This window comes from Equus caballus, chromosome 28 (genome assembly GCF_041296265.1).
Source record: "Equus caballus isolate H_3958 breed thoroughbred chromosome 28, TB-T2T, whole genome shotgun sequence".
Taxonomy (NCBI): domain Eukaryota; kingdom Metazoa; phylum Chordata; class Mammalia; order Perissodactyla; family Equidae; genus Equus; species Equus caballus.
Window position 1 is genome coordinate 27597600 of NC_091711.1, and position 288358 is coordinate 27885957.

The 288358-nt window shown below is 38.6% G+C and overlaps 1 protein-coding gene, 1 long non-coding RNA gene and 2 other non-coding genes across 10 annotated transcripts; 3 read left to right on the forward strand and 1 right to left on the reverse strand.

Moving 5' to 3' along the window:
- The first annotated feature begins 26553 nt into the window (after positions 1-26553).
- On the forward strand, positions 26554-157168 carry LOC106782711 (uncharacterized). Of its 7 annotated transcripts, XM_070254624.1 has the most exons (18): positions 26581-26773; positions 27382-27558; positions 31182-31348; positions 51381-51490; positions 52419-52545; positions 57095-57241; positions 85393-85535; positions 86074-86216; positions 86803-86915; positions 87452-87637; positions 88665-88792; positions 115768-115857; positions 121770-121974; positions 140524-140722; positions 148151-148391; positions 148731-148894; positions 148993-149235; positions 156974-157168. In XM_070254624.1, the coding sequence occupies exons 7-10, from the start codon at positions 85457-85459 to the stop codon at positions 87549-87551; spliced, it is 435 nt and encodes a 144-aa protein (XP_070110725.1). In that variant the 5' UTR covers positions 26581-26773; positions 27382-27558; positions 31182-31348; positions 51381-51490; positions 52419-52545; positions 57095-57241; positions 85393-85456; the 3' UTR covers positions 87552-87637; positions 88665-88792; positions 115768-115857; positions 121770-121974; positions 140524-140722; positions 148151-148391; positions 148731-148894; positions 148993-149235; positions 156974-157168. The 7 variants fall into 7 exon arrangements, 5 of the variants coding, with proteins under 5 accessions (XP_070110727.1, XP_070110729.1, XP_070110725.1 ...); XR_011433805.1 differs by lacking the exons at positions 148151-148391; positions 156974-157168 and having other exon boundaries at positions 27449-27558; positions 86034-86216; positions 148993-153365; XM_070254626.1 differs by lacking the exons at positions 88665-88792; positions 115768-115857; positions 148151-148391; positions 156974-157168 and adding an exon at positions 27913-27999 and having other exon boundaries at positions 26570-26773; positions 148993-153365.
- Positions 114939-115042, forward strand: LOC111771154 (small nucleolar RNA U13). The gene has a single exon (XR_002804821.1). It is a non-coding gene; the product is annotated as a small nucleolar RNA U13 (small nucleolar RNA).
- On the forward strand, positions 152165-152264 carry MIR135A-2 (microRNA mir-135a-2). Its single transcript, NR_033061.1, has one exon. It is a non-coding gene; the product is annotated as a microRNA mir-135a-2 (primary transcript).
- Positions 157003-173252, reverse strand: LOC138921312 (uncharacterized). The gene is made up of 3 exons (XR_011433807.1): positions 173152-173252; positions 171772-171876; positions 157003-157060 (listed from the first exon to the last, which is right to left on the reverse strand). It is a non-coding gene; the product is annotated as an uncharacterized lncRNA (long non-coding RNA).
- Positions 173253-288358: the final 115106 nt, after the last annotated feature.

Sequence of the window (288358 nt, forward strand, 5' to 3'; positions counted from 1 at the left end):
CCTATAAAGGGAGATAAGATTGGTTTATAATGGTCTGCACTATAAAGTAAAATGAGATATGTATCGTATGTAAGGTCTAAAAACATCGCTGAAGGGGTTCCTAAGAAGGAGAGAACACTGCCAATTTAGAGCATCAGGAGAGGCTGACATTTCAGACGGACTTTCAAAGTGGCTGAGAAATTTCAGTTAAATATTGGGTGTTATAACTATGGGCTTTCAAAGTGAAATTTTCAACTTTGAGTAAAATTATTTCATATTTGTCCTTTGGAAATCATACCTTTCTTTTTTTATTTAAATGTATTTAAAATATCTGCTGTAAATTAGCAGTTCTGGCCAATAGCAGCCCTTTTAGCCGATTCTCCAGTCTGCCTGGGCGTTTCCACTACCCACCAGCTGCTTCTACGCCAACCAAGAGTCAGTTCTGTTTGTTCCCAAACTGGGTGTAATTTAATTAAATATTATGTAAAACTGATGAAATGTGTGTGAGAGAGAGAAGACAGGAGTTGTTATTTCTATAAAAATGAAATTACTTTAGAAAGCCTAAATAAAGTTGGGTCATTAAAAAATTACTGTTAAGTTGCGAACAGATTAAAAACAGGTAAAAATTTGGGAAAAAGTAATAAGACAAACTCTATTCAGCAGATCCACTTTTAAAGAGAAAACTTTGACTTTACATAAAAATTTGGTAAAATAAAATTTTGAGGTTAAATATGTATCATTTTTATGATCCCCTGCATCAACTGAATTTTTCAAATGTGTTTTATAATAAGGTCTCTATGCTAATTCTACCCTAAGTCTGGGTCCTTTTACATTACTGCAGACTTTATCAGAGCCTTTAGCGTAACATTGCAGGAATTCTGCAACAGTTAATCAGTTCGATTGTTCTAGAATGCACATTTATCATGAAGCTTAAGCTCCAGCTTTCACAAAGCCAAGACAAGCATGAGGCCAACACTATGACTTCTGATAAAAGAGGAAGAGAAAAAGAGAGACTCTTTGAGTCCTTCATCCCGAATATTTTCTTCTCATTCTCCATTTTCTCCGTGGGCAAGCCCTTCCACTTCTACTTTTTCCTGCATACTAACTCTGAAATCTGTATTTTCTGCCTCAAGTTCTCCATGTCTTTTAACGGACAATTGTGCATCTTTCATCTAGTTTCAAAAAGCTTTTGGCTATTAATGAGGATCCTTTTTTACAATATTATTATAGTGAGTTGTCTAGCCCTATTTGCCAGTGCATACTAATGTCTCTCTCCACCTCCCAGAACAGAATTTCCAGATATCAGCCTAGCCAGTGAGCATGCGTTACTTACAGAAAATGTACATTGTTGGGAAGTGAGGCAAAACGAAACATCCAGCAAAGATTAAGATTTCATGTCCTACTGGTGGTTATTGAACAAAAGTAATAAGGCACAAGGGAAAATGGGGATCAGATTTTGTGTCATTCTCCTTTCATTTGAGATTCCAATTTATTATCACTACTACCTTTGATAGGTGCCAGTGTTTACTGATACTAATATTTTTCTATTTTAGCTGTGAGGTTTTTTTCCAGTTAGCAGCCTACTAATGGATATCCATTAATTTTCTTACTACATTTTAGTATGCAGCATGGTTTGATAAGTTCAAAAATGTATTTCCATATGGAACTACCTAAAAATCATGATCAAAATATATCTGATAAAAATTACTTACCTAGTCCCCCCCCCAAAAGAAAATTTCTTTATAAGGTTAGCATGCATCTCAGACTTACACGTCAGCAAATACGGTGACCATCTCTCCTCTAAGAAATGGGGTCTTTGAGTTGAGGCCTGTGTCTGACCCATTTTTGTATCTCCATCCCTAGTGCAGAGGCTGACACATGAAAATTCTCAATAAATATTTATCAAAATAGGCTGGGGCATGTTCTCTAATGATGGTTATTTTATTTAGCCAGGCAATCTGCAGGCAAATTCTATTTTAGGTAATGGCCTATCCCAATGAGACTAGCTAGAATTCTAGACATCTAATAACAGACTCAGTATCCTTAGACATAAGAAGGGATAAAGACTTATTATATTTATATATTTAATGTGGTTGACTTTGTAAACCAATTCCAGCTTTAATGAAGCCAGTAAAGAAAAATGTAGTCATTGGTTCTAAGAGAAGCAACATACCCAAACATTCAGGATTGAAATCCTGGTTCTTTCATTTAATTGCCACTTGGGCAAGTGCTACTTACCTCCCTGACCAGTCACTTAATTTCTTTGTATCTCAATTCTTCATTGTTTAATTAGGGATGATAATACAGTCATGATTCGCTTAATGACAGGTATATGTTCTGAGAAATGCATCGTTAGGTGATTGTGCCATTGTGTGAAGATCATAGAGTATATTTACACAAACCTAGATGGTGTAGGCCACTATACACTTAGGCTATATGGCACTAATCCTATGGGACTACTGTCATATACATGGTCCATCGCTGCCAGAGCCGGCATCATGTGGCACGTGACTGTAATAGGATCTAACTATGCATTGTTATGAAGATTGTTACAAAGATATAGTAAAACATATGTATTTTGTATATATCCATATATTTATCTTTATATTATTTAAAACAGTGTCTGGCATATATAAATGTTTGACATATGTACAGGTTTGCTATTATTATTAGGCATGAAAAGGATCTCATTGATAATTGAACACTTTAGTCAAGTCTTCTTCTCGTCTCATCTGACATGTCAGGGCCTACAAACGTTAATGCCCTACCTCATTAGTAGATAAGCTCATAGTGAACAAAGTGTTAGATGCCTTGAGATTTTCATCTTACTAAATTCAACAATTAATTTCATAAGAAAAGATTGACCTACTGTATATTAAAGATCCTATGCCACTTGTGAAGCCAGTGTGAATTTTTGATAGGCTGAAAGAAGGATTCATTACAGGTATTTGGGTTAGAGATTCATTAAAAGAAGTTAGTTTGAAAGCAACTGAAAGTACCTAGGAAGCTATTTTTATTACAGTTTTGCTTTGCTTGATTTATTAATTCCTACACAGAAGAATTTAGTCTGGATTAGCATTAGAAATAATGCAATAATAGTTTTATTTAGTGTGCTTTTAAAAATTTATTTCTTGTGTTTATCTCTAACTTTGAAGTTATTAATATTTTCTGAGAAATTCCGATTTGAAAAGCTGTAGTTAATACCAGCTATTTCCCCAATTGACTGCAAATCAGAATCTCCTGGGGGGGAATTTTTAAAAACGTAAGAATATTGAGCTGCAACTCTGACCTACGGAATCAGTATGTTTGCAGGTGGGGCCCACAATAGCTACTTTTCAACTCCTGCTTCCACCTCCAACCTCTGTGATTTGCAGCCAAGTGTGAGCCCTGTCATGCAGCCCACCACCATCTGGCAGAAGTTAAGTGAAACACAGACCCAAGGGCTTTGGCAAATAACTTTTTGAACAATATAATTGGCTATTTTGACCAGGCTCCAGAGATATAAAAGCCATCCAGTGACACTATTCTATTCCATTTTGCTGCCTAACAAATACAGAGGACGTAATTAAATCAGAGAGCTAGATTTGGGGATGTTCTGTGTATTTAATTTATTCACATTGGTTCTGTTTCTCACTAACAGCAAAAAATGGAGTTAGGAGGAGCACATGGCTACACACATCCACCTCAAATTTGAGGCGAATTTCTGTCACAATCCTTCCGCACTTCTCTCTGCCTTGCGCTCTGTCTGAATTGTCTTTGATCACTATAATACTTTTAAGCCACGATTGGTTGTAGAGAGCGTTGTGTTTTGCAAAGACTAACTGGCAAGAAGGTTACTGATTTTTGAAATAATATTTTTCTTGACTGAACACAGTGTTTTGGTTTTCTCAGCATTCCTCTCCCTGGCTGCCTTTTGTCATTTATCTATTGGTCCCACATCCTTGATTTTCCTCCCTAAAACCGGGTTCGTGACTATTCAGCTGCCATTTGCTGGTTCCTTCCTGCTGCTACTTTTTTCCTGGTTCCTGTATGTATGCCAGTTTCCAATTTACATATTGAAATAGTTTCTTTCAGCCTTCATCCCATTCCAATTTGTTTTCTCTTGAGCTTTTTTGTTTAATACCTTTCTGCAGGAATCCACAGGCAACCAAAAAAAAATCTATGTTTATTACTTAGAGAAAAGTTATTCACCCAAATTCCTCCAAGAGTCAGATACACATGGTAATGAGCTAAGCAAGCACATCAGGGGCTGAGGGGGAAGAGGCAATAAGAGTTCCATCCAGCTGGATGTTGTCTTGCTAGAATGTGAGGTCGGGGGTGCCAGACCACCCAGCGTTTCAACAGAAAGCAGTAACCCAAAATTTTAGGTGGAATATCCTGCTTTTTAAATGTTGGCATCTAATTTAATTATTTTTTAAAATTCTGTGAAAGAAAAAATATAACATAGTGGGTAGGAAATGGGCTACAATGTCTTTTTGCACTCTTATAGAAATGATGCTGCTCTTCCTGTTCTTATCTCCCCCTCTGCCTGGGGAGGTTGGTTCTCCTTGTTGCTTGAGTTCAGGTCATCAGCAATGAGGAGGGCCACCATGACAATAAGTATTCAGGTCTCGTGTGGGTGTTATGGACTGAATGTTTGTGTCTCCTCCAAATTCATATGCTGAAATCCTAATCCCAGTGTGACAGTATTTGGAGCTGGGGCCTTTGGGAAGTAATTGGATTTAGATAAGGTCATGAGAGTGGAGCCTCATGGTGAGATTAGTGTCCTTATAAGAAGAAATGACTAGAGCTCTCTCTCTCTCCACTGTATGAGGATACAGCAAGAAGGCAGCAATCTGAAAACCAGGAAGTGGGCCCTCACCAGACACTGAGTCGGCCAGCACCTTAATCTTGGACTCCCCAGCCTCTAGAACTGTGAGAAATAAGTTGTTGTTTAAGCCATCTAGTCTGTGGTGTTTTGTTACAGCAACTAAATTGACTAAGACACTGGGTCAACTTTAAGATAATCTAGATCATGCTCAGAATTGAGTGGTAGGGTGTTCAGGTGGGAACATTTTCCCCCAGCTTCATGTTTTCATAGGGAAGGTCATCACAGAGTGACATCCTGTCCTTTCTGCTTCTTAATCTATTTCATTCCAAAGGTGCAGGAGTGAATTGTCTGAATGGAAATACAGAAACAGGAACAGGAGATATAGTGAAGGGCCTTCTCTCTCCTTTTCCTTTCTGAGCCTGGAAGTGCACATTCTCCTCTGCTTTTCTATGTTGTAAGTGGGAAGTCTGCAGTAGCAGTGCTGTCTGTGACTCAGTGGGCAGGGTCCTTGTAATCACCAGCTTCAGACCAGGAAGCCCGTTGTTGCTGCATACCTAAGCTATGTTTCCCACAGGCCAATAGAGCCGACACTCTGATCTCCGTCTGCCCCATGTCTCCATCTCTCTGTCTGTCTCTTAATTGACTCAAAACTCCAGCAGTAAGTGGGGCATATTTGCTAATCTCAAACATCAATTTTTAGATTCTTTGAAATTAAACACACTCTAATCTCACACCTGTTCGGAATAATCTATCTTTCCGTGCTTCCCAGGAAGCATATGTAGGGTTCTGGTCCTATCCTTTCTCCCATGTCCTAAGGATGGGTCAGCTCAATTGTATCCCAGAAAGTGGAATGCCAGAGACACTTTTGTTTTGCCATTAGGACTTACACTTAGTGTTTGTTCTTAAAATATCCTTCCAAGAATCTGTTCTGTGGGGGCCTCATCCTTGGGTTTGTGTTCTCTTATTACTCTGTAGTTGTTAGCTCTCTCGTTATTTTCTCCCTCCCAGTAAGTTCATAGGCTTGAGTTATCATACTTTATCTCTTCTGATGTTAGAACAGAAAGCAGGACAAATACTTTTCTTCTTCTCATCAAATGTCATCAAACATCATCACATGTTTGCATCAGAAACATGTGTTTTCTTCCAAATCTTTTCATCATGCCTGTATTCCGGGAGGAAGAGAGAGAGAAGGGATGCCAGTTGTAATGTGCCTCAAATCCTAATTATATTAATCAAAGCCAAGTTCCAGTCAGTTGAATTCATTAGGAACTATGAAGATCATCACCAGGGCTTCAGCAATGTAGAGAAAAATAAAATGTGAGATTTTATGAAGAAGACCACAGGCTTGGAACTATAGAGAAAAAATGTTATTCTTATGTTGTCATGATTTATCAAGGCTCAGCATGTGGCATTGATCACTGTCCACTAAACGTATGTTGTCTCAGGATAGAAGATTTTGCTGTTGGATGTGTAATTCTGAGCTTTCTGTAGAAGAGGGTCTTCCCAGGAATGTGGTAGGGGTCTGCCCAAGCCCATGCCCAACTGCCCCTCAGCCAACGCCTTCCATTATAACCTGTGGAATCCTTATTCTTTCAGAGATAAATTCTACCCCCATCTTTGCCTCAAATGCTTCTTCTACCCTCCACTAATTAAAATGTGTCTTTTCTGTGACAGGTCATTTCCTTAGAAGCTGCCTCCATTGAAGGATACCCTTTTTTCCATCCTGAGGATACCCTTTTTTCCATCCTGAGTCGGTTGTTTAGAAAGAGGGATCAGTCAACTATTGTTCCCCACTGGGACTCCCAGATCTTTATTTTGCCACCATCACTCTGCAAAACACTTCTTCTTGAAAGTGGATACAGTCTTTTGGAGAGTACCATCCACCTGGGACATGGCAGTCTTGCCCAGAGACTTCCGTATCTATTTTATTCATTACCCTCTTCCGTACAAGGGCCTCCTTGATAGCAACATCCATGTTGATGGCCTCTAGCATCCTGGCTTTGCTTGTTTTCAACTCCCTTAATCTGGGCCCTTGCTCTATCTACTATCACTGTCTCTAATCCCCAGACCTTTTCTCAGCTTCCATCAAATTTTTTTCTGGTTCATCCAAACAGTTGTCTTGTCTTCCTTCTCAGAATACCACTATGCTTTGTTTCTCTCTTCTGTCTATCTCTTGCGGTGTATCTGCCTTATGTTAGATCACCTATGTTCCTCTATCCCCAGTACCTTATGAGAGGCAGAATGAAGTGGAAGAAAAATGTGCAGCAGAGTCAGACTGTTTGACTTCAAATGCCAGTAACTCTGCTGCTTACTGGCTTTGCGATCTTCAGTTACTTAAAATTTGTGATCCTCAGTGATTTTGGTCTTTTCCTGAAAAGTGGGGACAGTAATAACTTCTTTTACAGACTGTTTTTGAGGACTAAATGGAAAAATGTATGTAAATCACGTGACATAGCTTTTGTTAGAAAGCAGCCAGAAATTACAGGGACGTTATTATTACTAGAAACTGAAAGAAAATGTTTATTACTGATCTTCACCCCCGTTCTTAGCACCTTGCCCAACAGAAGAGATGGTTAATATTTGTTAAATAGATAAATAAACAAGTGAAATAATGAATGATTGAAAACACTTTCCATTAAAGAATTATTTTACTTCTTAATAAAAATAAAAGCATTGCATTAGAAACTGAGAAGGATGCAAATTAAATTATTAGTTTTGCCTTCTGTATTAGTTTCCTGGGGCTGCTTTAACAAAGTACTACGAACTGGGTGGCTGAAATAACAGAAATCTGTTGTTGCAGTTCTGGACCCCAGAAATCCGAGGTCAAGGTGTTCACAGGGTTGGTTCCTTCTGTGGGCTGTGAGGAAAGGATCTGTTCCAGCCCTCTCTCCTAGCTGCTAGTTGTTTGCTGGCAATCTTTGGTGTTGGTTGACTTGTAGGAGCATTGCCTAATCTCTGCATTCATCATCTCATGATGTTTCTTCCTGTGTCTCCACCTTGTCTTCCCTCTGTACAAGTCTGTCTCTTGGGTCTAAATTTCCCTCTTTTAATAAAGGCTTGGTCATATTGGACTAAGGCCCACCTAATGACCTCATTTTGATTCGATCATCTGCAAAGACCCTATTCCCAAATAAGGTCACATTCACAGATAGTAGAGGATTGGACTTCAACATTCTTTTGGGGAACACAGTTCAACCCATACAGCTTATCATTCGTAGAAACTAATCTATGTGGGGATACTAGACCAACAGGAAGATAACTGGTGAACAATATAAAAGAGTACACATTTAATCATTAAAGTGAATGGCATACACACCTAAGTATTCTAAGACTTAATAAAAATTATGATTTACAAGGTCAAGGAAAACTTCACGGACAAGGGGTAATTTGAAGGTGCGCTCTTTCCTTCAGTAAATGTTACTCCTAAATAACCATATTTTCTATATATTGTTACTGGTTAACGTTTTGAAATAGCTTCAGATTACTCGAGCTAATGAGACAGCTCAAACAATAGGATCAGGCTGTTAATGCGGCACACAATAAATGTATGTTGCAAGAAAGAAGCTTCTAGGGAACAAGAATTGCTATGGTAACCTGATATATCATTAAAAATGTAATGAATAAATATCATCAGGGTCTCAGATTCATCACATAGAAAAACGTCAAGACTGGGATAACGAAGCAGTTCTCATGCTGATTGCTGGATGTTTTGTAAGCTAAATCAGAGTGATTGTCCATTAGCAAAAAATAGTAATAGGCAAGTAATCCAGGGCCCCATAAGGTGCATAAAAACTGCTTCAGTATAGCCTTTTGATTTAAATCAGTGCCATTTTCCTCAAAATATTAATTTTAGCTGTAAGAAATAGTCATAATAATAGACCCGATGATATGCTTTTCAGAAGAAATAATATTTCGCCAACTCTTAAGAGTACAATAGACACTGTGTTATCTGGGTGTCCAGTACTGTGTTGGGAAGGAACCTTTTTCTTAGCGCTCTCTCCTGCTGGTGTAGGATCTGCCTTTCACGCCCCACCTCTTCTCTCTCCCCCATCTCAATAACTCACTTACTCCCTAAGATGGAGCTTGCTGTTTGTACATTTCTTCCGATTTATTGCATCTGTCTCTGAAGAAATGAGGCAGGTACTCTAGCACTCCAAGAGTTAAATAAAATGTGGCCTCATGGGCAATACACACGAAAGGCACAGCTTGGGAGGGGTGATATAGGAAACATTGCAGGCAAAAGACATCCCTGCTCCTACTTCCATTAGCTCTCTCCAGTAGCCACTTTCTGGATCTCTCACATAATAGCTGTACTTTTCTTCTCAGCTTCTTTCTACTCATTTTCCATGACAGGAATGTGGTGACATCACCAGTGATCTTTCTGCCCTTGCCATGCACAGGACCTTTGCACAGGCTATTCTCTCTCTCTGGAACACCATTTCCTCCCATTTTGCCTAGTTAGTGACCCACTTGTCATTCAGATTGCAGCCCCAGCTTTACTTTCTCAGGTAAGTCTCCACTTGACTGGTCAGTTTTCCTTCCTATAGACTCTCACAGCACATGTACTTTTTGTTCCTAACACTTGTCATGGTGGCACCTATGTGACAATTTGATTAATGGAAGTTCCATCATGGCACCAATTATATCTATTTTTGCTCACCACTGTGTTTCCAATTCTAGTACATAGTACGGTCTCAATAAATATTTCTCGAATAAATGAATGAATAGCTTATCTTCCGTGGATTGCACTTACGATTATCTGACTTAGATATGCTTGCATCCAAGAAGTATTCTGTTTCGTGTCTGCGCTGGCACAGTGTGTTGGCAATTAGTGTGATGTGGTCCCACAATCCATCGTGTTACCATCAATGGCTGTGGAAAACTGAAACATTATGTTGCTCTCTTATTTCTGGTAGTATGTTTTATAAATTGCATCGCACAATTATAATATCACAGTCTTTGTTGATATGTGTTGTTCATAATATAATGCACACGATTGTTTATGTAATGTAGCTGGAAATTTTCTCCGGATAAGAATGTTAGGTTTTAATGGTTTTTGATGTACTGAATGATTGCCTCTGTGAATGCAGCTGAAAAAAATGGCAGTAGCTATGCAGAAACACTTTGAGGTGTAATTACTTCTTAGGCTTCTGAGGCCATGTCAGTATTTGGCAGGAAAGGATTAATGTCACAGACTCTATGGGCTTAAGAGGTGGGAAGTGATGGTATATTTGCCCTCTTTGGTACAGTATTTTGGAAGCTCGGAAACATCCTAAAGAAATATAAAAAATGTTCACTGTCTTCAAGAAGCTCACAAGCTAGTTGGGAAATGTTCCATACAAACAGAAAGCAAATCTGGATTTCTAACAATATGATACAACACACACACACATGCATGCACGCACACAGAGAGCATTCTTCTGTAGCCGTATTTACAAGGAAAAGACAAAATCATCCCAGTCATCTACAAGGCCCTACACAACCTGGACACCAACCTCTCTTACTTCTCTGACTACACCTTCTACTGCTCTGTCCCTCTTTCACCCCACACTGGCTGACTCGCTATTTCTACCTCAGGGCTTTTGCACTTGCTGGTCCCTCCACCTGGAATGCCATTGCCCCAGATAAGCACATGCCTGGCTTCCTCAGATCCTTCAAGACTTGACTCTATCACCTTCTCAGGGAGGCCTATATCAGCCACTCTATTTAAAACTGTAGCATCAGCCAATCTCGCTGCCCACAATCCCTCTCTCTTTATTTTTCTCCAATGTATTTTAACCATCTAATCATACTGTATATTTTACTTATTTAGCATGTGTTTTTGCGGCCTTCCCTCACTAGAATGTAAGCTCCCTGAGAGCAGAGGCTTTTGTCTGCTTTCTCACTGCCGCATCTCCAGTGCATGGAACAACACCTGATGCATAGTAAGATCTCAGTACATATTTATTGCCAAAATGAGGGAAAGCACTGCATAGAAGAAAACGGGAAAGTGCTCAGGCTTCAGAGTTAAAGACCCTGTCTCCACTTGTTACTTTCTGGGTAAACCCAGGCACAACTCTTAACCTCTGGGAACCTCATCTGTAAAATGAAGACTATCCCCCTTCTTACTGTCTGAACTTGTGTTGTGTGGGCCGCCTCTTCAGGAACTGTAGAAGTGAGACTTGTAATCACTTCCGTTTTTCTATGGGTGGCCCTGTGGGATGCATACAGCAGGCACTCAGTAAGTGACAGCCATTGTTATTAGCAGAAAGGCTTTCTGGAGGGGTAGGTTTTGAGTGGGCAGGGATTTGAAAGAGACATTAGCAGAGTCTACAGAAGTGAATAAGTCATGTGTGGGGATCGAGTGAGATCATGAATATTGAGTGTAAGGACAGCGCTTGCCTGTAGTAGGGGCTTGCTATCCAGTGCTGGAACGTTTGCTGTTCTTATCATGCTCAAGCACAGGGCCTGCTCTGCACAGAAAGAAATGAGAGTGTTGGAGCATGCTAAGAATCCACTGAGCCACGTGGAAGACAGCAAGATGAAAAGGAGATGTGGAAAATCAAGATGATCTCAGGAGGCCAGGACATGATCAAATGTTGGGTGGGGTAGATTCTTTCTCCAAGCCTGTGTGGATGTTTGGAATTCTGAAAATCGAGTTGCAAGGGCTGGGAGGCAGCGTTAGTGGGTGCTGGGATACTGGAAATGTTCTTTGTCTTGAGCTGGCTGGTGACTACCTTGTGAATACTTATATTAATTCATGAAACTGCACACTTTACAGTATTTCAGTTAAAATTCATCAAGCTGTGTACTTTACAGTAAAGAAGTGACACTTCAATAAAAAAGTAAAATTACGTCTATGTATGTGTGCATGTGCCTGTGCGTGTGTGTGTGTGTGTGTGTGGGTGGGTGGGTGGGTGTGTAGTCCCAAGGAATCTTGCTTAGCAGTGAAGAGGTGATGCTACTGTGGAGGGTTATGCAGACGTAAGAAGGGAGAGATTCAAGCAAGAAATTTATCAGTGCTGAGTGGCATTGAGAAGAATTTGGACGTGAGAGACAGGACTGTGGTGCTGCTGCTTGCACTGAGGAAGGAGGGAAAAGATGCTGCTGGGCTGAGAGGGAAGCAGCAAGGCTCAAGGGAGTTGCATCGGGGTTGTTCAGTGCTGTCTCCACGTGGTGAATTGTGAAGCCACTTCAAGAAAGAGAGTTCTCTTTGAAGTTAAAAGAAGAACGGATAGGGCTGCAGACTCTGGAAATTTCCACTCTGAGCCCATGATGAGAGTTGTAAAATCTCCTTGTGAAAGCTGAAGATATTTTTTGAACACCACAAAGGAATGTGGGAGAGCTCTAGAAATTCTGGTTTTCAGAAGTAAAATACACAATCCGAATGTCCATAAGGAAATTTTTATGAACATTTTGAGGCTGATTTTCTTGCACACGATCATAGAATGGCAAGACCGAAAAGGATCTCAGATGCCATCTGATTCAATAGCCTCATTTTCTAGAAGCTAAACCTCAGGAAGCTATGGTGCGGCCGTAGTGACACTGTTGGTTTATTTAAACCTAAAGAGAACTTAGATCTATGTAGTAACTTGTTTCTTGGTGCTTCCTTCCTTTCTCCCTTCCTCCTTCTTGTCTTATTCAAATTAAGAAGGGATGTTTAGCAATCCCTTTAAAGACAAGATGAAAAATTGCTTTTTAGATAGTAAGAAATCTTATTTATTTTAGCTCATTATAGTCAATAAATTGTTATTGGAATTGATTTATTTAATATGTTGAAACTTTTCAAAGTTCTTTATCTAGTTGGAACTGTGAAGTAAAATACCTTATTTGTTCTCTGTGTAAGCACTTTCTTTAAAATGTGTAATAAGATTGTTTTAGGATCAGTAGCACTTTCGCAAAAGGAAAGCAGAAACATTAATATTATAATCCTAGGTAAGCTGTTCAAACAAACACAATAGCACACTTTAATTTCTTTAATTTACACTAAGTTGGTAGGAAAATTACTCGTGTTCACAGCACGGGTTCTTACTTCTGGGTCTGTAAAACTAAAACAAAAAGAATGACATGAAAATATTGAGAGAAAAGTCAACAATTAAAATTTTCCAACTTAACCCAGTTATCATCAATTAAACAACCAAGGAAGTGAGTCAGTTTTCAGATGGGCCTTAGAACATTTTCAGTTAAAAGGAGCAAATTCATTTTCATCTCTTAGTTATATCTAAGATGCAGTTGGAATCCTAAAATATTATTTTTTAATTAGGCATTATGACTAAAATTTAATAGATCATCATACACTATATTAAAGTTTATGATACTTTTCAGTTTTGTTTCAAATATCAAAATGTAAAAAAGGTTATTATCACCTTTCGGTAAAATAGAATATGTTAAGTAAAAGAATTAGGACATTTTTCCATCCCTGTAAGTGCTTCTGGGGAAGAATTTGAAAATACTTGTCCCTTGAGCTCATCTGGGGTTCTGCCCCTAAATGGACTTTGCGTTGCTTTTCTCTTCCCACATGGGAATCATTTCTGACCTCTAAATCAGGAATGAAAAGAAGAACAGGAATGGGGAGACGTGTTTTCTCTTTGATCCATTCTCTGATCATAAAGGAAACTGGGAATATGGAAATGTGTTTTCTCTTTGATGCAGGTTTTGATCAGCATATTTATAAGCAGTGCAAGGAGTTCTTGCAGAGAAGCAGAGATGGGAGAAATCTCCCACCCTGGCGTTTCTTTGGTTTCAAGGTATCTGACGTGATTATAGAAAATACAGAGGAGCTCGGCTTTCGTGGTGGGGTTAACTCAGTCAACAAGTATGTATCGAGCATCCACAGGGCCGCATAACTTTGAACCGCACCCCAGGCATAAACCATAAGCTCTCACAACTTAACTCTATGGGTAGGAGATTTAAGTATGGTTAAGCGCTTCATACCGACAAACATTGCCTTATTTATCCTTAATCCAGAAACTGGCATTAAATCTGATATCAAGCCGTTGTTGCTGTGGTCGCATTCACAAGGTTGGAATGGAAATCCTCCCATATCCTGGGAAGCCCACATCTGTGCTATCTCCTGGCCCTGGTGTGAGTATTGTATTCTCATTTTTGAGTTCTTCAATTCCCAACATCAATTGGAAATCTCACTCTATTAGTGATCTTGGTTGTGCCCCTAGAAACTCAAAGTGTGTCGGTGACATAATAGATTTCTAATTGGATTTAGCGTCTCCGCCATCTCCTCCTCCTCCTTTTTTCCCTTCTTTTATTCATTTGTATTGCTGCCCCCCTCCCCAAAACAAAGCTCTAAATGCTTACCCAACGTTCCTGTTATGGTTATTAACTCTCACACCCAGTTAGGTCAGGAATCCTCCTGGGGCCTTGTCGCCCTGATGTCTGAGTCTGGGCTGCTTAATTCTGGAACTTCATTCTCTCCTCCTTGTTCCCTTAGTGTGAAAATCCAATCAAAGGGCAGTGGGCTATGGAGTAGCGGTTCCCACACCTTAAAGATGATCTAAATTATCTAGGGATATTTCTTTTAAAAAAAGAAGCCCCTGGGCCCCATAACTAGAAATTCTGATTTCAGTAGGTCTGCGATGAATTGTGATGATGAACCAGATTTGGGAAACACCACTTTCCTATAAAGCCTGCTACTCAGAGTGTGGTCCTCAAAGCAGCAGCCTTGCCTCACCTGGGTGCTTGTTAGAAATGCAGACTCTCAGGCCTCACCCTGGAGCTCTCTCATGGGTCAGATTCGACATTTTAACAGATCTCCATGCATAAGCATATGAAAGCTTGAGAATTTCTTCTGTGAAGAACTCTGTCTCTGAAGCAGAAAATCTAGACTGTGCTTCGAAATTGCTCTTAGCAATATGTGACCTATGACATGTGCATTAAACTTTCTGTACTCATTTCCTCATAGGAAAGAGAAAGAGAGCCTGAGAGGGAGACAGACAGAGGGAGAGAGACAGAGACTTGGTTTAAATGATGTCTTATTTTATAGGATTCTAATTAGTTTTAAAGAGATCTTTCAGCAACAAAGGTGAATTGAAAGATAATTAAGAGAAATGAAAATGTCAGGGTGTGTGTCGTGTGTGTGTGTGTGTGTGTGTGTGTGATATGTGTATATTTGTGCTTGGTAATGGGAAAGCAATAATTCCATTCCCTGCTGTGTTAGTTCCTAGAAGTTTTGTAACAAAGTATCACAAATTGGGTTGCTTGAACAACAGGACCTTATTGCCTCACAATCCTGGAGGGAGAAGTCTGAATCAACGTGTGGGCAGAATTGGTTCCTTGTAAGGACTCTGATGCAAGGAGGTGTGCCAGGTCTCTCTCCTTGCTTCTGGAAGTTTCTTGGCTTGTGGCAGCAAAGCTCCTGTCTTCATGTGATGTTCTCCCGCTGTGAATGCCTGTCTGCAAATTTCCCCCTTTTTTATAAAGACACCAGTCATCTTGAATTACAGCCAAACAATGAATTCATTTTAACTTGATTATTTCTGTAAAGATCCCATCTCCTAAAAAGGTCCCATTGGGAGGTATTGGGGATTAGGACTTCAACATGTGAATTTTCGTGGGGACAAAATTCAACCCATAATATCGACAATAATAGCAGACTGCAAATGAGAAGAGGGATGCGCGGGTCCCTGCATCACCCTCACTGTCATCCCCACATCCACCTGGGATTGGATCAGAACTATTGTGCAGAAATAGCTCCTGAGAACTCCTGTTCTCTGGCCTTGAGGTCACACCAGCCCAGGCTGCTTATGCTCAGCATCATTCGAAAAACACAAATCCTTCCATTTTGCCGACTTTTACTTCTTGGCCATAAGAGAATGGAGGACCAAGACAAATGATCTTTGATGGACTGCTGGCAAAGTTTGTTTCCACTAAAAATCAAACCCACCATAATTTCTTTCTAATGGCCCAACTGAGCTCTGATGAAGGCCTACAAATCCACCGGGCCCTCAGCCCTCACAGCTTCAGGAAGACGAAAATGTCCATGCGTTTCTTTCTGAGGCATTCTGCCAGGGTCCCCTGGGCCCTGGTTTTATTATTGCTGTATCTGTGAGGTGTGGTCTGTGCATAATCTGAGAAAGTCAGCTACATGCTGGATGACCCTGATTTATAGCAAAAGGCCCTCGATGGACTGACTTCTCCAAATAGTAGCAGGCTAAAAGAAAGGAGTGAAATGAAGCCTAGATTGAGAAGTGGCTTGAATTTGAGCACCCTCAGCATTCACAGAAATTAAGGAGACGTAGACAAATCGTGCTACCAGGTAGGAGAAACCTGCACCCCGCAAGTATTTCTCTGAGAGCCTACACAATTACAGTGAGTGACTCAAATAGGGGAATAAAACATATTCATATTAAATTGTCAGTGACACCTGCTTTTGTGAACTTAAATCAAGTTCGAGGTGACCTTGACAACTTGGAGAAGTGGATACACGCAAACAGGGACAGGTTTCACAGGTAATTCATGTAGGATAATTCAAACTTTGTAAATATAAGCCACTGATGGGATTGATTTTGCAAAAGACTAGCAACTAGGTATCAGAAGGTAGGCGGGGCAGGCAGGTGGAGGTCGAGTGTGAAGGCGTTCTAACTTGGATTAACATATGCAGATAGGATGGACAGAGACTGGCAGGAGGGTTTGCAAACTTTTTTGACCATGACTCATAGTAAAAAGTAATTTTACGTTGGTTGTGACCTAGTACGTGTATATAACATCCAAACACATATGTATAAATCTGAAACAAATGTTTGACAAAATAATATCCTTAATACTTGTGAGCCTTTGTTTCTATTCTATTCTATTCTATTCTATTCTATTCTATTCTATCCCATCCCATCCCACCCCATCCCACTCCACTCCACTCCATTCTACTCCATTCCATTCTATCCCATGCTATCCTGTTCTATCCAGTCCCATCCTATTCTATTTGTCTTCATTTTTGTTTTCTATTTCCAATGCTGGTGTGACCCACTGCATTGATTTTTTGACCCATCTAATGGTTTGCAACCAGGAACGGACGAGAGGATTATCACTATACCAGTGGTCTCAACAGAGTGGGGCACGGGCAGGTTATTTGACAATAGCCAGAGATGTTTTAGGTTGTCACAATTGGGAGGGTACTACTGGCATCTAGTGGATACAGGCCAAAGATGTTGCAAAATGTCCTGCAATGCCCAGGACAGCTCCCCACAACAAAGAATTATCCTGCCCAAAATGTCAGTAGTGCCTCTGCTGAGAAAGTCTGCTCTATACTCAGCACTCTTCTAAATACTCTTTAGAGCATAATTTTCAGCCTGAGTTCCTTGGAGCCTTGGGAGTTCTGTTAAAGTGGTTCAGGAGGCAGGGGTGAGGGGAAAGTGATAGGGCCCTGGGCCCCCCAGCCCTCCCCCACCAGTCAGAGCAGGCTGGAAGAAAGGGTTCTGCTTAAAATGAACGGAAGTCTGTTCAAAGCCATTTATGCTTTCACAAGCGTAAATCTTATAATGGAAGGGTGTTGAGGAGAACTTGGAGGAGACCTCTAAGGGATCATTTTTAAAACGTTATTAGTGGTTTGGGGAACTGTCTTGTGAGGAAATGTTAAAGAACTGGGTTTTTCTCCCCAGGCTGAGAACCCTGGGGAGAAAAGATCTTAATCACCGTCTTCACGGGAACGAAGCAGCCGAGCTATTTGAATGATTTTAAGCAACTGCTCTCTGCCCCTACGTTTGACAGGCTTAGAGAGATTCTAGTGAAATATCAGGAAGACCTCCTTTAAGAAAATGTCTGGAATGTCTTATCCTGGATTCTTTTCTGAAAAATAGATAAGAATTTACCTTTCGAAACAGTCTAATTTTTTGAATGGGGTATTTCCTATGGTCAGGGGACTTGGGGCCGGGTCCTCTTGCGCTTCCTCCAGTCCGTGATGCTCTGAACGGCTTGAACCTTCATATGGTAAGTGGCCTGGGCTAGATGCACGCCGGAATTAATGAAAAAAGTCACGAATCCTCTCTTTTAGGAGATGATGTGCCCCAAACAGTCAATCAAATATCAACCACATTCCTTTTTTAGGTCATATCTTCTTGAACGTGTCCCTGAGGCTATTTTTTCTGCAAGTCAATTTACTGTGGTTACTCAGGTGGTTTCTCTCAGACCTCGGAGGTGCAGCTAATTAAACTTCAACAAGGTAGCACCTGACCTTACTGCCTGACCTCCTTTTGGTGCCATTTTGTTGTATTTTGCTTCAGTGTTCTCATAGACCTTTAGTAGAAGGTCAACAAAATATTTCAGAGCTATAATTAATAATATTGCTTTTGTTCTCTAAATGTATTAAAAGCAATAGAAATTTTCCCCTGATCACTATTGGCTGCCCAGAGTTAAAATAGTTGTGTATCAAGATGGCTTCACTCGAACTTTCTGTCTCCAGAAGAGACTATAATAACATTTCTCTTGTGAAAATAGGATGTCTGCCCAAAGGTGAGAGGAAAGAAGACATTCCTACATGTAGAGTCTCTCCAATCATTTTAAAAATAGAAACTACTTTTTGTTTCCCTGATGCGTTGAGATCTTGTGTAGATGGTGACATGTTGACTCGGGAAGTGAGAGGGCTGTTCATTGAGATGGAAAGCCTGAGAAAGGAGCATTAGAGTGAGCTCAGCTGCTGTCTCCTTCACTGCCCCCTTCATGGAAACTTTCCGGGAACAGCAAAGGGAGGGCAGCTGAGGGACCACAGGCTCACAAGTAAGCCTCTTCCGCCAGCTTGTCAAGATGCTTCTAAGCTGTAAACAGTGCATTCCTAACAAGGCAACACCTCATTTCCTTCCCTTGGGAATAAAGAGAACCTCTTTGAAAACTCAGGAACTGTGTCACCGGTGTTTACAGTATTTTAATTATTATAGACCCATTTATTCAATTTAAGAGGCCATGGATAACACTTAAATACCTGAACGGTTAGCCTGCATTCAAAGAGTCACTGAGCTATAAAATACTCAATTGCCAAACCCTGTTGTCTTGGACCATTAGTTACTACCGAGATCCATAATGATTTGGCCATTTCTGGTGATAAGCAAGAGAAGCGGTTCATTATCTTTAGCTCTCACAACTAAAATTACTTGTTGCAACTCTTAACCAAATGGTTCTGTTTGCTAATAGCTTTTCCTAAAATTGATTTTTTTTTGTCAAAGAAAAGTCATTTTTTCCTCAGATATCTGCACCTATATTTTGTTCTAGAGCACATATTATATCCTTAGCAAAAATTCAGTGTGGAAAGCTATCTCACATTTTGAATAAAATATCAGCAAGCAAAGCTCTTGCTGCTTGAGTGAAAAAAGTCACTGTGCAAATAGTATTATACAAAGAAATGGCCTTATTCCGGTTTGCTTTCTGGATAGAACACAATGGTTCAGCACAGACATTTAAGAATCAAGTTGGAAAGAGGAACAGTACAAAGAGAACAGAGAGGAATTGTAGATTCAGGACAGTTTGGTAATTTATTAAACATTTCTTGGCTGGGTAAGGAAAATAACTTGATAAACACCATCGGGGTGGAGGGGAAGAACCTGAGGGCTAGGTTGGCGGGAGAGTGAAAACCAGAGAGAACTAAATTAGATACATAATAAATGAGAGTAGGAGTGTGTGGAAGGGAACAGATAAGGAGGAAGAGAATAGGAGAAAAGGAAGGTGGAGACAGCTGGTGAGGAGTTAGGCCCTGAGCCTCAGAAAGGAGGGTCATTTTATGAACAGGAAGCTGAATACTGAATTTTGAGTGTTTGACTGTAAGGTAAACTCCTTCACTCTTTCAAACCTTTGGTAAAATCCAGAGTAGTTCTTGCACTCCTAGTCCCCATGGTTTTCGCTTTTTTGTTTTTTTAATTTATTTGTTTATTTTGCTTTAGAGCACTTATCACTTTCTGAAACCATTATATAATCTACGTTGTATTTGTTCTGCTCTGGCATTTCCTACTAGACGAGGAGATCTTGTCTGTGTATTTCCTGCTGAGTCCGAGGACCCCAGATCAGTGGGATACTGCAGTCTCAGAGCAGTATCAGAGTGTGTACTGATGACTATTCTTAAATGGATGGATGAATGATTGAATGAGAGCTACTGCTACCCTTAAGGCTTTCAGAAAAATTGAGGGAGATCCAGAGGAGGCTTGATGTATTGCCTAATTGGCCTGATTTAAACTTAATGGTTGGTATCATCTGAGAAGGTTCCAGTTACTTTAAAGTTCTCACAGTCTTTCCTTTTCCCAATTTTTTCTTTCCCAGTAGCCTAACTTCTACCGGCATCAGTTCATGGCCTCTCTCTCTGGGACAGGCGCATGGACCAAACTGTATACTGTTTCATTTTATGAGAAAATCATTATGGTTTTTTAGATTCTGCTAATTTATTTAGTGATCGATTTTTTTTTCTATTCTCATGAACAAATGATTAATAACAAAATAACAGTAAGCATTATTTGACAGTGATATTTTTTTCCTGCTCCAGAAATATGGGTGAAATTTACCCTAGCCTCTCAGTACCTCATACTCTACATTCTGCCTTCTGGTTTCCAACTCCAGACTCTGAAAGTTGACCACCCAAGCATCATACTTACTTAATGCATGGAAATTGTCATTAGGATGGCAAATGAAGGCGCTTGCATAGTCCAGAATGATAATGCAAACTAATGAAGCTGACCTGCCTGAAATAATAGGGAGAGGCACCTGCGGTGCATCGGAAAGTGCTTGCCTCATCTGAAGGTATTCAAATTCACATTTTGAAAAGTTATGCTAGCCAAATATAACACATTTATGTTATTGGATTGAGAACACCATTTTGTAGTTATGATTCCTTGTCTCAAGCATAATGGGTTAAAAACCTGATTTGCTCATAAATCTAATTTTTGTTTTACAATTTCTTAAAAATTGCCCAGTCAGTTCTGTGCCTTATAAGATGCTCTTGTGTGAATATATGTATATGTGTGTGTGTGTGTATATATATATATATACACACACACATAGAAAATTAAGAAAAAGGAGTTGTGTATCCAATCTACGGTATTGAAATACAGAACAAAGGCAACATATGGAGGATGGTAAGACAATCTATGAACTGCAATAATCCAGCAAAAGCGTGAAATTGGAGCCAAGGGTGATGAGGAAAAATATAAGCTGCCACCCTGTCTCTAAAATTCCTGGCGAGATCAATAAGTGATGAGGCTCTCCCATCACAGGTGGAATGTGACTTAACCCAACTCTGTTTGCAGTTGGTTCAAATCCCAACTCCTCGCTTACTAGTCATTTGGCCTTGGACAAGTTACTTGACTTATGTAAACTCTGTGTTAAAGTATCCTTATCTATAAGCAGGATTTATAATGGTAGGTGCTTATTGGTTCCCCCTCAAAAGGATGTGTGAGGATTAAATGAGTGAAGGCACCCAAGGAACTTAGAACAGGGACTGGCATTGGAAGCGTATATAAAGGATTTATTATTGTTACTATAACTGTGTTGTTATTTCAAAAGGCAGGGGGCTCTGCTGACATTTAGGTTATCTTTATTCACACCCTCCGTCTTACCTGCCCCATCTGCCCACTTATTTAGGGCAATTGTAATGGGTTGTATGGATCAATGTAACTCCAGTACCCCTGCATATCACTTATGGGTATGCCCTTTTCATACGGAAAAATTCATGAATGTTGTTAAAGTCTTCTAGATGATAAGCAACGGAAGCGTAGGAACTATACCTCATCCTAGACCCAAAACCTAGTATTCCCAAGTCTAGCATTTTTAAAAAACCTGATGTCAAACCCAAGTGGCAGTGTTTTCCAACTTGGCATAGCACATAGCAGGCCCTCAATATGAGCCAGTTGAATATGTGAGACCATTATGCACCCATGCTTCCTAATCAATGGAATCCTTTCCCCTGGAGATCTGATTAGGAAAGCATTCTTCATATTTTATGTCCTAAAAGAAGCATTGCTTAGGCCCTTGGTTTTTCAGTCCTTCGGGAACCCTGCTCTTCAGCTTCCAGACCCGATGACACCTTCCATGAGAAATACTTGAAAGCACAGCCTTCAGTTAGTGTGTCAGATGTCCTGCCAACCTCTCCACCATCTGCTTCATTTCTCACACACGCACACATATACACTCACACTCAGGCACAGTCAAACATAAAGCAACAGTAAAATCCTCTTCCTTAAGACAAGACAATCCCCTGTTCTCCCCAAAACAAACCCTCCATGCATATCGGCACATGGTATCCGTGCCCACTGAAGTGATTGAAAAGCCAGTTCTGCAAACAGGAAGATGAACCTGTCCCTTCACAACCTGACTACAACAACGCATTCTCTCCAGGCCCTCGGAAAAGACAGACTCACCTCCTACAGTCAGAGATGAGGTTGGCTGCATGGGTTGTGTGCCTCACCGAGGCTGCTAAATGCCTTTCAAATCCGTTTTTACGAGTTTCACTGCATCAATAAAGTTCTAAATGGAGCAGGATATATTTGAAGACGCTGCATGGGGTTTGTGTCTGGATTTCGCTGCTCACCAATTTGAGTTTTCAGGCTGGTTGTCTCATCTTCCTGAACTTTTGGCTTTCTCCTGGTTGAAATGGGAATGTCTGATCTCATCAAGCCGAGGGTAAACGAAGGGAGAAGATTCATGTAAATGTGCTAAGCAAATTCCCAGCATTTTCTATGCTTCCTTAGGTGAGGAGGGGGCGACCAGTCAGGGGCCAAGGAGATGATAACCCCACCTATTGATACCTGGGGACAGTGGCTCACAAGTTCTTAAGAGTAACTCTCTCTCACTCTTTTTTTTTTCTTTTGGCCCTTATGAGCATTATTCCCACTAGACCCAAACCCAATTACAAAAGCGTTTGACATTAAAAAAAAAAAAGTATCAGCATCATGAAATAAAGGCAATTTTCGAATGTTACATCATCTTCAGGCATTAAGACGTAGTGCAGCCGTACCTGATCTCTCAAATAACACAGATAAAGCTAAGCACAGAATCACAAAATATTACTGCCAGAAAGAATTTTAAAATGAGTAATTTTGAATGTCAAGGGACTTTTAGAAGATTCTTAGCAAATGGCCCAACATAGCTAAGATCCTAAAGAAACCTCTAAAATTGAAGTTATTTGTCCACACATATTTGAGATGCACGGAATTCCAGAAAGCAGCAAACCATTCTTTTAGAGTAAACTAACATTTGAAAATAAACTATTATTAATTGGCATATCTTGAGTCTTTACTGTATGCCAGGCACATTTCCAAATGCTTTACATGTATTAATTTACTTAATCCTCATAACAATTGAACAGAATCTTGCACAAGGTCACACAGCTCTTAATGGGCTGAGCCAGGATTTCATCAGAGACAATTTGGGTCCAGATTGCTATTTTCCAGCGCAGATGATACGACACTAACTAGAAATTGGCAGTGCAGCAGAGCTGCTGTTCCATTCTCCCCTTTCTGTGTGGTCACAATACCCCAATGTTAACAGCTCACATTGCTGCCTGATTTTAGACTACAACCCCCAGCCTGCTTTGCAGCTACGTTTGGCCTTAAACACCATGTGCTGGCCAATGGGATACAAGAGGAAGTGTTGTGTTGGAATGCCAGGAAGGCTGTTTAAAGGGAACTGATGCAACTGAGAGGCATCTCCTCTCTGTCCTTCTGCTTTTCCTCCAACAGGCTTGCAACTTGGATGTGATTGTTGGTGCAATCACATAATAGCATGACCTTGTGGTTGAAGCCATGTGCTGGATGGTAGAGTTAAGATCAAATCCCGTGCCGGCCATGGTCTGTCTACCTCCAGACATTTTTTAATGTTCAAGAGAGGCTTTTTATAGCCTCTTTTCTGAGGATTTTTGACCCTTGTTTTCTTAACTTTTCCCTGATTTGGGCTATAATGACTTCTCCAGCTCTTGGTCTCTCTTCTTTCTATGCGTTCTCTTGATTTTTCTTTCTCCTCTATCCCTTTCCTTCTCTATTTCCCTCTGTCATCATCTGTGTCTCCTTTTCTATTCTTTCTTCTCCTTATTATCCACCTCTTATTATCCACCCTTATTATCCACCTAGCTCTCTTTCATGTCTGTCTATGGGTTTCTCTTTTTTTAAAAAAGTAAGTATAAAAATTAAGAATGCATATGGAGGGTGATATGCAATTTTGAATGAAGATATGGTAATTATATTGGCATGGTAGGATTATGGATATTTCATTACTACTCTATCACTAATAATACATTCTAATGTTATATGTGTTTTGCAAAGCGAATATTGATAAACGGTATATTTAAAATTCTCTCTAAAAATCAGTGTTAGCCATTTTGCGTTTATTCGTAATATTTTTTTTTTAACCAGGGTGGTTTCCCTCATCATTGAAATGTTCAGAGGTTACCGTTGATGTGTGGCCTGGAAAAGCAAACCTATTTTAATATTAGGGCAGAGTAAATATAATTAGAAAGTTAAATATATTTTTTAAATCATATAATACATTTTAATCCCCCAAAACAAGGATTTGGGGATTGTCTGCAGGTTTGTATTATCCATGCCAGTGAACTCCTCCATGCAGGAGTTATGTTGATTGGAAATTAGCCATTGGCTCATGTAATCTTAGAAATACATTACCTAAAATCACTTTTAGTTACAAGAGAACAAAATGTATACTGAGAATGAACAGTATGACAAACAATGAAAGCAACTGCTCTCCCCATTGCTGAGACCTAGGAGCTTGTGCAGAGTGAGGAGCTATCAAGGGGCTAATTAAAAGTTTCTAAGTATCTTCTTTCATATCCTTGGTGAACACCTCCCTTCTCAGAGTCCCTAAGTATTTTATAGAGTTAGGAAAGAGAATACACTTTCAAGTTCTCCAATTCTAAAATGAAGAAGTTGACCAAGGAAATTATTGTTTAACCAGAGCCAGTGAAATGATATGGTCTGTCATTAATGTACATTTTCATTTCTTAAGGTAACGTTTAGTTCCAAATAGAAGAGATAATATGATTTTTCTTTCAATGTTGACATTATGAAGATTCCAGTAGACTTTTACTGAGGAAACTAGGAAAAGGGGACTTTGATTTATGTCTGTTTCTTCAAAGGGGAACATTTTTGGCAACTAAAATAAAAAGTACATTCATTTCTAAAACTTTTGAAGTTTGGGCAAATAGTGCTCCCTCATAGATTGCCTTGGGAAATTTGCATATGTTCTGATAACATCATGTGTCTATACGTAGTAAATCATTGTTCAATAGGGATCTATTAGTTTAAGAGGGAAATAATGCATTTTCTTGGTCATTTAGCTTTCTTGAAGCTTCTGTTGCTGTTTGTGCTTTCAAGAGTGGCCTGTCAGGTACTGCAGCTTCATTATGTTCCAGGATATCAGCTGCTCTCTTTTTTTAACCCTTTCATACCACCTGATTTTCTCTGAATAGTTTATTTTGCTATCAATGGCAAAGCTGGCGATTTTGATTTAGGAGAAAACATAAGCTATAAAGTTAACTATCAAGAAGTATGATAATTAAGTTATGTTCTGTGAATCATAAATTGTCTTGTCTCATCTAGGTAGTTCAGATTTTCATTGTCTGCTCCTACAGTCTCCCTTTTCTCCTTTCTCTCTCCTTTTTCCTACAATATTAAAAGCCAGTTCAATGATTTCCTTATCTGAGGAGACCAGCTGTTTCCTGCAGGTTGAATCTCCTCTCGCCTTTCTAAATCAATGTCTGTCATAGGGAGACAGAAATATGTGTATGACTTACAGGATTTGTCTTCATAATGACGAATGTTTACTTAGAACATTGATCATAAAAATAGAAACCAGACTTTGAAAAGCAATTTAAAACTATGGTATCTGTCTGTTACAATCATTAAAAGCTAATGAGTCTATTTCTCTGGTGTGGTTAATCTTTCCACAGTCTAACAACAGTGCTAATGTGGGCAAGATTACGTTTAGTGTATGATAAACATTTTGCCTATGAGTCCCCAAATTATATGCTAACTATTTAGCCCTTTATTTAAATGTGGTCTAGAGTAGAATCTGCTTCTTAACTAACAATTGTGTGGGAAACAGTCCAGATTCAGGCAGAATTGAAAGAACAGTCCTGAGTTCTATACTTGAAGATACATTACGTATGATTAAAATTTTAAATCATTGAAGGAACAGTTGTTTTCAAAGAGATCAAAGGTTGGCTTTATGCCTACATCTTACTCCAGTTGGTTTGTAATCATTTATCAAATGTCTGACAAGGCTAATGAGCTTTGTCTACATTTTCCATCCCTCTTACTAGAATTATAGTTTATTCTTTTCACTTTTGAAGACTATAAATATGCATAAAACCACAACTGGCATAATTTTCTCTAAATTGGGGGAGTTTGTCATAAGGCAAATACCTTCATAAAACACATGAAGCTTAAGTTTGAAGCATCTAAAATTCAAAAATTTCATGTAATTGTAATTTGAATTGTCAAAGAAACCTAGAGTTTTAGATCTGGGAGGTAGACAGAGAGATTATGTAATCAAATCCTTATTTAGTTTTCAAAAGAAAATATTGAAGAAAAAGTTCTATTGGAAAGTTACTCTTAAGAAAGGATTTACTTAAAAATTGGGGGTAGTCATGAAGAGGAGTCTCTCTATAAAAATTCACATCTATGGTGTATACCCACATATCTGACTCTATACTGTAAGTAACAGAAGATTCCAACTGGCTTTAATGATGAAGAGCTATTGGCATCCGTAACTGGAGATTCTAAAGACATGCTGGGTTTCAGGGTTGGTTTGATTCAGCTGTTCACTGATGTCATAGAGGTCCTTGTTTCTTTCCCATCTTTCCTTGTTGTCAGCTTCATCCTGAGGCTGACTTTTCCCATCGTGGCACAATGTCTTGGCAGTTTTAGGCTTTATATCTACATCTCATATGGACCAGATTAAAGGAGAAAATCCTAGCTTTCTCAGATGAACGGATCATCTTCTTTCCCAGAAGCTCCCAGAAAACTGCCTCATGTTTAAATTGGACCAATACCTCCAGCCAGAATCATGCCACAGGTTGAATTGCTTAGGGCTGGGTTTATTTGACAAGTAGCTAAGGGGCTGGGTAAAAGCATAGGTTTAACTATGGGTTAAACTGACCAGGTTAAACCATCAGGGCCAAGCCTAGACTTAGACGAAGACCTATGCCCACTCCTGCACTCCCACCACTGCCCATATTTACGGGGCAAACACCACAACTTCTACTACGAGCTAGGCATCTGTTACTTTTAGTAACCGTAAAAGTAATTTATACTTATTGTAGAAAATTTGAAAACTGCTTTCAAGAGTAATAAAAAACATCACTCATAATCTCACTTTTAGAGATTATGACTAGCCGAATGTTAACTAACCATGAAAGTTTGGTGCATCTTCTTTTAATCTTTTTAAAAGATGCAATATTAAGATTGTACTATATCTTTGTCTGTCTGTCAGTCTGTCTATCTTCAGTTTTATATCCTATTTTACATTTCAACCTAATACCGTTGGAAGCCTTTCTCCATAACATTTAGAACCTTGATTTTGTGAAGATAGTTGAGGAGTAGAATTTTGGGGAAACAATGAACAGTTCTAGGCAATGCCTTGTTTCTCACCACACTTTCTAAACCTTTTCAATTCACTTTTAGCATTGTTGGACTGAAAAGGTCATTGCGACTTTACCTCAGCTCTAAATGGTTCTAAAAATTCCCCAAGGTTCCAAGACTGGCTGTGGAGCAGGATTGCAATCAGTAGAAGTAGAGAAACTGTCGGTATTTGGAAGAGGGCTTCTTTGGATTAAGGCAGATCAATCCTGAACTGATTGGGTAAGGAGACGCTGAGTTTTAGTTTAGTCTCTACCTCTATCCAACATGTGAGATAAGAAACCATCGTAAATGCTCTGTACCTCCATTTGCTTATTCCTCAACTGAAGTAAGAGTTCTTGTTTACCTTGTCAGAATCAAATAATATGTAGTATAACTATGAGAGTCATAATTTAATGATTTCCTAGTATATGTCTCAGTGTCAATCTCGTTATTTCATTATACCATTTTGCATTATTTTATTCTCTTGTGGAGTATTGGGATTGACAGAGAAGATATTATTAACTCCATGTGACAATGAGGGAACTGAGTGTCCAAATGATATGACTAATATTAGAATCACTCTGCTTATTTAAGGTATCACCACTAGTAAAAGCGTTTGTTGATGAGGACGATGCTCATGATGATCACAATCATGATAACAACACCTAACAGACAAGAGAGGCGAAGTAGCTAAAAATTAAGTCACCACGAATAACATCTATAGCATTCAATTTTGAAAACGGGGCTTAGGGGGCTGGCCCAGTGGCATAGTGGTTAAATTAGCATGCTCTGCTTTGGTACCCCAGGGTTCACAGCTTCGGATCCTGGGTGCAGACCTAGTACCGCTTGTAAAGGGGACCTACCACTGCTCGTCAAGCCACACTGTGGCAGCCTCCCACATAAGATAAAAGAAGATTGGCACAGATATTAGCTCAGGGCAATCTTCCTCACAAAAAAAAAAAAAAAAAACCCAAAAAACAAAAACTGGACTTAATCATTGATTTTCTCTCATCCAGTTGAATTGATTAAAATTATTTAAAAATAAATTATTGGCTTTTTATTCTGATTTTTAAAAAGTAACGCATATTCAGTAAAGACAACATAGAGAACAAAGAGAAGCAAAAACAAGAAGAAAAATATCACTGTAATGCTGCTAGGTATAGAAAACCAGAAGTACTTGGCCCTTCTAGCATTTTTCCAATGTTCACATACATTTATCTTTTGGTAGTACTAGCATCTTGAAACTAAGCAAAAAATCTTAGACAGACCTAGAGGTGACTCTGTAATACACTAATGAGTAACAACTATTAAGTGCTAACTCTGACAACATTATCTTAAGAACTTCAAAGATATTAAATATACCACTCACAATTACTGCTAATAACCTGTGGGTAAGTTCTAATATTATCCCATTTTATGTATGAGGAAACCAGCACACAGGAAGATTGAGCCATTTTTCCAAGGTCCTCTGTCTTTGGCCTTGGGCCCGCTGCCTCCAGAGCCTGTGCGCGTAATCTCTGTTCCGCGCTGCTTTGCTGCAGTGAGTGCACCAGAACTTCCGGGGGGGCCCTGGAATCTAAGGATTCGGAACACTGACCTATATCCTGGAAGCATTCTTTGGACCATCTTTTGGCTTATTTTGCTTCCTGAGGAGTGTTAAACAAGCTTGCAGTCTCCAAGTGGAGCAGCTGGAAAACCAGTTATAGTGAGAACAGAAATCCCAGAATCCTGGTTGCTCATTCATTGCAGGGAGCTTGAGGTGTTCCATGTTCAACTGGTCTACCAGTCTCTCCCAGGGAACGGTCATGATGGGGGAGGACAGGAATATACATATATATATATGTATATATATATGTACATATTTTCTTTAGGAATATGTATATACATATACATTTTTTTAAGGAATGTTTTGTAGGACCTTCTTTTTTGTAGAATCCACTGGTCAGACTTTTTTGTTATGACATTGCTTTTAGTTGCTTCTTACTTCCCAAATGGATACAGTGACAAATAATATTTTTATTACAAATGACTATTAAAAAGCTAAAAAAAATTTTGAAATGTTCTTATTTGTATTTCTCAAATTCTAAATAATAAACATATATTCACTTTTTTGCAACCAGAAAACAAAATCTAGGACACTATCCCTTGCGAGGAGCTATAGTGGCTCCTGGAGTTAGACTGTCTGGTTTTATGTCCAGGCTCTGTCACTTACCATCTTGTAGCCTTGGATAAGTTTCTTAATATATCTGTGCTGTGGGCTTCACATTTATAAAATGAGGACAAGAACTTTACACACCTTAATATGATGGTGAGGACTTTATGAGTGACACATTAATAATTATGCTGTCACATAGTAGACACTTAATGGTAGAAAGTATCCTACAAAAATATACACAGCCATATATGAGCAAAGATGTTTCCGGGAGCATTGATTGTAATAGTGAAAAACTGAAACAACCAAAATGTGCATCCATGGGGGCGTAGCTAAATAAATATTAGTGCATTACACTGAGGAATATCGTGCAGCCATTAAAATTAACCAGATGTATGGAAACTATTAGATGAAGTCAATGAAGACAAAGATGTTGCTCGTTATTTTAACTGTAGGACACAGGACTGGCACATAGACAGACTCTCAGTGTTTATTAACTAAAAGAAAGAATATTTATGAATAAACATGGACAAATATCTATTATGTTGTGCAAAAAAGGAAGTTATAGAACTTTCCTCCCCATTCTTCACTTTCCCTTTCTTATCCTTCAGGTCTTAGTTTGTCTGAGAGCATTTTTTTATCTCTTTACCTAGTGCAGGCTTCCTCAGTATTCTCTATTCCAGCCTCATGTTTGTTTCCTTCCTTGGGCTGATCACAAATTATAATTCTTTTATTAGTATGTTAATCTGAAGTCATTGCTTTTCTCTATTTCCTTCCTTCACTAAAATATAAGCTACCTGAAGGCGGGAACCATGTCTCTTCCATCCACCGTTGTAACCCAGCAGCCAAACACGTAGGAGGTACTCAATACATATTTGCTGAATGAAGGAATATAAAATTGGTATGGAAAGATTCACAATAGACTGTTAACAGTGATTTCTTCTAAAGATGGGAGAAGCTACAGGAACTAGGTAAAGGGAGTTTTTATTTTTTATTCTATTTTCTGAATAGATTTTTTAAAATAGTGGTTCTGAATCATGTTTATCACTAAAATATAGAACTATGCCAAAATGTTCAGTTTTGACTGGGAAGGGATTACTATTCATTAATTTACCTTTGCCACGGCCATCTCCCTCGTTGTAGTTTAGGCAGCATTGAAGAGAAGTTTCTGTGCCATAGCCCTCCACTTCTGTAGGAGGGACCTTTCAGGATTGTGAGAGAAGGGCAAAGTCTTGCTAGCGGACCCACTCTTTATGTAGGATTTCTGTTTCCTTTAAGCATGTTATTTGATTATATGCATTTCTCTGATGAGTTTATTTAAAATTCATTTTCTAAGAGCCTCTCAAGATGTGTTGAAGTATGGCCACAGGTGGTTGGGAAGATTATTTACCTATTAATGGTGATGAGTGGGGACATAATGCACGGGGAGACAGAAAGGCTTAGGAAATTAGTTCATGGCAATGCAGTGTAGGCTTGAAGAGAGAGTCGTTTCCATCCTTGTCAGATGAACAGGTGCTGAAATTGGGGCTAGGACAAAAACATATCCTGGAGACGTGACAGTACTTCCCAAATGATGACAAGAGGCTACTCCAAACCGCAGCAACAAAAAAGCCCACCTGGAGATATTTTAATGACTCAGAGTTGAGGCTAATTTTCTATGTGCTATTGAAATCATCTTTTCTATATAAACATCTGCTGTTCCTTCCATAAGGGCTGCCTGAAATTGCCACTGGATGATGAGAACTTGAATGGCAAAATCCTGACCTCAGACACACTGATGAGGATAAGGTTCAGCCTCGGAAAACTGGATGCCCAATGGGTGCCTGGGTGATGAACGAGAATAGACTGACTCTACAAATCCACCCCCCTCACCTACAGGTACGCACAATGACGTCATATCACTGTGGCCACACAAACAAACGCTGTCCCCCCTCTAAATCTGGGTGTCTCAACCTGAGCACTATTGACATTTGGGGCTGGAAATTCTTTGTTGTGGGAGACCATCCCATGCATTTGTAGGATGTTTAGCAGCATCCTTGGTCTCTGTCCACTAGATGCCTATAGCATCACCACCACCCCGGATTGTGACAACCAAGAATGTCTCTGGACATGGCCAAATGTCCTATGGAGGGTAAAATTGTCCCTGGCGGAGAATCATTGCTCTAAACTACATGTTTTTAATACCAAGAGCAATTATTAGGATTCCACCTTCGTTTGTCAGGCACTTCCTAGTGCACAAAGCCCTAAGAATACGTTTCAGAAAATCAATCGTATTGCCACCAGGGAAAACAGTATGAAAAAGGGGTTGACCGTGTCTTCCAGTGATCCTCCCTTAGCTCTTATCAGAAGAAACGGTTGGCCAGCAGGAAGCTGATAAATGGAACTTTTCTCTCGCTTAGTCCCTTTGATGCCACCTGCAGTTTGGAATCCTGGGGCAAGTTTTTGTTCACTATTTTTTTCTCTTTTTTGAAAATGTCAAAAGGACTACTGGCTGTAAAGAAGTCATAACTTAAATTATTAACTCTATTTCATTAGTTTATCTCTTATGTCCCTATTCTTCAGGGGCTTTAGGGAAAAGTGTGAAGGAAATAGTCAATGAAATCTCACCCTTTCCCAATATTCAAAAGTCTTTGGTCACGTTTCTTAGGAGAAAACGTAAAAGGTGGCTTAAAGCCATTCAGTAGTGAAAGTGCTGCTGGGGGCGTGAGATAACCTTTAGGTCTTTAACATTGTGTGACGATTCCACTTAATGCTTGTATCAGCTTTGTTCAGAGAATTTTTGCCCCTTTATTCATTGATTTTTTTCTCATATGTGATGTTGTCCAACAATATAGTCTCTTCTCTCTCTGTCTCCCTTTCTGTCTCTCTCACTCTCTTTCTCTCTCTCAGTGGTATCTGAGGCCTCAGCATCAAAGTGTTGTAGGAAGAATGAGAGCTTTGGAGCCAGATAATCCTGAGTTCAAATCGTGGTTTCAACAATTCTAGCATTGTCGCATAGGGCAAGACTTCTAGCTTTGCAATATTTCAGTATGCTAGAGTTTATGGGTCAGGAGAATAAAGTCCACTAAAGCTACCTTAAAAAATGGAAATGTGCTTTAAATTATACAATATAAAAATATCTTCTGGAGTAGCTTTCTCCTACTCCAGAATTGGGAAAAGGCAAGATGTTATTTCACTCATTGTAATATATTTTTGTATGTCTTGTGTGTATGTGTAGGTGTGTGTAATTAGCATTAAATTCTTTCTATAATGTTTGGTCATTTAAATTGCTTGTTTATTTGTTTTTGAAAAAAGTGTTTTTGAAATAGTCTCATAGATCACATTCAGAAGAAACAAAGTGTTCTATTGTGAACAGTCTCCCTTTCATTTCTGTTCCTCGCCCACTTGGTTGTCCTTGCCAAGGGCATCGAGTCTCACCGGTTTCTTGTATAGACTACTAGACACAGTTCATGCCTATACAAATAGGGACCTTTTTCATGTCCCCCTCTCTTCGTATTGCCCTCCTCCTTTTTCTCTTCCCTCACTCTTCCTTCTGTTTCTACACAAAATAGTAGAGTGTTTGACACACCCTACTGCCTTTTACGTTTTTCTCTTAGAAATATATCTTAAATGTTCATTCATAACTATATATAAAGGACTTTTTTGCACGTTTGCATAATATATTATTAATTCATTTGTTCGACAGGTATATAGTAGGTATTGATTATAGGCCAGGCCATCAGTGAACAAAAAGAAAGCAAAATGGGCAAAAATGTCGTCTTTATGAAGCTTACATTCTAATGGGAGCAGACAACAAAACAATCATAAACAAATTATATGGAATGATAGAAGATAATAAATGCCACGGAGAAAAACAAAGTGAGTAAGGGGATGTGATGTGAGAGTTCAAATATTTAAACCAGAAAAGGCCTCACTAACATGATATTTGAAAAAAAGAAAAAAGACTTGAAAGCAGTGAGGGGGTGAACCATACAGTTATGTGGGCTAAGAATTTCCCAGGCAGAGGAAGTGGCAGATACAAAGTGTCTGAAGCAGAGGTGTATGTGGTACGTCCAAGAGAAAGCAGAGAGCCTGGTGTGGGTCGAGCAGTGAGCAAGAGAGAGAGGGTGACAGGAGACCATGCCGGAGAGGCAGTGGGGCAGATCATGGATGGCATGTGGCAATTGTGATGACCTGGTTTTTACTTTGTGTAAAATGAAGAAACACTAGAGGGTCTTCAGCTGAGAAATAATATGATTGTACTTTAGAGACCGTCTCTGTGGTCAACAGGTGAAGAATAGTCTATGGGGGGGGGGGAGGGGCAAAGATGGAAGCAAGGAGGCTACATTAATATATTTTTCTCTTTTGTAAAATATATTTTTCCATTTAATTTAATTTATTCTTTAATGCTTTTTTTGGTAAGGAAGATTGACCCTGCGCTAACGTCTGCTGTCAATCTTCCTCTTTTCTTTGTTTTTTTTCTCCCCAAGCCCCAGTACATAGTTGTATATGCTAGCCATAAGTCATTCTGGTTCCTCTACTTGGGATGCTGCCACAGCATGACTTGATGAGCGGTGTGTAGGTCCACACTGGGGATCCGAGCCCAGTAACCTCAGGCAGCCACAGCAGACAGAGTGGACTTAACCACTCAGCCATAGGGCCAGCTCCTCCATTTTATTAAGAATATCTCTCAAGAAGGGATGTTGAATTTTATCATATATTTAGCATATTTGGTAATAATTATAATTTTTCTCACTATATGTTACTAGTATAGTAAATTATAACAATAGATTTCCAAATAAATCAATTTTGCATTCCTAAGATAAAGTCCACTTGGTCATAGTATATTGTTTTTAATATGCTACTGGTTCTCCATAATAATATTTTATATGGGATTTGGTTATTTATGCTCATAAATCTGATTGGTTTGTAGTTTTCTTTCTGTGCAACCATTTTTGGGCTTCTGCATCAATGTTTTCATTGCTACAAGAAAAAAATTGGAAGGTTTCTTGTCATTTCTATGGTCTGGAATAATTTAAAATAGCATGAAAATTAGCTGCTCCGTAAAGGTTTGTTAGAACTTCTGTGAATCAAGTGGGCCTTGGACCTTTTTGGGAGGGAGTGGGGAGATGAAGCTATTTAACAAATTTCTTTATTTCTTCTACTGTAATTGATCAGTTTAGATTTTCTCTCCCTTCTGAAGTCAGTTTTGGCTAGTTACACTTTCCTAGAAAATTATCTATCTCAGCCATATTTTCAGATTAATATGCAATGTTGTTGATCAAAGTCACCAGATATGATTACGTAAATTTCCTCTGTATTTCTAATTATTTCTTATTTTTTGTTTTATGTCCCCCTTTCTTGATTATATTGGTTATATTTTACCTATTTTTCTGTATGTGGGTGTGTTGTTATTGCATTGTTTTTAAAGACTATCTTTTGGATTTATTTATTAGATCTCCATATATCCTGTATTTTAATTTACTAGCTTTTACTTTAATATTTACTCATCTTGTGGTTCCTGATGTTTTTCTAATGAAATGTTTGTAATTTCGTGAGTTGGATACTCAATTCACTTATTTTAATTTCTTCTTGTTTCTTAATATGAGAATTTAAGTATAACTTTACTGATGATTGCTGCTTTAACTGAATCATACGGTTCTTTTATGTAGGGTTTTTTATTGTCATTTTTGAGATATTTTACAATTTTGATTTATGAATCTCCTTTTTGACCTAATAGTTGTTTAAGAGAGAGCTTTTAAATTTCCAGGCTGTAAGTGATTTTTGTTTTCTAGTTTTGTTATGCTGCATTGGGATCAAGTAATATTTTTAGAGCTACTTCTGTTTCTTGGAGTTTTTTGGTGTTTTCTTTGTGGCCTAAAATATGTCTTTTTTTATGACTATTAATTAATTTGATACCTGACAATAGAGATATTCTCCGTTGTCAGGTTATAGAGCTTGATATGCATCCATTAGAGCCACCGTATTTACTTGTTTTTTAGGCCCCTTATATCTTTATATATATTTTTTGTACTTTTGATATGTTATGCAGTAAAGGGAAGGGTGTTTCCAACTGCTAATGTGACTGTCTTTTTCTTATTATATCACTTGTAGTTTTTGCTTTGGAAATGTTAATATATGGTTTAGTAAATAGATACTGAGAACTTTTTTGTGGATTGTACTCTTTGGTATTATAATGTGGCCTGTTATAGCGTGTCCTTATTTGTCTTAGTTAATACTCTGTGTGCTGAACTAACTTTGAGGTTAAGATCACAACCCCGATTTCTTTTCGTTTATACCGACGCATTGCCAGTCTTTTTATTCCTAACCATTCTGAGTCTCTTTGCTTTACTTCTGTCTTTTATATTTGCACACAAGGGAGTTTTCTCTGTGATATTATCTACACATCTTTTTCTTTTAATAGGTGAGATTAGACCATTTACATTTAATGATATGATAGATATGTTTGGTCTTAGGTTTGTTACTTTATGTTTGGCTTCTGTTTTTATTACTTTAAAATTCTTTTACCATGTAGCTTGTTTTTATTGCTCTATGTGTGCATACGTTTCTTCTGGTAACTTTGAAGCTTTGTACATTTTTTTGTACTTGCTTATAACTACTTTTTGTAATTTTCTCTATCCTCCTTTTCTTTTGGCAATTGATTCCCTGCCATTAGTAACAGTGAAAATTTTTAATACTTCTTCATCCTTTCCTTTCCTTCTTCTCTCTTACTACTCAGTTTCAGATCATTTTATCTTTTTATAACTACCTTTGTAGCATTAAACTTTCACTCCTTTTCCATGACATGTTAGCTTTAACTGATTTTTTTTAACTCCATCTGTTAAATATGAACAATCACTGTGCTTAAACTTTTCCTCTTCTATCCTATCTTCTCCAAACTTTTGTTGGTTATAACGTTGCTAATTTCCTATGTTTATGTCCTTATATTCTCTTCTGTAAACACAATCCTCATACTCATCTTAATCTTAAACCTGTAGTGAAATAGTTTCAATTTTCACCAGTGGTCTTTTGTCATATTTTTTTCCAGTTATTTCTGAGTTTGCTTAAGTTTGTTTTCTGGTAGATTCTTCGTGAATTTCTCATGTGAAATAGTCTCTGAATTCTTTAGTGTTTTAAACTGTTGATTTTCTTTATAGTTGAATGGCGTTTGGGCTAGCTTTAAATTACAGGGTGACACTGTCCTTTAAGATTTTGTAGATTGTGTGCTGCTTTGGAGAAGTTTAAGGCAACCAGATTTTAAATTTTCATTATTATGTAACTTTACCATTTTGCTTGGAGACCCAAAGTATTCTGTCTTTTTTATTCTAATAACTTCTTAGTATTAAGCATATGGAGTCATTTTTTTTCTAAGAATAGTGCACTTTTCCAGTAGGAAGATTAGATTCTTTTGTTTTTGTTCTTTTTTTGAAATTTTTCTTTACGTACATTAACATTTGTTCTATTTTGTTACTCTGGTTTTCTTTTTCTGAGGCTCCAATTACTTGTATGTTGGATTTTTTTGCCTCTCCACACTTCTCTTGAGTTCCTTCTCTTCTATCCTTCCTCCTGTTTTTCCCTTCCCTCTCTCTCTCTTCCTTTCTTCCTTTACTCCCTTTCATTTGATTTTGCTCACTTTTTAAATTTATGCTCTGTATACTTTTTACTGTGTTTCAACAGTATCTATACTCTCTTAAACTCTTCTAATTCCACCTTCGCTTCTTGGTTTTCTTTTCTCTTTCACTTTTTTTGCAGATCTCTGGGAGCTCACATTTCATCTCCTGTTTCCTAATCATCTCTTCCCTGGGGTCCTGTATTCTAGGCTGTGTTCTTGCTTCATAGAGGCAATTGTCCTATTGTTATTATCGATAGCAGTAGTAGTATTTAATTCATAGTTAAATTTTGTCAAAGTTTTCAGCTGCTCCATTGAAATATTTTTTAAAAATTTTCTGGTGAGTGTTCATCTATCCTTATATTTCTGACTCCTTTTCTTGTTTTCTTTATTGTAGTATCTCTACATAATATTCTTATCTGTTCCTTTTTGGTTGTTCATCTAGAGGTAGAATATTTTCTTTCTCTTTCTTTTTTTTTTGGCAAGGAAGATTGTCACTGAGCTAACATCTATGCCAATCTTCCTGTATTTTATGTGAGATGCTGCCACAGCATGGCTTGATGAGCCATGTGTAGGTCTGTGCCCAGGATCCGAACTTGCGAACCCTGGGCTGCTGAAGCAGAGCATGCAAATTTAACCACTACACTACAGGACTAGCTCTGAAAATTTTCTTTTTCTGAACCCGCTGTTAGCAGAGGTTTCTATGTGTGGGCGAGAAGACCCAAGACCATGCTTTAATTGACTAGGAATTTTCTTTTTGACCCAGGTGATTGTGTGGGACTTTGTTTAGCCATTGAATCTACTCAGCTCATAGAGAGAGCAAACTGTGGGTTGGTTCATGACGCAAACTCTCTTTTCTCCTGACTGCTGTGGGCTTCTTCCTGCAAAACTTAGCTTCTCTGTGTTACTCTTCTTTGCCTAGAATTCTTTTGCTTTTCAGAACCAAATCAGATCTGGGGAAACCCTTGTCTCCAATTCGTACATATCCCTCTTGTGGTAGTAGAGCAAGTATTTCAATTTTTACCTCCATCCATTTTCTTTTCTTTTCCTTTTTTTAGGAAGATTAATCCTGAGCTGACATCCACTGCCAATCGTCCTTTTTTTTTTGCTGAGGAAGATTGGCCCTGAGCTAACATCCATGCCCATCTTCCTCTACTTTATATGTGGGATGCCTGCCACAGCATGGCTTGATAAGTGGTGCATAGGTCCACACCAGGATCTGAACCAGTGAGCCCCGGGCCGCTGAAGTAGAGTGTGCGAACTTAACTGCTACACCACTGTGCTGGCCCCCTACTCCATCCGTTTTCTGATTTAAGCTTTCAGCTGTCTCCAAATTTCATCAGAAATAAACTTTAAATTACTTATTCACATTAACCTAATTTCTTGGAGGGAGGGGCATTTCTAACAGGATAAAGGGAGAATACTAACTTTATATTACCATATTAGAACTAGAAATATTTCTATTTCAATAGTTTTAACCCAAACACTTGTTTAAAGTTTTCCTTTCACGTCCATTAGTTTCAACCAGAAATAACCACATCTCACATAACCCAAGTTGACAACAATGTTTTCATTTACTGAACAGCTATTCTGATCACTTTTCTTTCAATCAATTTTAATGGTCAATACATTACTTGTGACTTTTTCCAATAATTACTAAAACCAGCTTTTACTTTATAAAATTCATATTTCAGCCCTTATTCTAAAAGAAAAATAGAAACTAATATTCTCCAAATCTAGAAGATTCATGTTGGATTGTTGTTTTTCTTTTCTTAGTAAAAGTAATAACATAACTAGAAATATAGGACATTAGAACTGTCAGCGTTTGATAACCCTACCTGGTTTCTGAGTTTGTAGTCAAAAAGTGTTATGACTGGATAATATGAGCAAATGGTTAGATCAACACCATCAAGACATGGCATTAATCCAAGCCCACCATAATGATTAATTATATTTGGAGAGTTGTGTCTAATTGAAGAGACTTTAATAGAAAATCCTCCCTAAATTATATGAATTGGAAATAAAAGGGGAAAAAAATCTTAAAGGAATTTTCAGAAATAATATGAAAATTATTATAATAAATTCAGAAAGGACAATATCGCATTCCCCCTCCCACCCACCCAATTTCTTAAAACTCTTGAACGGTTTCCCATTCCTCTTAGAATAAAACCCAAAACTCCTTAACATAGCCAACCAACCTTTCTGTGGTCTGGCTCTCACCTGCATCTCCAGCTCCACCTCACATCAGGCCTCTGTGTTGCTTTTTCTGGAGGAGAAAATCCTCTTTACTTCCCTCATACTTGGCATGTGTTTTCTCATTCCAGAGTCTTTGCACCTGCTGTTCCCTCTGCCTACAGATTTCATCCTTCAGATTTCAGCTCAAGTGTCTCCACTTCCGAGAAGCTTTCCCTGGCTTCCTTGACTAGCTGCCCCGTCATATCTTCTCGCAGAGTCTGTCGCTTTCCTTTGCAACGTTCATGTCTCCTCCACCAGCTATAAGGTCCATGAGCCTGGCTGTTTTTGCACAGTATCTTATTCCCAGTGCCTATCACATAGTAGGCACTTTATAAATATTTATTGAAAGATAATAGTGATACTTAGCATTTATTGCATGCTAACTTTGTCTCAGGCATCTGAATTATCTTACCACAAAAGCAGGTCTTCTTTTTAGAAAATATAAAATAAAGCAAAGAAAAAAATAGTAAAGAAATGAATCTAATTAAGTGTCCTTGAGGAAACATTTTTGATCTTATAAAGTTGTGCATATTTACTTCTTATGTTGGTTGAGTGTGAAAGGTACCCAGGAGTATAGAATTTGCATCAAAACTATCTAAACTCTTAAGCTTATAAAAATGGGCAAGGAATCGAATGATGGGTTTTTAAAAGATATATTTGACATTTTCTGGTTGGATTGGATTTCTAATTGGATTAGAATTACAAGTAGATCAAATTTTCCCACACGTTTCTTATTTCTACCCTCTGTCCTATATTGAAGCAGAAAGCCTGAGGTAGCGAAGGGGAAAAATATTTTTTTTAATATATTGTAATCTAGGCCTTTGTTTTCTGGAACCTAATGAGATATTCTCTTCCAGTTTTGATTTTTAGTTTTTCATATTTGTTCTACTTTGCCGTGTCTGCTGGATACGCCCCTGTACAGAGCTACTTTGAATTTTGAGAGAAGAAAGTGAAGAAATGAAGAATTACGGAAAGTTAGAGCTAGAAGGGGCTATAGAAATGATCTATTCAGTGTCTCTCATTTTACAGATGAAGAAACTGCTTCCTAGAGGATGTATGTGCTGGAAGAATGATGAGAACTCTGGTTTCCACATCTCCTTCCTCAAGTTCATTCCCAACCACACTTGGTCACGGAGAAAGATAAGGCTTAGCCCAGTGGCGAAGCTGACTTGCATATCAAAACTAGTTTTCTCATTGACTTGGTTTAAAGATAGAATGATGAAAAATCATGTCTTGAATGGATTTTATATAGACACCATAATAATAACATAAAATCGTTTCAACTTTCAAGTCAATTTTCCTTAAATTTGACTTTTTATATCATATAGAAAATACCACTTTTGATCCATGTGGTACCTATACAGCAGAAAGAACACACAGAGCTTTGACATAAACATATCAATCTTCAAGTCCTGGCCCCTCCACTTATTAGCTGAAACCTTGGGCGAACTACTTACACTTAGAAACTTGGTGTCTTTATCTGCAAAATTAAAATATTAGTACCTAGTAGATTGCCTGAAATATTTTTTGATAAGTCAATATGTAGGTAAATATGTATTTGATAAATAAAATAGTTTACAGATTGCTATGAGGAATAGATGATATGACAGTGCCTGGCTCATAAAAGATGTGTGCTGAATCTTAATTTCCCTTCCTTTTCTGAAATTGATGAGGCCGCTTAAGTCAGCTTGGGTGAAGTTTTGCTTTTCATCCTACAGAGGCAGGCTAGTTGAGACCTCTTAGGAAAGGCACCATTGCAAATATTTCATGTCAATGTTACCTGACGTGGAACATGTACTGAGAAATTTTTTTGTCCTGGATATTTAAGTGGTTTATAAAATGACCCCTATGGTGACCATGGCTGTAAATGACAGGAAAATGTGCACACTCTTGTGATTGAAAATTGCTGCTTTCTGGCACACCAAACTTTTGTTAATGTGTTGATGGAGAGTATTTGCATACTAGGTTTAAAGTTCTGTCAGTTTAATAGGTTTGACTATCAACCAGAAAATAACAGATTTTTAGTACAAACCAGCAAGTCAAATTTAGTCTGCCTCATGAAGCAGATTAAATTCTTCAGAAGGAGGCAATTGCTACATGACACTTGAAGAATATACCACTTCAGGCTGAAATATTGTTTGAAACCTGCAGATTCTGGCCTTTTCCACTTAGAATGCTACAGCCTTGGGGAAAGACAATAGAATTTAGTGGGACAATTAACAGTATCTTCCTCTAGTTCCCAGCGTTATGAAGAAAGAGCTGAATTAGCTTCTGGATGCCACAGTGTTGTTGAAAAACAATTGAACTAGAAACTCAGAATCTTGGGTTTTCTCCTGGTCCTATATGGAATTGGACAAAATCACCTACCTCCTTCAATTCTCAGTTTCCTTATTAATAAAATCATAGACCTGGAGTAGACTCTCTCTAAAGAAATTAAGTTCTGAGTCTGCCTCACTTAGAAGAAAGATATTTTCCCAATAGCCATGGCGGTCCAGCACCCGGAATCTCATTGTCCTAGGTGGTCTATAATATATTTCCACATAGCACACCTTAAAGCTTTTAAAGAGAGCATTTTGTCCTTCCTCCCCATTCTTGTCTTTTTCTGGGCCGAATATCCTTGTTACTCTATGTGCTGATGGGGTTTCAAGTTATTTTACCAAGCTGGTTATGTCCTCTGGATGAGCTCCCACTGCTCATGGTGCCCTTGTAGGCTAGATTCCTTGACTTCAACATCATACTCTTTGTAGAACTTCCCCAGGGCAGAAGACAGAGACCAAGGTTTCTTAGCGACAGAGCCACAGATCTATCTCGGGGTTGTCCATCTTCTCCACAAGATGTCTTAAGACAGTGATCTGCTAGTCGGGAAAGGTCTTACCAAAGCAGCAAATATATTTCATTCAGGATACTCATTTTTTTTTTTTTTTAAGATTTTATTTTTTCCTTTTTCTCCCCAAAGCCCCCCGGTACATAGTTGTGTATTCTTCATTGTGGGTTCTTCTAGTTGTGGCATGTGGGACGCCGCCTCAGCGTGGTCTGATGAGCAGTGCCATGTCCGCGCCCAGGATTCGAACTAACGAAACACTGGGCCGCCTGCAGCGGAGCGCGCGAACTTAACCACTCGGCCACGGGGCCAGCCCCCCAGGATACTCATTTTTTAAAGAATACAGGGGGCATTACAATTATTTCCATTTCCATTGATAATTGCTCATGACTTATCTATTCAATCATCTTAAATAGAATTTTCCCTAGAAATTGATGTGAAACTCGTTGATTTGTCGGCTCTGGAATCTTTTCTCCTTTTTTTTGGATATGAGTACGTTGTTTACCCATGTTCCATATTCTAGATTTTTTCCTATTCGTCTATTTACTCTATGAGGACCAAAAATGGTCCTATCTGTTCATCATTTTCTTGGCTTGAGTTTTTTTTCAAAATTTCTAAATGCTCTTTCTTATCCATCTCACCTCTAAATCCCTCTGAGCCAAACGATGCAAAACTAGCGCTTCAGGAAGTCTTTGAATGCCTTTGGGTAGGGCATTCACCCTCCAGTCTACCCAGTCCTTCCTAAGTGTTCTATTTCCTTAACCTAGCATTTCATGCATTTATGCTACTGTACTGGTCCATGAAATGTTTTGAGTTTGCAACTCCTGTTAGTTCTACCCCTTTCAACTTGAAGATTATTTTCCCTGGTAGTAAAGAAAGAGTCACAAAAGGAGTTGCCACCAAAGATTTCCCTACCTTTGCTCACACTACACGCTCTGTCTAGAATCCTGTTCTTTACTTCTCCTAACTGTTCAGAATCGTTCCAGCATGATCTCATATAATAGCAGCAATAGCAACAACTATTTATTGTGCACCTACTGTGACCTAGGCCCTGAGCAGGGGGTGTAGAAATGAAAGAGAGCTGGTCCCAAGATCACATCCTTAGTGTGATGTCAGAGAGGTGTGGAAAGCTACACTTAGAACATGGTGTGTGCTGTGGTGGTTTTGCACATCAACTCAGGAGCCAGACTTCCTAGGTTCAAATCTGGGCCCCAACACATAGTGACCATTTAGCCTGCAAAAAGTTTTTTAACTACTCGGTGATTCTGTTTTCTCCTCTGTGAACCGGGGATAATAGTAGCACTCCCTTATAGGGTTGTTGTGAGGAGTAAATGAGTTAGCATGTAGAAAGTATTTAGAATAGTACCTGGCACATGTAAGATCTTGATCAGTGCTTGCTATCAAGGTTATAATTAAAGTATAAGTGTAATAAGAAAACATTCTCTGACCCTCTTCCTGGCCCCTATAACCACTCCCGTGTGTTAGATATTCTCTCTCTTTGCTGTACCACTCTGTGGATATATTTATAACAGCGAGTGCAGAAATGATATAATTTAATGGTCTCTCTCCAAGGTACTGGCTGGTAATACGTTGAAATCTTTCCTACTGTTTGTTTTAAAAAACTGTTGTCTCAAGGTGACATTTCCACCCACTTTGTTCCCACTTACTGTCTCCTCAGCAGCCTCAATCCCCATCTCTAGTATTCTTTAGACTTTCTTAAAACAGAGCAAGTAAAATGTTAAGTCTTGACAGGAGAGGGGTTCTTTAGGATCCCACCTCAATGCTAGTTTCCAGTCTCTCATTCTGATTGGCTGCTTCCCTAGCTATACTGTTGTTAAATATTTTGAATTCTACTGTTGTTTCATCCTTCTGTGATTTATATAAGATTTAGGTCCACAATCCTTTGTCCATGATTCCAAAATTAGAAATGAATTGAAAACCAGATTTTCTTTCTTTCCTTCTTTCTTTCTCTCTCTCTTTCTCTTTCTTTCTTTCTTTCTCTCTTTCTTTCATTCTTTCTTTCTCTTATTCTTTCTTTCCTTCTTTCTTTCTCTCTTTCTCTCTTCGTCCCTCCGTTCCTCCCTCCTTACCTCCCTCCTTCCCTTTCTTCCTTCCTCCCTCCCTTCCTTCCTTCCTTCCTTCTTATAAACTTATACTAAAACTCATTTGACCACAAATCCTAATCTGAACTGATGTATGGTATTTAAGATCTTTATTTGTTATTCCCTTTCAGAATTAAGCTAATATATTTCACTGCAAAACTATTAATAAATTTATCATAACCACTGCCTCAGACTATACTGGAGATGTTCGAAAATAAAGGTGTATAGGTTGTCTTATATTTCTGAAGTCCAAAAAAAAATTGTGAATTCTGAAATGTATTTCGCTCCAACAGTTCCTGATGAGATTTATGAATTTTACAGGCTGATATCTTGGATTTAAACCCTGCCCCTTCGATATAAATTGTGTGATATTGGACAATTTAGTAACCTCTTTCTGCATCGGAACCCTCATCTGTAGAATGGAAATAATATTAGTACCTACCCATAGAGTTGCTACTAGAATTCAATAGCTAACTCATGGAAATTGCTTAAAACAGTGCCTGTCTTATGGGAAGCACTCATTTCCTGGTTAACTGTTATTTTTAAATATTTTGCTCTTATTGTTATTTGAGCGCGAGGTTTGTACTTTCCAACTTTGTGCCCATACCATACCTAGCGCACAGTGGGGACTCTATAAAAGCTTGCTGGATAACTGCATGAATGAATGACTCTATTTTCCCCAAATAGTGAGCTGATCTCTTTTTTGTTTTTCCTCAGAAAAATAGATTAAACAGGTTAAAATGCCTGTTTCGTTTTTTACACTTTTCACACACCTCTAGTCATTCTGGCCTTTTTCTTCTTGATAGCATCTTATGAGTGTTTGCCCTCCTGTTCTTCCCAGCCTTGGATTTATGCTTCTCTTTCTATGTTTTATATGTGCCTTTTTTCAATCAAGCACTTTTAAAATGTACATGGACAAGCAATATTGCTTTCTTAAAATTTTCTTTCTTTATCATTTTTTTTCCACCAGAATTGAGATTCTAAGAATTTCTCATCATCCTTGAGACTTCTTCCCTCTTGTGTTCCTCCTGGAACACACAGACTCCTACCTATATTTCCTGGAAGCTTTCTGAAATCTACATACATAAAGTACACTTTTCCCTTCTGTGGCTAATACAAACCACAAGAAGAAGGGAAGTTCCTCCCAGGCTACCACTATTTTAACCCAAAACCATTATCTTTGGTACTTACGGTCCACTTTTGGTTTTCAGCAAAACACATAATAACATCTCAATACATTTTTGTTTTTAAAAAATTCAGTACCTCCTTATGGGACAGAATGAAGCTCAGAGAATCCGCCCCAGTCACTGCCTACTCCATCATCTGAGAGGTAAAGTTGTTGTAAGGATTGACTAAGAGTTATCAGATTGTTCTGCTTAGAATAGAAGGAGATTCTCTGAACAAGCCCAGATCAGTTGGAGTTGCTCATCATCATCATTGTGTCTTTCTTCTGTAGTTATTTATTTTATAAATTATCTTTTCCAGCAAAGAAATCTGCAGGACACCCCCAATGGCATTATTTGTCCTGTTCCTTTCCTCTTTCATTTTTATCCAAGTCCTTTCTACCTTCAGGTTCATGGCGTTCTCTACCAGCATCCTCTTTCTTGGCAGACTGTGTTTCATTTCCACCACTTCCACTAAATATATTGATTTTGAGCAAAGTATACCTTTTCATTGTCATAGTCTAATCGTGATTGCTATCATGTCAAGCATCAGGATTACTTCAGGACAATACTTGCTTCCTTTGTTGAATGTTCCATTTCAGTTTACTTTCCAAATATTGCTCATTGATATCTATGTATTGGAAGGTACATTTATTATTTGGGACACATTTCCTGTTACTTGAGAACTCAGGTACTTCTTTCCTACTGTTCGCTGTTAGGCATATGTAGCTTCTTGTCTACGATTTTCCACCTTTTTCCTCCCTCCCAAATGTCGTTTATCACCCTTATGATCTGGTTGAAAAGCCTCTGCTAAGAACGTTTTTTCTAGAACACATTATTCTTTACTAAGAGTAAATGTTCACATTCAGGAAATGTTTACCATGTTCCAGAAAGGCAACCCTGTTCTTTGACCTCATATACCTCTCAGATCCTTAACTTCCTTGTTGCCAGTTTCTCATTTCTCCACTCAGTCTCAGTTATGTGCTCTCATGGCTGTTACACTTGGCCTTGTTGAAATCTATGCTACCTCTCATATCTCAGTTTCTTATCTCATTTTGAGATCATCATCTCCCATCCTTCCATCTCACCTCTTCATCCAATCTTCAACATTGTCAAGACCTGCAGTCCACGGACCCTAACCATTCTCATTTCTGAGGAGAGAAGGAAAGCTACTCCTTCCTCCTTCCCAAGACGGGATTCCATAATCCATTAATACAGCCATGGTCTAACAAATGCTTCCAATTCATTTTATCTAATTCCCTTTGTTGTTTGTCTTGGCAAAGCCCCAGTCTAGTACTTTCTTAAATCAACCAGTTAAAGTTCATTAAAAATTATTGAAAAAAATGAAATAAGAAAATAATGGAAAAAATAAAGTTCATTAAAAAAAATCAAATGTGCATTCAGAATTTCATTTCATTTTCAATTTGAGATCATAAACCTCAAACCTGCTGACAACCCTTCTATATTTATCTAGCAAGCTCCTATTTCCACCCCACCATGACAAAGACTTTCTCCACGACCAAACTCTAGGCAGGATCCTCTGAGCCATTTGGTGACTAGGCCGTGAACTTGGGCTCTGTGTTTGGCCCACTTAGTCCATTTTTAGCACGAATCCTGCTGGGTCAGTTTGCCGAAAAAACACCACCCTTGGTATCTGATCACCCTTGATATCTGATCAAATCCCACATCTCCCCATTCTTGATATCTTATCACCTTGGCCTGCCTTCAGCAAGAGTCCTGTCAAGTTGCTTTAGCCAGACTCTCCCTTACCCTTGATGTTTCCTCTTGGTTGTTTTCCATCCACTGACCACTACCCTGTTTCTTGGCTGTCAATCCCCACTTGTCCTGGTTGTATTCTGAAGTGAGCTGATCTCTCTTCCCTACTGCAAAACCTCCGTTGCAGCAGACCCTCTCAAACAAAGTCTTCCTTACTGTCTGTAACAAGCGTTATGAATAATTTTTTAAAACGCAAGATGACATGTTTCATTCAAGCTTCCACATCATCTCTTCTCCCTTTGTTCTTAGCTGACTACTTTGACCCAGACTTCATTTAGAATGTAGAAGCTCTTGGTCAGTCAAGAACTCACTCCCCTTCTCACCACCAAATCTACACACATACCTGCCTCTTCACCCGTCTTCTCTTTCTTCTCTCCTATTACAATGGTGGAAATGTCTCTTCTCCTAGAAAAGATCAGTGGAAATCCTAGAAAAGGGATGGTGCTGTACATCTCATCCCTTCTTGCCTTGTTAAAGACTTCGGTTCTTCCCTCATTCTCTTTCTCTTCAATTAATAAACACTTCTCTCTGAATGGATTAATCCCATCACTGTTAACATGCTCCAGAATCTTCCATATTGAAAAAAAGAAGAAAATATCCCTTGGCTGCATCTCCTTCCCAACAGCTACTGTACCATATACTTTCTTTCATGATTAAACTTCTCAAAGATTTGTCTAAACATATGGTCTCCACATCCTTACCTCCCAGTCATCCCTCAGCCCATTCTGACATAGCTTTGACCTTCATCATTCCATATCACCAGTGAATACTTAATCCAAAATGCTCTTTTCTATTCTTGTTTTACTTGACCTCTTAGCAATATTCTACACAGTTGACCCTTCCCTCCTTTCTGAAATAGCCTGTTTCCTTAGCTTCTGAGGTACCATGGTCCCTTTGTTTTTTTTTTCCTACCTCTTTGGTTATTCTCAATTCCTCCTTTTGTCATACATTTAAAAGCTGACATTTCTCAGAAATCTAGCTTAGGACTCATTTTCTTCTTTCTGTAAAGATTTTCTCTAGGTGATTTCTTTTTCCTAGAAAGGAAGGAAATGTCTTTATATACTATCTATATGCTGACAACTCACAAATTTATGTTCCCAACCAAGACTATACCTCTGAGACATCCATAGATGTCTAAAATCTAACATGTGTAGTACTGAACTTTTGTTCTTCCCACCCTGTCAAGAATTTCCCTTCCTCTGTATTTTCCATACTATAGTCCCCATTCATAACAACGTGGGAATTGTTGGCTTCTCCTTCTGACTCACCACCCGTAGCCGATCCCTCTCCACATTTCTACCACCACTATCTACTCAAATCCATCTTCATCTTCTCATCTTGACAGCACTCCTGTAGTCCAGGTCATCAGCATCTCTTTAGTGGGTCTCTACAGTAATCTCCTAATTTATTTGTTTGTTTCTACATTCATCTTGTTTCAATCTGTTTTACACATGGCATCTAGAATGATCTTAAAAACTAAAATTTGATCATGTCACTCCTCTGCTTAAAACTCTTCAATGATACTCCCTTATGCTTAGAAGTAAGTTGACCTCCAACCACAGTCTATGCCCACCTAACCAACTCATGAGCCACCATCACCCTGTCTCACCTTGCTGCATTGACACTGGCCTTCTTTTACTTCTTCAAGCGTAGAATGATCTTGCTGTGTCTGGAACACTCCTCCTACACAGCCTGTGTGTGGCAGCTTCATTCTTCAGGTCTCAGATTACAGATGTCTTTCTCAGAGGCACTCTTATTTTCTTTAATGCAGTTATATATTTTATTTGCTTGCTACTTCTCTTGTCCCCCCATCTCCTTCCCAGATTAGAAGCTCCACGAAGGCAAGGATAATATCTCTTGTTCACAAATGGAGTTATAACCAACGTCTACCAAAGTGTCTGGTATGTGGCATGTTTAATAAGAATTTGGTCAATGACTGAATCGATAAATTCTAGCTGACAAGGTCTAGTGCTTCTTTGACTCTCATTTTAATCTCTGTGAAGTTCAGAAGTGTGATCTGTAGATTGGTGTGAGATTTCCAAGTTAATTATTAGTTTGTGTCTTCTTACACTTAACTATGCCTTTAACCAAAGTAAGTCAATGTAATCTCCATTCCTTGCCTCTCAAAGAACTTAATTAAAATAGTGCCCTTTTACCATATCTACCTACCTCACCAGCTCTTGGAATTCTCAACATATAAGTCAATTTAAAATTTTCTCTTTCAAAATCCACTCTACAGTGGATTTATTTTCTCTGATGAAAGTAGGATGAAAAGGAGAAGAAGAAATCTTATTATGGTGCATAATTTGGTTCACACTGAATAAAAATTTAGAAATAGCTAGCCTATTTATGTTCTTTGGAAATTAAAAAAAAGCATGAGATGGAATAAAGTATATATTGTAATAGCCATAGGATAGTGCCCATAGATCTCTGTATCTTACAGAAATTCAAAGATTCTAATATAAAAAATATAAGAATATATTATATCTTAAGTACTTTCTTAGAAATGTTCTTTTTTTCTAAGATGACAATTATTTTATATTTATTTCCATTTCAATCATTTAATATATGTAAATAGAACCTGAACTTCAGTGGTAACTGGCAGCGGTGTTATTTTCCTTACAGTCTTAAAAAACAGACTCAGAGCTAAAAGTTTACTTGTAAAACATCTACAGCATCGTGACAAGAATTCAATATATTTAATAAGTAGTTAGAGAGCAGACATTTCTCTTAGGATTATAGCAACCTATGACTAGGGTTATTCAGGTGCCAACATTATTAAATAAAATGAGAGTTGAAAGAAAAATCAGTATAACATTTAAAATTCATTTAAATGTTCAATTTTAATAGAGAGAAGAAGTGCATAAAACAATGTGGAACTAAATTAAGAACTGAGTCCTCACTTTACTAAGTGCCAGATGCATAGATTTCTTCCACAGGTTTTTACTGTTTTGTTATGGACAGTCTGAATTAATTTTAAAAGGGAATGCACTTTTCCTAAGAGAAAAAAGTAAAATAAAATTGAATCAGCTGAGAGATAAGAAGAGAAGAATAAACACTGAAATAAACATTGCAGCCGAAACTAAAGTAACTGAAGTGAAAATGTTTTCATAATGAACTTTTATGTTTAACAAGCCCAGACACTTGGAACAGTGTAAGCTATATTAAACCCTTTTATGAAAGGATTATGTTTTGTATGATGAGTGTTTTAATATAAGTATGGTACACAGCGTAAAATACAACTACATTTAACTCAAAGTAATTATGAAAATTCAGGCAAAATTATTTTTTCCTGTACTATCACATTGATACAGAAAAATAAATTCTTCTGGAACCTTTCACCAACATGTCTCTGTTTCAATTATTTTTGGCAGTATATATTGCGTCTCTGCCTCAGCTACCTTTTATATCGACAGTTGGTAGCACAAGCCTTTTAATGCACAAAGGGTAGCAGCTCTTCAGCCAATCTGTGATAAAAGGGAAAAAATGAAATCACTATGGAAACTGCAGGAAGGATCTAAAAGCTCTCTTTATAAAGTAAACGTCTGATGTTTGTGACTGCAGGGGTAAAAAATTCATAAATCTGTATGATGCTATCATTTCTGATTTGTTATCACTGCAAATGCCAACTGGAAGCAGCCTGACCTTAGCTTCATTAAGTGCTGTCTATTCAGAAATAGTTACTATTCAACAGGAGGAGGACGTGGTCTGCAGAGGTCGGGGGTTTAAGGGGATAGTGTGGGACCGAGCGAAGAAACTAATTTGCTTAGAATGTTTCCTTTCTTTTCTCATTTGATTGTCTTTTTCTTTTAAATCACAGTGACTTGATGGAATCAGGCACACCGAATTGTTCTGCTCTATGTTCTATTTGGGTTTATTTTTCATTAAAAAAATGGAGCAAACCTCAGACTCAAATTCAACCCCGAAAACTATGTCTGTCTTTGATTTTGAATTGAAAAAAATTGCTAACCTTCTTCTTCTGATCAAAAAGCAAATAAATACCAGGGAGAAGCCATTCCCGCTTCAGCACCCTGGACCCCCAGGATGCAAAAAATGAAGGAGACCGTGAGTGTACAAGCTCTGATGGATCTGATCTGACAATGGACAGCAACAGGCACCTGTGTCACAGAATTTTTAGAATATTCTCGTCAGTTCTCAGAAGTTAAATAACTTTAAAAAATAGTTGTATGGTTGTTGACCTAGGGTACTTTTTATTTGATAACAGCTCACCTGTGGAGGAGGGACGGTGGGGTCAAGAGGACACTGAAAAATTCTCAAATGTGAAATTCTGCAAATTCGAGAATAGTCTTAAGTCAGAAGAAGATGAATATTCAAGTAAGTAGACCAGTTTCAGCATTGCAGATGCTACGATGCTTATTTCTGCAATGTTTACAACTGAATACTACTTCATTAGTTAGATTTTCAGGCAGTAGAAACAGTGGCTTTTTTTAAGTTTATGGCAACTTTGCTACAGTTGTAGTGCATTGAAATGTCAAAGATTGATGTGCATGGTAATTGATTTCCTATCGTCATGCTGTATTTAGACAATTATAAACATTGCTAATCTAATGTTTCAAGGTACTTAGGAACAATTAGTGATTCTGCACTAGCATCTCAAACACACTTTTGATGATAATAATATACTGAGATAAATTCTATAAATCCTAAAAGGGCTGTTGTGCAAATGATGATTCGAAAAAAAATAGAGTATTTTCCCAGTGAAATGATTAAGGCTTTGAAAATAAAAACGTGAACGTTCTGGTTGTGAGCATGCAAAAATTCAGCACAATTAGCAGGGAGAATACATTGCTTTACGATAATATACTTGGTTAAAATAAAAGAATATGACGTCCACCATACTAACTTTATCGAACTTCTGCTACTACTAATGGCTACCTTTGCTGTTTGTGCAGTGTTACAATTTCTACAATGCTTTCTCTGGTGTTAGAAGAGTGTTAATGGTCATTGATACAGAATCAAATGGAAGTGTGTGTTTGGGCACACAAACATAAATACACACATACTTTCATTTGAAAATATTTAAATGCCTCATACATACTGACTTCACTGATGCTTTTTGTATATATAATGAAAACCAATTATCTGTGGAGAAAACTTGACTGGGTGGAAGGAAATTAAATTGGTTTTTAAAGACTTCCTTAAACAGCAGTAGCTGGGGAAAGCTCCAATAACATTTTAGCTCAGGATTGTAATGACTTTGCTATATTAATAAATCATGCTTTATCCTGACTTTTATCAAAAGATTTGCATGGGGAAGACTGCACATGATGGGGAAGGAAGAGAGAAGAACACTTTTAGCTGAAGCTCTGCATATTGCACGACTCTCCCACTCCCTGCGAAGTTCTAGAAGCAGCTGTTGGAGAAGTCAGGTAGGTCCAAATTCACTCAAAGAATGGGATACAGGATAATATATGTCTATTAACAAAAACTTCCAAATTGTAATTCTTGAAGGAAATATTCATGTTCTGGAATATTCTGTGATTTAAAAAATGCTGTACAAAATAAATGTAGGGAAGTTTCTATCAACTTCTGTGCTTAATTCCCTTCTGGGAGTTTCTCAACTTCTATGAAATACTTTTGTGTTGATTATCAACTCTCATCAATCAGCTCCATGTTAATTTTTTGCATTGTGCTGTTAAGTCTGCGACCATTAAGAAGACATTTATAGACACTGGAAAACATATTGTTTCATTTACACATCCAACAATGCAAATACTTTCCCTAAGTTACTATTCAAAGTATTAACATTCTGTTCTCTGAATGTATCTTCTCAGAGTTGATTTCCAGCAGCTATTTTAGAATGAGAAAGGCAAAATTACTCTACAATTACCTCAAAATATCTGACTGCTTACTAATTGATGAGTAAAATATTCATTGAATCTTTTGAAACCAAATATTTATCTAATTTAAACTGTATGTCAGGAAGTTGGTCACCTAGACTCTATAAAATATATGTTATTGTGCTACAGTGAGGGGATTGTTCGAGAGAATGCATGCTTTACCTTGTATTAATTATCAAATGACCAAAGTATTAAATATTGCAGGTGTTTGAATGGTGTAAATTAGCCCCTAATAACTTCCATTAAATTTTCACTGACTTTTCAGAGCAGTGCTCTCTACAGAAATAGTGTTTTCACTACCATGTTAGTGGATTAAGTGGAAACCTCAGTAGCACTTACCCAAGCCTGGATCCTAAATATTGAGAAGCTTTAGTTTGTATATTTCAAGATGTGTTTTCTAATCAGTCAAGTTGCATGACTAGATTTTTAAGATTTCAGTTTTGAAAGTAATCACAGTAACACTTTCCTCTCGTACCTCACAGAAATTTCCTCTCTCATGTCCATCTCTCTCCAGCTCTCAAGAAAATAAAGTTCTTTGGAATAAGTCACCAGGGCATCTCCTCACGGCACTAAATGTGGTCCAAAAGGGGTCTAGAAAGTTGTTCATAATTTTGTAATATTTTCTATTAGAAATGCTTTGTGATATTGCCATTAATTTCCAACTTCCAACTGTCAGAAATCTCGATTCCACATGAGCTTTCACCCTGAACCAGAATTTACTCTCTAATCTCAAATCGGCCAACTGAGATAAGGCAAAACTTTTAATTAGATTTTTAATATGTAATCCAAGCCATTTATAGATTATGCACAGAGGTGATCTTCTATGTATTTAATAACTGTGTGGAGAACTTAGATAATGTTTAATTTGGTGGAGAGACTATTTTTAACTTTGCTGGAGTCGGGTTACCTGCAATGTTCCGGGAGAGTCTCTTAGAAGTTCTATCAGCGTGAGGTTTATTGTGTGAATGAGTAACTGAATGTGTCTGTAGCAAATCCTGGGGGGAAATTATAAAAATTGGGATATTCTGCGACATAAAGAAGATATTCTGTTTTCCTTTCACATTTCTTCTGGAAAACCTAATTTCATATCTCTCAGTTCTAGTTATGTGGATGAAAAAAGATAAACCCCCCATGGAATACCAGAGGAATGAGCCTACCCCTTGCTACTGTTAATAAGTGGTGCCCCTAACCTCATGTGCTTATTCCTTAAAAACCCAGCACATGAAACAGGTTTTTTTTTCTTTCAAGAAACAGTTGGCACTTTATGTCAAACTTCTGCTTGACATGAATTATTTGGCAAATTGGGGACTGAAGTGTGAATTATAAACTTAGGGCTGTGTAATAGGCTTCAGGGGTGATCTTTCTAGGGACAAAGCCATCCTAGTGGGAGTTTCACAAAAAACTTTATTGAGAAAAAAACGATATTTTCCCCTACTCATGAAACAACAAAAAAAGTGTACCTTGCACAACTCTATACCCATTTATACATACACATAGACGCACACACTTTGCAGGAGTGTGTCCTGTTTTTTATTTACATGTGCACATGACACTCATTAGTGTTGATAACCCTCTGCACAAACCTCCAGAAAATAAAGGACCCCGACTGTGAGAACTGTCTGTATTCAAACATTGTAAGAGCTGAATATTTAAAATCTGTTTGGCACACCAAGCTTGATTTTCTGAAGACAACAGAAGTTGGACAGAAAGATCAAAAGAAAAAAAAAAACACCGCGAAAGATAATGACATCTGGATGGGGCCTGGTAATGCTCTAATTAAATGTACTTACACCTAAGTCTTATCACATGCTCAGGAGTGAGAGCTTAGACGCCCCTTTTCAACTACAGCATTAGAGGCAGTCATGGGAGCCTCGAATGGGAGCTGTCACCTCCACTGTCATCCACCTCTGTTCTGTCTGTATACCTGTAATCTATCCTACTGTCTTTCATTGACTGGGCTTCTGCTCTTTTGCTATTAAGATAGTCATGAAAATTATGCAATCTTTTAAGCTTACAAAGATATGCATGTTCTTTAAAATGGGTTTGAAGGAAAATCATTTTATCCCACTTAGGAAAAGCAGGCTACAAGATTTTCGTGTTTTGTTGCCGGCTCATAGGTGAAGATGAGCTTAGTAAGAAACCTTGTACATTTTTCTCCCTGTTTAGGTAAAGTCTTTTGACATCCTCTCCCTTCTGAGCATAAGAAAAACCCTCCTTGAGTACAAAACACAGCATCCACTTGCAGAAGTCATCAAGTCAAGCAATTTTAACTTCTAAAAGTGTTTCTAAAGCTTATATTAATTGGACAGAGTTCTCGTTAAATTAGCATGACTTGAACTGGTTTCAAAATGCTGGGATTGAGGACAAGAGAGAGTATGAAAGAAGAGAACTGAATTTTCTAGGTCTTTTTTCTTTTTTTTTAATGGAGTTTCGAAATGTCATGATACAGTCTCTTATTAGGTTTTAAAAAAAAATAAATCAGGCAAACCGTAGACGTTTCGAAGAAGCTGTTGGGCATAGCATGGATGTCTTCTGCGTCTCTTGTTATCGTTAACAGCCGGGTGTGGTTCAGCCTTCCCCTGTTGCGTTATTTACCCTCTGGCTTTGTAAAGTGATTCTTGAGTTTGGATTTCATAACTATTTTATGGACTCTGCAACACACCTACCATATCAGAATATGCAAGCGTTTCGTGGGTAAATGGTAACAATTAATGAAATTGGGTTCATTGTAGAAAGAAGTCCAAAGTGCTTGTCTACCGAGTCTTTTGAGGGAGTATAAGTCCATCTTTTATTTTAACTCACTAAGAAACTACTTTTTCTTTTTCTTTTGTTTTTCTATTCTCTGCCTTCTAATAGTGCTGAACCATCAAATGGAAGACATTTTGCCTTCTTTCACTCCCTCGAAAAAAAATTGTTCAATTAATACACAAAGGTGAAAGTTAGAAACCCATCGTAACCTAGAAAGGTCCAGGAATTTAAAGAATCAAGAGTGCCTTCTGGATCTCGGGATCCATCAGAGAGAACACAGAACAAGTTATTTTTCTCTGAGCTTCCTTAATTTTGTTTTACTGCCTTAGGCATAATTTAAACACTGGTGAGGCTTTGGGAAAGAGAGATGTTTGGGGGGTGCTTGAGAAAGCAGTGGGGTCTGGAAAGAGAGAGACCAAAAAGACGCCAGCCCCTAGGAACACAGAGGTCTACCTGAGTAGCGTTTTGTGCGGAATGTGTTCAACGTGCCACACCCCTATGCAAAAGGTTGAGACCCCGTTAGCTTAGGTAACCCCATTCACGTTCTGGAATATATATATATTTACATTCAGGGTGCTTTGAATAACCCCAATTTCTGTCTTCATTTTAAAATTGGCTGCGCTGTTCATCTTGGATGTCAAGGTTTTCTTTTACTCGCTAAGTCTTCCTCATGTAATCTAATGCTTCATTTCTTCCCAGAAAAATAAGATATTTGCATCAAATTCATCATTTCAAGAATAGTGGTGAAAAGTCCTTCTTTGTAAAAGATACAGGATTAGTTCCTGCCGTGAGCTCATCTGAATCATCTCCATTTATTTCTCGTGGGTGTTGAGAAGACCTTTGCATTTGACCAAAAAGCACTAGTAAATAAGGAGTTAAAATGAAGGCAGGCTCACTGGTTTGCTGAGATCTGTCAGAGTCTGACTGGCTGGCTACATATCTGTCTCTGGAACAATAGGTACCTGTATTCTGCACGGACTGCTGGGCAGCGCTGACACTCTGGAGAAGGGCTGCCTCTGTCTGCGCTTTCCTGGTGAGAATCCCCAATGACAGCTCCACTTTTCAGTGGAGGAGAAAAAAAAATATCTGTTTACTCTCTTGATGAAGGACAGAGCTTTGATCATTTTTATTCAGGCTTGTCTTGGCCGGAGGTTTTAGGTTCTTAGTTTCAAGTCAGCAGTCTCTCCCTTTCTCCCTCTCTCTCTCTTTCTCTTTCTCTCTCTCTCTCTCTCTCACTCACATACACACACACACACACACACACACACAAGCAAACACACATCCACTCCCTCCCTCTCTCTTACTCTCTCACTCTCATTTCCTCTCGTAGGTTCTATGCAGGCAGATGAGTGCCACAGCTGTAACTGAGGCACAGAGCAATAAACATAGTGGAACCAATTTCCACGATGGCGAGAGGGGGCACCGGAGGTGACAACAATGACAAGGACCCAAGGACCGTCCTTCTGACAAGTTTTAGGTAAGAAAATATTTATGCCCCGATTCTTGTATTTTTACATCTTTGTGGCTGAGAGAGACATTGAGACATAAAGCGAGTCTCGAGAGGGAAATATTTTTGTGAGGGGATCATCTGTGCTGTCACTCGCCTGCAAACCTGTGTTCTCAGGGCTTTGTGTTATTAGGATCGTCGGAGGCGAGGTGTGAGCGGGCTGGGTGGAAGGGTGAGCTGCTTTTTATGTCTGTCTGGTGACATTTATCATGCTGTTTAAATTCATATCGGGGAAAAATTCTGTTTGATGATAGTTAGCAATGTTTTGTGCAAAGTAGAGCATATGGCCATGTAGAATTTAAGCGATGCTCTTTCATTCTTAATTTGTAATTATTTTTACACTCAACTGTACTGAGGTCAGAGAGTTTTAAAAATTAATGAGATTCCCTGTGGAGTTCAAATAGTAATGTCTACGTGAGCTGCCACAAAAAGATAAGATTATGCTGGCATATTTTTAACATAGATTTAACTTTCTTATCTTGAACATACTCCATTTGAAATATATGAATTGTGCAATAGTTTATGGAAGCCTAAGTATTTTGGGATATTAGTCCTTAAAAAATTTTTTTTGGTGACCTAGAGAAATGTTGTCAAAATTAGACTGTAGAAGATTAATATTTTCTGTGGAGATATTGCTAAAACTTAATAGACATTATTGTTATGGTAATGGAGAATACCGTATACTTTCGAGGAAATGACAAATAATGAATGAGCCACATGCTAAAAAAATCTGCAAACGTGCTTTCATCTTAAGTAATATATAAAAATTCAGGAGACATTTAGGGTGAAAAATTTCTGGCATGAACAAAGAAGCAAGTGAACACATAGATGAGAATTCTTTGTCACAAAAATGAAGCCAGTGCATGGATTCAGGGGGTTAAGCGATTCCTACATTCTCAGCACCCCACAAAAGGGGTGAGTCCAGACACTTAAAAATGTACCAAAAACTTTCATTTCCCACAATTTAAAAACATTGTTTATGTTCCTGGTACAGCACATTGTTTAAATGAGGGAGACTGAAAAGCAGCTTGAGTATACAGTAATCGGGGCTAAAGATGCTTTTTATCCCGAGCTTCCCATTTACAAGACCCATTCTGAGCTTCCTGTGATATATTGTTATGTAAATACTGTGCAGCCAGGGAAAGCCGTACTATGGGGATTCAATTTACTTTGAAAGTTGTTCATTATAGGAGGGATGAATGTTATTTATTTGATGTGATTCAAAGGCTGGAAATGACTTTTTCATTGTGGCGCCTTTTGTAATGGGTGCAGGGTGATCTAATCTTTTTAATTTTGGCTTTCACACCAGTGGAGATGAAAAGAGATCTGAACTCATTTATCGGTTGCTAGGTCCTTCCGGAGACCCAAGTCCTGTTCTTGGTTGCTATGGCCAGTCTGACCTCAATCTCTGTGGTTTTGGGGACTTAAGCAGTCTTTTTTTTTTTTTTTTTTTTTTTTATTGAGGAACGTGTACCTTGATTTATGTCCAAAATTGTGGCTGAATGTCTTTGTCTGCATGTGATAAATGGTGCCGAACAATTCATCAGTTCTTACAAGTAAACACCGCTGTCCCACTAAAAATATGTTTTGTTCTGAGTTAATGGTATGGAACAAGGCAGCCTCCACAAACAGCTATCTTTTATTGTGGAGGGGCCTCTGAAACTTGGAGCAAAGTGGAGGAAATTGGCATTCATTTTCTTGTGCATTAGCATTTCATTTGTGATTTGGATGATGCGGCTTTAGGTGGATTGTGGAAGAGAGGGTAAACCTTCCATTTCCTTACTTTTTCTTAGTTGGGTCTGCCTAGAAAACAGGCCCCCTTTGGATGCCTGGATGCTGCTGGGGCGCTGAGAAGTCAGGAGTAGTTTCCCTGATGGGCTTGGCCTCCGATTCGCGACTGCCAAGTGCTGAGGCAGAAACAGGCAGACGTTCTGCAGCTCTGTTGCCTTCAGTCTGGTGCTGGTTCTTTGAGCGAAAGTTGTATCTAATATTGGTGACTCCCAGGAAGGTTCTGCTTGTGTGCTACTTAATGGGCCCCGGACATCCTTGCCTTCTAGAACCTTGTTAGAAAGGAGCCGTGGTACTTAAGAGGCCGTGGAGTATACAGCTGTGCTTAGCAGAGGAGCCCGCATGCGTCTCCCCGTTCCCTTAAAAACTGCCTAATTGATGCTGCAGGGAGCATCCACTCTGCAAATAAGATGATGATGACAAAATAGGTATCAGGAAAGGCATTTATTGCTTATAAGCACCATCAGCTTCCTTCCGAGACAGATTGCGGCTTTGTAGTGTATTTTTTTCCGTTCGATAGTAATATGCTAATGGTTTTTATTCCAAATCAGCCAGCACTGAGTATCTTCAGGAAAAACGGTTTCCGTCAGAAGTGGCATCCTCCTCAAAATGAAAGGTAAAAATTAAAGAGTTTTTAAAGTGCAATTTTCCAAACTATTTCATGTGCTTCTTGCCGGTAGCATCAGAAAACTGCTTTCTAAATGAAACTATTTGAAATTTAAACTGTTCTTTTTAACATAAAAGGTTTAAAGAAGAGACTGTCTTAGGGAATTTTATTGTTAGTCATTTGCTGAAGATTGCCTAGCTTTTATTAACAAAATACAATCAGGTATTTTGTCTGTTTACTTCCAGTCTTGAAAATAAGCAGATTTTTATATTTTAGAGAAAATGGTCATTTTGGGGACCAATAAAAGTGATCTTTATCTATTTTATGTAGATTTTATCCCTGGAACTGGTAAACAAGAACCAGGATTAGGTGATGTTGAAGGTCTCTTCCGGCTTGAAAATTCTTCAGAGTACTAGTTTTCTGAAAGAACACATAAGGATGCCTTTATTAGTGTAATTGTGCTTATTCAACTAATGTTTAGCTCTTTAGCTGAGCAGCAGTTAAAAGTTCTATGGTCTGTTGTACAGGTAATAATTGTGGCTGGAAGTAATTTCCAAAGAATTGATTTTTGTAGGTATTTTTTTAAACTGCTACTTAACCGCTTTATTAAGCCTGGGGTTTCGCAAAGCTCAATTGTGGCTCCTTAACTTGGGTTTCTTACTTCAGATCTGCTTGAAGGTGATACTTTATATGAGTGGTTAATTTCACAAGAAATATTTAATTCTAGGTATCTGAGGACAAATATTCCTGATATGTGGTATGTATCTATGTATGGATGTGAACATATTTTAATATAAAACGTCTTATAAATTTCACAGTGTTTTGCTTTGCTGTTATTTCAAAAGATTTAAGCGAATGTTAGATAGCCCTCAATTTCCTGAAATGATTAAATTCAGTCTCTGAAGAATCTGGGGAAAAGGCCTGTAATGACATTTTGATGACTTTCATTTTAAGGTGTAATAGAAATTGAGTAAAATATTTTAATAGCTATTCTCTAATATCTCATTCCAAATAAAATGTTTTTATTGCTCATTCTAGCTTACAAATTTCTGGTGATAATAGTGTTGGCTGGTAATTGTTTCTTAGATAGAAATCATTTTATCCTTATGTAAAAGTTATTTCAGAAAAGTCCTCATGCGTTTATCTCAGCTGAAGTAACTGCATTGAACTCTTGAGATAAAATATGAGTATTTCCAGATTTCTCCTATTTTAATTTGATATTTCCTTATGAGAATTAGGTGTATCTTAAAGGAAGAAATATTATATATGATAGTTTGTGGTTTAAAGAGGAAAAACAAAGAGGCTTGCAAGTCAGGGGAAAGCTAACTTGGACGGGAGGAATAAATACTATGCGTTATCACAAAATTGACTTGACTTTCCTTCCAGATGTCATGTAATTTTTAAAATTTAAAAATAAAGTAAGAAATAAAAAATATGTGTGCAAATATGCAGTCATTATATCTGTCTTTATTGAATAGGTAAGTGCAGATATATAAACTTAGAAAGATTGTACCTAATGTTACCAGAAACATCTTAGCACCTCAATTCTTTCAGGAGATGTAGGCACAAGTAAAGTTAATCACATAGCTTTTAAAGAATCAAATCTTTTGGGAACTGGAGTTGTGACATATTAGATCAATATTCATGTAAGTCAAAATGAAACCCTTAAATCAATTTTTCTGTGCATGTTACACAAAGCCATTAGCTTCCAAACTGCGTTGCTCTAAATGCTAATTAGAAAAAAATTTTATGCAATTTAATTTGATTGTAGTGAATACTTAAAGTTAAAATAATGGTATTATTGCTGAATTAACATGCCGTCAGTGCAGTTTTTTATAAAAGTAAAATTAAGCTCTAGTATCTGATTATTCTCCTCTACTGGTATGTTTATTAAATTTCCCCAAATTTGCTTTCTTTTCATAATTAATATTCTTTTCCAAATGCCATTGTTTCAGAGTAGTTGGTTACTCCTAGTTTCTCTCTGTCTCCTGTAATTTCGGTTTTTGTCTTTTTGGTGTGCCATTATTCTTATCTGTCACTTAGAAAGTTGTATTAACTTTGAAGCTATTTGTCTGACCTATTTGTCTGAGTTTGGAGGGAAAAAAACCCAAAACATATTTCATTAGAAATTGTGTATAAAGTGCTGAAAGATTTGAGCTGGCCTTGGGATGTTGTTCAAGGGGTTGAAATTAGGATATAGGATTTTTCCAGTAGAAGCAAGTTACTTGCATAATTCAATAAAATCTTTCCTTTAGCTATCGTAGTTTATTTTCCACAAAAATAGTCTGCCAAGTGGCAAGCCTCAGATTTGCATTGAGCATCATCTAGAAAGTTTATTATGGCGAAAGAACCGGCAGGGGAGGGACCCTGTTAGATAGCTAGTGAAGATTTCACCCCAAGTTACTATTCTGGCATGTTGTCAAGGACACACGGTAAAGTTTTATCTATTACAGTGTTTTGTATTTAATCACCTCCATGATCCAACAGATTTTAATTTGCATTACCATGAGTCGGATGCTTATGTTTACAGAATACCAGAATGACTTAAGAAAATAAAAGTTACATTAAAAAGCTTAATTATACACTCTAGCACTCACTAATAATTAATCGAAGCATTTAAAAACTCATTCAGTTTTAAAATGTGAAAATTGCAATTTGTTTAATGGTATTTATAATTTCTTCATCAAGAGATGGCCTATATAGACTTGTAATGACCCCAAGTCCTTCTAAAGTTGCTAGACTTTATGCTCTTACACCACATAGTGAACAGAATCTTTTTACATCCTTAATAATATCTCTAAGCTGTAATTTATATTCTTAATGTTGCTTGGCATTATATAAGCACAATGTACTTGTAATTAATAAATCTTTGAATTTCCTGTCTTGTCCTGACAATTGAGTTCACAGTCCAAATGCAAAAACTAAAACATACCATAAAGCTAAGAGTTTGCCTAGGGAAAGAAAGACCAGGTAGCACAATGTGATCAGGAACACAGGACGTATAGTCAACTACCATAATCACAAGGATTTTAACATAGTGTGCTGCAGTTGTCTTTGAAAATATTGGATTTTCCAGAAACATTTGAAGAAGAATATGATTTGCTAGAAATTTGAAACATGGAAATCAAATAAATTATTATAAAAATGCCCTCCTATGTGGATTTGGAAAATAGACACTATTGTTGTGGTTTTTAACTTAATATTCACCATTGATTCAATATTCGTTATTTGCCGGATTTTGCAGATCATAGGAGACTCGCCAATTATTTGTACATCATGAGCTAATCACATCACAATCTGTATCATTTTGGAATCTGTATTTCTTTTGTCTCTTCTTTAAGTGGATTAAAATATGTTCTAGGCATCTATACCAATTTAAAGAATATATTGGTAAAACAGAATGCATTTTAAGAAGTTATCCTATTGATTTGCATTTAGAAATGTCTAAATGCAGCCCTTTTTCCTCACTATTCAGACCTACAATGCAGCAGACACTGAGTCTGTTTTACTCTTTTCATGCCTCTTTCCAATGCTTTTTATACTATTTTAAAGGACCTCTAATTCTAATGATTAATGGCTAACATTTATTTTCTATATGCCAGTCAATGTGCTAAGCCCGTTACCTTTGTTTTCTAACTTAATCCTTTCAATCACACTATGAGAAAGGCAGCGTTATTATCCCTCCTTATATGAGGAAACTGAGGCTTTGAGAGGTTCAATAACTCGCTCAAGGTCACAGAGCTAGGGAGCAGCTAAGTTGACTTAAAACACAGGTCTTTCAGACTCTATTCATTCTTCTAGTCATTCAGCAAATATTACTGAGCCTCTATGAAGTCCTAGGCCTGCTCAAGATGTTTAGAATAAATCAGTGGATATTATAGGCAAGCCTCTGCTCTTAGAATAGGAGTTCGCAACCACCTTGATGTGCATTATTCACAACCACCTTGATATTTGCATCACATTATTCCCCTCTGCATCTATGGATTCCCCAGAGCCAATAGGAGAACATTTTAAAATCTCACAACTTCTTTGGACTTCTCACCACTTGGCTTCAGTTTTTCTTTCCAACTGCATTATTGCCTTTGTCTAAATAGGAATTTTCTACACTGGAAGGCTGATCTGCTCATTGCCTCCCTGAAATTTGCTTTGTGTTTTCTCTGATCATTCCTACACCTGAAACACTTTGCCAGTGCTTTCTCAATGTCTCCCATCCTTCAGTGCCTGGGTCTAAGTCAACAGCTCCCACAGAGCCTGTCTTAGAAACGAAACCCTAAAATTCCTTTGTCTGCATTGATCATCTGACGCATGACATTTGCAACAGCTAAGTGATTTGAGGCTAGGTAGCATTTTACATATTTCCTGTGTTCTGGCTGCTTCGATGTTTGCAGATGTGCCCAACTGACATGTGGGCAAAGAGTTCAGGGAAGCACCAGTAAATAAGAGAAGGAAGTAAAAAAGGTAGGAACAGAAGGCTTGGAAGGGAGACCCCCGCCCCCTGCCTAGCACAGTGCCTGGCATAGAGTATGCAGGGAATGCATTAAAGGCTGGGAAGAGGGGAAGAGAGGCCTGAAGGAGGGAGAGACTGACAACAGGAGGGAAGCTAGCAGGGCAAGAGAAAATAATATTCCTAAATGTATAGCCCAGGGCCTTCAAAGTTCTTTAAATATTTAATTAGGGTCAGAGATCCTATTAAGGAATGGATAGATATACACAATAATCTTTACTTTCAAATATATTTTCGCTTCTTCCGGGAATAAATTGTCAGTCTTATCAACATTAATACGTTAGATATAGAATGAACTTTCTGGTATTTTTAAGTAAAAATGCAATTGTGTTATGTTTGTATATGTTTTCCATCACTTTGCAGGCCTAACGATGCAGCTAACTCTAAGCTGATTTTCTTGTTTTATGCTGTATGTGATTTATTTCTCTATCCCCTGGAACATTTTTCGGTATCATAGAAGTGACTGATCACCCTTCCTCCAAAAAAAGCCATCCCTTTAACCATCATACGGTTTTATTAGTTCATCCTTCACGTTGGATTTCTTTAAAATAAAAGCCAAATTCAACATTCAAAATCCTAGTACGAATCTCCTCTATCAATAAGCAGCCTTGTGATTAACTTTGTTTATATTTTTACTCAATTGTATTCAAAAGTGTAGCCTCGAAATCTCAAGAGAAATATATATGCCTCTGTTTGTATGAGTTCTCAAACCAAATGCTTAAGGGAGAAATTTTGCTTCATAGGAAAATTCAGGTGGATATTTCTCCAAGCGACTACTATGTCTGACTTCTCCTATGGAGCTCTTTTACTGACTGGAGGAGCCATGGCCTGTATTCATAGATATGAATGTAGGGCTTACCTCAAGGAGATATTACTAATACAGAATATATATGTAACATGTACTAATTTTCCTGGGTGAAGCAAGCTAGAAAGGTGGCACCTTGAACCAGAGAACATGATAACCTCAGCGTAGCCTCCAATTTATATGGGAGTGCTCTGCTGATGCACCCCCATTCTTTGGAAATCCCTACCTGCTGGTTGAGATAAGTAAGGATGAAACTTCGGCCATGAGGCTTTGAGCTATATGCTGCTTTTAAGAATCAAGGAATATTTCTGCAGTCTGTATTGGAATAGTAGCAGTTGAATAGTCCATGAGAGTTCCAAAAATGAAGCTGTGCTCCAAATGCTTATTGCATGCTGTGTTGATGTCAGTAAAATGTGGAGGATGAGCTTGTCTCCCCTTTAACCCTAACTTTCTATGGTCCTTTCATTTTGACATTAATTTCAGGCATGAACCTTGGCACTTAGCTACAGTGTGTAATTGTTGATATCTCGCTGCCACCTGGGTGCACAATGCAGAACAATATTTAGCCCCTGTGATTTGCCATAAGAACACACCACATGCAGTTGGAAAGGGAAATATTTAATCAGCCAGTTTTCTCCACGCAATCCCAATCAGTTGAATCAGTTGAAGATTTTATTGTCTCTGCGTTAACTCATTGTTTTGTTACCGCAAAGATAAAAGCTTTGGCTCCCTCTCAAATTCATATAATGCAAATTTGGTGACATGGTATACCAATTAGAGCGTACAAACAAAAAGAAGATATTTTAAAATATGCTAAGTTAATAACTCATTTTGGTCAAAAAATATTTTTCAAAAAGTTCCTTGGGTCCTCTGTTTTGTTGGTTGGCTGTGGACTTAATATGTAAAAGGCTGTAAATGACGCACAAATAATACCATTCCATTTTTAGACACGTAGTATGATGATGCTGTTGATCTTTAGAAGAAATTCCATTTGGTGACATTTACAAAAATAGTTTCATGTTAGCAGCTTTTAATTTTAATTTTTTGAAAAATAACGAGAATGATATAACTTTCGTATGACGAGGAAATCACCTGGGAGGTGTGTACTTACGTAATGGAAACGTGAAACGTACCTTGCCTCCCATCAGCTGTTGTGCGTATATTCAGTCCAGGGAAATAGTTTTGACAAGTAGGAAAATGGTATGAGAATAGAATTATCTGTATAAACAGGCAGCATATCATCTTAAAGATTGAGATCTATTTTTAAAGCCTGGTGTTTTCAAAGTGCTAGAAAGATTGGAATCCAGAGTTTAGTCTTTATTTTACTTTGGTCCTTCTAATTCAATGCAATGCAATGCAATGCAATCCACTTCAATTCACCCAGTTACTCACTGGATTTCTAATATTTATGACCATTTTAACCTCCTCCAGGCAGTTCTCTCTTTGGTGGTATTATTTTATTTTATATATTTTTTTTGGTTGGGTAAATACAATAAGAAATGTCAGTACATGTGGCAAAGAATTTCTGGTTCCTTACCGCAGAACAAAATATTTTATTTATAAAATTATTTTATTGAGGTCACATTGGTTTATAACATTGTGTAAATTTCAGGTGTACATTACTATATTTCGCCTTCTGTAAAGACTGCGTCGTGTTCACCACCAAAAGTCTAGTTTCCATCCATCACCACACATATGTGCTCTTTTACCTTTTTTACCCTCCCTGCACTCCCTTCCCCAAAACAAAATATGTTAAAGAGTTCAGAATTTCTACATCACTGGGGACATTTTATTTTTTCTGTTTCAAGTTGGGTAAAAGTTGGTACTGGATAACTAACTAAAATGGTATCTCTTTTACTCAATAATCATGATTATTGTCATAAATTTGAGAAGATTTCAAATTATTTATTTACTCAATTATTCAATTGGCTCTTTTTCCTTCATTATCTTGTCTGACCAGTGTTGCTAAAGGCACTGTGGAGGATTTTATAAAAGGAGAAAAATATGATCTTTCCCTCATCAACTATAATATAATTGGAGAGAGAAAAAGAACTCTAAAGAACTAATTGGATAATATAATAAAATTACTCTTAGCAATCATACTTCAGTACTGGGAAGGACGAAGCTATTTTCTCACAGGTAGAAAGCAGTATTAACAATCAAATATAGCTGTTTGGCTCAGAACATTGTTTCAGATTACTTGTTGTGGGAGCAATGATGAGAACATTCAGAATAAAGGCTAGTTCTTGAAAATGGATTTTCTAATTTCCAGTTGATTTCATCAGCAAAAAGATTTTCATTTCATGAGGACTTTAAAAAAATGAAGTGTCGCATGGTTAGTAATTAATTCAGCAGTCCAAAGCTTACAAATACCTTACTTTACTGACTATTTATGATAAAATATGTGTGCGGGGGGTGGAGTTTCAATTGCCTTAATTATACATCACAATATTCTTCCAAAATTTGGACACATGTAAATTGAAATGTTTTTTCAAATACTTCAACTTTCTCATTATCTTGAGAACACAGGCTAATGCTTCTATGCAGTGGACCACTTTTCAAAGCTGTCTTTAACAACAGCCTGGGTGTGTAAAGCCCTGCCCATAGCTTCGCTCTCTGGCAGAAATGTTACACCATTCATCCACAGAAATAAAAACACTATTCCAAACAAAACCTAACACTGAGCAAAGAGCTTCGGGACTAGCTCAATTCTTAGTTTCTATCTCTGAGTATAAAATTTCAGAATTTTAAGGAAAAACAACAACTTTGTATGTATGTTGATTATCATTTTCCAAAGCCAAAAAATTTTAAAACTTTACTTAAAAAGCCTTGAAGTTTTTCCCTTTAGTTATGTTGAGAACTGTGTGCTGAAAAGCCCAATAATAACTTAATTATTCTCTTCTTTTGTCTTGGGGAGTTTGTATTTTGTAGCCATAGAGAGAAACCTTGGCTATTTCTGCCTTCTGCCCTCAGGGAAGGGAAGAATTGGATAGGAAAATGCACACCCCATTCCTAGCAGACATCTCCTATGGGCAGTACATGGCATCCACTGAACAGGAGACGACAGATGTCCTATTATTAAGGGGCCAGGGGAAGGTGTAGCATAAGGCCAATTCTCCTCCATATCCTATTGTGTGAATGGACTTATACTAGACACGTTATGGGGAAAATCAGGCAGAAGGATCCTTAATGATCCCCAGTGAGAGAATAGATAGCAGCATCCTCTCTAAAATGTAGCAGCTCTTGATTCTCAGTGTCTTTGGGAAGCAGGATTCGCCATCCACCTGTCTAAACAGATAATGAGAGCAGAGACACTGCACACTTTCTCGCTCTGACTTGGGAATGCCTCTGGTGCCCTCAAATAAGGAACTCTTCTCACTGCTGTCTGCTCTGAGATGCATTTCATTTTGATAGCCATTTGCAGGAGACACCTTTGAACTCCATGCAATGTGAAAGGTATGGTTGAGAAATTCTTCAGTGGGATTTCTCCCTACCCCCTAGTGGGTGATTTGGAACGTGAACATTAGGGACTTAGAAACATTCTATCTAGCTTACTTCTAAAACTGCACATTTAGGTTCATGTTATTTGAAGAAAAATTAAACAAATCAAAAAAACTTGAGAAGGCCAAAGTATTCTACGTAGGGAATATGGTAAATGGTTAAATTTGTGAATCAGAAGAGATAAAAGAAAACATTTAGGAAAAAAGACATCAATTTTTTGTTGAATTGCAGAGTCACCTATTTCAGTTTTACTTTCATTTGCTAGATCATGATGTCCATCGTCTTCTTAAAATTTAATTTTAGCACCATACCTCTAAAAGTAAATGTGTTTTAGTGTGGGCATCCCCACCTTGTTCGTTCTTTCAGGGAATGGCACAGCTCTTTGGTGCATTTCCAGTATGCTTGTTCATAACAACTTAACTTTGGCATAACTTGCTCATTGTCATCCAGGTCTTTCCTCCAATGAAGGAGCCAAAGCATTTTAATTCATGGTGTTTCTGATGGCAAATATAACTTCTTCTGCCTCATCTTGAAATATTTAAATATGAAATCGAAATTATAGTGCTATGTCAATGTCCAGGAGCGCAGAGACTTTTTCTTGCACCTGTGGTGAATCCACGTCTTGTCAGTAATCAGTGCGTGTCAGCTTTTCAGGTTCCTGTTCATTTTTTAGGCTATATTGACTAGTCATGATTTCGGTCATATTTGTATTTTATTTTAGTGCTCTGTGATTTGAATGGTTTTTGAAAGCCTAATATTCTAATATTTGAGCATACACTTTGAAGAAAGGGTTATTGAAAAACAGACATTCTCGAATGATCATTGGGATGGCATGTGGAGAATCTGCTCAGCTAATGTCTCCTTTTCCTGTCCATTTTGAGGCTCTATGTTAAGCAGCAGCCTTTGAGAAAGGAAGGGTCTAGTCATTGGAATCAAAGCAAATGAAATTCAAATCTCAGACCGGCTACCACTTTGGACCAATTGTTTATCATCTTTGAAACACAGTTTCTTCCTCTGCAAAACAAGGATTATAATCACTACTTACTAACATTTCCTGACCATTTTCCACATGCCAGCCATGATACCCACACGGGCTATAAGGCAAGTACTATTATAATCCACAGTTTACAAATTACCACACTGAAGCTTGGAGAGGTAAAGCAAACCCACCTAAAGCACACGTAGTTGTTAAGTAGTGGGGCCTCTTGTTGCTTCTTTTATTTCCATAGAATTTGTTTTTTAGGAAAGGACTTACAAGGTCCAAAGGTATGTACATAATAAATGCAGTTAGTTTCCAAAATGTCATTTAGTTTTAAGCCCTTGACTATGAGAAGCAGTGTTAAAGGTGTAATTTATGTTTCCCCATGTTGCTGCGTTCCAGACTGTGCTGTTTGAGAGTGTACTTTGTAAGTGGCCATGGAGAGCTATATGCTGTGAGAGCTGCTTTATGCTTTTCTTCTTGGAGATGCTGATGGTGCTCTCATGTTGATGAGTACAACTCCTTTTCAGTAAATATTCTGTATAAATGGCTGTTGCTTGGAATTGAATGCTAGGCTACAAGGCAATTGTTATGCCTTAGATGAAGAGTGGATGCCATTTCCAGAAGAGCTTGACATTCTCAGGGAGGAGTTTCATAGTCTTGAAGAATTTTATGTTTGTGATTTGTATGACTCTCAATAAAGAAAGAAAAAATGAGAATTATTTACCAGGAATTTGAAACTTTCATTCTATTGTGGCTTCGTCTGCTGCCCATTCCCTGATGCAAGACACTGCTAACTTCAGCGTCTTCTCCTACTTCATCTGCTGCCTCTTGAAGGCTGTGGGATGCCCAAGTGCATATAGAAACATGGAAATAGCACAGTCCCTTTGGTTAAGAATAACACGGCAGTTTTCTTTTCTTACTTTTGTGTGCTCTCTGGAGCTCACCCATGCGTGATGTTCCAGTTGACTTCAAAGGCAAGTCTATGGTTGGATTAGCTCCACAGGACAGGGAGCAAGGTAAGAAACAGGCTTAGTGCTTTTAAGGCCTGCTAGGGAGCTGATAGAGCCAAGCTATGTGGTTACCAAGACGACTTGTTCGTTTATGTCCTCATGAAAGAACAGGTAAACTTGCATAATACCTTCTATTTTATTGTCTCTTTTAAAATCATTTTAAAGATAATGACTGGACAGTACTCAAAAAGGTTGACTTATGGCTATATAATTCCTGCACTTGGGGAGCTTAAAGTCTAGTAAAGGAGATACAATGTATATTGTATACTCCTATTGTATTTAGTAGAAAATACTACTAAGTTCACAAAGGCATGAAACATGCAAATCATAGGGTAATTTTAGGTATTAAGAAAAGGGATGGCGTAAAGAATGGTGTGTTCTTGAGAAATTACGACGAAGGCGTGTTTGCTTCCCAGATTTTGTCAGCAAAGGCAAACTTCTTACAGAAAGCTAGAGCCAGGCATTGCTGAGCGAAGGAAGGGAGAAGACTGGAGGAGTTGAAGACATCATCACAAACAGGGCACCCTTTGGGAGAAGGCATAGCATGAAAGAGGAATGATTTGATGACATGGGCATTGAGATGGCTTGCCAGAGGAGAATATGGCAGACTGGAAAGTATCAAGAGACAAAGCAAATAGAGCAGGGTGAGGTGCTCCCATGGACTGAAGCTAGGAGAGTCTAAGATTTAAAATGTCAACGTGGAACCTAAGGAGGAAGTGGAAGTGATGGGGTCCATGGCCAAGCAGGGAAAAAACCCTACCAGTCCTGTCATGTGTTGACAATAGGCTTATTTATGAAGTCTGAAAGCCATATAAAGGCAGATAAAGAGTCTTAATTTTCAGAAATCAGAGGACCAGATAAAAGAGTCGAGCAATTGCCAGGTCCTGGACTGAGACCGTGGATGAGACGTAAAACCAAGTAAGGTAAATTTAATAGTTGTGATGGAAATAAGTAAAGTAACAACAACATCAACAAAATCCAATGCCACAGAAGAGTTCAGAAACCGTAAAGGCTAGAAAAGAGCTAAAAACTGTTTGAAGGTTTTACTTCTTTGGTGGAGAAATTACAGATAAAGCAAGACTGAGTGAGGGTATGCAGCAAGTCCTGGAAAGAGGACCAAGCATACTTTTTTCCATGTTCTTTCTTCTGTCCTTGGAATGAAGAAGAAAGAGAATAACGTTATTTCTTTGCACTTTGATTTATTCCATTTTTATCTCCAGGATCACAAAGTATATGATAGTTAAGGTTGTATAAAGCTAAAAGTACTTTTTAATTTCTGAGCCCCCACATCCCGGACTTCCGTGAGGTCATTTCATTCGGTGTTGTCTAGGGAGACGGTACAGAGAGAAACTGCTGTCTGTGTGGTAACCAAAGGCACAGACCTTGTATTACTGAACTTCAGATTGAATCTCGGCTGTGGTTATGTTCTTCTAGTGAATAGAGCAGAAGCAGAAATGAAACATTTGTCTCCAGAAATTGTCATTCTGACTTTCCTTTTGGAGACACTGGCATGTGTACTATGGCTGGAACAATCCGGCTTTGATTTGTCATCAAACACTTGGTATTGGACTTTGAAAGGGAAGAAAAATATTGTGTGATTCAGATGAGCTTTTCATTTAAAAACAAAAAAGACTGTGTGTCTAACTATCTTTCTAATTATCACCAGTAGGTATTTCTCTCCCAAGATATATGACATAATTTTATGACCTTGGAAGGGCTCAATATTTGCTTCACTATACACAAAATATATTTTGATTTAATTTCCTAAATCTTAGAAAATATAAGAGGAGTTTTGGTCATGGTTTTCCCTTGGCTGGAAATTCTGAAAGTGGAAGCACCTCATTTCACAGTTATAATGAAGGTTGAACTTGGTGAAGGGACTTGTTTAAGGTCATAGGGCTAGGTAGTGACAGAGCCAGGAAAATCTCAAATCTACTTACATTGAGATAAGCCTCTTTTAACTAGGCTGTGCTATCCCTTCCCAGTGTAGGAGATTCTAATCTGTAGAAAACTAACTGCACATATAATTGCTATCCACCAATAAGTCAGATCTCATGTTTGATGTCTCATAATGTGCCTGCACTCTATCATAAAAGCATTAATGTAAAATAAAATACGAGCACTGTGGTAATGACTGACACAGCTTAAATAAGAGTTAAAGAAGAGATTTTTAAAATACAGTAATTATTTAAGAAAAAAGTCACCTTTTCTCTGATTTCCTCAGGAGATATAATAAGAAAATTATGAATTTGACTCTATCTTATTCCATGTTTGCTTGCCAAAGCACCTGCCATCCTAGGACCAGGGCAAATTGCCCAGAAAGTTTCTCAAATGTGAATGTGGTAGGAAAACAGAAAGGACAAATGGAAGAGGGAAGAAAAGGGGAGTGGAACAGCCATTGACAGCCACAGCTCAGTTGCTGTGGTCTGCGCTAGCACTCAGACACAGATGGTCATCTGTTCAGGTGTATCCCTGTGTTTGTCCTGTCCTAAAAGTCCCCTCCCTTGTTCTGGTCTTTGTCTATCGTCATTCTGATCTCTTTTCTCCCCATCACGTTCAGACCTCTTGCAAATTTGATCTATACGTACTTTGTGCGTTTCCTTGTCTCCACTTTACAATTCTCAGCATCTGGTGCCTACGTTCACTTCACAACTGAACTAGTGGTTCTTGAATTGCTAAATCCAATGGATTTTTTGGGTGTTTCCTGGATCTCTCTGCACATTTGCTCCCGTTGATCACTCACTCCTTCTTAAAGTTCTCTGCTCCCGCTGCCTTCCACAGCACTGTTTCTATCCCATCATCCTCAAATTGTTCCTTCTCTGTCTCTTTCATGTTCTTCTCTTCTTCCTCCTCCCTGGGGTTCATCCTCAGCCCAGCTCTTCTCACCCTGCACACTCTCCTTCCATACTCTCATCCACTTCATGATTTACAATTACTCATACATTTTGTTGTAGCTCAAGTTCCCTTCCTGCGATTCAGGCTCGAATATCCAGCTGCCTGCTGTGTCCATCAGGCACCCTCCAGCCCAACGTGTGTGAACCAATGTCCTCATTGTTCCCCTTAACCTGGTTCTCCATCTGTGTTCTCTCTATCATTTTGTGGAACCACTGTCCACTCATTCACCCCAACTAGAAACCCAACGGTCGTTTTGGTCAGGACTTGCTAATCTTCCATCCTAAAAACTTCTTGAAACTGTCTATAATGCCCGTCATTACTACCACTGTTGCAGTTCAGAACTGCTGCCACTTGCTATGATTTATCTCTTGCTTGGGTATCTGCACCATTTAAATGTCTTTTCTTCCAACAGCCTTGTCACCATCAATCCACCATACATACAGTCTAAAGTAAACCTGCTACTTGCAAACTGAAAACACTTTCATGCTGGATAACGTCCACAAGAGTCCCAACTTAGTTTCTAGCCCTAAATACTCTGCTTCCTGTCTCCCTCTAGTCTTATCAACAGCTGGGAATTCTACCCATAAACCATATTATTACTTTGCTTTTACTGTCTCCTTTGCCTTTAATACACTTCTCACTCCTCTTCCCTGGCCCACTTGTAGTCTTCCTTTAGTCAACACAAGTGTGTCACCTCCTCCGAGAACCTTTCCTTTATATGTCTTGTCACCCTCCATCCCAACTATTCTTATCAATACCCTGTGCATATTCCAGTCATTGCATTAACTATATAATTTTCTAGTTTGTATTTCTGTGAGCTATACAGTCCACAGACAGCTGTTTGCAACTTATTTCCTTCATCGAAATTCAGACATCTTTGGATAAGAATTTGGTACAGAACTGGAAAGATCTCTGTCAGTTCTGATGCTGTCAATTGAATTAGGAGGCTGTTCCTTTAAAGATATATGTATATATAGAGAGAGATATCCTTATATATCTATATATATGTATATATATAGTGAGATCTATCCTTAGATATGTATGTATATATAGAGAGAGATATCTTTATATATATATTTTGCCTTTAATTTAATTTTACCTTTCATTCCTTCTAAATGATAACTGAGTCACAAATATACAAGTATCTTTATTTTTCCTTCTCCCTCAACATCCATACTTTACCTATATTTTATCCCCCAAAGAAGCTGAAATTCAAAAAAGACTAAGTTGTTGGCTTGTACAGAACACCACAATTAGTTAAGAACTGTCATAAGAATCTATTTTCTGGATTTCCAGATCGGTCCTCTTACTATTTTATGACATTGCTTCTCTGTGATTTTTTTAAACATGTAAAGGTATATTTTATGTGACCTTTATTCAATCACATGCCTAAAACATGAATTTTCCAGGGTGGTCATGGTCAATTACCATGGCAGAAAAAGGATTTTAAAGCTTTATTTATCCACATTTCAGATATAAATTTTTCATACCAAGAAGTAGCACACTGAGCTTTGCTGTCCCCCAAAATACTACAAATGCTATTTTCTCAGGAAGAAGAGTGAAGTTTATTTTTTGTTAATGAAATGCCAAACAAGCCCAGCCAACTTGCCAGGCATAATTAAACTGGAACATCTTTGGCAGTAAGCTGAGTAGCTCCATCCATGCAAATGTTTTGCAAAAATTTAGCTTAAGCAATTTTTGAGGGGGGGGGGCAGATTCTTTTCAGGATGGAGTAGGAACATTCAGGAATTGGGGCAGCTCTCACAACATTATAAACATTTCCAAAGACTGGTTAAATAAGCTCCATTATTATCCTGATCGTTCAACTCAAGCCTTTCTTCCTACCCCCACCTCACGCACCAGAACTTCAGCACTTGGCCCAGATACATGTGAGCGAGGTGGCAAAGTTCAGATTTAAAAACATTCCTTGCAAAGTCCCTCCCTTTCTCATATATATTCCCTCTACCTATGTTTCCGTTTTGTTCTTGGTGCTCTCGGATGGATTCTGACTCCTAGTGCCCCTGTGTACAGCAAAGTGGAACCCTGTCCAGTCTTTTTGCACCATCCTCTCACTTCCGGTCAGCCAATGCTCTCCTGCTATTCATAGGGTTTTCATGGCCAATTTTTTTCAGAAGTGGGTGGCCAGGTCTTTCTTCCTAATCTGTCTTATTCTGGAAGCACCACTGAAACCTGTCCACCATGAGTGACCCTTCTGGTATTTAAAATATCAGTGGCATAGCTTTCAGCATCACAGCAACATGCAGCCACTATAGGATGAGAACCTACAGACCAGTGGTGTGGTTCCCTGACTGGGAAATGAACCCGGGCCGAGGCACTCTCCACCGAATTTTTAACTGCTAGACCACCAGGGCTGGCTGACCTATGTTTTACAATACTATTTATTCACTATTTCTTTTTGTTCTTCCTAGTGTTAGAGAGTGAATAAACACACATTCCTTGAGAAATCACTTTTAGGATATCCTACAAAAATAGATTCCCAAATTAACACACCAAAATGGAAAATGGACAAATAGGTACATTTCGTTTTTTAAGTACACCATTCAATTTCAGTTAATATATTTTCTATTGTGTCTACTCACATCTTCTCTTGTGGCACAAAAGCAGCCACAGGTAATACACAAGCAGACAAGCGTGACAGTGTTCCAGTGAAATTTTACACAAACAGGCAGCAGGCTGGATTTGGCTCACTGGTCATAGTTTGCCAGCTCCCCATTTAACTCATTACTTCCGTTAGGAACTCTTTTATTTTGATTTTTAAAGTCGTGGATGTAAAGATTAATGCTTACTTTTATAATGAGTAAAATTTTAGGTTATATCAAAGACAAACATAAATTTTTCAGGGGTTAGAAAAACAATAATTTTTAAGATTTTTCTATACTCGAAGTTATTGTTTGTACAATTGTAAGTTTCTTGCAGGGAGTGAGTACAGGATAATTCATCTCATGCTCTCACCAGGACCAAAGTGCCTGGTTCATGGTAAAGGTGTCTTTTCAAACAGATGAATGAATGATTAGGGCCCTGTATGCCAACTGATATGTCAGGTTGATCATATTGTTGACAAAATATCAGACCCAGTTTTTAAGACTCTTAGTTCTTTGTCTTCTGTTACTTCAAAGGATCCCAGCTTAGCTGCACTGATAATGGGATAAATAACAGTGCCGCTGACAGTGGAGAAAGCAGTGTGCTTTTCCTCCTGAGCCCAGGTTCTGAAATGGCTGCTTGTGGGGGTTTATATGGTGAATATGTATGGACAGGTTTTGATAAGTAGGGTACAATATTTTCTCTAGGGCTTTAGATCTATCCCATTAAAAACAAGAAGGAAAACCCTTTTAGCTATGAATGTGGGCTGAGGAGCATGATAGATTTACTAGAATTTTCAGCTTTCTTACATTTGAGGTTATTGTGGGCATCGTGTCCTGGGTGACGCTTTGGAAGTACTTGTGATGGGAAAGTGGCCATATGCCAGAAAAGGTGCTATTTACATTAATTAAAAATACCTATTCTACAGAACTCTGTGACCAACAAAGATAGCAGTAGGCTCAATCACAAAAGAGCTGGATTGCGTTCAACGTCCCCTGACTACAGGAGACATAACTTATATTTCCTGTTTCTTTAAAAATTAATTATAAAAATAATGGTAATCATACTGAAATTTAAAGAGTGAAAAGGAACTCCCTCTCTTCCTCCTGTCCCTCCCTCCCCAATTCCACTTCCCTTCCCAGATAGAACATCTATTAACAGATGGATCTTTGTCTTTTTACACTTTTTCTATATGTATACTTGTCTGTGTGTGTGAAAGCTAACTGGGACCAAATTATGCTTAGTGTTCTACAAGTTGCTTTCTCAGTATGTATATACGGTATATGTATACAGTAATCATTGCATGGTAATTGATGTAAATATCCCTCATTCTATTTATGAAAGTACTGGCCATTATATAACCACTCTATACTTTTCTCCCCTCCTCCTTTTAAGCCCTGTACTGTGCTTATGACAGTATTTCAAAGATGCTTATACTAGTTAATTAAGGATATGAAAACAGTCCTTCCCATTGTGTGGAAATGAACATCTACTTTTATTAATCTAGTTTTACTTTTAATTGGTTCACAGATGATTGTTGATAGCCTCGTAGAGTTTTACAGCATGCTGCCAAATGTGTCCTTGGTTCTTACGGCGACATATTTTTGTATAACTGTGTGTGTTTATAATTATACAACCATAAGGGCTCAAGACCGCACATGCATACACATGCACATATGCAGAATTATTTATTTCAAGGAGACAATTCAGGCAGCCAAGCTCAGAGTGGAGATCATTATGACATGTATCTTGCCTTATGTGACAGTGGCATCCTAACAGATACAGTGTGCAGATGCGGAGCTTTCAGAATATTCTACCATCCTACAATAATTGCTACATGCTTTTAGCCATAGTAACAAAGAGCATCTTTAACCTTCTATGTGCAGAAACCTTTATACCTTACTCTTCAGAGACAACTGCTTTAAAAATTTCCAAATTCACTTGCAGCCTCTATTCTCTGCAAGATCTTCCCATCTATTCCAACTGTGTCAAACTATGGCATAAACAGAAGAAAACAACAATAGACTGTACATGTCACTCACGTTGGCTGAGAGATCAGCTGAGAAAGCAAGAATTGGAAGATGGAGGAATAGATGTACCATCATTTGAAAAAGTACTCTTCTCTTTCAAGCTGTATATAACTTATCCATTGTAAACTAAGACTATTAATAGTAATAATTATAACAACACTTTATTTTTGTCTAATGCCATATAACTTACAAAGTCTTCCTCAAGTTTTCATTTATTTCTTTTTTGTCAGTCCCATCAATTAGTCAGGATACAGCTTATTATTTTCTCCTTATTTTCCACCTCTGCAGTTACTTCCTACTGCTGTTTCCAAACTTGGTGCATTAGAGTTGAAGTAGAACTCCCAGCCCTGAACAAGATCCGAAAGTCATTATGTTTGGGCAACGTGTTTGGTGATATGTTACAATGTGGACATTTCTGCTGTGGTTAACATCCTGTAAAAGAGAATACAAATCACTAAAAAGCTCAGGTCAGATAATTCAGAATTAAGGAGGTGATGTTACTTTTTTGAAATAGAGACATGAGACAGTATTAAAAATGGACAGCGTGGACTAATTCCTAAAATTTATTCTCAGTTATATCATAGAGTCATGTGGATTCCATCCATTTCTCTAGTAAATTAGCCACTGATAATCATAATTATGACCCTTAGGTGTAGTAAGACAATGAAATGCCTCCTGAATTATTAAGAAGTGTTAATTTATGTCTACCCTGTACGTAGTTTCAAGTATTTTACTGCATTATCATTCCTTGAAAATTGGTCACCAGTACATATGATATATACATAAGATTAAATTTTAGTCATGGTAATATATTTTTAGAAGAAGCCTTATTCCTAGTGTTGAATAAACATGATTATATTTTATATGAATTTTCCCCCAGATTTCTGTTTAAGGTCCACAGTCTTGACCTATTTGATCATTAGCCATAGGTCATTTTTTGAGAAAAATAATGCCAAGAATTTGTACGATGCTTTATTATGAACCAATACTTTCATTGTCATAAACATTGTTCAATTTATTGTATAAGCGCTCAAAAGGTATTGTTACCAGTATTTTATAAAATAAGCCCCAGGGAGCATAAGTGGTTTGTACAAAGCCACATGGTTAATAAGTAGTAGAGAAGAAACCCCATTCCATCGGACCAAGTCAAGAACTTTTTCCATCAAGCCACAGCCACCTCAGAAACTCATCTCCCAGAATTTGTGTCAGGAGCTTTCAGCCGACCATGGGCCTCTCCACTTGTAAACCCATCTGGTGAAGTTTCTTTCTAAGGCTCATCAGAGGAGCTAAGAAAAACCAACACATCAGAGACTCAGAAAATTTGTTGTAATCCTGATTATCAGTGAAAAGGAATAATGTCCCCAATATTAGATCACGCTCCATCCACCTGGAGAGGTGCATTGAATGCATCATTTTGTAGAGAGACCACTTTATTTATCCTACAATATGACCAAGACTGTGATAGAATGGGACCCTTTGTAATAGCTTTTTACCATAAATGAGCATAGCAAGCTTTGAAAGGAAATATAGGTGTGGGCATTCTCCATTTGCTTTGGATACAAAACAGGTTTTCTGCCTTTGATGAAAAGAATAAGCTGTGCCCATTCTAAGGAGAAAGTGTGAAATAGGAGAGCTCTGAATGCAAGGTTTTATCATCACCTCTTGCTTTTTTTTCTTTTCATTCTAATCAGAAACCTGTTTTTAAACAAGCTGCCCTGATATTAATAAGTGACATGGAAAAGTGACTGCCTTGAACATGCTCCTATGAAAAGTGGCGTAAGAAGGTGAGGGATGCCTGAGGAAGAAGGGCCTTCACCATTAATAATTATCTGCGAGGAACAGGCAGTGCCTGGGAGGTAGGCTGGATTCACAGAAACAGAAATCTAAAACATTTGGGCAGGCTTCTGCTTTTTCATGAGAGGTTGCTGCTGCTGAATGCAAATTCCCAACTGGAATAAAGCTGATAACAAAGCCATCTTGTGCTCATCCATTCCGGAATACTAAACAGAAATGTCTCCTGTATTTATTAAGCCACTTATAATTATTTCTGACGTGTCAAATATACTGGGGATAGAGAAGATTGGGGGGACCATTTTTTATGTGATGTCAGGCATCAAAGAATTGAAAGAGTGGCCCCAGAAATGATCATTCTTTAAGTATGACGCTGCCACTTAATAAGCCAACAGAGAAAATATTGAAAGGAATTCCGTCAACATTCTGGGACTAGTGTAATTTTGAACAATCAGGCGTAATGGCAAGATCAGGCTTGATGTCACGCTGTACACCCTGTAATTCTGGGAAATTATAAAACTTGTGAACAAAAGGGAACGAGGAATATGCAATGGTAGAATGGAAAGAAGGATGTGGGGAGCTTGAGATTCCAGGTCTGTCCCCTCTGACCTCACTGATATGCAAATTGTTTTATTATGTCAAAATAGCAGAGGTGAAACTGTCAAGGTTTCCTAAGAAAAAAGTTTCACAGTTTCACCACAGAAAAAGATGAGTTTTGCATTTGGAATGTCTGAGGGCATCTGAAGTGTTGTCTCATTAAAATTTATGATCAGAATTAATTCACGTTCATTTCATTAAGAACTAAATCACCTAGGTTGAATTTGTGTGGGGAACCATAAAAAAAGGATAATGAGAAATGGCAGCAGGTCTGTGGAGTGGCCAGTGAGGACCACTCGTAGATCTGATCTTTTTCTTTTTTAAACTTTCCATTTCGTGTTTGGGGATTATTTGGTGTTTGGAAATCAAGGTCTTTTGTTGGCATTTGTATATGATATGAAATACATAGAATACTTTTTAAAATCACTCGAGTTAAAGGATTTAAATGACCTTACATGAGACCCATACATGTGGCAATAAGAAAAAAATGAGACTGCCGCAAGAAAATAAGAATTTTGTTTGTCGAGGATAATTTTGTGCCTGGCACCGTGCTTAATTGACTTAATGATGCTCACAGATAGAAAGCCTGAGTGTCAGATAACTTTCCCACAAAGTTGCTGAAATGGTCCATTTCCTTTGCTACAGACGGCTCATCATCTCAAGTAACAAACCAGATTATCCCAATAACAAACCAGCTCCTGATAGGCCCTCTTCACTACATCCTCTTGGATGCAGAATGCCAAGGCTGCATCTCCTCCTCATGCCTCTATGTCTGTGTAGATAATTCCCTGTTGAGGATGCTGACATCTCTTGCCAGTAGACGTTGTTGTGTGTTTCCTGGCCTGTCCATTTTCCTTCTAATAATTGGATTCTATTAGAAAATTTATTTCTTCTCTAACACTTCAACCGCCTTCTACCTCCATGAGTTCTAATCCTAGAACTGCCCCTCACTCGATGATATTCTAGGCAGATGACTATTTCTGGGACACGCCATGCTCATCTGGAGAACCGGAGGCTGGTTATTGCTAAAATCTCATCTCAGAGTGAAAGTCTGCTGGTCTGTGAGTTTATGAGTTCGTGCCTTCTGAGCATTGAAGGTGGTGAGCTTTCCCAAGCGCAGTTGTAGGATTAGAATTGCGACCTCGTGTGCTTCGTCTTACCGCTCCATTTTCTGTCTACTCTCTTGATTCCAGATGAGACTACACACTGACCCCGTTATTCAAAAGTGTAATTCCTGACTAGGGTCCAACTGTATACAATACTTCCTTCCCCTCAGGATTGCCAAAGAATGTGCCATCTCTGAGGCACTGGGAAATGTGGCAAGGTTTCCCTCCTCATTGCCAGCCCCTTGGGGACCAGCACGTGGGTCTCAAGTCCCACAGCACCTGGACCATAAAAAGGCAGTTCAGCGCATCCTGGGAATATATGGGCAAAATTGTGAGCTTTACCTAGAATAGCTTCTCCTTGATTCTCTTGCTGGGCCTCCGGGCTTCTTGCTCTTTCTCTGGTGACCGTGTCCATTTTAGAGCTGCAAGGGAAAAAGGTTTCAATCTGTTCCTTTTTCTTTGTGTAACACTTACTGAATAGCTCAGTGCAATTGGGCATTCAGCGAGTCATTTTCCTCTAGTCCTTGCATTACTCGCTCTTTGCAATGGAAATTTCTATTTCAGGTTCCTTAGTAGCCATTTCTAAGTCAACCATGTGGCCTCAAAGAGTTGGGACTTAAGCATAAGCCTAGGCTTTTAGAATATAGAGAGGAGAAGGGAGCAAAGGAAGGAAGAGACAGGCTGAATGTATGGACAATTTTACTACTGCTGAACTGCACAGTTGTTAACGTTGCATCCCTGCTGTCCAGGTCAATTTCACTTCAGTAACTGTGCATAAATCTGGATTATGATATAAAAAACAAACAATTAAGCAAGCAATCCTTTTATGTTATTTCAAACGTTACCATTTAGAAAAACCTGCTTCTGGCTCTTGGGGTGAGTGTCTGGCAGGATTGTAAGTGGTGATGACTTTTTAGGTAGTTTTGTTATATTCTGTGATTTGCCTGTGCTCTTGGAAAGTAAAGGGGAATGACGTTATATGTGGAGCTATGTAACCATGAATTTTTAAAGCCAAATTGTCCCTGAGCTGAAAGGATTTCCTGTGACCCCCAACTAGTTTTCCTAAAATCTGTGTTAATACTTTCACACCAAAATGGCAAAAATTTTGCTTGTTAGTGCTTGGCTGCGGCTGGAGGCTGGTCTGTACAAACTGAAGGCGGTAATAACAGCAGCATGTATTTACCGGCTGCTTGCTACATGCCGTGTACTGGGTTAAGCAATTCACGTGCATAAATTTATTGAATCTTCACCCTAAGTGGCAGTACTATTTTTACTCCCATTTTAGAGACGAAGAAAATAAGTCATAGAAAAAACAACTTGCGCAACTTGCAAAATGTAGCATTAGGATTTGACCTCAGGAGGCTCGATTCCATCAGGCTACAGATAGGTACATACTCTACTCAGGCGCCCTATTTAGTCATTTTTATTCTTACATTTCCTTTCTTATTTGACATTTTCCACATTCAGTAAGCATCTTCCAGAATTTAAATTTTAATAGAGTAAATGGTATCCTGAAATGATGATCAGTGAGAACCAATTTTGCTTCTGAGTGCATCTAACTTATTCTGAATGAAGGAGACGCTGGCTCAGTATGGAGGAAAATGCCTGTGAGGAAGAGGCAGAAAAATAAGCCTAGGGGCCAGAACAGTTTACAGAGCAAAGTTTTAGTTCCAGGCTATTAATTTCATACATATAGGAGAGAAAGAGCCAATGTAAAATAAAAACCTTTTGATAGAAATCTCTACCCATAATGACGTTGGTTTGGTTACCAAGGCTGGGCAAGGAGAAGAGAAGCAACGTAACAGGATAGACTCTGGAGCCTGATGGCCTAGCTCTTCCACTTCCTACTCTGAGATCTGGGGCAAGTTCCTTGCTGGCTCTGTGACTCTGTTTCCCTATCTGTAAAAGAAAGCTAATAGTACTTACCTTATAGGGTTGTCATGGAGATTAAATGAATTCATGTATGTAAAGCATTTAGAACAGTGCCTGGCACATAGTCGGTCATGCCACAAGAGTGTTTGCTATATCATCATCATCATCGTTATGATCATCATCATGAGGTGCTCAAACGTTGCGTGGCAAAGATGTTGACAGTGGTTTTATATTTAGATGTTCTTAGGGCTTTCATATAGGAAGAGAAGATACTAGATTTGATTTATTTTAGACAGACTTTGCTAAATAAAGCAATTCTTAGATCACCTAGATTTATTTTGGTTTTAGAATTCGAGTGGTCATTTATAAATTAATCAACTAATGTGTTGCCATGGCTCAGTCTGAAGGTGGAATTTTGCTCCCAGCGAAAGGAGGATTTAGCATGCAAGTTGCACAATTATCCAACAGAGAGATGGACCACTATCTTGAAAAATCTGAAGAAGGGAGTAGCAAAAATGGGAGATAGTCCTGCTTGAAAAGTCCAAGTGATTAGGAAAGCTGGGGTTTGGAGTTTGACGCAGCAAATTTATTTTGGGGTGATAATAGTAGAGGTAAGGTATAGCTTGTAGATCAGTCTGATAGATTCCCAGACAGTTACATCTTCACTCCTGCTTTCTTCAAAGAGTTGGGATGGAATACTCTGTGCCACTCTTTGAGGGCATCCATGGGGGTGAGAGAGACTTTATTCCTTCAAGGCAATTTGGTCCAACTCTGCCAGCTCACTGGTAGGGGAAGCCTGGCAAAATTCCAAAGGTTATTAGTGTCGTATCTATTATTTCACAGGGTGGAGTGTGTTTGGGTGGATGGAGGAGGAAGCCTATAATTTCATAGCTGTTAGTAGAACATTTCTGCTAAAGCTCCTTTTATTCTAGAAATTGGTGAAAGGATCTCAACATTCAAGATGATTTGAGAGCATTGTACTGTCCCCAGAATAGAATGCACCCACAGTTCTTGCTAAATCTTGATGGTGCAAGTTGGAAGAGTATAAATATTTCCTCCAAAATATCTATTACCATCTCGACCCATTTTTTGTGTGTGTGAGATCTAAATCATCTTTTTAATTATTTTAACTCTGAAGATTTTTTCCCCCATAAATATAAAATCAGAGCTGTAAGATTAACCTAGAGCAGTTGAGAAAAAGTATTGCACTTTAAAATTGTGTCACCACTGTCTTGTTTAGGAAGAAAATGACTTGAGTTAAACTAAATGTTGAGTTATCAACTGTTTCAGTTCCCGTATTCATCATTGCCTGTAAAGTGTAAGCATCCCACTTATTTTTTTTATACTTCTCTGAGTTGCATTCTCAATGACTACCATATAAATAAATTAGAACAACAATCATGCTGTGCTTTTTCGTCATCATGGGTCATTTTCATGAACTGCTTAGTAATTTCATTGCACTTGTGTAATTAGGTGAAGAAGCTCCACCCCAGCATCCATGGGTCAGCTATGTGGACTCTAGCTGCCAAAGGCGCTTCTCCTTCTGAACAGAGCGCTTTGCTCAGCCAGTGTAGACATGGCCTGATAAACAATGGAACTTTCCTCTTGAGAGCTGGAGTTTGGATTGATCTAATTCTTTAATTCAAAACTGTGTACTGGTTTGATGAATGGTTCAAATGCCTGCCTTTTAGTAAAATGGGAGCTTAAATGGACAATAATGTGAAGAATAGCATAATTTATAATGAACTTGAAAGGCAGTAGCGCTCGCTGTTGTGCAAGCTAATCCGGTACTATGAAATCAAAGTTTGAACATGAGCTTAAATATCCGTGGCAGGGAGTTTGTTCTGGCAGGTTTCTATCTGTCAGGTCTTAACACTAAACCTGTCAGAGTGCAACACGGCCATGTCACTTTTGACCAAGATGTCACATATATTGTGGGAAACAACCTGCTTTGTGTTTTCTTCTCTAGGATTTTACTGGGAAAAGCAAACGTAAAAGGAATTTTTTTTAACGCTGCATTTTTATTTTGCAGATTCTCATGCTGATGGAGTGAGTGACAGTGGGGTGCGAACTGTAGTTACTCGACTCAGCTCAGAATGGCTGCGGGGAACGTATTCAGACATACCCAAGGAAGTCTGCCCAGGGTGAAACAAACACCGTTGAGGTTTAAATCAGGTGTGTGAAGGATGCTGGGAGCATGACTCCTAGGGTGGTTTTTTTTTGCATTTATTTTTGTCATGGAAAGTGGGAAGGCTGGTGGCTTTTGCCTGTTCTTCCAACTCTTAATGATATAAAATACACCCAAGAGGTCAACCCACCCTCTCTTCTAGGATCTGATATACTCTACTCCACCACCTCAAAGGGTCTTCTATTTTATCAAAACTTTAGATTTTAAAGGCGTGATTGTGGTTATTCATACTCATAAAGGATTCTGATTTTGGAGAGATTTTAAAATTGAGAATTGAAGTTTGATAGTCTTTACCACTGTCTATTTCCTTAGAAAAAGAAATACTGTTTGTAATATGTGAGTTAATGGCAAGAGACCTAAGAAAACTGCGTTCAAATTATCTTTAAAAACATATGTCCACATTATCTTTAAAAAGTTGTTGCATGGCTCCGAAAAATCGAGCAAAGGTAACATTTTTTTAGAAAATAAACCACATTTCTTTACAGGATGAAGTTGTGCTTAATAGCCTCTGTTTAATTCATTCAGAAACCACGCGATTTTTGTTGCTATATTTTATTAGAGAGGAAGGAGAGGCTGTTTCTACAGGTGTCATAGAAAAATCAATACTGAGCCATGGATTATTGGATCCCATAGAACCATGGAGAGTCGGCAGTGAAATTCTTCCAAAGGTGAGTGAGGGCATTGATTTTTCTTCTCATGCCTGAAGAAATATGACACAAGGAACCCAGGCTAGATTTAGACTGGAAACAAGTCTGATCTGAGACTATGCCTTAAAAAAATTAGTGACTTTTTTCAAAAAAATTAAGTGAGGAAATCAAATGAGAATTTGAGCCTATAAGTTTTTTTCATATGTTTTCTTAGATTCACTTCTTTATTCCTTCGGGTAGTTTGAAGAAAATTGACTACTTGACCAACATTTTATCTGTAATTCAGATCCAGTGATTTCCTTGTGGAATACTTGTGTTTACAATATAGAACACTCTCTCATTTAAACCTATAGCCAAGAATGAAATAATCCTTCAGCTTCTAAGGAAAAGCATATCATTTTCACAATCACACTTAAAAATATGAGCCCAACCTAATCTTCCTCATTTAAACTGTGTATTTTTCTGGCTAATTTGTGCCATAATTTTTAGACACATGCTTGCTTATTTGTTTACTGATTTTACAGTTTCTTCTAGATTTTGTAAAGTCGAAAAGCTATACATAATGCATTGGTTGTTTACTGCATTGCTTAGCATTCCACCCATGCAGGCAGACGGTGTTCCTAGGTTTGGAAGTGTAAATCCCAGGAGAAGTGAGCTGAAGAACATTTTATGCATCACTCATCCTATTATGAGCCCTGTGCTGTTCTCTCTCTCTACAAGGTAAGAGATTTATTGTGAGTCTGCTTCTGGCAGTAGAAAATGACGTATGCTAATGGCTCTTGCTTCAAAGTGTGTGTTTTTGGAACTCATAATGGGGAGTATAGAAATCGTTTTATAAGCAAAAGAATAATTGGAACAATTTGAGGTACTCGCACATCCTCTCCCATGCTCATCTGTCCCCAGGTAGGGTTCTGTTGTTCTACCCTGGGACCTACATTCTGTAGGATTGTCTTTCTCATGTGAAGTGAGGTGGTAAATTGGTCATTTTTATAATGAATTTGAGTAGAGTAGGTGATCAAGGAAGATAATTCAGGCCTCAAAGTAGAAATTTGCCAAATTACCACTTTGCTATATCTGGGGGTAGATGTAATTTGAGTTTTAATACTTTGTGGGATCAAAAGTTGATTATAAGAAAGTTAAAATATAAAATGCTAACAAGTTCATGATAATGTGTGGAATTACCTTAATACTAATTCTTTCTTTTTGCTGTTCAGTGGAAAATTCTTAATTCATTTTTCCTTATCCTGAACTTTCAGACTGGCTGAAACAATGACAAAAATTGTTTATAATCTGTATTCGGTGGATCATCTAGTTAGTACCCTGACTCTGATTACTCACAAAGACAAGATTCTATAAGAAAAACTGTCTGTTAGAAGGCTGCTATTGCGTTGTTAATAAAATAACAAGGAAAATGAAACATTCTGGATGTCCCATCTGACGAGGTAAGATTTTATCATTTCCCATAAGATGAGATTACGTTTGGTTTTATTTATTATTATCCCAGCCCCAAGAAAATTTGCATTTGTCAGAAACCTATAAAATAAAACTTTATATACATTGTCTAAATTAAGATCAATTTGAGACATTTAAAGCCAGGCTATTTAATGTATTTTATTTATGTATCAATTACATTATTTCTCATCCTTTCCAGCTTAGAAATTTATAACTCAGTATATCATGCAACATATTTAAACAAAAAATAAATTATGTACATTGTAATTCTTATGGGATAAAAAGGCATACTATTCTCTAACTTTTGATGAGGTTTAACTTTTGGTGTGTGAATTCTCAAATGTGAACAAACCAATGACAATGGCATACTTTGAAGTGTTCTAAAGTTAAAATTGGAAATAAAGATTTCATGGTAAGTGGCAGCCTTGTGTTTACTGTTGTAATAATATAACATCTGCATGAGAAGAAAAAAAGTACAAAAGACAATGGAGAGATGATGCAGAAGCCGGACATATGGGAAGTTCCAGGTGTCCGTAGATACAAAATGCCGATGCTCAAATATCTAGCACTCTTTATTTGGTACACATACTATAATCCATCAAAGTGCTCTCTTTGTAGTCCAAAAATATTAGTGTTTTCAACATCGCTACCCTTTATCTTTATACCCAAATCTCCCACAATGTGTAAGCTATATCTTATCTGTGTCTGAGCAGCATGATAGTAGCCATTCTCTCTTTGGGCTAGGTATATCATATGACTTTTCCTGAAATGTTGCAAAGATGAATTTCTATTAGGTAATTTGTGGTTTATAAAATATCATGAATTTTTGAGGGGACAAGTGGCAATTAACTGAAGCATAATTATCTTCAACGTGAAAATAGTCTGGGATGCCAACGTTGGAGAGCACAATGTCTTTGACTCATTATCACCTTCTTTGCTTGCTTTGTTGTCATCCTTTGGGTTGCTTCTGGCTCCATGTCTCTTTTGTTTCCCTTTGGCTCCTCTATTGTATTCCAGTTGCAGTTAAAGAACAGAAACAGAGCAGTAAAACTGCATGGCCACATTTTCCCAGGGCCACCAACTGGGAGTTAAGCTGACTAACATTTTGAAAGCCCGGCCCATTTCATTCACAGCAGGTGCGGCAGGTAAAAGCATTTCTGTATTAAAGTACGTACTTATGTTTCTTCAGGTTCTTAGTCTAATTTCTCTTGTTTGCCAGCTGGGGGGAGAAACGAAAGTATGTTGGGGAGAAAATGCCTGGGGTATTTAATCAAATACCCAGCAACTCTTGATTATAGGATGCAGAATTTCACTTTCGAGGATTAACTATGGTGGATTTTGTCCACCAAAATGGGTGTCTCCTTCTACCCAGCATGTTATTGGGCTACTTTCTATCACTGCGTAAATACGATGCGCTAGAAGAATTCCAAACAGTTTAATAATAACTCCTGGGTTAGCAGAAACTAAACATGCAGGGTGGAAATTCCCTTTAAATATAGATATTTGTGAAGTTCCTCAAACAATACATTTTACGTTATTGTTTGCTTCTATTAGAACAAGAAATTGAGAATTGATTTCACTGTGTTCTGTTAATTTGATTATTTCCTAAGTGGTAAGTATAAACCTCCTTAAATATTTTATGAAGCTCACTTAATCAAGAAAATATCCTAAAGCATATCACTATATTGATCCTTGACCTGTCACTCTGCCATGTTGAATGCCTTTTCCTCCCGTCCTTACAATGAGAGCTTAGGGAACAGAAAGAGTGAGGTAAGGCATTAGCCCTTCTCCCTGAGCAGCAGCGGGCTGTGGAATTGTCTCCTGGGAGGGGACTTCCTTGGAAGTGGTGAAACTGGGATGAATAATAGCAGTTTGCATTCATACTGAATATATATATATATATATATATATATATATATATATTTTGTGTGAGGAAGATTGGCCCTGAGCCAACACCTGTTGCCAATCTTCTTCTATTTGCTTGAGGAAGAGTGTCGCTGAGCTAAAATCTATGCCAATCTTCCCCTGTTTTATGTGAGGTGCTGCCACAGTGCGGCTTGACAAGCGGTGTCAGGTCCACACTCGGGATCCAAACCTGTGAACCCCAGGGCCACAGATGCTGGCATGCGAACTTAACCACTACGCCACTGGGCCAGGCCCCTGAATATATTTTTAAGGAAGCTTGAGAGCACTATACAAGAGCCAGCTAGGAGGGATGAATACAATATACAGTTAAGGTGGGAAGACTAAAGTTCTGAGAAGTGTCAAATTATTGTGATAATATCATAGCTCCTTTTATGAATTAATCTGATATTATGAATATTTATGATATTCTTCAGCTAGTGCCCACATGCTATATGTTGAAATAAATTTTACAAAGCCTCTTCTTTCACTGGAGTGAGCCGTACATGCACCATCTTACCCTAGAGTATAACCTTTGTTTCGTTTTATGTTCTCTGCCCATCCTACGGATATTTCTTATCAGCTTGGGTCAAAAGTTAACAGAGGGTACGATGGAAAATAAAATGATTGTTTTCCTTGAAGTTTTAGCAAAAAAATTTAAAAATAGTTAAAGGCCCAGTGGATGTCCACACCATGGCTATAGTACCTGGAATCTTTTCAAAATATGTGAGGTCCCTTCTGTTTTAGCAGTCAGACAAATTCTTTAACCAATTTGGCCTCAAGTTGACAAAGAATTTTTATTTATAAATGTCCCATGGAGTCCATGGGGAATCTCTGATACTCATTTATTTTCTAAAGAAAGGTTCAAGATCTATAAGTTCCAAATATTTCAGTTACTATGCACCTCTCTGCTTGACTAAATCAACAGTGCCATGGATATATCCAGATTCTTTGGAACACTTGACACAGCTAACCTCCACTGCACTTTAGTGCACTAGCTGGCCTCCTAGTTGTCCAATAGCATGAGATCTCACATTTGTTTAGTTAGTGCTTTCTGGTTTTCAAAACCCTTTCTCAGGATAGTTATCGTTGGGGTCAAGGGATAGAGGGTGGGGGATAAGGATGATATTTTTGTGTTTCTTTTCCTAATTTGTTAAATGAAAAGTGCTGGAGAATGAAATGTCTTTCTCTTGTTTTTGTTTCAAGTAATTGCATGAAGTATGAGTCACAGCATAATCGTCATGGAGAAGAGAGAGGGAAGTAGGCCCGTCACTCTTCAGCTCTGGTGCTTCTTAGGGACCCACCATGCTTTCTATTAATAAGCTAAAAGGAAGGACGCACCATTTCTCTCTTAACGTGACATAAAGATAACAGTTCCCTTCAACAGACTCATTTTTAAATAGGAAGGTCAATGGTCCGTGATCCAGGTTAAATACACTCACACATTTATTCATATACATATACTTGTCCAAATTTTTCAGCTAAAGTAATAAAAATGGTGGAAAGGAGAGAAACAGAACTCTCTAAAGGTCTGGGGTCGGGAGTTGCCCTAAGCAGGTACGAAGGCAAGTCCATTTTTAATTTGAAGCTTTGGGTTTTAGCTCAGAAATTCATTTACATTTTGTATTCTGTTTCAGAAAAAGTTTTTATTTGCTTACCTTTGAGTAAATCTGATATTTGAGAAGGGTGTGCCATGTTTGCCCTTTAATGACTCATTCAGAGAACATTTATTGAGCTTTTACAGTGTGCCAGGCACTATTTGGCCCTCTCCCCAACACTCTCGCCTGTCCCAGATGCTCGTGTTCAAGTTTGAAAAGCACAGAATAGAGAAATACAAGGTTGTGAGACAGATGAACTGGCAGTAGATAGCTGAAATGTAAGTCAGCATAATTACTTGATACCGTACACATTTTTCTACCCAGGGGTTTTAGATGATCATTGTCAGAATTTAGCAGAAAGCTCCATCAAATCTGTAAATTTTTGTTGAACTTAATGCAATTCCTTCAAGCTTTAGACAGTTACATTTCCATTGTCTGTTTTTAAGAAATACAGAAAGTTCTTCGTTGTTTTCCATTCCTACTTTTGACAGATGTTCCACACCGAAAGATTTATACCCTTTCATTTCGCTCTTTCCCTTCGTTTCCCATTTTTTCTGAAGATGAACTCTTGCATTTTTTTCTTTCTTAGTCCAATTTGCTGTACTTGGTGCGGGTTAAACTAGAAGATTAAAAACTCAGTGGACAGGGGGCTCTGACTTCTTTGCTGCAGAGTCTAGAATTTTGATGTGTATGTGTGTGTTTGTGTGATATGATGAAAACATTGCAGCTTAAGTTTCGTGCACAAATGTCATGGTTAAACTGGAGTTGGATTGACTGGTTTGAATTCCTGCTCTACCACTTACTAGCTGTATAAACAGTTTCTAAACCTGCTTCTTCAGCTATAAAATGAGGAAAGCAATCATACCCACCCCCACTGGTTTGCTGTAAAGATTAAATGGAATGATGAGTATAAAGCTCAGTTGTAGGCATATGGTAAAAGGCCAACAAACATTAATAATGATTTTAGTATTACTGTTATTTATTACGTCTGTGCAGACACACACATACCCCATTGATGCAATTTTTCTATATGATGCATTATTCAAAGAATGATGTCTAATCTTAGGCAAAATCATGAAAAGGCAGGATCTACCCTCAGCATTGCTAGCTTTTATTCAGAAGATGCATTCTCCTCTTATTCCCTTTGAATTCTCAGCGCCCTGCCTCTCTTCTTGCCTTTACTGGCAAAACCTCCTTTCAAGCACAGACCTGAAATTTATCCACACAAAGGTCTAGATGCCCGAGAACATTTGAGGTGTTGCCCTTGTAGAGGCCACTGACCTCTCATCAAACATCACATACCGAGCTGATGAGGCTGTAGACATCTGGCAGCAGCTGGCGAAATTTGTTTCACAGTGTGATCTCTCCCTTGCCTTCTGGAGATCTTCCCAGAGTGGGAATGGTTAACTGGGCCAAGGGGTAAGGTTAGTTCTGCTGCTGAAGGTACGCGCTCGCGCTCTCCTGGGGTTGCCTGACATCCTCAAAGGCTGCCTCTCTCTCTCAGCCCGGGGCCATTTAGGAATGTCTGTCAGCTTTTCCTCTTTTTTTTCCATTTCTGTCTGTGGGTTTTGAATCTAGTTATGCCTTAGACCACAAACTGTAGTCCTTTGAACATTTTTCCTAATACTTTTCTTTATTTTTGGATATACCCATTTTTTTTCTACCCACATCCCATCCATATATTCATTCTTAGTTATCCATTGTATTTCTTTCACAAAGGCCTGTATTCATGATTTAAAGTTTTTCACACATCAAACTATTATGCTGAGACATTCTCCTGAAATATTCTTTTTTATGTAACTCTACTTCACCTGTATTTTCTGTGCACAGATTTGAGAGTTGGAAGGACCGGGTTCAAGTTTAAGGTATGCCTTCACCAGCAATATATGTGTGGAAAACCGTTTAATTTCGCCGCCTCATCTTATCAATGATGTGAGAATTAAAAGCGTGTGCCCTGGTGTTCTAAGAATCAAATCAAAGTGTTTTGTAAACTTGAAAGTGGAGTAAAAGCTTTTTTAATCTTCCTTTTACCCGTTATGACTACTCTCTCAAGCTATTTTTTTTTTCAAGGGAGAGCATAAAGAGACATACTGTTTCGTAATTTGTGAAAGAAGGGATAGAATTATGTCTCTTTGGTATTTCCCCTCATTACCTGAAATAGCTATTCTGTTCATTCTTAGGATATCTTTGTCAGTTGCTTCCTGCCAGCATTGTATCATTTAATTCAGAGATGGCCCAGAGGAGAATATTCTCAGATGAAAAATGAGGAGAAATTTCACTGGTAAACAAGGGGCCCGTATTGGTGGGCTAGATCCACTAACTGTTTCTCAGAGGATCCAGATCATTCTGTAGAGCATCTATGTGGCATGGTCAGGCTGAGATGCCCCTAGGGCGCTCAGAAACTTGGACTGAGGCCATGAGGCTTAACATTTTCAGAATCCTTTACCCAAATGAGGAAAGACAAAAGCTAATGTTTATTGAGTACCTACTATGTGCAAAACACTTTCAAGAATATTAATTGCTAACTTTGGGGTTTTGCTAGGCACTGAACAGGCAATCAGCTACAGACTTTACCCAGGTTACCTAATCCTTAAAACAACCTTGTGACACTGATACTGTGTGCACTTTACAGTTGAGGAAACTAAGGTCTCTCTGACAGCAAAGCCAGTGCTTTTGGATTTCCCCAGGTTCCAGAGACATAGATAGCATTATGTGCATTTTGCAGATGAAGCAGTTGGAACACAGGGTTTAAGTAATTTGTCCCCATGGCTCTCTATGTGGCAGAGCCGGAATCCCATCCAGGTCGGTCAGACCCTGCACGCTAGGCTGCACCATCATTCTGAATCTTCTAATTCTCGAAAAGGACCTTTCCCCCTCTCTTACTTTACAATCTGTTGTGGTTTGATCTTTTCATAAGATAGAAGAAATTTGAATTACTGGAAAAATAAGATTAAAGAAGACATACAAAACCTTTATTGTTAGATTCAACAAATGTAAAGTTACTCTGTCACATTGCTATAGGGGCTTCTAAAGACTCAGTCACAATTTCTAGCTTATTTCTTGGTGGATGGATACCAAAACTGCCTGTGCCAGGCCCGATGCACAGACAATGCCTTGAGGAGCACTGCTCCAGGCCTTTGGGATATGAAGATGGCTGCAGATAAGGCAGTTTCCTCACTCATTAAGAGAAGTCTTATGGCCAGATGTTATGTCTCATGGCCTCGGTCCAAACTTCTGAGTGCCCTGGGGGAATCTTAGTCTGACCACGTCACACGCAGACGCTCCACAGAGGATCTGGATGCTTCCAGAAACGGTTTGTGGATCTAGCCCATCAGTACGAGCCCCTTCTGTTTACCAGCCATAGATTTAATTTCAATATTTACTGGGAGGTCTTGAGTAATACCCAGGTTGGAAATATACTAAAACACAGTTAAAAGTTAAAAATCATGGTCCCTATTTTTCATGTTTTTTGTCTAACCAAAGTTGAGTAGAGTATCTTAACAATATACCCAGTGAAATTAAATTAATTTTGTATGGAACACGTCTATTATTTGAAGGCCTGTCCTCTCGTAACCTACATAACCGAGAAAGGAAGGCCACTGTAAATTAGCTCATGTCATATAATAGAGATACACTATATCGCAGAGATACCGTGCTCTTTCCAGAGGACAGGCTCATTGTTGTGCTGATTAATTAATATTCTCTCCCGCTGTACCCAAGTAGTTGAAGAAATTAAAAGACACATGATAACAAAGCCAGTGAAGCAAACATTTCTAGTTAGTTCCCACAGTGACTGAAGAAACGCTTGTCACCTGCTTCTTGCTAGGCAGAGCAAGTTAGCTTAGTGGCGGTCCCTTTCTCAGCATTCCTGAAACAAATCTTAAAATAGAATAGCCATGAAAAATAGCGAACACATGTTTCCCAGGGGGGAGCAGGGCCTGTAGCAGGTGCCTGTCTCCGCATCCATCTGTAGAAGCGTCTGCAGGGAAGAGAGGAGAGAAAAAGGCTTACTACACAGAAATGTCAGAGTCACTATTTTTGAGGTTTATTTAGCAACATCATATCCCCAATTTCAAGGCAACACTTAGTTTTGCCTGGTTCCTGGCCCAGCCCTCCAGGCACACCACTGCTGTTTGAAATGCTGCATTGACATGACATTAGTGTCAGTTATGGTTCATTTTAATTGGGCTTTGACTTCAAGAAGAAAGTGCTAGATTAGAAGATCTGTTTGGACCAATTACTTCGTTGCAAGTGTTACAGTTATGTTAATGTAGAGCTTTCTCTGTATTCAGTTAAGGTAAAAATAATGGCAGGAAATACAGAGGATCCTTGTTTGTTATTATAATGGAGCCCTTTTCTGACCGTGACATTGGTGACATTAGTACCCTGAAATTCAAATGAAGCTCTCTTCTTATTCTTAAGCAATGTTCTGCCTTGGTATCTAATCTATTGTTCAAATTTAATGTAATCATTCATACATTGATCATTCATTTATGGAGTACCTACTGTGCACCAGGTCGTGTGGGAGATTGCTAGATCTTGGAGAAGCAATTGTAGCAATTTGGTTTCACCTTCAAGAAGTTTCCAGCCTGTCTAGGGAGGCACAGGGATGCAGAGAGAGATTTAGAGCATTGTAGCACTTGGTATAATAAGCAAAGGGACTGACTGGCGTATGAATGTCGAGGAAGTGACAAACTCAGGCTGTGTAGCCAGGAAGTGCTTCACAGTACAGGTGACATGCAGCCAAGATCTAGAAAAGTAAAGACGAGTTTTACATTTAGTAATGGTAAATACCTCTATCAGTGTTTTTGCACAATGTGAATTTTCTTGGGCTCTTTTCATTTACGACCTGTTTTCTTGGGACTCTGATTCAGTCTCCCAGTGGAACTACTGTTTTTATGGAATGTTGCACATTGTTTCTCTGCTTCTCCACATCACATTCTTTGTGTCTGGACAATAGCTAAAAGTTAGAGTGGTTAAAAGAAAAATTTTATTTATGCTTTCAATATCTCCCTACTGGCTATCTTTGCCATGTTGATGGCCAGCAGCTTCCTTATGGTTTCAAAAACTCCATCTGCTGATGACTTTTATTTCCTTCTTTTCCTGTGATAAAATCCATCAGTACTTAATGAGTTCCTAACTATTAAAAGGACTTAAGTCTTGCCCTCAAGGATCTACAAGGCAAGGCATACCTAATATAGCATTTGGTTTAAACAATAAGCTTGTACTTATTCAATTTTAGCTATGGGAACCTTGACATAATGGAAGCTTTCGTTTTAAAAAATGAAAATGAGTAAGTAATCCATAGGGAGATTAGAGGGTGTTTTAAAACACTCTTTTTTTAGAATTCCAGGGAAAAAGTATTGTGCTTATAAAAAAATAAGCACGTTAAAGAATATAGACTGTAATCATACATTGCCAACTGGCAAACTAGACAAGGCCAAGAAACAAAAAAATATTGCCCATCTAAGCCAAATAGGCTGCCTCACGATCTTGGTTGCAAACTAGACATTGGTTAGGGCCACACAAAATTTAAGGGTCATTGATAAGAAGTGCCAAAACTAAGTAAATGTCAGCTAAAGTGTGAAAGTAGCACATCCCTATACATGTCAAGAAAGTGGCACAAGAGAATCCCAGTATCCTATTTTTGGACCCGTGCTCTATCCCCATCCAGAATCCTGCAGTTCTGATATGAATAAAGACATCTGAATATCTGAAGAAATTGTTAGTAAGTGCTCAATAATTGGCTGTCGCTGTTCTTATTAAGATAGACTAATACATTTAAAACACTATTTTTAGAAACAAAACCAAAAACTTGGCATCATGCCAGCACAGTTCTTCTAGGGACTGGAGACACTGCTATGAATGAGAACCCCTTATTCCCTATCCTGTAGCACTGATGACCCAGACAGGGAGGCACATATCCATCTAGTGCTAAGCATGTGACAACAGAGTGAGTAGAGGGCACAATGAGTGTAACTAGCAAGGATATCTAGCCAAGTCTTGGGGTGTGTCTGAGAAAGTTTCCTCAGGAAGAGAGGTTTTAGTTGGGAACTGAAGGATCAGTTGAGGCTAGACAGGAGTGAGCAGAAGCTGAGATGGGGCAGAGTTTGCAGTCCAGAGATAAGATGGAGTGGGAGGAAATGTGAAAGCTAGGATGTCATAATAAGGTAGACCTGTTGGCTGAATCTCCGAATATAAAAATTGAGGTATAGCCCTGGGAGCTCAGAGGAATGGGAAGACCAATTACTAAGAGACAAAAGATCTAAGACCTAGTACCAATACGGACATTTACCAGGAGGATGTATCTCTTGGTTTGTCACAACTTCTTTTCTCTCACCTGTAAAATGGTGGAAATGATATATACCTTGCCTAACTCATAGGGTGACTGTGTGAATTGTACTAAGTATGAAAGTTCTTTGTAAGCAATAAAGCATACATGAACATAGGGAATTCTTAAATTAGTACTTTACGTAGCAAGGGAAACCATTTGGGGAAAATTATGTCGAAATATAAATCCTTTTTGGAAGATTTAGATCCAAGATTGTGAACTCAAATGAGCAGGTCACATTATTCATGAAGGGAGCTCAATCAGAGCAATGATACAGAATAGTGGGAAATGTGGCAAATAAAATTTCTAATTTTAAAGCTGGAAATTCAGATGTTTATGTGAAGCTAGTTAGTGACTCGTTCAAATATTCAACAATGACACTGTGTCGGTCAGTGTGAAAAACCCCCCTCCCCAATACACACACACAAAAGAGCTGTGAATTTCAATCTGTGGACTATGACATCAGGTTCAGATGAATAATAGAGAGTAAATACCACCCTAATCGTTTGAAATTCATTCAATGTCATATAAGCGAGCCATATTCTTTGGTGCACAAAGATAGACTACTAGCCTAGAATACTGAATGATGTAAATGGCGGTCTTCATATTCCTTTGCACTAGACTGCTAAGACATTTTGCTTACTCTTTCATCTTTTTTCCCTTCTATAAAACCCGTTACAGCCCTCAGAGTCATATTTACTGACTTCCATCTTGACTATGTCACTCCCTCACTGGAGAACTTTAGGTAGCTCTCATCACATACATCAAACTCAAAATCAGCCTACTTTCTCTTGCTTTGTCTTCCTCTTCATTCGTGCCACCTGATTCCTTCTTTCTGTTCTACTCTTTATTCTCTGCATCTTACTAATAGCCAGTTTGTGCTTTTGCCCAAGCCAGTTGAGCCTTCTGAACTCATTTTATTGGCTATCAGCTCTTAGAGTTCCTTAAAACTACAAATACGCTATTGCAGAGCTTGTAGTTATTTTTAATGGACTTTTGAAAATTTTCTTAAGCTGAGCAAGAAATGTGGATCTTGTTAATCGTTTATTATTATGGCTCTGCCTTATTCAACTATATTAAATCTCAAGCCAACTGAAAGTAGATGTAAATACCTGATTAAGAATTCCCAGACACACACTTTAATGAGTAGGTTTAATCCAAACTTTAATGACTATGCTTCCTAAAATATACTTCTCATTTTATGTTAGCATTTCCATCATAACGTTAAAATATTTCCTTAAAAGTATTAGCACACTAACCTGCATGTGTAATGAGTGTGATATCATAAAACCTCAGCTTTTATCTTTGGTTTTTGTATTACCAATAAAGGAGAACTCTGAGTATTTATTTTTAGACACATGAAGAAAAAAGAAGTTCTTAGAAAACATTACATTTGTTAAAAGGGATCACTTACATTTATTTTCACTGTAGATCTTAGATATCCTAATACATATGATATCTGACTTCAATTTGTTTTCTATCCAGGATATGAGGGTAGAGAAAATGAGTGATTTCTTTTCACTTATTGCTATACTGAGTTGTACCCTTCGGAAATATGGAAAGTGACTCTTGGACTTACTCTCTATGATTAGAAAAGGAAATAGTAAAGGAAGTAATATAAGAAGGATTACCTTCATGGAAACCTTGGTCACCCCTATTGGAGAAGCTCTCATTTTAATCTTCATGTTATGTTCACTTTTCTTTCACTTTGTTGCTGATGGCTTATGAAAGACTTTAATTGGAAAATGCTAGGTTCTCATTTTCTCTCTGGAATTTATACTTTGAAATAGGTGAAATTTAGTTGTCAGATGTGTACAGATTATTTAGAGGTGTCTAAGGCAAAATCAATGTAATGGTTTCCCTTAAGGTATTCACAAAGCAATTAGAAAAATATTAATACTTAACTCCTATTATTATGCTTACAGAATCACAAGTGAGCATGGAAACAGTTCTGAGTTAAGAATGCCTAGGTAATCAGCGATGAATGCAAATCTTCTCAAATGAATAACTGCTTACAAAGAATTTGGTTTTGACAAAAGTTTAAACAAAAATTGACAGCTGCATGGGGCTGTGTTTAGATTTCTCTACTGTAGTATAGCAGATGCTTGGATATGACAACAAAGACTGAAAAGGTTTACAGTGAAAACTGAGAGTAACACTTGTCTTCTGCAGTAATGAATACTTCAAGCTTCATACTGTGAATTGCAAATGGTTTCTTTCATGAAAACCATAAATATATGGAGACAATGCCATGTATTACTAAGTCTGTCACTCTTCTTATTCATTAACTAACAAAATGTACATCGTTGTTTTTGCATATTTGATTATGGGTGGATAATACACAGGTGGCTTCTGTTTTACTAAGATCATTTTTATTTTTATTATTCTAGAATTTTCAATATAATCCAAAGAAAATTTTCAGAACTAGATTTCTGTTTTGATATCACTGTGGTGACAGACTGTTTAAAATGAACTTAAGAAAACTTTAACTTATGAAGTTTTTATTGCAAAAAAAATTTCAAAATTGTATTTGTAAAATTTTTGAATAGGATGGAAAGAAAAGATGATCAGATCTAGGTAACTAAAGAGCAAAACATTACCAAGAGGATAAATACACAATAAATTTAATACATGAAAATGTGATCCATTTAAAATATTTATTGACTTCTATAAATATGAAGTCATTTTATTATTGAAAAAACATTTATTTTAACAAAAGTAGCCAGTATAGCTATTGCAAGTACATTTAATAGCACGTTATAGTCTTAACATATAATTCAGATAGGTAGATTGAAAAATATAAACTTACATGATCACATAAGATTTTATAATATAATTGGCAGGAATGTATTAGTTATCAAGCTATCTTGTTAACTGTACAAAATTATTCCAGAAATATAGCTTTATAAAGAGGTTTACAAATCTGCTTTCTTTATGACCTCTTTACCTAGTTTGTGAAAGTAGTCTTTGTGTTTAGCATGATCGACATATTGAAATGAAAATAATGGTGATTTCCTTTCCCTATCTGAATTCCCATTGTTAATTTTCAGTGATTAATGTAAAACATGTAAGTATCAAAAATGTTTATCAATTTGGTATTTACCGACTGCTTCCTATATTCCAGGCACTGTGCTAGGCTCTGGAGATACAGAGATGAGTAAGATGAATTATCTGTCCTAAAGGACTTCACTGTCAAGTCAGCATAAATGGATAAATTTCCACACAAGGAATTAGGAAAGATTTAGTTGGTTTCAGTAACTCTTTGGGGTAACTGGGAAAGGTTTCGCCTAAAAAGATGAAATTCAAGCCAATTATTAAAGGATGTGGAATGAGGACATGGTGGGGGAAATCATTCCAGACAGAGAAAATAACACCTGCAAAAGTACCCCACAATTATGGTGGGAATTTCAATATGGTGAGGCTTTGAGTATATGTACACGTGAAGGAAGAGAGGTAACATGACAAATCAGAAAGACGTGATGGGGTCAGATGGCGATGTGCCTTGAATGCAAAGGAAAGGAATCTGAATTTTTAATCTTGTAGAAAAGAGCCACCAAGGTATATGATTGCATTTTTGTTTCTTGAAAAGGCTTGTGATTTGAAATCCTTTGTTGCTATTATTATTTTTTTTAAGATGGCTAGCTCTGCCAACCATGGGAAAATATACATACTGGCTCTAAGAAGAAACAAGAAGGGAAAGATAAGGAAGATTTTATAATTTTCTAGCCTCCCAAATAATAAGGAGCTGATTTTAGGCTTAATGAGGAGAATGAAGAAAAGAGCCTGGATTCAATAAACATTTCTGAGATAGCGTGATAAATGTTAGTGACCAATTGAATAGGATAGGACAGAAAGAGGGAGGAGTCAAGGATGGCATTGGATGTTCTGGCTTAGAAGACTGTAATGGTTGATAATGCCATTATGATTAATTCTGGAAGTAGGATAACTTCCTGGGGATGAGGAGAGGGATAGATGTTAAGTTTGAAACATGTGGGAGGAATGTTAGTACAGATCTCCAGAGATTAGTAATGTGGGCATGGAACTCAAAAGAATTGTGACTGTTTCATTCTTATTTGTACCTTTTGAGACAGGTGAGTGTTGAATAGAGGAGATAGTATTTATGTAGCTGTAGAGCACATTTCCCCTCACCCCCAAGTCTAGGAGAATGAATTAAAGCAGGGGAGAGTACCACAGATAGAAACCTGGCAAACTAGCGCACAGTTCAAGGATGAGTAGAATTGCAGAGTCTGTCAATGGGGACAGAATGAAGCAAGAGAAGCTTAAAGAAGAGAGACACACAGAAATCAAGGCAAATTGGATTTTGAGCAGAAGGAAGTCCTATTGGTGCCAAATTTCACTAAGCTGCGTAAAACAAAAAGCGTAAAGACAAAGCATCAGCATTTGGTTGGAAATAAGGAAGTTATGGTCATCTCAGAAAGAGTGAATTAGTGGGAATATAAAACATATTATAATAGATGGAATAATGAATATGACGTGAGGAAGTTAAGAGTCTGCAATAGCAGGCAGCCTACATTTTCTACACATTTGATGTTGAAGGAATGGAGGATAGAATGGTGGCTACAAGCAGTGGTAGGATCAAAGGAAGGATGTTGAGAAAATGAGAGAGATGAGTTTTTAATGAAAGAGAGAAACAGAAGAGAAACACATTACCTCCTGGGGGAGGTGGAAGAGGGTACAATCCACCTGGAAGAGAAAGAAAAATGTACAATCCACCTTGGAAAGAAAAATGTATTCCTCTCTGCTCCAAGAGAGGAGGAAAGAAGCTAAAGACAATTGTCAATTGGCAAAATGAAGATTCTTCCTCTTGGGCTCTTTATTCTTTAGGAAGTAGGAAGCAAGGTAGTCAGCTCTGAGTTGACAAGAGAATAGTAGTAAAGACTTGTAACAGCTGCCTTGAGGACTAGGACAGGGAGCTGAGTAGGTTCCAGTGCAGGAGTTTCAGAAGTCATCCCTTTGTAATGGCATCAATTTGTGCAGTGCTGTAAGTTTCTTTTTAGCATCATTGAATAGCTTTGGAGCAGGAATAGAGATCTATTAATTAAATTATCTAGAGTTAGAAATTGATCCAGGGGTATGACAGAAGGACAGTTGAGCAAAATATAAAAGTCTGACAGCAGTAATGTGGTGATGTAGGGTGGCAGAGACTAAACAATCAAGACATGACATTGCTTTTATTTTTTCTACATTCTTGGAGGTTGTAGCAGAAGGACAATTTATTCTAAGCCAGCTTTCAAAGAAGACAAATATTTAGACAGGAATCAGCTTCTCTTCTTTAGTAGACTCATCATTGTGTAAGGCAGCGTAAGTGGAGGAAACCTAGACTCATTGTTTTCATTTTCTTGAGTTTTTGTAATAAAATGAGTTTTCAGAAAGTTTATCATTTGAATAGGGTTTTAACCAGGAGACTATCATTACTTTGTGTCAACAGCTGTCTTTGTAAATGCTTGAATTCTCACTTGCATTCTAGACACTAAGGGATATTAAAGATAGACCTTAGAGAGGGGATGATTATAAATTTATTTATAAAGATTCCACTGTAGCTGTGTGCCTGATACTAGAGTTCCTTTATTCTGTTGGCATCTTAAGCCAAACCTTTAATTTACTGTCACAGAAATTGGTTGAAATCTGCCTTCAAATATAGAAAGCTTTTTCATTAATACGTTCTCTGGAGTGTGACATTGTGGACTATATACTGAACTTAGAGACCTGTTCTGCTCTCAACCACTTAAATCCAAATATGTCAGTTTAGATCTTAGGGCTTCAAGGTAATCAGCATAAAAATAACTGTGCTTTCCTTCAAGATTCAGGCTGAGAGCCTGCCATGTAAGAGAAATCACCTTATAATAAAATCCTCTTAGATGGACAATTAAAATTGTTCTACCTTTTCTCATTTCCCTTCCCCTCCCACCCTCAACCCCAAGGAGGTCAGAATATTCTGGAAATAAATATAGGTAAAGTCAAACATCTCCTCCTATCCTTGACTCCAATCCCTAGCACAATTGCCCTAGTTTGATGTAGGTGCTTCTCCTCTTTTCTCCTAGTGCAGCTGTGATTCATTCACTTGTTCATCCAGTCAGCAAATATCTATTGAGTGCCTGCTGCGTGAAAGTCATCTTTCTAGGTCCCCATGACATCTTTGAGCTTAATTCTCTGTGATACTATTTTTATCCCACTGTGATGAAATTTAAGTGAATATTCATGTCTTACCCAATAGACTGTACCTATCTGAAGAATGTGCCTTATTTCTTCAGATCTCCTTGATTTAGCACAGTGTTTGACACAAGGTGGGTAGTCAATGAGTAAGTTAATTGGTGAATAGATAATTAACATAAGCACATGTACACTCAGACTTATAATGGAGGAAACATGTTTACAGAAGACTTAATATAACTCTCTCTTAAGATGTAGTCATCTGCTATGTTGATTACAAAGAAATACATTTAATTAACTTGATTTGTTTGGTGACCTCAGAAATGAAGCAATCTTGTAATATTGGTGAAAGTTACAGTTAAGCTTCTATGAAAAACATTTTCTGAGAGTGGCAACAATAGATGGAGGCATTAAAAAATCCTATTCATGAAAACCATAGAGGAGCAAGTTAAGCTCACAGAGAAAATAAGATCTTTAGTTTTTATTGTTGCCATCTAATAAGAGATTCCCATGAGTCGCTTATTTACTTTGTAATTAAGTAAGTCATCAAATGAATTGAGCATCCACAGATTTGCTGCAAATGAAGATGAACCATCATGTATTTTTATTTAATAAGAAATTGAATTTTCAAGATAGTTAAAAAGGTTCGTACATTGTGTGGTCATAATGCCATTATTCAAACAAGTGATTATCCAGTTTGTCTCAGTAGAATATTAACTTATTTGAGAAAAATATTGTCACTAAATTGGCAGTTGCTTGAATTCATTGGTAATAAAAATTGCTTTGATCTTTTATCACATAGGGAGTTATTCTGGAAACCTGGTAGGTGATGCAAATATTTTTCACGCATATTCACTCTATGTGACCCCCACCCAAATTGCCAAAATTTTTTAAATTTCAATTTATCACTAGTCTATCTTGGCTTGTTCCCACCAAACAAGTAGGTGTGCAGATTTTTTTTCTATGCACATTTTTTTTAAAGTTGAATTTCAGAGTTGGTTTGTCATTGCGCAAACACAGTTTATTCACATGGAGCCCACAATGGAGATCTCATTTCTGTTCTTTAGATCTTCTTTTGTTTTCTACCTCTGCCAGCTTCTTCAGTCATAAGGATGAAAATTCAAAATTTGACATAAATTTCACAGTTGAAATTTCTTTTAGTATTTTGATCTCTAATTGTTTGAGACTATAGAGCAGAGAAGAGAAGTATCTTAAGGAAAATGGTTTGCTAGTGGGAACTTATAATAAACTCTTTGGGAAATCAGACTTCTCTTTATCAGGGGGATACAATTTATTCCAAAGTGTCTCTCTTAGAAATTCTTTGCCATTATTTTCACTTTCAAATTACCTTTCGCCTAAATTGGAGATCCTGGAATAGTGAAAAGCATACGGTAGTCCCCCCTTATCCACAGGATATACATTCTAAGACCCCCAGTGAAAGCGTGAAACCTCGGATAGTACCAAATCCTTTATATACTATGTTTTTTCCTAAATAAGGGGCTAATGTGCAGGTAGTTATACAGCATAGATAAACAGGACAAAGGGATGATCATGTCCTGGGCGGGATGGGACAGAACCGTGCGAGATTTCATCACACTATTCAGAATGGCATACAATTTAAGACTTGTGAATTGTTTATTTCTGGAATTTTCCATTCAATATTTCCAGACCGAGGTTGACCTTGGGTAATTGAAAATGTGCAAAGCGAAACCGCAGACAAAGGGGACTACTATATGCGATTTGGTCCTGAGGTATCTGAATTTGAATCCTGACCCTGGAATTTACTTATGGTGTGACCTAGGGCAAGTTATTAATCTTACTGTGCCTCAGTAGTCTCACTTAGAAAACGATGTGTCACTTTGAAGAGCAAATGAAATAACTAGTTACAGCAGGATTAAAAGTGGAATGAATTAACCTATGGAGAGATGTTTACTTTCTAGTCGAAAACTATGGGATATGAGAATGACAAAATGAGTGTGAATCCGTTAAGTCTCATAGGCTAACCAGAGCCATGGCTTTACAGTCCTTTTGTTCACGTACAGTCATGCATCACTTAATAATGGCAATACGTTCTGAGAAATGCGTCGTTAGGCGATTTCATGCTTGTGCGAACATCACAGAGTGTACTTACACAAACCTAGATGATATCGCCTACTACATACCTAGGCTGTTTGGTACTAATCTTATGGGACCGCTGTTGTGTATGTGGTCTGCCATTGACCAAAACATCATTATGCGGTACATGACCGTATATGCATTTCGATATAGTTTTAGCTATTGCAAACACTTAATATAAACCAAGACAATATTCAGCAGATACAAAGCCCTATATTTAGATTTTTAAAGATCAGTTATATAAGTACAGAATGGAAGGAACCTGGCTTGTTAGCAGTGTAAAAAGGCTAAGATCTAGCAGCTTTTAATAACTTCTTTATTCCTACTTTCATTCACCAAATATTTATTTTCTATATGCTGTGTGTTCAGTGCTGAGGATACAGGAGTAAACGGAATAGACATGAATTCCTGCCTTCACAGAGCTTCCATTCTAATTGATCATAAACTCAACCCCAAACAAATCCAGTAAATCTGCTGCAAGAGAGAAAGAAAGAAGGAATTCGCTTTTTTTATTGCAGTTTCTAACTACAGTAAGTCAGGGCTCTAACGGATTTTATGCTTATTGAACATACTTGTTTTCTTATGGTTGTTTTTGATGATGCCAATTAAAATGATATTGATAAGTTGGAGTATCTTGGGAAGACAAAACCACGAATTTTCTGAAACCAGGTGTGTGGTAAATGGAGTGCTAGGAGAAATGGGTGAGCGAACGAGATCACTTATGTCCAGAAAAGAAAAGGGCTGCAGGAAGTGATAGCTGACCTCAAGCACTGAAGGGGCTGATTCAAAGGAAAACCAACAGACTGACTTTACATCATTCCAAATATAGGACTAGAACCAAAGTGTGGCAGTTTTTTAAAAAATAGATTTCAGCTCAAGACGGAGAATTTTCTACATAGAAGAGCTATTCTGCAGACAAGAGGTTGTCAAGGGGCAAGAGGTCTCCAGCTTCCTGATTGCTGAAGGTAACTCAGCAGGAGCTGGAAGAACAGGGCAGAGGTCCTCTCTGACAGGCAGACCAGCATGTGCTTTGGGTTCTCCAACTCTCTAACACCATTTTCGCTCTGTAGTTAACCACTGCAATAATTTATAGCTCAAAAAAGCTCTCAGCCAACATATTTCCAATGACAATATCCCTACCTGTTTCTGACCTTTAAGATTTCTTACAATTTTGCAATTCTAAAAGTCTCTCTCTATCTGGTAAATTTTATAGGAAAAGAGAATGAAGCCTTTCTTATTTATCAGCCATGTTTAAGAAATGTTTTCTTGGTATATGGATTTCACTTTTGTGTTTTAAAATGGTGACCCCTTGGAGATTTGCCTGTCTAAATCCATTTTCTTGTCAGGATTGGAGATGACAGGTTATTCTAATGCCCAAATATTAATTTCCATGGCATATCTATATATTTCATCGGCCAACCTTCTGTGAATTTTCTAGATTTCGATTAGCTTGTCCTAAACTCCTGGCAAACTAAATTTCTCTAACAGTCTTCAATTCGTTGCATTAAATGCCTGTTCAGCCTTGGAAGATATATTGATTTTTTTTCTCAGCAAAGTGACAAATACCATTTTATAGAGATTGATTACATTTTATGGAACACAGAGAGAGAGCAGATCTTAGTGAGACAAGCTTGGAGCTTACAAAAATGAAAAAATCATTTGAATTAATAATGAAGTTAATGAATTCATCTGTTGCTGATCAAGTAGAAATATTTTGAGAAAAAATGGAAAGTTCTGCAGCTGCACAAACACTGAAGAATTAAGACCAATTTCAATACTTTCGAGGTGCTGGTTTTGTGAAACCTTTTAAAAAGTTAATAGTAATTATGTTTAAACCTAAAGCTATGACATTAACCCCCAGCATACCTGGGCATGCAGTGTGATAGTAATTGTATGGAAAGACATTTTTCAGTTAAGTCAGGACAAAAGTAAATCATGATCCATGTCAACTAAATTTGAAATATTAAGAAGTCTATGGGGAGCAGTCTTTTTTCCTGATATGATTAATGTAGCCTAAATTTAAAATTGAACTGAATTTCTTTTCCTTCTAAGCTTCTTACAATTAGGCCGAAATTGGAACAAATATTAATATGTTTTTATTATTCTGCCTTGCTGTCCAGTAGCTTTTACCTTATTTAAAAGGTATTTAAAAACATACAAACAAAAACCCATGCACACATGTCATAAGCTTAATGTATGTAAAGAGTACCTACTATATTATTTGAAAGCAAATAGAAATAAGAAACAAAGAGTATTTTCTGGTGTTGAAATAAACTATGGTGGTGTGGGGGAGGAAGACCTGGGAAACATTGCTAAGGGAGATTATAGAATTACTTTCTTTGAGAAACCTTTAAAACAAAGACACCAGTTCATGTCTGTTTAAGGACCTTATCATCATCTTCTAGCCCCATCACCTAGCATTGTACCCAACAAAGTATCTAGCGTGTAGGAGGAGCTGAATAGTATCTGTTGAATGCATAAACAAGTTTTCCTAAGAGCGGAAAGAAATAAAAAGCATCATCACAAACAATGTTTGTTGAGCCAGTAGTATGTGCCATGGAACTTTACTGTTTTTACCTCTAATGTTTGCAAATCTTACATGGCAAAATGAAATATGTATTTACATGTTTGTTATAGTTATGAGGAAAAATAATTATACCTGAGGATTTGGGAAACACCAGAGAAATTATTCTGCATATTTTGTTGCCCACCCTTTGTTCTGAGATTGTACCGCACATAGTAACACTCTATTATTGAAAAATTATTTTCTAATTGTTTCACTGGTATATGCTTGATCTCTTCTATAAGCTCCTTGTTGGTAAATGATTTTTGGTTCTTCCTAGATGTTCTCTGTATTAACCTGACTGTAGCTTTGGATTCGAAGAGTTTCTAAAAGTCCTAAGTTATTGATCCATACAGTCGAGGGGTGAAATCTCCAATTTTGACTTATTTATGCCTAAGTGATGCAGAAACTATTCCAACAATAGTTGACTATTTCCTTTGATCATATATCTAGAGAAAGTCTTTTATATTATTTTTTATTTTATTGAACTTTCCCATTTTACGTCTGGAAAGAGTAGTTTTGCTCAAGAACTTAGTCTTTGCTTAAGTATTCTTGCAGTTTGTAAAACATGATTTTAAAAGTAATTTAAATAAAATAACAGCTGTAGGACTTGCTAGCTGCTATTGCTCTATGAAACTCTGCAGTAGTTTTCTCCTTGTTATTTCCTATCCGAATGGGCTTGGTAAAGCTGTTCCTTTCACTGTGACATATACAGCTAGCAAAGGATACGTGTGTTCTATTGGTGCTATTTAAATATGTGAAAATGGGACTTAATTTACACCCAGACTACTTTGTATTTTACTTTTCCTCTCACATTTCTTTGAATTGAAGTGAAGTAAGAATGCAGATTAAAACCAAATGCTGAAAAATTGAAAAGTGAAACATGGGAAATACATCAATCTACCTAATTATGGAGAATTTCATGATGAAGTTATATTTTTTTCATACTGTTTTGAGTTAAAAGAAACTTCTGAACTTTAAAAAAATGCATGTTACTTTTATGTTAATTTTTTAAAACTGCTGTATTGGTATAGAAAAAAATCTCATCTTTTACATAGAATAAAGTTAGTGATTTAAATGGCATCTGTTAGATGTCATTTTGAGAACAAATTGCTATTAAACTTAACTGTAAAATATGTGTTCATATTCAGCATTCCCATATATGATAAGTTACAATATTTTATGAGAACCAATTACCAAAGGTATTAAATTCGAGAATAAGTGAAGGTGGTCTTATGGAAGTTATCTAATGAATAATCAAGCGCAAAATTACATAATTTAGCCTATAAACTCTAATATTACATGTATGTATTTATTTCGGGCTCTTTAAAAATCTAATTATAAACTTTCCTCCATCAGGTGGAAAGATTGATAGGTTAATTAAAATGGAAAGGTTTTAGTAAAGTGGAAGTCAGCGTGTACATCGGTAAATTTTCTGAATGAGTTTTAAAGCCTGCAATTCCATTAAATTTTGAGAATTAATTAATTAAAATGAAAGGAAGCCAGTTTCCCCTCCACACTATCTTCAAAAGTGACACTTTTTTCTGAAGTTATTTCAAGTCTTTAGCAAGCTTTTAAAAGATTTTGCAAACACTATGTAAGTTGTTTTAGCTACTTCAAAGTTAAAATTTTGTTTTTTTTTAAGTTACAGAAAAGTTTTTGCTCATTGATACAGAAGTGTGTAAATTAAAAAGTGAAAGTGCTGCCCTTTACTTCTTGTCCCATGCTTCAGTCCTGTCACTGTCAACTGAGCTTTTTCTATAAGCAAAGAAACATATACATAAATACACATTGCTTTTTTCATTAAAAACTGGATTATTTTATGAATATTTTTCTACAATTTGTTTTTAAATTATTTATCTTGAACATTATTGCACAAGAACATGTAGATTTTCAGAATCTATAATTGCATAGTTTCCTGTAGTATGTATGTACCTTGATGTAACTGTTCCTTTCATGTGCTTATAAATTGTCCCCACTTTTTTCTGTAAATTAATAATTATATGGGCATCTGTGTGTGTGTGTGCATGTGTGTACATGTGCATGTGTGTACATATGCATGAGCTTCATCTATCGTGCACATGTGTGGTGACTTTCCTAAGCTAGACTACTAGAAACATTTTTCTTTCATTAAAGAATATGGGCATTTAAAATTTTGTCAGGTATTACCAATTGCCCCTTCGATCAATTTAAATTCTTACAAATAGATATTAATAGCCCTCTTTTCCCAGTACCTTTGCCAGCACTGAATACTATTTATTCTCTTAATTTTTGACCAGTATGATAGTATTTGTGGATGATTTTCTAATTTCTCTAAGGATTAACCAAGCTAATGTTTATTTATCTGAAGGGTTAGAATTGAATGAGACCTTCTAAAAATGGACAGTTAGAGTTATCAGAAGTAGAGAACTTTAAAAAGTTGTTTTTAAGGTAATAGTAATGTCTTACTGAAATAAGTTGAACTTCAAAGTCATTCTTAAAAACATTGGAATATTGATATGTAGGAATTTCTGATGAGATCTTGGATTGAGGGCTTCTGCTTTTGAGAGAAATGAAAATATTAATGTTTATTTGGAGCAAAGCATAGTTTCTGCTTGTCTCCCAATCGTCCTCCTTCCCAAAGTCCTTCTGTTCACTTTTCCTTAAATACTTTAAAGGTTCTCTGTTGCCTAAGAGATTAAAAATAATACTATAACGTGAGTTGCTTCAGAAATCCAGTTTCTCAGTTCTCATCCCCCAAGATTCTGATTCACAATGTCTGGAGTGGGTTGGATCATCTGAGTTTTCAATAGGAATGCCAGGTGATTCTCCAGACTACATCTTGAGAAAGACTGGGGGAAAGCAGTTTATGTAGTAGTAAAGACTCCTAGTAATTACCTTTCTTACCTTTTTAACCTCACGCATAAGTCTGTTCTCTAGCCAAATGGAATGACATGCTCTCTCTCAAATTGGATTCCAGCTTCTTCTATCTCTGTATTTTTCCCTGGAAAACCAATTCACTCCTCTCAACCTCTGTCTTCACCTTATGCCTTGTGTCTTAAATCAAATCCCGTATCTTAAATGAAGACTTCTATTTCTTCATCCCACGATGATCCACTTCTACAGCATTTATCTACATCATACATTTGGCACTTATGGTTTAGTCCTGTTGCTTGTGGTTCATGTGTAATTCTTCTCTGTATGCCTCACAGTGCCTTACACATAATCAACACTGTAAAAAATGTATTGGTTGGTTAAGTGAGTGAGTGATACCGTAATTAGACTGCTAGGAGGGAGCAAGTCAAAAACTGCACGTCAACCCCATGAAGCCACTTGTTGAAATTGTGTAAGTTGTTCTACTCCTGAGAGACTCAGTTGCTCTCACTTCAAATTGGATTGCTTATTTTGATGAATAAAACAAAAGCTAATGCTTACCATTTATTTGGGTCTATTAATTGCATTTCAAATCACCCTACGTGCAGTACTTGAGAAAGTTAATTCATACCAAAGATAGAGTTTTAAAATTTTATTTGAAATCTAATGTTATAACTCCATACAATTTTTTCCCAGGAGGTCTATGTTGCTAAAGGCCCAGCTTGCTTAGCTTTCTAAAAGTAGTTTAGCTTTCCTTAAAGAAAATTGTTTTTGTGTTCAGAATAATTTATCAGTAGCTACAACATAACATTCTGATGAGGTCTTTAGAATAAATGTAACATTTGTCACAGGCTCAGCACCTTAAATGCATTTAATTCCTCTGCTGTATTCTTGCTGTTTAGAACCAAATTATGTAATTTAGCATAGCTATGAGTATAACCTGGCACTGTTCGTAAAAATTGGGATATACTTCTTGCTACTAAAAATGATAATTTCTTGAGCATGGAACTAACATATATTTACCAATGTTATTCAAGATTGTCTCAAGAAAAGCACTGTTCATTTGAGAAAAATATTTGATCATGAGGGAGGTATCTTCCTAATGCTGTTTCATGACATAGGAAAATTTGCACTATCTATTTTTTCGCAATTTTGAAAAACAAGCACTTGCTAAGTCACCTTGGAAAAATGGAGATGATTTATTAATTTGTCATTTTCCTGAACTGAAAACGTCTTAATGAATAAAAATGAATATATGTCCATCAGATATGTATCCCTTTCTCTTAACACTGGCAATTTAATGCCTTAGTGGAACGTCTTTGGCCAGGCTGGTCTCCTGTAGGTTTGACTGCGGAGGAGCAGGTGTATGCTTCCAAAGTGTCTTTACAAGTGTCGCAGTGGGGCTTCCCTCCCACGCCTCCGCAGGAGACAGCTCATCTGTTTAATCCTTGTGTTTTAGTCAACCTTTCTTATTATGCAGACAGGGCTCGGAGGCTCAGCTGGATTTTGACTCTCCGAATGAATTGATGGGGTTCTTTGATCTTAACACTGTATTGCGTCTGTTTCATCTCTCCCCTCCATGCACAGTGTTCCAAACTCCAGTTCTAACTGGTGATCTTAAAATAAATGGGTAATTATACAAACAAATAAACAAATAAGAATTGCCATTTAAAACCCAGCTACAAATTTCACTTCATTTTGGACTTTTCAATTTTTTTGGCATAGGAAACTTTCTTGAAACAGATCCCCCAAACAATTTAATTATGTTGCTCTGTAAGGGACTTGATTTGAGATGCGTGTATGAGTGTGTATGGATGTTGTAGGATCAGATTTGCATAGGAAATAAGAACAACAGATTTTTGCAATTTAGTACATTGTATGATAGCATAATATCTTTTAACAGACCATATTACAGCAGAAGGTGTACAACCTACTTAGAAAGATCCACTGTAGAACTATAAAGATTCTGCTGGGCAATATTCCTCTTTTTGATGGTCGTGAGAGAGACTGAATTGCAAAGAAAATCAGGTAGAATCAGAACTAAGCCATATGGAGAAATCAGTCTGGGTCATAGGATGCTAAAATATCATCATTTCCCTTAAACAAATCGTTAAAATGAAATGTGCATGTTCTTGTGTGAGGTGGGAGTGGAGGGATGTTGAGGGAAGAGCATGCATTGTTTTTAGCCACATTAAAGCAAATAAAGATATGATTAATTGAACCAGAAAATATCAAGTTTTTATCAGAGTAACCTTTCATATTCTAATCTGGTATTTTGCAGACTTTTATTAATTCTTTTTATTTTTAATTCCCCATAAATCCTCATTTATCTTTAAATATACCACGATCTTGTGATGATAATGTAATGTCAAAGCTGTCAGAATAATTTCAGCTGAGCAAAAAAACTGATGTTTCTGAAGAGCCAGTGGCCCTTGAGAGAGTTACAAAAAGGTCTTTCTTTAGCAAGAATATTGTGATATGACCTTCTGGTCTATTAAACATATCCTTATCCCAACACGTATACACTAAATATACTAATAACTATTAGTGAATTGTCAGAATAAACATTTTCCATAAAATATCTGGAAATAAAATATATAAAGGATTTGATGCCTAATCATAACTTTAAAATATTGCTGTTTTAAAAATATTCAGCTAACTTTCCTCCACTCAAAAGTATCTCTCAAGCCCCCGCATGGTACCCAACTCTGAACCAGGGAGATTTTCTTCACTATTTTTGTACTTTCCATATGGGATCTGAGAATAACTGTGCAGGAAGGAAATATAAAAGGTTATCCAACCCTTCTTCAGGCAGAACTACTCTGAGACCCACTAAAACGGGTGTTACTCCCCTCTAACCTATTTTTCTACCTTGCTACCAACTGGGATTTGCTTTCTCTTTGATTGTTTGTTTATTTGTTAATGTTTTATTGGAAAGGAAAGATCTAGCCACCAGCTGGGCAAAGATAGGTGATTTCTATGTACTTCATTTAGTTTTCCTGACTTTATTTGCTTTAGTTTCTTCACTCACATACCTGATTGCTGTGTTCCTTCTGTAAAATTGAAACAAAAATGTCTACACTCTTAGTCTATGATGATTCTGTGCTGCGTGAACTTCTGAAAGGTACGGTTTGGCCTGTCCCACATGAAATGGATCAACATAAGTCAAAATTTCATTTTATTTCTATGCTTTGAGGATTTACAAATCCTCAAAAGTTCCAGTTTACATTCAAATAATGTCCGTTTGGTTCACTGATGTAACTCCCAGGTCAAGGCAGCTTACCACATTAGAATTTGTTTAAAAGATGCTAAATTGCTACCTGCATGTTTCTTTGTGTTTATATATTCCGACACATACTTATTCTTAACCTGCCTGATCATTATTTCCTAGCATTAATTGGATAACTCACTTGTACTCCATTATTCTACCTAAGTGTGAAAGGTGATTTTCTTACGTTATCCTCCAAAGAAGGAAGGAGAGAAAACATTTATATTGGGTGTGTTGGTGGAGATGTGGTTTCTAACTATTAACTGCCACTGAAATGCCCTTGTACTGTCTGTTGGACTATGCCTGTTGGTCTGTGACAGTCATGATGTGGCCTCAATTCTTATACATCTCTTGTATCCATAAACTTCCAGGCAACCAGCCTCCCAGAAGTTGCCCTAGGCTGCATTATTTTCAAACTCGGAAGTTTGAATGACCCGTTAGTGGGTCATGAAGTCAACTTAGTAGATCATAACCAGCATTAAAAAAAAAAAGCCTTTGTAGTTCATGAGCGTGGTGATTGGGTATTCACGCTGTTATGTAAGATGTGCCTTCCCACAATCCTTGTTATGACATCAGCACATTACCCATCTGACATAAGGAAAAAAAGTAAGAGAAAAAAGAATTATCAGAGTGCATTGCACATAGTAAGTATTGTTTCATGAATGCATTTTTTCCAAAATATTTTGAGTGTGTTTGTCATACTTGGTTGCGTTGCAAATATTTTCTTACCATGGATGGCAGTTAAAAAAAGGCCTGGAAACAAAAACAAAAACAAAACTGAATTGGACCATATAATCTCTAGTAAGCTTTTGCCTAGATGCTAGGTTTTAGAATTTAGAGTATTATTTTACCACGTTAAAACTCTATTATTTTTTCCTCCAGTTGTCCTCAAGCAAATCAAGGGAATTAGCTTATAGCAAGAGAAATGATAATGGAAGCTTAGCAAATATTTCCAGAATTGTTAAGTGTTAGAGCATATCAGCTTACCGAGGGTACAACATTCTTACCGATTAAACCGTTTAGCTTTAAGTAGTTGTATTAGAAACAGATATAAATATTTAGTTACACAAGAGAAGCATACAGATCACAGAAAAAGGATTTTGTTAATACCTTATTTTGTTGTCAGTCCAAACAGAGTGAATATAAATTATGACTGTATACCCGTGTTGTGACAAGAAAGGAAATAAGTTATCACTCTGAAAAATATCTCAAGGTTAAAATCTTTGCCTTTTCACCAAAAAAAAAAAACTTTGTAAATGTGACCCTTCCATTATGAATAATATAATTGGAATCTTTTTCCTTGCCTTTGTATCCACCAGGAGTTAACGTAGAGAGGAAACTCTAGTTATATTTTGCTGCGCACTTGCGTTTTATTTCAAGACTGAGAAATTTAAGTGCCGTTCAGCAAGGTAAGCATGAGAAAGAAGAAAAAATTATAATTTGGTTGTGCATATAGGTATATGGTTTAATATTCGTTGCATTCATTACTAAGCATGTCGTCCTCACCCTCTGTAAAGTGCTCAGGGGTGTGTAAACTTGGTACTCCGCAACCAGCAGCAGCATTACTTCAGAGCCTGTCGGCAATGGCAGGCTCCACCCCACACCTACTGAGTCAAAATCTGCATTTTGACCAGATCCCCAAGTGACTTACATGATCGTGAAAGTTTGAGAAGTGCTGGTGTATAGGAGAAGTATTACCAATTGTTCTATGGACCTGTATTCATTTTATGGACAACATTTGCTCTGGAAAAGAAACATTAGCAAGTGGTAAAAACCAGCAGTTTTTCAAACTCTAGAGCTGCGGTTGACCATCTAATGGTGTTTAAAATCAATGATGATGACAACGACGCTGCTGCTGATGAGAGCTCTTGTTATCAAGTGCACCCAAGTGTTGGCTATTGTGTCTAGCACATCAACTAAGCTGTTTAGCCATCATCTTTCCACTATGGGGTCAATGCTGTTTCACAGACAGGCCTCACATCGCCCTGTTGTAAAGCCAAGCATTCTGATGTGTAACGTCTGTGATTGGTAGTTGGACCTTTTAAAAGTAGGAAAGACTATTTGTTCCAAACGGGGAGAAAATGTGATGCATAAACGATTCCTACAAAGGTATCAATTGACATTTGTTTAGATAATATTTGTAATTAGTGATGAGTTCTCAAATTTGCATATTTGAAAAGACAAGAAAAGTCTTGTTTTAATCCTACATCAAAGTTTCAGGTTGTCAGTTCACAATTTCTTATATACTAGGAGTATGTGCTCATTGATGTGTCTTGTGCCCCATTAGAAGCCCTTGGCTCTGGAGATTCTGCTGGCATCTAGGGAAGTTAGCCCTGAGAGTGAATTGCCTGTCTGAGGACAAATGTGTACATTCGTAACATGAGAGAACTCCTCACTTGAAATCACTCTAGAATTGCCCAGAATGTAGGAATGCAGTTTGTCTCTCATAGGCTGAGTTAAATCCTTTATGAGGAAACATCCTTTGAGAAAGGAGATGCTGCATAAATATCAACATTTTGACATTTATTGGGTGAGAAAAATCAACTCATGCAACAAACGCTATTGAAATTAGCATTGAAATGAGAGTTGGAAGCAAAAGGGAGCAGGGTCATGTTATGGTGCAAAGAAACAGCGCTTTGTGACCTGTGGTTCCAGTGGGCAGACACAGTGGCTGAGTCATGTCCACTAGTATGGGAAGTGGAGAGTATCTAGGCTTTTTATAAAGAAACTGAAATAGACTGCACATTCAAGTAGGGACAAAGACATTTCGTTAAAAAAAGTTGTTTAATTTGTTAATGTTTTAAAAAGAGAGCTGCATATCTATAACACAAATTCATACAATAGCAAAGAACATACTGTAAAGAGTAATTCTTCTATTTCTGGCCCCCAAGCCCCAAGCTTCCCTACGAAGCAACCCTTGTTAGCCTTTCTTGGGTATTTTTCAGAGATATTCCCTATATACACAACCACTGTCTACAAAATCCTCAGTAAACAAAATGATAACATACAATACACATGGTTCTGCACCATTCTCCTGTCTCTTAAAAACGCATCATGGAAATAATTTCACATCAGTACTTCGTCATGGCTGCATGGCATTCCACAGTGTGGCTATAACATACCTTATTTAACCAGTTACTTTTGGTGACTTTTTAGATTATTCTTGACTCAGTTACAAATCGTACTGCAACAAGGATCCTTGTGCATCTATTGTCAAGCATATGTGACAGGTATTCTCAGGTCTTCACAAAGTCCCCATTTATTTTCGCTACGTAATAGTTAAGCAATGGGAAGAAATAACCAATTAGCATAGCAGGCAGAGTAATACTATTAATTGCAAACATTATTTACTGTGTGGTAAGTACTTTACAGTAATCATTTAATTCTTATAACTCTATGAGGAAGTTATTATTACTATTGTTGTTTTGTTGTTGTTAATTATTTAAATGAGAAAGCCAGATCTGAATTTACCCGCAAAGTGTGATTCTGGATCCCTTGCTCCTATTTCCTGGGTTGTGTTGCTTCCCGGTGATTCCATTGCTGCTTCAGCAATGAGAGAACATTAATTGGATACCTACTATGTGCTTGGCAGCTGATGTATTATTTAATCTTTACAATAGCATTACAGGGTGTTGTTATTTTAAAACGGAGTCTTAACAAGGTTTAATAATTTGCCCAATGTCCCAGAGCTGGTAAGTGAGGAGCCAGGAATGGAACGGAAGGAGGATGTCTGACTCCTGAGACGACAGCACAACAGAGGTGGAAATTTAAGCATTTGAGTCTACATCCAGCATGCCGGAAGGCAGAAATGAAATGAATATAGATATGAGATTTAATTAAACATATTCAAATGATCAGAGAAATTAGGACGCACTGATGCAAGGGCTAATGGAAGACGATTTGTGGCACATCAATAAAAGCATCTGTAGCAGAGTAGGGCTTTGTGGTCTGTGTGGATCCACAGCGGATACCTCTCCGTGGTTCTCCATGGACAGTGTTTCCAAGTCTAGATTGCTTTGTTCTCACTGACTGCTTCCATCTTTAGAAAATTCCACAGCTATACATTGTGTTTATATAATAAACAACCCATTGTGATGCGTGGCACTGCCATGCCCTAGAGAAAGAGCAGTCTTAGATGATTATGCTGTGAGTCAGAATTTGTGCCCACAGAGATCAGAAATCAGCAAGTGCTCACAATGGAAAATAAAAAGAAGAGTACTGAGATTCCTCCAGGTGTTGTAAATTCCTCCAGGTCAATTTCTCCTATTTCAACTTCAGTTTATATAGCAGTCCTGCTTCTTTATGGGCATGTCATAAGCTGCCACAGAGGAATCAAAAGTATAGGTCTTATAAAATAATACAGGTCTTACAGGTCTTATGCAAAGTATAATTTGTAGCTGAAGTCACATGTATCTATTGATTATTATTGTTGTCATCACTATTTTATAAATCAGTTGTACCATCTAGGCTATATTTCTGTGCCTGGTTGCTTGTGTTTAAAATCCTGCGTTTTTCTTGTTTCAGATTTCCTCATTTAATTCAATCACATTTTGATAATTTCCAGAAAAAATAAAAGATATAGTGTAAACAGACGTCAGGATTCTTTACATGGTGGTTATAGTAAAGATAATAACTTAGGTATGGAATGAGCGTTTATTGCAGGTCAGGAAATATGTAAAAGGTTTTACGTACATTATCTGATTTAACACCAAAACACTATTAGGAGGATATTATTATTATTATTCTCATTTTACAGATGGGGTCTTTTATTCCCACTTTTTGAGATTAACAATTATAATACTGTGAAAGCAATCTTTTGTAAGAGAAGAAATACTTTCTAATCCTACAGAACATATTTCCTATTTTGACATTTCTCCTTCCAATCTTTGTCCAAATGTACACAATAATCAACAATATGCACAATTCAGTATTCTACTTTTTTCGTTCGGTATAGCCATAAGAAGTTGGTTTCCTCAATCATCCTCATTATCACATAATGGCTGCATATGAGTAAATGTTATAATTTATTTAATAATTTCTCTCTTTGGGGACATTAGGACGCTGGGTTTTTCTTATAGATACTACTGCAATGTAAAACTCTGTGTATGTAGTGTATATTATTCCCTTAGAATTTCCTAGGAAAACGTCCTGTTTTCACTCAGAGTAAAGAGGTTTTTGACTCATTCTAACTGTCTTAATTAGAATAATTTTCGTATGAGCAAAGAATGAGCATTATTGAAACACTTATTTTGGAATCTTAAGAGAAATGTCTGTTTCGAAGTCTTTTTAGGTATGAACTCTTTCAGTGTTTTAAAGATATAATGTTGAGTGAATATATGAGTAATTAATATGTAGTAATCAACATCAGGCTTAAGGAGTGATTCTTTTTGCATTATCTAATTTTGAAAGTGGTTAAATTGCGCTTTGAGGAGGATGATGTGTGCAACAAAAGTATCCATTCTTCATCAACATGTATTTCTTGAGAAACTACTGTGCGCCAGCCCCCATGGTGATTGTCGAGGCTACGATGGTGAATGTGACCGGCATGGCTCATTTCCTAACAGTAACATCTAAGATTCTTTGTCCCTCACATTGTGCCACAACACACTCTCATCCTCTAACATTTCCGACTTTATTCTTTGCTTTTATGGGCTGTGACTCATTTCCTAATATCAACCCAAGCCATGAAAATAAAGAATATCTTACTCTCCGCAGGAGATATATATAGTCTAAGAATTCCTGAAACCATATTTTCCCCTTCTCATCTCTATTCTGGTGATATTTAAGAAACAGTTTTGTCTCCCTAGGATAAATGTACCTTTCTCTGTGGTTTTAGGGATCCCTAAATCATCTTATCCTCCTTGCATGTATCTTAGATTACATGTAAATACATTTATCTTTTCAGCACTTTCGGCTAAATAAACCATGTGCAGGGACTTTGGACCCTCTGTTACAGGAAAATTATGAATTCATAATTTTGAATTATGAATTCTTAATTCATGTGAAAATAAAATGTAAATTTAGGGTACATACCATGATTTATTAATATAGTGTACTATACCTGTAATTTTCTTTGACCCTTTTAGAGAGCCAAATATAAAGAATTCTCATATAAAATGCACTTCAAACTTGCATTTTAACTTTTCACCAAGTTCTTCCATCCCAGAAAGAACTACTAATATCTTGATGAATATCACTTTATTATCATATTGTATATTACTCTTTTTTAAACTCCGCAGAGAAAACTTTTTACTTTACTGATGCCTAAACATTTCAATGGGGAAAGATAATCCTTTAGTAGGTATCATGTTGGTTTAATGGCTTACCATGCAGGATCAGGCTCTTTACTGATCAATTGACTGTTTCATTTTCAAAGATCTTTGTTGTATCATTTTATAGGAATGTTATGTGTATTACCTAGTATACATTTAAATTTCAGCAAATTCATTATATGTATGTTTGTGTCTATTTACCTATTGATCAATTGATTAATAGATAGATACTTCCATATGATTTCAGTAGACTAATTTTTTGAAAGGAAAATTTGTATTAGGATGTAAAGATGTCTGTCTCACAATCTGAAGTTGTATAAGCTATTTTTAGTTGAGATACCCAAATTAGTGTCTCAAATTATTCCGTTTAAATATGATTTGAACCTTTATGGGAGGATGTGTTCCAGATATTAGAATTTATAGGGTACTCTTCTTGATGAAAAAGGGACAGGTGGAGACAACTTCATGTCGGAATACTGTGTCCATGGGTTAACTTAAGGCTACTTCGCCGTGAAGCTGGCTCCTCCCGGTAACAATCTGCCCATAGACATTCCAACATATCACAAAGGTGGAAAAGAAAATGCAAAGGCATCTGAAAAAGGAACTCTGGTAGATTTTTGAAAATACTCCTTATTCTAATATCCCATATCCTTAACATTGGGATTGAAGCCCTCCTTACTGCAACTTTGCACATACCCTACTGTTTGAAGTCAAAACCCTAGGAACTACATGCCTGAGATCTGAATGTATTCTTGGGCCCAAATCAATCTTGTCACTTCTCGGGAAGCAATGCAAGATAATAAGTAGTATTCACCTGATTGCTTTCCTGCTCTGAGACAGCTGGTGACGCGTGTCTTCCTGATAACCAGGAGTTTCAGATCTAAGGGAGGGATAAAGGGAAGCTGGGAGCTCGCAGAATCTAAATTTGACAGTCGATGGCTGAGGAGAGGGTCAGAAGGGATAGAATCTGTGACACGTATGCGAAAGGAACAAAATTTATCTGCTCTGGTTGCAATGATTAGATGTCTCTTTGTCTGGCTTTCTTACAGCGGTTGACTGATTGTACCCGCCAGCTGGCTAATATCATAATTAACAAAGTTGCTACTACGTCTGCAAAGTTTAATCGAAAAATTTGCCAGTGATATGATGGCATTGTCACAAAGATCACAAGGGACACCGAGTCGACTTTTGCTCAAGGTGGAACGGCAAAGCTATGTAGGCAAGACGAGAAATCGCGAACTTGTTCAGCCAAAGGTATGTTTCTTTCATAATGCCATAACCCGGGCTTTCTTATTTAGATTTTTGTTTGATGGTTGGTGGGTTCTTTTTTGTTTTGTGATCAAAATGATTCATAAAAGGATCCAAATACTTCTTGAGCATTTACAGCATATTCTCTGAAGGCTTTGAGATTTTTCCAAATCTAGAAATTGAGAAATACAATGAAATAGCTTTTGGTACTGAGAATGAAATATAAAGCAATGTTTTCTTGTTGTTATGTCTAGCTAATCTTTATCAGTTTTCAGAGTAACTATTTGGTAACAAATATCAATAGAACATTTATGTTTTGTAGAATTGGATTTATTTTGCTCAACAATGAAAGCTTTTGCTCTGCTTTGTTCTATTGTACCAATCTAATTAGAAGAGTGAAAAAAAGCAAGCCTCGTTATAGAATATGTAGAGGTTCTATTTCAGTTTCAAGAAATGCTCAAATTGGGGGGAAGGAGGGCTGAGGTCTTGACTTAATTGGGGCTTTTTTCACAACATTTAGAAAGACCGATATTTCTTGAAATTGTGTGCTATTCCCCAATGCCAGACTGGCCATTGACTGTTATACCTGTATTTTCTTTTTACTATGATTTGCTTTGCTTGATTGAATGTTCAAACTCTGGGGAGTTTCCCAAATTATAGCCTTCACATATTGCTAATTAATGAATGTGAATATTGATGAGGAGGGACTTGCGCCTCTGTGTATATGCTGGTGTGCTTCCTCTGAGTACAAAGAGAGAGGAAAGCATCTCAAAAAAAATATGCAGAAGGCAAAGTTTGGGTTATTTATGCTGTGTCACACCACCACTATAATACTAAGGCAATCAATTTGCAATATAATTGGGACTTACATTAAAATTCTTTTACTTTCCCTCCGTGGTCATCCAGGCCACTATATCATGGCAACAAAAAGCACTGATTTGTTTTTGCCGGTTGCTATTTGTCTTTTGTGTTAATAGCAGTTTTTAAACATCATGAAATAGCATTTTGGAAACAGATTAGTGCAGAGAATGTATTTTTTTTTAAAACCCCATTTACACTTCCTCATAGTTTTATTCCTAACCATGGGAGACTCGATATTCTGAATATACTCATTTTAAAATTTGAAAATCAAAGTTCATATTCTCAAATTTAAAAAATTAACCATTTTATGGGATTATGAATTTTGAAACCTTTAAGTGTCCAGATAATTTAAAAAACTGTTTATTGAAATTTTGGTTAAAATTTGACTTAATGCATTTCCAATCTTCAGTAAAATTTAAGGATGTTTATAAGAAAAGCTGAAAGTGGAGGTTTAAGTCATTATTGTATTCTGGACATCATTTCCAGAAGAGAACATTATTCTCATGTTAGAGACTCTCTCTTTTTTTTGACTTTGCATCTCTCCCCTCCTTGTATCTGGCACAAAATAGGCACTCAATATATATTTATTGAGTGGATGAATTAATGAATTTAAGTCTTCCTACTGCTATTCAAACATGATTAACATTTGCTTCCTCCAAATCAATAACTTTTGTATGCGGTAAACATCATGGATGGAAACAGGTAGATGAATGGCATAATCACAGACAATGGGAGGATTAAGTTCCTAAAATAATATAATGTTGTTTTAACCTAAACCTCCGTAGTATTTTGTGTAATTGAGATTTGCTATTGTAAGAACTCAGTTGGAGTAGCGAAGGTCTATGGGGATTAGAAAGGGCCAGGAAAGTGGCTCATAGCCGTTGCACCCGTTCTTTCAAACAGGATTATCTTGTGAGATGTGTAGAAATGAACTCTTGTCAGAGTTTCAAAGGAATTAATATTTTTGGTAAAATGTGCTAATGTAAAGAGTTAGAAGATTAGTAATGCATAATGAAAGGCATGCATTCTTTCACGTGGAAATAGAAATATAATAAATGTCCTGTAGGTGATTGGGGCTGTAGCAATTTGATTGAAGATTAAAGTTTGATTGACCTTTGTTAAGGTGATTAACCCTTTTGAAATTAAAAGCTGGAGCTGAATTATTCTGCCCAATTTAAATGCAAACAACGAGCAGGTCGTATGTCATTCAAATAATAATAAAAAAAAACCCCTCCTATTTTAATTTTCATTTTTATTTTATTATTATTTGAATCGGATGCTGCTTTGGGAGGATCATAGCTCTGGGAAGAGCATCCTGGTGGCAGAGAATATGCAATAATGTATAGATAATTGGGAGCACGTGGGAGGAGTCCCCGGCATCACTCCCTCCATTCAAGACATCAAAACCCCAACAAAAGCAGGGAGCCTGAGGCAATCTCCCCACACTGAACATTCAGGCTCTCAATAGAAAGACAATCCAGGACTATCTTGAAAAGGTTAGGAATAAATAACAGTGACATCTCCATTCTAATCCATCATCAACTACCTAAATTGCGTATTATATCCACGTTAAATCTACCTGATGTCTCCTGCAAATGAGGGCTTTTTGCTACGGTTGTTTATGAAGCTGTTGGTAAAAGTTGATTATTTCCAGCATCTGGAATTTCATTCCTCATGATCTCTGACAGTCTATGGATATATTTATTATTTTCATTAAGTTCAAAAATATTATAAGAGGAGCACACTCTAGTTATTGACAAAGCCATACAATGGTTTGATTTTATTTTCCTTCGTTAAATATTCTTGAAGCCTTTGTGGAAAGTTGCATATTCACATCGCTTCAAAAGACTGTTTCCATTTTTCATATCATATTAAAATTTTTTTATTACTAAGTCAGTGAATATTTTTAGTTTTAGGTCCCACCACATAGTGAACGCGTCTTCCTTTTATGTGTCTGTGGACTATTAAAATGATAATAAAGGTTCTCTTCATTCCATATGTAATTTATTTCTCTCTCTTTTCATCAAAGAATTCACTCTGAATGTGTCAAGGTAGAAAAATCCAAGGTATTATAGTGTAAAAATTAAGAAGCTATAGTTTATTTTTGCACAAGCTTTTCATGTACTCTTTTAACATCCTTCTGAAAAGATAGGCTTCTACTCCAGGCCTATGAAGAAAGTGAGAGATGAAAAACTTGTGATAGAGTGACTGAGATTATTCAGCTAGCTAAGTGACTCTGGCATCCTCCAGAGAGCGGGATAATACCTTGCAGCATAGATTAATACTATGTTTAACTAAGATCTGTTTGCTATACGGATAATTTCCTAATTCTTAATCCTGGGGCCAGTATTCAACCATAAATTGTAAACAAATACATTGTTCTGTACTTTGCCTGATAAAGTGTAGATTATCAGCTTTAGCTTTGGTACTTTGAATTGTCAAACTTTAAAAAAAATCCAGTTGTTCCATGATAACACTTGTTTTCTTATTAAAAATAATTGTCGCTAAAAAATAAACACTACCGCTAAATTAAACCCCTAAAATAAGCACTATTTATTCTTCAGATATAATTCAATAATCTGCTCTAATTTGATTATTCTTGTTTTACCTCTCACCAAAACGAAATGAAAATAATTTTTGGCATTAAAATTTATCATAAATATAACATTCTCTAAGCATAAAAGGCTAATGTGCCAAACTATTGATAACATCCTTCTCTGTATTGCCATTAATTATCAGCAATCTTTTCCTCAAAAGAAACTCATGGCCGGAGAAGGGGAAACTCATATTGTCTTAGGATAGAAAAAGGAATGGGTGAAAGAGCAAAGGCAAATAAGATTATATTTTGTTAAATCCCAAATCCAATCATTTGTTTTGCTTCAGTGTGCTTAGAAGACATTTTTCTTTCTTTGTTGCCTTTGTTTCTGGCAATCTGCTCCTCTCTAATCCATCCAGTTCCAGACCTGACATTTCCTCTCGTAGTTGTGAAATGACATTCTTTGCCATTAACAAGCCAAAATTAATCCGTTTGATATTTTCAGGGACCACATATTCTAGTTGGAGTCCTTCTGTTTTCAAAACAGACTGTTTAAAAAGTGACCAGTGGTGTCATTTTATTCAGTATGTATTGTTTGTGAGTCAATAGTTTAATTTAATTCCACAAAAATTTAGTGTAGGCCTATCACGAGCCATTTTATTTTTCTGGGCTATCCAGAGATAATGAGTGGCAAACTCAAGGGTTTTTAGGGTTTTTAAAATCATTAATAGTCAAAAAGTAGTCACATGTGAATTTTACAAAATGTTATTCTCTTCACTAGACAATAATTCTAGAATAAAATTTTTGGTTAATATTGGTCAAATGAATTATTTCTAGTAATTTATATTTTTTATTATTTCTTGCAATTCGACAAAATAATAAAAATACTTCAGAGATAATAAAAGCTCCAATGTTAACCTTCCAGCTAATTGTGAAGGTCAGTTCCCTAGCATTAGTTTTCAAGTGAAGTGGAAGGCTACCTAATGTACTGGAGTGCCGTGTGGCCTATTGGTGCATTCCATGCTATTCGTATTAAATTTATCACACTACCTCTACTTGTTACTTTGGAATCTGGAGAACTACTTAATAAGATAAATTTGATTAAAATGCCTTTAGCATCACTACTTCTGGAGCCATCACTGACTGACCTTTGTTCAGTTTCAACAAGTATTTATTGAACACCTCCTGTATTCCAGGCGCCCTCTCCAAACCGGTGAGGTGAGTCTGTGAGCCACATTTTATGGACTGGAAACTGAGGCTCAGGGTGAAGAGTGATTTGCTGGAAGTCAGACAGCCAGTCGGTGGCACAGCCTGGGTTGGAAGCTGATGCTATATTTCAAGACCTTCTTCACCAGAGCTGTTGTTGTGCTGTCCATAGTATTCCGCTTTGCTAAAACTTGGTGATGGCAAGCATAGGATTTTTAGATGAATTTAAACATTTTTCCCAGACAAAAGAAATTACTAAAATGTAGGAACTACAATGAAAGAATTAATTCTCTCCTGATTCACTTCTGAGGAAGTAAGAGAAGAAGTGGTGGAGAATGCCAGATTATTCACTGGTGCATCCATGCAATGAACTTCAGTTAGTTGGTTCACTTCATGGAGTCCAGAAATTGTCCTCCCCTAATATTAATGATTTAGCTCACTGAAAACCCACCATTAGGATCTTTTAAAAATTGTCTTTAAAATATTTGTGCTTACCTATCATTCATTTAAAATTCACGAATAATTCTGTTTAACAGAGTCTGTCAGAGGTACCATCATCCCACCTCATACACCTTCATTGGTTGAGTAGTTTGACAACCCATTGATAAATCTGTCTCCATATTTTATAATTCCTGTTCTTGAAACGATATGAGCACAGTCTGTTAGATTGCCATTCCATAGGGAATTGTCCAATTGTTTATGCCAAACATGTTTAAAGGAATATGTGGAAAAAAAGGTTTTTGACAAGTATAAAAAATAATCATACGAATAGTTGGGATTACTGCACATGAGAAAAGAGCATCATGCTACCTGGAAAAATAATTTTGGTTCTTATTTCCTGATTTATTACAAGAACAAAAGAATTAGCCTGGGTTAGACAAAAAGTAAACCTCAGCAAAATTAACCTAGGAGGTTCCAAATGTTTGGAATTGACACATAAATTTCACTTGGAGCCTTGGTCTACTTTTTGAAGGTTGATTCTTTTGGTCTGTAAAATCTCTGGGCTTGGCTCAGATGAGTGTGATAGGTCTAAACCCACCTCTGTGTTTACCCAGAGGTCGTAGAAGAGTGTCAGATATCATGGCGGGTACCGAGGAAATGTTTGTTAAACTGGGTTGAAAGTGACTGTTACGCTTAAAATAAAGATAAAAACACTGAACTCAATACTTTATTATAAAGGCCCGCTAAGAAATAATCCTAAGCTTCAATGTTTGAAAAGCGAAAAAAGTTGAGATCACTAGCTAGCTGGCTAGCTAGAAAGGTATAGATATATTCTCATGTCTTCAGAATGCTTTTTGGAGATGGCCCAATTTACTCCTTTACTTTAGCTTTGACTTTAGACCTATCAATCCCCTCCCACCCCAAATTGTTAGTCCTACTTAGTCACTTATAATTTACCAAGTTAAACTAGTTTTTCTGAACTGGTCAGAATACTTAACCAAAATTATCAGATTGGTTTATGTTTGTAGGAAAACTGGAAAATTAATTCACAGTATTCACCTTGAAAATGAATGAAAAAGCAACTAAAGGATATTGTGTAGAATCAGGGAAGCTGAAGAGTATTTGCAGGAAAATAAGAAATTACTATTGTGAGTCTCAATGCAAATGAAAGTACTTTGCAGCAGAGAAAAGGAAAGTGTGCAATAATAGAACGAGACATAGAGAGCATCTTCGCTGAGAGAAGCTGGGCATGATGGAAGAGCATATATGACCAACATCTCTCCTAAGTACATAAATGCTTGAGAATTCATTAACCATTTGAGTCCTGCTCGATGATGATTAAACCCTTAGGCGGATGCGAATCAACTTTACTATGTGGAAACATTGAGGAAAACGGTTATGAAAAATAGGATCCAATTGCTGAAAATACAGGTCAATTAAAGTTTGAGATTTAATTTAGGAATTTTTACTCTGTCTGCATGATGTATATATTCATGATGATTCCTTCCCCTCATTCTTCATCTTCATAAGCAAAAGGAGATTTTCACTTATTGACATATTACTGAAGAATCTAGCTTTTCTCCAAAATTACACATTTTTTTGCATAAATGTGCCTAATTACCTGAATTCAGTTTTGATTAGCAGTGTTAATTGATGCAGCTGTGGATGGTATCTGTTTACCTAAATTACCATGTGCAAACAGCAATATGTCTGGAAGTGAATATGCTAAACTGAAAATACTAATTAGCTAAGACAGATTGTTATTCAAGTCACATCGTGGAGCTTTCTAATGAAAGCCTAGATGTGTCAGGGTTTTATGATATTCAGACAGAAATGTCTATATTACATATGATTTCTAAATTTAATTCGTAAGAACAGATGGGATGTCAGCTAGGGTTCTTCTGCCTTATTCCAGTATTAATGTGAATATTTTACTCAACTGGAGATATATTTCATATGTTTTTTTATAAGAAACTCATCATGTGCTTTGACAACATGCCAGCCCTGCACATCCAGACTCATCTATTTCTTGACCAACATCTTTCCAGATTATATCCGCCCACTCTCCCAAAGATGAAGATAAATAAACCACCTGGCAAGTTTAATCACATCAGCTGGTTAATTTAATGAAACCAAATAGCAGAAAGTTTAGTTAAACAGACAGCTTACACTGAGCTGTATTTTACGGGTGTTTACTTTTTGCATCCCAAATAAATAATAATAATAAAATAATAATAATAGAAGTTTGACCATAGGATTCTTAAGAATCAATGAGCAATTCACAGGGCTGAAAGGTGAGTTCTCGTTGCCTTCAGATTGTCTTGCATTTCTAATCTTTTAAAAATAGATAACAAAGCAGTGCTTGTTTTCAGTGCCTAGTTTTGAAGCGTTAAAGCCTTTTCTGTGTCTTTGGTTCCCATTACCTCTCTCCTAAAGCATGACCTGCTTTGCTTAAGGTTTCTCTCCAAAGACAGCATTAATCTTTTACTGTCTGCTGTGGCACTCAGCCCTCATTAATGGCAATGTAACTTAGAAGTACCCAAAGATTATAGTACAAATCCTGCACATCATATAGTGAAGAAATAATGGACCCATCCTCCCTCTCCCAAGAGGCTGTATAACTGTGCTTAATGCATAATAAATCTCTTCTTCCCAAAGGCTGTGAAAATAAGGCCTCTTGACTCAAACTTAAGAGTTTGAGATCCCTTATTAGATATTTTAAGATGCCATGAGCAAAATGGGGATAATTTTCATGATGCAAATTTGAACGTAATTATAGTTTGGCATATTTAATTTAGGTTTAAGTGAGAATTATAATTACCAAAAATTGAATTATTTCAATTATGCTAATTTCTATCCCCAAAGTTTTGTATAATTTGGGTTCTCTTTAGATCCAGCAAAATTACAATGGAATCCAATACTAAAAATAAGGAATTTGTGAAAATGGCTGTGCTCTAGTTACATCTTAGCTGCAAAAATGTTAAAGTACTGTTAACTGGCCCAGGAAAACGTGAAGTACTTGAAAAAACTTAAATCGAAGTGGAAAAAAGAGACATTAAGTACTGCTTGGACCATTTGTGCTCCATTTTCTGTATCAATACCAATTGTAGCATGTTATTGCTATTTGCTGTCTAGTCAATGAAGCTAATCCTAGTATTTTAAAAATAAAATTCATGTGTATTATAGTGATGATTATTATTGCTTTGAAAAGTCGCCTTCAGAATTGTCTTGCCTTTGATTGTTATTTTAGCACCAGTCCTTTCAAAGATGCTTAGTGTAAAATTCCTTTATTCTTGGAATTTCTTTATTCATGAAAACTTGGAAGGTTTCATTTCCCTGTGGCTAAAGGTAGTTTGCTGAATGTTCTGTGGACAGTCTGACAGTCTAAGATTAGAGTTCATTGTTATAGAACCAAAGTGTATGTGTGTGTGTGTGTGTGTGTACATTCATGAAATCACATAAGCGAAGGTTGAATTGAGACCCTAGAGTCAGCCAACCGGTTTGACTGTTGGGTGTGTTTACTTTCTGTGCTGCTGGGTTCCCTAAAGTAATTGCTAAAGAAATGTAAGTTTGCTTTCAGAGCATAGCTAAAAGAAGAAAACTCCCTGTAAAGTTCCGCTGTCTATTCCATTCAATGCCATGTTGGGGGCACTCTTTGCTCTTCGCGGGATTCCAGTGAATATTTCAGTGAATGTTTTTCTTTGACTCCATGTGTAGATGTGAACTTGCTTTGTGTCAGAATCTCTTCTATAATATTGTTGACGTATGTGAGCATTTCTACACAGTAACCATAAAACGGGAAAAGAGGTCAGTGATGTGAAATGTGAAATGGAGTTATGGAGTTTTATCAGACATTCCAAAAATTGTCTTTAGGCAAATCACTCAACCTCAGTGTGCAAATTAGTTAATTTTAAGAATAACTATAGCTATCTTTCTGACTTATTAAGGATTTATCACTTGTGCCCAAGGTTCAATGGATCTGTAAATGAAGTGTATGAATCTTTTCTTTGAACTCTAATTGGCATGTGGGGGAAGCAAGTCAGACTGAGTTAAAGGCTGAGGGACTTAATCCTTTGAAGAAATTTTGATTTAGTTTTATTACTTCTAAGTACTCTAATGTATTCTAAGATTAATTTGACTCTTTGACCGCTTCGCTTATGCTGGATTCTTTTCGAAAGGACAGATGGTAGGCTCCCTGAGGGATAGCCTTTACTTCTGTATAAACCTTCCCCTCTGCCTGCACACAGCTTTATCACTTAAGTATGGTATGCACACAGTAGGAGCACTCAGGGTGCCCTTGAGTGAACTGGTGACCAATGAGTAAAAGTCATGGCCGTTAACCCCATTTATAACTCTCGGTAAGCTATATTACAAGATACTGTATATGATCTGACCCAGGAGCTATAAATCCTCAGAAGACAGTTAAAAATTTTTAAAGCTGGTTATGTTGAAAAAGTTGCCTATTGTTGATCAGTTTATGGTCTTGTCAAAGGAAATCTAACATTTCACAAAGGATAGAATTCATTTGAACTCGCTCTCTGAAAAGTATAATGTCTGCTACACTTGAGTTAATGCAAATTTCAAATGAATGCAATTTGAATTGGTAAGCAAAACTTTGTAGACAGGCAGACCTAAATGTAGATTTTGTCTCTGTCATATGCCAGTAGTGTGATGTTGGGGCATTTTCTTAATTCTTTGGGGCCTTAGTTTACCTATCTACAACAGAGAGATAATAATACCTATTTATAGTAGTGTTTTGATGAATAAACCACATAGTGCATACAAACACCTCAACCAAATGTGGTCAAGTTCACACTCAATAAATGAGCATCAAGCTGACACTTAATAAATAATAAGTATAATTACTGTATAAAATACACTAGCTCTTCATCAAAAACCAATAGAGGCAATTAGAGATTTTTTTTTTAATGTGGCATTCATTGACTCTTGAAGTTTTATGCAGTAAAGTGATTCAAATTTCCCACCAGTAGATATATAAGTCCATTTTATCCCAGGTGTCTATGTGCGCATGTGTGTCTACACACATACACATCTCATTTACACAGGAATGAAATTAAACAGCTGGCTTCTCAAGGTATGTGGTACATGAACTTCTGGCTTCCTATTTTTCTAATAATTTCTTACAGCTATCTAACACTTCATAGCTCAAAAATAATTCTGTTCACATTATCATATGTAATCTTCACAGTAACAAATAGGGCAACTTATAATGAGTTATAAATGAGATATGCACAGATGTTAATTGACTTACCTAATATCTCTTACTACAGTGAGGGACAGGGAAGAAATGAAGGTAGGAGAATACACTCAGAGTGTTTTCCAGACTGTTTGGAAAAAAAATAGCTAGTAATGCTGTTTCTCCGTGCAATATTGGCAAATAGAGTGATGTCTTAAGTGGATACTGCTACATTTAAGAATAGGGCCCAGGAATTAGTATATTATGAAATCCAGGACATTATCTAGGTTTTGACAAGTAGAGTGGAATTTGTTTCTCTTCCAAATATTTATTAAGATATTCTCACTCATTGTATTGTTCATATAGTTAGACATGATCTTTCCCACCATAATTACTAGGGCTTATGTGGAAATGAGGTGGACCACTGGAAAAGCTGGGCCAGCAACTTAGTTCTCCCTCACGCCTGGACAAAGGTCCAGAGTTCTAAACATGGGCGCATGTCTAGGGATTGCTTAAGAAGTCAACACCTGGAGCCAGATTTGAGAAAAATCTATTCTTCCTGTATATGAGGAGCTAGTCACAGGAGAAGGAAAATGACCCAGGGAAGCCATTTCATAGTTTGTTATGTTGGGCTAAAATATTTCACTGATTCAACAAATATCTTACAAGTACCTTGTACTTGTGAAGTATTGCAAAAGGCACTGTGCGGATATAAAAAGTACAAGACAAAATGCCTTTGAGGATTTTAAATATCTTTTCTATTATTGTTTACCTTCTACTACAACAGTGATATAGTTTAAGTGGCAAATTCTTCCTCCTTTAATTCTAAAGGATATTAATTCATTCACGCATTTATTCAACAGGCATTTATTCCTCCCTGCACTGGCAAGTGGAATATGAATGTGGTCTTTGAAATCAGATGGCCTGGGATAGATTATTGGTTCTCCACTAATTAGAGATGGAGCAAATTATTTGAATCTTCAGCTTGCTTATCTGTAAAATTGGCTTGATCCTAATAAGATTGATATGGGGATTAAGAATATTTATAAGGCACTTCTCACTGTGCAGGGCTCACACAAGTGGTATTATTTCATGAAAGTGAATGCTCCTCCATTCAAACAATGTAAAAGTAGTTGGAATGGAAATACGCATACCTAGAGAAATGAGAGAATTCTAACATGGCACATAAGCCAGTACAGTCTAATGTGATCCAGACTCATAGGTACTGACAAAATTTAGAAATAGGAAAGGTCTTTTAGAGAAATGGAAAACAGTTACAAAAATCCTTTCTGAACAATATGGTGTCTAGATTCCAGCCATGCCTGTGTTCAGTATGTGCAGCCTGATGATCATCTCCCTGGAGACCACTGTTAATTTAGGAACCTACAACATCTGTGCAAATTAAATAGGACCAGAGCCCAAACCCAAAAACACATAGGACGTGGTTTCCTACTCAGTGTGGTTGAATAGAGCAACATCTATCCCTGGGCTTTGAATCATGAACTACATGGACCCAATTAACACTGGGTTGTTGCCTTTTCAGATAGCATGCATGGTAGAGTTTTGGTGTATTTGAACTTGTTCAGGGTTCTTATGTCCAGAAATCCTAAATTAGATTTTTGTCATTAGCTTGTCAAGCTTGTCTTAAGCCCACTTAATGAGGTCTGCCAGTGGAATGTCTTTTATGTTCTGTGGCCTTTATTCTTAGTCTCAGCTACTCTCAACTGTGGCTGAGAAGTTAATGAAGCTACCACAGTGCTCGCTTGTCTGCTGCTTTTGAAAACACACCTCGTATGTGTTTGGGTATTTAAATTCTGTTTTCTAGCTTTTAGGGTTTATATCCTCGTGGTGCATTCAAGTGCTATGGAAATAAGACCAGATGGATGTGACAACCAGCCATTCGGGAAACTACATACACATTACATTTTAGAAAACCAGTGTACATATGTCTATCTGGATGCGTTCATATGCTGGATTATTTTAGTTGCATCCAAATGGTTGGGATTTCTAAGCAGTTACCTAGAATGTCAGCTTGAGAATTCCTTTCACAGGAAAAGCATGGCCTGTAGCATTTTGTCAACAGCTGAATGTGGGGACAGGATAAAGCTGAATGTGTTTCTCTACCTTCCTTTAGTTTTCCCCATAGTACTCGTTATCACAGATATTTTATTATAAACTCATTTATCTTCTATCATCCCCCTAGAATATAAACTCTATAAGGACAGGAAATTTTCCTGCCTTGCTTAATACTGTAGTGCTTGGCACATAGTAAGCACGCTATATATGATAATGAACAAATTGGCTATCACTGAGATAATGAAATGGTATTTAATTCCCCCTGGTGCTAACGCCAGCATAACATGGAGGTTTTCTTTCGTCTTTTGAGTGGTAAACATATAATTGTGAATAATGGTGATGGTGATGGTGATGATCATGCCTAACATGCTATAAAGTTTACTATGCCAGGTGCTGTTCTCAGCACTCACAGAAACCTTTGGTGTGGGGCTGTTATTCTCCCTGTTGTATAGATGGGGACTCTGAAGCACAAATACTTTAACATGACAGAGTCAAGATTCAAATCCACCGGCCTGCTCTTCTACACCTCATGTGTTATTAAGACGTGGCTTCCAAGGTTTGAAAATAAGTCATCTCAGGAATTTAGCCACGCTTTCAATTAACAAAAATCATCACATCACTGTGACCTATTCTGTGCTATTATAAAATGTGCTATAAGCTCAACCCAGTGGTGCAAGGAGAATAACTCCCATTTTACTCCAACAAGTAGGAATCGAAGAGACAGTCCCTTTCCTTATTTTGTATTGCTCTCTTCATTGATTTGCCTACCTACCTCCTCTTCTCTGGAAAAGGGAAAAGAAGACAAGACTAATGATAAATGCCGTAAATAAGTACTTCGGGTTTCTGTGCTAGTTAAAATATTGTGTTATCAAGCCCAGAGCACGTTCTCAAGCTAAATGGAAAAACTGGTATTGGAGATTCTACCTTGGCTTCCTCATGGTTACTCAAGTTTCACTCTTACTGACACAAATGGTGATAGAATATTCCAATTTTGATTTGAAATCAAAACATATTATAGAACTTTTAGCAACAGATGTGTTTGCCCTATTGGATTGGTTAGGCTGACATTAAAGATCAGTTTCTATACCTCAGCACAGTCTGCCCATAGCGGTGTAGAGTTTGTCCCAGGTAAGTGTGGGAAGAAGCCAAAATAGCATTGTAAATTCCCTACTAATAGGTCAAAAGCACCTCCAAACACATAGGTAATCAGGGAATGGACAGTATGTAGAATGTAATGGCTAACAAATCTTCAGAAGAATGGCATGGTTTTCAGGGATGTGTCTGTATACTAGGAGAACGGTGTTCCATAGCTGGAGGGACCATATCTTCCCTAGAGTTGGGAATTATGTTCATTACCTGTACATTTCCCTGAAATCTTTCCTATTGTCCATCCACACAACAGTATTATTTTACCAATTTATTTCCCTGATGCTTCCTTCGATCTGTCCAGATGCCCAAATCAATTTTCTGGCATCCTTTCATCTCCTGAATTTATCAGTTCCATGAAACCCCATTCAAAAATGAAATAGCTTTATTTTGGGCTTATATAATCTTATTGATTCCTTTTATATAAGCATTTATATGTTATGCAATCTTGATATTACCTAATATGGTAGGATATCAATTCCTGCCCTTACTAATTGAATGAGATAATTCATGCAAAATGCTAAGCCATACTAAGTACATGGTAACAAACCCCAATAAACAGCATCTATTATCTGTAAACATATTCAAATACATTGGAAGGAAGTTGGATAAACCCATTTTGTTTGAGACCTTTTGGATGCGTCCATGATTTTTCCCATTCAGGATCAGATAAATAAAATCATATGTTTATATTAAATTACACTCTTGGACTTTATCATTATATTCTGTCTAGTCCACTTCCTCATACCTTCCCTTTCACATATAATGAAATCAACTAGTTCTTATCTAATCATCATCATCATGATCATCGCTACAACTGTATCTCCAGAAAACAATAACAATATTTACAGAGTACTTTACATTTATAAGGCACTTCCCCATATGTTTTCTTCTTTCTGCAACCCTACATAGTTGACATTATCCATATAGAGGACACAAGTCATGCTAGTAGTATGGGACAGATCTAAGATTCAGAGTCAGATCCTCAGATTTATCATCACAATGATAAATGAGAGATTTGTGCAATTATTAGTACTGCATGGAATTTTTAATAACACTCGCAGATATGTCCCACCTTCAGAGAACAAATTTTGGAAGACTTTTCTTGAACTAATCACTTATTGAATCTGACCTTAAGGAGTGTAGACATTCTCCCCTGTATCTCTTCCCCTACTACTTCCAGTTGGTGATTTTGGAAAGATTCTCAGAGATTGCCTTCCAGATGTCCCCAAGCTCTTCTAGCAGGCAGAAAGGCAGGCAAGTAATCAGGGTATAGAGCTAGGAATAGTTGATTTTTCATTATAATATGGCAAAACCGTGGAATTTTTTTTTTAAGAGTAATTTTAGGTTTACAACAAAATTGAGAGGAAGGTACAGAGATTTCCCATATACCCTTGCCCTCACATGTGCATAGCCTTTCTCATTATCAACATCACTCACCAGAATGATACATTTTTTTACTAAGGATGAACCTGCATTGACACATCATAGTCACCCAGAGTCCATAGTTTATCTTAGGGTTCACTCTTGGTGTTGTACATTCTATGGGTTTGGTCAAATGTATAATGACATACATCTGTCATTATAATATCATACAGAATATTTTTACTATCCTAAAATACCTCTGTGCTCTGCCTATTCATCTCTCCCTTGCACCTCACCCCTGACAACCACTGATCTTTTTTCTGTGTCCATAGTTTTCCCTTTTCCAGGATGTCATATAGTTGGAATCAAACTGTGTGTAACTTTTTCAGATTGGCTTTTTTCACTTAGTCACATGCATTTGAGGTTCCTCCATGACTTTTCATGGCTTTATAGCTCATTTCTTTTTGGCACTGAACAATATCCCATTGTCTGGATGTACCACAGTTTATTTATTCATTTACCTACTGAAGGACACCTTGGTTGCTCAGGTCATGGAATTTGATGAGGAAAATAATCCTAGAGATGAACAAATTCTACTCATTAATGTTTCTAATGCTGCAACGTTACTATGACTCCACATAAATACGTGTAACAGCTTGAGAACTGAAGAAGAGATGGATAAGGCATGGTTTTTACAAACTGCTTGTGTCACTGGGTGGGATAAGAAATGAGAATACACCAGTTTCCTGTTTAGATGAGAGTTTACCAGGTGACAAAACATTCCAGATAGCAGGAAGGACTTATCTGTGGGTGAAATACTGAGTGCTTAGTCATTGCAGGCATGTAGGGAAATGAAAAAGGATAATTTAAGTAGAACTGAAAGAGATGTGCCTCAATCGTTATTATCATCAACTAACCATTGTTAATTTTCCATCTTATATCTCAAATTAGGATGTCATTTTTATCCTTGCAGGGCTTATAATTGAGGTATATGACATTGCTATATTTGTTGACTTGTTCTCCGGATCATTGAGAATATTTGAAAAACATAAATTTTTTTTTGAGGGGGAGAATTAATCTTTCACATCTATGTTTTTAATCAAAGTAATGTTAGTATCAAAGCAAATTCTTGTGACTTTGTTTCATGGTGGTGGGAATAAAAAAAATATTTTGACCATATATAAAACAAATGAAGAAAAGTCTACCAGCTGAATTTAAAAAATAACCAATGAAAGTTGACTTGAAAGGTTTATTTTCATTTTGCCAAGCTGTAATAACAGAGTCTAAGTTCTGAGAGTAGAAACTTTGGGAAGAATGATTTGGGAGCATCAAGAAAACAGAAAAGAGATTTGAGAATTTGCAGGCAGACACACCTGCCGGTTCCCAGCAACTCACCTCGAATGGTTTTAAAACTCTGAAGACAATGATAGAACAACCACATCTTCACATCGTTAGCATTAAAACGAGGCCCTGTGAGAAGTCGATATACCCTTATGGGAACAAATTGGTAGAGCCTCAAATCCTTTCTGGATTGCAGAGAGAACATGTTTTACCTTACTGTATGACTGGTAGAGTGTTGAGACTGCCTCTTGTACACATATGTATTTATTTGATTTGTGAAACAGGTCCTTTCCCTCCAGAGCCAGAGGAGCCGTTCTCAGAAGGTATGCAGGCAATCAACCTATTTTCAAATCCCAAAAGCCCAAGAAATACTAGCTTTTGGTTTATTTACTGGGGTGTGTCTTTCTAAACATTTTCTTTTTTAAACTGACCCTAAAGGACAATAAAGTAGGCCTCTATTAGGTCTGAGTGGATTAAAAAAATGAAGATTAAAGGGCATTCAGCAGGAATGTCCTGCAAATGATGTCTGTTTCAAGATGTATGGTCAATGAGGTAAGTTTAAACAGGAAAAGGAAACAGAGGACATCCATGTTCATGCAAAGCAGCCAGAACTTTCTCAGCAATGTGCTTATCACAAACTCAACTATTTGTCAAGAAAGCGTACATATGAGGGGTTTTTTTTCCTTAGTTTTTCCACCTGTCCCAGTCTTGTTACCATGTGTCAGCAGTGTGCTATGTATTGGTGAGGCAATATAAGCATTCAAGAAATTGTTGGGTATTTTTTGCTGGAAATGTAACTGTTGACATATAAGTAGGTATTTGACAATAATGAATACAGTTAAGCTCCACAGAAAGAGAATGAAGTGACATCAACCAAGTTGGAGTTTCAAATCTCTACAGAATTCAGTATTTTATAATGAATGTTTCCTTTCCCATTTTATGTGCCAAGAGACCAAGATACACAATGTTTATTAAGTAATTAGCATCAATCAAAAGTTCGAAGTTGAAAACAAATTGAGAAAATCAAATGCTATTATTGGCAAAAGACCCTTTCTTAGTGTTCTAAATGGTGTATTGATAGCCATTAAAAATAATGAAATATTAAAAGGACTGAACTAATGTACATGGTGTCCAGATAGGGGGACATTGACTGTGTTTTGACAGTCCAACATGGGACTTGTTCAGGGAATTCACTCTTATCAGATAATTTAAGGTGTGGCTGGCAAATCCTAACTTCCTTTGAATGACATCAAATATTCGTGAGTTTCTGTCAGTTGCAGCCAAGTTAAATTGAAGACCTTGCTCTTGGTTTCATGAAATGAAATATTTCTGTAAGATCTTTATTCTCAATTTTATTATTTCGAGTGCAATTTTTACTACCACCTTCGTAATCCCATGCCACCATAAATCCAGAACAGAACATCATATTTTGTGGCATCTCTTCTTAACAAATGTCTTTGGGCCATACATTCATCCACATACATGGAAAGTGGGGATGGGAAAGTGGGTTTACCAACTCCCAGAATCCAAACATTATGGAGTTTTCACTAAAGGCATTGAGCAAGGTGAATTGGGTTACCTTTATTGAGACCTACCATATTTCACGTAGTTTAGATATATAACCTCTAATTGTCACAACAACCCAGCAAAGTAGACAACACTGTCACTATTTTGTAGAAGGGAAAACTGAAACTAATTATGTTTAGTGAACTTTTCCAAGGTTACCCACATCAGATTTTGAAATGAGACTTGGCTCTTAAGACCATACTCTTCCTATCACAACACAATGTGCTGTCTTCCTACCTTGAGAGGCTGTACCAATTTAAAAAATAGAAAGAATCAATGATGTTCATGGCCCATTGTTAACAAACACTAAGCCATGTCCCACTTTTCAACTGAGGCTCCTTGGTCCTCTTGACTGGCATTTCTTATGCCTTCTAAGGAAAGATAGAAAGGTAGCTAAGATCAGAAAAAAAATTAAGAAAAAGAGAATATTAGATCTGTCTACTTGTTGGTGGCTCTTAGAGGAAGCAAAAGGAAGATACTAATTTTCCTGCTAATTTTTTTCTGTTTAGAAGAGAACAGGGGTCACATGGGGAAAAGGGTAAGTAGAGAATATTGATGTAGTGATAATGAGCAAAACAGAGCAAAGAGAGTTGGTTTGGGTTTTTTTCGCCATCTCCCTGGTCATAACACCCTTCACCAAGTGAGAATATTCTGTTTGGCTTTCAGGCTGGGGTTGTCATGCGAGAAGTCTACGTTAATTTCATATTTTCTCCTAACTTTCTTTTGGGGATAAGCATTTTGGGTTTCCGCTGTTTATTATTTCAAAGGCATCTATATGCTAATATGTTTTATGCTAATTATTTTCATGTTTTCCCCCTAGGTCATGCTTCATATCACCCACCAGGGAGGATCATGTCTCATGAAAACTTTCAAATTTGATTTTGAAAATTATTCAGAAAAATTTAAGCCATGCTATCTCCCAGTGTAGGAAAGAGTATGCTCTGGAGAGTCCTATAATTCAAAGAAAATGGTCTGGGATAACATTTGAGTCCTCATGCTACCAAAATCCTCTTGGCCAGGTATACAAAGCATTTAACATTGTGACATTAAAATGTTGGAAGAATAATTAAAATAAAAATCTAATAATAGGTTTTTAGAAATCACTAAATTACTATGTTTGATCCAGAGAGGAGAAAGAAAAGGCTGTTTTCATTCTCCACAGCATCTGAGGTGTGTTAACTGCTTCTGTTGCTATAAATACCATTTTAATTGTATGTCATTGTTCCTTAGAGTCATTTCTAGAAAGTTAATTCAGATGATGTTAATGCCTAACTCTGAGTTTCTGCTTACAGAAGGACCAGGTAAAAGAGGAATTTCATATAATAAGCTAGCTTCATTTCTTCCAGCTTCTTTATTATAGAGATTTTTTTTAATGAAATTTGTTTTGAGTGTAGGTTGCAATTTTTTTAAGAACATAGAAGTTAGCCAATTACCCTGTCTTAAAAATATTTTTTCAGGCACCTTCTTTTGAAGATAAGCAAGGCTTAAAAACTGATTCCTCCACATGAGATATTCAAACCGAGGTCATTTTGGAGGGTATTTTATGTCTCTCCTTTGGTTAGGAATTGAACTCCTTTTGTTCCCAAACACTTTAGAGGGGCAGAGAAAGGGCCCCCCTTTCACACCCCTTTGTATTGTTCTCCGCCTTGCTCTGTGCTTAAGAAAATCATGGACTCAGAGCACCGAGGATTCACACACCAGACTTAAATTCTTTTTGTGTACAGGCCTCATCTTTACGTGTTCCTCCTCTCTCCACTTTTGAATAGCTGCACCTAACTCCATCTCAGTTTTTTAAATGCTTTCCTTTTAGACCTCAACAGTGACCTCATTCTGCAAGAAGTGCAGCCCAGACTCTGCTGTTTCTCCTTTGGGCTCATTTTAATGTCTCTTGAGCTCTAAGATACCTTTGTTAGTAAGAGAGTTCTCGTTCAGGGTTGGAAGAAAGGTCTCCTCTGAAAGGGGCCTAATGAGTAAAGCAGGCTCTCCTGCAGACAGAAGGGGCTCAGAGTGCGTCTACAAAAGACGGGTGAAGACAGATACCTGGACCACGTGTGCTGGGACTGCCAACCAGCATTTCCATACTTACAGTCACCCCCTCCTGACAGATGGGAAGGATCATTGCTGGGGATACAGTTGGTAAACTGGCTAGAACAAATGATAGTCAATTAAAGGTAAAATAACATTTTGTTGAAACCTGGCCATATTTGGTATATTCAGTTGAAATAAACGACCTGCAGTAGTTTATGTGCTGAACCTTTGTGGCCCATCACTGATTTCTTTTCATTCTACGAATTTGCCTCTGACAATAATAAAATAGCTACACATTTTCTCTTTTAAAGTTGGGTTTGAAGAAGGATTCACTGAACTAACACATTTGACCCTAATGCAGCCCCACTTCAGAAGAAAGTTTCTCCTCTTGCTCTTCTGTGAACATAATTCAAAGATAATCCCAATAGAAAAGCAATTTGCGTCCATTTAGGCTTCAAAATGCATGAGGCGGAGGTGAACCGTACAATCCAATGAAGGAGGCTGCTGTGAGTGTCTTCCTTCCTGAACTTCTTTCCTGACAGGAAAGATATCTGTCAACAACTCGTAGTCTGTAGATCTAGAAGGTGGCTGCCGTGTATGGATTTTCAGCAAATTTTTGGTGGTGTGACTTGATCTATGTGAGCAGTGAAATTTGGTTCACTCACACGAGTCCAGAAATGCTGTGTGATTTGAGAACGACAGCGCTCCTGGGTCCTGTAACGCTCATGGAGTGAGGTTCAGAGCACATGGCTCTGAAACAATAGGGACTAGGATCAGCTAAGCCTAGATTTGAGTCCCACACCAATACCTCCTTGTTTTCCAATGTAGGCAAGTTTTTTGGCTTCCCTGAGCCTCATTCTCCTTGTGAGTAATAAAGGAGGGAGAGAATACCACATTTACTTTATTTAAGTTGGCTTGTGAAGATTAAATCAGATAATATATTTTCATGGTACCAAAACATAGTAAATGGTCAACTAATGGTCACTACTTCTGTTATCATTATTATTTTTACCAGTAATAATACTTTTAAGATTATTATCATCATCATTATTAATGCTATTAACGATTATGTGAAAGGTTCAAAATTTTTCCTTCTGAAGAACTTAGGTGGTGGAAAACTAAAAGATGCACACGTTAGATGCTTTTCTCTGCTAGTGCCACAGGTCCCGTCACATGAAGATGTGGAAAAGCTTAAGTTTTAAATGGGATCCCCTGGAGGCCTCTGTACTATCACAAAGTTTCAGTAAATACTTATTTTCTGTGAAATCTAAGATGCTGCACAAGGTGAAAATTTTTTAAAATCCACCAAATTTCTTTGCTTGTATCTAATTAATGCCAAATATTTAGAGAAGATAGAAAAAGTGTCACTTACAAGCTAGATATTTTTACCCTCACTGCCAAGAACTGAGATGTCTAGTTAATGAGCTGGCTTTTTCATTTGACTTTTGGATATGTGATATTATGAAAAACCATTTTGGGATCGGCTTCTTGTGTTACCAGTAGTGGTGGCCTTGTTGATTACAGGGTGCAATGTGAAAATCCTGAATCTCACGATGTGTGGAATTGATCAGAATGAAGGCTTTCTATAGGAAAAGCCGTCTTGCTGGCTGAAAAGCCCTAGTGAGCTGCCAGCCATCTTCCTGGACCCAGAACATCACAGGAAAGCATACTATCAGGTCTCCAGGCCATTAAAAAGTTTCATTCTTGCTGCTAAACAAGAGAAGAGTAAATAGGCTTGTTTTTGCCTCCAAAACACATGGCTCCTCACAGACAGAAAAGTCAGATGTTAATTAAACCTTTGTGGGGTTAGAAAGGATCATGCCATCCGGTATTAAAAAGTCAGCTTTGACTTCTAATTGCATGCCAAAAAGAAGAGCTGCAAATGTATTTGCTAACAAAGGTTCTTATTGCATACAAGTCTTGTTTAAAGTAAAAAGAGAAATCTTTTTTCTTCATATTTGGAATCGCTCTAATCACAATGGAGCCTTCATTAAAATAATATCTTGAGTATATATTTTTATATTTTATTTAATTTTCACCTATTTTGTGGATTTCCCTCTTTCATGAAGCCATCCCTCAAAGGAAATGCTGACAATTAACATCCATGCCCTGGTGTGTTTTCTGATGTTTCATTTTAAATATTCACACATGGATTAAGTGCAGCATTGTTTACCTTTCACAATGCTTGGCATACAGTAGAGGCTAAATAAAGTACAATTAAAAGAAAATAGCCTTCCTAGAATTATAGCGATGTTTTCCTCATTTTCATTTCCATTTTGTCATTTTGCAGTGAAGCTGGTGCAATTTCTCCTCAAGTGGGCGAGGTTTAGGATTGTTCACAGTCGCAAGTGAGAGGACAAAATAAGAGAGATTTTCATTTATAAGACTGCCTTTCTCTTATCTATTGGTCTTGCCTCCCAGACTGTCTGTCTGTCTCTGGAAAGCAAAGTCAATAAAAATGATTAGAGCTGGCATCTCACAAATGTACACCCTTAAACCATGAAGCAGTAATGCTGTGCAGGAAATATTTTTCTGACCTTTTCAAATTGCATCCAACTGTCTCGGGAATTTCTCAGTGACTAGAGGTAATAAGGTTCAATCCGTTTTACTGGCTGGCTTCAAATTTAGTTCCTCCGAATCTCTTACTTATCTATTCTTTGCATCTTGGTTCTGGCATCCATTCAGCACAGAAATCCATGCATCTAATCTTTTTTCCCCTTCTTAGGTTTTGCTAAAGGATCACACTGTGGAATCTATGACCATGACAACTCTGCTCTATTGCCCCTTCAAAAACAAAATACTAGCATGGGAAGGTTAGTGGGCCTGTTGTCTTTTGAGAAGCCCTTGTTGAATTTAATTAGCTTGTAGATTTCATTTCCGTCTTACATCTCAGTTTTTACTTATGTGATTTATGCCTCAGTAATCTTCATTATATAAAACTTTTTCAAATTAACTATACCATGAGCGGTCTCTGGAATATTAAAGAGGCAAAAATATGTGAATTTCTTTTGTGTTAAATTGATTTTGGTTTTTTTTTCCGTGAGTCCAAGTGCAATGGACACACTCTCTGGGTAAAGACGGGAGTCAACCAAGTGTGACGAGCTAAAAGGCAGCTGGGCGACCCCATTCGGCACCATGTTCCCTGAAGGAGAACAGAAAACAGAAGCTGGGGATACAATTCTTGACCTCACAAAAGTGTTGCATGTCAGGAAGCCTTGACAAGGAGTTAAAAGCTTGTCTTACTTTTCAAATTTAGAGCATCTCCATGCTGAATGTGATTCAGGGGGAGATATCAATGTTTTCTCATTTGTAGGACACACCAAATTCAACACAGACTCTGTTTTGTTGCTCCCATCCATCGCCTTTGTACTGCCTTCTGCAGCGGTGATTAGAATCTTGGCTGGAAGTTCCTGTGGTCAGTGAAGCTTGGAGGCTCTTTCTGGAACCTCTCTGTTCATGGGCAAACAGCCACCAGGAGGAGGAAATCTTTTTGAAGTTGTCCTTCTAAGAGTCTGTGTTTGCTGGTAAAATAATTGTCAAGTTTGATCATCATAAGATACTTGGCTTTATAAAAATGAGATCAGTTCAAACAACCCTATTCAAAAAATAGATTTAGAGGGAAGAGGATGAAGAGTAGACATTTTTTTATTCACAGCAATGGATTTTTTTCCTTAAAAGAAACTGAGTATACTTATGCCAAAGTTCATCTTCATAGTATAGCTTATCGTTCCCATTTTAAAAAACAAAAATAATGGTGTTGATGAATGTTAAAAGGAAACGTACGAAGTATGTGCAAGAATATGAATTTTTTGAAGTTGTTATTTTGTCATTTGAAATTTAGTTCATCTTGACGGTAGAGTCACAGTCCTGATGTTGTCCCTTACAACCTGGGTATAATTAGCTGGTATTTCTTTTTAGTAGAGAAGAGGCATTTTGGCAGTTTTGCACAATCAAATTTACTCAATATTTGCAATGCAGCACAGTGTCTTTATCACTAGCTGGGGAAGAGTGAAAACTTTCCTGGAATATTCCTTGAACACAGCTGCGGTTCACCAGACAGGCTGTTAAGGCAAATTGGTGTATGTCTGCGTACACGTGTGCAACCATGTGTGAGGTGTACACGCTAACTTGAGTTGGGATTGGAAGGCAACAACTCCAAAACCAAATGGATTGTAGTTTCTCCTTGGGGATGTCATCTCTCAGTAAATTGGAAACTTGACTACACCTGTGCACCCTTTCAGACCAGGGAGTGGCTTAGCCAGCTGGCTCTGCTTATTACACACTTAGTGCCTCCTCTTTCCCATTTCTAAGATACGGCATCTTTTCTACCCTTCGAGACCTAGAGATAAAACAAAATCAATGTTCAGCCCTTCCATTGCAAGTATAAAGTGATTTGAATCTGGTGGAAGAAAGGAATGAGGCAGTGCGTTTGCAATGGTTTATTTTGTCTTGCTGGATGTTCTTAGAGATTGAGGGATGGTTGGGGAACTAATCAGGACCTTCCAGGTAGAGAGGCACAAGAGGAATGAGAAGGCCAATTAGCCATGCTACCAATACTAACAGTTGCTCCTTCTTGGATAACTAGTATTTACCAGGGGTATCATAGATAACTCATGCAACCTGACAATCTTCTTAGGCACTTGATAAGACAAGTACAAATCCCACTGTCTTCTTCAACAGGACAGGCAATCTTCTCTCCATCATCAGAGAGCTGCTTTCCCTAGAGCCACTTATTTAATTATTTTGAAAGTTTAATAAGGGCCAAGAGTTCTGGCTAGTGGCTTATATTATCATCACAGAAGGTAATTTTTATTACCTTCAAATAATAATACAGGCAGCCAAGGGTGGTGATTATACGCCGTCCTCAGAACTCCCAGTCACACCTGTCCAGTTTGTCTCTGTTAATGGGTTCCAGGGTGAAAGAATGGATTGAGGATGGCAGATGTCAAAGGTATTTTTGTGGGTAACCCAGTAAAACCTATTTCTATAAATATAATGTTTCTAAATCAGGATAGCTAGGAAATTAAATTCCTTCAAATAGATAACTAAGATCTTTTTTCTCCTTCTATTTGCCTCACATGGCAATGTTACAAAAATAAACATTCTCGATTGCCAAAGCAGGCTTGTTATTGTGGCCTTGGCTCAATGGAGATATCGATGCATAAAGATTCAATTTCTCTCTGGTGGTGATGCTTAATATACTTCAATTTGTTTCTCGGTGAAGGGGCTTGGTTATTTATTCTGGGTAAACTGGCCTTCTTGTGTTGCCACAGTGTCCCTTAGTCTCTGATGTCAAGGCCAGCAAGTTGGCGGGGCCTCATTTGTTCCCAGGCAAATCAGAAGACAGAAAATTGATTCAGATCTAAGCAGAGTGGTAGCATCTCAAAAGCTCTGTCACCAGCGTTCACCGCAAATATATCTCTTCCTAGAGTGGGTGTTCTGAAACTTTGGTCTGCATCTCACTTGTAATAAATATCCTCCTTTTAAAAATTTCAAACAGAACTACCCAGGAAAAGTAGCATGACTTTAGATAGAAATATGATTTCAAGGTCCCTCTGTCTCTCTGAGATCTCTTGAATATGCATGTGATCCCAGAACAGAGTTCTTCCACAAAAGCCTTTATGTTTTTACACAAAGCTCCTTCGATTCCCACTATCACCTTTATTGGAAATAAACTCAAAATAGTATAAATGAGAATAAATTGTTTGAAACTCTCTGTGCCACACAGTTCATCTCCAGCACTTTGCTTTCCCTTACTGCTGAAGGAAAGGAAGTGACAGCATCAGCTTTAAATCTGTAGATTGAGTGGTGGGCACCTGCCTGTGCTTCTGTGATCTACTGGCAATCTCCACTTATTGTCAGGTTGCAGCAGTATTTATTTTCCCTTAATTGGAAGCCCACTGATACCCTGTGGAATTTCCTCCCCTTGGCAGGGCAGTATATCCATGTCGACAGAGAGCATAGCCACCATGGTCTATTGTAATATTATAGTTGGAAATATCAACCCTGGGATCAAAATTAAACCAACACCTAGGCTAATGGAGTTTCTAGACTGTCTTTTGATATTATTAGGAACTCACCATTTTTCTCAGTGTTTATCTTTGGAGTTACAGCAATGTCAGCAGAAATTCAAATTGAATACGCTTTATCAGAGCGTTTCCCCTACTGTTTCAATTCTTCACTGCTTTGCTTTGAGAAGTGAGGGGTGACTGATAAAGTTACTGACTATTACACATAATGAACACAAGAGATTGGGCACTCTGTATAGAAAGGTTACTGTTTTATTATATCTTTTTCCTTTTTAGGTAAATAAATATAATAAGATCAACTGTGTGAACACGCCTGGAAAGACAATTTTATTAGAATTCAGTTAATTAAAATGAAATTAACAAGTAAATCCCCTTTCTCTTAACTTTCAGTGTCAAAACAGGATTCGTTACTTTGGACATCAGAGGGCCTCTTCATGGTCTTTATTTATGGCTACAGCATTTGCATGTGCTTCTCCTTTGTGCTATTTTTATTTTTGTCATTGGAGTTCATGAAGATTTAATCATCAGCCTTCTAATTTTCCAGAAAAAAAAATGTTGATTTATTGAACTGGCTGCAGAAGAAGAAGCAGCAGAGGAAGAAGAGTAAGAAGAAGATGATCAATCTGACGTTGTAGGTTAAGAGTAGCGAACAAAACACATTCATAATTAGAAGAGAAAAGGACTTTCCTTGTTCATTCCAGTTTATAATAAAAAGCCCCTCGCCAAAGTGTCTTAGAAAATAATGCATTCAGACTGAGTCGAATTACCGCCTAGCAGATTCTATTTATCTGTAGCTTAAAAAGCAGCTGCGTTTTTGTAAAAAGCAATGAATGTGGCAGTCCTACTTAAAGGTAGAAGAAAAAGAACACCCCTTGTTTTGTAATAAGGGGATTTTCAATTTAAAAGAGAGAGCGAGCCTGTTGTGTGAAGTGCGGTTATTACATTCACTGTATTCTATCTCACCCACCAGGAGGCTAATAATGAAGGGGCCGGGGAAGGAGGCCAGTGCGACGAGGGTTATCTCAGAGCCTCAGATGCTGGATAAGTCGAAGGAGGCAGACTCGCTTTTGGAGGACATTCAGAAAGGCCAGAGTGATTATTTGGAAGAGAAAAGCCTGCCTATTCTTTTCCAAGGTAAACAGTTCATTTCATCTGTCACCTGCATGCTTCAGCATAAAAATATGTTTATATAAAGATATCTATAAAGTTTGCCTTTTAAAAATCCATTTTAGGTGCGTGAATATTCCCCTGGCCTGCCCGTCCACTGATGAATTATTAGCGACCTGCCTTAGACAAAGGATGCACTGGGAGCCCCACCACACCTCAAGCCATGCTTTGAAGGATCTGCCAAGCTCACTTTTAATCATGAGAAAGAAATTACCCACATGGAGTCAGCAGAAAATGAGAAAGTAGAGCTCACGCTGCGAATAATTCCAGCAAGTGCCAAGGGGCTAGTTGAGGAATGGCTTCATGAGGTGAATATCTTTAGCTTGTACTTAGGGTTCGGTTAGCGTATAATCATTTTCTCTTTTAGGAGCGATGACTGTCATAAGTGTCTTTCCTAACTGAAGAATGCTCAGGGCATTTGTCAGGATGTTGACAGATTTAATATCAGTGTCATCCTTGTTGTTATTTACTATGACTAATTTTACATTTGCAAATATGCAAAAATCAATTTAGGCGGAAAAGCTCTCTGAGCCAATGCCTGCTGTTAACGGCTGTATGTATTTGTGTGTATCGATGTGAGTGCATGTCCGGTAATTTCTGTCTCTGTGTACGTACGTACCCTTGTTCTCGTCTTCTTTCTGTTGTGCACGTAGGTCGGGAGGATTGGCCATCCAATGGGTTCTCAGATGTGGTTTGAGGCTTTCATTTGATTTTTGGACCAGGAAAAAAAGAATGTGTCACATCATGATTAATGGTCAATCTGAATTTTCAATTCGTATGAAAGGAGAAGGGGGAGGAGGATATGAGCTCAGTGATGAGACTAACCTTTTCCCTTTGGGAAGAGCATGATTCAAATTAAACATCACTTTCAGTGTGAAATTAGTTTGAAGGCCTCTTTTTCCCCCCCTCTGGTGCCTGGTTTAACTCCTTGCTGGCCGCTCTTTCAAAAGGGATCCCTTCCGTCCTGCCTCTGTGCCTGAGTCTATTCCCCGTGGCTTAGTTCCTCTTCCTTTGTTTTATTGTTCTAAAGATCGCATCTAAGGAACCAACAAAAGAATATTTTACTATGTTACAAGCTTCATTATTCACAAGATAAGATCCTCCCTAAAACGAGTTATTTCCTTGTGTCCCAAACTAATGTCTCCAATAAGTAAATATAAATAAAGAAGCTTCTTTTAAGGGTAATTTTGCCCAGGAGGAGGGAGAGGGAAGGCAAGGGATCCTTCCGAAAGAAGTTTTGAGTGTCCTCTGCTGTATGCCAGTTTCTGCTGGCCGAGTGAGCCAAGTGAGCTGCAGAGGAAGAACAGCAACCCCAAAACCCAAAGTTTTCTCTTAGTTCTCTAGTTTCCCACATATCTGAGTCACAGGATCGCCATGCCAACCTGCAGCAACTTTGGCTTCAAGCAAGCATGTGTCACGACACTTTGAAACTACCCTTCAGTACTTACTGGTCAAAAGACTCAGGCCCAAACTTGCAGAAAGATCCCGCGCTGTCCCTGGAAACGCTAGGCTGCTTGCCCTGGATGCCGCAGTTAGGCATCGTCAGGATTTGATATTCGGTTGATTCTCTTTCTGGAGTTCAGTGGCTTGTGGGGAAAGGGGGAGTATTGGAAAGGCTAAGAAACAGAGTTATTCTTCCAATGTATGTTCAAAAGGAAAGTGTCAGGGCTTTTAAATTCCTTTCCTAAGGAAGGAGAGGTGTGGTGGAGGACGGGAGTGACTGGGGGTGGGCTGTGGTGGAGGAGGTGAGCCAACATGGGTGTGGGAGGGTGGTAGAAGAGGTGAGGCAGCTGGGGTGGGCTGTGGTGAGGAGATGAGCCAGCTGGGGTGGGGTGTGGTGGAGGAGTTGAGGCAGCTGGGAGTGGAGTGAGTCGGGGAGGTGAGCCAGCTGGGGGTTGGAGGTAGAGGTGAATTGGGGGAGGTGGAAGGTGGAGACAGACAAGCAGCTGTGTTTATTTTAATACATATCATTTAACCCTCACCTAAAAACAAATTGGAGAGGTTTGGGAGTGCATTAATCTGGACCCAATTAGCATGACTTTCTCCTTCAAAAGTGCAACCTGAGATTAATGAATATAAACTAGAGTTTCAGATGCAGTGCTTAAGTCATTTGCATGTTTCATGCATAATAATTGAATTTATGTATGCACTTCCTTTCATTTAACTATTTCCAGTCTCCTCCCTGTGACTCACGTTAAACCAAGATTTCATTATAGGAACCTTTAGGTGAAAATAGCTTGCCTAGATCTTACTCCTAATGAGAAAGTCAAGTTCTTGTTTCTTTTATTTGAATTTGAATAATACAATATTTTATTTAAAAAGCAAGGGGCAGTGCTTAATAGTCTGGGATGCTGTGTCAGGAGCTGGTAAATAGGCACTCTGAGTTTATTTTTGAAAGGCCAGAAAATCCATGGGAACTTATGGCATTGAGTTTTCAGTGGTCCCAGAGAATTGGGTTTCAGTATGGCCACTTTTAAGTGTACTAATAACCTCAAGAGCAATGTCACCTTAATGCAGCAGAAAGAATGTTCTTGGGCTCCGGACCTGAATCATTTACATCACGAGGGATTTAGTGCACAGTACTGTTTCTGGCAGACTTAGATTTTTGCTTCCATAGAGGGGTGGGAGATGGTGTCAGCTTCTACGAAGGCCTAGGGATGAGCTGTTAGCACTTGTGGTCCCTTAACATGCTGTAGGTTTTTTCTTTCTTTTTTTCTTTCCTGTTTGTTATTTAGTTGCAGACGGCTGAATGCTGACTCAGTGCAAGTGCGTGCAAAGGTCCCCCCTCCCCACCTGCTACAAAATAAAAAGTCTAAAAGCTGGCAGCGGGCGTGTGAGAAAGCTTCCTGGGGAAGAGGTTGAAGCAAGGGGCTTGCAGTAATTCCCTTGGTTTCAGTTTGTATCAGTGATTTGTCTGTCTTTTGTCTTTCCTCATGTGTTTCCAAGTCCAATGTCAAAGTGATGAGCTTTTCTCTAGGAATTCTCCCCAGTGTCCTTTGTTTTTGGTGAATTCAATGGTTGCGTGTTGCTGAGTGTCTCCTGGTCTTGTTTCCTGGTCCTTGTAGCTAAGAATGTCGTTGAAGGATAAAATCTTGTTAATTTGTGATGTCACAATTTAAGTGTGCTTCCTGTCACTTATGTGTAGTTTAAAATGTTCCTTAATGTAGCATGAAATGATTGGTTAGCTTTGAAATGGTTGTGAAGTCATGTGAAGAAAATAAGTTTTTCATCCGACCAAGATAAATTCACTCTAGTGCTTTATGGCTTTTTATTCCTATGTGATAGTAATAAAGTCTCATGTAGGGATGGAAGCCATGAAATACATTGTGAAAAATCATCAACTAAGAAGGGGCCATCAGTATAGAAAACATTAGCCTGTGGAGCTGTGAACCTGATGGAGAAATGATTTAGGGTATGGCTTTGCTACATGCTTGGTGTTTCCTTGAGTTTCTTTATCCTTAGATTTTGACAGCTAAGGAATCTAGGTTATAAGAGTTGATTCATCTTTGTAATCATTAATTTACATGCACATTCAGGTTTGCACATTTCTGCTTATCGTACATTCTTCTCCGTTTTCTATTAATGAACGTGCTCTAGGGGAATTATTAGTAGCCCACCCGTCTGGCAGGCAGCATTTCAATCCTCCTATGCCTTCTTTCTCCTCTTGTGGTCTTTCTTCTGAAACAAGGAAGAAACAGTCAAATTAGATTTGCCCTCTTGGAAATGTGGTCCAGATTGCTCTACTCCCAAGCTCCAGAAAAGGTATATGTTGGGTGGGCTAGATCAATACCTCCCCAGATCCATAAATCCACTCAGAGTTGTTTTCCACTTCCAAGTGCAGGGTGGGAGAGGAAGGCTTGGTGTGAGAGGAGAGAAGAAGGGCTTTGGAATGAAGTTGGGTTCTAATCTCTCTGCCACTTCAACTACATGGTGTGGGGCAAGTTGTTTAAACTCTGAGTCTCTTTATCTTTAAAATGGGGAGAAGCGCTCCCTTTGCAGGGATGCTGTAAGGATTACAAGAAGTAATGCCAACAGTGCCTGACAAAGTATTTAGCATGTGTTAACAAAAGCTCATGAAATAGTTTTTCCTTCTCTCTCTCTCCCTTCCCTCTCCCGTTCCCTTCTCTCCCTCTTTCTTGTTCTCCCCTCCCCTCAGTTGTTAGTCTAAAAACAGCACTTTGAGAGAGAAAAGACTTCCTTAAGAATGTCTAGTTGCCTCCTTTCCATATGTGGCTTAAATGCCTAGGTTGGATGGATAGTTTCACTTTTTTTACTTGAACGATTTTAATGTTGACGATTGACCTATATTCACTTTTACTGTTTTCTGTATATTTACTTTTGCTTGAACTCTTTTAATATTGACTGTTGACCTATACTCATTTTTACTCGTTTTCTGTATTTTTTTCAATGAGAATTCTAATAAAAATTACTTTTGTTATCTTTTGCCTCTCCATTTCCTCCACACAATGGGATTTTAGCCTGTGCTCTGAAAATGTCTGGGCTGCCCCAGGAAGATAAACGATGCCTTTTCCTTAGAAATTGCCCACCAATAGTGCCAAGAGAACTATAACCTCCCTGCGTTTGCATATCAATGTGCTTGGGGAAATCTGTCAATTTAGTTGTAACTCTGATGCTAGTTTAACTTTTAAACATATAGAAATTATAATTTGACTTTATCACTAAAGCTTATAGAATAATTGCGGCTAAGGAAAAGGACTTTGCAAGTACACAAATGCTGAAATGTAAAAAAATTACAGAATGATGTAAGTGTATTGCTATAAAAAATAGAATATAGTGAAAATCAGTGGTACCATATTTGTATCCAGAGCTATTTTATTATAATTGAATTTGTTCTTTAAACCCCACACTTACCCCGTATGTCCAGATCCTAGTAACGTCCCTGATACTTAGTAAGTTCAAATATTTGTGGATAAATGAATGGGAAGGGAAGGAAGGAGGAACATGGTGGGGATAATAAAGAAGTAAAAGGCTATATCACCATAAAGAATATATTGTATGGTTAGGGGAGCAGGGCAAACACACATACACAGTTAAAGGTCTGCTGCTAGAATGAGAGAGTTTAATTCTGTAGAAGAGCAGATATTATGAGACCATTCAAGATAAAATGTGATGAGTGGCATATACAAAATTACTATAGGGGCACCCAGAGCAAAGACAGGGGAAGATCCACATCAGGATTTAGAACATCAGCCAAATTTCCAAGGCAAGAGTTGAGGATTTAAAAATAAATTTATCGAGGAATTTATGAAAAGCTCAAGTGAGTTGTTCTTGGAAATTTTTCCAGCATACAAAGTATTCTACCCTGGAAAACATATTTACTTCTAAATATCTTCACGAGTGCCATTAAAAGCAGATAGTAGATTTTAATGGACACACTTACTTAGAGTAATTAATCACTGCTGAGTCTCAGTGGGCTGCAATTAGCTATTACCCATGTGGGATAGGATGAGTCTAAGCTGCCAGCATGCCCATGATTTCAAGGATGGCCATGGATTTGCCCAGTTTCTCCTCTCCTTGATTCTTGTGTGGTTGTATATAAACTCCAACACTTGCTGTAACTATGAGGCAACACGTGCAAAAGTGGTTGCCTTCATGAAGGGCTTAGCATCTCCCAATAGCTCTGGATATTGATTCTACCAATAGACACTGGCTTTTTCAGGGTTATTGATTAGCAATAAGCCTCACAACATATTCGTATGTAACCCATATAAATGTGTTGGCCAGTGGAATAGAAGCCTGCAATAAAAAAGTGGTCTCACTCAGCGAGTGAATGAGCAAATCTCTGTCTCATCAGTAGTCATGGCACAAGCAGGAGACACAAGCATCAGAACAGAGTGAGGATGTGAATATCCTTCTTATTTTGTTTTCCTCCCATATCCTCCTCAGAAGTTTCACTTCATCAGAGTTTTCACCAATAAAATTATCTTAATCAATGGAGGATGCTATCCATGGGATCTGGGTTTGGGCAGCTTAAGAAAAGCTACACATTCAAAGAAAAGCTACACATTGTCCTACACATTCGAATCCCAAAATGGCGCTATGGAATTCTGAGGCCTCCTAAGAAGATGAAATAAAGAGTTCAGAATTCTTCTCTCCCTCTTTGGGTGGTCCCAGGGACTCTGAATCCATGGTTCAAAGAGCACAGCCTAACCATTTTGGTCACAATTTGGACCTCACCAAGTGGGCTTGTACTCTGAGTTGTCTTTGTCTGAATGAGAATGGGCTTATGCTGGTCCACATTCACACATGTCTCCTTTATCACTAAAGCTGCTCGTATCTGTAGGTAAGGTATGAGTAAGGGGGAGTTTCAACCAGCAGCTCTGGATCAGAGTGGGGTCTACACAGGAGAGTAGAGCCCAGACTCTCAGTGATCACCAAATAACATGACCCTTTTAGTCCTAAGCTTCGGATTTTCCATCTCTAAACCAGTTCTCAGAATCAGATCTCCCAGGGGTACCTACTCCAGAAACGGCTGCCCCAGACCTTGTTCTTACAGATTAGACTATCCTTGGATTTGAAATACTGATGGTCAAAGGGTAGAGTGGGATGGGGTTTGAGAAAATCTCTCATAATTCTGCTAGATGCCTCTACTCTTCATGACCTTCCATAAAAGAGGCCCCAAGACACATGACAATCCACTGATCCCAGGCCTCTTTAGGTTTCTTTTCACCATTAGTCCTTATCAAGATAAATATAAAATAAATTGGTTGGTTTCAGGGAATAATATTAGCCCTCATGGTTCATTCTTTTACTCCATTAGGTCTTTTCTCTTTCATGTGTTTAACTGGGCATTAAGAAAAAAAACTTTCTAGCCAAAAGATATAAAAATATTCTGGAAGCATGTTTTAGCTGTGAAAATATAAGCAACTTATTGGTTGCCTATAATCAGGTTAAACAATGAAGGCTTAATAAATATTGGTGACTTAATTTCTTACTTGATTAAGTTCTAAGTCTTTATAGTGACCCACAAGGCCCAATAAGGCCTGCATTTGTCCCCTCTCTCTGAACTCATCTGCCCCTAGTTCAACCAGTTCAGCCTCACTGACTTTGTGGAATTCTGTAAATATAGCAAATGTGCCTCTATTTCAGAGACTTTGAAATTGCTGTTCCCTCTACCTAGAATACTCTTCCTGGATAGCTACATGTCTTACCCCCTCATTGACTCAGGCTTCTGCTCAAAAGTCCCCTTATCATTGAGACATACCAAAACTATCCTCTATAAAATAATAAGTCCACTTCTCCAGACTCCCATCACCTTACCCTGATTCATTTTTCTGTATAGATGACACTTTTCATATTTTCCTGCTTTTAAAACTGATTGGTTGATTGTCTTTCCTCATTAGAACATAAGCTGCAGGAAGCCAAGGAATGGATCTGTCTCTTTAATTTACTGCTTTATCACTAGAGCCTAGAATTGTGTCTGCACATAGTAGACACTCAAATATATACTGAATGAAGTAATACTTATCTGGCATCTATGTGTAGGGATATTAGCGTTATATATCATGACCACAAAGAATCACTTGTATTTCTCACCATTTGAATTAACCATGCTTTAAGCATTATCTTCTTGTAAGGCATATAGCTTTTCTTTTCCACTTTCCCCTCTTATAAATAATAGTGTGATGTGCATCTTTGCCCATCAACTTTCATCCCAAATCTTCCTTGGGATAAATTCTGAGTTGCAGTATTATGGAGTCAGAAGTTAATGGGCATCTTTATGGCTCCTCCTTTACATTCCCAAATTGCTTTCCAGCAGGTTGTACCAAACCACACTCCTAGCAGAGGGTAAATGTCAGAAAACTTTTGTTTGACTTTTTTTAATCAGTATTATGCTGATTTCTTCCCAGTGAACCAGATTCCCGTGCTCTCTCAGTTCTTTCACCTTATTCTTCCTGAGAATATCAAATTGTGCTATTTTTATTTACTTTTTCAACTTTGATTCTAGATCTACGCTTAAAGAAATTATTTTAGGAATCAGAGAAAGTCAGAAATTATATTTTTGAATTCCTCTACTCTGCATAGGAGGAAATGAAATTCCAAGATCATACTACCGGCTGCAAGCAAGGCTAGGAGTGAGGGCCTCAGGACTGCTAACTCTCAACTCAGCACCTGGAAACATTGGAAAACCATGAGTCAGATAACAAGAATCAGAGTACACCATGCTAATCCTAAACATCAGTGTCTGCCTGTTCCTTAGTAAAATTGATGTCAAAATGTCCTCAAGAGTGTCTCTTGATGTTGAGAGATTAGATATATTTAGGTGTGTAAGATATAACTTTCAAGTTGAACTACCTGTTCCACTTGCTGTGTTAATTTGTTCTAGGATCCTTTGTTAACCTTAGTCTCTCTTGCACAATCTGGCTCATTCACATCTATCTTCTCTCTGAATTTCATAAAATTACAAGGCAACCAAGAAACGAGTAGCATTTCTTGCATTTCTTTGAATATAAGTAAAACAATTAGATAGCTGGTCTTTTTACCAAAGAAGAAGGTCTTATGTTTCTCTGGAGCTAATGCAAATTGTCATTTGGCGACTTTTTGGGAATGACTATTCAAACTAGTGTACGTTTGTAAAAGCTATACCCCTCTGAAGACATCTGTCTTCATTGATAAATGCACATAATCTCCCATTTCTCTGAAGAGAAATGTATACTAGTGAAAAACTTGGAATTATATTTTACCTTTTCTTAGAAATTCTCAAAACTGATTCTATATTTTTTTCTCACTTGTACATGCCTTCATAAGATTTCTTTTCAGATAAAGTGTCCTTACCTTATTCATGAATTGAATTATTTTGAGAATGTCATGGCTAAAGATCAAACAGTGGTGAACATTCATGGTAAACAAGAATAATTAACAGAACTCAGTTTTTTCCAGACAGATCTTGAGGGATGAATCAATTGATAGCTTAAATAGGGCACCACATCCTGATAAAAAGCATTAGTATATGAATATATACCTTAACCTGGGTGCCTACTCTAAGCACAAGAAGCCTGAAATTCCAAACCATGGAGAATACACTATTATTTACTGATAGGCATTAATGTTTCTAAAGAAAAGGCAAGAGCTATGTAAAATAAACAAATAACTCAAATTGACAGAGACCTCCAAAGGGAACTAGAATGAATGAATTTAGTAGTTCTTTACCATAGTCACATGAGGTGGGTGTGTACATGTGGGTGTACCCATTTGTTTCAAGAGCACAAGTTTATTTTAAATTCAAGGGCAGAAAGTTGTGAGGCTCATCTGAAGGAAACCAGCCTTTGCACAAATAATACACATGATTTTGCAAATTTTATCTTTACTTTAAATATGTATTTCTTGGTTATGGCTCTTTCTTATCTAGATTATGGAAAATGATTTCGGTAAACATCCCTTAGGTCTATCAAAGTCAAATCTTTAAAGCTGGCTGGAGCCTCAACGTCTGTCAGCAGCTCTACCCCTCTCAAGTCTAGAAAATAACCTTCTCTTAGGATATTTATGGCGTCATCCCCTCTCACTGCATTTCCATACTATCTTCCCCTCCACGGTGCACGGGAACTAAGAAAATAGTAATCCACCAGTAGCCTATTTCGGGCCATGTCTTTTACACATATCATCTCAATGAATCCTGCCAACAACCTCACCAGGAAGTTATTGTCCTCATTTTTTTTTTTTCATATTTGGAAACTGGGGGTCAGAGAGGTTGTGATTGAACAGGCTGCTTTTCACAGTATTCTTATTATATCCTGATGTCAGTCCTCAGACCCAGGGCGTGACTCTTTCTAGGCATGCCTGTTAATAAGATATTGTCTCTCAGCTCCAAACCCACCTTTGATGTTTTGTATATGGTGATACAATAGGGTCCTTCCACTCCTACTTCTCCTCAGAGTTTTGAAAAACCCCTCTACACACACCCCTTCCCTTGTTTCCTCTAGTGGTTGAACCTGCCCAGGAAAGGGAGGACTTGTGATCCCCAATCACTGCCCTCCCCGCCAGCTGCTTCTTTCTGTCCATTGTGGTCTTTTCCCATAATTCTTGCTAAAGGTCAGAAAGATGCTAGAAAAAGCAGGGATGCTCTATTAGGGCAAAATGTCCTCTGAGTACCTGAGCAGTAAGTTTCCTGCCTCCCATGAAGGAAGTAAAGAATTAGGGGTCACTGGGCCTATGTGGGGAGGCTTTCTAGATCTCCCCCACTTCCTTGTGTAGACAGGGCAGTTGAGGAAGGTCTGTATCCTACGTCTACTAGGGCAGAGGACATCAAGAGTAAAGGAGAATGAAGGAGTAGATATTTCAAAGTAACTCAGCCATCCTTTTGCAATCCACAGAAGTTTTTGATAACAGAATACAGAGCACATTGTCCAATGGTGGCTGGTGAACATGACAGAATTATAGTCAGAGAGCCCAACTCTGCTCCCGGCAACATGTGTAAACAGGAGAAGGTCGGTTACCCTCTTGAAGCCCAAGTTCCTCATCTGTAACCTGAGGATAAATTCCATCCTTCTCGTTTCAGGCTGTTTCAAGGCTCAGCTCAAGTGATACATAAGCAGAAATGCTCGGGTGAACTACAGCACTTTCGAGATGTAGCATCTAGAGGATTATTAGGTTGGAAATTGACACAAAATGGCAAAAATATAATTCCACCTGATGTTTAATGTGGAGATTTTAAGTTCATTCACTGGTTCCTGTGCCAAGCCCTGTTCCAGGGGTTAGGGATGTTGCCAGGAACAAGGCAGGCACAGTTTTCAGTGGGGACTGATGGTGTGGGAGGAAGATACATACTGAACAAGTAGTCCAAGTGGGATGAGTGTTATGAAAAGCGATGCCCAGGCTTCCACGGATATATGAGAGGCTCCTTTGGCGGATCAGAGAAGTCCTCCCTAGAGACGTCACATTTAATCCTGGTTTCAGAGGGAGGAGGCCACAACTTCCAGAGTATCACAAAACTAGAGTACACAGAGCTGATATTCTCATTCTCTGATTTCCATACCTTACATAAGGATTCAAAGTTGCTGTTTCTACTGTCACTCAGATGTAAAAATAAAATTAAAAGGAATTCTTAGGCTAAGGATGATAACTTTTTACGCAAAGTATTTTCCATTCCAATCCTCCTTGTCTAGCCGAGCAAGGCTCAGTATCTCCTGAACTATGACTGCGAGATGCCACTCCATTTCTCCTGATAGGTATAAAACAAACGCCATATCTCCATTTCTTTGAGGGGATAAAAATGCATTTTCCTATCACTGCATAAGCAAACCAAGGGCTTCCCTCTAAGAGTTAAGGACAAGTCAACTCCTTCAGCTACTTTTCTAAATAAATCTCTCCTCTCCTTCATGTACCAAAGTTTTTCAGAGAATTGCCATTGTGACCTTGGATAAGTTATGTAACCTCTCCATGGAGGAAGAGTAGACCACAGGATGTTTCTTATAGGGTTGCTGTAAAGGGTAAATGAGTTAGGACTTAAAATAGTGCCTGGGACATGGGAAATGTTATACAAGTGTAAGCTAATATTATTATGATTGTAACCACCATCTCCTTTTTCTTTCCTCCTCCTTACTCTCAGTTCGCTCCAATTTGCTTATAACCCATGACTCATATCCATAAACAGCTCTTGTTAAGGTCACCAATAACTTCCATGTAGCTGAATCTAAGCATCTATTTCAGTTCTTATTATTGACTTCTCCATAGCAATCTACCCTGTTGATCAGTGCCTTTTAAAAATATATATTCTCTTCTGTTGACATCTATGACACAACAATTTCCTATTTTTCTTTTTATCTCTCTAGCTACAGCTCCATTTCTTTTGCTGGCTTTTCCATCTCTGCCCAAATATTTAATAGGAAGTTATTCAAGATTTGGGCCTGGGTCTTTTCCTCTTCTCTCCCTAGGTCAGCCGTTTCAGGCCTGTGACTTCAATAATTTCTTCCATGATCTCTTTTCTGAGTTCCAAATCCATATATGTAACTACCTTCTAGACATCGCCACTAGTATGTTTCAAAGGTATAGCACTTGCAACACATTCAAAATAAATTAGTTACCTTCTGCCCTACACTTGGGCGTCCTCCATGATTTCTCATCTCAGCAAATTATATCCATTGTGTAAAGCAGAAACCCAGGAATAATTCTTCACACAGTTCTTACCCCATTTCTATTCTAATTTCAAGTTATATCTCTTATGTATCTATTGAATCCACCCACTTGTCTCTGTTCCCACTGCCACTACCCAGGGTCAATATGCCAGAGTGACTGTATCAGCCTACAGCTTGGCATTTCCAATCTGTTCTGCACCCTCTCTGGGCCTCCAGTCTTACTGTTCAGCCAGACATATCTCTTCAAATTCAAGTCTGACATGTCAACTTCCTCTCCTTCTTAAAATCTTTAAAGGGTTGGGGCCAGCCGCCAACAAATAAATATGTGGCCAAGTGCTTAAGTTCCTGCCCTCCTCTTCTGTGGCCCAGATCTTCACCAGTTCAGATCCTGGGCATGGACCTACGCACCACTCATCAAGCCATGCTGAGTCAGTGTCCCACATAGCACAACCAGAAGGACTTACAACTATGTACTGGGGAGTTTTGGGGAGAAGAAGAAGAAAATAAAAAAAAGGAAGATTGACAAGAGATGTTAGCTCACGTGCCAATCTTTAAAAAAAAACAACATAACCTTTTAAGGGTTTTCCAGTGCTGTTAGGGTAAAGGCCAAAGTCATCATCGTGGCCTCCAAGGTGCTATAGGATCTAGACCCTGCCTACCTCTCCCGCCTCTCTGTCCCCTTTGCTCTGTTCACTCTGTTCCCCTTAACATCTCTCAGTCCTTCAAACATATTTCTTCCTATCCACCTCTTTATGTTCATGACTGCCTCCATCTGGAAGGCTCCCCAAGCTTACTACTCTACCTCCCTCTTTCTAGGGAAGGACATCTATTCAACCTTTAGACTCTCCTCCTTCCATTTGCCACCTCCTCATCTTGCCAGTCTAGATCAGATTCATCTGTTACATATTCCCAGCAAAGTATGTTCCTTTTTTTCAGGAGATTTGACTCAGTTTGTAATTAACTGAATAACGAATAATGTAATTATTCATTGTGTGATTAATTAATATTTTTTATCCTCAAATATAGCTTGTCTCCATGAAAGAAAGGACTGTTTCCGGTCTTGCCCTTATTTTTCTCCATCACTTGCCAGAGGGCCTGTTACATAGAAGGAACTCAACATTTGTTGAACAATTGAATGAATGATTTCCCTGTCCTGGGTTGTTATTAGAATATTTCATATTTCTTTTCAAAACCCTCAAGTCCCATCCAAAGTTTGATCTTACCATATTCCAAGAAAGCTTTGAAAATTATAATAGAATTTTTGGCTAAAACATAGCAAGAGTTCCTTTTTAATAGATGTGGTTTTTCTATAAAAGTGAGATTCATTAAAGCAGAAGTTGAAAGATTTTGTGTAAACATCCTCAAATCAAGTATACAAGATTCAAATAGGAGCACAGCTGCAATCAATTTAAAACCTAAATTGTATTTCTACATCAACAAAGTTATAGAAAAATGAGTCATTAAGTAATTGCTATTGTGACATAGATTCATGCTATAGTTGAAGTATTTTGCACAGCTGTAATCTCAAACTACCTTGAAGTTTCCCACATTTTTTAATTTTCTGATTGATTAAATGAATTATTTGACATTTTGGCAGATCATAGAAATTGCTTAATAAAGACTCCTTTCATTCCTCATTATTTGCTCTCTCTGAGCTGAACGCAAATTCTTTAGAAACAAAGGAGTGATATTTCCTTTTCTATAATTTTATTTCAGTCTTATATTTTTACTGATAATAGTTGCAGTTCCCGCACACAAATTTCACATTATTAACTTAGATAGCATTCTCTCTAATTAAAATATAATGCATAATAAGATATGAACTTCATATCACATTCAGACTTTTATATTCTTGTCATTTGTGCAGAGGATTAAGTAGCTTCACTTTCTTGTCATTGGAACAAAGGATTTTTTAAAAAACCCTCACCAATGATGGAAAATTTCTTCAGTTTTGGCTGCCAATGCATCCTTTGGGAGACTAGGTATTTCCAGGTGGCCAATTAAAAGATGGTTTCAACAGTGTTTATACCGACTAGACTGGCTGTAGGAGGGCTTTTTGTTCCAAGCTCATTTTCTCTAGTCTATCCGGTTAGTACTGATTACATAAATATTATATTGTTGTCCCTTATCCACTGGGACACCCACAGACTTCCCTTTACAACCTTCATCCAGCTTCTGGCTTGTGTGAAGTTCCTTAGCGTAGCCTCTCTAATCAGATTCTCATGCCTACTCAAGAAGAGAGGGTATTTGTTATGGGGCTGATGCGGAGAAAGGCTACCCCTGCCAATAGTCCTACTAAGTGATAGGAGCTGCAATGGCATTAGAAATAGACGCTGAAAAGACGCTGACTTCTCTTTAGCACAAGATACTCAGACTCAAGTCGGAGAAACAAGGTAATAGTATAATAACTGCTATATTGGATGATTTCACCATCCCTTACCCAGACTTGGCAAGCAGGGAAAGCTTGTCGAGGAAGTAATATCTCAGCTGAGATTTGAAGGACAAGTAGGAGGAAAACCAATGAAAAGGGATGGAGGAGGAATGTACAGCATTCAGAATGAAGCAGCAGTGTATGTGAAGCTTGGAAACATCATCCACCCTGACAAGATTCAAGATATGCAATCAGTTCAGTATGACCCAAGCACAGCTTATAAAAGGGGTAGCTAAAAAAAAAAGCGATTCAAGTTGATACCTGAAGGCTGTGTCAAATAAGGAGCTCCTATTTTATCTTTCCATGCAATAGAGAGCCACTTAAGATTCAGAGACAGGGAAGACTATGATCAGCTTTGCCTCTCAAGAAATTCTAGTTGCAAGGGTAGAAGGAATAAGATAAGATGGAGGCAGGGAGACCCACTAGGAGGTTGAGGCAGTAATCCTGGAGAAAATTTATCAGGACCCGAACTACTGTGATAGCAGTGGAGATGAAGACAACAGGGGACATATTAGAAAGCTATTTAGGAGGTATATCAAGGCAGGAATTTGCAACCATTGAACACAGGCGGGGAAGAAGTGGCGTGGAGGGTAATGCTTAGGCTTCCTTGGGCTCCTGTGTGGATGGTATCACAGTCCGCGAGATAACATATGCTCCCTATTGGCAGCGCTAATTAAAAATAGCTGGACACACTCCTGGATCCTGGAAACTTTAAGCAGAGGGATCCATTGCGTTCCTTAGCCAGAAGCTGTCTTCTCTTGAAGAGATTTGAGAATGAGGCCTTTTTCTTCCATAGGGGGTCTTCAGTTAGGGGGTCTTATATGTTCTCATGCCCCCCTCCTCCTTTTATAACACATATCAGACTGTGCTGCAATTGTCCCTTTGCTTAACTGTTTTCCTCCCCAGTCTGTGAACCCCTTTTGATCAGAAATCGTGTCTTATGAATCGTTACTCAGACATGCATGAACTCAACAATGTAGGCAACATTCTTAGCGTCTACCACGTGTTGGGCACTAATTCACTGTATGCTCAGGACCTTGCATAGTGCCAGGCACCCAACAGACCCTCAATCAATGTTCAATGAGTTGAATTCAGCCTGGCATATGAGTTAGCTGGCTGTGGGTCAAAGATTTTCACTCCAATGTACGGAAATCTCAGAGTGCAAGTTCTTTGCAGACAGGTTATCTAGACTAGCCTTTATACTCATGTGGTGCGAGGACCAATAACCTGGCATCGCCTGGGAGTGTGTTAGAAAAACAGAATCTCAGGCCCCATTCCGACCTAGTGAATCAGGATCTGCATTGTAATAAGAGGAGATCTGTGTGCATGGTAAGGTTTGGGAAGCTTGACTCTGGAGAGTCAGTCTGAATTGCTTTAGCTCACAGATGATTAATGTGCGAAAAGGTGACTCCCCAATATTCCCTGATTATGCCTGAGTGTGCTCCAGTCCAAGTGAAACTTCCTTCTTCACGTACTGCCACCACTGAACTCCAGTCACAAAGGGGCAAGTTTTCCTCCTGTCTTGTTCTATCAGTCTCTGACCCTTCTGGTTAGGCTGCATTGTGGTAATATCCAACTTAGAGAGCAGTAATGTCTGCTATTTTTCCAGAATAGTAGTGATTAACTATTGGTGCTTTGCAATCAATTAAATCTGTGTTCAAATCCTGACTCTGTCACTGATTATTGGGATAACGTAGCTGCTTTATTTCATTTTCTAAGCACCCATTTTCCCATCAGTAAAATGGGGATAACAATAGCACCCACGTCATAGGATCATGGTGAGCAATAAATGAGGTATTAAGTGCCTAATTCAGTAGTGACACACGAAACTCACTAAATTTATCTACAAAAATTCCATTTATGGAAATCCTTTTCAATACTTATTTAATAACATTTATTGAAGATCTATGATGTATACAGCCTCGTAGCACAGAGGATGCAAAGATGCATACCTTAAGCCTAATAAAAGAGATCAAATAACAAATAGACAAATTATTCTCCTAAAAAGGAGCATCTACTAAGTGCCGTGGGTATGGTCTGTTGTTATAGGTCAGTGGTTCTCAACATGGCTTTTATAAAATATTGACGCTGGACCCCACCCCCAGAAATTTTAATTCAAATGGCCTGGGCATCTGGTATTTTTTAAGTTCATTCTGGATGGTTCTATGTGTAGCAGGTTTCAGACCACAGACATAAGAAATCCAATGAGGACGAAATTATTTAAGAATGAGATTCCTGAAGAAGGCTTCTTGCAGAAAGGGTTATCTTTAGGGAGGAATATGATAATTTTTAAACTTATTAAGCACCATAGTTTTTATCATAAAAATTAAAATGGTAAAGACTATTTTGAAAAAAATAAGCAAACTTGCCCCGAGTTTCATCATTCTTTTATTTCTATGTAGTTTTCTCTCTTCTTTTGTCTTTATGCATGCATATGTGTCATGCTAAAGCAGAACTAGTCAATGGAAATACAATGTGAGCCACAAATTCAAGCCACAGGTATAATTTAAAATTTCCCAAGATTTACATTATAAAAATTAAAAAGATACAGCAATTTTAATAATATATTTCATTTAACCTAATATATACAAATATTATCATTCCAATGTATAATCAATATAAAGTTGATGAAATATAATATATTCTTTTTGCACGCTAAATTTGCAAAATCCAGTGTGTATTTTATACTTAATGCAAATCTTAATTCAGACTAGCCTCATTTCAAGTGCTCGATAGCCACATGTGGCTCATGGCTACCAGGTTGGACAGCATAGTTCTAGAAGGTATGGTCTATTCAAGACACAGAAGGGATTCAGAAGTCATGAATATGTTTTAACTATTATTGTTCTTTTTGTTGTCGTTCTTGCTATTGAGATCTGGTACAAGACAAATCTCATAGAGTCAGACCACAACGTAGATTACCTCGAATACTGGGTTAAGGAATCTGAAATTTATTTAATGGCCATGAGAAAACACTGGCGATTTTGAATAAGAATATTAATTTAGCTGGGATGTGTTAGATGAATTGGAAGAAAGGGCAGTTGGAGGTGAGAAGACCAATTAGAAGTCCAAGGGAGAGTAATTATGATGTGGATTCCAGCCAAGGCAGGGAAATGAGAAGAAAAGAACAAATGGGATAATGTTCACAAAGACATGGTGATTGATTTAATTTGGGATGGGAGTAGAGAAACAACAGAGTCAAAGATGACTCCTTGGCAGATGGGAAAGTCAGGCACAAGCATTTGTCTAGCACGTACAGGAGTGATTCTGTCCAGTTTTAGTCGCGCTGAATTTGAAATCCAAGCAAGATGACTTCCCGATGCAAATGTCTAGCCAGTGATGACTGGAATGTAGGCTTGGAGTTTACCTCTAGTGAGAGTCTCTTCTACAAAGGAGAGAGTAGAAAATGTAACAGAGGAGATGTGTAGGGGAACATAAAAGCTGTCTTTGATTACCTAAAGAACCGGTATTTGGGAAAATGGACCTAGTTTACCAGTGTGGCTCTGCAAAGCATAAGTGGTGTTAGTTGGGAAAGTAATAGAGAGGCAGAGCTGAGTTTCATGTGTAAATAAATTATCTAACACTTAGATAATTGTCCATACATAGAATATGTGGCCTCAAAGGTAGTAAATTTCTTGGACCTTTTTTAGAGCAAACATTTAGAAATAAAAGCACACGTAAATACAAATCAGATGCCTTTCTTCCTTTCTAAGTAGACTTTGCATCAGTTCTATAAAAGCTTATTTAAACTCCAGTCTTAAACAGGTACTCTGAGCAGACTGTTAACATCTATTAAACTCTTTTTTGATAAGTTGCTGGGCTTATGCCATACCCATTTGTAGTTTAACCATTGGCAGACAGGTTTCATTAGCCTTCCTGGATTCATCCTTCCTCTCTGCTCTCTGAGCCTTTCTGACAGAGAGTATCCTTTCAGCACGTGGTTCCTCTGTTCTCCAGCCAGGGATCGATCTTCTTTTGGCTTTCTTTTCTCTAGCCTACCAATGGGAACTATTAAGAAGGCATGTGTGTTTTGGTTTCTAGGGAGGGTTCATTATTCCCTTTACTCCTTCTTCTTCTCCTTAGATTGAAGCAGAATCAATAAAAGGAACACTTAGACAATTATAGCGTTAAGTTGTGGTATGATTTTGGTATGATGTGAAAAGAAGTAAAATCGGAAACTGCCTGGTCTTTCTCTCTCTCCCTCTTTTCCATTGTATCACTTCCTTCTTCCATCCCTCCCTCCTTTCCCTCCTCCTCCTCCTTTTCTCTTAGATCTTTTTCTTATTTTGGCTTGACATTGGAAACACTAGTGATTAGAAAGGGACCTAGGGATAAGAATTCTTTCCCTTCCACCTTCATCTTTTTGGAAAACAAGCAGGAGTCTGGGAGGATTGGGGTCATTCCTGATGACACCATTGTGTTTTCTCTTTTTGTTTTTGCCCAAATCCTGAAAGAAAAGAAGTTTTGTGGATGCACGTGGCCCAGGCTATTAACTAAAATCCTCCATTAGAGACAGTACAATGTAGTAAGTAAGAGCGTAGACTCTGGAGTCAGGCTGTCAAGTTCAGTCCTAGCTCGACCACTCATGAGCTATGTGTCCCCGGTCAGATTGCTTAACCTCTGTGTTTCTCCCATTTCTGACCTGTAAAACAGGGATGCATCATTTCTACCACCATGTGACTGGTACTGAGAATAAGGCAGGAACAATATAGATAACATCCCTGTTCTGATAGAACATACATTGTAGCAAAGAAGACAGAAAACAAACAAATAAACATATGATTTGATGAGTGGTGATAAAAGCAAAGAAGAAAATCAATACAAGGTAAAAGGATAGAGAGTGATGGAAGGGGTACTCATTTTTGTGGAACAATCAGGTAAAGGTTTTGCGAGGAGTAATGTTTCAGCAAAGACCCTGTATATATCTGGGTGAAACACAGCCAAACTCAGGGAGCAGCAGGTATAAGGCCCTGATGAAGGAAGCTTCTCTGAGTATTTAAGGAACAGCCAGGAGACCAGCATAATTCAAGTAGAGTGAGAGAGGAGAGGCTAGCAGGAGATGACGCAAGAAAGTAGAGAGAGGACCAAGCACTTATGGCCTGTAGGCCATGGAACAGGGATTGGATGATATTCTGAGTGATATAGAAAGCCACTACAGAGGAGTCAGAGATGACTGTGAAGTATTTGCCAGTGCAATTGGGATTCTGTGTAAAGTTGTCATTTACTGAGGTGAGAGAAGATTGAGGGAGAAGCAGAATGGCAAGATCAAGAGTTAACTAGGCACATTAAATTTGAGATGCCTATTAAATTTTTAATTGGAAAGTCAAGAAAGAAGTTTAAAACATACATTTAGAGTTCAAATGCTGCTGTGAGTCTATATAAGGGGACAACTGAGGATTGACCATTGAATTTGATTCAGAGAGGTCATTAGTGACCTGGACAGGAATATTTCAATATTTTAATATTTCAGTATTTCAATAGGAGGATGAAAGCCTGACAGCAGGGAGTTAGAGAGGATGGGAAGATTCTGCTTCAGGCTATGATGGTTGAGCTTGTATCAAACCAAACTCCTGCTAAAATAACTAGAAAAGCTAGATTAAAAAAAAATCTATTTGAAGATATCTGATCTATGCTAACCCTGAGAGTACTTGAGAAGTCAAGATGCAGAAAGAAAGAAAGTACACTGAGAGAAGTTCAATATTTGATGGTAGGGTTTTTTTTTTTTTTTCCACATAAGGCATTTGCCTATTCTTAAGGTGTACCAGGAATAGAGGCTGGGAGACCAAGCAGAAAGTGATAGCCAAGGAAATGAGAAGTTGACCAGACCTGTGAACAGTCTAACGGAGGTGTAGAACAAAAAATTAGAGGTGGGAGGATTGGCAAACAACTCAGGAGTCCATTTGGGAACACTGAAGGGCTTCACCCTAAGAGTAAGAGCACCCAGAAATAGATCAACCTTCCCAAAGGCCAAAGCCCAGCTTTTACTCACCTCAACCAAAGACTGGGGTAACTGTCTTTCTAGAAGCAAAAATGAATCCTCTGAAGCAGAGCCATCCAAGAGAACTTTGTGTGATGACGGAAATGTTCTGTATCTGTTCTTTCTAATGAGGTAGCTACTAGCCACATGTGGCTATTGAGCACTTGAAATGTGACTAGTATGACTGAGGAAAAAATTTTTAATTTTATTATTAATTTAAGTTTAAGTAATCACATGTGTCTAATTGCTATCATAGTGGACAGTGTAGCTCTGGAGGAAGATAACATCATGCAGAGCCTCAAATTATTCTATAACTTTTTATACATGTCCACTTTCAATCAAAAATTACTAGGAATGTTAGACTACAAGAGGAAATGACCAAAAAAACAAGACAAACATACTAATAAAACCACAGATGATCCAAATGTACTAACTATGATTAATATATTAAAAAATCTTAATGAAAAGATGGAGAATTTCAGCAGAACACTGATACTAGAAAAATAGAAATAAATGGTAATTCTAGAACAGAAAACTTAAAAACTCAGTAGATAAATTTGATTGGAGATTAGAAATAACTGATGGGAATATTAGTGAACTGGAAGACAGGTCGATAGAAAATGTCTGGATTGAAGTACAGAGAAAGAAGAACAGAAAATACAGAAAAGCATCTATAAGGCATGTGAAATGTAGTGAAAAGGTCTAGATTACACATAATTGAAGTACCAGACGGAGAGGAGAGAGAATGGGGTATAAACAACTATTCAACAGATAAGAATTTTCCAAACTGATGAAAGGCTTACCACATTCAGGAGGGGTGAGCTATGAACATTCTTAAATTTCAGGGTCCTGGATTTGCACTAATTCTATAATTTCCTTTCCTATATCCCATATTAGTTCTCGGCCTAAATGAATCAAAGCACTGTATCTCTGACCATAGCAATAGAAGCTGGCATGAATTATGTACAATGTTGAATTGGTTATCAGGTTATTCCTATAAATCTGGGTAGTAGACCTTAATAGAGCAATCACAGTTAGAAAAATTACACATAACAGAACAATTCATTGAAGAGAATATAAAAGAAAACAAGTAATTATTTTGTGTTGAATACCTGACTTCCCTCCTTACCACACTGGAAACTGCCAGCATTAAAGAGAATGTGCTGGGGCCAGCCTGGTGGCGCAGTGATTAAGTTCACATATTGTGCTTCAGCGGCCCGGGGTTCACCGGTTCGGGTCCCAGGTGTGGATCTATGCACTACTTGGCAAGCCATGCTGTGGCAGGTGTCCCACATATAAAGTAGAGGAAGATGGGCATGGATGTTAGTTCAGGGCCAGTCTTCCTCAGCAAAAAGAGGAAGATTGGTGGCAGATGTTAGCTCAGGACCAATCTTCCTCAAAAAAAAAAAAGTGCTAATTCTAAATACTTATTCACCTCCATTTTGTTTTAAGACAATAGGCTGGACTATGTACTGAAAAGAAATCCGCATCCTAGTTCTCTTTTCCACATTAATCAGAAATACTTCACTGATTTGAACTTTTATTTTAGGAGGAGGATGTAGAGAATGAAATACTGACAATGAACCAAACACTTGCAATAGAAAGCTTAGTGGAACTAGAAAAGACCTAAAAGCTATCTAGCCCGGGGAGTTCTGGAGGTTTGGAAGAGGATGGGGCTAGTTGGGGTGGGCACCAGGTCAGTAGGGGCTCCTCTGATTCCTTCCTCAGCCAGAGCTGTCCTGGGTGTCCAACTGTGATTTTATTGGAAGGAATGTTTCCACTGATTACATGAAGAGAAAAAAAAACACTTTGCAAATTAAATGGCAGCCACTGGTCTAGTCCAACCCACTCAGTCAGGAAACTGCCTCAAAGAAGAGAACAGCAAAGCTTTATATTAGAATTTTGTGGAGCTTCACAGCAAATTTTTTCTTCTGCAAACAAACCCCCAAGGTTTATCCAGTAGGAGTGCTCATGTGCGAAACCTTACACTAGTCAGGTTGAAAGAATTACCGGGATAATTTTACTGGCAAATAAATCAATAATCTCAAATGATTTAGCATGGGACTAATGACACTTTATATCATTTTAAGTACAGTTCAAGTTCTTAATTACAGACTCTCTAGAGACTTAGAAAAATGGCTAGAGTAATAGCAAGTCATTAATTCTAAGGAAACACAGCTTCCTGGGCCACACCTGCTAGGTACATGCAATTTTCAGGTTAATATGGACTATCAGAAATTAATAATTTCCCTGTTCTTAAGCCACAGTGAACTCCTGAAATCCCACCCCAGCTGCACGGCTGTCCACAGTGGTTCATGTAAATATCTTGTGTTGATATGCTTACATTTCGTAACTTTCAGAGGCTGAGAAAATTCAGTCCATGCATTGGGTATTGTACACAGAATAAGTAGAAGCTGGCTCCTCAGAACTGCACATTCTAAAAATGAATCTTTTAAGAGAAGTAATGTGTGCTTAGTGCAAAATTACAGAAGAGAAAATAAAATATGTCACTTCCCCCATAACTCTTTCACTTCCAACTACAAAAGTTGAGTAAACAGTAATTCACTTCTTTTTATCACTTCATATAAGTCTGATGGGCTAAGAAACATACTTATGTTCATTTTCTTCAGCCTTGATCAAATTATCCTTCAGCTTTAACTATGAAAGTCTTCAGATCTTCTCGTTCTTAGAATTCAGGCAGAATTTTGCCTCCATAAGCCACAAGTATGACATGACTGTAAGAAGATAATTGCTGCCATACAATGCTTCCGTGTTCTTTAATATCAGGATGGAGATAATAACAGCTAACATTGGGTACCAGCAGCATGCCTTGTCACGTGTTTTACATGCATTATCCCTACATAATCCACCCACAGCCCTATAAATACTGTAATGATACATGTTTTATAAATTCAGAAACTTAGGTTCAGGAAAAATGAAAGAAACAGTCCAACGCCAGAGTCCACATTGGCTAAGCTGGACCTGGAACGCTGCTTTTTCTTCCAAAATCCATGCCTGAAAGACTATAATATTTAACTTTGCTGGCAATACTGTGGCCAGGAAAAACGTTATCTCACATTTGCGTCGTAATGCTTCGTATTTGCAAAGTCTTTCATATCACTTTATCATATTTGATCCACAAAACTCTCTAATGAGGTAGGAAGGTGAGGAACATTAGACATAAAGAGATCGTGATGTGCCCAAAATTCTGTACATTTTGTACTCCAAAGCCCAAGTTCTTCCCACTAAGCCACACTTTTCCCCATGCAGTAAAATACTAAATAACAATGAAATATGTAAACCACGTGCCAAGGCACTGTTCCTCTCTGCCATTATTCTGTTTGAAAATCTTAACATTTCTTTAACATTTTTATGTCTACAGTAATGTTACTAGGCCCACAATTGTCCTAATTTTCTATTTAGAATTGTCTTTCCGTTATGCACTGTCCCAAGCATCTACATTCATTCATTCAGGAGCCCTGTAGAGCATTCCTTTATACTTTTCTGGCTATTCTCAATACCACTAACCTAGTACAAGATCTCTTCATTTCACCCCTGAATTACTACAGCTTCCCAATCTTCTTTTATGACTTTTTTAGAAGAGTTTTAAGTTTACAACCAAATTGAGGGGAAGGTACCGTGATTTCCCGTATACCCCATGCTCCTACACAAGCACAGGCTCTCCAATTATCAATGTCACTCGCCAAAATGATGCATTTCTTACCATGGATAAGCTCACATTGACACAGCGTAATCACCCAAAGTCTATAGTTTACCAGAGGGTTCACTCTTGGTGGTGTGCATTCTATAGGTTTGGACAAATGTATAATGACATACATCCATCATTATGATGTCATACAGAGTATTTTCACTGCTCCGAAATCCTCTGTGCTATGCCTGTTTGTCTCTCCCACCCCCTCTCACTAGGCAACCTCTAATCTTTTTACTATGTTCAGAGTTTTGCCTTTTCCAAAAGGTCATATAGTTGGAATAATATAGTATATAGCCTTTTCACTTAATAATATGCATTTGAGTTTCCTCCATGTATTTTTATGGCTTGTTAGCTCATTTCCCTTTAGCACTGATTAATATTCCATTGTCTGTATGTACCACACTTTATTTATCCATTCACCTACTAAAGGACATCTTAGTTGCTTCCAAGTTTTTGCAATTACGAATAAAACTGCTATAAACATCCATGCGCAGGTTTTGTATGGACGTAACTTTTCAACTCCTTTGAGTAAATACCAAGGAACATGATTGCTGGATCGTATAGTCAGAAAATGTTTAGTTTGTAAGAAGCCACACTGTCTTCCAAAGTGGCTATACCGTTTTTCCTTTCCACCAGCAATGAATGAGAGCTCATTTTGCTCTGCATCCTCATGAACGTTTTGTATGGTCAGCATTCCAGATTTTGGCCATTCTAATAGGTGTGCAGTGGTATTTCACTGTTGTTTTAATTTGTATTTCTCTGATGACACATGATGTGGAGTATCTTGTCATATACTTATTTGCCACCTGTATATCTTCTCTGGTGAGGTATCTGTTAAGGTCTTTGGTCTATGTTTTAAACAGACTTTTGGTTTTTTCCCCTATTGTTGAATTTTAAAAGCTCTTTGTATCTTTCGGATAGCAGTCCTCTATCAGATGTGTCTTTTGCAAATATTTTTCCCATTCTTTGGTTTGTCTTCTCATTCTCTTGACATTGTCTTCCACAGAGCAGAATTTTTTAATTCTTTCAACTGGTGAGAGAATTCAATTATTTCTTTCATGGATGGTGTCCTTGGTGTTGTATATAAAAAGGCATCATCATATCCAAGGTCATCTAGGTTTTCTCCTATATTATCTTCTAGGATTTTTTTTTCCTGCAGAAGATTCGCCCTGAGCTAACATCTGTTGCCAATCTCCCTCTTTTTGTATGTGGGTCACTGCCACAGCATGAACACTGAGGAGTTGTGTAGGTCCATACCTGGGAACTGAACCCAGACTGCCAAAGCAAAGCATGCAAACTTAGCCCTTAGGCCATAGGTCCAGCCCCTCTTCTAGGATTTTTATAGTTTTGCATTTTACATTTTAGGTCTATGATCCATTTTGAATAAATTTTTGTGAGGGGTATAACGTTGGTGCCTAGATTCACTTTTTTGCATGTGGATGTCCAGTTGTTCCAATATCATTTGTCAAAGACACTATTTTTGCTCTACTGTGTCTCCTTTGCTCCTTCATCAATGATCAGTTGGCTGTTTGTATGGGGGTTCATTTCTGGGCACTGTATTCTGTTCCATTGATCTATTGGTCTATTCTTTCACGAATATCACATGGTCTTGTCTTGATTACTGTAGCTTTATAGTAAGTCTTCATGTTGGGCAGGGTCAGTCCTCCAACTTTGTTCTCCAATATTTGTTGGCTGTTTTGGGTCTTCCAAACAATCTTCTTGCCTCCTCCAATTTTACTTATCATCTGCCTTCTATATAGTGCTTTCCCTTAGCTGTATGCTTTTGTGAAAAGTAACATCATCTGACAAGTTCTGCTTCTTCTCTGTAATTAAAGCATTTATGTTATTTTTAAAATGCCAAAGTTTCTTAATATTCTGGTATTCTCTGATTCTTAACACACTCTTTTTACCAGATCACCACCTGCTTAACCTTCCATGGCTCCCATTACCTGCATTATAAACTCCAATATTTTTAAACTTAAGGAAATGTTCTTCTTAAATTAAGTCCAAGTTTATCTTTCCAGTCTCTTATCCCTTTGTTTTATTCATTATTTACTCCATGAATGTCAAGTTGGTGCCAGGCTGCATACCATGTTCTTCCTGCTCCCATAATCTTTCTCCTTAAACCTTATAACCTTCCCTACAGAGAGCTCTAGGAGACCACTACAAATAGAAGAGTACAGTCTGAGACAATAAAATAAACATGCTTAAAATATTTGAAGAGATAAAAGAAGGAACAGAATCAATAGTGGAAAAATCGGACCTTATGAAATATAATATGAGGAAGACTTGAAAAAGAACTAGAGTTTCTATGATGAGAAACCAAATGGACAGATTACAGCAAAGATTAAATATAGCCGAAAAGAGAATCAGTGAACTGGAAGTTTGATTTGGAGAAATCATCCATAATGCAAAACAGAGAGATGAAGAAGTAGAAAATTTAAAAGAGCATTTAAAGATATGAAAGCCAGAATGAGAAATTCCAAGAATACCTTTCCCAAGAGTTTTGAGGAATGAAGGAATTGAGGAGGTGATTACAGAGAAACAATGGCTGAAAATTTTTCTTAATTAAAAAGAACATGTAAACCCATAAATAGAAGAAACACTGGTTAGAAAGCTATTGCAGAAAATAAAAATAAATCTACTCCTACATAGATCTTAGTGATACTGAAAAACATAAAAGAAAAATAGAAAATGTAATAGTAAACAAGACAAAAATATAGGTTAGGGGCTGGCCCTGTGGCTGAGCGGTTAAGTTTGTTCACTCCGCTTTGACAGCCCAGGGTTTCACCAGTTCAGATCCTGGGCGCGGACGTGGCACTGCTCATCAAGCCATGCTGAGGCGGCCTCCCACCTGCCACAACTAGAGGGACCCACAACTAAAAACACACAACTATGTACCAGGGGACTTTGGGGAGAAAAAGGAAAAGTAAAATATTTAAAATATATATATATATATAGGTTACTGTCATAACATCTTTAAATTGACAACCTAAAATTATATATCCTGCTAAATTCACCAACAAGAATAAGAACCAAAAAACAAATGCCCATTCAGGAAATCATGAAATTATGGTTGTCCCAGAAAAATCAAAAATCTATAAACATACTCCTTACCTTTAAGAAATTTATACATTGCTAGAGAAGATGAAACATTCACTTTATCACTTCTTTCCACTAACTTACTATCTTATACTAGGTCTCTTAGTGCAATTTTTTTCTCCACATTGTTGCCTGATTGACATATTTAAAATGTCAACCTTGATCATACTACTCTTACTCAAAAACTCTCAAAGATTGATTGTCTAATATCATTTAAATCAGAGATCAGGAAATTTTTTCTGCAAATATTTTAAATATTTTTAAAATATTTTAGGCTTTGTGGATTACATACAGTCTCTGTTGCATACACTTCTTTAATATTTTTTAAACTCCTTTAAAATATCAAAACCATTCTTAGTTCACATGCTGTGCAAAAACAGGTTCTAGGCAGGACTTACCTGGGTTGTAACTGCTGACTGCTGACCTAAACTCTCAACTTGTCATTCAATACCCTCAACCCCCTTTACAGGCTTTCTTCTTAATACTGAGCTGCAGAAACACTCTACTCTGATGTTTTAACAGAATAAAATATGTTTACCACAAACAATAGGAGAGGACCATATATTGTCTTTCTGGACTGTCCCAAATGCTATCAGTTGACTGTGGCAGGGGGCAGTTGTTGGCCAGTGGAATTCAGAAAAATTTTCCCCTTTAATAAGGTTATGATTTGAAAGTGAAGCAGTCAACTGGAGGCTTTATCAGTTCATATTTATCCTTGGAATTATGTTCATGTATACTAGTCTACAAAAATGTGAACAATTCCTAAATGTGAACAATTCAGTTTAAAATTTGCATTTTATGAATACCCTGAGCAGATGAAGCACTGGCATCATTGCTGGGCTGGCAAAGATGAATGCAACAGTCACTTGGTTGGAGGACTCAGAATCTACAAAGAAGAGAATTTAGGTGAATTAGTCAAAGAATATCATTTTAAGTTTGTGATCATTAGTTTCAACCTATTGCCTATTAAGAGGACATTGCAGGCAAAGTCTAGAGACTAATCGTAAACACTTACCATAAGTCACTTAAAAAACAAAAACAAGACGCTTCTGCTGTACAGAAAAATGACTGTTTACTTCCTGAGTCTGTTTTCTTTCGCCTGTAAGTTATTACTTACACAGAAATTTAAAATATATCTGTTATTTCCCCAGGTCCTTACTTGTTCAGATCCATCTTTGTCCTCTTTGTATCAGCCACTAAATTCAAGGGCACTTGAAGACTGTTCCAAGTCAGCCAGGTTTTCTGCGGAAAGTGTGATGGTCTATAGTATGTGGTGTGTGTGTGTGAGTGTGAGCGTGTGTGTGTGTATGTTGGTGGGAATGTGTATTGCTGTTGGTAGAGGGATGGGAAGGTCTCCCTTAACACATAAGGAAACTACCTTGCTTTCTTGATCTTTTAAACAACCCAGAAATCCCTGTGAATTCTCTTCTGCTCCCAGTCATCAGTTACATCACTCAATCAAAACCCCAGTGCAATTACCTTTCATCTCCCCACATAGCTGGTTCTACACAACATAACGCCAGCCATCTCAGTGCTGAAGCCACAGCATTAACAGAATGTATCAAGTTGCTTGCGATGCTTCATTCATGGTAATCAGAAAAAGAAGTCAAGTGGGCACATTTATCATGGTGACCGCGGAGTTCGTAGGTGAGATGCTCCAAAGGGAGAAGATATCTTTGATTAAGTTAAGACAAACTATAACGGATGAGAGTTCTGCTCAAGTCCAATAAATCACCAGAGCCTTTCTAGGCTAGCAGGAATCGGATTCATTGGTAAATTAAAACTTGCTGCAATGGCTATGCTGATGCCTTTAGTGTTGATTCTGCCTGGACACCTCTGCAGAGGAAAGCTGCAAAAGGAAGTCTAAATAGTCTTGAGAGGATATTCGTGATTGACGACTATAAAATGTATTACCCATTGGACTTATTCAAGGCTATGCTTTAATAAACCTTGGTCCTTTTAAACTGGAGTGTGGTGAAAGGTCGCTGGGCTCAATTTTAGCAATCAGCCTGGCAGGCTGAAATGGCAATGGTGTTAGGACCATTGTGTACATGGATCGGCAGCTCCTCCGAGGGGCTGAGAGTCCGAAGGTGTCATTTGAAATAAGAAAGCATGAGCCTTTTTGTTTGGGGTTTCTCTGTGTCTATAAATTTTTGGATTTTTATCCCTCTGGGATTCTGAGACCATGAATAAAATACGAGTATGGTCTATTTCTTTTTCCTTAATGAGAGATTGCCTTGGATGCTAGGCCATTCCCTGTGCAAAGAAAGTCACACACTGGATTTATTAACTCTTACCAAGTGTTTGTTCGATGCTGAGTAATGAGGAGGTTTGCCGGTGCGGCAAGATAAAAGGCTTCCCCACTTTGTGTTTATCCTCTGGGTAATGAAAAAACAAATTGGCGATTTTGTATTTTTCCTGTTGGAAATTCATAAGGTCACCCGGGGAAAAGAGAGAAGGTTAACTGACATGAACACTTGCCTGTAAGCATGGTGTCAGGAAAGAAAGGTCACAAATGGATGAAATACCCCAAAACATAACCAGTGCCACTGCAAATTCAGGGCCTGAGGAAAAGAAATTGCATTCAATGAAAGCAGAGCCTGGGGAATTGCACTGACTGGCATGCAATGAATCCTGTGTTTTCAGCACGCGCATGTTGCAAAACCCTTTTGTAAAACCAGTAGAATAATATTCTCCTTTTCAAAAGTCCTTCACTTTTGCTACCTTCCATTATCTCCTACTCTGTTGGCATTTTTTCCCCCTTTCTGCCTTTGTATTCTGTTCCTCCACCCCCTTTCCTTTTTCTCCTCTCACTGCAGAGAAAAGCTACTTGCTAGGGGTCAAAGGGAGGCAGGAGGAGAGGCTTGAGGAACCTGAAGCTGTAGCTTTCTGGTGATTGATAATCCACGCAGAATTGAGAGCGTTCAGACCTGCCTTAAGCTTCAGTTGATAACTTTTCTTAACATGGAGCAAGACTGGTCCTTTCTTTCCTTTGTTAGACTCGTAAGGAACCAGAGAAATGGAATTTCCTGCAAGTTTGCAGAGTATTTCAGTCAGATATTTTGCTGCAAAGTTACAGTGGTCACTCCCTCTGGATAAATAAAACAGTTTGGTTAAGGATTCTGTTAAGTTCGAGGGCAAAGGCCGTGGTCACTTCCTGCTGGCAAACTTATTTCTCTACCCTGGGAAACACTGTCTTTCTCTGTCCCTTTAGGAATCCCTATTCTGCTCCACAGCAACCTAGATTGGGTTAAACTGGAAGAAAACTCTTCTGATTGACTGCTTTCCCAGAATGCAAAAGTAATTCTTGTCATTGATGGGGAGGCAGGTTCTGTTTGCCACCAGAATGGGAAAATTGAAAGAAGAATGAGAGAAAGAGTGTAAGAGGATGGAATGAGGAAGAGGGAAAAACTGCAAGAGAAAAGGAAAGATGGATGTGGTAAAGGGCCAGTCTATGAGAAGGAGGAAAAGCACAGAAGAGAGAGGAAGAGACTGGGTGCAACTAACCTGGAAAGTAAAGTCAGCATAAGCTAAAGTGAACAAGGGTTTTGGGAAATAAGTTCATTCAGAAGAGGATAATGTTGAATTTCAATTGTTCCTCTACTTCTTCTGTCCTTCGCAAGTAGAAAATTACAGGATTCTGACTGGAAAAATACAACCTCTTCATTCTATATCAGGAAGGAAGGGAAGACCAGAAGGTGCTCAGAGGAAAAGATGTGTACACGATAACTCAACTTTGATGCTTTGAAGATAGTTGTGTGGTCATGGAATCTTCACATTGGAGGGGACCATTGACATCTTTCTAACTTGCTTATTATGCAGATGAAAAAATTAAGGTCCAGATTATTGGAGGGGCCAAAATTGAGACAGTTTGTCACAGTGATGCAATTGGGAGTGAAACCCAAATTTTCTGCCTCTCTTGTTGTGTGACTTCTACACCTGCTGCAAGAGTTGACCATTTATTTCTCATTGCAGATGCCTGCTCCCTGATACAGCACTGGGCTTCTGCCAGCTGCTCACCCCTCACAGCTCTGACACCAGCAACAATAGGGGGCTACAAGAGGTTTCCAAGCAGGGGAGTGGTGTAACAAAACTGATTTGGCAGAGGCTCATTCTAGCAGCTGAGTGTGGTGAGCAGGTGGTGGATAAAGAAATCACACCATCGAGTCCTAATGATGTACCTGTTGACCTTGAACAAACCCGTTCATCCCCGAACCCAATTTTCTCACATATAAAATGACGGCACTAGATAGTCCCATGCACCTCTAATGTTTTATGATTCTGAGCCACTCTTTTCTGCGGTCGTGGCAGTTAACACTACTTAATTGCAGCAGCTGACAGGCTATGACATGCCTGTCATTTATTTCCCTCAATGTTGACCACACAGGCCCCGAGGTAAATTGGCCACTCTACACGCAATCCCTGAAAATTGGCAACTCTAGCATCTTGCCAGAGGCTGGACCATGGGATCCAAATGGGGAAAAGACAGTGGTGCACAAATGTCTGTTTAACTCTACTCTCTTTGATTAATGAATATTATCCAAGGTAATAGCCATAAAATACAAAGAATTTGCACAGCAAGAGACTCTCCACCAGTTTCCCCAACCCTAACCAGTTAATAGGAATAGAATCCCAGGGGTTCCGGCTGAAACAGTTCAGTATCTAATTGAAGGCAAGGAAATAACAGCTCATTCTGTCACTGATAACGTTGTCATTATGAAGAAAATCTAACTCCTTAATTGTTTGAAACCAGTTGCTCTCTTATTTTATGTTTTAAAAGGTGTCATTTCAAAGAAAAGGCTGTCTGTTGGCAGAATTTACCCTTTAGAATCAGGTTGATAATAGCTTGTTATACGAAGAAAGGGGTCAATAAGGAGAATCTGGAAAAATAGTTAGCTCTTGTCATATATGAGGACAGAAGATTTCTCCGGAAGAGAAAAATGTTATGGAGAGAATATTGTTCTAATGTTTTCAGAAATGTTGTGTGGGTTGTTCATAAAGCATTCTCTGAGGGTACGAATGCCAAATTAACAAACAGCTTTGGGATATTTATTACTGAAATGAGATGTTTGATGATATTCTGTTTCTTATTCTTTTGTAAATTATCTTTTTTCTCTCTTTGGTAACTTTTGAGGTCTTTTTATGTTTGAAGTTAGGAAATTTTAAAAATTATGTAATCTTTCTTGTCATAGATCATTTTTAGGCACTTGAAAACTTGTTTTAAAATAAAGTTTCATCTCCCTTCAACGCTGGACATTTTGTTCATATTTCTTCATTTCATTTTATTTTAAAATTTTTATTTGTGTACTTAGAGAGAAATACACAAGTCATAAGAGTACACTTAATATTTTTCCACAAGCTGAAAATATCCTTGTAACTGACACTAAAAATAAGAAATGGAATGATTCCAGCACCCCAGAAGCTTCCTCATGCTCTCTCTTCTAGTCACTCTGCCAACGTAATCACCATCCTGATGTCTAACAGGAAGATTCATTTTATCTGTTGTTGTTTTTTAAATAAATGGAATCAGTGTATTATTTCTTTAATAATTTCCTTCTATGCATGTTTTTCCTCCTTATTCTTGAACTTTTGGCAGTCAGATGTTGGACCTTCCGGATTGACACTTTGTTTCTACATATTATCTGTTCTTTTGTATTTTCCATCTTTTTTTGCCCTTTGTATTGGGACATATCCTTAACTTATCTTCGTAAATTTTATTTTGGGGCCATTTTTTTTTGTTCTCTGTTACTTTTTCATGTAGTAACACGCGGGCCATCATGTGGGCTATTGATGTAAATCTGGGTTGCTGTTACAATAGGCCCCCAAATGTAATGACTTTAATACAGAACTTAATTGCATTCTCTTGTGACAGACGTGAGGTGAATGAGGTGACTATACTGCCTGAATCCATTCAAGACCCTAAGTTCCCTCCATCTTGTCACTGTGCCATCCTTTAGAGTGTTGTTCTCATCTGCAAGGTCAAAGCTGGGTCACAGACACATCCGGATAGCGAAAGAAAAAGAAAGTACAAGACATAGTTGCACACATCACTTCCTCTTGCATTAAATGGACTAGAACTTAGTTACATGTCGCAACTAGGTATAAAGAAAGATGGAAAATACATCGCCTAGGTCAGTGCCATCAGGAAGAAGGCTGGAGTGGATTTAGGGAGGAAAAGGAGAGGTCTGTCACAGCATCCTGTATTTGTATTATTGATAAAATATCTTCTCAATTTTCTCTGAAAATAATTAGAATCTTCTTTCTTTGTTTTTTATTTTCCTTCTTTCCTTCCTTTTTACTTTCTTTGCTTCTTTCCTTCCCTCCAGTCTCTTTCCTTCTTTTTTTCTTTCAGATTTTGTTTGTTTCCTGAATTACAGCTATTTCCATTGGTGTCATATTTCTGGCAGTATATTATTCCCTCACTTCAGACTGGGGAAAAAATCAACTAACTGAAACTCACCCAGAAAGGGCACAGATGATAGAACTAATAAAAAAAGGCTTTAAACAGTTATTTTAAAAGTATTCTGTTTGTTCAACAGAGGAATAATTTAATACATGACACAGAAGTATGAAAGATATTTTTTAAAAGACCCAAATCAATAGTCTAAAAATGAAATAATTTATTAATTTACTAATAGCCAAAAAATTAAAGCCATATGACTAATCAATTGATACAGAAAATGGATTGCATAAAATCCCACATCCTTTCCTAATAAAAATTTCAGCAAACTAGATTTAGAAGGGAAGTTCCACAATCTGATAAAGGATATCTAACAAAAACCTTTAGCCAACACCAAACTTTAGGGTGAAAGATCAAATGTTTTCTCCCTAAATTCAGAAAGAAGACAAAGATGTCTTCTCTCACCGCTTCTATTCAATGTTGTACTTGAGGTTCTAACCAATGCAAGCAAAAGAAATAAAACACTTCTAGTTTGGAAATGAAGAAGTAAAATTTTCTTTATTCTCAGGCAACATGATCATCCTATGAGATCCTATAATCTTATGGGATCTACAAAGAAAGCCACTAAAACTAGCAAGTGAGTTTATCGAGTTTCAGGATAGAAGCTCAGTACACCAAATCAGTTGTATCCCTATGTAATATTAACAAACTATCAGAAATTAAAAATTTTTAAATATACTACTTTCCACAACACCAAAAATCTGAAATACTTAAGGAAAAATCTAAAAAAGATGCACAAGGCCCATGCAATAAAAACTAGACATATTGCTAAGAGAAAGTAAAGGCCTACATAATTGAGAAATATACTGTATTCACAGATTGGAAGACTTACCAGTGTTTGCAATTCTGCCCAAGTTGTCCTGTGGATTCAACACAATTCTAATAAAAATCCAAGCAGGTCTTTTTTATTTTAATTTTATTGTGGTAAGAACCCTTAAAATGAGATCTCCTTTCTTAATTATTCTTAACTGTAAAATATAGAATTGTCATCTAGAGGCACAACGTAGTCCAGCAGCTCTCTAGAATTTATTCAGCTTGTATTATTGAAAGTGTGTACCCAGTGAAGAACAACTTCCCATTTCCTCCTCCCCCCAGTCCCTAGCAACCACCATTTCCAGCAGGCCTTTTTAAAAATAAAACCTGGTGAGTTAATTCTAAAATTTGTGCGAAAATGCAGAAAGCCTAGAGACGCTAAAACAACTTTGAGAAAGTAAAATAAAATTCTAGTTAACTTCACCTCTTGATTTCAAACTTATTATAAAGCTGCAGAAATCAAGACAATGTGGTATTAACATAAATATAGTCAAATATATCAATGGACCAGATTAGAGAATCCATAAAAAGAACCAAATATATGGTCAATTGTTTTCTGAACAAAGGAGCTAAATATAATTCAGTGGAGAAAGAATAGTCTTTTCCACAAATGGTGCTGGAAAAATTGGATATGCTTACGCAAAAATTGAACTTCAATCCATTTCTCACATCAAATGCAAAAAATTAACTCAAAATGGATTACAGGGGCTGGCCCCGTGGCCGAGTGGTTAAGTTTGCGCGCTCCATTGCAGGCGGCCCAGTGATTCGTTGGTTTGAGTCCTGGGCACGGACATGGCACCGCTCATCAAACCACACTGAGGCGGCATCCCACATGCCACAACTAGAAGGACCCACAACAAAGAATATACAACTATGTACCAGGGGTCTTTGGGGAGAAAAAGGAAAAAAATTAAAAATCTTAAAAAAAAAAAAATGGATTACAGACCTAAATTGAAAGCCTGAAACTATACAACTCCTAGAAGAAAATATAGGAGCAAATTTCTGAGACCTTGTGTTAGGCAAAGATTTCTTAGATATCACACCAAAAGTGTGATCCAAAGAAGAGAAAAGTTGATAAATAAGATATCATGAAAATTAAGAACTTCTTTTCCTGAGACATTCATAAGAAAATTGAAAAGACAAGCCACTTACTGGGAAAGAATATTTGCAGGTTACATCCCTTACAGAAGCCCTGTATCTGGAATATATAAAGAATACTCAAAACTCAATAATAAGAAACTAAACCATCCAAATTAAAATGGGCCAAAGATTTGAACAGATGCTTCATCTAGGAAGATATATGGATGACAAAGGAGCACATGAAAAGATGCTCAATATAAATAGCCATTAGAGAAATGCAATTTAAAACCACAGTGTGATACCACTGCACACCCATTAGAATGGCTAAAATTAAAAAGGCCAACCCTACCAAGTGTTGGCAAGGATGCAGACCAACTGGAATTCTTATACACCATTGATGAGAATCTAAAATGGTACACTCACTTTGGAAAACAGTCTGGCAGTTTCTTAAAAAGTTAAACACATACCTACCCTATGACCCAGCTATTCAACTCTCAAGTTCTTAGCCAAGAGAAATGTAAGCATACGTCCACACAAAAATATATGTTCAAATATTTACAGTAGGTTTTTTGGTTACAGCAGGATTTGGAAACAAACATAATGTCCGTTAATAGGTGAATGGATAAATTAATTGTGGTATATCAAAAGTATGGAATAATAATAAGGAATAAACTATTGATACATACAAAAAATTGGGTGATTCTTAAGGTAATCATGCTGAGTGAAAGAAGCCAGACCAAAAATGAGTATACACCATATGGTTCCACTTATACTCTAGAATTCTAGAAATTGCAAAGTGACCTAAAGAGATAGAAAGCAAATCAACATATACCTGGAAAGTCGATGTGGGGGAGGGAAGGGAGAAAGGATTACACAGTGTCATAGGGAAGCATTGGGGTGATGGATATGTTCATGGTCTTGATTGTTGTAGCGGTTTATGGGTATATGCACATGTTAAAACTTACTAAATTTGTACATCTGAAATTTTTTAAAGTCTTACTCTCTTTCCTCCAGAATTTTGACATCCTTTTGTCTTCTCTTTGATCACTCAGTAGATCTTTAAAAAACTATTTCTTTTAGGGAAGTCTTTTAGCTGCCAAGAGGTCTGAGAGTATATATTTTGGCTCTTATCTTCCTTTCATATATATGTTCTTTATATTTCACAATATTTGCCAGATTTTCTTTATGATTTTTTTTCTTTTGGAGTCATGGTCTTTTCTTCTCTGACTTGAATATTACTTTTTCTACTTTTTTTGTGGTTTTTTTGTTGATTTTAATGAAATTCAAGAGAGAAAGTACAGTAAAATGATCATAAACCACACACACTTACCATCTTTAAACATTTTTTCTGGAAGATATATTTGTAAGACATACTTATGTCTTGAGAAATGAAGTGACTCATACTGAACCCACTGAATTAGAATTATCCCCAAAAAATGACAGATATGTCCAACAGTGTAACTGGAATACAGCAGAGCAGCTGAAGCAAAGCTATATTCTTTTCACGTATAATTGAAAGTAAAAGAGAAAAAATAATTAGCATCCTAATATTTTTGAAATTTTCCCTTTTTTTTTTTTGCCCTGAAGACAAAAGTTCAAGAAAAAACTTGAACTGCTTAGTTAGCCATAAGTTTAGCAAAGATTGTAATTGACCACAAACTTGATATGAATCAGCAATGTCATGCTATTGTGAAAAAGATACCATTATACTGGGTCATGTTAAATAAGTATGAGGCAGAAGAAATCAGAATTGGTATTTCTTCTAGCAATCCTTGTCAGATCTTTACTTTAAAAAGTATCTAGTTTCATTCATAAATATTTATTATGCATCTTCCATCTATCCTAGGCTCTAGGCTGAGCATTGATGATACAACAAGGAAAAATTTTATCCCCCACCCCCTTGCTTTGAAGTGTCAAGGCCCCTCTGTAACCTGTACTGTGTAAGTTCCAGTCACTAGAAACACTTTCCTCAAAGTTTCCCAGGTACCCATTTCTCTACTTCAATGTCCAAACCAGAAGCTGGGATTGCTCAGATGCCCCAGGGAATTCTGGAACTTCTGCCTATGAGGTCATCCGGGGCCCCAGAGCTGGCACCTGATTCCAGGAGGGAAGCCTGGCAAGCAAGTCTCTCCTGCTGACCACGTGATATTTCTTTCCAGAATTGCAGGAGCTTCTGGGGTGCTACTGACTCTTATTGTTTATATAGACAGAAACCCTTGGGAACTTGCCTGGGATCCTGCCTCCCTTCAAGGCAAACCTGGGGTATGGAGCACACTTTCTGTTGGTGGAACAGAGTCTTCAGGGGCCAGATGCAAGAGAGCACAGTGGGACTGGGGAAAGCAATTTAGATGCCAGAAGATGAAGTGCCATGTATCCCACGGAAAGAAGGCTGGACTTTACATTAAGGTCAGTGGGGAGGCAGTGAAAGAATTTCAGTGGGGAGTAACCTGATCAGATAAGTGTCACCCTACTTCAAAAAACTAACAAAGACAATACCCAAGACAGTAGAGCAAAGACAAATGAAATGACTGGAGGAAAGAAGCCAGTCCTTAAAGGAAAGATTAGACGGAGGATTTATTTCATCTTCTCATATATGATGATTTTGGGGAGGAGGACATGGAATTTCTCTACAGCTTTCTGAGAGGAAATGAACTTAATTTATGGTAGGAGAAAATTTGTCTGAACATTAGGAAGACATTCTTTCCTATGAGAGGGAAATACAGGAATGATTCACCCAATATGCAACTGGTCTCCATCTGGAGAAACTTACAAGAAAACATATCCCCTCCAGTAATCTCCTTGCCCCAAGGATGATGATGAAATAAAGACCTTGGAAATTAGTGAGGAAACTTTCAGTTTAAAGTGACAGGGATGCATCTTGAACTAGTTTAAATAAGAGGGGGGATTTTTTGGTTTATGTAACTAAAAAGTCAAGGAATTGATCCAGCTTTAGGCATGGCTGCATCCAGAAGCTCAAAATATGTCATCTGCAATCTATTTTTCTCCATCCTCTCCCTCTGCTTTCATTTTTGTTGATCATGTTACCCCAAACTGCAGCTCCATATCTACATCCTACTTCTTAAGCAACCTCAGTGAAATGATCATGCCCCTTTCTGAAGAGTAATGGCAAAATTCTAAAATTGACTCTGATTGTCTTGGTTTGAGTCAAGGGCCATCCATGAACCAATTACTGAGAGTAAGTAGTTTGAATAGTCTAACTGGTCTATTTTGAATCAGATGCTCAAACTTGGAGCTGAGGGAATTGGGTCAGCCTCACTTAAATTAAGGGCCTGAGTATGATGAGGTGTTAGTGGTGGATGATTCCCAAAATTATGTTGGAGTGTTTTTAGTTGAAAAGAAGGAATATATGCTGGACAAGTGAAACAAAAAACAACAACAAAACAACCCCCCCACACACACACACATGCACACACACAGATGTCCGCTCTATATTTTCAAGTCTCTTTCAAGTCTATATTTACTGAGTTTGATATCTAAAGATGATGAACTCAGCCAAGAGCATTCCTAGATTTACTAAATTTTACTCTGTGATCATTTATTTTTTTACTATCATCCTCCAAAATCTTGTTTTGTTTCCATCCTGCACACTTTACAAGCAAAGCCAAGGCATAAAGAAACTAACTTCTTGGCTGTGGGTCACCCAATAAAATGTGTTCCTGTATATGCTCTGGACTGAAAATACCTCTTGGCAAGAAAATAATGGAAGTAGCTGCCTTCATCATAAGGGAGAAGAGCCATGTGTAGCTTATGTCTGAAGTAAAAAACCCAGTGTACGACTTTCAAACAACAGATTGTCCACAGCAGTGGTGAGCCATGGGCAGTGACAAATGAAGCCTTCTCAGGCTGGCCCCTGTGCCTTAGTTGTGTTCTGAACTGAACAGAGCCACAGCTGAGAGTCGTTGAGGCACAGTGCCCAGTTAATCCTTAGTGCTCATGCCAAGACTGTCAACAAAGGGTCCCATTATCATGGCACAGTGGGGCTATGGGTACCAGTATGCTAGGAACTGGATAGAGACCACCAACTCATTGACTGAACGCAGTCTCCCACTCCCTCCCCAAAATGGAAATCAATGTTTGGCACTTAGCATTCATGAGCAGTCTGACAATACCATTCTCCATGTGCACATGCTTGTGAGGAAAAAGAAATGGATATGCTAAAAGCAGACTTCACTTCCAAACCTCAGAGGGGTTGCACACATCATTGAGAAAAATTGATTTAGCAAAATTATGGCTGGTCCTGACTGCCCTTTTAATTGCATGCTGAGTTTAGTGATGATATATCTGATTTTCCTCATGCATTAAAAAAATCAAAGAAGTCGAAAGCAAAAGCATGGGAATCAAGAGTCCCTGAAATTCCCTTGTACATTTTCAGTCTCAGGACTACCGTGCTGGCTCTTTCTCTTTATTCCTTGCTGAATGATCTCACTTTCAGTGTTGGAGGTTATTCTCTCGAACCGTTTCAGACAGTTTTCTGTTATTACTTTAATTCTCAGTAAGCTGTTGGCAATTGCTATCAAACTGCTTCATGGATCAATTCTTCCCTCATAGTCCATTAAATTTTGCTTTTCTGTCCTGAGTAAGAAGTCACAAACACATTTGGTTACATTTGGTCAGCCAGCCATAAGCCCTTTCCTCCTCTTTAGAACGTACTGCAATAGACTTACATTAGGATTTCTGAATGCCCCATATTTATGGGACTTTTCCATATTCAGCACCATATCCTGCTATTACAGAAAGGTCTGTTTGGATTCAATGTTATTTGCTTGAATATGTAATCAGGAAGAGGTGTAAGTATACAGGGGATAGTTATACTGGTTAAATCCCCATAGTTTTGTTGTAGATTGCAAAAGTGACCACAAATTAGTCCTCTCCCTTTATCCAGGTTAATTTCCAATGTGTCTTTGCAGCACCTTTTGCCAAAAATAGGGTTTCTTTCCATACCTCTTAAATGTGAGCTGGCCCTGTGACTTGCTTTGATCAACAGCATGTGGCAGAAGTCATGATGTGCCAGTCCTAAGCCTGGATTTCAAGGGGCTTTGCACACTTCCACTCACTCTCCTGGAAGCCGGCTCCCCCCAGGTGAGCAAGCCCAGACTAGCTGGAAGATAAGAGGCCACTTGGAGGAGAGCCATGGTGCCATGGCCTGCAATAAACTAGACCCCAACTGACCCGACAGCTGACTCCAGATACAGCTAAGCCCAGCCCAAATTACTGACTACAGAGCTAAGGAAATGGTTATTGTTCTAAGCCATTGAATTTTTAGAGTGGTGTATTATACTACAACAATTAGTTGATAAAATTGTCATCTTATTGGTTCTGGTGATCCTTGCCATTCTTACTTACTCTGTAAATACCACCTTCCAGCTTCTATCCCAAACTAAGAAATCCTTGCTGTGTGCCTAGTTAGAAATTAATGGAGGTAAGAATCTATTACTATAACATTATATCTATGACGCTATCCTTCCTCCGTTAAAAGACTATGAACAGCTCGTTATTGCCTTCTGAATAATGCTCAAGCCTACTAATACAACATTTAAGGGCCTCCACAATTTGGTTTCAGCCTACCTTTTCAGCCTTATATCTATCTTCTTCCATTCAGAAACATTTTTTTCCAGAATATCTGGACTACTCTATTTTTTCCAAATTGCAATGCTTTCCATCTCCTTGCCTTTCCTTGTACAATTTGCACTACCTGGAATGCCCCTCCTCTCATCTCTGAATGGTAAAATCCTACATAACTGCCAAAGTCCATTTCAAGTGTTACCTCTTTCAGGATGCTTTGCCAAAACATCTTGATCAGAGGGATGATTTCTTCTTCCCTTAGAATGTGCAAAGGCCTTGTCTTCCAGCCCTCAAGAGTCACCAAAGGGTCCTGGGTTCTCATTGCTTTGACCCCTGTGATGCTCTGGTATGGGACATCACCTCTACCATTGTCATCATAGAACCTACTGCGTGCTTATCATAGGCCAGACCCTCTGCTGGGCACTTTACACATATTAGCTCATTCAGTCCTCTTAAGTACCCTATATGGTAAGTGCCATTGCTTTCATTCATAGGCGATAAAAATGAGGCTCAAAAACCCGAGTAATAATTGGCCCAAGGTCCCAGAATTCCTGGGTGGCAGGTATTGTAGTATTAAACCTGAACTTTCACTTGGCCTCCTAGGTCTCGGTTACAGCCTCTTGTGCAGGGACACAAGCAGTTGCCAGATCAATGTCTTGGAGAGAGCATGGTCAAAGCTTTGACCTCACATATTGGCCCAAAGGAACCTTTGTACTGAGTCAGGGAGTCAACTGAAGGGAAGATAACTCCTGAGGATAATCATTGGGGAGAGGCTGCCCTGGGGTAGCTGGTAAGTAATACTGGGCTATAGCAGGACTTGTTTCTTCAACTTCCTTTGCCTAATCTAGAATGTTCTGAAATATTTTATGAGTTATTTTTGCCAGACAGTGACGCACCACTATAGACAGTTAATAAGCTTCCTCCCGTTTGCTGCTAATTGGGAACTAATAACTTTTCTCCCCTTCCAGTCATAATGAATTTCTGTGTGTGTAGTCAAGCTTGTCTGTAAGATTGACTATGTGACACCCAAGAGATTGGCCTTAACTGATCAGATTTCAATATGGCAGCTGCCTTTGGGTCCACGTACTGCAGAGGCTATTGGCAGTGGAGATCCAGAATGAGTAGGGGAAAGCTTGGATTTGCTGCTCAGAAGGGGCAGGCAAGCCCGTCTCCTTTTACCAGGGCCTAGTTTGTTTCTTTGGAAAGCCACAGATTATTCTCTCATACACAGCAGGAGAGTGGGAAAATTTCCCTAGACTAGTGAGTGATTTCCTTCTTAAAATGGCGAAAAACAAAGGAACCAAAAAGGCATCATGTTTGGATGTTATCAAAAGGTGCTCTTGCAGCCGGAAGCATTTGTGTCCTAGTTTTGAATGGTGGTAACGATGAGGCCAGCTTCATGGTCCACAGACTGCTGGGCCACAGTCTTGGGCACAGTGGCCTGCTGTTAATCATCTTTCGGTTGAGTCACAAGGTGCTCTCTGCTTGACAGGCAGAGGTCATACTTGGGGTCTCACATTAGGAGAGGTTTGACCTTGAACCCGAGTTCTTTAGGATGCAGGCTTTCAGATTAAACCGGTGTCCCCCAGAGGAATTTCCTGGGTCTCTATCACAAATGATCCTCACCCAGGCCACAACCTTGGGTCTGGCTGCCTCAGAACACAGCACATGTGCAGCTGGACTCCATTCCGCTGAAGAAATAGCTACCCACTGCAGAAGGCTCTGGGTTATGTGTAGATTTTGTTACCACTCAAGCGCAGTACCTGTTGGGAAATGATGCTCCTTGCCAAGCTCCCTCCCTGGCTTCTTGAAGGTCTCCACCCAGCAGAGTTGCAGCAGGCTGATGCCAGACATGTAAACAGTTCAATTTGATACAACAAATATCTGTAGGCACTGGAAGGCCTGGCAGTGTGCTGGGCCTAGAGGGGAATTAGACTTGATTTCTATTCTCCAAAATCTCTTCAAGGATGTGATATAAATACACGACATTAGAGAGAAAAAGCAGGCAGAGCTTGCGGTACAAACAGCTTCTCATTGTGTTTGCCACGCTTTTATTCCATCAGGTTTCATTTGCTTCCTCTTTCATGACGTCACTTTCTCATTTTCAGTTCTAAAAACATCAGGGACAACAGCTAAGTCATTTTTTTTTTAGCATCTTCTTCCTAGTTACTGACCTTTACTGTGAAGAATAACCTGCCATTTGAAGAAAGCTGTTACTGGAGGTTCATGGTTGCATTCTTACACATCAGAGGTACACAGGAAATACTTACTGGGGAAGAATTATTTAATATATCAAGGAAGGATAGCCAAGTGGTTAAGTGCATGTTATGTAATATCAGGATGCCTGAGGTTTTTTTAAAAGATTGGCACCTGAACTAACATCTGTTGCCAATCTTTTCTTTTTTCTTCTTTTTCTTCCCAAAGTCCCCCAGTACATAGTTGTACATTGTAGTTGTGGTCCTTCTTTTTGTGCTACGTGGGATGCCACTTCAGCATGGCTTGATGAATGGTGCCATGTCCATGCTCAGGATCCAAACCGGCGAAACCCTGGGTCGCTGAAGCGGAACGTGCACACTTAACCAGTTGGCCCCGGGGCCAGCCCCAGGATGCATGAGTCTGAAGCATGACCCTGTCACTTGCTTGTAGTGACATTATGGGCAAGTGCCTTTACCTCTCAAAGCGTCTCAGTATCTTCATCTGTCAAATTAGGATAATAATAGCAATAATAGTAATAGTCCCTAATCTGAGGGTTGTTGTGTGGTTAACATCAGTATGTAGGACATACTAAGTACTTAATAAATATTACTATTATTACTGTTATGAGTGTTATCATTGCCAAACATTATGCAAAGTGCTCTATCTGCATTTTTTCACTGAATGTTCACAAGGTAATTTGAAATGGGTATTTAGATATATTTTTCCCCCAATGGAAAATCAAGACTCAGAAAGATAACAAATGCATCCAAGGACACAGAAGGGACTGACTCGGAAGGCTGTTCCCTCAACCCCCAGCAGCCTCAGAAGGGAAGGTAGGAGAAGGGAAAGGCTCTTTCTCAACGTTTTACATTTTTTTGAACACTCTGTAAAGTTTGTGGGAGGACTCTTATTCCAGAACTGGCAAAGGTTGTTCTACACAACTCAGGCGGTCAATGAGTTTGGCTGCCCCTGAAGCAGGATAATTCAATTCAGAGCTGAGTCCGCTCTGAAGTCTCTTTGTGGAATGCTTACGTTATTTCCCAACAACTAGAAAACAAGGGCTCTCATTTCCCTTGTTACTGGAACTCTCTCATTCTCCACCCACTCATCATGTCAGAAACCTGCAGCCAAGGTTATAATTTAGGATCTTTTCAGCAGTCTCCAGGTCCCATCCAAATTTGGGTCTTTAGCTCCTTCAGGTCTCCCAGTGGGGCACTGAAGAGCTAAAATGCTTTCTCTGATCAGCTTCCTACCAAACCATATCGCAGACACACATGAGTACATACTCATTCTGTCTCTAGGGGCCAAGAGTGTCTTGTGCAGGGTGGCATGGGTTGGAGCTCCTAAGCAATAATATTTCCTACAGCACTTGAATCTGGAATTTGGTCACTCCTGGCCCCAATGACTTGGCTTTTCTGCAGTTGCTTCTGGTAAAGGAGATTCCAAAGAGGCCCAGTTCTAGATGGATCTCCCAGTGATGACGGTGGCAGCTCCCAACAGCAAGGTCTTCCAAGAGCTCTCCTTATTCATGGACCCACTGTGTTTGGGTTGTCTCAGGCACTGATACCATGCTTGCCCTTGGGGAGTGCCCATGTAGTGTGGGACTCCTGGTAATAACATGTTTCAGTGACAGCGACTGCTGGTTTCCTGTACTGGTGGCCATGGACCATTCTTCTGGCAACTGCACCAACCTCCAAACCTCCTGGGATCTTAGAGCCCACTGTGAGCAACATCCCAGAATGCAGTTTCCAGCTGGGCCTCTGCAGAGCCCTTTAGTGACAGCAGTGAGAAACTCTCTTAAGGAAAACCATCCTAGCCTTAGGTAGGAGTGACTGCTATCACTACTAACCACGCTAATAAATTATTATGACTATTAATAATATTCATCATTTTTACACACTTCCTACATGCAGGCACTATATTAATATGTTTTATCTCCATCACTATTTTATGAGGTAGATACCCATTTAAGAAATGAGGAAACTGAAGACCAGAGAGGCTAAATAATTTGCTCACTGTTACTGGTTGGTAGGTGGCAGAGCAGGCATTTGAACTCAGATTTGTTTAATTTAAATGCTCTTACTTTTATCCTCAAACTCCCATTTGTTAAGTGACAGGTGCCACTTCAAGGGCCTCATATACGTTGATTCACATGAAGAAAAGGTGGACAGTGAGTGCCGTGCCGACATCCATCCTTCTGAGGTGGCCCAGGGCCTGTGTATCCCCCTAGCTCAGTCTGAGCTCTCAGGATTCTGGAGAGTCATCCCCACCTCCTGGAAGTGCCTCTCAGGATACCAGCAACAGCCTAAATTCTATACGGCATTCCTACAGTCTTCTCTGCCACTACCACTCCCCACTACCTCCACAAAGCAAATCCCTGGAAAACCCACTTTTCCCTAAGACATGCAAACCAAACTCCCAGTTTTGGCTGACCTAAGTTCTCTGAAAACCTGGGGCAATAAACACACTTTACACTAAATAAACCTATTTGTGAGTCTCCCAGAAAGCAAGTGGAAGTCAAATCTAATTACTAGCATAAAATTCCAACTTTGATTATGTGCGAGTGGAGTATCCATAGCAAATGTTTAATCCCACATGAGGTACCATATGCAAAATGGCTTTGAAAAGTATAAAATACTCTTCAAATGCCAAGTGCAATCATTCTTCTCAATGCCACACTTTCACTTCCAGCAGGTGTGTGCTGGAACTTCTGGATCAGCCTCAACCAAGTGTAACTGGGAGTGTTGACGGTGTGATGCTGAGGCCCAGTGATGTGAGGGAAAGAGCCCTCATAGAACATTAGGAAACCTGGGCCTTTAACAAGCCACTGGCCTTCTCTGATCTTCAATTCAATAATAATAATAACATATATAAAACACAATTATAGCTATTATTGATTATTATATGCTCACTCCAAGCCATGTGCTTTTCTAAGAGCTTTATATATAATAGCTCATTTAGTTCTCATAACAGTTCTCTGTGCTTTTAATATCCCCATTTTAGAGATGCACAAACAGAGGCCCAGAGATCTTAAATGACTAATCCCTGGCTTCATCTCAAGGAAGGAAGGAAGCCATTATTTGGATCTAAGCCAAATTCTATTTTGCTATTCATTGCGAAATCAAGTGGAAATGATTTGGGGGTTATTTGTGTCCTGTTCCTATTTCACTTGCAGGAGGATTAGCTATGGTTAGATTTAGAATTTCTGAAGAAGGGGGAAGAATCTTGTTAGAATCCCAGCGAGAACAAATAGACTCCTAATGAGTGAAGCAGGCACACGATTGATTATGACATGTTCCTAATACATGAGCTAGACTTGCTTTCTCTCTAGAAAATGCTTTTCAGACTGAGGGCATTGCTACCAGAAGAGGTTACCATGGAAGAAGATAGAATATTGTATTTAACTCCTTGTGTTACAGCTCTCGACTGAGCCTTCTCTCTAGCTCCTTCTAGACTGTGAATTCTTTATGGAAAGTACTGGCACTCATCCACATCCCCAGCACTTATCACGGTGCTTGTCACATAGTAGATCAACATCCAATGGCAGAAGGAAGGAAGATGTGTTTGCAGGATGAATAAATGTATAAATGAATGAATGCCTGCCTCTTTGACCTTATGATTCTTTGTTCTCTTTTAGTAGAGCTAAATGACGAATCTCGTCCTTTGTCACTTGAAGTTTAAGAAAACTCGTTCAGCAGCTCAGTTATTGAGTCACCCTTGGCGCTCATATTTCTCAGCGGTTGTAGATCTCTGCCTCACTTCTTAGAATAGTGGATGTTTGTTGTTCGTGAGTTCCCAGAATCCATTTTATCTTCGTTCAGAAACATCTGCTCCCTACTCTCAGTTCAGGTGATTCTGATGGGCTAACACTCCCTTCTTCCCTCCAGTCCTAGGAATGAACCCAGGGTCCAGGCATGAACAATCAGTGTACTTCACGCTCTGGTGAGATTAATTGCTTAGTTCATGGAAGACTACATCACTCAAACTGCCTCAGTCAATTGCAGGACTTTTGTTCAGCCAATAAGGAAAAAGAATCTGGTGTAACGTAAACCTATAGCTGCTGGTGGCCATCTTGCTATGGCACAAGAATAGCCTACCTGAGAATGAAGCCAAATTAAGAAGAGTTGTGTCAAGAGATGAATAGAGAGAGATGTTCTTTTTTTTTTTTTTTTTGAGGAAGATTAGCCCTGAGCTAACATCTGCAGCCAATCCTTCTCTTTTTGCTGAGGAAGACTGGCCCTGAGCTAACATGCGTGACCATCTTCCTCTACTTTATATGTGGTACGCCCACCATAGCACAGCTTGACAAACAGTGCATAGGTTCGCACCCAGGATCCAAACAGGCAAACCCTGGGCCACTGAAGTCGAACATGCTAACTTAACTGCTGCACCACCAGGCTGGCCCCGAGAAGTACTCTTGAGAACACAATTTACATACTGTTTAAGAATTCATCTATGCTTGGAGCCAAGTCTGCTGTTGGACTTTGAGTTATGTAATCCAATAAACCCAGTCCCCTCTTATGTGTGTGTGTGTGTGAGTGTGTGTGTGTGCGTGCGCGTGCGCATGATCTGACCACCAGCTTGGACTGCCATATAATCCGCCCCCATATTTGTTGAGTTTTATGCTTTAAGGATCTAATCTAACTTGTTCCCACTACAGGATACAGATAACTTTTCTGACCAATGTCTGCCCCACGCTGGTGGTTGTATGTAGTCTCTGTGTCTTTATTCTCCAAGTGTGGGACTGTCCCATCACCATCAGAGCTCTGAAGTTGTTCTTTTGACACACGTTAATGGAGAAAACTGCTGATTTTCAGTTAAAGATATGGTAGTATGGCTTTATAGGTAAAAGCCTTTGGATCCAGGTAAAGCTGGGTTCCAATCCCACTTGATTACTCAGAAGCTATACAACCTCAGGCAAATTGCTTTGTCTCCATGAAACTCAGCTTTCTGGACTATAAAATGGGGGTAAAAATGTCCACACTGCAAGGAATTAGATGAGATAAGATACGTAAAGTGCATAGAGCTTGATAATGCATAGTAAATGCCCCATAAATGGTAGCTATTACATTATTTTCTTTTTATAAGTCTTAAAGGCAATCTATGCAAAAAAAAAAATCCTTGCTGGTCCCCCTCAAAGCTGTATACTGACTGTTGTATGAAAAACAGATACCAAGTGCCCTTGGGAAGAAAACACTATCATAAGGATGACCCCTGCAACACATTGTATGATTACTAAGAACTGCAGAAACTGTAAGTGATCAGGCACATATTGTGTAATGTATAATGTGGGCTTCAGAAAGAAAACAAAATGCTCTGAGGGTTTTCTTTTAATTGGGAGCACTTGGGCAGAACAATGAAGATCTTACAATTTATAAGACATCAAACAATTTACATGACTACAAAGACATATGGGAAGCCATTTTAGATTTCATTAAAAAGGATTAGAGAAAGGTGGGTAGAACTTCTTGGTATGAAACCAGCTAAATCAAATATCACAAGTAAACAAATAAGTGGAGGGCTTTATTACAATAATTTATTTACACGAATGTGATATTGCATTATGAAAGTTTTAAAAGGTAGCATATAATGTCGAAGGAGACTATTTTTTGAATGTAAAAAATAGAGATAAAATGGGGTAAAAAATCAAAATAATTGTAGTAGAAAAGAAATATTAAGGAAAATATAATGATATACCAAAAGAGCAATATTGCTAAAGACATGAAGGTCTTCAGAGAAAGAATAAAGTATGGCTGGCAGAGGTAGTGAAATATAATTAAGAACTAAAGCCCTAGTTTCCTTTGTGGGAGCCTTGAAGTGGCTTGGGAGGAAACTCTGACCTGGAGAAAAGTTAGTGGGATGAAAAAAGAAATCCAGGTTTGAAAGATAAGTAGTAATGAAAAAAAAAGCACACGTTAAGTAAGAACATTAAGCCCACAGGGTCAAGTGCAGAGGTGTCAATGGAGTGAAGATGGAGAGAATCCAAAAAAGCAAAAGAAATGGGGCAGAGAATAATAAGATGGGGAATAGTGGGGTTGAACTGATGATTTAACAAGCAGGCAGTGGGTAAGGACAGGAGAAAGCATCTTTGAGTTAGTCTAGCATTTCCCAAAGATTCTTTTCAACAGGACACAAGATCAATAAGGTATTTGTAGGTGTTCTGCAGAAAGAAAGAAAGGTCCATGATCAGATTAAGTGAATGTGGGTTATGTGGGTTTCTTCTTGCAAGACTTTTGCAGAGCCTTTTTATGCGTTGTTGAGTGAATATCTAAAAGAGAGGTAGAAGAAAAAGGAGCCTAGCCTTTCAGCAAAATAATTTTCTAGGGAACGGTGTTGGGATGGGGGGTACAGAGAGAGAAACTCGTAACTTTTTTTTTTAATCAGAGTTCCTCTCATTTCAGGAAGACTCGGGAATCGAACACACTACTGAGGTGAAATTTCATTGTGCCTGTTTTTTTGGCCCTTGGGAAAATGTTTCACCATTGACCATAACACTATCGTGGTACTGCAGAATAGATCCTTCATCCTCTGGCACTCCCAGACTCAGATTTTAGCAATACTGTGGCCACTGGGACAAGATTTGAAAGTGGCCCTTAATGCCCAACATACCTCCAGCTTCCTACTTTGATATGTGAAGACTTGCTGTTTCCATACACCATCCACATGGAGTCCTTTCCTTGTTAATATATTTTTATTTTTATTTGCACCTCTCTGCATTCCAGTATTTACCCTAGTAAGCACTTAATGTATTAATAAACTTTAACTAATGTGTCTAAATTCCGGCCTCATGGTCTAACACCACCAACAACAAAAATCTTCCTTCTGGTTTCTCAGAGTTGGACTTCCTCAAATAATTTATTGCCTTGGGGGGAAAAGGAACGGAAGGTGAACCCCCTCCTAGGAGCCCCACTGATTAAGAGATGAGGGCTTTGCAATTTTTCAAATGAGGTTGAGTTCCATCTCCGTTGCCTTTGGCCCTCTCCATCGTCCCTCTAAATGTCACATCTGCCTGCATCACTCACTATGTTTTGCATAGGTCAAGATGTTTCTCCAGCTCAGCTGAGGAGGGATAAAGTCTTGGGCACTGAGGATTCATCATCTTTATAGATGTTGAATGTGCTCGGTGTTAGAAAGAAAAGCCACGAAGAATTGCCTCTAGAGAGCAGTCTGTGAAATCCCCTAATCCCAGGGATTTAGTCTTAGCAATATTTTGAATGCCATCCTGGGGCTCCTTTAGTGGCAGCAGAGAAGAGTGAGTGACTACTAACTGTTTAGTAAAAGCCACTTGCTAATGGTTGTGTGGCTGCCATGTGATTATTTTCTTTTTACTCTTGAGCGTAAAAACCATCAGGTATGGCATCTAATGCCACGGATGCTGACGGAAGATCAATCTAGATTATTGGATGGGAGGTCGAGCAGAAACTCTACTGCTTAGCCACCAGATGAGTATTGCTGAATTCATGCAATGCTCCATGTCTAGTGTGTGTTTCCATAGGAAAGTTATCCTTGAATCCTTTTCTCCTCCCCCGTTCAACTTGTAACTTGTGTGCTGTGTTTAAATCATAGTCTAAGTTTTGTTTGCTCAGTTAACTCTCCCAGGATATCTATTTTGAACGGAAATAGCAAGAATAGGAGGCGAATGTTTTGCCTAGAGAATTAATCTAAGAACCCAAACAGAATCCTTTCCAGAGGCAAGAAAATTGACAGAAAATGATGGGTGAGACACAGCTTGCTGTCAGAGTAATCATCTTTAGTTGTGGGAAGGGGGGTGGAGGGGGAGAATGATCACTATTAAATGAAACAGGTATCACTGAGAACGCGTTTCTGGGAGCACATTTTGATGGAGATGGCTCATCAGCCGCCAAATCTCTCGGCCGCTTTGCAAGGATCATTCTGCAAATGGCCATTGCAGTGTGGATTTCATCGTTTCACATTTGCACCGTGCAGCTTTTAAGGGCCATTAGAACCTAAATACCGCCCCATCAAAGCTCGACCTAAAAGGGGTTGTTGGCGGCAGCCAGAGAACCCATGGAATCTCAGCCTTCTGACAGTTCTTAATAGGTAAATACCTTTCTTTATGAGAGAAAATGATGATCTGGAAATGCCAAAGCTCTAAAACTCTGACAGCAGCTGGAAATTTGATATTGACTTCACTAACAGTCTTATACTGTCACTGTCCCACTGGGTGGGCTTGAATATCAGAGACCTCGTCATTTGAAAATTTTGCATGATGTGAGACATTAAAATTAAAGCTGATGTTTACTATTCAGCTGTTACGTAGATATTCCCAGATCCACAGTGAGACATTATTTCCTTTGGAAATGTTTTCTGTCCCTGCCAGTTACTGAATGCAATCAGATAGCTTTGCATGGGCTAGAATGCCAATTACAGGCCTTGTCTGGGTTACCTGTGATGTTCCCCCTTAAACTCAATGGCACACCTGCAAATAAACAGAGAAAGGAGAAAGCCTAATTTCCATAAACACCTGGAGACTATTTCTGTTCTTAAAATTACATGTGTACATGTACTCAAAGCGGAAGGCAAAATAGCTATAAAGCATGGCCAAAAAAAGATTAATGAGGGAAAGAATCTGACAAAAATATTTAATTAGAATGCAATGGCCTGGCCCTATTATCTTGTATATTATACATTTTGTCATTAACCAAATCTGTAGCTAAACTGTGGGCATTTGTCTTCATTATGTAGGAAAATGGTGTAACGAGCAAGTTTCCAAACAACGAATAACTGTCCTGAAATGGTCACAAACCTGGAAGATGGTAAGCATTTCTATTTGGATTCAGTGTGATCTGCTAGCTGGAGCTGAGTCCTGCTTTGAGAGACGAAGCAAGACGAATTCTTCTGTGTTTAAAATTGTGGGTAGATATCAAAAACCAAGATGTCCTCTACTGTGACATCCAATGAACTTGGCATCCAGAGGCCCAGAGGCCTGTCTCTGCTGTGAACTCACCGTGAGATCTTTTTGGATTATAGTGTCCTCATCTGTCAGACATGATGAATCTCTATCATCTCAAAGGTCCCTTCTGGTGCTAATATTCTGTGTTCAAGAAAATGATATGAATTGTTAATTCTTATTTGGGGTCTAGTTTAACTGATATGCAGGAAGCCATTCTTCATTCGTTCATTTGTTCATTCACTAAACATTTATTGAATGTCAATGGAATGCCAGCTGCTACTTCAAGTACGAATGGTCCAGAGACAAATTTCTGCCCATAAGCTGGTTCTGTGGTTTCCAATCCTAACTGCATGTTAGATCAACTGGGGAAAACTTTTAAAACCCTGATGCCTGGGCCATTACTCCAGAGATTCCAATTAAATTGATTTGCAATAGGACTCTATCCTAAAGTGCAGCCTTGCTTGAGAAACTCCTGGTCTAGAGGAAGATGAAGAAATTACAATACATTTTACTCTAGTGTTAAGTGTGGTATCTCTTAAAGAAACACCTACCACTCACTGAGAGAACCAACAGGGTTCAGAGGAGTTTCTCCTGCAGGAAGTAACATCTGAGATCAATTTTAGAGGATGAACAGGAGTTAAACTGGCCAAGAGGGAAAGGAAATGTGTCCCTGGAAGACAGCTCTGCATACAGACGCAGACACATGAGACATCATGGAGATACCCAGAATCTCAAGAAGTTCGGTATGGCCAGAGCTCAGAGAAAAAGGCTCCCCAGATGAAGTTTAAGAATAAAGCACTTTGGTAGAAACTGCTAAGTGTTCCCCAGTATCCCTTAGCTTTTGAGGGGGCACGTGGCTACTCAATTAGCAACCACAGTCCCCAGCTCCCTGGCCACTAGGTATGGCCACATAACTAAGTTCTAGCCAATAGGGATGCAAATAGAAATGATGTGAACAACTTCTAGATCTAATCCTCAGGAAAAATCTGCTTGCCTACACTTCCTCTTTCTCCCTTCCCATGACCTGAAACATAAAAACAGGCTTCACCCATGTTGGTGACCAGCATCTGAGGGAATGAGAGATTAACGAAATGGAAGAAATCCCTTCTCTGATTGATACCTGGACCACCCAGCCGCTTGGACTTTTATCCCAAGAGAGAAAGAAAGCTTTCATCTTGCTCGAGCAACTGTTTGCTATTCTTCATTGCAGCCATGTAGGCTGTGCTCTAATCAATATACCACTAGAAGTTTACTTTCTTGGGAAGAAAAAAAATCACTACTTCTGGAGGGGTGGCTTTTATAAACATCTGCTTTTGTGAAGTTCTGTTGTTGAAAGTATAACATGGGATTTTTACAAAATACTAGCAAAAGACAAAATTCTCTGAATGATGATTTTTCACAAACCACCCCTTGCACTCAGTAGTTTTTGTGTATCTAACATGTGCTGGTGTTTCTAAATATTTCAAGATTGTAGATAAATGTATTCTTCTTTCAACAACCAAGTTTGTCTTTAGTTGATTAAGACTCGGTTGTAATTTCAAAAATCTGTATTGTTGGGATGGGGCTGGAGTTGGTCTTTTGTTAAATATGCTGGAATATGATTTTAGCATGCAAATCCCAGCCTTTAGGGTAGGACAAACTCTTAGACACTTTATTGAGTTCTGATTGAGAATATTTGCAGGAGCAATTTCCATGGGAACACTTAGGTAACATGCCTCGGGAGGCTGCAGAGCTAGCTGCAATCTCAGGTCCCAAGGGAGAGGAAATCACCAGTGGAAACGTGATTATTACTGAGGAAATAGAGCTTCCTGACAGGACATAAATCAGAAGCTCTGACAAGACATGGCAATGAAAATGCCCTTGGTTGTCCTACGAGATCAGGACTGATAACATAGTCAGGATACAGTATAGTGAAGAAAACTGGTGTGAGTACCAGACCTCCCTCCTGCTTCACTCTTTGTCACTCGTAGACCTGTTTGCAACTGCTGGGCAGTTGGTGAAGTCCATCTTCACCTGTCGGACTTTTGTTGGGCCTGTTTTCCCAATTGATGGTGGTTCCCACCTTCATTTCTCCAGGATTGAGTGTCCTCGTTCAGTCTTGGCCCTAAGACTGTATCTGGGCTGAGGACTCTCTCCCTATCATCTCTAAGGCTCCTATTCTTTCAGTCTCCCTTGCTGCTGCCTTGGTTCATGTTCTCTATCATTTTTTTTTGAATTTTTTTTTAATTAAGATTATGATCGTTTACAACCTTGTGAGATTTCAGTTGTACTTCTCTATCATCTTTTAACTGGGCTACAGCAGCAATCGGCTCCTAACTGTTCTTCCATCCTCCCTTGGTCCTCTCCACTCTAACTTCATACTACAGCCAGAGACCCTTCAAGGGCACAAATCTGATCATGCTACTCTCCTGCTCCAGCCCTCCAGTGTCTTCCCTTTGCCCACTAGATGTATATTGAACCACGTTTGCCAACTTCTTATAGCTCTCTCGGCCTCAGTTCTCATTCTTCTTCCCCTAGATTGGCAGACACACTGCTTCCCATTGCCTTTGAAAGCGGGTGAAACCGTTTCTGTTGTGGGGGTGTGGGGAAGTAGGGGACACACTTCAGTCCCTCAGGGCATCTCTGAGTCCAGAATTCCCACTCTTCTCTCATCTGCCATAGCTCTTGGGGAGCAGCGTTCTGCATGGTAGATGTAGCCAAAGAGTCCAGTTGCTGTTGGCCTCCTTGTAAGTGACTTCTCACCATTCAGGTGCTTCTGCTCTCGGGGTAAGAGATCCTATTCACTATGGATGGTTCTTATATAATTAGCAAGTGGCAGTGGATGGTATTTTCATATATAATATGATTCTAAGAAGCATTAACATCTCCTCCAACACACACACACACACACCTGATCCCTAAGAGCCAAAACATTATTTAAAACACCTAGGGCAGCAATAGAGAATAAGAGAATATTAAATGGGGGGGGGGGGGAGTGTCAAAAAAAAGAAGATGAGAGAGAATGGTCTAGAAAGCTAGTTGAAGAGACCAAGAAAAACTTTAAACTTCGAATACTTCACATCTTTGTCAAGAGCTGGCCCTGGGCCCAGGCATCTATAGTTTATAACCAGAGCTGTTTGGGTTTGGGTGGCTTGTGGATCAAAAACTGTAAAAATGCCTGACATTTGTAAGAGCCTGTGTGAAAACCCTCTAGGAGCTGGGATTCTTGGTCATTTGTCCTCTTTCTCTGAATTTCTTGAGAAATAAGGAAGAAAGATATTAAATGCAAAGACTGCACTGAGGAAAAGAAAAATTGGCTTTCAGTCCCAGCTTTCCCATTTACGAACTGAGTGCCCTTAGATAAGTTACTTATCCTCCCTGAGCCTCAGTTTACTTAACAGCAAACATGGAGACACAAACACCTACTTACCAGGGAATCATGAGTCTCAATGACATGAGAATATTCAATTGCCGGTATTAATCCAGCACATAGAGGTTATCAACAGATACTTCATCTCATCTCTTCTGAGTGTTAGTCCTATCTATGTCAAATGGTAGAAGGATTATTTGCCCTGTCTCTCACAGGGCTGTTAGGATCTTTCATTAAATAATGTACTTTGAAAGACCATTGTACAATACAAAGTACTGTATAATGTAAGTAAGATTTTGTTGTTGTTGTTGCTTTGTTAATTATTGTTATGATTCTTGTAATGATTATTTATGGGGATCTGAAACTTAATATTCCACTTTTAAAAGATTAATGATCCTTGGTCTAAGAAATGCAGATACCTGGCATATAGGCAATATATATCACTTCTGGGGGCTAGCCCACTCATATTGGAGAGAATGAAGAAAACTAGTATTAGAGAAAGGCTTGGCAGTGTTCTGGGAAAGAGTGAATGCAGACTTAGGAGTTTGGAACCTGGTCTTTGCTCTATAGTCTCCAGCTCTCAGGAGAAAGCTCAGAGCTGCTTTGCTGGAGCAGGGTGATGGTGAAATCACAATAGAGCATCAATCTTATATGATGGTATTCACTATCTGGTGGACTTCTACCCTACCTTAAAACTCAGCTCAAGCGTCACCTATTTTATACGGGTTTGGTTCCTTCTTCTATATGCTCCCACAGCCCCCCATGCTTACCTCTGTTTGTGCAGCCATCATACTACATTATACTCCATCCATCTACCTGTTCATCCATCCACCCATTCAACCATCCACCCATTCATCCATCCACCCATTCATCCATAAATATCTAGTGCATATCTCTCATGGGCCAGGCAGTGCTAAATATGGAAGTTATACAGTTGGTTCATTCATTTATCTCCTCCACTGGACTGAGAGTTTTGTGGTCTTTTTTTTATAGATGCCTATATCCTTGGGGCTTAGCCCAGGGCCTGGTACATAATAGACACTCAGGAGATGGTATAGTGTGGTGATTAAGAGCACGCCAAGTCCTGTGCAAGTTGCTTAAGACTTAAACCTCATTTTCTTTTTCGATTATCGTAATATCTACCTCTATGTTTACCGAAGGGATAAAAATGAGATACATAAAACACTTAGAAAGGTACATAGGATCCAGTAAGTGCTATATAAATGATAGCCATAATGATAATTGATAAATTACTTAGGATTTTACTCTCAGGTGTAGAAGACTGGCCTGTTACAACAGACAGGGGAGCTCATGTTTCCTGGTCCTCCCTACTGTCACCCCTCCCTACGTGCCCCTCACCACCAACACCCCCATGGGCACAGATATACACAGCAGCATCTTCTGAGGCCCTCCCACCCAGGAGCTCAGCTTGGATATAGAATTTGCTAGGGTCTTTGACAGGCCTTCCCAGGACTAGGTGTCATCTGCCCAATTCTTAGCAACTTGTTCCCTCTTTCTGTTCTCACATCAAGGAGTTACAGAGTCCCAAGGGGCAAAACTCATATCCGAGCACAAAACACTTCACTTTAGAAGCAATACTGGGGCTGTCTGGCCACGAACAATGGCCCTTTCCCCAGGATTAATGTTCCCTTTTCATAACTGCTGATCAAATTAAGACTACAATGTGAGAAAGCAGAGAATGGCAGAAAGGAAACTACAGAGCCAGAGAATTCTTCCCTCCCCTCCTACATAGCCAACCACATAAAGCTCGAAGCTAAAATAAAATTAAAGGGAAAGAGAAAGAAAGGAAACAAACTGATTAGGTGCTGGTATGCAGTTTAGAAAATCAGTTTAACTGAAGTTTAAAAAAAAGTGCTGGGGTGGTTCCTGTGATTGGATTTAAAAATTCATCTTTTCAGGTAAAATCCACTTTGTCGCTCTGCTGCCCTCTGCCCTGCCTCCAAGTCATCCTGATGCTGGGTCAATGGTCTCTGAATCATGTCTCCTACCTCCATGGCCAGAGTCACTGTGATGCTCAACTAATGACAGTCATGATTCCAGGGTCACCAGGAAGAATCTTAACCAAAAACATGGCCTTTGGGTCAGTTAAACCTGGGTACCATTTCAGATCCATTTCTTCTGAGTTGTGTGTCTTTGGACAAGTTTTTGAACTTCTCTGAGTATGTTTCCCCATCTGTAAAATGGGGATAATAAGGTCTACCTCACAGTGTAGTTATGAGGACTGCATAAGATACGTAAATTGCCTAGCACATTGTAGGCACCCCACAATTGACAGTCCTTTTCTCCTAGACACCTGAAGATGTTATTTATGTTCTTGTTTTGATCTTCTTTTAAAACTCCATGAAATGGGTAACTCTCTAAGCTATTATCAGTTATGTGCTCCTGAATGGGTTTCAGATTATTTTTGTTTGAATACAGGCTTTTTTAGAGAAGATGGAGGGCAGATGGAATGTGCTGGGTACAGAGTAACCATGGATCCTTGGGAGAAGACAACTTGAGTGTGGAAGAATTATAGAATTCTGAGACAAGGGGGCCCAAGACAATCATACCTCTTTTAAAAACTTATCAACCCCTGCTACTTATTCCCTCCCTTCTTTCCTTCCCCCCTCCTCCCCGCCTCTTTCTTTCTTTCTGTTTCTTTTCAAATATCAATATTGTAAATCACAGTGGTCACATTATACAAAGAAGTGAGCAAGAAGTCCAAAACTGTGATCTATTTCCTAAGCACAAGATTAAAAATGTCCTGTGGTTACTGGATTTTGTAGCTGTGGCAGAGTCATAACTTGAAGCCTTGGCTATTTTTCTGCTTCTTGCCTCTTTGGGCAACTTTCAAGTGCTAAAGGGAGAAACGTATACAAACACACACACGCACACACACACACACCTGCATGCAACGGAGTGTAGGACTCTATGTATTGAATTATTACTGTATACCGGGTACTAAGTACCTTGTGCACAATATAATTTAATTCTCAAAACTCACACATAAATTAAGTTAATTTCAATTAAAATTTTCAGAAATCCAATTCAAACCATCCAATACAAAAAGTTCTATTTATTGACTTACAGAACCAAAAAGTCTAGAGCCACAGCAGCATCCAGGGACGTACATCTGTTTTTCTCCATTTCCTTCCCTGATTGTCTCCATTAGGTTCATGCATGGGCAGGCCCTTCCAAGGCTTCTAGCAGCCTCAGGTCTGATTCCTATCAGCTCAGTCACTCCAGCACCCAGAGATCGTTTTTCCCAATAATTTCCTAAAATATCTTTAGTAGGAGTTTCATTGTCCCAGCCTGTGTCATGCATGGCCATGAAACAGCTCCCATGGCCAATGGTGGCAGTGCTCTGAAAGTTCTGGTACAAATTCCATGTCCCCTCCCAAGAGCCTGAGGTGGGCTTATGCTCTAAACTCAAGTGCCTTGAGAGTGGAAAGTGTGCTCCTGCAAAGATCACTAAAGTTCTATTACCGAAAGAGTAGCAATTGATGTCCAGGCTGATGAAAACAAGAGATGTTCCCTGCAGCCCTCTAGGAGGTGGATATTATTGTCCTTGTTTTACAGATGAAGAACTTGGGGTTGAAGAGATTAAGTGCTCTGCTCAAGGTCGCAGAGCTGCCTAAAGATGGAGCCAGGACTTGAGCTGACTCTGCCAAGTTCAGGGTTTCTACTCTTATCCAGGACAGTGTTGCATAAACTAGAAGTCGACATGGAATGAAGCAGTTAAGTATTAGATGGTCTCTAGATTGAGATTTTTGTTTGTTTCTAAAAACAATATAAAATAAACATTCATTCTCCCTTCACTAAGTTAGATCCACCTCTCTCATTTCTTCCTTCTGGACAAATAATGGCTCTTCTTAGCTACACTTCTTGACTGGCAAAGCCTTGATATAAATAAGTTCTTATTAGTAAATTTGGGGGCATATTTATCCACTTCTATCTTTTTAAAAAAAGAAGGAAGCAAGAAATTCTTCTCAGCAATGTCAGCCTTGTCAAACTGAAATGTGTGGAAATCTGTGTGTGGCAGCCAGGGGCCCACGGGAGGGATAGATTTTTTTTTAATTTATTTCTACATTTGTGTTAAGGTCAGTGTATTCATTTCACAGTAGGGAAGGATGAATTTTGACATTTTTATAAGGGTGATTGATTGGTTTGTGTCCATTTGTGAGACTCAACATGGCAAGAGGCCATGGCTAATGGAAGAAGAGGGGAAAAAACCAAAAACGACTATTTTTGTCAGAAGTCTGCCTATCACCATTTTGGAAGCTGCCCAGAAATGCTGAACATGGACACAGATCAGAGCAGTAGATAGAAAAGTGTTCAACACACGTTAATTAAAGTACAAAGAGAAGGTTATTGACAAGGATTTCATTTGAAATATGCTTCCCAGCTGCCTTGAGAAAATTATATGTCTCCCCCGAGGCCCTTCCCCCTTGCTGATAAGCCTTCTGTGTTACTCACACGGAAGCATTTCAGAGGAATGAAATCCTCACAAAAGGGCAACGTGCTGCACCTTCTGCTTGGAACCCTCTTGCCCACACCTCATGGTCTCCACTTATGTGGATCTTCCTTTGGGTGGTTGGAGGCTTCCTGAGCCCCCAGACTAACTTTATATACCCTGACCTTTGGCCTCCACATGATAGTAAGAGCACTTGTAACTCCTTGCTCAATAGTTGTCTTCCTAGCTTTGTTTAATGAGTCCAAGAGGCATGTGTATCTGCTCATCATTGTATCTTATGTACCAAGCATAGGACATACTATTTAAAGTAGGCATTATCCAGTATTTGTTAAATGAATGGATGAAATCATTTCAATGCCTGCCTTTTGAGCCATGGCACAGAGCTATGGTTTTAGTTTGAGGAGATATGCCCTGGTTGATATTACGCAACCACACTCCGATACCATGGGTGAGGAAGCAGACCCTTATTATAGACGTAAGTTTTGGAGAACCCAGAGAACCATGAGTAAACCATAATATGAGTGTTTCTTATTTGGTTAGATAATTGCTTAAGAATCAGCAGAAGTGATGAGGTTGGCATAGTATGTTGTATATTACAACAGCGTTCTAAACACTGATTCCTTCCCTTCTCACCAAGGATGAGAGCAAGCTTCATCTGAATTATTGTGCTTATAGATTATTGATAGGGAGCCATGAACATTTAACTGGAAAGCAAGTCTCTATAAAAACAAAATACTGTTTCTTGACAATTCATCCCGCTTTTCTGTGATGGTCTCACTGACTGTTTAACTACAGGAAAGCCTCCATGTTGACTCCAGAACTACTTACTTCTGTGAACTCCTGTGTGTTAGGTTTTGTTTTGGAGCATTTGAAGTCAGAGACCTCTGTATGAATGTCAACACTGGTCACCCCAAAGTCCTAAAGCTGACCATTCTAATGGTGATGGTCCCAGGTTTGAGCATTCCATGATTCCCAGTGATTCCCAGGCCTGGAGGTGGAAACCACATGGTTCCATTGGCTTCACAGACAGATCCTGGCATTATTAATAAGTTACGTTGCCCAGGGAGTCACTGGGGTCAATAATACATATAAGGGTAGACTCAAATTTTGCATTTTCTGTTTTGGGATTTCACTTGTACGCTATTAGAAAGAGATAAAATTATTAACTTATGGATGTTCCCCACCTGTCCCCTTATCACTCTCTTCCCCAAAAGAAATTCTAGTTTTATGGATCTGTTTTTTCCCCTCCTCTGTTCTAAAAATACCCAAAGTTGTTCTTTGGGTTTCTGTGTTGCAGAATCTGAAGGGGTAGGTAGAGTAGAAACCACCTAATCCAGGAGTTGATTTATGGCAGCAAAATTGGCCTGATCAAAGTGCACTCCTCAGAGACCATGAGTTGACTTGAAGGAGAAAGAATATGATGAGCAGAGAACTCATTCATCCATTCACACATGCCTTACAGTGTGGGATGGAGGTATAAAGAGTGATGAAATGGAGTGATGAGGAAATGAGTTAGAAATTCCCAGAAATTGCAAGATACTGGCAAAGTAGCTGATGACTAAGATTGCTAATAACAATTTCCATGAATTATGTACATCATCAGTCTGCTTGGTTTTCCAGACATATGAGGACGATTGGAAATTGTATTTAGCCCACACTTCTTTGCTTAGAGCTTTACAAATAGGTTGAGATCCAAAGAAATAGACTGGGCCCAAAACATGTCTGCAACTTTCCATGTGTGTCACCAAAATTAATAGACTTCCTCCACATCTTGTTTCAGGCCCCTTCTTAAGGATCCTTTCCCATATTTGAATGTCCCTCCTGCCAACTCCTCACACTTGAACAAACCTTGGTATTCACTTCTAAACTATACTGATTGTGGTATCTGCATTGGCAGTGGATGTCCCATCTGCAAACCTTCTCTTACTTCTCCTTATGCATATAATGCATATAATAATAACATGCAAACCAAGACTTGTTACACAGGATCAGACTACTGCTGACTGGTCAACAGATGTGTATCTGAGCCGGCCCTCGGTGTTGGGTTGAAAAAGTGCGTCTCATTCTTAACGGCTGCTTCAAATGAACTTTGTGGGTTTGCCTCAATAACCGCTTCCATTGTTGCCTTCCCTAATGTAATCTAAACTTCTGGGACTGTGTTTTACTACTCCGTCCTAAGTCATCACCTAGAACAAAGTGTGTTCCTAGTGCACCACGTGCCCTGTGCCCTTCTCTAAGTTTGCCCTTTTCAAAATTCAAAAGATAATCATACACATATTTTTCAAAGGTTTAGCCAACCCCACTCCTGTCTTCTTCAATAGCAGAGCTCTTCTCCAAACTCTATATATTCCTCCATTTTTCACCTATTAACTTGGAATCCACTATTCCACATTCTTCCCAGAAGCACTGCCCTAGGCAAAGGGGGAGAGCAAACCAGCTGAGAAGCCTCTCTCCAAGGTTCAGCAACCAGCACAGTATTTGACGCATAGTAGGTGCCCAATAAATAGCTATGATATGAATGGTTCTGCGTCGAAGACCCCTGGGGCTGTGTTCTCACAGTATCAGGAGAAATGGAGAGTTAGGTTATTTAGTTAACCTACTTATTAAATTGCTCAGCAGTTTGCATAGGGTTTTACTCATTCAAACAATATGATCAGCCTAAGCTCCAGGGCAACAGCTCCGGCCATGGTCTTATCTTTATGCCTCTTTCAGATGGATAAAGAACTTGAGTTTGGATAAGTCAATCATTTAGTTTAAATCTGGCTCTATCACATTTTACTTGTGTGAACGTAGGGAAGTGATTCAACCTCCCCGACTCTTATCAAGCCCATCTGAAAAGTGGGGATAATAATGCCTTCTTCACAGGGTTATTATGAGAATGAAATGAGAAAATCCAGGTCATGGCACATGGTGAATATTCAATAAACAGTCCCTGCTGATAATGATTGATTCACTGAAGAATCTACTGTGAAAAATTAGTTTTGAGTAGATAAGTTAGCATAGATGCATTTAAGAAGCAAAAATGTATTTTTATTTTTACTTTTATCACAAGAACATTGCTCCTACCTCCGTCTGTAACTCATCTATTCTATATTGAAACAATCTCACTGTTGGAAAATTGAGGCTCACATTACCCAGGCAGGGGCTAATTTCCTCCACGGAAAATAACTTCTCATAATCCTCGGCCTAATAACTCCTCATATTCTTGGAGGTCATTAGTTGACATAAAGCTCCACAAAGTAAAATTTTCATTTCATTTAGCGTGTTTGTTGTTTTCCTAGGCATAATGGAAATAGGTCTATGGTCACAAGCCCTGCATCCTGGGCCACTGCCCACGGAGGAAAACTACCACTAATTAGCACCTTTGTGCGGGCCTGTGGAAGGGCGGCTGGGGTTTTTTTTCCTGCTTTCATCTCTTTGGCAAACGTCCCTGGAAGGCTGGTCGTAAATGCTAATGAAATTGCAATTTCTGTTGGAAGATGAAGTCCCAGAACATTTGAAAGCCCAAAAACTCTCTTTGCTGTGTGGTGCATTGTCATGTATATTAATATGCTTTTGAAACCTGCTTTTTTATATAATTTAATATCTTTTTAAAGAGCACTCGTCCAAAAGTAAGGCATCGCCTATGACATTTCTCACTTTTACACCATCAGCGGGAACAATTCATCCTATTCGCCTGGTGTGGGTAGAATACATCATCTTTATCCTTGAGTTTCAAGGCACTTTGGTGATAAGAACTACATAAATACATGGATGGATACAAACCGTCAATCTCTCCAGAGGAATATAAATATGAATACCTAAAAAAAATGTGATACAGCTATTTCAAGTGCTGTGCTGTGCTTTCTTAGAGCCACTGCTTTGATAGGATCAGCACCCACCAAAAACAGAGAACTGAACGCTAGGAACAAGCAATATAAGAACTGCGACATCTCACATTTAATATTAATTTTCCCAATAAGCAAATCAATCTACTTTCTGACCCATAGCAAAAATATCAAGGATATCAGGCTTCAAGTTCATGCACCCATCGTTAAGACTCCATTTGAGGACACATGAAGGAGAAGAAAAATATATCTTGGTTAATAAATGACCGGAACACTGGCTGAGCACTCTCTGAAGAGTGGATTGGTTGTGGTTACTTCTCCAACATTTTTAATTCTAGCTTACTGGTCTGTTTTAATTTTGTCGTTGTTGCTGTTTTTCCCCCACAGTCCCGTTCCCTCACTTTATCTGTGATTACACACTGGTGTCTGATGCTTCACTGTAGGGTTTTGGGTCTTGACCGTGTTTCCCATCACAGTGTAAGAGTTTTCTATTTTCCCAGGCCCTTGAGATCAGCTCTGTCTTTTGTGAGATGGAGGCTTTTAAAAGACAGCTGAAGTGGATAAGAGCGGCGGCTGGGCTCACCAAGGAGGAGGCTGCGCATGAGCTGCCAACCGCAGCATTAGCCCTGCTCCAGCTCAGCTCTGGAATAGCTTGTTTTGAGGGGTTTGGCTTAAGCCTATGGAAATAAAAAGAATTTTCAATTTTACCTGTCCCTGGGATGGGCCAGAGTTATCATTCAGTGAGCACAGGAGGCCCCAGCCAAGAGGAAAACCAACAAAACTTATTTTAATTGAGCAGTGGCGTCCCACAGCACCACGGTTCTAACAAGGTCAGACAAACGCAGCCCTTCCTTTCCTGGCCCTCTGCTATTTCCTTGGTTTATTTATATATTCAATAACACCATCAACAGCACCTGGAACGCTTCTTTCCTTGAGATTTCCAATGCCAGGGTAGACTTCTAGAAAGCATTTCTGCATATCAGTCAACAAGATTGTTGTCCAGGTTAAGTAAAGAGACTGTTGTCATGTGTGTAATACAAGAGAAACCATTATGCAAAATCAATATCTCCTTAAACACAAATTACTCTAATTAGGTTGGGACAATGGAGAGACTCATCTGTGAAGAAGCAAACTGGCATATTGTGATAATTATTTATTCTTTCAAAATAATCTTTAATTAGGTGAGTCAACACATTTTGGAAGCTCTTCTTTATACCCGAGAGCTGACTTACCTTTCCTCCTCTGCTTTTTGAGCTGCAGCAGAAGGGCTAATGTCTCATAACAAGACTGTTAGAGGCGGCCTAGGAATTGGAAGCTGACGTTAACATGAGCTCAGACTGGCCCTTCAAGTCAGCTACGAGATAGTACATAGGATGTGTAAACTAGGAATGATTATTGTATGGTTCTGTGGGAAGCAATGCATGGAAGGAACATTAGTGTTATTTTTGGCTTAAATTGCAGTAAAATTAATCTCCATTTCATCATGCTGAAGACAGCAAGCAAATACAAATGCCTCTATTGTAAGCATTACTTTCTACATAATAACAGTTTGGAATAAAATCTTTGTTTTGGGGGAGACGTATTTCTACATACAGAGATTTTTGAGTTTTTGCCATGAGTGAGAAGTAATGGAATATATGTAATCAAAAAATTCAAAAAGATACACACAATAGAAGATTATTATTAACTACTCTTGCTCAGGAAGAAAAATCTAATGAAAATGATATTAATGTTAAAGCCTGTATTGTAGCAGTGTTTGTAACTCTGTTCTCCAATGGGAACAATGAATGTGGTTTTAGCTGGAGTCGAATACATTTAAACATTTAAAGTTCTCCAAAATCTAAAGGGAAATAATTCATGACAGCTCCTTGGCACGATGGTTTGGCTGATGGAATGAAATGTTAGGCTGACTGTAGCCTGTCGAAGCAGAAGAGGCTCCAGCATGGATGTTAAGAGTGCCAGGTATTTGATCTTTGTCCTGAATAGCACGAGAAGAGCAAGAAAGGGATAGGAGACTGGAAGACGGCTAAATGCAGTAGGCACATAGTTATACTTGAAAGTGGATATGGTAGGCAGCTTCTGAAATGGCCCCTAATTATCTCCACCTCCTGGTTTTCCTGCCCTTGTGTAATCTCCTCCCCTTGAGTACAGTGACTCAATTCGAATGAATAGAATATGGCAGAGAGGATAGGATGTTACTTCCAAGATTAGTTTGTGAGGAGATGGTGACTTCTGTCCCACTTGCATGCTCTCTGGGACTGCCTGCTTGTTTGCTCTGATGAAGCCAGCTGCCATGTTGGGAGCTACCCTATGGAGAGGCTCAAGTGGCAAGGAACTGAGTGTGGCCTCCAGCCAATAGCTTGGGAGGAGCTAAGACCCTCAGTCCAACAACCAGCGAGGAACTGAATCCTGCCAACAACCATGTGAGTGAGCTTGGAAGCAGCTCTTTCCCCAGTGGAGCCTTGAGATGACTACAACTCAGGCTGACACTTTGATTACTGCCTGCGAGACATCCTGTGCCAGAGGACCCAGCTAAGCTGCACCTGGATTCCTGACTCACAGACGCTGTGAGATAATACATGTTGTTCTCAGCCACTAAATTTTGGGGTAGTTTTTTACACAGCTATCAATAATGAAGACAGCAGAGAATTGAAAGTTCTACCATATCATCTGTCACTTCTGGAATGGCTCAAGCTTTGCTATTCCTCTTTTCAAAGGATAAAAACAAACAACAATAATCTTATTTATAACTGGGCACCCCTTCTTCCTCTTTTCCTAGCCACTCTCATGCACTCCACTTAGTTACAGTCTGGTTCTGATCGTGGCAGTGCTGGATTTGATCCCTTAAATCTTTAGGAGCTTTAAGACGGCTGATAGGGCCAGTGATCACATGGGGCATCACGATGGAGAAAAGTTACCACAGAGGGGAAAGCATCTCACTCCCCAAATTATCAAGAATTTGATTGCAGTTCCATAGTGGTAAGAGCATTAGGCCTGATCCATGGAATTCAACTCGACGATTGAACACCTCCTGAATTATCTCCTTGACAGCTGTGTATCTTGTGCCCACCAAATGGAAGCCACCAGGCCATGTCTCTAAGGAATATCCAAATAAATAAAACAGTCCCTGCCCTCTAAGAATACCCAGTATGATCAGGGAGACAGGCACATCCTTAAATAACTCTAATATGAAGGTGGAGTAAACATCGGAGTGCAGTACTCTCTGGCTACATGTGAGTAGTGACTGAGAGAAAGGAAAGGTTGGGGAAATTAATTCCTTTAGGACTCTGATAACTTTGGGGCAGCCAAGAGAGGTGTTTTTCATTGATGGAACTTTAATTTTTCTGAGGGAAGTTGAACAGGAGGTCGTTCAAATCTGAGATACCGTTATATTGCTGACATGGTATGTCTTGGGCCATGCTATCATGATGATCATTGTGTAACCTCCAGAAAACCTGGTTAAGCACCAAGGCTGGTGGAAATAGCTTGAGATGGGCAATAAAATGGCATTTAAGCATATAGAGTGACCCTGGAGCTGACTTAATTAATATCCTGTTTCTCCTACTTTTAGCAACTTGTGAGAGTGACAAGTAAATGCCCTTGGCTGTGGTTCCTCAAGCAGGAAGAAACAGAGCTAAATACCCTGGGAGCCTAACTTCCCTGATATTACCTTGTTTTCCTTCTCCAAGGAGACAGTCAGGCCTCTGATGGACAAGGGACTTTGCCTATAAATTCCCACAGATTAACAGGATATAAAAATGGAAAATAGAAGAATAAGGGTTAAATTTCTGTCCCTTTCCAAGGCCATGCTCCTACTCCTTTAAGAGAAGAGGAAATAGTGATTCTATTGGTAGGACCAGAGGATGCTGATTGGATCCCATTCACTAGATGGTAGATTTGTTTTGTATTTAATTGTCATGTATACCTCAGACCCCTTTTCTCTTTTCTCATGTCTCTATGTGGTTAGGGGTTACGTGGGAAGGGTTTTAAGCCAAGACCTGCCACAAGGAATCCCCACTGTATTGCTGCTTGTTGGTTCGCAACCTCTGGAGTTCTCCAGATGAAATCTGGAACTAGCTCCCATATGTGGAGGGCGAGGAGAGAGTGAAGAAAGAGGCAGACCATTCCAGATTGGTAGGTGGCAGTTTTAATAAGCAAAGGAACTTACATACGAGGCTTGTCTTCGGTGGCTGCAAGACAAGTAGATCTGCGAACCCGCCCTCCAGAATCTTAAAAGTCTATATAGAGGTCTTAATGGGGTTCAGTCACATATGCAATCTAGATGGTCTCAATAACAATTACTCTCTCGGGGCTGAATCCTTGAAATGGCTCCTAGTGTGGGAACAGTGGGCAGAATGTGCATTCAAAGGACAGAGGTGTGGGTAAGGAGCCTCCGATTGCCTGGGTCCAGCTCGCAGATTACCCAGCAGTCACGTCCTCTCAATTACCTCCTCTAACCTTGGTATTCTTTCTCCTCATGACCTACTTGAGAGTTCTATTGAGATTTAATGGAGAGAGGCCCTGCTTAGGCCTAGGGACTGAGCCACAAGCTCCAACGAAGTATTACTACAGCTCTGAGTTGGAGGCATAAGATTTTGGCCCAGTTAACGATTGATACCTTCTTTCCCATTTGGCTGTTGGTCCCTGGTTGTATATGTATGTATATTCCTTCCAGTTTTCAAATCTGCTATCATAAAGATGCACAGTACTGTGGTGCTTTAGGGAATGAAGAAACTAATTTTGATGAGGAGTCTAGGAAGACTTCATGGAGATATGAGATGGTTCTTGAAGAATGAGTAAGATTTGGTTAAGCGGATGTGAAGGGTCAGGGCATTCAAACCTGTTCCAAGTTTAGGAAGATAGTTCTCGTTGCCATGTGGGGAATGTATTAAAGTTGGAGGAAACTAGAGGCATTTGGAGGCAATTGTCAAAGTTCTGAGATGAACCCCACAAGATATGAAGAATAATGCCATACAGAAAGCATGTGGTGTCATCAGAAGTGGCATGGAATGAAACCTTTTTTTTGATAGAAGAGACATCTTAGAAATGTCTCAGTTAAATTTGTGATTTTAAGATAGATCTTAGGCTAGAAGAGCATGAACTGTGTTTAAAGCAATGTGTCAGGCAAAGAAGTGTGATAAAAAGGAAATAAAATGCTTGGAAACCTCCTTTGAGGAGACTTACATATAACCGATTCATACAGAAAATAACAAGATATTCAAAATGATTGAAAAACACTTTTGAAATAATTTACCTCACAAGTGCAAATAAATGTGGCTCTTCCATTGCCAGTTTTGAATTGTAAAGAACAGCACTGAATGGAGATGGTGAAGCAAGGAGAGCTGAGGATGAATGTAGTGATATGCTTGAACATGTTCAAGGGCATAGAAGAGTACATAGAATTGATTAGGGTTATTTATTGTCATTCCTGGGCATTGTGCTTGCCTATGAAGATTCAAAGCTGAATAATAAAGGGTTCCTACATATAAGAATCTCACATCTAGTGTATGTCATCTGGGAGAAGTAAGTTCCGAACAACTTTAAGGAGGTGAGGTGCAATAGTTAATGGCAAGAAGTGGGTTGCTCATTCCTGCTAGGAGAAGAGGATTGCTAAGCGGAAAGTATATAGAAGTGGTTTAGAACATTCCTTTGGTAATAGATAAAGCTGAGGAAAGAGTAGAGGCCAGATGTTAGCAGCTTTGATGCAGACTAAGGATGTTGGAAGAAGTCTTGGTGATAGGTAGGTCATCAAACATAGAGTAGCCTTCTAATGAAATCTCAGTGATGCTAAGAAGACTCCCACTTGACTAAAAATATCATCTTTGAAATAGACCATTACTTTACGTAGGTAATAAATTCTGTTAAAATCCAACTACCTTAGAAAGGCTAATGTAGTAAATTGGCCTTCAATCATTCACACTTATACTGATATTTGAGATAATATAATGCTTTTCTTCTGAGATCTATTTCTCCAAAATCAAGAGTTTTCAGAAACCGAGAAAGGACTGAGAAGAAATTTAGAAGTTCAGAGTCTTTCCCAAGAGGGATATTCTGAGTTGGGTACCTCAGAGGTCCTATTCCGAAAGAGAGAATGGATTGATGAGACTGGGCACAGGCGGATTAGAAAGTTAAAGGAAAATGGAAGAGAGAGGTAAACCAAAATTTGCAGGAAAATCTAGATTGGAAGAACATAGAGGAAGCAATAGCGGAGATGCCTCTCCTCTTAGAATCATAGTCCTGAAAGAAAAGTCAACGTCAATGTTGCTAATCGGCTTCTGCTATCTGGTAATCGGTGGTAGATGGGCTGTCATCTCCACATAGGGCAAGTCAGGAGAGCAATGGCATTGGGCCTGGCTGGAAGGTCAGGACAGAAAGAGTAGCAATATAAACAAAATACCACGTCTGGGGCTTCTGTTACTACAGAACAGTGGTCAGCAAAGATTTTCCATAAAAGTCCACATTTTAATTTTTTAAATTTTATGGGCCATATAGTCTCTGTTGCAAACAATTAACTTTGTTATTATAGTGTAAAGTAGTCATAGACAACAAAAAACAAATGAGCATGTTTGTATTCCAGTAAGATTTAATTTCCAAAAACAGGCTATAGGCCAGATTTGGCCTACAGGCCACAATTGGCCCATTCCTGGCACAGAACCAAGTATCCTGCTATGCAGTAATCCAAAAAAAATGGAACCAAGGCCAGGGCCCAGCATATCCAAGCCAACAGGTAGGTATAGGTAAGGTAAAGAGTCCAGAATGAGGATCCAGGTACCAGGATTGGGTAGGATGGCCCAGATAGCTACTGTGTCTGACCTTTGTTAGAACTCCTTGTTCAGAGTTCAGATGGGCCAAGAAAAGGTGAGCGAGGATGGAAAGAAGGGGAAATCCGAAGATGAACGCATAAGTTGTTGGTGAGGAGGAGAAAGGACTAATTTGCTTCAAAGGGAAAACAGCATATAACTAAGAGAACTATACGGAGCTAACGTTAAGTACACTTCTTTATAGACAGATAGGGAACGGCAGGTAGGATATTGGCTGGACATTGCTTCACAAGCAAAATGATGCTCGTACTAGAGCATCCTGCCCGTTCTAACAGGCAGCAATTTCTCGTCTATTTCTCATATTTTCACCTCTCTTAGACCTGGAGGTCAGCCCCCTCACCAAAAGCCCATTTATTGATATTCCACATGGTTAATTTGTTTACAGATTTCTTCATAGAACTCAAAAGAGCAGTTTGATTTAGGACATTCCATTTATACTCAGAGAATGAGACTGTAATTCATCTTTTATGCCTTTCTGCCTTGCATGCCAAATAAAATTCAAATTGTCATTCTGTGTTCAGAACCAAATACCATCTTGAAATTGTTTATTCTTATTGTTTAAAATCATTTTGATTCTAGATGGTTCTTCTATCTCAAGTAAACAATACACATTTAAGAAATTAAAAAATCAGATGATTTTTCCCATTGGAATCATTTTCTTCTAGGCAGAACATTGTTTGGTAAAAAATTTGGATGTCTCAATACTTTTTATAACGTGTTTTTCAGATAATACTGGATGCTGTGTTAGATACTATTCAAAATCAGAGTCCTATTTCTAACTCTGCCACTTATTAATCTTTGTAATCTTGGGGAAATGGTCTAACTTCATTTTGTTGCTTCTCTTTTTCATCTTTGGGGAAAAAAAGGAATGTTAATTCTTGCTCTGGCTCTTTGGTAAGATTCTGTAAGAATCTGATGAGTTAATATATGCAAAAGTATGCTGTAAACTGTAAAACACTGTAAGAACGGTAGGTGTTACCATTCATCAAGCGTTTATTCTGTTCTTCTTTTGTAGCAGGACCTGTGCGATGCATGAGGGATACAAAAATGAATATGACAAGTCTTTTCTCTCCAAAAGCTAACAATATCAAATACTTAATTATAATAGTGAATACTTTTATAGTATTCACTATGTTCTAAGCACTCTGTTTATGTTTCATTTAATCTTTATAGAGTAAGTACAATTAATGTAACCATTTTAAGGTGAGAATATTAACACAATGAGAGGTTAAGTAAGAGCATCTTTGCCCAAGATCACACAGCTAGTAAGTAGCTGAGCCAGGATTCCAACCTAGGATGTTTAATTCCACCATCCATGTGCTCCATCATTATGCTATATTAAATATTAGGACTACAAATACTTAACTGGAGGTGATTAGAAAAGCTTCACTGATTTTATAAAACAAATAATTAGGAAGAAATAAAGGTAGGGATGGCCAGAAGAAATACATATTTTCATAAGTGTGTTCCACGGAACACAGGTCCCACAGATGTTCTGTAAAAAAGGATCATGTGGTCAGATGTTTAGGAAAAATCTTGACTCTTCTTAGAATCTTAACGTTTGTTAGCCTGGTAGAGTCCCACTTAGAAGTCCTGCAGAAAAGATATCTGCCTCCTTTTGTTTGGTCCCATGTTTCCCAAAAGTATTTGTCCTCAAGATCCTTTTTCACCAACATAGTTAACTGAGTTCTGCTGAATATGGTGTTTCCCTGAAACACTGTTGACAAACCTGTCTGAAAAAACTTAGCATGGAGTAGTAGAAGGATAGTGATTTGAAACAGCTAAATGAGAATGCAAAAGGGTCCTGACCAGGGGCAAAGTAAGGAATTGCTGTAGAACTTGTGAGTGCGGCTGGTCTTGAAAACCGTTCACTGATGATCGTTCCAATTGGCAGGGCTATGGAGATATCTGGATATCTGTAGCTACGCTCAGCTGTTACAGAGCAGGGGCAGAGAAAGTGGAAGTTTGTGTTGATGCAGGATTGAAAACTGGCAAGGCCGATGAAGTAGAAGATAAGAAGAGAGGAAAGGAATTTACTTCTAATATTTTTAAAGGATAGGACAAAAATGAGGCTATATCTCTTTTACACTCTACAATCTTTAAGTAATAAGCCTACAGCCTTCAGAAATGCCATTGTGTAAGTAATTTTACAAAGAAGACAGAGAAATGCGTGTTCATCAATTTTGAGGGACGGATGACCCTCTCCCTATGTTAGGTTGGCATCCCTCACACATCTGTGTTAGGGGTATTAACTAAGACTCTCAAAGCACTGATGCTCAGACATGTCTGCCTTTATTCACAGTAATTACAGTAAATTCAGGGGTCTCCCAGGGATACGCATATCTCGATACAGACAAGTTCCAGTCTATCTTATTGTTATCTCAGGTGCTGGTGGCTGATCGATGCCCTTGCTCAGCTGTGACAAATGCACAGAAGCTCACTAAGGAAGGCAATTCACGTGGACACTGAGGCATGTTGGAGGGTGGATCTCTTGAAAGAGAGAGGAGGTATGGCTCAGAAGGCATTGGTAGTGGCTGGGCTCTCTCAGTTTTTACTCCAAAAGGAACAATGCCCTCTAGAAGCAAGTCTTGGTTTGATTAGTAAGCACACCACTTCCCAGGGCAGCAGTCCTTAATTTTTAGGTCTCAGGACTCCTTTACACTCTTAAAATTTATTAAGGTCCCCAAAGAGCTTTTGTTTATGTGGGTTCTATCTATCCATCTGTATTATATTTGAAATTAAAATTGAGAAATATTTCAAATATTTATTTACTTATTTATTTAAAACTAGAAATAATAAATCTGCATGTTTACATAAATAATATATTTTTGTGAAAAATATGTATCTTTTCCAAAGTAAAATAAAATTCAGTGAGAAGAATGTCATTGTTTCACATTTTTGCAAATCTTTTTAGTGGTTGGCTTAATAGGAGATGATTAAAATCTTATATCTTTGTTACCAGTCACTGCCACGATCTGTTGTTTTGGTTGAAGAAAATCCTTCCTCACACAGACATATAATTAGAAAAAGGAGAGGCATTTAATTACTTTTTCAGGTAATTGTCAACATTCTTCTTTGATACTGTACAAAACTCAAAATGTGGTAGTTTCTTAATGGTTAGTTGCAATGTAGAACCTGAAACCGTATTAATGAACTTTTGGCACTCTGTTACATTAAAATTCATTGATCCGTCTCAGACTTTAAGTGGATGCTTTATCCATGCAAGACTTTGTAACATCATGCATTGGTGGTTTGGAAAATATTGGTTCACTGAGGTACACAGATCTTCCAAATGTTGATATATTTCATTATACAATATACAATATCACATTTATTAATATCACCTTTATCTAAAGTCTTTAAGTTTGGAAAGCTGTCAAGCTCACAGTGGCCAATACAAGTTTTCCAAAATTCTAATTTTTGCTTGAAAGCTCAAACATTATCATTGATAACAAATATTGTCAGTGTTTTCCTTGAAATGACAGTTCACTTAGGGTGACCAACCATCCTGCTTTGCCCAAGATTGAGGGGCTCCTGGGAAAGTGCTAGAATTTCAGCACTAAAACCAGGGAAGTCCCTGGAAGGCTGGATAAGTCACTCGAGGTTCACTCCTTTTTGAGAAACTATCCATCAAATACTCAACTGTAGTTTGTCTGTCAGTCATTCTTTCCAGCGAAAACTGGTGTTCCAAAACGAAAGCAAATAGTTCAGCTAGCAAATCAGATAACCACACCGGTGCTTTTCCCTCAGAAAATCATCAGTTTTTGGTACATAGCAGACAAGCTTTGTGAGTATTTCCCATTTTGTCACACAGAATATTAAAAAGACATATATTCAAGGGTCAATGTTTAATAAAGATATTAATCTCTACTGCTTCATCAAGGGCATTCTTAAATGAAACTGGCTTTTTTTCTTTTACTACAAGAGTGTGGCTGTGAAGTATACCATATCTACTGGCAGTTTGGTGCCACAGCCTTGATTGATGCCTAGGAGCCAGCAGTTTGTACCACTATGGCTTTTGTACCATGTAGGCAAATGTCAACACAGAAAAAACAGGGCAAATTGTGTCTTACTATACTTTGAAAATAGTTTTGATCTCATGGACTGCTTATCCCCAAAGGTCTAGGAACCATACTTTGAGAAGCCCTGTCCTGGGGCATAAGCCTTCCCAAAGGCTCTCTGTAAGAATTGGCTCAAGCATCTGCCCCCTTGTGAACCCAGAATTATCACCTTCTTTTCCTCCCCTCCAAGGATCTTCCCAGGGTTTGAGAAGGTTTTCTTTTTAAATTCCCAAAGCACACAAGATTCGAATACACCTTCTTTTTGGTAGTAGAATGTGGACCCCTTTTGCCACACTTTCGAATAAAGTTACTTTCAGTGATTCAAAAGCCTTCTGTCTTTATCCTTCTAAGAGAATCCACCTTCTGTGATTCCAACATAGTTTTCTGGCCCCATTCCTCCAAAGAAGGTGAACACAAAACAGAAATTTAATCTCCACTGGGTCATAATCCTGCGAAATATTTTAATACATTTAAATTTCCTGGTAATCATAATCAAGGGAGAAGACTAACATTGAGCAGAGAACAATGGGACCATTTTCAAATTAGTGAACGTACTGATTTTATTATTTCACTACAGATATTAACAGATTTTATTTTTGGCTGTAACATATACTTAAGATTTGAGATTGATATTGCCAGTAAGAAACCTCAGCTGGAATTATGAAAATAAAAATGACATCTTACAACCTTGAGGCTTCTGCATAAAAACAAGGCTTTGTAATAGGAAGTAGACTCTGAGTCACTTTTCCTCGAGTCTTAGAGCTGTCCAGGGTTCTCATTATTTGTCAGAACATCTGCCATAGACTGATGAAGAATGAAGTAAATGTAGTACAGTGGTGACATTTTGCTACATTTGGAGTCTGAAATAGCTTTTTTTTTTTTTATAAAAAAGGACAGATGAAAAGAAGTCCAAGATGAGATTGACAGGTAGACGTATTCCCTGGAGACATACATTTCTACTCTTTGGAGTCAGAAACAGAAGCCAGAATTAATTTGTCGACATAGTTCTACTTTCATTCTATACGGCATTTTACAGTTTATTAAACATTTAACATGCACTATCTTATTTCTCTTCACAGCGTTCATAAAGTAGATATTTTTTCCTCTCCATTTGACCAGGGGAAGCCAAGGCTGAATGATTTGCCCAAGGTCATGCCACAGTAAGTATCCTATTCACGTCTGTGGACCCGGAATACGATGTCCATCCAGTGGGCAGCAGTGTCTTTACAGAAAACTTGATGGAGGAGAGGAAAAAGTGGGGGCTGAAAAGTTGAATACAGCAGATTGAAATCACCTGTTTATCTTTGCTAGCTCTTTGTGCTAGACCGTTGGCGGTGCAACACCATTCCTCTTCTGTGCCCCTCCCCTGGGAACATATTTCCCAGAATCCCTTGCCAGAGCATTTCCAGATTTGGTGGAAGGAAGAAGAGAGGCAGATGTGATTTTGCTGGTCCTTTAGTAAGAATGCACAGAGATGTCGACTTGGTGAATTCAACTTTTGCAGCTGCCTCCAGGCGTTTTGCAGTGTTGCATCTAACTGGGGGTTGCAAACATCCGTGATCACTGTGGGTGGTTTCATGTGGTTCCTGCTACTTCCTGCCTCTCTGAAAGCTAACAGTGAACCTGAGAACAAGCAGCACATGGCCTAATGGATTCCTTCTTGGAGGAAGTATTGGAATGGAATTTGGAGGATTAGGGTGTATGTGCAGTGGACAAAGGATGAGATCACGAGGAGATGGAACTGGGTTATAAATAAATGTGAGCTGGAGACTCTCTTGGATAATGCTGGCTTGTTTCATCTCTTTCTGACATCATTGAAGTAGGTGTATGTTGGTGATTCTTCAATTCTTTACCTGTTCCGCCATGAACCATCATTTCAGGGAAGGACACTGCAGGACAGGTAGGTGACAGAGTTCATAATCCACACCCCATGGCTTTGGAAATTTACTAGGGTTATTAAGAATTATCAAAACTGCCTTCCCCAATTACTCTCTCCATTTCTTGTCACTATCAAGAAGGATAAAACCTACTCAAACAGGTATGGATAGAAGGAAGGAGGAGCCAATAAGACACTAGGTCTTACCAACCAATGCTTGGATAGCACACCTGCCTCTCATCAGATGGATAACATCAGACAACTTCCTTAGAGCCTCAGCTTCCTCTTCTGTTAACAAATATTTGGGAGGTTGTGACAGTTAATTTTATGTGTCAACTCTATTGAATTGTGGGGTGCCCAGATATTTGGTTAATTAATCTGGGAGTGTCTGTGAGGGTGCTTCTAGACGAGAACATTCAAATTGGTAGATTGAGTAAAGCAGATTGCCCTCCCTAATGTGGATGGACCTCATCCAATCTGTTGTAGGCCTGAAAAGAACAAAAAGGCTGAGTGAGGGAGAATTGTCTCCTTCTCTTCCTGATTGTCTTCCAGCTGCGACATGGGTCTTCTCCTGGCTTCAGACTTGGACTTGGACTGCAACTTATACCATTCATTGGCTCTCCTGTGTCTCCAGCTTGCCAACTGTAGATCTGGAGACTTCTTAACCTCCTTCATCATGTGAGTCAGTTTCAGATACATCTCCTATCGGTTTGGTTTCTCCGGCGAACCAGGATAATAATAGGATAATAATACCTCCCTCATTTGGATTTCTGAGAAAAGGTTTTATTTAGCACAGTACCTGACCAAATGTAAGCATATGCACATGCACAAAAAGATAGGTCTTATTACTACAAGCATCTGCTTGGAAAAAATATGAAGAAAAATCCAGAAGTGTAAATGTTAGTTGGTTACTCTTTGGGAATAAGCAATAGATGGTAGTAGATTTGGATATGAACTTTGAGGTTAGATAGAAAACCTGCTCCCCACATATTAGCTATAGGAGTTTAAACAAATTACCTAACTTCATGTCATTTCAGTCTCTTCCTTTATAAAATGGAGTCAATAACACTTTTTTTTGGTAAACCTGTTTTGAGGATAAAACATGATAACATAGATAAATCTCTTACTCAGAGAAAGGTGGCTATTATTGTTAGAGGTGAAATGATTACCAAAGACCACTTAATTGGTGAATGAAGGTGGAGTCCCAAATCAAAGTTCTCCCCTCCCCAACTATTCAGCCCTAGGACCTCCCACTTAATCTTGTAGGTGGAAAGCCATGCCCTGATTTTGCTGGGTGAGAAAGGATTTCTCTGCTGTTGCTTGAAAGTGAATGTGCACTTTTCTACACGATCTTCCTTAATTGTACACTTTTAATGAGAGAAGGGAAACTTCATTTGGCATGAACAGTTTCTTTCTTTCCTGTGCTAACTGCTGAAGTAGGGCTATCCCCCAAAGAGAGCCTGTGATCTTATGTCTTGGGCTCCTTTTAATTAAAGCTGTGAATGGCTAATAACCAGCCTGCCAGGAGTAAGAGTTAGATGGGGGACAGGGTATGAGGAAGTCCACGTGGAGTAAGATGCCAGTGGCTGCACCAATTGTTGAAAACAAGGTATTCAAGATCATTATTCATAATTGCTCAAAATGATTTCTTGGACTTGGCACACATGTATCAGGCACACATCCACCAAATGCCCTCATTTGTCTTGGGCAGTAATGGGGCACTTCTTTTTCAAATGGGAAATGCCTTCCAAGTCTGCATAACCCAGGAAACTTGAACTTCTGCAGGTCAGCAACAAACAAAGATAATTTGTTCTGGATAAAACCCTGAATCTCTCATCTTGTTCAGAGTGTTGCACATTTCCTGGAATGTAGGACACAGCTCATCACAGTTCTCTGCAGTTTCGAGAGTGTGGATTTGATATCCTGATACAACGAAGGGTAGGGTAGGTCACTATTCCACTTTTGATTAAAAGAGACCTCTTGACTCACCTATGGGTAGATGAGTCCTTTGAAAACTGTGGAAACATTTTAAATGATTTTTATCTTTTCTCATGTCTTTGTATTTATTTTATAAAAATGAATTCATCACTTATAGTGTAATACTATAAAGTATCTAGCTCTGTGTTTCTTAACTTCCTTGGGAGGTTGAGGGAGGCAGGGTCACAGACTTCTCGGACCCTCTCTCTCCACACACACACACACACACACACAATTTCATATTGGTTTTTAAGGAATCCATGATCCAAGAACTATGGATTTGGGTAAAGGGATGGAAATACACTAAGGAGTAATGTGTTAAGGGAGCGGAAGGAAGATTCCTGGGAAGATGACCAAATCCTGATATGCACTTTCATGGTTTTTGAAGAATCCATTAAAAGTTCTAGACTTAGGTTCTAGAAGGAGGGAAAGAAGGAAAGAAAATTGGATGGAAAGAAGAGAGGAGGGAGAGAGAGGGAGAGAGATGGAGAGCGAAGAAGACACATAGGCAGAGACAATCAGAGAAGTTCAACAAATACTACTCATTGATTATCTCCTCCAAAGCAGGCACGGTGCTAGGAGCAGGCCGTACAGATATACATAAATGTTGTTTTTGTCTGGAAGATGTTCACAGAATAGAAAGGGAGCTAATGTGTAATCATTTAGTTCTACAGAGGGAGGCACAAAGTGTTCAGAGGACAGTGGGGGACATTCAGGAAAGACTTCAAAGCAGGGGAGATATTTGAGTTGGGCGTGAAGTATAATATTGGTTTCAGCAGGCCATGAGGGTTTAAATATTTTTAGACCTCTTGAATGCCTGTAGATTTGTGCTGGCAGCATGGCGAATGTCCTTGTTTGGAACTCCTATTTCAATTGGAATTGTTCAACAAATGCAAATGAGGCATCCGCTCTGAGGCAGGGACTGAGGGAGAAAAAGAAGCAGCATCATTCACGGCATGCGTTCTGCAGGAACTTAGAATCTAGGGGGCAAGACAAATTAGCAACACTGGTGAACATGGACGGAAGAGAAAGGCCGAGGTAGGCAGAGTAGGCAGCCAGGAGCCTCGAGCAGGAGGCCCCTTCCGGGTTCACAGGCCTCTTCCAGGTTCACATAGCTTCAGGGCAGGAACAGCAGCTGAACTCAGAACTGAGCTAGCTACACCTGGCTCAATGTCACCACTGGGTTTTCCAGCAGTGAGAACCTCCATTAACTTCGGTTCCCCGGATTTCTTTCTTTGCCTCTTCTTCCCTTTTTTTCAGAGCTATCGTTTTGTGAATTAAAAAAAATATATAGTTATTTTTGTTTGTTTGTTTTTGTTTTTGCTTCTTGAAAATGTAGGTATGCTCATCCAGGATAAGAAGATCCTTGAAGCCCAGTCTGCTTCTGGTTAAGGTAGCAGAGGAAATGGCAAATATATTTTAAAAAATGAAATCATAGTGGTTTTGCATTTTTAAAGATCTGCTTCAGAGGTGTAGGGGAGGAAAAAAAGTCTTTTCCTTCCACACTTCTAAGTTCTCAGCTCTGTAACAAAAGATGGATTAACAAGAGAAAAGCATACAAATTTATTTAATACAAGTTTTACATGACGCAGAGCCTTCATATGGAAATGAAGTCCCCAGGAGTGGTTCAATTTGAGTGTTTTTATGCTAGGTTTGATGAAGAGTGGACAGTCATGGAAAAACGTGATCAGATGTGATCTACGAATAGTAAACTAGGGGAGACTTAGGAAGGCTTGTTCCTTCAGATTTCTCTCACTATCCCTCTATCTTCTGAGGAAAGGATGCTCCTTTCCTGGGGAAAGGACGCCTCTCACACGAGGGCTTGTGACCTGCTTCAGGGGAAGGTCAGAGAGTCTTTCTAGCACCTACGTTTTCTCAAATTCCTTCAGCTTAAAATATTCAACATTTCACAGGTGCCATATCCTGGGGTAGTGTGTCCTGAACCCCGTCAGCTGCTGTCACCATCTACTAAGATATTTTATTATACCTCACATGGTCTCCTCGGTGTGTGGCTGGATTTCCTTATAAGACAGGGCAATGAATCCTTGTGTCATTAGAAGGGCAGCTAAGGAAGATGGAATAAGAAATACTTGTCCCACTCAGGGACTACTGGAGCTACTTCTAGGAATATATTCACTGATTTGTCATTCCGCAAATATTTATTGAGAGCTTATGCTGTGTTAGCCACAGTTCTAGGAACCGAGGATAGAGTAGAGGGCAGACAAATAGGCAAAAATCCCTGCCTCATACATCTTGCATCCCAGCTAAGGGAGATATTGTCAAAACAGATAATTAAAATGTACAATATGTCAGCCGGATAAAGACAAACAAAAGAAGAGAAGTAAAGCAAAAAAGCCGGGGAGGGAATGCTAAGGGGGAGAGGGTGACAATTTTAAATCAGGTGGTCAGGAAAGGTGTCAGTGAGAAAGTGGCATCTGAGCAAGCGGAAAAGACCCTGCAGAACAGACATGAGTCCACCAGGCCCTGCTCTGCCTCAAGACAAACACTTCTTTGGAAAGGCCCTTTTTTGGTGGTAAAATACGAACAACATAAAATTTACCATTTTAACCAATTTTAAATGTACAATTCAGGGGCATTAATTACATTCACAATGTTCTACAACCATCACCATCTATCTATTTCCGAATCTTTTTTTATCATCCCAAACAGAAACTCTATAACCACTAAACTGTTAAACGATAACCCTCCCATTTTCCTGACCCCTGCCCCCGAGCCCTGGTTACCTCTGATCTCCTTTCTGTCTCTATGAATTTGCTTATTCTGGATCTTTTGTATAAGTGGAATCATACAATATTTGTCCTTTTATGTTTGGCTTATTTCACTTAGCATAATGTTTTCAAGGTTCATCCATATTGTAGCATATATCAGAATTTCCTTGATTTTTATGGCTGAATAATACTCTATTGTACATTGTATTTTTATATACATGTATTTTACATATACATATTTATATATGCATACATATATAAAGACCACATTTTGTTATTCATCAATCTGTTGACAGATGCTTGAGTTGTTTCTACTTTTTGGCTATTGTGAATAATGTTGCGTTGAACATTGGCATACAAGTATCTCTGTAAGTCACTCTTCCCACCAGTGATGTATGAGGGTACCAAATTTTCCCACATCCTCACCAACACTTGTTTAGTTTAGTTTAGTTTTCTTCATTTTTCAAATTATGGCTGTCTTAGTACATATGCAGTAGTATCTCATTGTGGTTTTTATTTGCATTTCCCTAATGACTAATGATGTTGAGCATCTTTTCCTGTGATTTTTGGCCAGTCGTGCATCTTCTTTGGAGAAATGTTTATTCAAGTCCTTTGTCCATTTTTTAACTGTTTTGCTTGCCTTCTTGTTGCTGAGTTCTAGGAGTTCTTTATATGTTCTGGACATTAAATCTTTATCAGATATATGATTTGCAAATACTTTGTTTGGAGAGATCTTTTTAATGAAAATCATATTACAAAAGGTTAAGGGGTGAGGCAAAATAAAGAAGTGAACGAAGCAGGGCAGACTATTCTCTGAGAAATTAGGGAAAGAGAAGGTAGGAAGTAGGGAAGATCTATTTTATAAAGCTGAGGGATAGTTAAGCACAGCAGATGGTAGAAAGGAAGGAGACAATGAAAAGTGATGGATTCAAATCGAGGGTAATTGATAGGAAGAGGTTCCAGAGAAGGGAGTGATGGGGAGAGCTGCAAATATGAGTCTTGCGAAGAAGTGACAGTCAAGAGTGACCTCTTTTCCCTGATTTAAGAAAGAAAGTGGCAAGGTGGGGCTTCACGTCCTTTCTGTTATCCTCATAAATGTGAGAAGTCAATTTAAAGCAAATCAAGTCAGTTTCATCTAGAATTCATAATTTCTCCCTCATAAATTGAATATGCTTAATGAACAGTTATTTATCTTCAAAACAGCCTCAGAGAAAGGCATAAAGCCCGTGCCTGTACATTACAAGCATGAAATCAAGTGTCTTCTACTAGCCCCTAGATCTTCCGGGCCTCCCAGTTTCCAAGCCAAAATAGTTTGCAAAGAACTGCTTCCCATTGCTCGGTGTTAATGGTGAGGACGATTGAACTTTTATTTAGATAAACCTATTCCTGTAATGATGTGTCTTTGTTCATATACCCAAGTTTATGTGCTGAATATCCATGTTTCAAGACCCAGAGTAAAAAGACCTTGGCCAGTTGTCGCTGTAAACCAGGCTTGTATTGCCTCTGTACTTGCCTGTTCTTAGAGTTGAAGCATTTGTTACTATATTGAAAGATCTGAAAAGTCCTGCAGAAACCAATTTAACTTGGTTAATCCAGGTTTTAAAAAACACATTTGAACACAAAACACTTTGTTCTATGTTACCACCTGTTAATCTCCCAAAGACTAGAATTCCAGAAAATATATTTTGGGAAGTGCTGACCTGGATGGACAATTCCTTCTCTGGAATGTTCCACTTCCGGTTAGTTTTATCTCACAAATCTCAAAAGAAAACCTGCTTCAGCTCCACCAATGTTTTTCTTGCCCCTTCTGTAGTTCCTTTGTGCTTTGCTTTTCTCTTGGAAGCATTTACCATGGCATTTCCATGAATGACATTCTACAGAATCGAGTGTTATACTGAAAACTGAAATATAATGAAATACATATACACACATGTATTATTGCTATCATTATTATTATTATTGGCTAAATTTCTTTCTACTGTTTCAATCTCTGACACCCCTAAGGCAGTTTCATGGGCACTGTTCCATCACATGGGGGTTTTAAGCAGAGATATTTCAGTGGGAGTGTGGACATGTGCCCCAGGGATGTGGAGAAACCTGCAAATTGAACCCCAGATGAACACATAACCTAACACCAAGGTAGTATGGCAGCAGGCTTCCAGCCCACCCATATGTGCTTAGAGAGAAAGGGGCAGTTGGTTTATATTGAGCTGGTTTGACAAGCCTATAGCTTCTTTCCTGCTGCTGTGATCATAGGCCCCTACTGTAACTATAACGAAGTGATTCCATAAACATTTTTACCATGTATTAAACATATGTGATAGCATCAGATAGACCATAATAATAACAGAATGTTAACAAGCCACAAATGTTTTTGTGTTTGACAAATCATAGCACAAAACTTCTTTAAGAAGTGTCTTTTTCCTCAAAGGATGCCAAAAAGTCTGGGACGTAAAATTCAAATCAGATAAACAACCAAACAAGGAACGATACACCAGTAAAAGAAACCCTACAAAATATGAACCCACATTGCAATTTTAAGGGAACATATTGAGTCTCTTTTTCTCAGCCTAGTCAGAATGACAATATTTAGATGTAAAAAATGAAATTTAGTGTAAGAAGAAAGGATACTTGATGGGAAAAGAAGTTCTAGTTGAGCTATTTAGAGAACAGGGAGAGACTGAACCAAAAATCAGATCAATATGAAATGTCAGGCATCTATTAGAGGACATCCGTCCTCTTGCTGCTAAGAGACACCTCCCTAGAGGTCAAGATAAATTAAAGTGGAGGAAGAGTATAATCTCATTAAGGCAGCAACATACAGAAAACAGAGACACGCACATTTGTGGTAAAATATAGAACTGATGCAAAATCAAATGGGCAGACTTGAGAAACCTGTTTGGGAGAATATATTTTGACATTGTGCTGGGTAGTGAGAAAAACCACAGATGGGACATTAGGAGACCTGAGCTCCAATCTGCCTGGAGTAGACTAACTCCTGTAACCAACAAACCCCAAATATCAGTGGATTAGCATAATAAAAGTTTATTTCTCACACATATCACAGACCAGTGTGGTCAGCAGTGGGTTCTGCATCACCAAGGTGTACAGGGACCTGCAGAACTTCCATCTGTTGGATCTACAACTCCTAGGCAAAGTTGCATGTATTACTTCCACTCACATTCCATTGGCCAGAACTCAATCATATGGCCCCACCTATTTGCAAGGGAAGCTGGGAAATATAGTCTTTCTATGTGTCAAGGAGGAAAACAAAATGGGTTTATCTCTTCTACACAAACCTAGAAGTGAAACATATTTTTTTGTCTCACTTTTCTCATCAGTGGTCAGGTCTCAAATCAAACAGCACTATGTTCGTAGTCATGTTCCCTCACTTCTAGCTGTATGGTCTTGGGTAAGCTATATAAACTTTCTGAGCCTCATTCTTCTTTGCTTTTAAATTGGATAATAATAATATATACATCACAGAGTGCCTATAAAGATTAAGCAATATGAATTATATAAAGAACATGGAATAGTTTCTAGCATAGAATAAGCACATTAAAGACACTATACTGTAAGATTTATTTCAGGTATAAAATATTTTATTTTCCTTAAATTAGTTATTGGCCGGTCAGCTCATAGCCATTTTCATCAGAGAAGGAAAGGTTCCAAGTCTGGCAGATGTTTGACATCTATGTCAACACTCTCCTCTCCTATAAACACGTAGCCATTGCTAACTGATAGCCCTACTTTCCCCTTTTAAGCTTCGCAAGTCCTCAACTCAGCATTAGAGTTGGCACGCATGATGCAACCTATCCACCACCATGAATTTAACTTTCATGCTAATAAAATGTGAGATAAAAAGCTCTGGGACCAGTTGCACCATATAAGTAACAGGTTTGAAGGCAAGAAAGATCCTGATTTCCAAACTGAATTTAGCACTACCCAGAGAGGAGAAGAATGTGAAATAGCATCCAATTCTATGAAGTCCAGGCAGGGTGCATGGTAAGGCATAAAACAGAAAAGGGAAGAGTATAACTGGAGCTGGTAAAGGGTTTTAATGACCAACTGAATCCCCAAATCAGAAGCTACGTTATGTAAAGTAAGGGCTGATGAAAAGCTATTTGATTTGAGTAGTAAGAGCTTTTCAAGTAGATCTCTGAATGCTGCTTGTGTGCTGTGACTAGCCCAGGAACCCAGGTGGGAGAGGTGCTGCAATTGTACATGTCTGGAGAAAAGGCAGGTTGAGTTCCACTCTCAAGGAACATAGCCAAAAATACAAGTGAGGAAATTGGCTCACACCTAGGCAGAAGTTGATGATCAAGGAAGAATATTTTTTAATAATAGGAATCACAAAAATATGCTTAAAACTCTATGGAAAGAACCCCAGAGACCAAAGGTCTGTTTCATAATAGCAGCAGAAAGAAACAGAAAAATCCCAAAGAGAAACCCTGCATGGGCGTAGCCGAGTGACAAGAAGTCAGAGAAAATTAATAAGAGGCCAGACACAGCCCTCACAAACCAAAGACTCTAAGTGGCAGGAGGAAAAATTGCAAACTTTCTGCAAGTTAGCAAAGGTGCAGAGAACCTGTGGAAATTAGGGCAAATGAATCTAGACTGATCTTTTCAAAGTGAAGAACAGAAATTTCACTTTAGATCAGGACGGGGCAACAACTGAGGAGTCTGTGAGTCATGAGAAGAGATTGCCTATTTATAGTGGCTTTGCCAAGCCATGCTCTTTCATCTCTAGGTCCTCCTCTAACTCTAAAATCTTCTTTCCACTCTGATAATCCCTCATGGACTGCCACTCTATTCTTCTTCCATGCAACTCAAATGGAAGAGAGGAATACAGAGGAATGGACCAGCACCAGCAGTCAGACAGCCTAGGGTTTGAATCTTAACTCTAGCGCATCGAGTATCAGACAAAATGGAGCCACAGGTGAAAGAGCTGTTAAAATCCACATAGAGGTGGCTTTGAGTCTTTGGGTGAACACCAATCTGCCTTGAGTAAGGTGAAACTCCTGAAATCAAGCAAAGAACAACTTTCAAGGAGAGAGTAATTCTGGAGAATTAGAAACTAAAGTTCCTGGAGCTCCCTTGAGGCTGAGCTTTGTTTCTGGAAGCCTGAGGGGAGAGATCCATATTGAATACGTGAGACTTCAGACACTCACAACTCACTAGTGAGACTAAAGTAGCCCTGTGCCTACTAGGAAAAATAAAATCAAGTCTCAAAAAACTCAAAGTGATCCACAAGTAACTTAAAAGGAAGAGGGAAAAAAAGTAGCATTCAACATTGTAAAATTTGTAATGTCCAGCATTCAATTAAAAATTACTACTAGACATGCAAAGAAGCAGGAAAACAGGTCTTGTAAACAGGAAAAAAAATCAGTTAATGTAAACAAACCCAGTCATGACAGAGATCACAGAATTCGCAGGCAAGAATGTTAAGTATGCTCAATATGCTCAAAAATTTGAAGGAAAAATGTTAGTGTAACAAGGATAGAAATCAAAGATATAAAAAAAGAGCCAAATAGAATTTGAATTGGAAAAAAATAGGAAACGAAAATTTTGCTGGATAGGATTTATAGTAATTAGAGACTACCAAAAAAAGATCAATAAATTTGAAACATAGTAACAGAAACCACCAAAAATTAAGCACATAGAGTTAAAAGGCTGCAAAAAGAAAAAAAGAAAAAAGAAAAAACAAGGAAAACCTCAAAGAAAAAAATCAAGTGGTCTAATATACATATAATTGGAGACCATGAACAAGGGTTTGTGGGAAAAACAGAAAACGTACTTAAAGAAATAATGGCCAGAAAATTCCCAAATTTTACAAAAATTATAAACCTACAGATCCCAGAAAAAGTCAAATAGGTATGCATGAACAAAGATAAGAATCACCTGAGACTTCATGTAAACCAAAGGCAATGGAATGATGTATTTAAAGTGCTGAAAGAAAAATACCACTGTCGTTTCAGAATTCTAAACCCAGTGAAAATATCTTCCAAAAGTAACATGAAAATCATGACTGTTTTAGACACACCAAAGCTAACAAAATGTTGCTAGCAGACCCGAACTACAAAAAATATTAAAGGAATTTCTTCAGGCAAAGGGAATATAACACCAGATGAAATTTCGAATTTACAGAAAGGAATGAAGAGTACAGGAAGTGGTAAATATATTGGAAAATATAAAAGATACTTTGTCACTTTTAAAATTCTGTAAGGGATACTTTAAAGTAAAAAATAATAACAGCATATCATGGAGTTTATAGCATGTGTAGAAATAAAATACATGGCAACAATAACACAAATTATGGGAGGAGACAAATAAAAGGTACTTACATTATACATGCATTGGTATAATATTATTTTATATAGACTGTGCTTAAAGATATAGATTGTAAACCTTAGAGAAACTACTAAAAAAATAAAACAGATATAGCTAATGAATTAATCGTGGAGATAAAATGTAACCATAAAAATGCTCAATAAATCCAAAAGAAAGCAGGAAAAGTGGTGAAATGAACAGAAATGAAACAAATGAGACAAAAAGAAATCAAACCCCAAGATAATAGATGTAAACCGAATCATATTGATAATTACAGTAAACATGTGGTCTGACACTCCCATTAAAAGAGAGACATTTTCAGACTGGATAAGAAAGCTGCTATGGTCTGAATGTTTACATCCCCCCACAATTCCTATGTTGAAATCCTAATGCCCAAGGTGATGGTATTAGGAGGTGAAGCCTTTGGGAGGTGATTAGGTCATAAGAGTGGAGCCTTCATGAATGGGATTAGTGCTCTTTTAAAATAACCCAGAGCTCTCCCTGGCCTCTTTCACAATGTGAGGACGCAATGAAGTCTATGACCTGGAAGAGGGCCCTCACCTGACCATGCCAGCACCATGATCTTGGACTTCTCAACCTCCAGAACTGTGAGAAATAAATGTCTTTTGTTTATAAGCCACCTAGTCTGTGGTAATTTGTTATAACTGCTTGATATATATATATAGATAGAAAATCTCCAAATATTTGGAAACTAAGTGATATACTTCTAAATAACTGATTGGTTAAAGAAGAAATCACGAAAAAAGAAAATATTTTGAATTGGAGAAAAATAAAAACAAAACATATCAATTTTGTGGATGCAACTGAAACAGTGATTAAAAGAAAATGTATGTTTTTAAATGCTTACATTTGAACATAAAAAGGTCTAAAATAAGTTACCTGGGTTTCCATTTTAAGAAGCAAATGGAAAACAAGCAAAACGAATGCAAGGAAGAAAATAACAAAGATAAAGTAGAAATCAATAAATAGGAAATAGGTAAATAAGAGAAAAAACATAAAACCAAAAGCTGGTTCTTTAAAAAGATCAGTAAAATTAATAAATCTCTAATTCGATTGACATTTATTAAGGGAAAAGGAGGAATGAGGAATGAAAGGGGAGATATCAGTTTAGAACCTATAGATATTCAAAGAATAATCAGGGAATATTTTAAACAGTTTTGTGCCACTGAAGTTGACATCCTAGATAAAATAGATACATTTTTGAAAGACGTAAAATACAGAACAAACTTGAGAAGCAATAGAAAGCTTCAAAAATCCTGTATCAATTTGAAAATTGAATTCGTACTTTAAAAATTTCTCCAAAGAAAATCCCAGACCCAGATGGATTTACTGGTGAATTATACCAAACATTTAAGGAAGACATAAAACCAATCCTAAGACATTACAAGAAGGAAAAAAACTGCAGAACAATTTTCTTCATGAAGCTAGGATTAAAAATTCCTTAACAAAGTATTAAAACCAAAGCTAGTTATACAAAACTAGTAAGACATAATGATCAAGTGGGAATACAAGTTTAGTTTAACATTTGAAAATCAATTAATTCACTACTTTTGTAATTCACCAATGTGATTTCTTTAATGAAATAAAGAAATATATGGTTACCTCAATAGATACAGGAAAAGCATGTGAAAAATTCAACATCCGTTCATAATAAAAACTAATGAAATCAGATATAAAAAGAAACTTCTTTTATTGAAGAAAGGAAATTTACAAAGAACTTAAAGATGAATAACTGATTGCTTTCTTACCAAGACTGAGAACAAGGCAAGGATATTCACGGTTACAGCTTCTACTTAACATTGTCCTGGAGGTCCCAGCAAATGCAATAAGGAAAGAAAAAGGAATTATAGGCATACGAATTCAAAGGAAGAAGTAAAATTCTCTTTTTTTCTCAGACACATAGAAGAGCCAAAAGAATTTTAAAAATGTTAAGAGATACCGTCATTTAGCAGAGTTGCTAAAATACATAAAGCAAAATGCTAAAATCAATTGTTTCTCTATACCAAAAACAAACAATTGGCATATTAAATTTAAAAATACCATAGCATTTAGAATTTCATCATGAATGTTCCTAGCAGTTTTATTTGTAATAGTAAAAAATGATAAACAATCTATATGTCCATGAATGGGTAAACAGATATTTTCAAATGTGGTATATCTATACAGTGGAAGACTACTCAGCAAAAACAAAAATTACAAAACATGGATGAATCTCAAATACATTTATGCTAAAATAAAGAAGCTAGACACGTAAGAGTCCTTATTGTTCAATTTTTACAAAACCGTAGAGAAGACAAATGTAATAGACAGTAAACAGAAGTAGATCAGTGGCTGCCTGGGGTTCAGGAGCAAGAATATTGAATGAGAAAGAAAATATTCAAATCTCTTGTGTTGGTAAAAAATATTCTTTACCTTGATTTTGTTGTTGGTTATGATACAAATATTTACCAAAACTCATTGAACTATCTAATCAAAACTAGTGCATTTTATCTTATGCAAATATCACAATAAGGTAGGTTAAAAATAAGTTGAATTTGTCATTCTTTTTCCATTTAGCCCTGGTCCCTATGACTCCCTATTGCCTCATACCAAGCCGACTTCATTCTATTACAGGGCCAGGAATAGGGTGATGCAAGTGAAGGAAGTAGAGGGCAAAATTTAAGGAGGCACTCACTCTCACTGTCATGTACAATGCTGTTCGCTGTTCTTTTACATTACCTGTCTTGCTCTTAAAGGCATTTTTAGCGACATTTGTCTGACAATCCCTTGTAGTCTAGCTTCCATTCTCACTATTCTCTTAAAGCTCACCCAAAACAACTGTTTCTGTGCTTCTACTTACCGTCTCTACACTTTTGAGCAATGCTGACTCTCCTATCCATCTTGCAATCTTTTATCATCATTGGCTCCCAATTCTAGGTAGGCTTTCGTTTTCTGTATACTCTCCGTTATTTTGTCCATCCACTGCTGTGCTGGCAATGATTCTATTCTTCAGAAGGCTGCTATATCTTCCTTTGAGCTTTGCTTTCTGTCCTCCAGATCTAAATTTTCTCCAGCTGCTGTGTAGTAACATAGGAAGTCTCACGCTTACTTTACACCTCACCAGATGAATTTGAATTCATCAGTTTTGCTCCAAATTACCTTCTGACTTCCCTCCTCAGATGTTCTCCTAGTCATGCCACTCCCCTCCATTACCACATCCAGTTAATTCCATCTCATATATATATATATTATCTCGTTTCCATTCTCACTACCGCCATTCACCTCCCCTCAACCTCACAACTTGATAACTTTTCCAGGTGTTGCCTAAATGGCCTCGCAACTGCTCTGTGTCTCCTAGTCTCTCCCATTTTAATCTACCCCACCCACTGGTGTCTTCCTGAAGGACAGATCTAATAATGTCACTCTCCTTTCAAAATTCTTGAAGGACTCTCCTTCATGTACTGAATAAAATCCAGATTCCTAGTTTATGTTCAAGGTTCTCCATTCTTTTGCTTAAATCCCCCTTTCTGCTCTTATCTCCCACTATGTCTCTACACAAATCATCTAAGGGAAAAATCGCACTTTCCCTCAATATACTTCCCACTGTACTTCTAACATTTGTTGTTGATAACCATATTAGTTTGCTAGGACTGCCATAAAAAAAGCACCGCAGACTGAGTGGCTTAGCCAACAGAAATTTATTTCCTCACAGTTCTGGAGGCTAGAAGTCTGAGTTCAAGGTGTCAGCAGGGTTGGTTTCTTCTGAGATCTTTCTCCTTGGCTTGTAGATGGTCATCATTTCCCCGTGTCTTCACATGGTCTTCCCTCTGTGTGTGTCTGGGTTCCAATCTCCTCTTTTTATAAGGCCATTAGTCATATTGGAATATAGCCCACCTGTATGACCTAATTGTAACTTAATTACATCTTTAAAGACACTGTCTCCAAATACACTCACATCCTGAGGTACTGGGGGTTAAGATTTCAACATATGAATTTTGGGGGAGACACAATTCAGCCCATCACAAAGGCCATTGGTTTGGTGTGCCTTTGCTCTACATCACAAACAATTCAAACTCTACCCAGCCTCAAAGACCAGATCAGATATTGCCACTGTCTTGAAGTTTTTCCATGTGGGCAAACCAGATAGGCTCACTTACTATTCTGAGCCCCTGGAACATTTGGTTTGTACATCTGTCAGTATATGAATCATAATCATTATGCATTAGAGCTACTAGTGAGCTTTGCTTCTCTCTTCTCCTATAATGTAAGTCTCTATAGCCGGAGAAGGTGTTATTTTCGTTATTGGAAGTCCTTTGACTACTAGCATTGTTCTGGCACAAATAAACATTTGTGGTTGAATGTGGTGCTTCTGGATAGGTCAGCCTGCAAGATAGGACTTCAGAACCCCAAAAGTCATTTTGCCTCGCTTCTCTTCACTTCTTGATCTACTTCATTAGTTCACTTACAGCGTTGGTTCTAGATAGAGTACAACATCTTGATAAGTGTAGTGATATTTTAGGTTTTCAGAGTAGATTTTGTGAGAAAGCATGAAGAATATTGGGAGTCAGGGCAGAGAAGCTGAAAAGGGAATATAAATATTTGTTGAAGGCTTACTACAGAATAGGACTGTTAGAAACTTTTTGTTCGTTTAATCCTCATGACAATGCTATGGAGATAGGCTGAATTTTCCACATTTTACAAAACAGAAACCTGAGGCTCAAAGAAGTTAAGTGACACATAGTTAGTGGTAGTTAGTGGTAGGTAGTGGCACAACCAGAATTCTAGTGCAGGCGCAGCATGTCTCCCATACTTGACCTTGACTTCTTTCTCCCATGTCTCTCGTAATTAGAGCTTGGGTAGATCTGATAATAATACAGTGTATGGTGTTTGTTAGGTGGGAAGGCACTGTTCCAAGTGCCTTAGATAGAGTAATTCATTCTATCTTAACAACTCAGTGCGGTTGGGCCTATTATCACCATTTTACATATGAGGAAACTGGGGCACAAAGACGTTAAGTAACTTGCCGAAGATTAAATTAATAACAAGTAGAAGGTCCAGAATTTGACCCAAGCTAACTGATTCCAGAATCACAGCCATAAACCACTCTACCGTACTGCCTCTTTTCACAAGTTGCCAATTTCACATGTATCCCAGCTATTCCTAGATAAAGCCTTGCCACTTGGAATTCCTACTTAGCAGCTGTCTGATGAACAGCCACTTGGAGGCCGGCCAGACTTAGACACACAAGTCAATTAAACGTTTCCCAGTTGATTTCTTTCTCAAACTTTTCATAGTTCAGGTAACTACTAAAATAACACGAACTAGACTCTTGCTTTTCACCCGTTGGAAAGCACATTTCCCAGTCCACATGCCAGCACACATACCATCTCAGCCCAAGCTGGGATGAGAATTGGGTTTGTTTTTTTTTTTAGGAAAAGTGAGTTTCACACATCTAGTTGATCTCCATGGGTTGCCTTTTGGTTTTGGTTTTATTTTTACTTTTTTCAAGAGGAAAATATAAATTGTGGAAGTTGTCCAAAAGTATATCAATTATTTACACTGCATTTGTGCAGACATTTTTCCCAGCGGCTGCTCAAAGGCAAGAAGACATTTTACCAAATGTTTTACCTGTGGCAACTCCCTTCTATTTGTTACCGTTGAAGAAGAAAATTCAATTTTACCAAGAAGCAATGTGAACTGAGTTCTGAGCACAATATCTCGCCTCTGGTTTCCATGGTAGGGAGGGGAGAAGATTTTTCAAAGACTTCCTTTACTCATTTTGCCCCTATGGAGATGAAATAATTTATCTAATTGGTAAATTTGGGAAGAATAGCTGGATCCAATTCTGTTCCTCTTTTATATTGCTTTGAACTATCTTCATGACTAAGAGAGAGAAGCACCCTCAGATTTATGTGACTGGCTCATACCTCAAAAGGCACTTTCCCCATAGGACTCAAAACTTACTTTGGATTTAATAATTACATAAGAAATAGAAACTTTCTTGGGAAGAAGTTCTCTCAGGCCTAAGCTATTCTATGAAAGGAATCAGTGGTAATGGACATGGCAGCATAAAACCAAAATGATCACAAGATTTCGTGGAGGCCAAAATATGGAACAGAGTTCACAGAGCGACTGGAGCTGCCATCATCCACATTTCTAAACATTGCTAGAAGGTAGGAAGCTCTCAAGAGACCTTGTCTGAGAATGAAGCCAATATGGAGATAAATGCCTTATCTCCCATACATGGTAAATGCAGAGCGCCAAAATTAAGCTCTTGTGGGAACATTTCTGCCAACCGTGTTTAAGTTCATGGATTGTGACTTCAGGACAGTTGGCATCTACTAGTTGAGGCCTGGTAAGGCTAAAATTTCTTTTGTCAAAGACCATTAAGTTTCTGGTTGGTACCAGAAACTTTGCCAATGCTAACTGAGGTAATGAAGAAGGCCTGCTAAATGATAGGGTTTCTTTTCTGTTCACATTTTGAACAATTTGAGAAAATAAATAAGATAGAGAATGAAAATACTGGTAGAGACTAAATTGGACTGACTAGTTGGTTTTGGAAGCCCAGTGGACTTACAACTACTGAATTTCAGAATTAGGCAGACCTACCTGCTGAGTCATACCAACGTTAGGGCCAGCAGGCCTCCTCTGTTCCCCACTCCCACCCCCACCTCAGCAAAGGAGCAGCAGAGAAGCCTGAAGAGAAAGAGTGGTGAGCCGAGATGAGCACACTCAGTTATTATTCTCCACTGTAAAGGTGGAGGAGCCAAAGAAAAATTCCCCTCCTCATGGGAACTAAGAGTGGGAAAATGGTGTTTCCATCTAGCAAAGTTGAAAATAGTCCAACTTCCCACTTCAGATAATTCTGTAAAGCACTTTACTGTAACTTATGCCAAGGAGACCAGTTCTGACACCAGTTTTTGTATTTTTGCAACTCCTGTGGTTGCGTAGTGCAGTGATTTAGTGCAGCATCAAGCCTTTAAGAGTTTGCACCAGAACGACCCTAAGATGAATTTCTGCTTTTCCATCACCGACCTCAGACAATATGTACATCGCTGTCTGTTGTTAACATTTCATTGTAGACCATTTCAGATAGTCATGTCAGAAAAGGTGAAAAATACTCTCTCCTGTTCATTGGCTGGGCAGCCACAATTTTTAAAATAGTGCTCAAATTCAGGGATATGAGCAAGGAAGCAAGAAGATCACTTTTGCTTTTTGTCACCTGGGAGGAGGATTTCCAAAACATCTTGTTCCTCTTCTTACTCACTTATATCTCCCAGGTTTTTCCAGATATATATCAATTCCTCCTTCAGTTATCATACATTAGTGTTCTTTCTCAACCCTACAAAGTCCCTTCTACCGTGAGTAGATTCATCCTATTAAAATTTTTTTTTACAATGCTTTCATTGGTGAGTAGATACGATAAAATAAGCTATAACTATTTTTAAAACGCAATTGATGTGGTGGGCTTAGACTCAGTGGAGTGTGTCTGCAGAGCTGTAAAACAATGACTCTTGTTCCTCTGCATTGGCGTGATGGGTCAGTGACAGATATGACCATTAGTTGATGTCCCATCTGGACACCTCAACCATCACACATGACACCTGCCATAGTATTTGCTGAGCTGATTTGCCATCACTGAAAAGGTTAACCAATTTGATTGCTTAAATTTGATTCCTAAGTTAAGTTCTCTTCAGGTATGCCACATCACCGGGACTTGGGGAGGATTAAGGCATGAAAGTTTGAATATCAGAAAACATGCCAATTTTTCTCAAGTTCTAGAAGACCTTGAAAGGATTTCTTTTCTTAAAATTTTTGAAAGACATTAACTCTCAGTAAATGTTTATCTTTAATTTTAACCTGAAACTAAGTTTGAAAAGTTCCAGTCCACATGGATTTTGTTTTTACAAAACTCATCAAAAAGGCTTAGAGAAGACTGCCTCTGATAAAAAATTATGGTGAAATTGCTACTTCAACTCCAAGAAAGTCTGGAGTGTTTTACTTATTACAACCCCATTTACTGACAGATCTCCAATTGGTTGAAATCCAATTTAAATAGATGCAGACGTTTTTCCACTTTCTAAACCAGAAAAAAAAAAAAGAAGAAGAAGAAGAAGAAGAAGAAAGGAAGGAAGGAAAGGAGGGAGGGGGAGAGAGAGAGGAAGAAATGAAGGAAAGAAGAAAGGTGGGAAGGGAGGTAGGAAAGAAGGAAGGCGGGAAGAAAGAAAGAAAAGTGTTGCAGAAGCTGCACTAACTTTCTGAACAGCATCCACAACAAACTGTTAGAATGAGAGTAGAGAAGATTGCTGAGCTGGAGTTATTTGATAAACGCCTAGAAGGAATCTCTCAATTTGGTGGACTTTCAATAAGGGCCACTCTGGGCAGCATCACCAACCACTTCAGCGCTCAGCGCTGTCCTCTCCATCTCCCCACATTCTCTCCTGAACCCACACTTCTACCCTGCCTCATCCTGGAAGAAAATGAGCCTTAAGATGAGAACAAATACAAATCATGCCTTCCAGCTCCTACCTGCCTCTCTGCTGCCCTCCAGGCCTTTATTTCTTCTTCAGTGACCTCTAACGCATTCCACACTTCTCTCATGTCAGGCCTGGAGGTCAGACTAGACTCAGAGAGATAGAACTCAGTTTTCAATGAGACCTTGGGCTTATCTTGAGCTTCGTGGGAAGCTCGCTGCTGGCAGTGCACTTCACCTCCAGGAGCCAGCCTGGTGCAGTGGAAGAGCTCAGCCTTTAGCCCCAGAGAGCTCTGAGATCAAACCCTAGCTCTGGATTTTATTAGCCATATGGCCCACACCGCAGTCAGTTTTATTTCCAAGATGCAATTCTGAGCAGCTACCTGTCCTCCTCAGAACTCTTCAGTGTCTCACTATTGCTTTTCACATAAAGGCCAAAGCTTGCCTTCTGTCTTGACGGCTCTGCAGATTCAGGGCTCCAACTCCTCCTTGAGCTTCTCCCAACACCACTCTCTCATTCACACTCAAACCCCCAGCCCTCTGACATCTCTCTCAGTATTGTGAACTCTTTTGCTTGACTCTAGAACAGGGAACAACACACTCTCCCTGTAAAGGGCCGGATGATCAATCTTTTTTCAGGATTTGTGGGCCAAATAGTCTTTGTCACAATTACTCACCTCTGCCATCGAGTTGCCAAAGCAGCCACAGACAATTCATAGATGAATGGGTGTGCCTGTGTGCCATTAAAACTAGCATGTGGGAGGTCGGGGGGCAATTGAGATGTAGATTCAATCCATGGGCTGTAGTTGGCTGACCCCTGATCTATACCTCCATCCATGCTATTTCCCTCTGCCTGGGACACCTTCCACCTGCCCTTTGCACGAGCAACCCATTTTTAACTAGGATTTTATCTTTCTTGCCTTAACTTAGGTGGCACTTCCTCCAGGAATCTTCCCTCATGTCCAACTCTGGGTCATGTGCAGCCACCCCATGAGCTTCCATTGCACCCAGCACTTTCCCCATCAGTGGCTCATCACTCTATATTATAATTGCGTATTTTCATATTTATATCCCTCCCTAGACTGTAAGTTCCACAGGCAGGGATCAAGTTTGCCTTGTTTATATTATACTCAGTGCCTGCACCTAGTAGGTACTCAATAAATAGTAGCTCCTATTGTTATTATCATAGCAGTAGGATTGGGGTTAAGTGGGCCATTTCCGGAGAGCCTGAAAACCTGGCAACTCTTCCAGCAGAAAAATCCAGCTGACAGCCTCACAAAGGCAAAGTTTTCCCAAATCAGGGTTGCCTTGGGGTCTGCATGGAACTGGCTTTAGCTAGTAACCAGATGCAATAGCCTAAGCCCAAAGTCAGTGCTTCTCAGTCTTCCTGTACACTGGAATCACCTGGGAGAGCTTAAAATTTACTGATGCTTAGACCCTACTTGCAGCGATTCTTATTTAATTGTTCTGGAGTGCAGCCTGGGATGAGAATCTTTACAATCTCCCCAGGTACATTAGTTCCCTAGGGCTGCCGCAACAAATTACCACAAATTGGGTGGCTTAGAGCAACAGAAAATTATTCTCTGAATTCTGGAAGCCAGAAGTCTGAAATTAAATTGTTGGTGGCTCTAGGGAAGAATTCCTTCCTTGCCTCTTCCAGTTTCTGGTGGCTGTCAACATTCCTAGGCATCTTGGCTTATGGCCACACCACTCCAATCTCTGCCTTTATCTTTACATTACCTTCTCCTCTATGTGTCTCTTATAAGGATGCTTGCCATTGGATTTAGGACCCACTTGGATAATCCAGCATGATCTTATCTCAAGACCTCAGCTTAATTAAACTTGTAGAGATCTTTTTTCCTAATAAAGTCACTTTCACTGGTTCCAGGAATTAGGACATGGACCTATCTTTTTGTGGGTCAACACTCAACCCCAAACACCAGATAATTCTGATTCATAGCCACTCTGTAAGTAATATGCATGCATTTGTGGGTGGGCTTACACATTTGTGCCCAGGCTTGCCCTGAGGGGCGGGGTGGGGGGTGGGGGTTGACCATTTCTTTTGTTGGGTGACAATGATCATTTGAGAGCATTCCCCTGATAAAAGAGGAATAAAGGGTTAAGGATGGATGGTGAGGAAATGCCAGGCAAATGAGGCAGAGGGGATGCAAAGCGTGAATTTGATAACCAAGTTCCCTCTGCTCATTGCTCATTATTCTCTCTTTCAGAAATATTTTTCTCTCTATAGGAGAATCTGTAATATCCAGACTTTTCTTTCCTTTTTTTTCTATCTCCATTGAAGCATTCTGTCTTAGACTGAATATCTTCAATCCTATCTTCTCATATTATTTCAAAGACAACCATGCCCTTCACTTGGGTCAGACTTTTAGACAAAACTGTGGGAAGGTTTTTGGTGTGTTTCTTTGGGTAATTGAGACATTCATAATTATGCTAAAGGAAAGTCTGCTCTTCTTTCAGACCAGTTGAGGATAGAAAGTCAGGCGTGTCCCTATATTTCATTGAAACCAGAGTTGCCTCACACTGAGTCTGAATCCTTTAAAAGCTAAAAAGAAAAAAGAGGGAAAGAAATGAAATGCGTAATTCTCATGAAATTAGGGCTCCTTTCTGCTTCTGTTTGCTGTTTAATTTTCAAAAGTCATTTTACTTTAGCTCGTATCAGGAAAATAAGTTTGACAGTCTAACAGTGATGTTTATATTCTGGAAGGAGGTCATGAGGTTGGGGATAGAATGCTCACTTACCTTTTGATTTTTCCTCTCTGTCATCTTTTGGGAACCAAACATCATTAGAAGTTCCAATAATTGCAGTACAAACAGTACTTTCATGGCAGTCCTTCAACAACCTCCTTGAAGGGAAATGTCTAGTCCGTATTTATAACAACATAATAATGTGATTTTGAGAGAGGCAGCATGATTGTAGATTTTGTTTTGGCTGGAAAAAAATAGACACTGCATTTTTTTTTTTTAATGGAGGAATGGAAGGCTCTTGGATGTTGCTTAGATAAGAAGTAGGAGGGAGAGTATACTCATTAATGCATCCTGCCGTCTGGCATGTGGGCTAATACTCCCTGCCTGCTGGCACCAACTTGCCTCTGCTATTTTGTTAGAGAAAAAAGAAAAAAAAAAAGGGAAATACCCGTTCTGCCCATTTTAACTTTATTGTCTTGTTCTTACTCTAATCCCCAAATAAAAAGGGCAAAGTCCTTTCTGCTGATTCAAAACTTTTTGCAATTTGGAGACAAATTCCATTTTTTTCTCCCAATTTTGATAAGGTGATGAGCCGTCCTGGTAGACTAATTTAGGTAACTTTTCAGGTGTTCTTACTGAAACGAGAATTGCCAAAGAAATGCGAAAAATGCTAGCACTTATCGGAAATGCAAATGTGGCATTTGTTCAGCTTAATGTGAATGGCTTTGCCCAGGCAACAACAGAAGAGACAATTAGAATGCAGTCATGGTTCCAAAAACTCACCCTTTCTTCCAACTAATATGACATTCTTTCAAAAAGAAAAGAAAGAGAAAGAAAGAAAAAGGGGAAATACATGTGGTTTTGCTTCAGTTACCAACACAAAAATGCCAATTTGGTATGGGTTTTATTTTAACTTAAAAAAGTCTGTTATTGTGCAAGTATTGTCGGAACAAAGTAGCAATAAAGGAATTTTATGTCTGTGCTGCCTTCATTATGGCTGGGTTTTAAGAGCAATGGAACACAGGTCAACCAATGTTAGGAGTGACGGTGGGTGTTATTCTCTGCTGAGGGCTGTGGTGGAATAGCGGTGTTTATTATCCATCATTATTCAATGATTTTATGTCATCATTTGGGAGATGAAGAAAATAACTCGGTAGCAGGCATGCATGTAAATAAATTAAGCATTAAAAACCAGCGAGTTGTAATCATCTTTCTTTGAGAATGTACTAAATAGTTGCAATCAGTGAAATGGACGAGAAATTGCATGAAATTGCAGTTCCAGTTCCACAGCACACCAGCTAAAACAAGACTCGAGGTGAGAGGGGATGTTGCAGGGAGGGGAGAATGCAGTTGTCTTCGGGGTGTGTTTTAGACTACAAAACCACACTGGGCAAATAATGCATGGGTCACTTAACCTTCCTAAGTGAAAGTATCTATTATTGATGAACAAACAGCAACGAATGAACTCTTAGCAATATATTACCATTTCATTCATTTAAGCATTCAGGTCTCCTAGGCCTGAGAACCACGGCAAATATAAAACCAATTGTCCCCTTGTATCAGAATGCCTCTTTCCACAATGGCCACTTTAATTATTCAGAGGATCCTTTTAAAAATTAAGATTGATTGGGAATAAGAGGAGGGAGTTTGATGAAGAGATGTGGATTTTTGTTTCCTTTGTCTTTTAGAAGGAAAATGGGAACCGTGTATAGGGAAGCGTTTTCTTTACTTTTACTGAATTAATGTTTGGATCTCAATGGTGTAGATTCTCCAGCATCTTCTCCAAAGTCAAAAAAAATGGTACCCTCCTAACTTTTCCTGATTTTCAATTGAATAGAGATAAACTTGACCTCCCTAGATATGTGCTTTAGTCAAAAGATAACGTTAGCCTCCTGTCTTGCTTTCTGATGCACGTGAGCCAGTTTATTTGAGGACAAATCTCAACACAGAGGAAAAAGTAGAGGCTTCGAGCATCATCAGACCCTGGTTCAAAACCTGGTTCTGCCACTTACAAGCCGTCTGTCTTTAGGTTACATCTCTTTACCTGTCTGAGCCTTTTTTTCCCTCATAAGTAAAATGGACATATTACGCTCACATCACGTTACCCTCCTGGTACAAAATGTCTAGCAATTTGTGCAATTGATGGATACTGCAGCTATTAGTCTTACAAGTCAGAAAACTGTCAGTCAAAATGTTGTTCTTGGTTCATTGCAGCAGACATACAGCTGATGTTTATTAAGTTCCTACTTTGTGCCAGATACTCTCATAGAGGTGTTCATGTATTTCCTCTCATTTATTTCTTACAACACTCAAGGTACCTTGCGTACTTCCCATTTTGCAGTCGGACAAAATGAAGCTTAGAGAGTGGGTGGCCTGCTCAGAGACTACTTAACTACTACCTACTGGGGTTGGAATTTGGATCCAAGTCTTCTAATTCCATGCTAGGCCCTCTCTTCTGCCAATGTTCCCGTAGCCACATGTGCCAGCAAAGTTAGGAGGTCTGAACTTAGGATTGGAAAAACAAAGCCTTATCTATGGCTATGCTACTATGATTTACTTGGTAACTTCTTATATTAGTCAGAATTCTTTAGACACAATAACAGAAATTCAAATTGTATTGGATTACCCGAAAAGGAGAGTTTATTGACTCGAATAATGGAAAAGTTCAGGAGAAGCTAGTGTTAGGCAAAGGTGGATTCAGGGACCTGAAGAAGTCCGATAGCTCTCGGCTGTGCTTCATCCCTTGTGACCGTTGGCTCCACCTTAGCAGATTCTCCCTCTCCTCCAATTGGTGGCAAAATAACTGCCTGCATTTCCACGCTAACAGCTTCACAGTGGAAATAAAGATTCTCTCTTCCCAAGAGACAAAGTTTCCAAAAGGACGTCTCATGCAGCAATTTGAGTCACATGCCTATCCCTGAACCAATCACCCTAACGGGAGAGCTGACCAGAACTGGGTCACATACATACTCCTCAAATTAGAATGAGGGTTCAGTCAGCCCAGACAGCAAAAACAGAGACGGGGGAGAGATCGCCCAAGGAAAATGTCTGGAATTAATGTGAGTGAGCCAAGTTATAGTTGCTCTCCTAGAAAGAAAATTGAGAATTAATTCTCTCATCTACAAGCTATGTGACCTTGAACCAATCGAGGGTCTTTTAAGAATTAGGGCTCTGGTGCCCAACAGACTGGAAGAATTCTGTCTCTACCATGTTTTAGCTGTGTGACTTTGAGCAGGATACATCATCTCTCTATACCTCAATTTCCTCATCTGGAAAATGGGACAACTCATTGAGTTTTTCGGGAAGACTAAGTTTAACCTAGGTATTCAGTGCCAGGAAAAAGGTTTGGCATACAGGAAGTGCTCCTTAAATGTTAGCTGCTGGCTAGCATTTTTGAATTATTATGCCTCAGTTTCCTCGAATTTGACACAGGAGTTTGCCTTCCTTGAGTAACACATAGAGTGAAAGTGAGAACATACACATGATGACACATTGGAAAAATGAAAGGCATTCTACCAGTGTTTTGTGGAGATGGGATTGTTACTGCACTTACAGGAATCGGATGTCCCTCCCTCATGGTGCTGCCTCGAGTAAAATTTGTCGACCATATCTTTGAAGTGACATTGCTGGAATCATACTGTACTTGCCATTTTCCAGTGAGCTGCTCCAGCACAATTTTACCAATGAGTGCTTGGCTTTTACTCTGAGTGTAAACAGGGCAGCCGTTGAAGGTCATGTCTTTCCTCTGCTCAAACCTTCTAGTGGCTTCGTATCTTACTCAAAATAAAATACAAGGTCCTCACCATCGCCTAATGACCCTACATAATCTGGCCTCCTAACTTCTTTTTCTCTTATTTCGTTGTCTCACATTCCACTCTTCTTTCATTGGCTTCATCCACACTGGCTTCCTCACTCTTTCTGAAATGTGAATATGCTGAGTGTATTACAGTCTCAGGGCCTTTGCATATACTTTTAACTATTTCTGATCTACCTTCTCACTTTAGTCAAGTACCTGAGCAAATGTGGCCTTGCAGAAAGACTTGCCTAGAAGAGTCTGACTGTAGTACTAGAGATTCAATAAATATTTTTAGAATGAGCAAACAAATAAGGGATGAAAAGGCCCTGGTGCAAAGCTTGAAACATAATCTGTATTCGGTAAATGTTGGTTTAAAAATGTATTTTCAGCTAACCCCTCAGTGAGATTCAGTGCATAGTTGTTAAAAGTTACTGGAGATGCTATCTAGTAATTGCACTCCCTAGGTATTTACCCAACTTATTTGAAAATTATATCCATACAAAAATCTGCAAGTGAATATTTATAGCAACTTTATTCATAATCACCGAAAACTAGAAGCAACTAAAACGGCTTTCAACAAATAGGAGGGAAAAAAACTAGACTATTGGTGGTGAACACAATACGGTCTACATAGAAACTGATATATGATAATGTATACCTGAAATCTACACAGTGTTATAAGCCGAAATGACCCCAATAAAACATTTTTATAAAAAACAAATAAATGAATGGGTAAAAAAAAACTGTGGTACATCCACACAATGGAATATTATCCAGTGATTAAAAAAAAATAAGCTCAATCCATGAAAAGACATGGATGAATCTTTTTTTTTTTTGAGGAAGATTAGCCCTGAGCTAACTACTGCCAGTCCTCCTCATTTTTGCTGAGGAAGCCTGGCCCTGAGCTAACATCTGTGTCCATATTCCTCTACTTTATATGTGGGATGCCCGCCACAGCATTGCTTGCCAAGTGGTGCCATGTCTGCACCCAGAATTCAAACTGGCGAACCCCGGGGCTGCCAAGAAGCGGAAGGTGCGAACTTAACCGCTGCCCCACCGGGCTGGCCCCTGGATGAATCTTAAATGCATGTTGCTAACTGAAAGTAACCAGTTTAAGAACGCTACATACTGTATGATTCCAATTGTATGGCATTCTGGAAAAGACAAAAATCTAGTAATGGTGAAAAAAATCAATTGTTACCAGGGATTCAGGGGAAAAAGGGTGGAGGGTTGAATAGGTAAAGCACAGAAGATTTTTTGGGGTGGTGAAACTATTCTGTATGATACTGCAATTGTGGATACATGACATTGTGCATTTATGAAAACCCATTGAGTTTTATAGCACAAAGAGTGAACCCTGATTTTTGCAAGTTATTTAAAAATCATTTAGGAGGTCTGGTAACCACAGATCACAAAGCATGGTGTTACAAAACAATCTATATGTACATATCTATAAATCAATGCACACATGTATTTCTGTGCTTTCTCAGCAGCAGGTAGCACCAGTACCCCAGGAGTAATGAGCACACTTAGTGGGCAGGTTTGGTTTCTAATACCATTCTTCAATAAAAAAGAACAAAAGCTCCTTGAAGAAATGGCTAAAATGTCTGGTTCTAGGAATAGAACAGGAACTATACAAGATGAGCCTGGAACGTATTATAGTGCCAGAAAGCAAGTACTGAAAAAACCAAAAACCAACACAACAACAACAGCAAAAACCCCACAGTGATGGGAGTATGTCGAAGGGACACAGGAATCCACTGAAAGAACTTCCAGTGACGAAAGCTGTGTCAATTTGAGCAACAAAATAAAGAAAGTAGTATCAGATTATAACCTTAAATTCAGAATGAGTTTCCATGAGCCATATTGATAGCAATAAAGGGTTGAATAAATAAATAAATGCCAGAGAATAGGCAAATTTCCCATGCAGAAGAACTCTAAATAATTCTAGGTATTTCACCTCACAAATAAGGAGCATAACTCTCAAATCCTTAAGTGCAGCTGCACACAGTGGGGAAACTTGACAAACGCAATCTCAGCCAGGTGATCAAGGTCAGCAACCTCAGCAATAAGTCACGTTAATAATGTGCACCCTTGATATGATGAGGTGAAAATAGCACTCTGTGGTCTTCCTGCCTCAAACCCATAACCCCAGTCTACCCATGAGAGAAACTTCAGACTAATCCCAATACAAAATACCTGACCAGGACTCCTCAAACTGTCAAGGTCATCAAAAACAAGGATAGTCTGAGAAATTGTCACAGCCAAGAGGAGACTAAGGAGACAGGATGACCATGTGTGATGTGGCTTCCTGGATGGGATCCTGGAACAGGAAAAGAACATTAGGTGAAAACTAAGGAAATCTGAATAAAGTATGGACTTCATTTACTAATAATGTATCACTATTGGTTCATTAATTGTAACAAATACTAATACTATGTTATGCACTACATAACAATGTTTTGGTCAACGACAGACCGCATATCCCACGGTCGTTCCATAAGATTGGTGGTCCCATTTAGTCTAAGTGTGTCGTAGGCTATACCATCTAGGTTTGTGTGAGTACACTCTGATGTTCACACCACGACGAAATCACCTCATGACGCATTTCTCAGAACGTATCCCCGTCGTTAAGCCACACGTGACTATATAAGATGTTAATAATAAGGTAAACTGGGTTCAGGGTATGTGGGCATTCTCTGTACTATATTTGCAATTTTCCTGTAAATCTAAAACTGTTCTAAAACATAAAGTTTATATATATTAGAAAAAGTTGCTGAAGACAGAGTCCTTGGGTAAAGAACCCAGAGAATAAGGGTGTGGTTAACAGAAGAAAGAGAGTTGAGGAGGGGATACAGGTAGTCAGGGTCCCAGACTTTAACTTGGGCTAATCAATGGTTTCATCTCCCTTCATTAATCCGTTTATCCAACACAGATCCAATGCATCCACCACAGGACCCATGTCAGGAGATGTGGACACGATGGTGAACCAGGAAGAAGCATGTGCCCCGTCCTCAGGGAGCCAAATGAGTAAGGAACATGAACATTACTAAAATAATCATGCAAGTAAATGTAAAATTCCAGTAGTAGTTAGTGTGACAAAGGAGAAGTACACAGAGCAGGGAGAATAAAAAAAGGACATATGAGTCCAACAGAGAAGTCGAGAAATGTGGCCCTGACCCTGTATTGAAGTCGCAGTGGTAATCTATGTACCACCGTGAGAGGGTAGGGACATCTGGAACCATCCACCTCGAAAAACATAACTAATTGAGATTTCTTAGCTGCGTTTTCTCTGTTGCAGTCAGTCCGGACAGATCGACTGTTGTGCAAACAACTTCCATTTTGTTTAGTTTTTGCTAACTGTCATTTCGTTATAGGCAACTGCTTCCTGTTTGAAGTCGGAAGCCAGGTAAGGAAGAACTCAAAGGATTTGAAGACTACCTGACAGGATTGCTTCATGATAACAAACAGGGCCATAAGAAACGTTTGAAGTGTGAGGCATTCCTTCCTCAGGGTTTTTGGGTTTTTGGTTTTTTACTGGGCGCCCCCCCTTCCTAATGATTTTCCTGATAGATAAGAAATAATTGCTTGTTTCCTGAGGAATAAAGAGAAGAAACATCTTAAGGCTGCTTTCCTCATATTTGGTATGAATATGACTAATGTCTATTCTAATCTTTAAGGCATTCTTAAGAAGAGCCAGCATACGAATAAGAAAAAGCTTTAGCCTTTTTCCTTTGCTCATTATGTAAATTCTGTTTTTCAGCTTCCCTTTTTTTCCCTCCAGTCTCAATGCTTACTCCCCTCACCCCTTTATTTTTCTGAATGAGTTCTCTTTTGTCTTTTTCCAGGATGGATGTTATTTTTTACATTCTTTTTGGATAGAGGGGGCTATAGGAAGCCTATTAATATGTTTACTTTTTGACCTATTTAGAATATGGTGAAAGACGAGGAAAATAAAATGAGTAAGCAGAGCCTTCTGAATAATGCCACGGAGCTCACAGAAATGGCAAAGTCTTTTCTGAGCATTAAGTGGTAATCTGGCTGCGTTGTTAGAGTCAGAAGAGTATTCAGCATTCTAATCTTTTATATGTAACAACAGCCCAAGTGTATTAATTATAACTTGAGAAATCAACAGGAGCGTCTGACACATAGGCACCATTTTCCTCCAGGCAGGATAAAACAGTGTTAGCATAAAAATAAAATAAGCCTCAGACTCACAGCTAACCTTTGCCCTCATTTTCATTCCTGGTTTTACGCAGGAGTAACTAAGCAGGTTAATGTCACAGAACGGGCTCTGATTATTTCTAGTTTAAACAACAGCGTCTGCCCAAAATAAATGTGTACGCGAGATAGATTTCACCCCTGAGAGCAATTCATCTTTCCTTTTGCGTGCCATTTTCCCTTTACTGCCCCTCAAATGGATTCTGAACGTATAGATTACATTATCACATTAAAAGAGGATGGGTAAACTTCAAAGGGTTCAGAGTTAAGATGCACCTGGACTTTTAGATTCGGACTTGAAAGCGAGCTCACATTAACTGATCTATGAAGCCGTGATGGAGACATCTAATGTCATCGTCAAATTCCTCTGAATAGTGTTTAAATGAGGCAAACCAATGCAGGACTTCAGGGCTTTCGAGTTATCCTTTCTAAACTGATGCTGTAAAGGAAGGGAAAAGAAGGATTTAAAATGTTTCTAAAATCACATGCTATAAAAGTGTATTTATATCAGTACCCACAGCCCACCTTATAGCCAGTTGTGTCCATTGAGTCATTAAACAAGAAAAATGTGTGTAAATCACAGTTCTTGGCATGTAGATATGATGCCATATATTATATATTTTTTATTTATTGGTTTATTCCTTCATTTATTCATTCTACAAACAAGCATTGGGCTTCCACTGTATCCGGGCACTATGCAATTAGGTGAGTTCATGAGGACAGCTCTAACCAGCAGGCTGTGAGCTGAAGTGACTTGTTATTTTTGGGCCAAAGGTTGTAATTGCTGGTCCAAGACTCTTCAGAGCTCTCTTCCTCAGCTGGGGTGACGGGGGGCGCCACAAGTCTCTCATGGTTCAGTTACAGCCTGGGGGAGATTTTCAGCCTGGGTTCCTGAGTATGGCCCTCACTGACCTGCAATGGGCATGAATTATGAGCGGAAAAAAACGCTTTATTATGTGAAGCCATGGGATTTTGAGATTCATTTTTTGTTGTATCATAACCTAGTTTATCTTGACTAATAGAGTAGTTAACTGCTTAACCAGTATCCATGATGATGAGTTGCCATTTATTAAGTCCATAATAAAAATCCTATGAAGTAGCTATTGTCGTTCACATTTTAGAGGTGAGGCAACTGAAGCTCAGAAGGTCAGGTAACTTACTCAAGGTCACATAGTTTATAAGAGGCAGAGAAAGGCATCGAACCAAAGCCCCATGTCCATGAATATATTTCCCATGCTCTAAATGTCACAATTAGGGGCTATACAAAAGAACGAAAATCTTTTACAATATTAGGAAGATATGTACTAATTAATCCATATAATTCAAAGTTGTTCAGGAAATACTCAGAAAACAGAAATATGCTGATAGCAGTGCATACTGAAATATGTTCTACAAAATTCTGGATCCTCAAGGCATTAATAACACTTGTTCCACAGTCACATAATTTTGTGAAACATTCTGTACAATTTGTCTAAGGCCCAATTTATGTACCCATTCAGATTCATTTAATTTCACCTGTCCCCCAGCTGCCACCACTCTCTCTATGGGTACAGCTGCCACTACCCAGTCTACCAACATTACCAGTTTTCTAGGCAAGTGTTGGGCTCCACCAAGGCCTCCATCACTCCTGCTGCTGTGGAGTTAAGACATTGTTCATAGATGTGACAGAAGGACACATCGGTGCTTGTTGGAATGGATTGCTGCTGCATGACAGCCACACCAGGGGGAATCCTGAAGTCCTCTGGGGGCAGAGCTGTAGGTAGTATACAATAACTGGCCACGTGCTTGGCATGGAGGAGAGGTTCCTAGGATATGAGCATACAGTAACTTCTGGGCAGTATAAATGGGCTGCCTGGTTGGGTCATGAACTGGAAGAAACGTGACTAAAGGATTGGTGACAAGAAAGTCTGAGATTGAGCTTTGTAAAAGGACCCTTGGAAATGGGCACAAACAAGCTGGCTTTGATAGCTTTGAAAATCAAAGGAGAATTTCATGCTAAAAAAGATGAAAGTACAGGGAACTACAGTCAGACTTTCCTTGGTACCCAATGCCCTCCAGTTTCCCACCAGCATAGCTCTTACCATACTTACCTATTCCTTCCTGTCCTTAATGCAGAACGAATCTACATGAAGCTGAAAAGCCAGTTTATGATGTTTAATAAAGTTAATGCATCACCCTACCAAAATGACTTTTCTATTTTAGTAAAGGCCTTCAAAAGTCAAATGAAAATGAATGAATGTTCCCATGATTTCCACTCCAGCAGCAAAATGGAAGAGAAACAATTTCTGACAAGAGAGGCTTTTAGTGCTTCTTGCATCAGAGTCATCACCTTTGCCTGAGCAAGACCAATTCTTCAGTGGTATCAGTATCGCCAATGAATACATCCATTCTCCCCAATATATAGGTTCCTATTCAGGGACACCCTGAGAACTCTTGAGACAGCACAGGTCCATGTAAGGCTACAGTAGGACTAAAATATTTGATGGAGGAAGGAAGGGTAACGATAGATGTGCTTGCTGCAAGCATTTCCTGAACTATTACTCCTCACAGTTGTTTTACTGGGAAGCAAACACCCTCAAAAATATAACAGTAATCTGTAGACAAAGTGGTGAAGTCCTCTCAGATGACCTTGGACTTGAATCTTGCTATTTAATCAATAGGTTATTCTGGGAAAATAATTAAACCTGAGACTCAGTTCTGTCATCTGCAAATTGGATGTAATAAATAATATCCACTCTGCACATATCATCAAGTATTATCATCATTACATATTATCTGAATTTTAATAAGATAATGCTTCTTCCGTTATCTGTATAATCTCTGGCAAGTAACCCAAATTGTCTGGGTCCCATTTTCTTCATCAAATCTCTATAGCAGAGTCTTAGTTCAGATAATCACCAAGATCCTTCTAGCTCTGGTATTATAGATCTATGCATTTGAAAGTGCTAATTGAGAAGTGTTAGAGAAATGTACATTTGATTACCCTTATAATTTATATTTGTATTAGTGTTACTAGTTTGAATGCAGTAGTCTTTGGGAACCAGCCTTCGCTAATTAAAAAAAAAGCATGGTCCTTGATACCCTCCACGTGGGACTGCTGTCAGTGGTGGGGATTTGTATCTGGAAAGGCAATTGGTAAGAAGCATAGAGCCCTTGCTCCTCCTGCTTGGAATTGATGACCTTCTTGCTCTAACCACCAGAGAGGAGACATCATCTGTTTCATGTTCTGATTTACACACAAGAGCTTCTTGTGGCAGGTTTGAAATTAATGAACCCCCACCGTCTAGAAGTCAGAAGCAGCAGAATCATCAATTTCTCACTGATTTCAAGGAGGAAGAATGAAGGCTCTGCCCCCTTACCTCCTCTCCTCTTCTTTCCTTGGAGGATGAATGGAATATTGCAAAGGAAACTTAGTTTCCAAAGGGTCGTAAAAATGCTCTTGGAAGTCACTGCATGTTATCCTTCCTTTACAGAGATGATAAACCACTTATTAAGACTTGACTGTGTACTTGGCACTGAGCTCTGCTCTTCGCACATATTTTCTTATATAATCCTCACAACAACTCCATGAAGTAAATGTCACTCTTATGCCCAGGACACTGAGGCTTAGAAAAGGTAAATAACTAAGAAGTCAGTGAAATGGGGATTTTAACCTATACCTGTTTAACTCCAAAGTCTGATTTCAAAGCTAGTAATTTTCAATTCTTTTGGTCTCAAGACTGCTTTACATTATTAAAAGTTATTAAGGACCCCAAAAAGCATTTGTTTGTGTGTCTCATAGCTATTGATATTTACTGCATTAGAAACTCAAGCTGTGAAAAATTTAAAACACAAGAATATGCAAGCAAATATTTCATTAGTCATTAGGGCAATGATACCATCATGTTATTTAGCCTCTGGAAAACTCTACTGTGTACTCAAAAGAGAATGAGGATAAAAGAGGCAAGTAATATCTTAGTATAATGTGAAAATAACTTTGACCTTGTGGACCCCCTGAAAAAGTTTTGGGGACTAGCAGAGATCCCCAAACCATTCCCAGAGAACTGCTGTTGTAAACTTTAACATTCTATACTCTATGCTAACGTGCCCTGAGGTCTAATGGAATACTCAAACTGACGCAAAGGGCTTCTACAAACCAGACAAAGATCTACAGTCCGCAAATGCTGTATCTCCATAGTGAAGAATTCATCCCCTCTGTCCCTTTGAGTATGAGAGTTAGTCTTTTTTTCTCTTAAAACAGTAATGATGAAAGGTCTATGCGAATGAAGTGTGGTATTATTGTCACCAACTTCTTCATAACTCTTCCTCACCCCGTCTTTACTTACAGAGTCCTGAAATCCAAGGCTTATCTGATAACCTTTCACCACCACTTTCCATAAAAAAAGATGCTGTTGGAAGTAGTTCATTTCTACCTTGAAGAAATATTTAGCCAGTGCCTACTATGTGCCACTCACTGAGGAAGGGCCAAGTGACATTGATTTACAACAATGAATGTAACCCAATCCTTGTGCTCAAGAAGCTTAAGAGTCTGATGGGGAAGGATAGACAAATCAAAGGTAATTTTTAAAACAATGTGATAAGTTGAGAATATGGGATCACATAGTAATGATACCTAATTCATCCTTCAGAGATCAGAAAAGATTAAGAAATACATTAGTAATTTTACTGCTGTATTTCACAGGGCCTATTTTTAAATTTAACTCCATTATCTAACTTGATGTCACTTTCAACATTGACTTCTAGTTTTCTCCTCTCTATTTAAATGTTGAAGGTTTCTTTTTTTATATTCAGACACATCGCTTTGCATTTTCAAAGTTAAGTCTCATTGTTATTCCTTCTCTAGGTCCTTTTGTATCATTTCTCTGATATCCCTGGTATTCATAATATCTCCCAAATGAGTACCATATGTGAATTTCATCAATGTGCTGTGTGTTCCCAGTTCTGGCTTATGAATGAAGATATTAAATAAGAACAGACATTGTAGGGCAGCTGCTTTCTGCAGCACCCCACCAGGAGTCCTCTCCATGTTTATGACACCCTCTCACTGGCATTCATTACATTTTACTTATAGTCCTTCAGGTAGCTTTGAATCCCAAGTAATAATGATGATGTTCAAGTGAACTTAAAGATTTGTGATTAAAATTTGAGTTAAGATGTGACATACTTCCTGTTAAGTTCTGAGTTCTAGAAAGCAGTTACCTAACTTCCTCCCTTCCTTATCTCTGAACCTAAATGACTCTAGTATTTGCTAAGAAATTTAAAAAGCTGCCTGTGGAGATAACTTTATCTCAGTGTACAGGATAATAAAATGAAAAAGGGTGTCACATTCCAACGTGAGGCGAAAAACCATAATGTGGGATTTGCAAAAGAAGTGATCAAAAATCAGTTAAAAGATTTCTAACCCAATAAGCCAACAAGAATGTCAAAGGTTGACCTGTTAGAGATCACAGAGGGATTTTTGGAGGCAATTGGTGCACTGTTCTGTGAGCGTCCGATCCATCAACTAAGGTGTAGGAGGGGTATTTCCCCCTTTAACTCAAGCCACAGAGAGGGAGTTTAAGATGATTCAGAGAGTTTGATAGCTGCACTCTGAAGTTTGGGGGATACTACATATTAGGATCTTTCACCGATAGCAACATCTAAAGGCAAGAAGGAGGGACTGTGCTATGCAACCTACTCTCCTAGAATTAATCTGAACAAAAAATATGAGACCATGTGTGCAATATACACAAGAGAAATTCATTTATGCTCACTATTGTCTTGTCCAAAACTGGTAAAATGGAAGTTTGCAGAAAGGACCTAAATGTACTGCTCTGTTTCTATTGACAAATAAGATGAAAACATTCAGCCAGAATAGATATGAATTCATCTTGGTCAATGGAACTTCCGGTAGATACGTGGTAGGAATGGTGCAACTCATATGAACCCATGTGTATCAGATAGCTTTTGCTGCATAAGAAAACACTCCAAAACTTAATGGCTTTAAACAACCACTTATTTAGCTCATGGTTCTTTAGTTCGCAATTTAGGTGGGGGCTAGGCATTCCTTACAGTCTGGGCCAGATCCCTCAAGCGTCTATGGCTAGATGTGGGTCAATTGAGGGCTCATTGATTTAGTGTAGCCTCAACTGAGATAGCTAGTCTCTGCTCCACATGGTGTCTCACTCTAGCAGCCTGTTTGAGTGGCATCAAAGCAGATTTCCAAAAGAGAGTGAAAGAAGGCAGGACTTTTTGAGACCTAGGCTTGTAACTGGAGTATCTTCAATTCCTTTTGTTGGTCATGGCAAGTCACAAGGCCAGCCCAGATTCAATGGGTGGGGAAATAGGCCCCACCTCTTGATGAGAGGAGTTTAGTTCTTTCCTGCATCTTTCTGCATGTAACATGAACATAAGCCTGGAGGTGCGGCAGTCATCTCGTGACTATGAGGTTACAAGCATGTTGAGAAACGTCTCATGCTAGAGAGAGCAGAGGGGGAAGACTGGAAGGAGGAAAAAGATCTTTAGTGACATCATTGAGATATCAACCTGTCCTCTACTGCCTACTCCTACTATCTCATTGCATGAGAAAAGGACACCCCTTTCCTATTTAAGCTACTGTTTCTTGGTATTTCTGTTACTTGCAGGCAAACACATTCCTGACTGCTACAATAACAAATTTTATATAAGATGAGCTGAACTGAGCTGCACGACTGAAGAGGGATCAAATTAAGAGAAGAGTCATAAAAAGTGGATTAAGAGTTATATGAGAAAATATCAAAGCAAGTAGAATTTTTCTGGTCAGAAAAGAAAATATAGAACTTGGAGAGTGAATTAAGTAAAATTGTGTGAATGCTTAGTGTGCAAAAGATTATGAATAAGCTGATCTTTATTTTATATAGAAGGAGCAGAACAAGAACCAGGATTACTCTATTGATAGTTAGATGGATGAATTCATCTGTGATGAGAACAATGTAAACAGTGGAATTCTGTTTAAGCACCATCCTCAATCTCTTTTCCTAGAAATCTTTAAAAATGGAGAATACTTTTTCTCTCTGGGATTAAATATGTTTTTATCTCAAAGAAAAATAAATTAGGTAACCTCTTTTTGGTATTTTTCAGCCATATATTGCTTCAACAAATTCTTAGTTATATATAAGAAATAGATAAATGTATAAAGCAGAACTGATTCTTTCAATAACTTGGGATAGGCTTTGAGAAGCAAAAGGATATGCCTAGGAATGCTGTCCTGGTAACTTATGCTTCCATCTTTCTACATTCAGAGTCAGGATCTTGACTTCCTGACTCTCCACACCTCATGTTTCATTTTACTCAATAGGACAATCTCTTTTTCTTACAGAGATCCATGATTTTTCTATACATCTCCTTCATAATAGAAAAGTGATTTATTTTACAGCAAATAGTGACGGATTTTATAATTGTCATTTTAAATCTTGTTTTAACTTTCCAGGACATCCATCAGTTGCTTGAATCTATTTCCATCATTTTCTTCATTTGCTCCAATTTTTATGTATCAGCCAAAGAGCCACCATAGTTTAGAGTTTAAGTTTTCAGCACAGGATACTCAGGTTTAGTTATCAAAATAGTGTATTAAAGATACAGGTGATTGTTTCAGCCCTAGAAATATTTTCTTCTTTTGTAACTTGGTGCAGACCTAGAAAATAAGCCTTATTAAGATAGAGTTCTATGTGGGGGCTATTTCTCCTGATTTATCCCAACTTGGGCATCAAAATCAGGACTATAATGATTATGTAGTGTCCATACAGATCAATTACCTTCCTATAAGGTTTACAAAGATGACAGCAGAATGTGAGAATGACTGACACCTATACTATAGGACAAAAAAATACGTCTTAAAACATACCCTTATATTCAAAAATTGTGAATAAGATACTTTGAGTTCTGATAGCAAAATAGAATTGCTCCTCCATAAGGAACTGGAAGATCTGTGAGAATACTTCAATACCGTTTTGGATTTTTCTTGCAATCTGTTCCATGACATTCCTATCAGTTGACGTCTTCCGAGAAATGTCTATACCCTACTTGAGGACCCTAATGACTGAGCATGACTTATCTCTAGTCTTTGATAACGCTTTTTTCAAAGGGTAATCTCCAAATACTAAGTCGTCATGAGCTGAGCTTCCCATATTTCCCTGGCACTCAGGAAGATGCTGGCTGATGCCAGAGGTGGATTTATCATGAAATTAATGAAGTTAAGATTAGGAACCCTTCAACTGTACAGACCCTTCCCAAAGCTCTGGGAGAGGCCCCATTAAAGTATAAAATTTGCATGAATAAGATAATTTAACCACAATCACTTGAGGCCACAGTTCTTTCCACCCCAATCTCCACCCCGTCACACTTCCCTTCAAGTCAGGTAGTATTGATGCGGCTGCACATATTTGGAGATCCAACTAAGGGGAGATAAAGTTGTTCATACTGTAATTTTCATTTAGTGGGATATAGTTACGTGGTTCACAGTCCTTCCATAGAGGGTTAAAATATTGCTGGTCTTCCTGGTGATGGAATGGCTTCCAGACCCTCTCCTGCCACTCATTACACTAACTCACTGGGCTTCACGATACCAGGGTGCGGGGCCAGAGACCATCTCACAATCTGAGGATGTCCTATGGCAGCTGGCACAGGAAGCATGTGGGTCCTGAGGGAGAAACAAGACTTGAGACATGTGAAGGAAGAAGCAGGTCTGTGGAAAATCTCCCAATTAGTAGACACGTGAAATTGAAAATGGAGGATTTAGTTCTCACTGATGTGTGATCAGAACTGAATCTCTCTCCTGTCAGGAATATACTCACGATATGGTCTGTTCATTTACAAATGAACCATACATTTACTTTCTGAAGGTAATAGTAAGTAATAGAATTTATCAGAATTCCTGTGTTTGTAGGGTCCAAAGCTATCTCACTATTATTGATAGTAAGTACATCTATAATAGTTCACATATAAATGAAACTTGATAGAGTTTCTCAAATTTGTGAGATGTTACCAAGAATTAGTGTTAAAGGTAAAATAAATTTTTCTAAATTATTGATAATTAAAAATAAATATTAATCAATAATGCTAGAAGACTTTTACATTTTATTTAGAAAGGATTATATATCAAAAGTGTTGCCATATGATGAAGCAATCAGAGGATATGCAGTCAAAAGTAAGTATCATACAGATATGACAAGCTGTTAATTAATAAAAACATCATCATTGTTTGTAATGTTTGTGGGGGTTTTTTTGTAATATTTGTGTAATGCTTGTGACAGCTTTTAAAAATGTATCATTTGTTATGATTTCTATTCTCATTCTAACTAAATATTTATTCTAATAACTAAGTTGTTGTTTATAATTTTGTGTTCTTTTTCTTAAAGTGGGCCCCCTAAATTATAAAAGTTTCAGGCTCACAGAAATTTAAATCTATCCCTGATAGAAGTGTCTCTGTCTGTCTCTGTCTCTTACACGCACACACACACATACACACAGTTTAGTGCACTTCACCTGTGTTTGGGTTCTTTATGATGTTGATTTTCTGTTTGTTAAATCAAACTTCTTGATGTTGCAGTGGAGAAGGATATTTTGAAGCTCTTTCTTCCTGGGGTAAAAGTCACTTATTTGAGTTGGGGAGGTGGATCTGAGCTGATAAGTGGCTTTCCTATTGGGTTACTCCATGAGCTTCCGTTTCTAGCAAGAAGTCAGGGTGTTTAACCATGTCACATGGGTGATCATGATAGTGACCTTTGCAGGAATCCCTTCCTGCATGTCACCAGCTTCATCTTCTTCTTTCCCTTCCTCCCCCCACCTCCTCCTCCGTCCCCCCTTTCTCCTTGTCCTCCTCCTTTAATAAGCCCTATACATTTAGTTTTCACTTTGTCCAGGAGAAAGAGAAAAGGAAAATACATGCACTAGAGAGAGTACTTCCAGCCCACAAGAGGTCACCCTGCATTCCATATAAGGCAGCTCTTCCTGTGGTACCAGAAGGAAGCACAGGACAAATAGCAAGTGCAGAACTTCTGATTAAGATTAGAAGAATGTTGAGGCTACATTGCAAGTGCCTAGTCAGGGTGGAAGGAAGTTCTTGCACCAGGGAAGAATTCAGATAGACATAAATTTCCAATAAGCCTATGAACAAAGCCAGGGCAGTCTGTAGACACAACTAAAGTCTAAATTAGAGATTGGAAGAGTCAAGTGACTGGAGGATGGAGGATGAGTCCACTGGAAGCGCTCAGAGATGTGGGCTCTGTTTAGGTCCTAGATTAAAACTGAAATGGATGTAATATCAGGGATGCAAAACTAAAGTCAAGGGTATGTGGGCCATGAATGGCATCCCAGGCAAAGCTGGAAGCCAGTGCCCCTACTTCTCCAAACTCAACGTGCCCTGCTTTGGAGGGTTGGATCTGGCTATTGGCTGGGCATAGCAGAGATAAGAGGCTTCTTCCCCTAAGGAGCAGTGTGCACTCCAAGAGATAGGACCTTAGATGGTTCCAAGATTAGATAAGGAGTTTGTGACATCCTCATCAAGCACTGATTTCCACTTCACATAGGTATAAGTATGACTCTTTTCTGCATACTTTAAGGTCAGGTGTCATTTGGAGGGAGATGAAAAATTCGAGCGTTCATGTTGCAGTCCCTCCTGTGACAAAGTCCTTCAACCCAATGGATTCTCTCCATCTAATAACAGCATCTTCTCCTTATCTTGCAAGAAGTTGTTAAAACCACTGATATTAGTGAGGTCAATTTTTACAAAATAATTCATTGTACTAATAGTGTTGGCCTGCTTTGGAGGTTTTTACATTCTTCTTTTTCATCAAAGGACTAGAGTATGCATTCTAGATATTATTAGAGTTGCTATTATTAGGAAAAATAGTAGCACCATCATTTAATTTTACTTACACATTTTATTATATTTGTCCAACTGAGTGCTATTATGTCCCAGAATAATGGGGTATATTCATAACCTTCTCCAATCTCAAAATAAACCAAAGACTTAAAGTTTTCCCCAGGTACCTCTAGCCTTGAATTCGAGTATTATTCCTCCTCACGTATTCCTCCATTTTGTTCTATCAGACCTTCCAGTTTTAAATATTGCTTCAAACCCCTGAGGGTTTTATAAGCTTAACCACAGGCTGCATTTAAGCAGACTTCATTCGTAATTAATTAGTTGAATGTGTTTAACTATTACTCATTGTCCAAATAAATGCAAAATAAAGTACTTCTACTTAAATGTACAAAATAGCCATCTATAAAGTCATAAGCAATAAAATTATATAGTTGGATTTGTTCCATTTCTTTGGCTAAGATAAAAATAGAATGTGAGGTTCTTAATAGCATTTTCTTATATTAAAGGAAGATATAGCACTTTTGATTGCCTATCAACTTCCATATTTGCTGATACGGAAAAGCGCTAGCCTCTGCTAAATACGGAGAAGCCTTAACCTACTTTATTTGATTTTAACATCTTGCATTTTAAAATGCAGGATCAAGGACTGTAGATTTTTATCATCTTTCCTTAGCCTTCTCTACAATAAAGATAACACAGGGAAGTTTTGGAAGGAGAAAAGATGCAGGACTCTTGAGGCCAATTTGATAGAAAGGATTATTTTAAATAAATTCTAAAACGAGACACATTGAGACTTGTGCAAGGAGAGGCACAGAATTTCCTCAAATAGTGTAAAATCTCAGGCATATTCACAATGAGTGCCTGGAAAGATTTTATAATCCAGTGCCTCTCATTTACTTGCCTCTCATAAATCTGTCAGTTACCGAGGGACGTGAGATATTGGGATTTGTCCTTGGGCTTCATGGGAGAGGGAGCTGTGCTTGTCTTGAGGGCAAATCCTACTGCCATGTGTCAAGTTTGGGGGCAGTTGATAGAGAACTCAACAGACATAGTTACCTGAGCAGATCAACTAAATCTAGACCAGAGAAGAGAAAGACAATGATATTACCTTCAGTAGACACAGTTGGGTGACAAGATGGGACAAGAAATAGTTTTGTAACTATCAAGAACCTGAGCAAGATGTTGCATGAAAAAACTCAACAGTAGCTGAGAGAGAGGGGGAGCTGTGGAAGGAAGGAGGTATCTGGGGCAAGTACTGAGCATACGTTATACAAATAGATATCTGGGTGGGTGCTTATTAAGAAGGGAGCTGGTGTTCCTGCAATTGTGGATGGCTCAAGAGCCAGAGAAAAACAGTTTAGTAACTGATGTTACCTATCTCAACTCCCATCATAGCATGAACTGTGATAACATGGTCCCAGACAGAAATTTGGAAGAAATAATAGAATTCATAACACCGCTTCCCTATAATTTACAGTGTCTGGAATACTAAGCACTAATTTGTGACTCAGCTACTGAAGAATCTTTAAAATTGTTGTAGTTGTATCTGAATGGTTACATCATTCAAGTAAAAATATTTTATGCCCAACTGTCTTAGTTTGAATGTCCCCCAAAGCAGATCTTGAGATAAGGACTTCCGAGCACGAACCTCTTCAACTCCCTCCACTCATGATAAAGATTGCAAGTGGATTGTTGGAGAGATATTGTAGTCTAATAGTTACAGGCAACGGTTCTCTAGCCAAACTACTGGGTTTGTAATCTGAAGCTGCCATTGACTAACCATGTAGCCTTTGAGTATTACTTGTCTGTGCCTTTACGTTCTTACCAAAAAACGTTCATGCTACTAGGATCCAACTCCTAGTGCAAGTATAAAGTATATTAATAGAAATGCTGTGCTTAGAATAGGACCTTGTACGTGACAAGTGTCTAGTAACTTTTAGCGCTTTTTCTCATGGGTTTTTTTTTTTTATGCAGCTTCAAAAATCCTTCTGAAAACAATGTTCCAGGCAGCCACTGTCAATTAATGAGGGTTGACACAAGCGATGAAATCAATGAATCTAGTCTCCATAAAGTGAGAAGATGGTGATACAAGAAGAAGGCCCTGTGTTTCTGTGTCCATGTGGCTTTAAAGACTTGTAAAATCTTAGAATCTCAGAGGAGGAAGGGACTATAAGTCAGCCACTCCAACCACTGTCTTCTATAATGCACCCTAGCACACATGCATCTGGGCCTCTGCTCGGTACCCAAATGCTTGTTAAATTATTTCATTTTAGTTTTTAGACATTTTCTTAGTCAGTTCAGGCTGCTGCAACAAAATGCCATGATAGAGTGCCTTAAACAACAGACTTATATATTCTCCCAGTTCTGGAAGCTGGAAAGACCAAGATCCAGGTTCTAGTCCATTCCGTTTCTGGTAACAACTCTCTTCTTGGCTCGCAGACAGCTGCCTTCTTGCTATGTCCTCACATGGCTTTTCCTTGGTGTGTACACATGAAGTGAGACAGAGATTTCTCTCTCTTCTTCTTTATAAGGCCACCAAATCTACAGGATCACCCTTACGATCTCATTTAACGTGTCTCCAAATGCAGACACATTGGGGGTTAGGGCTTCAGTATGTGGATTGGGGGGAGACACAATGCAGTCCATAGCAAATGTTTTTAGTTTTATTGAACTGAATTATGCATCACTATAAGTCACAATTTTGTTACTGAGAGCAACAGAGATGAGACCTTCTTCCACATGACAGATTTCTAAGAATTTAAAACACTTAAATCGTCGTCCCTGGTTCTTCTTGTCTTCAGACCAAATGTCCCCATTCCTTTCAATAACTTTTCACCTACACTTCTCACCATCCCATGAACACTATATACTTTGTTAATTTCTATATTTAAAGAGTATCTACAATTGAAAGCAATGTTCCAACTGTGATTTGATCAATATAAAATGCTAAGGAATTAGTGTCTTCTCTGTTCTTAAACTATTCTTGCTTTGATGCGAGCTGACATTGCTCTGATTATGTTAACCATTGGATGACAGTTTGTAGGCAAGTAGCTTACTGTCTGGCATTTTAGGTACTCAGTAAGCATTGGTTGAATTGAACTGGAGTCCACTCTTATAGGACTTTGTTACAGTGAGTCTTAGATTTTTATTAATCATCTGCAGTCTAAAGTGTTCACAGAAGACTGGAAACTGAGCCATTTTGTAGTGCTCTTGATATTTTTGTATTAGAGTAAGAATAGCAGTAAAGGGCTGGACCAGTATGGAGAAAAATTGCATTGGACCAATATAGAGAACACCTGCACTGAAGAAAAACTGAGAATGTTTTTCATCTCTTTCCAGAACAGCATGGACAAAGAGAGAAAGTGAACAAGGGGCCATGATTCTGTTATGTGTCTTCAGTAATTGCTTTAACTTGTGACTTGCCATTTAAGTAATAAATGGCATTTACTAAGGGTTTAATATACGTCAGCTACTGTGCCAGACACTTTCACATTATCTCGTTAATCCCCTCAACAGCCCTGTGAGGTAGGTCTTATTAGCCTCACTTTACAGAGACGTTATGGAGCTTGCCTAATTTTACATACTAAAGATAGTCCTTGCTTTGGCTGCCAAATCCCATGTGCTTTCCACCACACTTGAGCTGGTGAAACTGGGAAGTGCCAGGGGATACTGGAAACCACAGCTAATATATGGCACATCATCCTGGGACATTAATATTCCTGAGGACAGGTGTATTAGCTTACTAGGACTTCCATAACAAATACTTAATTGCTTAAACTTAGTTGATTGCTTAAACAACAGAAATTATTTCCTTAGAGTTCCAGAAGCTAGAAGTCCAAGTTCAAAGTACGAGCAGGATGGTTTCTTCTGAAGTCTCTCTTCTTGGCTTGTACATGGCTGTCTTTTTCTGTTGTCTTCACATGGTCTTCCCTCTGTTAGAGTCTGGGTCCTAATCTCCTCTTCTTATAAGGACACCAGTCATATTGGATTAGGGCCCACTCTAAAGACCTCATTTAGCCTTAATTATCTCTTGAAAGACCCTTTCTCCAGATATAGTCTCATTCTGAGATACTGGGGTTTAGATCTTCAACATACGAATTTCGAGGGGAACCAATTCAGCCCACAATAGCAGGTAATTCAAAACATCTTAGAAAGAAAGTAAAATATAGTGCCCAGCATCCTGGATTCTGGAGTCTGATTGCTTTGGTTGAATCCTAATTCTTTCACCAACTAGCGAGTGACCTTGGGCAAGTTATTTACCTGTCTGTATCTCAGTTTGCTAATATTTAAAATGGAGATATAATAGTACATTTATAGGGGTTTTCATGAGGATTAAGTAATACACATATTTCAAGCACTCAGAATAGTGCCTGGAATATAATAACTCTTGTATATATATTAATGCATTACTATACAGGATAGACGAAGTAAAATGCAAAATATCTTTAATTTTAAAGCTAAAACATAGGGGCCAGCCCCATGGCTGAGCGGTTAAGTTGGAGTGCTCCTCTTCGGCGGCCCAGGGTTTCGCCCGTTCCGGATCCTGGGCGTGGACATGACACCGCTCATCAGGCCATGTTGAGGCAGTGTCCCACATAGCACAACCAGAGGCACTCACAACTAGAATATACAACTATGTACTGGGGGGACTTGGGAGAAAAGCAAAAAAAAAGATTGGAACAGTTGTTAGCTCAGGTGCCAATCTTAAAAAAAAGTTAAAACATATCATAGAATTTTTTCACTTAAATAAGGCTGTTTCAATCACAGGTATCCATTCACTCTCCTCGTCTAACGGGGTAGAGTGGAGAAAAACTCTAAGAAGCAACTTCTGCTACCATGCACTTGCTCTTTGTGCTAAGCAGATGCCTAAGATGCCTTCCAATGATCCCCACCAGTGGTGGTCATGCCCCATGAGACCCCGTTCTTGTGAGTGTAGGCGGGGACTGATGACTCACTTCTAATGAATAAAGTACAGCAAAAGGGTTGGAATGGCACTTCCAAAATTAGGTTATAGAAATCTGACTTCCATCTCTCTCTCTCTCTCTGACTCTTTTTGCTTGCTTGCTCTGATGGGGAAAGTCATCAGGTTTTGCATTGCTCTATGAATAGGCCCATGTGGCAAGGAACTTAGGGCAGCTTCTGGCCAACAGCCTTCAAAGAACTGAACCCCCTCAGTTCAACATCCTGCAAGGAACTGAATCCTGCCAACACTCAATAATTGAGTTTGGAAGTGAATCCTTCCTCAAGTAGATTCTTTCCTCTCAAGCTTGGGATGACTGAGGGCCCAGTTGGCCCTTGATAGCAGCTTGTGAGAGATCCTGCAGCAGAAGACCCAGCTAAACTGTGCCCAGATTCCTGACCTACATAAACTATGAGAAAACAAATATTGTTGACTCAAACCACTAAGTTCTGGGGGTAATTTATTATGCAGCAATAGATAATGAATACACTCTTCTGAAAGTGGGGAATGTTGTGGAAGATGAGACCACCATGATTCAAGTGGAAAATGAGATTCATGCGACCACAGCAGAAGAACCCAAAATGGGCAAGAAAGGAGCTGTCCTTGGAAGACTCCAACTATTTGCCAAGACTCAATCTGCTCAAGTAGCTTTTCCCCATCAGCATGTCTGGAATCGACCCTCATTTGGATAGCTTGAAATACCTTTGCTTTGCACTAGTTGCATTTCAAAGCACTTAAATTGCTCAACCTGCTCCACTACATTTACTCCTACTGTTTTCATCATTAATGAGGCATTCAGCTTTTATAATCCAGAAGATGACCTAAAGATCAGAGTTAATTTAATTTAAAATCAATGTACTAGAGAAGAAAGCCCCTGCCTTCAGTATTGACGTCAAACTGTGGGCTTCTGCAAACTCGGAGGCGTATGCCACGCCTATAGTCATGCAGTCATGGAGTTCTACCAAAAGAGATTTTGAAAATTGGTCCCCACCTGATTTAATACTACTTATTAGAAGCTTTTGTTTGATCAAGTAAATTGCAAACCACTTCCTGGATTCATTATTGAGTCTTAAATCCCACTGAGCAGCTAAGACCAATATCAATGAATCCTACATCCTTGATATTTTGGAGAAAATCATTCAAGACTGAGATAATCAAAGAGCTTAGATTTGTGAGCAATGGTTCTTATAAAATACTTGTTTTTAGCTGAGTTCTATTGGCAAAGTTACTGCTACTCCAAGTAAAAAGTTTCTGTGATGCAATGCCTGGAGGTAGCTACTTCGCATGTAATTTTCTATCCTCAGAGTTTGTTTTCTGATTTGCAAGGGACACAGGGAGATGGCTTCACAGATCATTGATTTTCATTCGTTCACTTATTCATTTGTTATTCAGTCAGCAAACACTTATTGCATATCTCTTCTGTGCCAAGCACCATAGTAGGTCTTGGTGATTAAAAAATGAAAAACACAGTACTTCTGTCAAAATAGACTCAATCTCTGTTGTAGCAAACAAGCTCAAAATCATCTCAATGGCTCATTCCAAGAAGTTTGTTTCTTGTTCTCACCAAGTCTGCAAGATCCGTGTGATACCTCTGTGGCAGCCTAGGCTTCTATATTTGCCGAGACAAGGGAAGATCACACTGGAAACCTGGTAGCAGTAATTCAATGCTTCCATCAGAAAGAGACAGGAGCTCTTCAGTTTGCATGACTGTTCCTGCCCTCAAGTAGAAGTGCAACCCCCCACTTGTTCCATTAGGAGGAGAACATACTATTGTCTACTATACACAGATTTTTCCCCTGTCCTCCCCTAGTTCTAGTTTTGTTAGCCTGTGCAGTCTTATCATGGGTATTTCCATGATTTTTGTCAGGTCTTTAAAATATTAAACATATCTTGGTAACCGCCTATTATTGTTTTCATGGACAGTTAAGGGAACAGGACTCCATGTTAGAAATGACCCTCTCCCTCTTACTGAAGATACTGCAGCCCTTACTTCCCTCTCTTACGCTCTGGCCCAGGTAGGAAGGCCTGGTTACTCCTTGCGAATGGAGAAACGAACGAAGAAGGACATGGCTAAGATCATATTAGACTTTGAGAATTACCATTAAATTCTCCATCATTTATTTATTTATGGACTCATTTGTCAACTATGTATTGAGTGTCTCTCCTATGTGCTGTGTGCTAGGAATGAAATGTTGATCAAAATAGACATAGTTCAAACGGTATAATGAGAAAGACTGTCAGGCAAATGGACAATTGCAATGCGGCAGAGCAAAAGCTATGCAAGGGACGTGCAGACAGCTCTAGGGACATTACTGGGGGCCCCAGTGGATGAAGGAAGCTCCCTGGAGGAAGTAATATCTAAGCAAAAGTCTAGTGCAGGCATAGGAGCAAGCTAGGTGAACAGAGTTGGGAGGAGAATGTTCCAGAAGAAGAACAAAGGCCTGGCAGAGAGAGAGAAAGAGAAGATGAGGGAGACAGAGAAAGAGAAGTGAGAGCAGATGGAGCTTTTGACATGATCAAGGAACTGGGAGAAGGAGAGCACAGATTCAAGGTGGGGGAGTTTCGAGAGATGAGATTAGAGACATGAGGAGGAGCCTGGTTTTAAGGGACCTTGTAAGCCATGAACAAGAGTCTGGACTTTTTCTAAGAGTAATGGGATGCCACTGAAAGGTTTCAAACAGGAGAGAGTGATATGATAGATACTTCAGATTGGAAATCACAACTGCCCTTTACAAAAGCCTGGCCATCATTATGCTGGCAAAAGACCCAACCCAATGCTTGCTCAGAGCAGTTCTGGTCTTTGGTGGGTTCCCCTAGTCGGGCGATTTATTAGCAAGCAGATTGGAGATTTGTGTGTTTGGTACAACTAGGAACACCAGGAAAGCCCCTAACACAAAACTATTTTTTCCCCTCCCTGCCATCAATACTGAAACCCCACTGTCTATTCCTTCATTTTTCCATGTATCTGTTCATCAAATATGCACCAAGCACCTGCTGCATAAATAGAGCATGTGCGGTGATGAAAAGAAGATAAAGACAGGGATCCCGCTTTCAAAAGGCCAAAGTTCTAGTAGGGGAGATCAGACAAGTTTAACAGTATTGTGAGCAGGAAGAGAACAGAGCTATAGGAACCCAGCAGAAGAAACAAGACTTTCAGGCTGGGGAGCCCAGGGAAGGCTTTGTGAAGAGAATACCAGCATGGCTGGGCCTGGAAAGATGAATAAGATTTTCTCAGTGCTGAGCTGTGTTTGCATCAGAAGTCCTTCAGCTATCTGCGATAGACACTTAACTCAAATGAGCTTAAACAAAAAGAGAGCATTTATTGGCTCACTCACTGGGAAGTCCAGAGGTGCAGCTGATTTCAAGCCTAGCTGGATCCAGGGACTCAATGTTATGATCAAAGCTCACTCTTTCTCTCTCCAGTCTTAGGATATATTCTCTCTGGCAGACAAGATGGCTCTCAGCAAACCCAGTGTATTAGTTCCATAGGGCTGCTGTAACAAATCACCACAAACTGGGTAACTTAAACCAACAGAAATTTATTCTCTCACAGTTCAGGAGGCTAGAAGCCCGAAATCAAGATATCAGCTGAGTTGATTCTTTCTGAAGGTCCTGAGGAAAAATCTATTCCATGCCTCTCTCCTAGCTTCTAGTGTTTGCCAGAAATTCTTGATATTCCTTTGCTTTTAGATGCATACCACCAATTTCTGCCTCCACCTTCACACTGCCTTCTTATCTGTGTCTCTTTATCTAAAATATCCCTCTTCTTTCTCTTGTAAGAAAACCGGTCACTGAATTTAGGGCCTGCCCTAAATCTAAGATGATCTTTCCTGAGATCCTTAACTCAATTACATCAGCAGAGACCTTGTTCCAAACAAGGTCATATTCTGAGGTTCCAGATGTACTTGAATTGTAAGGGGATGCTATTCAGCCCACTATACCCAGCAGTCTATGGTAGAAAGATCCCCTTCCAGTTGACCCAGTTTGGGTCATGTGTGAGATCTGTGGTGGAGGGGTGGGCTGTGGAGTTCAGCCCCATCAGAACCACGTGGATTGAGTTCCCAAGGGAAAAAAAGTTCTTCTATCAGAAGAGCAAGAGAAGGTTTGCCGAAGGAACATCAACAGTAAGATTCTGGAACAAATAGGAAGAGCCTTCTGGGGAATAACATGGTAAAATCTTTGGAATCATGATGCTTCAGAACTAAATGGACTATGGTGGTTAGTCTATTGGCTTCCATTCCCTTCTACAGGTGAGGGACCAGAAGCACAGGGAGGAAGTGATTGAAGGCAGTCAGTGAGGGGTATGCAGTTAGACGGCTGGTGCTACCTGAGCCACATATGGGGAACGGGAGGTACCCTGAGAGCTGGACAAACCAGAGAGGGAGAGTGCCGGTGCCAGGAAACGTGGATGGATCTTCAAAACACATTTCACAATAATTCCTACAGCCATCCCTGCTCTGGATCACTCAAGCATTTTACCTATAGAGCTAAAAGTTAGACCACCAGTTTTCAGAAGCTCCTCTGAAGACCTATGTGAGGGAATGTTTGCATCCATCTTCAGTGAAATTAGAAAAATAAGAATAGTGGGGAACTTTTTATTAAAGCTAAATTAATTCAGTTTAAAGGGCTGTGTTTTTATACTGAAATTATATCCTTTCTACCTTTTTGGTATTTGTTAAGCTACCATGTATTTTATTAAACCATGCTCATAGTAGAAAGTAATTTTTATTTTGTGACATTTAGTTTTGTGGACTGTATTTGGCAAATGAAAATGTAGGCAACCCCATGTTGGTTTTCCATATTTTGGGATAGGGAGCGGGTTTTACTGACTCAAAATCTGAAGGTCTTGAGTAGCTAATCTCAACAACTCTTTACCTCATCAGGTAGTCCCAGATCTACGGTAAGGGACCTCCCTGAGTATTCATTTTCTTAAGAGAATGGTGGCCTTGATTTTGGATTGATTTTTACTGTGCTTGGCATGTTTTAAGATAGCTCTGTTTTGCTCAGGGTGACATGGAGTTTCTTAGTTGCATTATTGGTTGCTAAGGGGCATGCCACTCTGGAGTGAGGCATGCATGTGGTACCTCCTAAATCCCCGTAGCCTAGAGACCTTACCACCATTATCCCAAGTGTTCAAAAACACAAGACCCACTTGTTAGTCAAAGCAGCTGAGCTGTGTTGAAAACCTCTGATTCATTCGAAAATCTTTTCCGATACTTTTTCAAACAGGAAAATTAGCAGGCTATTCTTTAGAGTAATTGACCTGTGAATTTGAGTTTGATTTGTTTATCCACAACAGCCATCACACCAAGTTAGCAGTCAGCATACTTCAGCCAAACCTCGGCTGGTGACATCTGAGTTGCACACCATCCATAACACCACAAGCACTCGTGACCCCTCCATCCAAGCCACTCCTGTTAGAAGAACTGTTCAGAAGGAGGGGCACCACTGTGAAGACTTGTTTAAGGAAACAGTCAGACATAAAACAATTCTTTCCTGGGACTTTGAAAAAGAAGTTATCTTTGTTTAAGCAAGAAGCAAAGAGATATTCAAGAGTAGCATATTGGCCATCCATTGGGGTCCCTAAAGAGACCTGAATTTTTGTTAGGTGGTATTATTGGATCACTTTCTCCACCTCCCCCCAACTCCTTTAGATTTTGATCATTCTTGAAGAAAAAAGGAGATAAACAATGCTGAAAAGCCAGCAAAAAAAAGGAAATGAGAGTGATTTAGTAGATCAATGCCTCACCCTCTAGGCCTGAGGATAGAGAAGATAGTAAACATCCTCTACCCATTTCTTATTCATTCATTGGTTTATTCTTTGATTGGTTGATCCATTCATTCACTGATCTATTAAAAATGAAAAATTTATTAGTAGTTATTATATTCTTGTCTTCAGACTATGGAATAGAGTGGTAATTAAAATGGACTTAAAGGAAAGAGGCTTTTATGAAACTCATTTTAGCCTAGTTTTAAGGAAGTTGTTGGTGTCGTGAGGGCCCTTGGGTATCCTGTTGGCCTGAAAAGAGTTGAGCAGGTTTCAGACTTCTGTTTCAGAGGAGATGAAGCAGTCCAACTGGCTGATTAAGGCTTGCTCCAGGCCTCATATTTTAAGGGAGAGAAACACAACGTTGAAGAGTCCTTCCCAGCGACAGTCAGTTCCCCAGGGAGGAAAGCAGACAAGGATTTAGGGCATATGCCTGTCCAAGAAGGGTGCATGTGTCCCCTGGAACTGAAAACCAGAGGAAAGCTCACTGGGAAAAAAAGGAAAAGAGACTAGTCACTAAGCACACTGATTTGCCAAATTTTGTGCTTATTGATGTTAAGATTCTTTATTCATTACTGGATATTAACCAATTCGAGTCTACTCTTATGACCATCACTGGGCTAGAGCCATAGAGAGACAAAACATAGCCCTTACCTACAAAAGCTCATTATGTAGTCAGGAAGGAAGATTGGTAAAGAAAAAGAAGACAGTCTTGCTTTCAATTGAGCTTCATGAAACACATGAGTGAGTATAAAATCTTTTCATCCTTCTGGCATCTCCTCAGAGGGCTGCTTCTATCAGAATGAAAACAATAGACATACATATTGCATACTTATCAGGTGCTATTCTAAGTGCTTTGCATACTTTATCTTGCTTACAATCTTGTGAGATAGGCAGTTTTATTATTTTGGATTTTCAGATGAGGAAACTGAGGCACAGAGTGGTTAAGTGACTTACATGAGGTTATATGGCTAGTAAGTACTGTAGCTATCATGCCCATTCAGGTAGCTGACTTGAGAGTTTTGTACATAACCAATGTGCTATAGCGCTCTTTATCTGCGAGATTGCTGTGTCAGAAGCAGGGCTCGGCAGGCACCAGAGTGGGCAAGACCAGAGGAGGCTGGTTTCTAGAGACTAGATGGGGTGCAGGGCAGGCATTCTGGGACAGGTTCCATCAGCCAGAAATGTCATAAATGGAGGTGGGCATCTGATAATCTGTGAGATGAACCAGGCCAGGAAGGATGAGCTTAGAAAACTAGACACACTTACAGGGGTAAAGAATGGGCCTGAGGAGATGCTAATATACCTTCAGGGTAAGCAAAGGTAGCCACATTGACAAATCACAGAAGATAGAACTAGGTGGTACTCTAAGCAGGTGGATGATAATAAAACTAACATGGGGATAACCTCACAGTAACTGTGTATTTGTTGAGCTTTTATTTGGTTGCAAATGAACTAAACATAAACCATCTTAAATAAACAACAAAATGTACTTGCTCATAAAACTGAAATGCTCATGGGTATGTTAGCTTCAGGCATGTCTGGATCCAGCTGCTCATATCAAGAATCTATCTCTTGGGGCCGGCCCTGTAGCCCAGTGGTTAACATTTCACTTGCTCCACTTAGGAGGCCCAGGCTCGGATCCCTGGCTTGGACCTGCTCCACTCATCACCTTGCTGTGGAGGCATCCTACATACAAAATAGAGGAGGATTGGCACAGATGTTAGCTTAGGGCTAATCTTCCTCAAGCAAAAATATATATATGTATCTGTCTCTTTATCTCTGGGATCTGCTTTTTTTTGGTGACTTCATTTTCAATCAGAATTCCTTCGTATGTAGTTTCTGAAAGTTTAAAAATGACAGTGGAAAGAAAGCTTCTTTTCCCAATCATTTATTATTTAATTAAACCAAATATTTATTTATGACCTACTATGTACCAGCATAGGGAATACAGCAATGAAAAGAAGAGGTAAATTTCCTTCCTCATGGAGATTACATCTAATAAGGAAAAAAAAACAAATGGGCAATAAATAAGCAAATACAAATGTAATATTAGGTTGTGATAGGTGCTATGAAGAAAAAAATAACTCAAGATAATGAGACAGAGACACAAAAATGTGATCGTAGATAACAGGATTGTTATGGACTGAATGGGTCCCCCCAAAATTCAAATGCTGAAATCCTAACCCCCGATATTGCAGTATTAGGAGGTGGGGCCTTTGGGAGCTAATTAGGTCATGAGAGTGGAGCCCTCATGGAATTAGTGCCTTTATAAAGGAGACTCCAGAGAGCTCTCTTGCTCTTTCCGCCACGTGAGGATACAGGGGGACGTTGGCAGTCTGTAACCAAGAAGACGGCTCTCACCAGAATCGGACCATGTTGGCACCCTGATCTTGGACTTCAGCCTCCAAAACTGTAAGAAAGAAATTTTTGTTGTTTATAAGTCACCCAGTCTACGGTTCTTTCTTATAGCAGCCCAAATGGACTAAGACAATGATCAACGAGGGGCTTGCAGAGGAAGTGGCGTCTGAGCAGCTATCTGAATGAAGGGAAGGAGTGAGCCAATGAAGGGAGAGTGCACCAGGAGGGACGAGTAAACACAAACCCAGGTCTGCTCAGTTCAAGAACATGGGCTTGGAATGTCGTGCTGAACATAGAAAGACGAGTAAGACTGTGACTCTGAAATCAAGAAATTAATAGTCAAATAGGGAGAGATGAGCAGGTTTAAAAAAGTAAACGATATAGGTTGATTGACATTGTGATGCACCTGACAATGAGTTTTAGGGCACAGTGGGGGCATGAAGACAGAAAAGTCAGAGAATGCCCCAGTTTGGAATCAAACCTTTACTTCCTAGGGTTAAAAAGATAGCACTCTGATCATCACACCGAGTAAACAAAACTCTGACTATGATTTCCATAGCTGGGTCTTCACTGTTTTCTTTTACTTTTTCCACAATCAAACTTGTCAAGAGAAGCAGGTTATACCTAGATCCGCATATTTGTGCAATGGCTTGTGGGATCTTCTCATTGATATGGTGATGAATCTGAAATATATCAAGAAAGAATGGACATGTAAGCTTTGTTTAACAAAGCTTAACCTTAAAATCTAACGCTGTCATGTTGCTGTGAATAAAGGGACATTGGCCAAGAATCCCCAACTAAAACCACCAATCAAGCTTGCTTGCCCTTTCTGGCTCTCTCTCTTTCTATCTCATGCACTGAAGAATGATTTATCTTTTAACTTAGCCTTAATTCACAATTTCACAATTAATTAAACATCAGCCTAATCATTATACCCACAAAGCATTTAAACCGATGTTGGGAGAATGATGGGGAAATGAATAATGCTTTGATGGTCCATTTCAAATTAGTTATTTGATTAATGAATATTCCACAAGGGCATTTGTGAGATGACCTCTGTTGATGACTTAAAAAAAGACACGTCTTTTTAGATAATGAGAAGACAAAGCCAGCTTGAGTTATCTCTGGGTGTATGTTGCGTAGAATTACAAGGATTAATCCATACAAAATGTATTACTTTTCCCGTGGCTTGTTGGAGATAACATAGAATTGTAAGATCAATAAATAAAGTTTGGCATTTCAAAGATGCTGCTTGATGATAAACTCTGCAATGTGCACCCCAGACCGCCAGCCACGGTGGCTCTGAGCACAGGACGCCCACCAGAGGCTTATGAAAGAAAGCTGGGCTTGTTCCTGATAAGGCTTGCAGTGGGGCAGGCTGTTTGCCTCATAAACTCCCCATAATCCCTCCCTAACACCTGACCTTTCGATTTCTTAGATGTAGAAGAAGAAATTGGTTGTCACCATCTTCCTGTATATTCAAACAAATAAGAAACAGCTTACCTTGTTTTGTGGTTTGGCAGGAACGTTTTCCCAGCAGTTTCAAGATCAAAAGCATATATTGCAAGAGGGAATCAAATATAGGTCAAAGACGCTGACTGCAGCGCATGATAAGAGCAGAAGTCAGAGGAGCAGGTGTTTCCACCACACCAGACTGCCTTCTTCAGCGAGAAACACTTATCACAAACTCGACATCGTAATCTCGGACAGTTAAGTTACTTTTCTTCCTTAATTATGCTAAATCTTAGAGCAGTCCAAGCTGAATCAAAAATGGGGGTCATCATGGTCCTCAAAGTGTTGAAGTTGTTTGAACATGAAGCAAATGCTAGACTAGGTTTAATTTTTATGGTAAGCGAGATAGTACTTCTTTCCCCCCTGAGTTGTTTTTTCCTTTAAACCGTGGAAACGACTATCCAAAAGCAGGATTTATGTTCATTCTACAGATAATTCATAATCCAGAGCCTCCTGGTGCTAAATCATTTGCAAATGGCAAGTTGAGAACTTGAACTTTTGTGGGCCCTGGGGCACCTTTGGATGCCCAGCACAGAGAGCGTAAGGCAGAGTCCCTAACTGCTGTGCACAGGGAGGGGCTGAGAGGACCAGCTACTGGTGCCCACCTCCTTCCCCATGTATACAGAATCAGTTAACATTTTCTAGAACCATCTGTTAAGCAACTCTGAATGAGTCTCACTGTAAGGGAAAAAAGATGGAGCACTCCCTTAGAGACAGGAGACTTTATGATATGTTTTGGGCTTCAAGGTTCTAATTTAGGATAATAGAAATTTTAGAAATTACAGGATCCTTGATCTAGTGGTGGCACTGAAGCTGATTAACTGCTCAGCTTTGGGCAAGCCACTTACTTTCCTTCCTCTAAAAATGAAGGAAACTTGTTCAGCTCAAAGTTTCCTTTCAGCTCAAAATCTCTTAAGTATTATTCTTTTGCATGAGTGAAAAATTCAGAAATTATGGCACTGAAGTTATTTGTAGTTGATGTCACATGACCATTAGGAAAATAGGGTTTTTTGCCTTTGGGGTGGTTGTTTCTTAGAACTTGAATCCTCAATTTTGCTTTTTAGATGTGCTTTAACATAAATCACCCAGCAGGAAGTTATTTATGGCACACTGCATTTATTTGCACTTATTTCCAAAAATTATTTGAGACCCAAGCTTCTTATATCATTTGTAGTGTTGTGTGACGATTTGGGCATTTTTTGGCATACAGTCCTTTCGGACTTGAAATATTCTAGCTCATATAGTATTTCTAAGGTTATTGGCAAAGAAAATGTCCTTGCTTTAATTTGGCCTTAAAAAGATTGCCTTATGCTGGATATTTCCAAGGTAACCTTCCTCCAGGAGACCATTTAAAAGTTAAATGACAAGACTGGCTCTCGTTTTCCCTTTTAAGTCCAGAAAGATTTTCTCGAAATATTTGGCATCCTACTCTGTGGCAGAGCAGCATCTGGGGATTGCCCGCAATGTCAAGCACTTTTTGGTTTCTCGTCTCTTTCTCTCTCTTCTCACAAATGGAGATGTCCTTGCCACTGGGATCAGTTCAGACCTAGGCAGGGGGGATGTGAGTGGATCTAGCACTTCTCTCTGCGTCTTGCATTGTGTCTTCCTCAATGCACCTTTAATTTGGACTTTGAGCCCCACTCCAATGACTGATTTTCTACCATTGTCCCTTCATCTTTGTATCTTCTCTGGAGCCTCAGTTCCTGACAGTAATGGTGTCTTGCTCCTTGAACTGGCGCCTAGTGACCGGCTATCTGATATTGCCTGAAATTCTTCCCTGATGCCAACCACTTGCTTGGCTTTATCAATAAGTATTAAACCTGTTCTGTTTCATTAAGAGGTTACAACTCTTGGGGTTGGCCCTGTGGCCTGGTGGTTAAGTTCAGAGTGCTCTGCTTTGGCAGCCCAGGTTCGGTTCCTAGGCACAGACCTATACCACTCATCAGCGGCCATGATGTGGCGGTGACCCACATACAAAATAGAGGAAGATTGGCACAGATGTTAGCTCTGGGAAAATCTTCCTCAATCAAAAAAAAAAAAAAAACCAATCAGTTACAACTCTTCAAGAGTGCTCTCAGGCCAGCCAGCCACCAGGGCACCAGAGACCCGACCACTTCCTTATTTGTAGCTGGCTTTATAGTTCTAACTTTGGCTGCTCCTCAAATTCATTTCTTGAGTCTAGTCCAATCAGAACTGACAGCTGGCTTCAACGTCCTAGGTGGTTCCACCCTCACCAGTATGCATTACAACTTTAGCAATGTACAACACTCTCTTTAGTCAACTAACATAAGCATTTTCCTTATTAGAAATTGTTCAACATGCAAATTCTTTTAGTTACTGTTTGTTGATAACCAACACCATCCTTCAGAGTCTATGTGGGGACCTGCATTCAACCAGACCAGATGTATCTGGACTGTGACAATTCCAGGTTGGACTCTTATGAATACAATTGCTGTACTGCCGAGTTAGCCATCATGATATTCTGATACTCCCACTTCCTGTCTGAGGGACTGCTCCCTCCGTTAGCAGGCTCACTCAGTTAGGACTGTCCGGTTTCTTGTATTAGGGTCTCTGTTTTCTGGTCCCAGGACAGCCAGCTACATTCTGCTTATCTACAGGCAAATAAAGTCAAGAAACCTGGCAGAACAACAGATTGACATGGAGCAACTTTGCTAACAGAAAATGCCCTATTACTCAGAAATTATAATGCTTCCAGTATCTTTCCAATTTCCCATTTTCCCCCATTCTGTCCCATCTTTTCCCTTTCATAGCTGCTGCAACCTTCTCATTAGTATCCCAGTAGGAAAGAGCCGTCACAGAGAAAAGAGGCTGAAGCTGTCCTAGTGGAAACCTGTTCTCCTGCTTGCGTTTTCATGGCTGAAACCCATGGTTATATTTGCTACCTACCCTTTATCTTCTGGGCTTCTGTTAAAGAAAAAGATTTTGAGAAACAAATATGATAGGAATCTGAAAGGACTAGAAAGTGTACTTAAGGACTGGATCTCCAGCAGAGCAGAGATGTTTGGGAGAGTTGTTGCAATCTTTATTCAGAAATGGACCCAATCGAGAGGGCTTTTAGTGCAGTGAAATCACACAGTTGATAATCACCAGACGTGATTTTTACATTGAACTACCATTGCGGAGTCCCATTTTAAGGCACTAAACTTATTTTCTCCACTCTGTAAAAGTTCAAAATTAGGGTTATTGTGAGTGCACCATACTTTTAAAGTTGGTGGGAGGGATGGGGTTTCCCCTATTCCCTAAAGCACAAGGTATTTTTGCACACACAGATAAAATACGTATCAAGAATTCTAAGGATCTTGGCATATGGTAAATGTTAAATTTGGCCTGAGGAGTAACACCTCCCAAGAAAAAGAGAAGACAGAGAAGCCTTGTTGTAAGTATCTTCAACACGAGTTTGCAAGTCAAATGTTGGGGTTAGGGGTGACTGTGGGACAGAAATCTGAGTTTGTCTCATTTTGGATTCATTTTTTGTGGACTATCAGGAGTCTAGTACTCCTCTGGGCTTGGATGTAAAGAGGATAAGACAATCTTTAGCATCCCTAGCATCCTTGATTCTGAGTATTGTAATTTCAGAGGGCTCTACTGGGCTATTCCCAGCAAATCTTTTTCCCCTTGGACAGATTCCTAGGATTTAAGAGCACAAGTGGAAGTGGAAATGGAGGCAGAGGTGGCACAGACCCAGTGATCTATACCTTATCTTCGTGGGTTATCTTCAGGACATCATTTTGTCATTTCTAAGTAGTTGTGGCTCTCTGATAGCAGAGAATACAGATAACCTCTTACATTATGGTGCCACCGGAAAGACTGGACTGGAGCACATTTCATTGCAAAGAACAAAAACCTTTCTAAATTAGTTAAGAATACAGAAGGTGCTTATGGGACCCATTTGTAAGAGATTCAGCTGTTTTAAACTGGCTGACTCTGGGAACATAAAGTGTCAAGACTGAAAGACATTCTCTCTGCAAACTATCTTTTCTCCTCTTGCCCCTGGCCCAGTATGACCTAGTCTGTCCATGTTCCCGTAGAGATATCCCAATTCACTCTGCTCAAATTTGGGAGTGTTTCCAGTATCAACCCCTGGTCCAACCAGTGATGGCCAGGAAGAGACTCTTATATGCCCAGTCCCTAGTATGGCAATGAGCAAACGGTGGGCACTCAATCAATATATGTTTGTTGAATGAATGAATGAGTTCAATTCAAGTCAATTTTTGTTTTCTTTGAGACCATTGCTTCCTTAAATTTTTGGGTAAAGAGATTTAGCAATGATATTTCTCTAATTGATTTAAAGATCATTTGATTGATTCATTCATTTATTCAACAAAATATATATTGAGTGCCCACCATTTTCTCCATCACCAACACTATACTAGATACTAGGCATACAAGAATCCTTGAATCTCATAGTCATCTATTTTGTTTTGTTTAATCTTTAATTTTTTAACTATTTTTAAAAATTAAAGCAATACATTAGTAAAAATGGAATGTCCTCATGCACACACACCACCTCTCTGCCACTACCCCTCATCCAACATCTAATCTACCCAGAAAGATCCTTACAGATTTTTCTCCAAGCCCAAACATACAAACATGGGTTCAGGAGAGCCAATCAGATTCTTCCTTGTGCCATTTGAAATCAATATCTCATGGCTGTTCCATCTCCATTTCCTCCATCGAAAGTTTTAAACTAATCCTGATGTCAAGGGAGTCAACATTTATATACAGCATCTAGAATTTTATAGATGTTCGATAAATACTTGTTGAATGAGCAATCCTCCACACGGACACCTAATCCAAGAGCAGTGCTGCTCCCATGGAACCTTCTATCTACTTCGCCACCCATGACAGACAGTTCCCTCATCTGATCTACTATTGTATATTAAACACCCTTGTATGTATATTTTTCATGCTATTTGGTTACTACTGTCTTATATGTATACCTTGTCTCCCAACTAGAATAAAAATTTCCTAAGAATTCAAGGGTGGAGCTCACATTATTAAAATGCAGCAACGTGCCAGACTTCAGACTAGGTTCTTGGGATATGATACACATAGCTAGTGTTTAGGAGCACTTAATACAAACCGCATACTTCATTAAGCACTTTACACGAATTAACTCACTTAATTCTCATTATAACCCTATGAGGCAGGTAATCTTATTACCAACATTTTACTAATGAGGAAACTGAGGCACAGGGAGGTTAAGTAACTTGCCTAAGGCTGCCCAGACAGTGAGTGGTGGAACCAGGTTTCAAATCCATACAGTCCAATTCGGGACTCCATGCTGCTGCTGAGATCTCTGCTTTATAGTCTGACTCAGAACTCTCGGTTAATTAATTTGAATATATGAGAAGATAAAATTTTTCTACCATTCACTCAATCTTAAAAGAACTGTGTTGGAGAAAATAGGTTGGCAAGTTTGACATCCTTTTAGCTGGTTTGCTTGAAGAGACGCCTGCTGTTCTGGAAATAACTTCAGCATGACACTGTGTTTTGCCAGCCTCCCAGCTAACTTTAAATCGTGTGGGTCACAACTATAAATGCTCTGTCCTTTTTCTTGTCGGGATTTTGAATTTGCAGAGCTTACATAAGGAGATGTTGTTAAGACAAGGATGGGAGATGATTCGATTCGGGGATATTTGCTCAGGAAGGACATGCAATAGAGAATTAGCCCCGAGGGGAAGGATTTCTGATATCAGTTTTTCATTTTCCAGAGAATCCACTCTGCCTCTAAGCAAGTCATTTTACTTCTATCTGCCTGTTTACCCTTCTCTAAAATGTGTGAGATAATTCCTATGCCTCCCGGAAGCAGATAAAAAGGCTAACTTATTTAAATACCAAAAGAAAACAGGATGGAAAATTCTATGATTACGTGTTCTTATACTAAACAACGACAGATTCATAAAAAGTTTAAATGACTCAATGCCTTGATGCACAGGTCGCACACCCACAAGATTAAGCCCTGTCGATGCAACATTCTGAAAGAGGGGTTGCTTACCTGCTTATGCTCACCCACTCTGGACCCCTGCAGTTTAACTAAAATGGCCTTTGAGGGTCTATTCTAGAGGAATCAAGATAAAGTATCCTCAGGAGGGGTTTAACTTGAGACTTCACGAAGACAAAAGAAATGGTTCAGAATGACATGAATACACAGTGTAAACAGACTAGGACATTATTAAACAGACGTAACAAATGATCAATTCTATGCACATTATGTTCTGAGATAAACTACCATTTGTCCTCACTTAGAAACTGATGACAATCCTTAACCAGTGAGGTCAAAAGCCTCATCCATCATGGCTTCTTTATTCAGACTCTCCTGGTTTCACATATGTGCTTCTCATAGTCTGTGCTGAGGTTGGTAGTATCTTTGTATGAGTCCTTGTTTCTTTGCGTAGATAATTCTCCGTCTCTGTGAATGTGTTGGTATAAGTTCACCCCATGTGGCCTTTATCAGTTGATATGGGCTTTGCTGCTCTCAAATAGGCTTCCCAAGATGCCTGAAGCCGTGACTTGTTAAACCTGGACTGGTGTATCTAACCCCTTCTGTTTTGCGTGTTCTCTACTGTGCTGTGTGGTGTGCAGATGTATTTAGTCACCTGACCAGAGTCCAAACTGAAGAAGACAAATGCTCACTGTTCAGCATCATGAAAATCCCACTACTCAACAATAGCCCTGAACTTGCAAAAAAAGCAAAAACAAACACCTTTATGCCTAATATCATTGTACCTTTATCATTCCGTCTTTATTGTCTTAACATCAAGATGCCTAGTGGCATCTTGACTTTCTTTGGGATAATGAAATGCAAAACCTATTGTATGTGAGAGAAAATGATAAAATAGAGAAATGGAGAAATAACTTCAGGAAGTGAAGGAGAAAAACTGTGTACTGAATATTATATCTGATTTTGCATTAAATTGTGGTGAGGTGTTTTTCTTTTTTTTCCTTCCTTCTGAGGAAATAAATATTT

Excerpts from the sequence above, each read along its gene's own strand:
- LOC106782711 (XM_070254626.1), top strand. The coding sequence starts at position 85,457 with ATGGCTGCGGGGAACGTATTCAGACATACCCAAGGAAGTCTGCCCAGG. Across the intron at positions 86,217-86,802 it reads GCAGTGAAATTCTTCCAAAG|GCAGACGGTGTTCCTAGGTT; the intron begins GTGAGTGAGGGC and ends CCACCCATGCAG. Across the intron at positions 86,916-87,451 it reads CTGTTCTCTCTCTCTACAAG|ACTGGCTGAAACAATGACAA; the intron begins GTAAGAGATTTA and ends CTGAACTTTCAG.